This window comes from Haliotis rubra, unplaced genomic scaffold (genome assembly GCF_003918875.1).
Source record: "Haliotis rubra isolate DU_JTF1 unplaced genomic scaffold, ASM391887v1 Scf19, whole genome shotgun sequence".
Lineage (NCBI taxonomy): Eukaryota > Metazoa > Mollusca > Gastropoda > Lepetellida > Haliotidae > Haliotis > Haliotis rubra.
The window spans coordinates 2,330,927-2,619,284 of record NW_025765891.1 but is presented as its reverse complement, the minus strand read 5'-3'; the positions used below and the strand labels follow the sequence as shown (position 1 = coordinate 2,619,284).

The 288,358-nt window shown below is 41.5% G+C and overlaps 8 protein-coding genes across 8 annotated transcripts in view; 5 read left to right on the top strand and 3 right to left on the bottom strand.

The window, feature by feature from the left end:
* The window catches only part of LOC124274363 (cytosolic purine 5'-nucleotidase-like), a 185,112-nt gene extending 139,200 nt beyond the window's left edge, over positions 1 to 45,912 (top strand). The window contains 13 exon segments of the mRNA XM_046709737.1: positions 18,116 to 18,204; positions 34,746 to 34,803; positions 37,635 to 37,731; positions 38,865 to 38,944; positions 39,313 to 39,373; positions 40,071 to 40,109; positions 40,639 to 40,746; positions 41,347 to 41,413; positions 41,872 to 42,094; positions 43,027 to 43,087; positions 43,681 to 43,738; positions 44,320 to 44,438; positions 45,169 to 45,912. Coding sequence (XP_046565693.1) covers positions 18,116 to 18,204; positions 34,746 to 34,803; positions 37,635 to 37,731; positions 38,865 to 38,944; positions 39,313 to 39,373; positions 40,071 to 40,109; positions 40,639 to 40,746; positions 41,347 to 41,413; positions 41,872 to 42,094; positions 43,027 to 43,087; positions 43,681 to 43,738; positions 44,320 to 44,438; positions 45,169 to 45,447 — 1,339 coding nt within the window. The 3' untranslated portion in view covers positions 45,448 to 45,912.
* A 6,749-nt stretch (positions 45,913 to 52,661) lies between these two features.
* On the bottom strand, positions 52,662 to 57,819 carry LOC124274364. The gene is made up of 3 exons (XM_046709738.1): positions 57,569 to 57,819; positions 55,342 to 55,502; positions 52,662 to 54,501 (listed from the first exon to the last, which is right to left on the bottom strand). Exons 1-3 carry the CDS (start codon positions 57,717 to 57,719, stop codon positions 53,290 to 53,292), a joined length of 1,524 nt encoding a protein of 507 aa, XP_046565694.1. The 5' UTR covers positions 57,720 to 57,819; the 3' UTR covers positions 52,662 to 53,289.
* A 140-nt stretch (positions 57,820 to 57,959) lies between these two features.
* LOC124274366 (transcription factor IIIB 50 kDa subunit-like) lies at positions 57,960 to 60,564 on the top strand. Its single transcript, XM_046709740.1, has one exon. It carries the CDS (start codon positions 58,106 to 58,108, stop codon positions 59,297 to 59,299), a length of 1,194 nt encoding a protein of 397 aa, XP_046565696.1. The 5' UTR covers positions 57,960 to 58,105; the 3' UTR covers positions 59,300 to 60,564.
* A 965-nt stretch (positions 60,565 to 61,529) lies between these two features.
* On the top strand, positions 61,530 to 67,341 carry LOC124274367 (protein PBDC1-like). The gene is made up of 6 exons (XM_046709741.1): positions 61,530 to 61,634; positions 62,338 to 62,403; positions 63,401 to 63,460; positions 64,888 to 65,028; positions 65,810 to 65,921; positions 66,566 to 67,341. The coding sequence occupies exons 1-6, from the start codon at positions 61,611 to 61,613 to the stop codon at positions 66,676 to 66,678; spliced, it is 516 nt and encodes a 171-aa protein (XP_046565697.1). The 5' UTR covers positions 61,530 to 61,610; the 3' UTR covers positions 66,679 to 67,341.
* A 1,851-nt stretch (positions 67,342 to 69,192) lies between these two features.
* Positions 69,193 to 90,204, bottom strand: LOC124274365 (SWI/SNF-related matrix-associated actin-dependent regulator of chromatin subfamily E member 1-related-like). Its single transcript, XM_046709739.1, has 11 exons — positions 89,618 to 90,204; positions 87,004 to 87,101; positions 86,363 to 86,541; positions 85,960 to 86,039; positions 82,728 to 82,851; positions 82,152 to 82,269; positions 81,314 to 81,372; positions 78,264 to 78,372; positions 77,174 to 77,353; positions 76,585 to 76,676; positions 69,193 to 74,776 (listed from the first exon to the last, which is right to left on the bottom strand). Exons 1-11 carry the CDS (start codon positions 89,818 to 89,820, stop codon positions 74,657 to 74,659), a joined length of 1,362 nt encoding a protein of 453 aa, XP_046565695.1. The 5' UTR covers positions 89,821 to 90,204; the 3' UTR covers positions 69,193 to 74,656.
* Positions 90,205 to 115,263: 25,059 nt separating this feature from the next.
* LOC124274362 (programmed cell death protein 4-like) lies at positions 115,264 to 127,317 on the top strand. Its single transcript, XM_046709736.1, has 10 exons — positions 115,264 to 115,736; positions 118,338 to 118,442; positions 122,127 to 122,240; positions 123,329 to 123,550; positions 124,119 to 124,216; positions 124,600 to 124,711; positions 125,487 to 125,594; positions 125,799 to 125,909; positions 126,418 to 126,557; positions 126,754 to 127,317. The coding sequence occupies exons 1-10, from the start codon at positions 115,452 to 115,454 to the stop codon at positions 126,812 to 126,814; spliced, it is 1,356 nt and encodes a 451-aa protein (XP_046565692.1). The 5' UTR covers positions 115,264 to 115,451; the 3' UTR covers positions 126,815 to 127,317.
* A 792-nt stretch (positions 127,318 to 128,109) lies between these two features.
* LOC124274361 lies at positions 128,110 to 172,517 on the bottom strand. The gene is given in 23 exon segments (XM_046709734.1): positions 128,110 to 128,637; positions 130,147 to 130,251; positions 132,367 to 132,412; positions 132,414 to 132,557; positions 133,124 to 133,249; positions 140,431 to 140,583; positions 140,764 to 140,871; positions 141,369 to 141,461; positions 141,843 to 141,923; positions 142,918 to 143,071; positions 143,552 to 143,667; positions 146,108 to 146,286; positions 146,866 to 146,927; positions 147,820 to 147,950; positions 148,521 to 148,639; positions 150,466 to 150,544; positions 151,366 to 151,439; positions 157,945 to 158,020; positions 158,455 to 158,536; positions 160,868 to 161,002; positions 170,577 to 170,745; positions 171,322 to 171,465; positions 172,390 to 172,517. Coding segments are annotated over 23 exon segments (2,577 nt in total). The 5' UTR covers positions 172,430 to 172,517; the 3' UTR covers positions 128,110 to 128,476.
* A 21,632-nt stretch (positions 172,518 to 194,149) lies between these two features.
* On the top strand, positions 194,150 to 197,034 carry LOC124274296 (uncharacterized threonine-rich GPI-anchored glycoprotein PJ4664.02-like). The gene is made up of 4 exons (XM_046709638.1): positions 194,150 to 194,307; positions 194,674 to 195,514; positions 195,597 to 196,323; positions 196,430 to 197,034. Exons 1-4 carry the CDS (start codon positions 194,150 to 194,152, stop codon positions 197,032 to 197,034), a joined length of 2,331 nt encoding a protein of 776 aa, XP_046565594.1.
* Positions 197,035 to 288,358: the final 91,324 nt, after the last annotated feature.

Below are 288,358 nucleotides of genomic sequence, written 5' to 3'. Positions count from 1 at the left end.
GCCATCATTCCCGGGTTGGATGCAAGCCATCGTACCCTGGTTGAATACAAGCTATTGTACCTTGTTTGAATGCAAGCCACCATACCCTGGTTGAATGCAAGCCATCATACCCTGGTTGAATGCAAGCCATCGTACCCTTGTTGAATGCAAGCCATCATACCCTGGATGAATCCAAGCCATCATACCCTGGTTGAATGCAAGCCACTGGATGCATTCCCTGGTTGAATGCAAGCCATCGTGACCCGGGTTGAATGCAAGCCACCGCACCTGGGTTGAATGCAAGCCATCGCACCCTGGTTGAATACAAGCTATTGTACCTTGTTTGAATGCAAGCCACCATACCCTGGTTGAATGCAAGCCATCGCATACCCTGGTTGAATGCAAGCCATCGAATGCCCTGGTTGAATGCAAGCCATCATACCCGGGTTGAATGCAAAGCCACCGTACCCTGGGTTGAATGCAAGCCATCGCATACCCTGGTTGAATACAAGCCATTGTACCCTGTTTGAATGCAAGCCACCATACCCTGGTTGAATGCAAGCCACCGTACCCTGGTTGAATGCAAGCCATCGTGCCTGGGTTGAATGCAAGCCACCGTACCTGGGTTGAATGCAAGCCATCGTACCCTGGTTGAATACAAGCTATTGTACCTTGTTTGAATGCAAGCCACCATACCCTGGTTGAATGCAAGCCATCGTACCCTGGTTGAATGCAAGCCATCGTACCCTGGTTGAATGCAAGCCATCGTACCCTGGTTGAATGCAAGCCATCGTACCCTGGTTGAATGCAAGCCATCGTACCCTGGATGAATCCAAGCCACCATACCCTGGTTGAATGCAAGCCATCGTACCCTGGTTGAATGCAAGCCATCATACCCTGGATGAATGCAAGCCACCATACCCTGGTTGAATGCAAGCCACCGTACCCTGGTTGAATGCAAGCCATCATACCCTGGATGAATCCAAGCCACCGTACCCTGGTTGAATGCAAGCCATCGCATCTTTGTTTGCCTTGTTTGAATGCAAGCCATCATACCCTGGATGAATCCAAGCCACCGTACCCTGGTTGAATGCAAGCCATCGTACCTTGTTTGAATGCAAGCCATCATACCCTGGATGAATCCAAGCCACTGTACCCTGGTTGAATGCAAGCGACCGTACCCTGGCTGAATGCAAGCTGTCATACCCTGGTTGAATGCAAGCCGTCATACCCTGGTTGAATGCAAGCCATCGTACCCTGGTTGAATGCAAACCATCGTACCCTGATGGTGATAATTGTCAAGGAGCGTAATTTGTATGACTTCAGCTGGAAAGGATAAACATCTGTGATCCATTCTGTGTCAAAGACATTTCCACAGGGAAACAGTATCTCAGTGTAAGCTTAAGGATTACAAACGTTAACTTGTGGTTTAGGAATTGTTCTAGACTGGACATTTGAATGTTCTGTAATGTTAATGCTTGTTCAAAGTGAAATTCAAACAATACATTTATATTACAACATAGTCATTGATTCGTGAGCTGAACTGATCATCAGTATGGTTTTCTTCATGTTCATTGGTGCTCACATACAAAATAATTTGTCATCTTTGAGCAGTTGTCAGATGATCAGACTCCATTCTTGCTTATTAACAATGAAATCAATCGATTTTCCAAGTCTGTCTACCTATATACCTACCTACAGGTAAGGTCTGACTGTCTACCTATATACCTACCTACTGGTAAGGTTTAACTGTCTACCTATATACCTACTTACAGCTAGGTCTGACTGTCTACCTATATACCTACCTACAGCTAGGTCTGACTGTCTACCTATATACCTACCTACAGGTAAGGTATGACTGTCTACCTATATACCTACCTGCAGGTAAGGTCTAACTGTCTACCTATATTCCTACCTACAGGTAAGGTCTAACTGTCTACCTATATACCTACCTACAGCTAGGTCTGACTGTGTACCTATATACCCACCTACAGGTAAGGTCTAACTGTCTACCTATATACCCACCTACAGGTAAGGTCTAACTGTCTGCCTATATGCCCACCTACAGGTAAGGTCTAACTGTCTACCTATATGCCCACCTACAGTTAAGGTCTAACTGTCTACCTATATACCCACCTACAGGTAAGGTCTGACTGTCTACCTATATACCCACCTACAGGTAAGGTCTAACTGTCTACCTATATACCCACCTACAGGTAAGGTCTAACTGTCTACCTATATACCTACCTACAGGTAAGGTCCAACTGTCTACCTATATACCCACCTACAGGTAAGGTCTAACTGTCTACCTATATACCCACCTACAGGTAAGGTCTAACTGTCTACCTATATACCCACCTACAGGTAAGGTCTAACTGTCTACCTATATACCCACCTACAGGTAAGGTCTAACTGTCTGCCTATATGCCCACCTACAGGTAAGGTCTAACTGTCTACCTATATGCCCACCTACAGGTAAGGTCTAACTGTCTACCTATATGCCCACCTACAGTTAAGGTCTAACTGTCTACCTATATACCCACCTACAGGTAAGGTCTGACTGTCTACCTATATACCCACCTACAGGTAAGGTCTAACTGTCTACCTATATACCCACCTACAGGTAAGGTCCAACTGTCTACCTATACCCACCTACAGGTAAGGTCCAACTGTCTACCTATATACCCACCTACAGGTAAGGTCTAACTGTCTACCTATATACCCACCTACAGGTAAGGTCTAACTGTCTGCCTATATGCCCACCTACAGGTAAGGTCTAACTGTCTACCTATATACCCACCTACAGGTAAGGTCTAACTTTCTACCTATATACCCACCTACAGGTAAGGTCTAACTGTCTACCTATATACCCACCTACAGTTAAGGTCTAACTGTCTGCCTATATGCCCACCTACAGGTAAGGTCTAACTGTCTACCTATATACCCACCTACAGTTAAGGTCTAACTGTCTGCCTATATGCCCACCTACAGGTAAGGTCTAACTGTCTACCTATATACCCACCTACAGGTAAGGTCTAACTGTCTACCTATATACCCACCTACAGGTAAGGTCTAACTGTCTACCTATATACCCACCTACAGGTAAGGTCTAACTGTCTGCCTATATGCCCACCTACAGGTAAGGTCTAACTGTCTACCTATATACCCACCTACAGGTAAGGTCTAACTGTCTACCTATATACCCACCTACAGGTAAGGTCTAACTGTCTACCTATATACCCACCTACAGTTAAGGTCTAACTGTCTACCTATATGCCCACCTACAGGTAAGGTCTAACTGTCTACCTATATACCCACCTACAGGTAAGGTCTAACTGTCTACCTATATACCCACCTACAGGTAAGGTCTAACTGTCTACCTATATACCCACCTACAGGTAAGGTCTAACTGTCTACCTATATACCCACCTACAGGTAAGGTCTAACTGTCTGCCTATATGCCCACCTACAGGTAAGGTCTAACTGTTGTCTACCTATATGCCCACCTACAGGTAAGGTCTAACTGTCTACCTATATGCCCACCTACAGTTAAGGTCTAACTGTCTACCTATATACCCACCTACAGGTAAGGTCTGACTGTCTGCCTATATACCCACCTACAGGTAAGGTCCAACTGTCTACTGCTATATACCCACCTACAGGTAAGGTCCAACTGTCTACCTATATACCCACCTACAGGTAAGGTCTAACTGTCTACCTATATACCCACCTACAGGTAAGGTCTAACTGTCTGCCTATATGCCCACCTACAGGTAAGGTCTAACTGTCTACCTATATACCCACCTACAGGTAAGGTCTAACTTTCTACCTATATACCCACCTACAGGTAAGGTCTAACTGTCTACCTATATACCCACCTACAGTTAAGGTCTAACTGTCTGCCTATATGCCCACCTACAGGTAAGGTCTAACTGTCTACCTATATACCCACCTACAGTTAAGGTCTAACTGTCTGCCTATATGCCCACCTACAGGTAAGGTCTAACTGTCTACCTATATACCCACCTACAGGTAAGGTCTAACTGTCTACCTATATACCCACCTACAGGTAAGGTCTAACTGTCTACCTATATACCCACCTACAGGTAAGGTCTAACTGTCTGCCTATATGCCCACCTACAGGTAAGGTCTAACTGTCTACCTATATACCCACCTACAGGTAAGGTCTAACTGTCTACCTATATACCCACCTACAGGTAAGGTCTAACTGTCTACCTATATACCCACCTACAGTTAAGGTCTAACTGTCTGCCTATATGCCCACCTACAGGTAAGGTCTAACTGTCTACCTATATACCCACCTACAGGTAAGGTCTAACTGTCTACCTATATACCCACCTACAGGTAAGGTCTAACTGTCTACCTATATACCCACCTACAGGTAAGGTCTAACTGTCTGCCTATATGCCCACCTACAGGTAAGGTCTAACTGTCTACCTATATGCCCACCTACAGTTAAGGTCTAACTGTCTACCTATATACCCACCTACAGGTAAGGTCTGACTGTCTACCTATATGCCCACCTACAGGTAAGGTCTGACTGTCTACCTATATACCCACCTACAGGTAAGGTCTGACTGTCTACCTATATACCTACCTACAGGTAAGGTCTGACTGTCTACCTATATACCCACCTACAGGTAAGGTCTAACTGTCTACCTATATACCCACCTACAGGTAAGGTCTAACTGTCTACCTATATACCCACCTACAGTTAAGGTCTAACTGTCTACCTATATACCTACCTACAGGTAAGGTCTGACTGTCTACCTATATACCTACCTACAGGTAAGGTCTGACAGGTACATATAGACGTTCAGACCTTACCTGGAGTTGGATCCACATTCTGTCACTTTCGTCATCTGTATATAGACATCTGTCTTCGTGGAGTTCTGTTTCTCTTTGGTAAAGTCTGAGGATTGGCTTTGATTTCTCTTTTAACGAGGTTTTAATTGATCAAAGGGAAAACATCTTCTTATCTCCTTGACGATGTTTTTGAAGTTGCTTCTTGAAAATGTCCTGTACAGAAAACATATGTAGAATACACTTTTATGTACATGTGGGTTACAAGGATACATCCGATTGAGACCTTTTGATGAAAGCTGAATTTGGAGCTTCAACGATCACATGTGTGTGAGTGTACACAGACAGACAACAGTCACACAGCGTGTAGAGGAAGTGTGTGATGTGTGACATATGGATGGTGATGGTTTGTTTTCAGACTGTTGACTATGTTGTTGGAGTGGTTCTTGAAACGAGGCATGAGTTCAACAACTGAAAGCTGCATGATAAGGATGTGTGGTGTTAGGCGCCCTAAAAAGGTATTACGTTTCATCCTCCAGCATCAGGGGTGTCTATTTCACGATTTTGAACTAAGGCAGGTAACTCTTATACTTGCTTTACCAAAATACACGTGCACACTGCATACGATGGGCGAAGCCTCAAGGGTCTGTGCAAGTTGTTTGGTGAGGAGATAATGATATGAGTTGTTATATATTACGTATTATGACAGATATGGGAGATATTTTAAGTTATGATCTAAGTCATGAGGCATATATGTGGTTTTATTACATCCCATGTTAGGTTTTATACCATGAGTCTGAGACAATTGCTAAGATTCCAAGAGCTGGAAGCGTTATAACACATATACACCTCATAATACAACAGATTTATTTGGTTGGCAGTTTTCAATCCGCCATTGTGAAAGATTTAGAACAAATTGAAAATAGAAAACAACTGTTCATTGGAGCATGCTGTGTCAAGTGCCTTATAAGTCTGTCTCACAGTCACTGAACCACATTATTTTCCCTTCTGCCTGCCCATTTCTGGTGTCCCCCGCCGTGATCTTGCTGGAATATTGCGGTGTAAAATCATACTCACTCACTCACTCACTTCTGCCTAGCCCTCCCTGCAATGCTAAAGCCCTAAATGAAGCAAGTCTAGATTCCCTTAGGTTAAGGCTGAATTTCCCGTCTCCTTTTCAATTTACATGGGTTCATTTGTTACTGTCAAAATTATATATATTCAGAGACTAAGCTTTCGTCTACTGCCTTATGAACAACATGATCAAATGAAACAATCTGACCTGATCATTCAGGGATAGAGGTGAGACAAGGCCTCTTGACCCGTCATGTGCCATTGATACACCAAGCAAGTGAACTTTCATGAAATGCTGTGAAAAGGACATTTTTATACTGGAGACAACTACATTCCTGACCAGTAAATATCCAGGTTAGAATTAGTTTTCAGTAAGGCTGTAACGATGCATTGAACTATAATCGATGGATTGCAATTGTTGAGTCTCCGATAGCAATTATTCGATGGTAGAAATGAAAAACTATCGATGCATTGATAGAATGTGTGACTATCGATAGTTTAATAACTGACTTTATTTTTACTAAATATTTATGTTGTTTTGTATTTTTTTATTGTTTCGGTGCAGACTTGCAGCTTCATTGAGTTTATGTTTTAACTGTTTACCCATTTGAGTTCATGTTTCAGACTGAAACTACTTCAACTTGTTATCCCACGCCGCGCGTTTAGCGCGAAGCGGGGATATAGAATTAGGCTCCATCCGTCCGTACGTCTGTACCTACAAATTGGAATATCTTAAGAACCGTTGACTGGATTCTTTTCATATTTGGTACCTAGGTTCATCACAGTAAAAAAAAGGGTCCCGGTCAGGTTTGGTGACCTTGACCTTCATTTCAAGGTCCCAAGGGGACTTTAACGTTTTACCCTTGTCAGCGAGATATCTCAAGAACCGTTCACTAAATTTTCTTCATATTCGACACCAAGTTTCATCTTGGGAAGGTGCAAGGCCCAGTCGATTTTGGTGAACTTCCCTTAATTTTCAAGGTCACGGCGACACTTTGAAGACTTCAGCATGTTAACCTGCATGTAAAGATTGTCAGCGAGATATCTCAAGAACCATTCACTCGACTTTCTTCATATTTGACACCAAGTTTCATCTTGGGAAGGTGCAAGGCCCAGTCGATTTTGGTGACCTTCCCTTACTTTTCAAGGTCATGGCGACACTTTGAAGATTTCAGTATCTTAAACTGCATGTTAAGATTGTCAGCGAGATATCTCAAGAACAGTTCACTGGATTTTCTTCATAGACTTTCAAGACTTCCCTTGAATGTTTTTCAATAAGCAATTTCTTTATTACTATTTTTGCATATTTCATACACTAACACATTCATGTCAAGGTCAAAGTGAGTCTTGAAAATATTTGTGCGTTTGAACAACTACAGAGCAAGATATCAAGAGAGGTTGACTGGTCATGTTTTTTTGGCATTTAACTTCATCTTAAATTACGACCTTCACTTTCATTACTTTTTAAGTTTGATTTCATAATTTGCGGCGGGGGATTATGTCACCTTAGTGACAGTGCTTGTTTTCATTTCATATAAACTATGCATTCATTTGGGAAATGACATGAAATGAGAAAATTCAAGGAGAAAAAATTATTGCCATACTATTGCAATAGTTGGTCGCAGTAGACTATCGCTATCGCAATAGTTCTTTCTCCCACAATAGTCACCCCTAGTCTTCAGTGGCAAATGGGATTGGGTGTTCAGGCTCGCTGACTTGGTTGACACATGTCATCATATCCCAATTGTGTAAATCGATGCTCATGCTGTTGATCACTGGATTGTCTGGTCCTGATTGATTATTTATATACCACCGCTATATATCTGGAATATTGCTGAGTGCTGCGTTAAACAACAACCAAACCAAACCAAACCTCCTGAATATGGGGCTGTGGGTAGCATTTCCCCACCAGGGGTATATGTTTGACAGGTCAACTATCAGAATATGAAAGAATTCAATGGTCCTTCTCTGTTTTCAGTGATACAGGTGTGAACAATATTTTCCAGCTTGCTGATCCATAAAATTAAAGGCTCCCAGTCCACCATGACGCTATTAAGTCACAACTTACAGAGGATTTGTTGTACCTCGAAACAACAATGCCAGAGCATAGCCTTAACTGAATTTAGCTCTAGGTTTTTATTTATATTGTTATTTTAGTACAGAGGTGTCTTCATTTATTGTGGAGTAACAGAAAGGTGTGCTGTAGTGTCAGAGGTGATATGCATTGAAAACCTACACAGCGATATTGAAGGTAAAAGAAGGAGTTTCTTTAGCAAGTGGCTGGTGAAATATGGGAGAAAATCTCCTTCGAAACTTAACACTTCCATGATGATTCATGATTTGCGGCATATTTTATTCCAAGAAAGTGTTGATTTAGTTTTACTTTTTGTACTAGGTCCAGCAATGCGTCCCGCTCATTCTCATAAGATTAATTGCCTGCTGAAAGGTTTTGTTGCATGTGCTCGCTGCTGATTTGGCATTTTGTTTTTGAAATAACAAGTTGTTGAGACATCTCAGGGATATCATGTTCCATCTATCTCTGTTATGTCCTGCTCGTGGAATCATTTTGACATAACTATTACGTATGTGACAGGTATGTTTACCACTCAGTATATGTCCTGTATGTAAATGTTCACACGATAACTGAGGTATTTATTTTAGGGGAATGGAACTTGGTGAAGATCATTTTTGGTGAAATCTAGTGCCAGTGATGATATGACACCTATAAGGTCAAGGTCATTATGGAAGTTAATGTTCCCGTTTTCTGGACCTTCACCACTTGGATGTGTAACAGGGTGTGAAGTTATCCCACAGATGACATCATTACCTTGTCGGTGTGGTAGAGCATGGAATCATCCTACAGTGAGTGAGTGAGTTTAGTTTTAAGCCGCACTCAGCAATATTCCAGCCATATGTGAGTTTGCCATCAGGGTTAACCTCTTTGGTAGTGTGGGTAAGACCTGTCTTGGATCAGGATGTCTGTTGTTCAAATGCAGTTCTGGGAAATGCTATGTCCGCTACATTGGTGCCAGAAGTAGAGCTGGACATGGTCTGAGTATGGTATTGCATTGGCGGATAGGTGTGTGCGCGTGCTTGCGTGCTAGGCGTGCCCCAACCCACCCACCCTTTTGAAATGACTAAAGACCACCCATCCCCACCCCTAAACACGCGCATGCACGCATGCACACACACACACACACCTGTTTGAAATTCCTGGATCCACCTATGGTATATGTGACCTTCCATTGATGGGGGAATATGTAGATTCAATTCTTTTTTATTGTTACTTGACAATAACTTAATCAATTACTCATATAAATTTAGCAAGTATGGTTTCATTGAATAAGTCCTTGATTATCCATATATTTTTGTCTCCTTTCTCTAAAAAAACAAGAAGATGATGATGATGATGATGATGATGATGATGATGATGATGATGATGATTTTACACAATCACAATGAAGATGAAGACTTTAAGACATATATCCACCACCTTCTGCTACAAGGTCTATAGTTGCCATGTGATACGAGGTTGTAATGACCAGCTGACACATACAATTACCGGTATCAAATCTAGCATTGTTCTTGCAGGTTCCGACTCCGGATGGCCTACTTGTTTCTGTCATAATTTGCATCTGTCAGCATTTCATTTACAGTGTTTGAAGCACGTGCCTCCCGGCTGTGGCGCCATCCTGTGCGTTATCCCACATTATCATTGTGACTGGCCATGCGCTTCTATGATGAGGCACTGCAGGCCACCATTGTGCCATTGGAGGGTCAGAGAGTGCAGTCGTGCATCGGGTGCAATCACTGCATAAACACGTATAGCAGCTTCTTGCTGGAGATCCTTCACGGAGCATCGTGATAGTTGTCTGTGTGTGTTTACACGAACAGTCCTGATGTTCTCTAAGTTATATATTTACAGGTAATAATTTATTGGGTAATAAATGTTGATAAATGGGTCTATCATTGAACTAACTGACCAGGCCCCAATTTCTCGAAACAAACTTAAGTCTGAGTTTTGACTTAATTTAGAGTTTTTGCTCAAATTTTAGAAAACATGGGAAAATGCATTTCCCAGAATGAACTGAACTCTATATTAAACTCAAACATAGAACACAATTTGAGTTTGTTGGATAGATTACTAAAGTTGTTTGGGCTTTTTGATTTTAAAAATGCAGTTGATTTAAAAATTCAGTTGTTTCAAACTCAGTTTGCAATATATATGAGTAAAAACTTAACTTTGCTTCGAGAAATCAGGGCCAGCTGGTTGGATTGAAGATTATACAAAGACTTCAACTTAGACTTACTGTAAACCCTCCTAGTTATTCCAGACCGTGTTTACCCAGCAGTAAGTGGGTACCTGGTAGGAACATTTTGCAGTGTGAAGAACATCAGGTTGTAGGCTGCCCAAGAAGCTAGATTTATACCAATCTGCTGACTCATGTAAAATTTGCTTTATCTACGGTCATATACGGTAATAATGTTCCTTAAGTCTGCTTGTCTGAGGAGCATAGTCATGTATGTTTATATATCTAATCACAATAATCATGGTGGGGATGCTCATGACAATATCTACTTGATTTACTGAGATAAACATATATGACAAGATGCCAGTTTTACAAGCTAACTATGATTATATTGTTATGTACCGGGTATATGTAAAATTGTTTAAAGAAAATAGCAGCGTTTACTTGTTACCATGGGCATTCAGAACCCAGTGATATAAAGCAGATACATTTTTTAAAAGCAATCCATTAAGTCTTAAAACCTTTGATAGTAATTGAACTGTTGACAGATTAATTGAATTTGTTTACCAAAAAAACAAACATCTTTGTTTACATTTAATCTCATTAACCATTCGAATGCCTGGTATGGTTTAAAAGCAGACAGGGAGATCTCTTTCAGATGTTGAACAAGTCGCGTGTCAGTGTCTCTGTCCTCGTTTGCCTCCAGGTGGCGCTCATCAGATGGCCACCCGACCAGACACGAGGTCGTTAAGCTAATCATTAACACTCGCGCAATGACGGCCTGTCTACCTACTGTTTTGGTGTGTATTTTTTCACATCAAGATGTCTGGACCTAATTTTCACAAAACGTGGCAAACAACCTCCCTTTAATGATTTGTTGGACAGCAGGGAAAAATGGTAAATGTCATATGTATGCCTCAACATAATGAAGAGAGTGTTTGTTATCATGCCAGTCGGAGGAGATTAATGATTTTGTATTGATATCAGAGATAGCAGAGACTTACTCCTGATACAGGGGGGGGAGGTCAAATGTCAGAGGTCACCAAGGTCAAATGGATGAGGAAATGACAACAAAATGTAGATTAAGAATAAAAATCGTTAAGTGAATATCAGAAGTCTGTGATATGTGTGTCTTTTCCATAGGAACGATTATTGGTGCTGTTTCGCTATTGTCATTGTACAAAGGTGTTTGAAGGGGCGGTGGGGTAGCCTAGTGGTTAAGGCGTTCACCCGTCACGCCGAAGGCCCACTTCGATTCCCCAATGTGTTAAGCCCATTTCTGGTGTCCCCGCCATGATATTACTGGAATATTGCTAAAAGCGGCGTAAAACCAAACTCACTCACTCACAAAGGTGTTTGGGCAGCCATTGTGGCAACTATACCATGGCTTCAGTTTGGAAGTGATGCTACCCTTTCCAATGCTCTCATTTCTAACTTAGATCACTATTTCTCTTTCTCACAAGTTTAATTTGATTGCATGGCTATTTTTGTCATGCCTTCCGTTTGGCCCAAAATAGAGCTATGTTAGTGAATGAGGTTTTAGGTACAATTTGATTAGTGATCCAACCGCCAACCACTACCCAATAACTACTACCCAAACTGGACGGTGTTCGGAAAAAAAGTCCTCAGAAAAAAAGTACCGTTAAAAAAGTACTAAATTTGCCTAGGAAAAAAAGTCCTATTTTTTTTTATAAAACAAATGTTAAGGAAAAAAATAGATATTCGGGTTTTTAATACTTTATTCACATACAACAATGTAAATTGACAAATATACATTTGCAGAACTTTTTAATTTTTTTATATTTTATTCACATAAGCACTTTCACAAACAACAATGTAAATTGATAAAAAAAATGCATCTGCACTGATACATTTGCACTTTCACAAACAACAATGTAAATTGATAAATAATTGCATCTGCACTGATACATTTCTAATACTTTATTCACATAGGCACTTTCACTTTGCACTGTAAATTGACAATTGACAATTTGCAAGACTTTCCTGACATTTACTGAGTTTTATGCAGTTTAATATTGGTGGCCACACCATGGAGAAACTCTGGGATTGATGTTGTTGTTAACACTAATTATTCTCTGATACAAGCAGCTACAATCACATAAATCCTGGATTAGATCTGCCCAGTTAAACTATCATTGTTCTTGGTTAACTCAGCATTTAATCCATGTCTATGATACACAATCACTTTTCTCTACAATAACTTTGATGTCAACATCCATTTAATTTGTTTTCACAATAATAGGACTTTTTTTCCTATAATCAACTGGACATGGTGATATCAGTGTATGAAATAAGGCCCGTCCGACCGCCAGAGCTCATCTTCTAAGACATTACACATTTCACAGAGACGTTGTTTTAGTGGGGTTGCAGGTTTTGTATATCTTCCAGTTTCAATTTTGAGTTTATGATTACATAACCGTAGTGAGAAATGTGATCTATGAGCTTTGTTTTTACAGTAAAATAGATAATTCTCGAGTTTTATAGATGACTTGACCAATCTGTATGTTCTTAATTTGTTATTTGAAGTAGGGGAATCACTTAATGAATGCTTGAATGTCTTCACATTTGGGCTGGAGTTTATTCATGGTAAATAAATTACTTTTAGTCATGGTCACTATTTGAAATGTTTGCTTTATTTTATCAACTTTATGAACCCAGCCTATATTGTGATCACAGAGACTGATATTTGCTTCCAAGGCATCTTTATGAATGATATTTGTTGTGTTATCTATATGGAACTTGTAATCAGATATCTTCTTGATTATTGGTACTAGTAATGGGTACACACCTAGTTCTGCGTGACAGGCCCTGAGTTATGTGTTTTCTTGCCCATATTGCAACCTAATTCTTGAGGTATGCATCATATATCATCCTGATTATTGAGATATACATCATATTGCATCCTGACTGTTGAGATATACATCATATTACATCCTGACCGTTGAGATATACATTGTAGTGCATCCTGCCTACTGAGATATACATCATATTGCATCCTGACCGTTGAGATATACATTGTATTAGAACTTTACTGTTGAGATATACATTGTATTGCATCCTGCCTACTGAGATATACATCATATTGCATCCTGACTGTTGAGATATACATTGTATTAGAACTTTACTGTTGAGATATACAATGTATTGCATCCTTCCTACTGAGATATACATCATATTGCATTCTCACTGTTGAGATATACACTGTATTAGAATTTTACTGTTGAGATATACAATGTATTGCATCCTGCCTACTGAGATATGTATACATCATATTGCATCCTGTCTGTTGTATTAGAACTTTACTGTTGAGATATACAATGTATTGCATCCTGCCTACTGAGATATACATCATATTGCATCCTGACTGTTGAGATATACATTGTATTAGAACTTTACTGTTGAGATATACAATGTATTGCATCCTGCCTACTGAGATATACATCATATTGCATCCTGACTGTTGAGATATACATTGTATTAGAACTTTACTGTTGAGATATACAATGTATTGCATCCTGCCTACTGAGATATACATTGTATTAGAACTTTACTGTTGAGATATACAATGTATTGCATCCTGCCTACTGAGATATACATCATATTGCATCTAAACTGTTGAGATATACATTGTATTAGAACTTTACTGTTGAGATATACAATGTATTGCATCCTGCCTACTGAGATATACATCATATTGCATCTAAACTGTTGAGATATACATTGTATTAGAACTTTACTGTTGAGATATACAATGTATTGCATCCTGCCTACTGAGATATACATCATATTGCATCTAAACTGTTGAGATATACATTGTATTAGAACTTTACTGTTGAGATATACAATGTATTGCATCCTGCCTACTGAGATATACATTGTATTAGAACTTTACTGTTGGGATATACAATGTATTGCATCCTGCCTACTGAGATATACATCATATTGCATCTAAACTGTTGAGATATACATTGTATTAGAACTTTACTGTTGAGATATGCAATGTATTGCATCCTGCCTACTGAGATATACATTGTATTAGAACTTTACTGTTGAGATATACATTGTATTAGAACTTTACTGTTGAGATATGCAATGTATTGCATCCTGCCTATTGAGATATACATTGTATTAGAACTTTACTGTTGAGATATACATTGTATTAGAACTTTACTGTTGGGATATACAATGTATTGCATCCTGCCTACTGAGATATAGGCAATGTATTGCATCCTGCCTACTGAGATATACATTGTATTAGAACTTTACTGTTGGGATATACAATGTATTGCATCCTGCCTACTGAGATATACATTGTATTAGAACTTTATTGTTGAGATATACAATGTATTGCATCCTGCCTGTCTTCTTTATTTTGTTCATTTCAGTGATTTAATTGCCAATAAGATTACATGAAACAAGGATAGACCTTTGAATACTTCCATGCCAAAAGTTAACACTGAACACACATGTTAATTAATTGATGTTAATTTTGATAATGGATACTAAACCCAATCTATCTATAGCTTGTGTTGAGGAAAAACATCAATCTTTCTTGGCCAGATTTCAAATTGAAATGGAAATAGACAGACACTATCAGGATATTCTCAGGTTTGTGTAAAAGAACAAGCGTAATGTGAACAACAAGGCATGCTGGGAAGGGTGCCTGGACACTCAGCAGGAACACTGCCAGGAACAGAGGCTGCTACATCACTGTGAGGCCACTTTCCCTGGTCTGCCAACACAGGCCAATCCTGTTCCTGTCTGTCCTGTTCCAAGATGAATCAGTGTGTACTGAGATAATACACTACCAGTCTGCTATGGGTAGCCATGTGTAGATTTCTCATGGCTGAAATGTTTCTGTTTCAATCACCACATGATGTAATAGATTTAATCCTTGATATCCACACTAAAATTTAGGTTGATTTCTTATGAGTGATAATGATGAAGTTGATTATGTGATTATATTGGATTGCTGATGTGATGATGATGATCGTGAGTGAATGTAAGTTTGAATGTAATTTTGATGATGATGATGATGATGATGATGATGATGATCCCCTATAGTCATCATAATGGTGATGAAGTCATGGATGCTCTTGGCGTGGTTGACTAACATCTAGTCTCTGAAATGAACATATTTTAGTGGTTCCTGAATTAAAAACATAAAATACAGTGAAGAGACTTTCTTCTTTTTCTGCAATTGTGGAAACCTAGATTTGCCACATATTCTAGACTTGCATGGGCTTTCTTGGATATATTTGTTTCAGGGTCTGTACGACAGACTCATGGAGTGGAGGCAGTTCATTAGGGTTGGGTATTGCCAAAATTTTCGTATTGCGATATATCGTGATATGTGTTGGCATATTGGCATATGTATAGCAATATATTGTGAAAGTGTCACACATGGTTTTTAAAAGGTAATGAAATTACTGTTTCCTTTCTTTTGAAACAATGCCACTGGCCAATGTCAGGACTCAGCTGTGATTGTACAAGAGATCAATTGAAAATGTTTCCAAATTGTTTATCCCTACAACGAGTGCCGGTTCCAATCTATTTTTTATTTATTTATATGGTTTTAAAGTCATGCAAATGCTATTATATGACCTATAAACTGTTCTTAAATTCTTAAAACTATTAATGCATAATAATATAAAGGATATACAAACATTAATCTTATTTTTTCTACATCACGAAAACTACAGATCATGGATCATATCGGGTGAACTGGTTCGCGAAAAGTGTACTGCAATATCGTATTGTGAAGTTTGAATTGCAATATACCGGTTAACCGCTATTATCGCCCACATCGCCCACCCCTACAGTTCATGATGGTCCACGATCACCTGACATTGACAATGTCTCCCACTGTTCATCCTTATCCATTTGACACATATTTCATTTTGTTACTGTGATTATTTTATGTGGTGTATTACGACCACCCAGGAATTCTACCAACAGGGCAGACCTACCTGGGTTGAAGACACTAGATCGCATCAATAATGGATATGTGAAACAGGAAAATATAATTCGTATCGCCTGCTTCTGAACATGTCCATGGAAAGAACTAGACATGTGGACCTTCCTGGAAGTATTCTGAGCAGCCCCAATCAATCATCACTGAAACCCAGTATGGGAGCCAGAATATATCAGTTTTTGCATGAGGAAAAATAAACACACCATCATATTTTTCACATGTTGATTGCATTTATTTATGAGTAGACAGATGTAGAAATATCAGTAGGTAGGCGGCAGGTGTTCAAATGTCACTGGGGGGGCACCTGGTCATCAACGCTTGCTTAGCACAGTACTGTTATTATAGGGCAGCTGTCAGCTCTCTCTGGCTGTTTGTGCAGGTTCTATTCCTCTTTAACACATGGCTGGATAGTACCCATCTTTAGGTGGATATTCCTCAAATGTTGACGAGTTCTTTGTGTTGAGGTCAGGAACATTTATTTGCTCAAGAAAAGATTTGTGAAGAAGATTTTTTGAGAAATTGAGATCTTTTTGAGAAATTGTTTTGATGGTGTAGTTAAAGAAATTTATTAGATGCATTTGCTTTTGACACATACCATGTTTCATTCAGTCTTTGCGTTTTATTCTCATTTTGTCTTCTATTTTTGTCAACAGACAGTTGTTTTATTTTATCATTTTTATCACATTTACTTAGCCTCAATGCCAAGAAACTGAGGTAAAATTTACAATATGGTATAAAAAGCATGATATGGGCTTTACACATTCAAACACATTATTCTCGGCTTGCTTTTTAAGTTTGCAAAATGTCAACTAGTATGATCGCAAGGAAAGACATGTTAACTGACTTGAATTATTATTTGAATAAGCAATAAAGTGAACTTAGACTTTCAGATATATGTATGTCTTGTGGTCTGTCTTACTGAAATGCTTGGATGTGCGTCATGCTCTAAATATTTTGATTATTGTTCATAATATCTATCACAGGATTGTTTGGTCCATATTTGGACATTTGCATTTACTCATTAAAACAAATGTAAGAAGAATTAAATAAGCTTTCTCTCTTCTTACATTTAAACAAATATCAAATACTACATGTGAGATATTTGCTTGTCAGGTGACTACATGAGGTCAGCAACAAATACAGTAAAGTCATCTACAAATACATTTTTTGCAATGTTAATGTTTCCCTCCTGACCCAGTTGTGTAAGTGATGCAATTCTCTGTGCAGAGTCGCCTCCCTTGGGGCACACAAGAAAGCTATCATTGTGGGTTCAAATCCTGGTTCACCCTGATTATGCCTCTAGGTTTATCATGCAGCATACCCATGCTAGTGGGGTTTACCAACATATATACATCTGACACCTGCTTCACTTTCGTCTGTCCTGATGCAAGAGAAGAGCAGTGCTGTAACTGGAATGTAGCTCACAGGGACATCATACCAAACTCACTTGTATATTGGGGTGGAGGGGTAGCATAGTGGTTAAAGCATTAATTTGTCATGCTGAAGACACAGGTTCAATTCGTCACATAGGTACAATGTGTGAAGCCCATTTCTGGTGTCTCCTGCCGTGACATTGCTGGAATATTGCTAAAAGCGGTCACTCTGCACTGTTTGAATACTGGGGCTGTGGGGTAGCCTAGTGGTTAAAGCATTGGCTTGTCAAAACCCGGGTTCTCCCACATGGGCACAATGTGTTAAGCCCATTTATGGTGTCCCCCGCTGTGATGTTGCTGGAATATTGCTAAAAGCGCCGTAAAACTAAACTCAGTCAGTCAGTCAGTCAGTTTGAATACTCCTCATTGACCTCCGACATCACTAAGTGCATTATTGCCAGAACTGACATAATATTGAATGAAACAAATTTTGTATATAACAAAACACTAGACATATGTAAGACCTAGATACTAAATTTCATGTCAAGGTAAATTCATTCATCTTGAAGTCAAAGCATTTTTAAATTCCATTGTAATTCCTCTCAATGTTTCATTCACAGGCAGGAAATCCAAACCCTCTATCCAAGCAAGTTTGTTCAGATGGATGAACACCGCTTCCGGATCTTCAATACCCTGTATGAGTTGCCAGGTAGGTAGTACTTCCACCTGGAAAGCCACTTACTCTCTGACAGTGACGTAGAGCGCCATCTGGTAGTGACATCACACCAGCCCCAAGCCACAGTTATAATCACCACGTGGTGGTTGTACAATTAGCATGTGAGTGTGAGGGATACGAATAATTAACACCTGTAGAGAAAAAGGAGCATTATTGGCATGATTCCTGGAATTCTATGGCGCTGAAGGAATTGGTCTAAGTGTTTCAGGGCATTATTGTTTTCCTGAGTTTTTGTAGAAAAGGAAATGTTGTATTCACAGGTTGAACTCTCTGAGCATGGTACTTAAAGAAGGAATGTTCTTTGGTTTATTATTTTCCCTAAATGTCATGATTATGCAAAAATGTTGAAAAAACATTTTTAATGATTCAGTACAAATATAATGCAGTGTAAGGATTCTTAGCTCGACTAGGTTTAGACAACCATATTCTCATAATTCAAGGCTACTGAGGCATTAAGATTCTAAGTTGATTGTTGAGAGTAAACAGTTCTTGATGGATAACCACTAGATAAGACTTCCTCTGATTGTGCTCATACTATTGACCACTAGTTTGTGTGATTGTGGAGTGTAAACAGTTCTCAGTGAGTGACCACCAATGAAGACCTCTTCTCTCTATGCTCATACTATTGACCACTAGTTTGTGTGATTGTTGAGTGTAAACAGTTCTCAGTGAGTGACCACCAATGAAGACCTCTTCTCTCTATGTTCATACTATTGACCACTAGTTTGTGTGATTGTGGAGTGTAAACAGTTCTCAGTGAGTGACCACCAATGAAGACCTCTTCTCTCTATGCTCAGACTGTTGACCACTAGTTTTTGAGATCCTGAGTTTTACAGGGTGCTGTGATACAACTGTAATGCTGGTGGCTCTTCTGTTCGCCTCGAGTGTAGCTTGTATGATACGAGAATACAGACAGTTGATCAACCGTTTAAACAAATTCCATGTATAGTTATGAGTTAGTGCTCTGTATGCTTGTAACATAAGAGCTTTCATGTGAGAACTGTTTAATTACATCTGTTTGTAAACTCTGAAATTTTCTCTAGTGGTCCACTTAAATATTCTGGTACAAAAATGTTCATCATCTCCAAATGCACAATATTTCCTCTTTTCTTTTCTATTTACCATAATAATGTGAAGAGGCAGTGAGTTCCAGAAAAGGGGAGCTGTGAAAGTTATTTTCATTTGCAGCGTACAAAATTATTTGCTTTAAATGACAGGTTCATGAGGTGATAGTGAAGTGTTTAATTCTTACAGCCATAGAAAATCCACTTTGATGTAAATATTTTGTGATGTTAATGCGTTACTTTAAGTTACAACATTCCATGGAGCAATGCATGGTATTTTGAGTCAAGGTTTTAGACTCTGGTCCATCAGTAGATCCTACAGTGAAATTCCTACAGTGACCCTGCAGATGTTCCAACACTGGATCCTACATTAAATGGTAAAAGCAGCCCTGCAGCTGGTTCTACAGTCGATCCAAAACTTATCTTATAGATGATCTTTCTGTGGATCAATTACTCCTCTGGATTCTACAGATGGGTCCACAGTGGATCCTAAGGTGGCCTTCAATGAGCCCTACTAAGATCCAGTGAGTGACAGTGAGTTTTTACGCCTAACAATATTCCAGCAATCCAACACCAGAAATGGACTTCACACATTGTACAGTGCATCCTACAGTGAATCGAACCCGGTCTTCAATCAGTGGACGACCCTACACTAACGCTTTTTGTCCTGCAACCTCTAGGCTACCCATCCAACAGTTGGTCCCAGCCTTCTTCAATTGAACCCTACTAAGATCCAACAGATTGACCCAACACTACTCCAACAATTCGCCATATAGTTTGTCCTGCAGTCTATCCTACAGTTGGACCATCAATGAATGCTACACTACTCCAACAGTTGGTCCTCTAGACAGGAGGCAGATGATCCTTCAGTTGGCCATACAGGTTGTCCTACATTGTATCCTACATCAAGCAGTTAGCACTACAGTGGATCCTTCAGTTTGTCCAAGAATGAAGCCTACTCATCTCCAACAGTTCGTCCTCCAGAGAATTCTTCAGTTTGTCCAAGAATGAACCCTACTCATGTCCAACAGTTCGTCCTCCAGAGAATCCTTCAGTTTGTCCTGAAGCAGTTCCTCCTTTGATTCCATCTGTGACTCTGCAGTTACCTGGCCTACAGTTACCTGGCCTACATTGAACATCCAGTGGATCCTCACCAGCTGGTCCTCAAGCAGTTTCTACATTGAGCCTATAGTTCATTCATCTATGACTGGATGCTTCAGTCAAACTTACATCAATCCTTTGAATCCTGTTGGTAGTGGTCATGCATTGGTTGCATCGTTACCAAACTTGAATTTACTCAGACACACAATGATGTGCATCGCCAGTACACAAAAACATAAGTTTACATATGATAAAAGCTGATGTATATCACACTCATAATGTGCTGATTTCCCCATAATCCTTCCTCTCCCCTCCCCGTCTATTAACATGATACAATCCAGGTGATACCGACAGTCTGGTCTCTGATGTTCCCCCCTCTGTGGAACACTAGAAAGAGGGGGACATGTGGTTGCATGTAATTAACATCCTGTCCTTCTCGTAATTAGTGAAATTAACACATTAACATCCTTCCCCCTGATTGACGGCTTCCAAGAGATGCTGATGAAAGATTGGTCTGTGTTTTACGAGAAAATGAGTTTGGCATCTCCCATATAAACTTTGTGATGGCTGAGAAATGAGATCAAGATGGGGTGGAATTGGGCCATGAAAAAATCTCCCGCTGTCTGGATGTTTGTGCGGATGCACAGACTTAGCGGTATTGTGGTGAAGTGTTAAGAAATGGCATGTGACCCCAAAACATGGTGAAAAAAGCAACGTGAATGGTATTTTAGATGAAAGGGAGAAATGCAATAAAGCATACCAATGTTACAATGTAATAATTTCATACCGCTCCCAAGATAACATTATGATGAACTATCATGATGACAGGAAAATGAAATTTGAATTTATGGATTTGTAAATAAGGGGAAGAATTACAAAAACTAAATGTAAAAACATTTAAGTTATGAGAAAATATATATTAATTTATTACCTGATCTGATGTTTATGACAAAATTGTGACTTCATATTTCATTTGCAGAAACTGCAAATTTGGACTATAACTCATTAAGATTTCAAGTTGTACTGAAAGAAAATATAAATAAGAAAAGAGAATGTTGTTACATTTATATTTATGCTTCATTACAAAAAAAAATCAAAGCAATTCTCCAAATGCTTCTGTCATTTAACTAGTTGTCGGGAAATGGCATCTTTATGTAAACATTTTAAATGCTTTTTACTGAAAGAATGATAGGTTGGTAGGTTTTTGTACGTCTAGCCCCAGCAGCAGTATCTGACAGATGATTGCGAGGCTGACAGTCTATCACTTACAAGACTTATTGTGAAAAATCTCAAATCTTCCTTCCCCATCAGCGTTCAGCTGTGCTTGAAATGAGTTTAGGGGAACTATGTATTTAGAATGCTTAACAAATGTTAACAGGTACAAATTCGTATGTTTCTTTAAACTTGATTTTAAAAGATATTCTTGGGTAGTAATTATTTCTAGCCCTGAATGGATGAATGAGTTGTGAGCTGTCTGGCAGCCCAATGCCCAGTGGTAGACTAACATCTAGTCTCTGAAATCAACAGATAAAACAGTTAATAAATTAAAATCATAAAATAAAACAAAAAGAGCCAAGAGACTTCTTTCATTTTCAGAGACTAAACAAATTTACATTATTTCTTGGAATTTCACAACTGAAACTATGGTAATCTAGACTTGCCACACATTGTGAGCGAGTGTAGGGGTGAGGTGGGGTCTGAGCAGGTGTAGGGGTGAGGTGGGATCTGAGCGGGTTTAGGGGTGAGGTGGGGTCTGAGCAGGTGTAGGGGTGAGGTGGGATCTGAGCGGGTGTAAGGGTGAGGTGGGGTCTGAGCGGGTGTAGGGTCGAGGTGGGGAGTGAGCGGGTGTAAGGGTGAGGTGGGGTCTGAGCGGATGTGTAGGGGTGAGGTGGGGTCTGAGCGGGTGGAGGGGTGAGGTGGGGTCTGAGCGGGTGTAGGGGTGAGGTTGGGTCTGAGCGGGTATAGGGTCGAGGTGGGGAATGAGTGTGTGGGCATATTTGGCTGAGAGTGAGAAAGTGGGAAAGACTCAGATCCTCTGCTTGGGGGACCCGTGAAGATCCGGGTTAGAATTGATCTTCAGTAACCCATGCTTGTCGTAATGAGGTGACTAACGGGAATGGGTGGTCAGGCTTGCTGACTTGGTTGACACTTGTCATCAGTTCCCAATTGCGCAGATCGATGCTCGTGTTGTTGATCACTGGAATGTCTGGTCCATACTTGATTATTTACAGACCGCTGCCATATAGCTGGAATATTGCTGAGTGTGGCATAAAACTAAACTCACTCACTCAGCGGGTAAAGCATAAACTCATCATGCGTAACACCTTGTTGAGTTTCTACAAAGTGTGTACAAAGTGTGACAGTGTTGCTACAAGCTCTGTTCAGTCCTTATTGTTTAATCGCCATTCTAGCACTTCAGGAAGATTGGCAATAGATTTGAAATTAAATTAAACAATATCTAAGAGTAATCACCTCGCGAAAACAGTGCCAACACCTACAGCACCTCAGCAACAGAATATATACCTTCTGAAATACTGCTGAAGTGGAAGATGACGGACATGTTTTGTTGACATGCAGTCTCTACAAAGATCGGAGACACAAACTAATGTCATCACCCTCCTTAGCTATGCGGGCGGTGGGGTAGCCTAGTGGTTAAAGCGTTGGCTCGTCACGCCGAAGACCTGGGTTCGATTCCCCACATGGGCACAATGTGTTAAGCCCATTTCTGGTGTCCCCCACCATGATATTGCTGGAATATTGCTAAAAGCGGAGTAAAACTAAACTGAGTCAGTCAGTCAGTCCTTAGCTATGCACTCACTGTCACTTTAAATACTTCTTGACCCACAGCACTCTCTGCTAAAATTGTCTCTTATACAAAATATTCCTGAAAAAAAATGTACTTGTCTGTAGGCCTTAGAATAGAAGTGTTCCTGCTACTTTGTGTATATTGCACTTTTAAATGTTTTATAACTACCTCTGTCTACATTTATTCCCTGCCTTCTGTGGGTTTACATGTACAATGTATACAGATTGAGTGAACAGGCGAGTCTGGGCCTGCATTTCTTCATCTTATATCTCCAGTGTGGGTTGTAGCGAGGCAATTATGTCATGTGCAGTGAATAACCCAGATATTTTCCAATTTATGCAAATTTTCAAGAGGTCTAAATTTAAAGTATCTAAATGATTTATTTGTGCTGGGAATACCCAGGTATTACCTTCCCAGGTGTTGGACCATGGCAAGAACACTGTCTCATGCATATGAACAATGTATAAACATCAAAATGGGTCATTTATAGGCTTAAGATTTGCATTAATGTCACTGCGCACAACATCCAATAGAAAATCTATATATTGGGTAAATGTCACTTTAATGACTTTTACTACCTTCTGAAATTGTTAGCGTGTAGAACAATACACTTAAATTAGACGTGTTTTCCCAACATCTGATCAATGTATCTGTAAACATTTGGTGCATGTCACTCCTAGCGAAGGAACTATACGAACAGGAAAATAGGCGGTAAGTGTTTACAATCATACAAACAGGCAAGACAATCATCATTATCTTCAAGCATCATGTTTCATGTACTTACGTCAAACCTGTGAGGGTCCGGGTTAGAATGTACCTTCAGTAACCCATACTTGTTGTAAGAGGCGACTAACAGGATCAGGTGGTCAGGCTCGCTGGCTTGGTTGACACATGTCATCGGTTCCCAATTGCACAGATCGATGGGCATGCTGTTGATCACTGGGTTGTCTTGTCCAGACTCAATTATTTACAGACCGCCGTCATATAGCTGGAATATTGGTAAGTGTGGCATAAAACTAAACTCACTCACTCACTCACTCACTCACTCACTCACTCACTCACTCACTCACTCACTCACTCACTCACTCTTGGAGTTGTGGCACTGCCATTTCAGCGATGCCAACCTTGGGTCAGTGGTATTATATAACCTTCACTTTCAAGAGTGACAAAATTACTTACTAGTCACTTAGCAGACATAAGGGATTGATGTCACTGATAAATTTAACGCTCACAATTACACCGAAAATCAAGTTATTACTCAGTGATTATGTAAGTTTCAAACTGACATGGCTGGTGTACTAGATGCCCTCATCTCGTCTGTAAGTGCCAATCATGCACACAGACAAATATCACAATAATGAGTTAATAATCCACGATTAACATTTACAAATTACATGGTTCATATTCAAGCTGTCCATACGTCTTCCTGACATCAGGATTGACAGGTGACAGTTTAACGTCCCTGGTATCTTCAGCGGTGTCTTGTGGTGCGAGAAGCATCTGTTCTGAACGACCCCTGATGTGGGAGGCTCTTCAGCCTCAGAGGTCATTGAGGACAGCTCTGGAGGAGATTCCGTGAACTGCCGAATCCACGTGTAATGTCAGATGATTACACTGATGTACATAATCTTTGTGGTTCTGTATAAACTTTGCTTGATTTGAATCAGGAAACTGAAATGATTGTCAAAATGATAAAGGATTGTCAACGGCTTTTTCTTTCATGCATCTTATCAAATATTCATTATAAGCTGATTTGCACAACATTTTTTTTCAAACTAACTTTTTGTGAATAAAAAACATGGTTGTCAATGTATTTGATGTCTGTACATGGGAATCAGCTGTGCAGTGTGAGGATGTAATGAACAAAATTGGCATCATTAATTTGATTTAAATGATTTAATTAACAATTCAACAATTTCTTTAAACTGAATCCTGCCCATATATTTATACAGCAAATATCAAACACAAATTGCCATAAATTTCTCTTGATAATCCAAACTTGAAATGAGCCTTGAACAGGAAATTTATGTTTTGAACTTCAAAGAATATTTTCAGTATTTTGGTAGAAGAAGTCTTGTACCAAAGCACTAGAGGGAATTGAAATATTCCCACCATCCCTGTGACTGTGAGTAGGAGAAAGTATTTACGTGTTTCCAAGTTCAATGTTTGGAGAAGGGTGGGCGAAGTCAGTAAGTGCCATATCTGCCAGACATGTTGCCAATGTGAAGAATTTGATGAGATGAGTGAATAAAGATGATAAAACGTTATGGCTGCCAAGTGTTCTTTGAATCTTGTCCAAATGGATCTCACTTTGGAGAAATTATTTCTATCATTTTTGATTGAAATTGCTAAAATTATGGATTTTCATTAAATCCCTGCTCTTATGTGTCATTATTATCAAAAGGATTATATTTTTTCACAAGAAATGTGAAATTTATGTCTTTATATTTTAATGTTTAATAATGTTTAATAATGTTTAAGGTCAAATGTTTGTCAAACTGTGGATTTATCTTAATTGTAAAATGATTGCAAACATTTGAACAGGATTTATGTTCATGTATATATGATGAATGACTTGAAGTTCGAGCATGGGTGTCAAGTAGTTGAAATCTGAAACTTTTTCAATAATAACAGTGGTCGAATTTATTGTCAGTTCTCGGGCAGACTAACAAGTACTCTCTGAAGGTTTAAGTTTGATAGAAACAAATAATTCCTATTGAAATTGAAAAGGAGCCATAGAGCGGTTGGAGATTCAGCCTAAGCCTGAGGAAATCTAGACTTGCTTCATTTTGGGTTTTAGCAGAAGGGGCTTGGTGGAAGGGAAATAATGCAGTTTAGGGACTGTGTGTTCTCAGGTAGACTAATGCTTAGTCTCTGAATATATATACCTTTCAAATAAACCCATTTAAATTGGGGGCGGTGGGGTAGCCTAGTGGTAAAAGCGTTGGCTCGTCACGCCTAAGGCCCGGGTTCGATTCCCAACATGGGCACAATGTGTTAAGCCCATTTCTGGTGTCCCCCGCCATGATATTGCTGGAATATTGCTAAAAGCGGCGTAAAACTAAACTCAGTCAGTCAGTCAGCCATTTAAATTGAAAACGAGCCCCAGTGAGATGGGAAATTCAGCCTGAACCTGAGAGAATCTAGACTTGCTTTATTTAGGGCATTAGCATTGCAGGGAGGACAGTAGGGAGAATAATGTGGTTCAGGGACTGTAAGACAGACTAGTTCTCAAGCTACAGGTCCCTGGGTGTTCTGAGGGCCATGGATATCACTGTCCAGGGCCTGGATGTTTTAGTCGTAGGTGTAACCCAGGTTTACTGGTACACCATGATTGTCGTGGTAGGTATAACCCAGGTTTACTGGTACACCATGATTGTCGTGGTAGGTGTAACCCAGGTTTACTGGTAGGTAGGTTTACTGGTACACCATGATTGTCAGGTATAACCCAGGTTTACTGGTACACCATGATTGTCATGGTAGGTGTAACCCAGGTTTACTGGTACACCATGATTGTCGTGGTAGGTGTAACCCAGGTGTCGTGGTATACTGGTACACCATGATTGTCGTGGTAGGTGTAACCCAGGTTTACTGGTACACCATGATTGTCGTGGTAGGTAACCCAGGTACTGGTACACCAGGATTGTTAGGTGTAACCCAGGTACACCCATGATTGTCGTGGTAGGTATAACCCAGGTTTACTGGTACACCATGATTGTCGTGGTAGGTGTAACCCAGGTTTACTGGTACACCATGATTGTCGTGGTAGGTGTAACCCAGGTTTACTGGTACACCATGATTGTCGTGGTAGGTGTAACCCAGGTTTACTGGTACACCATGATTGTCGTGGTAGGTATAACCCAGGTTTACTGGTACACCATGATTGTCGTGGTAGGTGTAACCCAGGTTTACTGGTACACCATGATTGTCATGGTAGGTGTAACCCAGGTTTACTGGTACACCATGATTGTACTGGTATACACCCATGATTGGTGTAACCCAGGTTTAGGTGGTACACCATGATTGTCGTGGTAGGTGTAACCCAGGTTTACTGGTACACCATGATTGTCGGTGGTAGGTAACCCCAGGTTTACTGGTACACCATGATTGTCGTGGTAGGTGTAACCCAGGTTTATTGGTACACCATGATTGTCGCGGGTAGGTGTAACCCAGGTATATTGGTACACCATGATTGTCGTGGGTACCATGATGTAACCCAGGTTTACTGGTACACCATGATTGTCATGGTAGGTGTAACCCAGGTATATTGGTACACCATGATTGTCGTGGTAGGTATAACCCAGGTTTACTGGTACACCATGATTGTCGGTAGTGGTAGGTACACCATGATTGTGTAACCCAGGTTTACTGGTACACCATGATTGTCGTGGTATATGTAACCCAGGTTTACTGGTACACCATGATTGTCGGTAGGTGTAACCCAGGTATACTGGTACACCATGATTGTCGGGTAGGTATAACCCAGGTTTACTGGTACACCATGATTGTCATGGTATTAACCCAGGTATATGGTACACCATGATTGTCGTGGTAACCCAGGTTTACTGGTACACCATGATTGTCGTGGTAGGTGTAACCCAGGTTTACTGGTACACCCAGGTTTACTGGTACACCATGATTGTCGTGGTAGGTATAACCCAGGTTTACTGGTACACCATGATTGTCGTGGTAGGTATAACCCAGGTACACCATTTGTCTGGTACACCATGATTGTCGTGGTAGGTATAACCCAGGTTTACTGGTACACCATGATTGTCGTGGTAGGTGTAACCCAGGTTTACTGGTACACCATGATTGTCGTGTGTAACCCAGGTATATTGGTACACCATGATTGTCGTGGTAGGTGTAACCCAGGTTTACTGGTACACCATGATTGTCGTGGTAGGTGTAACCCAGGTATAACCCAGGTCGTGGTAGGTATTGGTACACCATGATTGTCACCATGAGGCTAGGTATGATAACTGGTATACTGGTACACCATGTTGTAGGGTAGGTATAACCCAGGTTTACTGGTACACCATGATTGTCGTGGTAGGTGTAACCCAGGTATATTGGTACACCATGATTGTCGTGGTAGGTATAACCCAGGTTTACTGGTACACCATGATTGTCGTGGTAGGTGTAACCCAGGTTTACTGGTACACCATGATTGTCGTGGTAGGTATAACCCAGGTTTACTGGTACACCATGATTGTCGTGGTAGGTGTAACCCAGGTTTACTGGTACACCATGATTGTCGTGGTAGGTATAACCCAGGATTACTGGTACACCATGATTGTCGTGGTAGGTGTAACCCAGGTATATTGGTACACCATGATTGTCGTGGTATATGTAACCCAGGTTTACTGGTACACCATGATTGTCGTGGTAGGTGTAACCCAGGTATATTGGTACACCATGATTGTCGTGGTAGGTATAACCCAGGTTTACTGGTACACCATGATTGTCGTGGTAGGTGTAACCCAGGTATATTGGTACACCATGATTGTCGTGGTAGGTATAACCCAGGTTTACTGGTACACCATGATTGTCGTGGTAGGTGTAACCCAGGTTTACTGGTACACCATGATTGTCGTGGTAGGTATAACCCAGGTTTACTGGTACACCATGATTGTCGTGGTAGGTGTAACCCAGGTTATTGGTACACCATGATTGTCGTGGTAGGTATAACCCAGGTTTACTGGTACACCATGATTGTCGTGGTAGGTGTAACCCAGGTATATTGGTACACCATGATTGTCGTGGTAGGTATAACCCAGGTTTACTGGTACACCATGATTGTCGTGGTAGGTGTAACCCAGGTATATTGGTACACCATGATTGTCGTGGTAGGTATAACCCAGGATTACTGGTACACCATGATTGTCGTGGTAGGTATAACCCAGTACTGGTACACCAGGTTTAGGTGTAACCTGGTACTACTGGCAATGATTGTCCATGATTGTCGTGGTAGGTATAACCCAGGTTTACTGGTACACCATGATTGTCGTGGTAGGTGTAACCCAGGTTTACTGGTACACCATGATTGTCGTGGTAGGTATAACCCATGGTCGTTACTGGTACACCATGATTGTCGTGGTAGGTGTAACCCAGGTATATTGGTACACCATGATTGTCGTGGTAGGTATAACCCAGGTTTATTGGTACACCATGATTGTCGTGGTAGGTATAACCCAGGTGTAACCCATGGTCGTGGTAGGTACTGGGTACACACCATGATTGTCGTGGTAGGTATAACCCAGGTTTACTGGTACACCATGATTGTCGTGGTGGTAGGTGTAACCCAGGTATATACTGGTACACCATGATTGTCGTGGTAGGTATAACCCAGGTACTAACCCAGGTTTACTGGTACACCATGATTGTCGGGGTAGGTGTAACCCAGGTTTACTGGTACACCATGATTGTCGGGTAGGTGTAACCCAGGTTACTGGTACACCATGATTGTCGTGGTATATATAACCCAGGTTTACTGGTACACCATGATTGTCGTAGGTATAACCCAGGTTTACTGGTACACCATGATTGTCGGGTAGGTGTAACCCAGGTATATTGGTACACCATGATTGTCGTGGTAGGTGTAACCCAGGTTTACTGGTACACCATGATTGTACTGGTACACCATGATTGTCGTAGGTATAACCCAGGTTTACTGGTACACCATGATTGTCGTGGGTAGGTGTAACCCAGGTTTACTGGTACACCATGATTGTCGGTGGTAGGTGTAACCCAGGTTTATTGGTACACCATGATTGTCGTGGTAGGTATAACCCAGGTTTACTGGTACACCATGATTGTCGTGGTAGGTGTAACCCAGGTTTATATGGGTACACCATGATTGTCGTGGTAGGTATAAACCCAGGTTTACTGGTACACCATGATTGTCGGGTAGGTAGGTGTAACCCAGGTATATTGGTACACCATGATTGTCGTGGTAGGTATAACCCAGGTTTACTGGTACACCATGATTGTCGTGGTAGGTGTAACCCAGGTTTATTGGTACACCATGATTGTCGTGGTAGGTATAACCCAGGTTTACTGGTACACCATGATTGTCGTGGTAGGTGGTAACCCAGGTTTACTGGTACACCATGATTGTCGTCGTGGTAGGTATAACCCAGGTTTACTGGTACACCATGATTGTCGTGGTACACCATGAGGTGTAACCATGATTGTCGGTGTAACCCAGGTTTACTGGTACACCATGATTGTCGTAGGTATAACCCAGGTTTACTGGTACACCATGATTGTCGGTAGGTGTAACCCAGGTATACTGGTACACCATGATTGTCGTTGTAACCCAGGTACCATGATTGTCGTAACCCAGGATTACTGGTACACCATGATTGTCGTGGTAGGTGTAACCCAGGTATATTGGTACACCATGATTGTCGGGTGGTATAACCCAGGTTTACTGGTACACCATGATTGTCGTGGTAGGTGGTATATGGTACACCATGATTGTATTGGTACACCATGATTGTCGTGGTAGGTATAACCCAGGTTTACTGGTACACCATGATTGTCGGTGGTAGGTATAACCCAGGTTTACTGGTACACCATGATTGTCGTGGTAGGTATAACCCAGGTTTACTGGTACACCATGATTGTCGTGGGTAGGTGTAACCCAGGTATAACCCAGGTACACCCATGATTGTCGCGGTGTATATGTAACCCAGGTTTACTGGTACACCATGATTGTCGTGGTAGGTGTAACCCAGGTATATTGGTACACCATGATTGTCGTGGTAGGTATAACCCAGGTTTACTGGTACACCATGATTGTCGTGGTAGGTGTAACCCAGGTATATTGGTACACCATGATTGTCGTGGTAGGTATAACCCAGGTTTACTGGTACACCATGATTGTCGTGGTAGGTGTAACCCAGGTATATTGGTACACCATGATTGTCGTGGTAGGTATAACCCAGGATTACTGGTACACCATGATTGTCGTGGTAGGTGTAACCCAGGTTTACTGGTACACCATGATTGTCGTGGTAGGTATAACCCAGGATTACTGGTACACCATGATTGTCGTGGTAGGTGTAACCCAGGTATATTGGTACACCATGATTGTTGTGGTAGGTATAACCCAGGTTTACTGGTACACCATGATTGTCGTGGTAGGTGTAACCCAGGTATATTGGTACACCATGATTGTCGTGGTAGGTATAACCCAGGTTTACTGGTACACCATGATTGTCGTGGTAGGTATAACCCAGGTTTACTGGTACACCATGATTGTCGTGGTAGGTATAACCCAGGTTTACTGGTACACCATGATTGTCGTGGTAGGTGTAACCCAGGTTTACTGGTACACCATGATTGTCGTGGTAGGTATAACCCAGGTTTACTGGTACACCATGATTGTCATGGTAGGTATGTAACCCAGGTTTACTGGTACACCATGATTGTCGTGGTAGGTGTAACCCAGGTTTACCCAGGCTACACCATGATTGTCGTGGTAGGTGTAACCCAGGTTTACTGGTACACCATGATTGTCGTGGTAGGTGTAACCCAGGTTTACTGGTACACCATGATTGTCGTGGTATATGTAACCCAGGTTTACTGGTACACCATGATTGTCGTGGTAGGTATAACCCAGGTTTACTGGTACACCATGATTGTCGTGGTATATGTAACCCAGGTTTACTGGTACACCATGATTGTCGTGGATATATGTAACCCATGTTTACTGGTACACCATGATTGTCGTAACAACCAACTGATGAGGAGCATATCCTTTCATATATCAGTACCTGAAGTGTGGAGTACATTTTTAAGCACTGGTAGGAACCTAAAGTGCTCTACATCGTTAATGGAAGTCTGACAATTTTGTGCGATGTTTGAAAGATTATCCAATCTGACTGTGAACTAGTACCACTATTTGTGTTTTAACATGGCTTGTCGGGGTAAGTACACAGTAATTACTCAGCCCAGATCTGACTTCAGCTGTTGGGGTCTTCAGTGTAAGTCGACAGCTTAGAGATGTTGTCTGTTGAATGGTATAAACAGTAATCAGGATGGCTGACAGATACACGAAACAGGAATGCAGTGTGTCTTCACTGCCATACTGGACATGCTGTACAAGGGTCACAACCACCAGAGCACTGGGATAGGTTCCAGGGGTGGTGGGTGGATCTTGACATTTGAGGAGGGAAATTGTGTCTGGTAACCTTCAGGTGATCCATTGATTGGGGATGGGTACAGTTCAGCAGCCAAGGGGTGGGTTCCAGGGCTGGTAGGTGGATCTTGACATTTGAGGAGGGAAATTGCATCTGGTAACCTTTAGGGGATCCATTGATTGGGGATGGGTACAGTTCGGCAGCCAAGGGGTGGGTTCCAGGGGTGGTAGGTGGATCTTGACTTTTGAGGAGGAAAATTGCGTCTGGTAACCTTTAGGTGATCCATTGATTGGGGATGGGTACAGTTCTGCAGCCAAGGGGTGGGTTCCAGGGGTGGTGGGTGGATCTTGACAGTTGAGGAGGAAAATTGCGTCTGGTAACCTTCAGGTGATCCATTGATTGGGGATGGCTACAGTTCTGCAGCCAAGGGGTGAGTTCCAGGGGTGGTGGGTGGATCTTGACAGTTGAGGAGGGAAATTGCGTCTGGTAACCTTTAGGGGATCCATTGATTGGGGATGGGTACAGTTAGGCAGCCAAGAGGTGGGTTCCAGGGGTGGTGGGTGGATCTTGACAGTTGAGGAGGAAAATTGCGTCTGGTAACCTTTAGGTGATCCATTGATTGGGGATGGGTACAGTTCTGCAGCCAAGGGGTGGGTTCCAGGGGTGGTAGGTGGATCTTGACAGTTGAGGAGGGAAATTGCATCTGGTAACCTTTAGGTGATCCATTGATTGGGGATGGGTACAGTTCTGCAGCCAAGGGGTGGGTTCCAGGGGTGGTAGGTGGATCTTGACAGTTGAGGAGGGAAATTGCGTCTGGTAACCTTTAGGGGATCCATTGATTGGGGATGGGTACAGTTAGGCAGCCAAGGAATGGATCCCAGTGGTGGTAGGTGGATCTTGACATTTGAGGAGGGAAAGTGAGTCCGGCTATCTTATAGTGATCCATTCATTGGCTTCAGATATGGGTACAGTTTTACCAGACGAGGGTGATTTTTATTGCACATAAACATCGACTTGGGATACAAAGCTTACATGACTTGTTATAGAGAAAACTGAAACTCTGAATTATTGCTCAGAACAATGTAACTCCCCCCACCCTGCCTTTATGTATGATTCAGACCTAAATGTGCCTAATTTACTGTGAATGAAACGGTTGGAAAACTTTTCAAAGTTTGTCTCATTGGACCAAAAACATGTAATAAATGAACCTAAACAGACAAGAATAAGATAACATTTGTCCTTGTTCTCTGATAAAGAAACAGCTGCATTTATACAAACAATAACATCAATTTAACATCATTGATATTTTAATCCTCAAAGCTAGTAATAATTTTGAAGGCACAATTGTTATGTAATAATGAAAGGTACCAAGTACTCACTGGAATAACTGAATTATCACTTGTCCTTCTATGATTTGCCTTGGGGGAAAGAATGGGGGAGAGGCTGAGTCTAACAGTGCAGTTGTCCCCCCAACCCCCCTGTTGAGGGGATCCAGTTCTCCTTTAATTGACGGAGACATTCGTGATGCCTTGCAGGACAGGCTGCTGCCATTCCATGGGTTATGGCGTTTAAACCACTTGAAGTTGGACAAAAATACATTATTACTTAAATTCCTTTGATTATCAAACATTCGTGGTATAATCTGTTTGTTGATTTCTCATACAATGCACTGGGTGCCATATTAAACCAATTTTCTAGAAATGAAGTATTTATGCATAACTTTCAAATTCAGCAGTCGGGACGTGATTATGTGTTTACCGAGACAAATTTTATGGGAGAATAACTGAGTTTTAAGAGAGAAATTATTAAAATATATGAAATAATTAAATTAGTCGATGGATGAAATGTGGTTAAATGTACAAGAACAAGCAATGTCTTGTTTATCTTTATAGTTTATTTGAGCTTGGTAAGCATCTAATCATAATGTGGCTTTGAATTGAAAGTTTATGTCTGTATGTTGAGATTAATGGGATTAATGAGATTATACTGAAATGTTGGAAGGCGGAAAGTGGACACTACAGCCCAATGGCTGATTACACAGAATAGTGTAATCGTTATGGCAAACAGGGGAAAAGTAAGACTTGTGTGAAAATACAGTCAGCACTGACAGCAGAGGTTGATCATTTCAGAGTGAGTGAGTGAGTGAATGTAGATTGTGCTGACATTGGGAGTCCGGGACCAGACAAACTGGTGATTGACAAAACTCACTCACTTACTCACTTACTGAAGTAGTATCATATGATAACGGGTGATGTATTTAACAAAAAACACTTGTTCTCAGTACTGGTAGCCCCGACAGCCAGGTTTGATCCTGACTAGTTCTGGTTTGTTTGTACCAAACCATCATCCTGTGTTGGCAACATGAATGCTGACTGCCCACCCTCTTTGTTTCAGTGCTGTACATCATGGCGTGCTTGGTGCACTTCTTCTGCAAGAATGAGGAGTATACTCGGTATGTCCATAGCAACAAGAACATGCTGATGAAGGTGGCAATAAGGACAATCACAGGAAGCAGACATGCTGACATTACAAGCTAAAATCCATAATTGTTAATCAGTTAATCGGCCTGTAATCCATGCCTGTATAGTTAGATGGGTGAGGACGTGGAATCAACTGTCTCCAGTTATTAAAAATAGGACACAATCCGTGTATATGAAATAGATTGCTTGTTGTATTGGCTTGAGTTGTCTCCCCCCAACGGAGAAGTAGGTGACATCCCTCCCACCATCTTATTTCGTTTCCGTAGCAGATCCTGAAACCATACAATATTTCTTTGCCAAAACTGGTACCGGGTAAATAGATAGGTCTAGTGGTAACTCGGTGCCTTCATATAGTCTGATTGATAGGAGTTTGTGATGGATATGGAAACAGGTTCTGTCTGTCCGTTGATCACGTTTTGTTTCCAGAAAAGAACTAAAAAAATGTTGAACAGATCTTAACCTAGCAGGGTTTACGCATTAAAAACATAGTGTAGATGTACCTTTTTCTATTTAGTTTTTCCACATATATTTTTCGTATGAATTTTATAAATTTGAAGGGGCAGTGGGGTAGTCCAGTGGTTAAAGAGTTTCCTTGTCATGCCAAATACTAGTACTCCCCACATGGGTACAATGTGTGAAGCCCATTTGTGGTGTCCCCTGCCGTGATATTGCCGGAATATTGCTAAAAGCGGCATAAAACTAAACTTACTCACTATAAATTGAATTGAGTCCTTGAACAAAATGGAGGCAGTTGGATTCATTTCTGGAGCAGAAGTCAGAAACTGTAAGGGGTACATCCTTCTACAAAAACTTTCCCAAAAATATTTAAGTTATTTTTCCTTTTTATGGAAATGAGTTAAAGTAGGACTTGTGTTCAATTTGTGGCACAAGAAGGTCTTCTATAGCTGGAATACTGTTCAAAGCAGCAGACCAATCATTTTACACTTACTGCTTAGCAGGGAGTGAGTTAGTTTGGCTTAATGCTGCTTCGAACAGTTTTCTAGTTTCATAGCAGCACGTTAGAGGAAACCAAAGTGAAGCATGTCTAATATGTTTATTCACTTTGGTTGGTGCTGACAAACCAAGAAACATTACAGGAATGACTGGAATAACTGACCGGAATACAAATCTACGATCTTAGATTCCTGGCGTGCCCAAGGGACACAATTATGCACAGCGAGATTACATTGTGTGGGTAACCCGTGTCCCTGGCTAGCAGTGAGATATAAACACGCAACACCATGCTCTTGAAATTAGGCCCTTGTTTTCAGTAGTTGAAAGTAATTTAGTGTAGATAAAATTTGACAAGCACATGACGTCACTGGGTAACATGTTTTCCTGTGAGTGCTTGTGGCAGTGAGCACAGGTGCTGGACATGAAGCTTCTGGTGAGAAAGTGTTAATTACTGCGAGACTTAGGTTTATTCCTCTCCAGTCCTTAACTCATTACCAGAAAAATCTCATTTAAAATTGTCCATGACACTTACACAGCTAAACCTAGGTCTTCCTGTCAGCTGCTCAAGGGGAGATAATCAGGAATCATTCCCAGTTGCGTCAGACATTGAAAAACAACCAATTAAAATTAATTGCAGTGTATCATTTGCAGAATTGAGGAAACCGGGTTACCGGGGCATGTTTTGTTTTGAAAATACATGAAACTAGTTTGGGTATTTTGGGCTTACTTGATTGAGAAATTTCTGAAATCATCCACACTGAAAGTATTCATGCTTTCTTGTCAGAGTCAACCATTTGAGAATTTTGTAGCATGTATATTTATTTTGAGCAAATTGCCTTTAAGATGAATGATCAGAGAAGAAATTGAGTTGTTGAAAAAATGTAATTAAAGTATTCAGAATTGGTGGTATGGCTTGCCAGTCATTAGACTTGCACAAGTCTGGAGGCAACGAAAATTTGTTTAATTTATAATTCCTAAGTTACATACATGATAAGAACAGATTGTTCCTTCCATCCTTGGCTGAAGTATAAGTTTCTCGCCACTTGACAATTATGTGGATACATTTACTGTTCTTCCTTGGACTTGTGTGTGGCATAAAACTAAACTTAAACTCCTTGGACTTGTTCAGTACAGCCTTGGAGCAAGGCTAGCCAGGATCTGTACTGCACAGATTTGACATACTAAAATCTATAATCTGGATTAAATTTCAGACTTACGATTCTTGATACCCAGTTATTGTATATTTTTATTCTGGTATAATAAATATGCAGGACGCTTAAAATAACCATCCAATCAAATTACACTTGTGAGCGAGAGGAATCGAGAGATGTGACATCAACATGTCCTCACACTGGGTTGAGGGTGTTTATCATAACAGCATGGTGATGTTGTTAACATTAACTGGGCTCCTGCTTTGTCTAAAACTAATTGGACGACACTAAACATAACTTTCATTGCTCCTTGGTGTCAAGCAAAAACAAACGCAGACTCTGTACAGTTGGTTTGTGATGTGAAAGTACCGTGGACAAACTTAACATTCACAGACTACTGTGTTGTAATTAGTTTAGCTTCTAGAGGTAAAAAGTTCTCAGCATCAGTAATAGGGGTGTAACACATATGCTTATATTTCTGAAAGGTTCTGATTTTGATCATTTTGGGATCTACCGCCTGTTGGATAAAAGCTCTAAGCTTATGTCCATCACTTACCAATAGTGGCACCAGTTCAATTTAGACAATTCCTTCTTAAAGTTTTGCTGCTGGTATTTTTGTTGGTGTTCATGATATATAGCTTATAGCAGTATTAATGCCTTATCAGTTGAAGCATGAATGAATTTTTCTTTTTATCTAGGATGAAGACAGGTGTTAAAATTGGCGACATCACTATGACTTTTAAATCCATTTACCAAGACGTCCTTGTCGCTACAGGACATGTCCATGGCCCATCCGTGAGTTCATCTTTGTACAAGTAACACATCGTAGCTCACAACATTGATCATTTTAATGGTGTAAGGGAGGTAACTCTATTTATGTGTTTGCCCTCATGAATAATAGTGACTTACTTCCCTTGAATGGTAATAAATTTGTTTTACCATTGTGACTAATTTTCACTAAAGAATGTGTGTTTTGAGTCATGCTTATTCTTCAGGTATAGACATGTGATTCTTTTTTTGACAACATCACAGTGGGTTTTTTGTTAGTTGTCAGATGTTTTCTGAACTGAAAACAGCGCATTTTAAATATGGATTATAATACTAGAATGCATATGCTGTGATGCTTTGTTAAAACCATTTGAAATTCAACAAGCAATCATCTGGGAACAATCAACAAAGAAGAAATAATGGGGATAGTTGTATGCATATACAACTTATTCATTACAATAGTACAACATTTCAGTGTAAATGCTAAGACTGTTATCAAGCAAGTGTTAGCAGCTCAGGGCTCCAGATAAATTTTCAACATCATGAGTACGTACTCCTGACTGTTTCAATGCAGGAGTACTGGAAAACCATAAGAGTACATTTAGAGTACTTAATGGAATTTAATGGAGTATCACTAATCTTGTGTTTCGTTTCATATATGCACCACAACATTGGTACTCTTGTGTAAACAGGTCAATAAACTATAAAACAATACTTTTTTCAGATAAATATGATTCTAAGGCCATACACCATTGCTGTAGTGCGTATCTGCTACGTTTTATAAATTATTTCCTACCGTATCGTGCACATTTTATATCCGTACATACGCCGATACAGCCCTTATCTGGAGCCCTGCAGCTACACCCGAAATGTCGCATCTTTTGCAATAAAGAAATTGTGTATCCATAGAACTCTCTCCCTTGTTCATCATAGCAACTTTAAAATGCCACTCAGTGACGTAAAGAAGAACTATATTTGCATATATTTGTAGGTGATTTTACATGAGCTTCGATAATTATAGATGCTTCATTTATTAATGCATTTTTTCAATTTATGATTCTTAAATCATGAATAGACATTGTGTCTGAAAGTTTAATTCAGATTTTGAATGTAAGGTTTATTTGCACAAACAAATGTTTGAATGAATGTTGCGATTTCAGGGTCCTCTGAAGGAAGAGACTGTGAAGAATCTGAGCAAGTATGTTCTGAAAGATGACCGTCTGCCTGTGCTGCTGGACAGGTGAGTGTTGTGGAGCCAAGTTACAGTCAGGACAGTACAACTTAAGCCACTGTATACATTCATATCGAGGTGTGTTAGCAAGACTTGGCCTGAAACATCAACATGATTGTGATGAGGAGCTTGTTGATCTTTACCGTTACTAGTGAAACTCACGAGCATAAATAGCCTTGCCTGTTGTTCCACGTTGTACTGTGGCACCCTGAAACAAGCCTCCTTGGCTTGATAAAAGTTCTTTCAAACTGGGGATGAATAACATCTAAATCAAACTGATTATGGACAAAAATCTTACTCTGCTACTTTCTTTGCCATTTTATTTGTTTCAACAGTTTGTTGCAATTTTCTTTAGCCAATTATTTATATATTTTCAGATTGCGAAGGAATGGTGCCAAAGTGTTTCTTGCCACCAATAGTGGCTACACCTATTCAGATGTAAGTATTTTGAAATGTATTTACACTTTTAAACATATGGTTGTTGTGTTGTGCTGCAGTCAGCAATATTCCGGCGCTATCACAATGTCCTGTAATACATACATGGCAGGGGTGAAATACAGAGTGTATAACCCTTGTGTGGTATATATCCCATATCAGGAATACACTATATCCCCACTGAACTGGCTGTAGTAATTGGGGTGATGGGTATCCCTGTAGTTAAAGCAGTTGCTAGTCACGCCCATGACCCGGGTTCAATTCCCCACATGGGTACTGTGTGTGAAGCCCATTTCTGGTGTCCCCCATGATATTGCTGGAATATTGCTAAAAGCGGTGTAAAACTTTACTCACTCACTAACTCACTGAACTGTGTCCCCATTTAACTATATCCTCACTGAATTGTATTCCCACTTAACTATGTTCATACTGAATAATGTCCTTCTTGAACCATGTTCTCACTGATCTGCTTGTTCTCAGCCAAATGTTACCTCGTAGAAGTCTGTCCCCCGTGAAATGTTACCTTACTGAGCTGGGTCCTCATTTAACTGTGTCCCACCTGAACAATGTCCTCCCTGATCTGTCCTCACTGATCTGTGTCCTCTCTGAATTATGTCCTCTTTGAACTATATCTCCACTTAGCTACATTTTCCCGAACTCACTCAAATATGTCCTCATTGAACTGTTTTCCTCCTTTCAGAAAGTCATGAGCTACATGCTGGACTACCCTCCAGAGAAGGTAAGAGTGAGTGAGTGAGTGTGTTTAGCTTTACGCCACACTCAGCAATATTCCAGCTATATGGCGGAGGTCTGTAAATAATCAAGTCTGAACCAGACAATCCAGGGATCAACAGCATGAACATCAATCTACGCAATTGGGATACGATGACATGTGTCAACCCAGTCAGCGAGCCTGTCCACCCGATCTCGTTAGTCGCCTCTTACGACAAGCATGGATTACTGAAGATCAATTCTAACCTGGACCTTCACGGGTTACCAAAGAAGGTAGGAACAGCATTGGTGCAGGTGTATTATACAGACGTTAAACTGACTGCTTCTTCAGCATATCTGTCTTGATCTGAAACATCAGTTCACAGGACATATCTTATTTCAGGCACCAATACAGTTGGGCATTGCAGTTTTATGCATTGTTCAACCTTCTATAAATCATGCTTGTATGGTAATGGACCTTGTAACAAATCATTCAGAATGTGGGTAAGGAACTTGCTCGGTGTAACCACAAGTGCTGATATTGAGAACCTGTTCAGTCGACAGACGCCAAGAGAGACTGGACGTCATACTTCGACTACATCGTGGTGGATGCCAGGAAACCTCTCTTCTTCACTGAAGGAACCATCCTCCGTCAGGTGGACAGGGTGAGTCGACATCTGGCAGACGTCAAGTATGTCAGGACAGTAGCAAACAGAAGTTTTGTTGCTGTAATAAGTAATGGAGAAATCAAACTGGCAAGATGATTCTATCATACTCAATCATTTCAACAGAAATTCACTAAAGTATGAAGAGCGTATTGACAATGATATGAGTTGGAAAACTTACATTATTACATCAAAGTATTTTGACATTAGATATTGTTTTTTGAAACAAAGACACCTACGATACTGGAAAAATTATTGCAAAGAAACACAATGATAACATAAAGTTCTACATAAAATTTCTACTGTGGTGAAGAGTTGTGAGGGAAAGGTAACTACCTGAACACTGGTTTAGGCAGTTCGTAGGAGTCAATGTTCAGTGCTTGAAGCAGTCATAAAATGTCAATTTCCAGTTCAACCTTATATTGATTAAATGTGCAACTGTTTGAGACTGGACACACTTGTGCTTCTTTTGGTTGGAATTAAAGATGTACTTAAACTGTTCTTGAACACATATGTGAATCTCTAATTGTATATGCTTCTATAGATTTGATGAGTTGATGCAGCGTCTGGAGAGCTGATCATGATTACCTGTCATTTTAGGCCACTGGGTCTCTGAAGATTGGAACACACACTGGGCCTATTCAGTCTGGGCAGATCTACTCAGGAGGTTGGTTCACACACTATTCCATTGCCATGGTAACACAAACTTCACACGCAAACTGGTCCAGTCTCAGGTTCATTCAGAAAGGGAATTCAATATTCAGTAACCTACAGTCCAGGACATTATAGGGTTGGGTGGGCCTGTAGGTTTGGCCTCAGAAGTGTATGAAATCTCAACCGTACATACCCTTACTACATACTACGTTACATTTATTCATAAACCTCCCCATGCCCCGGTCCCCATAAAGAATGAGCTGTCTCTAAATAATGCTAAGTGTTTTAACTGGAAAAGATAGAACTGTGGTCACTTTTGATGGCCTCCCAAACCCATTAATTCTGGTGACCACCATCTTGCATTGTGTCATGGTTTCTAGAACCCCCCTCCTTATAACAATGGAGTCCCACAATAAAAGAGGAAATATACCTTAACATTTGCATGGTGATATGAATGTGTGCTGTCGGCAGGTTCTGTGGACCAGTTCTCGGAGCTGATGGGCACGTATGGCAGTGAGGTTCTCTATGTCGGTGACCATATATTTGGAGACATTCTCAAGTCCAAGAAGAGCCGAGGATGGCGAACCTTCTTGATCGTCCCTGAGATCTCCCAGGAACTTCAGGTGTGGACTCACAAGCAGTCCCTGTTCTCCAAGCTGGAGGAGCTCGACTGTAAGATTGGAGACATTTACAAGTGAGTACACCTCAACACACTGCATCAGAAATCCTTAAATCTTTGTTAGTTCATATCAACATCTACCTGATTATATGTTTATAGGTTTGTTAGCACCATATGTGGGTTTAATATGTCAAAGATCTGCATCTCTGTGGGCTCCATCGTCATAAGCTGACGTCCGCAGGGATCTCAAATAGTTTTCAAAGTGATGTTAAAGCAGTGTGATTTCAGTAAGTAAACAATTCAGCATTCAAATTAATTCTGAAAGTTAAAGTTTTCATGACCAAAATATTGAATAAAACAAATTTAGGAGTGTCCACACAAGTACTACAACAGGAACTAAGAAACTGATAAAATTTCTAAGACTGCAAGCTGCCTATATGTAGCAGACCGCCTCCGAGGTGTAGTGGTTAGAGCGTCTGCCCGGAGAGTGGAAGGTCGTGGGTTCGATCCCTGACCGCGTCGTACCAAAAGACGTTAAAATATGGTACTTGTTGGTCCCTGACTGGCGCTCGGCATTAATGGATACAACAAGGACTGGTCGGCTCGGTGTCAGTATAATGTGTCTGAATGGGGTATTCATGCTTAACTGCGGCATGGTATCTCAGTGGGCTAGCACTATAAAACCAGCTTAAGTCTGGGCTAGTACAAGCAGCCACACATACACATACACACGCATGCACGTCGTCATATGAGCGAAATATTCTCAAGCAACGTTAAACCCAATTTCACCTCACCTCACCTATATGTAGCAGGGCGTGGATGACATAGAAGACATCCTTACCTTGACAGCATACTTATGGGGTTAGCCTCTTTGGTCATGTGGACAAGGTGTCCGACTTCGGATCAGAAGGTCCGTGGTTTGAATCCCAGCATGGCACTCGGAAATTTTATGGCATACAAATTATGCAATATATGCAACACAAGTGCAAGATGTAGGCTTTTTTCAGAAACCTGGACAGTAGCAGCCAGGTGAAGCCAGACATCACAAAGATACAGACGTCAATTAGGGTAAGATCTGTGTCCAAGATGGAACTCATCTTGAAGTAGGTACAGATGTCCATTTGGTAAAGATCTGTGCCCAAGACAGTCACTTATCATGAAGTTGGTACAGACATGAACTATGGTAAGATCGGTGACTCAGAAGGGAACTCATCTTGGAGCAGGTACAGACCTCAAATAGGTTAAGATCTGTGTCCCAGGCAGGAATTCATCTTGAACTGGGTACAGACGTCCATTAGGGTAACATCTGTGCCGAAGATTGGAACTCATCTTGAAGTAGGTATAGATGTCTAGAGTTAGTTAGTTATTCATTTGAATTGCGCTGATGAGACCTGCCAATAGATGGTCAAAAGAAACTGTCAAGTATTTGGGTTGGGTCTACTATTTCCATATTTGGGGTAGGTATTCCCTTGGCTGAAGGCTGGTTTGGTTGCCTGAAGGTTAAATCATTCGCTTGTCACACCGAAGACCAAGGTTCGATTCCCCACATGGGTAAAATACCCGAACGTATATTGCTGGAATAATGATAAAGGCGCCATAAAACAAAACTCACTCTCTCACTCGTTGGCTGAAAAAGTAATGGTTTTGTATACTTATTTCAGGAAGTCACTCATGAGATGGATATGGCCTATGGAATACTGGGAAGTCTCTTCAGAAGCGGTGAGGTCATGCTGGTCTTCATTTGTATAATCCAGTGATCATATGTATAAGAAATGGATGTCTGTTCTTGGTTTGATGAAGGGTATGGGATTTTATAAAAGTCCAGATGTGGGCTCAATTCTTAAGAAATTGAGGTGTGTGCACTATTTCATGAAAAGTGTAGTGTATTTAACAATAGTAAAGCATCGTGTGGGATTTTACAAAAGTATAGTGATGTGTGAGACACAAAGGTGAACAGTATTTATCGAAGGTCGAGGGATTTACAGGATTATACAAGAGATACATTTGAGGTTTCTTCAAATTGACACCATGGTCTTTGTGTGACTTTTACAGTGTGCGACATAAGTTGACTACTATAGTACACATCCACTCACACAATCACTCACTAACACATCCACTCACACATCCACTCACACAATCACTCACACAATCACTCACTAACACATCCGACCGTTGGTATCAAAATGGCATAAGTTCCTTAATTATGAGACAGCATAGTTCCATCACCACATCTAGTTCATATATTATCAGTTCGATTATGTTCTAATGGAGAACTACTGTTTCATGTTCCCTGTTTCCAGGATCACGCCAGACATTCTTCGCCAGCCAGGTGATGCGCTAAGCCGACCTGTATGCTGCGTCCTTCATGAACCTCATCCACTACCCGTTCACCTACATCTTCAGGGCTCCAGCCATGCTGGTAATACTGCAGCCTTGGGATACTGCTTTCCAAACAACTCATAACATGCAAAACCAGAAAGGAATATTTGCAAGTTTAATGACTATTAGCAATAGATATCTTAACTTAAATGATAACACAGCAAGTAAAAGTAACGGACCTGTACAGATTAATGTGTTTTTGTGACAAACCTGATCAGTATGTGAGAAAATTATATGAAATAAAGGAGAGAATTCAGATTTATTGTTTGGTCTTCAAAAAAGGTTTTGAGTGTGTTGCCATGAGTAGAATATTCACCAAGAATGTACGTGCAATTCTGTTGCGTTGAGGGGAAATGGATTAATCAGTTTTGTAATTCACAATAATTCGCTAAGCAGAGTTACGTCTCCTGGGCATGCCCAGAACCTATGATTGTGCTTTATAATCGTGGTTTGCCTCTATTGTTTCTCTATGGTCTGTCAGCAAAGTTCTAAATATCTGAGACCTGCCTCACTTCAGGCTGTCCTCCATAACTGGAACACTGTTCATAGCAGCAACTCACTCCGTTTTATCTCTGATATGTGAATATGAAAACTGCTGAATAATAACATCATCATACCTTTGAGACTAACTTTCAATTTGTTTAGAGCATCAGTGCAGTGATACCTTGGAAAATTTGATTATCCTGTCCAGGACAAAACAAGATGGCTGTTGGCATCTCACTGTAACTCCATGTGCTACTGAGTACAAGCATTTTAACTATTTTTTCCAGATGCCTCATGAATCCACTGTTGGCCATGATGCACCTCTGCCGGATGACACTCCTCAGTGCTTTGCTGACCGCTCCCGTTCCAACGAAGGGGTTGCCCACAACGAGACCCCGAAACGCTACCGTCTGACCCGTAGCGCTAGCCTCGTACCCCGCCTGCATGCCCCAACCCCCAGGCAGTTCACCCAAGTTCAGGATGATGATGACGAAGTTGACAGCTTTAACCCTCTTGCCCCATCTGTTGGTAGTCTAATAGAAGGGGAAGAGGAGGACAATGCTTAAAGGGGATAACTCTAGTTCACATGGTTGATGGCAAGTTGTTAGTATGTTCATCTCAGGTTGTGGTTGGACTTTTCTATTTAGTCTATATATGCGACATTCAGAATAGTGTCATCCTAACAACTTACATCACCATGTATATAATCGGTCTACAGAGGGACCATTGTGTGATTTACTCGACATTCTTAGCCAAGCTTCCTAGATAATTCCTGCAATGTTTCCGAACACAACTCAGGTTGTTAATTGAAGGGTTATGAGAGTCACAATTTGTTTACTAGATGTTTACAAAAATATACTACTCAAAAGATGTTAAAGAAATCTGACTTAGTTCATATGACTGTAGTCAAACTGTCGTGGTATGTTCAGCAACTCACAGCCTCCTAGTTGTGTGATCTGGGACTTGTTTTGAGTAGTATACAACCTCACTCTGTTGAAATGTTACAGATATGTTTTGGTGTTTAGTGGAATTCCACCTTTTATTATGGTAATGAATTTTATATATTTTGTACTGTTCAAATAAGCATCAACCTTCTTATATTACTGTATCTGTCAATACATGAAGGAAGAAGGAAACATTCTGAGTTGTCATAACTCGAGATATATGCCTTAGTGGCTTGGGGAATTGAATGAAAAGTTTTATCCTGTTTAAAGTTTCTTCGTAATTTACTCATGAACAAGACGTTTCCACTTAAATGTTCAACAAAGTAGAGAGGGGCGGACTATATTCCTCCAGATCTAACTCAGTGGTGAATACACAATGCCAGTTAGAAAGTGGTCAAATGTAACATATGTTATATTTGGGATTACACTTTCTCAGTAAAGTACAGATTTGAGACTGGTTAGGCATCTGACTTTGTGTGCTGGCAATAAGTGTCTGACTGTGAGGGTGTGGGTTCGAATCCCAGAAGGGACTCAACCCAACATAAGTACTAGAATCTGTACTTTACTGAGAAAGTGTAATCCAAACATGTAACTCAGTGATGCATGGTCTGGATAATTTTGTTTCAATTGTCATTTCTCATGTTTTTCCGAAGTATTTGAACAGTTGATGGAGAACGGTATCTCAATGGAGAACAGTTAATAATACCAGCAGTTCTGCTATATTCTGTTTGGATTAGCTATGTCTATATCAAGTCATATAGTCTTGGATGGAATCTCATGTTGTTTTAGTTTTATGGTCATTTATCAGTATTTTGCCTTCTTTCTATTTCTGGAGATAATGTTTCAATGAGATTCTGGAGATTATATTTCAAAGGAATTTCTTACAAAGTTCTTTTTGATCTTTTAGTCTAGTTTCTGTGTAGATGTGCTGTAGGAAGATATATGTGGCATAGTTTCAACATTCCAGTGAGTTCCAGTTGAACCTTGATGCAAGTATATGTGATTAAAAAAACAGTTCCTCAATACTATCCTCTTATGTAAATGGCATTACAGTACTGAACAGTATACCTTTGAGATTTATGTATGTGTTGCAATTTTTTACTACGCAAAATAAAATATGCATGCAAATGAGAAAGGCTATGGTGCTCCTCACAGTTAGTGTCAAGTTACTATATTTTGTTACTGATTGATTCTCTTTATGTGTTTTTTTAACTTTTTAGACTTATATTCACATGATACAAATAGGTTGAAATAGCATGATGCATGTATTACCATTTTATATTTTAGAATTTTCAATTTTAATACTAGTACCCTTTTTTCTTGACAACCCATGTAGAGTGATAACTGTTGAACTGGTATCTTAAAGGTCACATGCAACGTAAAGCACAACTTTGCAGATTCTGATACCTTTCGGTATGGACTTACCGAAACAAATCGTCAAAAAAGCAAATTCAACTTATAAAGTTGAGCGATGAAAAAAAACGCGTGAAATCGGAGTTCAAACGTTTCACTAATTTTCCCCCGACTTTTCTGGGGAAAACGGGTTTCAACAGCTGGGCTGCGCTCATAGCACGTGCGCAGTGAAATAGGTTCGCGCAGCTTGGAAGCGGGTTGTCCGGTGAATACTTGGTGAAGGCTTTGGTGTGAGCTATTTTTCTAATGTTTTGTTGATATCTCACAGACTCGAGATTTTTATATGTTATGACAGTAAATTAACTGTTTATATAATTTCATGTGTCTATTTCACCACACGTTCTTCTTACCGAGTAACTTTCTCAGTTCGATACTTAAAAGCAATGTCATTATTTAGCGTTGACAGAATTTCTAACTGTGATATAGATATGTCGTTGTCACAGACAAAACTCAATGTCTTGTTTTATTGACACCTGTGTGTCTGCCTGCCTGCCTGTCTGCTAATGACAATATTCAATACACAGCTGCTATCACTGACCGCATGCAATTTGAACTTAACACCAATCAGGCTATACACCATAAACAAAATGCATTGATTTATGGCCCGAGTTCGGTCTCTGTCACATTATGTAATTACACAGACAGGCAGGCGTGATACTTGAACACATGACATGTTATGATTTCTGTTGATTGCAAAATGTTATACACAAAAAATGAGTATGTATTTACAAAACCCAACATCTCTATATATACACACACAATAAGCCGTGAGGGCATCTGCAAATAAACCAGCCGTTACACTTGAGTGCACAACCACCCGCTCTGACTGGGTTCGGTATCCCAGCTGCTTCGTTTCTTGGGAAGTAAACCGAAGTACACAATATTGCACTTTTGATTTGCGATTGTACACTTATAATTTTGTTTATATGCTTTTTCATAATCAGCAATGTATATTATATGTCATGAATAAGTGATAACTGTGTTTTAATTATGTTTGATTTTTTGGTTGCATGTGACCTTTAACTCAGCCTGTACAACTCTATGTGTCAGCTGTCACATCACTGATACATTTCCTTAATCCAATATTGAATTTTAAGTTGATTAAAATCTGTTTTTATGTAATGATGGCATTATCCCTGTTCATTCAAACTGCACTGTCAGTTTTCTGTTTGTCAACCTACTGGGTACCCACTTATAACTCAGAGGCCAGCCATTTCCAAATGTGTGTGAACTATAGGCTGTGAACAACCCAAGTTCTGGTAGCTAAGTTACAAATTATTAGAACAAATGTTAAGAATCTCATGCTTAGGCATCACATCTATTTAAAGAAAGAAATGAGCATACTGGCAATTTAGGCTTTTCAGTTTTATATAGGATGACTGAATCAGTGATGAAACTTGACATTCAGGGACCAACATACAACACCGAATGTGTTCCCATTAATAGAGTGTGTTCGGTATCCTCATCAGTTGTTACTGCTCTTTATACCTTATGACCTTTACAGTTCTTATATATATTGCATTATATTATGAAATAAAAAGTTCTAACCATGTTATGTTTTCAGCTTATTTTTTCCCTTGTCCATGTATCATGTGTATGTTGTAGTTTATCTGTATTTTACACACAAGTAAACAAACGCATGGATGAAATACTTGACGTCTTCCTGTGGCTGTAAGTTTTGGAAGGGCCAGTTCAACACCAGGCGGCACTGCTGCACAGTTTAACCTGTATTGCATTACTCTGTAACCATGGTAACACATGACACAGTTTTTCTGGGACTTCATCATTGGTCACGGATGATGGACCATTAATGGTTATTGTGGTATGAGCCTGCATCAGGATGTGCAGAATTAAATCCTTAATTGTACATTGATCCACTGGTCTGGGTTTGAATCCCAAATCGTCCTGATCGTCATAGCTGGTCTTTCAACACTGAAAACTGAAGCCAACTAGTTTATGGATCCACTAAAAGAGAGCAGTATATTTTTATTCTTCAAAATGAAGACACTACAGGAAACAAAAGTATATATTTAAAAAAGTGAGTGAGTGAGGTTTGCATCACTTACCAGTATGCTAACAATATCACTCCAGGAAACACTAGAAACAGACATTGTTCCCATGTTGAAATGAACCAGGGACTAGAACCTGGGTCTTGAACCGAGGTCTTTGGCATGACGAACAAATGCTTTAACTACAGGACAACCCTGCTGCTCCTTATTAGTAATAAGAGAGACAAGGAGTTTAATGTAATAATTATTTTATTATGGCCTAGGGTAAATATATTTGTTTTATTAGCCATTGTCTGGATAAAACTGATTTATGCACAAAATACAAGGCTGTGACCGTATACTGGCGTAAAAAAAACAAGATAACTAGTGTGAAATTAATGTTAATAGCCATATTGTCTTAACGTGGTCAATGAGCAGTGTTTGTTTCCAATAGTGATACCTGCAACGTGTAGGCAATAATATAGGTGATGTAGCTCACTCGACAGTAGATTACCTTGTAAAGTATTAGATAAACATGACGCAAAGAAAAAACAACCTTCCAGTGGTTCCATACATTATTCACTGTTGCTGTATATGGACTATACACATTGATACCATTAGATATATCAACATACCTCACTGTAAACACCCAGCCTACTGGATATCATTATAATATGGCTACCCAAGCGGCCATGTTTACTATCCTGTCACATTCAGAAATATTTGACCAGATGGATTCTGAAGTGTTGCAAAATGAAAAGATTTGAAAGACAATATGCTGTGACATTATCTAACACAAACCATTATTAATGTCAGCTGAAAATTGGGATTTCATTGACTAGCAAGTTTTGTATAAATATACCGACCTCGAAAACAACCTGACATGCCAATACATATATTGATTGACAACATAAAGCTGCTATTATGTGGTCAGATAAAGAACCTGCAATAATCAACTTAATGCTAAATAGGAACAAGGCTGATCCCATTAAATGTTTAAAATTGAATTCCCTGACTACTAGTATTTATTGTTACTTTAGTATTGATAAAACAGTTTGATATAGCAGTATACAATGCCTGTCCTGGCTAAAGAATATAACACTGACCTGTTCACCGAAATATCAACAGTGTTCTAGATATAAAATATCCAATATTTCACATATATCATATGTTTGATCCTTCGTCTTTCATAAGCAGATATTATACATGATATTGGTGGTAAAAAATAAATATATATCTGAATATAGTTTAACATGATAAATAGGTTTCTAAATGCTGTACTCTTGTGTACCATAGTTTGTATGACTACATGTTCTGTGGATGATGCACTGGTACAAAATATCACAGTGAATTCATGTAACCAGTTATTAGTGTTGAACACCGGTATATACATCTACACTGATGCAAACTGCAGCCTCTAAGTGCTATATCTGGTAGCAGGACACCATGGCTGGGTAATTTTGTAGTCTCCTCAACACTTTCATATCATGCTACATAAAAATGAGACAAAACCTGCACCACCTTATGAAACAGTTAATGAAATGTAAAAGTGAGGCACAAAAATCTGACATTTTCATTCCCAGGTTCACAATGGTACTCATTACCTGATTCACAAGGTGTACACTAAAGCTTCAAAGTTTGATCCAACAGTTGATGCATTGTGAGTTTCCATGACGACATTGAGTAATGCCAAATTGTATTGCTATTGATAACAAAATCTACAGGAAGCATTCTTTGTGATTGTGTGCTCATATTATATAAAGTTGATCTTGGTGAATTCACATTTTCATGTTTTGGGACCTTTTTCAAAATTTGACTTTTTAATTTAAGACACTTTCAGGTTTGAAAGCACAATGAAACCAAACTTTATAAAAGGACCAATTAAGGGAAAGTATTTCAGCAAGATCTCATCAATATGATCAATGCACATAATGAACAAAATATCTTGCAATTAATCACTCAATTGCATAGTCAATGCTATAATAAGTTTACGAGAAAACAAATGAAAGCTCCAGATATCAACATGACCACTCAACATTCCCTCAAAATGACAAATAACAACGACATCATTTCTTGCAGTATGTAATTCATCTGAATACTTAACCTCTTTTACATCATTGGCCACAAATTCCTATTTGGGCGGTCACCACACAATGAAAACTTTCAAATCATGTTTCCACTCACGTACATATTAAATAGTCATCAGGCAAACACTATCCTACGCCAGATGCAACAGTAAAAGGTCATTCACTTCTTTCCTGTGTGCCTAGATGTAAACATTAAAATAATTTTATTTAACAATGTAACTTCTTTGGACCATCTTAAAGATGTACAGACCCATCTCTGGAGACTATACTCTCCTTCTCCTTAGAGCATAAGTGACAGTACCCCAGTAACATCTCCTCCACATTCTCTTGTGAAGTAGAAGGATTGTTAAAGTTTCATGAACACCGATAAAAACTCAAGTGAGTTGATCCGTGCATACTCATCTACCTGTGGTGGGCAGATCACTGGCTAATGCCTGGAATCACAGGTCAAGGTGACATAGCGTTTCTCCATGTTAGTATCGGATTAAGCAATGTACACTGGGAAATCATGCCATAGGAGACATTAGTACCAAGGGATACATCGCCTATACACCTACATCACTAACATGTAATGGAAGTGACTTCCCTTGAGGGAAATGACAACAATGTGTTAGCCCAGCACGTGGTAATGGATGCTACTATGTGAGCCTAAAGGTGCAACTAGTAATATCTAGCGGATGTGACGTCATAAGTGATATATACCACAACAAGATAGACTCTATAAATGGGAGACCGCCTCCATGGTGTAGTGGTTAGAGCGTCCGCCCGGAGAGCGGAAGGTCGCGGGTTTGATCCCCGACCGCGTCATACCAAAAGACGTTAAAATATGGTACTTGTTGGTCCCTGCCTGGCGCTCAGCATTAATGGGTACAACAAGGACTGGTCGGCTTGGAGTCAGTATAATGTGTCTGAGTGGGGTATTCATGCTTCACTGCGGCATGGTATCTCAGTGGGCTAGCACTATAAAACCAGCTTCAGTCTGGGCTAGTACAAGCAGCCGCACCTACACATACACACACATGCACGTTGTCATATGAGCAAAATATTCTCCAGCTCGACGTTAAACCCAATTTCACCTCACCTCACCTATAAATGGGAAGTTGTGTCTTAAAATGCCCAACCTATAGGATCTGGAATAAGTAAGGTCCTCAAAGGGATTCAGGTATTGGGAGAGAAAGTGTTTGACAGTGAGTGACACTGTACATACAGATCTTATTTTCAACATACTAAGACCCTAAATCCCTAATGTTCTGATAACAGCAGTCTTTTAATCATTTTTCTTTACTGTACAATTTTCAATGTATGTTGTTTTGTCAAATTTTGCCAAATAATTACAACGGAAACATCAGCAGTGCATGAAAGTTTATGTAGATTTTAACTTTAACCACAGAAATAATCACAAAGCTTCACATACTTTTTTACCTTACGAACCGGTTATCAAAACAAATATTGCAATACGTATCATTTCATACGTATATTGTGGAATACCGGTAGTAGTATGCAGTCCCATTTTGCAGTGAAGAGGACATCTGTAAATACACAAAGATTTATGGTGTGATGACAACCAAAATAGAAATTTATGGCTAATGATATAATACAGGTAGAATTCTAACAATTATACGCAATGATCAATATTTCAAAACATTACATATTCAGCACATATATATATTATTTAAGAATGAAGCTCTGATTGAAATACTATGTTAACTTTCTGGAAGTAACATTCATAAAATATAAATACACAACAAAATTCAGCATGAAATCAGTGTAAAAGAACTGTGTTAATAAATAATATTGTGGCGTAAACCTTCCACTTGATCTACATTGGCTACACATGCTTCTGTCATTCCATGGATTGTTGTTCATGCTGTCAATCACTGGTACACTGGTCGAGGCTTCATTATCTACAGGAAGCCATAACCCTTGATTGCAACCAACAGCAGCATCAAACCTTCATTAGCTCATATTCCTGATATTTACTCCCAGACTATGGACAGCTGGAGGTTGTGTTTTTTCACATATTTCCTGTAACCATCAACATCTTGTTGGGTGGTGTCCTGACAGTTCCTCAGACACAGAGCACACAAGGGGTTCTCACAACGGATCAGTCTTGATATTGCATCCCCACTGATCCTATTGCAGGACTCCAGAGTCAGGGAAGACAGAGACTGCATACCATGCATCGCTATGATACGAAGGAGCAGATCAGAGGACATGCACTGGACATTGATCAGATGCAGCTCAGAGAGACCAGTTGCATTTTCTAAAATTTGTTCAAACATAGATGCACTAAAGTCAGTACAATCATTTCCAATCACAACCATGAGATTGTCCAGATCTCTATAAATAGATCTCAGATCCTTTCCTGATAATGGAGTGTCAATAAATGCAACAGAGTTAAACACTGCCATTACACATTTTAGTCGTTTTAATTTGGGGCACAGAACACCAAGTTGTCCAATGTCAAGATCTTTTATGTCATACAGGCCGAGGGACCGAATGTTGGGGCCTATTGACAAGAAGAGAGGCTTTAGACCATCGAAGAATGTCACATCTCCCCATTGGTCACTTGTAATTTCCAAGGTATTCAAATGCTTTAATTCTTTGAGGTATTGCAAAGTTGAATCATTTGCATTTTGGTAAAAATTAATTTCCGTCACAAAGGGGCAGCGTAGGACCGCAAGCTGTACCGACTCTGGGCTGACCTCTCTGCATTTGAGTCCACTGGCATTGAGTGTCCTTAGCTTGAGATTGTGTTCGTGGTCTGATGAGTTGCTTATCTGAGCCACGGCATCAATAACATCTGCATACAGCAGAACGTGGAGATTGGGACACATATTTAGAATGATGACAGCTCCCTTACTGCTGATCTTTGTGGCACTAATGTTCAGGTATGTCAGACTCACACCACTGGTGCTGCAGGTATTCTTCTGCTTCATATTTGAAGAGCTGTTACCATTCTCAGGTTCCTTGAAAATGTTGGTGATTCCTCGATCAGTAACAGGACAGGCAAATAGATTCAGATGTTGTAGTTTCTTGCATGAAGATAGAATAGTGGTTAAAACCTGGTCATTGGTCTTTGTCTGACGTAGATTCAGCCAGCGAAGCAATGGAAGACTTTGAAAAATACTGCACAGAACAGTTTGGCTGGCTACACTGCAGTTGGAGAGGTCTAACTTTGTCAGCTTCTACAAAATATGAAATGCACATGTATGTGAAATGTGTTGATTTCTTTCAGAATCTCTTGGCAGTTTTGCTCTTAGTTATTCAATGATTATCAATCTCTATGATTTATATCAATTGACAGCACCTTAAGACAATGAAAAGAATCATGAAATGAAACAAAAACTTGGGCAAGCTGAATAAAATATGTGCTAAACATTTTTTAACAAAAGGAAGAACAGTGGTGTGTGTGCTAAGATTAAAAAATCAGAACTCAGCATGTGTATATAACACATATATTAAAGTCTACAGGTCATGATAACTATCTCTTTAAGTGTTAGAAGCTTTGGAACACTCGCAAAATGTTCACTGGAAATGTTTGCATATTTATTACTAAAATTATGCTACTATGAAATGTATGTTCCTGCATATTCAATGAAATTCAAATTATTCTTTCTCTGTTATTGTTTCCTTTTAGTACTGTTACTTGTTGATGTTTATGGACTGCTTTGATGTTCAATGTCAAGGTTTCTTTATACTACACCACACAGGTGCAAGGGGAGTAGTAGCATCAAATAAACAGGGGAGACTGGTGTCCAACAAGATACATGAGTACTAACCCATGAATGCATGATGATCATGGCTGATAGGTTGATATCATCCAGTATTCACATGATTCATAAACAGCACACTGTCAGAGGTTGATCACTGGATTGTCTGGTCCAGACTCAATTATTTACAGACTGCTGACATAAAGCTGAAAAATTGCTGAGTGTGGCGTTAAACACCAACCAACCATTTAGAGAGCTGTATAATATGTAAGAGACAGACACCTGGACAGAAGTTAGCAAAGTAGAATATTTCACCTGGCATCTGATGCCAACTAGATGTAGCATGCTAGTCATGTTTGAACACTTGCTGAAGTCCAGTTCCTTAAGGCGGCCAGTGAGAAGAAGATGCATGTGTGACCTTCTTACTCGGTGGTCAGCACACAGGGTGTCCAGAAGTTCTTGAATCATTTCAGAAGCTAGAAAACAGAAATGAGTGAAATGAATAAACCATCATTGTCATGTAATAATTTATCTGTTCATCCTTAGCTATTGAGTGACTTGGTTTTCGGTTAAAGCCTTTAGACTAGCCTCAAGCTATAGCCAGAGGCTCTTGACAGATTTGTCTGCTATTTGAGTCACTTCTGTCCAGACTTATTGTACTAAGCTTCTTACAAGTCTGTCTATTTGAATTTGAATCACTTCCAGTGAAGGAGTAAGTATATACTCTGAAACTCATTGTGTTCATTATGAGAAAACTGACATTAATAAATTCTCTCTTTTGTGTGTATCACTCCTAACTGCGGAGCACCTTTAGAATACAGCACCACAACTTCTCGTGAGGACGATCTCTGCCGTAGGTCACGTGTCATTAAGACAAGCAACCAGTTTGTGAGAAACCGTCGGACGCAAACCCGCGACCTTCGGGTTGTTAGCTAAACAGCTAACCGACTGAGCTACATCCACACTGTTCACATCGTGCAAATGTATCGAGTCATTCCTGTGACGTCACGGCAATGAACGGAAAAAGTCGAATAGGTCACGGACAATTACGAAGGTTACGGGTAGACTTGGTGTCTCGTGATTTTAATCTACGGACAATGGCCGAATGGACCCGATGCCATTTGGCACACTCGTCCCATTCCGTAATCTTCAAGAATGGGCCGATATGCCTCAAACTGAAAAAGGTTGTTGACGTCAGGCGTCAGTCGTAGATGTCATGGTGCATGCATTAATGCCACGCTTTGATATAAATCGGTGATTTTGTGACAGAAAAGTGATGTAGGGAACACTGTAAGGATAATGTGGATCGCACTAAGGAACGAGGGAGACATGAGCATGTGTAGTGACGGCACAAGGGTGAGTTAGCCTTCGAATCATTACTGAACAAATGTTGCGTGTGAAAGAGGCTTGAGTGCAAATTCCAGGCCAATTTGTACATTAAACCATTTCATAGTGTACTTTCGACGTTTTCGGTTTCCCGTTTTTGTGTGAAAGAAAGTATTAAAATGCAAATAATCGAATATATATAATACAGACCGGTGTAACGCATTCTCGCTAAATTTAAAAAATACAAAGTACAATAATACACAAAACATAACACCTCAGCACCCCATAATACAAATAAATATGAGCGTATTAGTGAGAAAAAAATAATTTTCAAACTGGTGCTTGCAAAAAATTGCGCATCCGCCGGTATACAACTACTGGAAACTCTCAACATCGTTGGGCTTATGCAATAACATAGCCAGTAGAGATAAAATACCAGTGAGTGGAGCACTCGCTGAGCTAGACAACCGTGTTGCCATGCAGGCGTCATAGGGCATTGTTTCGAGAACATGCTTTCGAACAAAATCACATTACATTACATAAAAGGGTATTATGACGTATTTTTAAAGTTTGTTGTGCTGTATTCTAAAGGTAGGCCCTAACTGCCATTCAAAGACAAAACCTAGCTTCTGTCTGACAAGCATTTGGCCCTCTGCTGCTACTGAACTTCTGGAAGACTAATTTGCACAATAGTACTCCTGCTAGGCCTATTCTTGATTGTCTCGGTCAAGCCTTGCTCCAATGCTGTACTGAATGAAAGTCCATGGATCTGTGGTAATTCTATGATCATAGCAGGAAAGAGATAGATATGCAGTCTATTTATGTCTAGGGTACGGTGTTCTCTTATTACTTATATATAGGAATATGATCTAGAAAAATTCAATCTGAAAATAAACTAATAATTATTGCCTTAGAGACCTGTTCAAGTTTAGCCAAGAATGTTGAGTAAAAAGCTAATATTTGCTGAAAAGGAAATGCACAGTAAACAGCGTCATTGACATAGAAACTAAATAAAGGACAACATTCTAATCTTGATTTCTCTTCACAACATTTTTCGGAAAGTTGGATCCTAGCTTAAATCGATAACAAGGGCCAAGTCATTCAGAACACTTCGTACCTTTACAGCCTCTGCGAATCGATGGGAGTAACAAAAACATAAACCACGAATTAACAAACCGACCTATGTAATAAATGTCAAAGAATGTTGAGTACTCACTCATGTAATCGAATGGGCCCAGAACATAGTAAAGGCGTGGGGTATCCGCGAAGAGACGGTCGAAGTCTGCACTCCATAGTCGATCCATGTTCTTTGATATGTTGCGAAGACATGCTTGCTTCAGAGTGCGTACAGTATGGGGTACGGGCATTGCGAAAGTTGAGAGTAAATTCCTGTCACCACGCCATTTCCGTGTCTAGCAGACGACAAGAATGCTCACATTCGAGGCTGAACCCGGAAACAGAAGTCCGACGTCGCTGCTGTGCCAAGCTCCACACAGCAATGTCTTGTCGCGCTCGAGAAGGTAACAACTACATGTCAAACACTGATGTGGAGCTTCTAAGGTATGCAACGCGCGCTCCCTGGTGGCAGATTGCCTAAGCTGGGGAAACATCATGTTGGGCTCGGTCTATTCTTATCTGAAGTAGACGACGCGCAGTGAGAGCCGGGAACCAGCTCACGCTTGCGTTACACCGGCCCTACAAAATTTGAGGGCGTCGTCAAAACGTTTTCAGGAGGGGAAACTAACGTCTGACAATGTTGTGCCCATACTGTGGAGAAGATGCTGTAATCAAAGATAAGATAGGAGCGCACGAACAATCAATTTGTTCCGAGTGTGGTTTGGTTGTGTCTGACCAAACTTTCGAGGATAGTACAGACTGTTACTTCAACGCTCCGTCACTCGGCGCCCTGCCCACAGGGGCAAGCTCAAGTTTACTCGCTGCTAAAAGAGACGCCGATAAGAAAAGTGACTTTGTCAGCCCCATCGGTGTAGAGGAAATAACGTGCATATGCAGTGCGATGGGGGGCATCAGCAGTTCTTGGAAGGAAGAAGGAATGATGATATATGAAGATGCATGTAAACATCCAGACATGGAGGTTAGAAACAGATCCAAACAGTTCAAAGAAGCTTTGGGTGCTTGCTGTATGTATATTGTTTTGCGCCGACATGAGTATCCAATCACTGCAAGGGAAATGACAAGTTCAAGGAGACTACCCATCAATGACTTCATTTTGATGTTGCGTCGTATGAAACAGATAATGAAAATTGAATTGCCAAGATGGAGCATGGGGCAACTCACGGCCCATACACTGCAGAAAGCAAATTTTGATAGGGGGGTTATTGAAAGAACCCAAAAGCTGATGCAAATATGTGATAAATGTTGGCTTGTTAGTGGCCGAAGTCCAGAAGCTATCATTGTCATAGCAGCCTACTTTGCTTGGTTGTCATATCAGAAGTCAGATGTTGGTTGTGTCAGTTTGTCGTCATTTTGCAAAGCAAACAATCTCCGTCTTCCAAAAAGTAATGGCATCCTGAAAAGAATGAAGGATATTTTGCTTGCAATGGCAGAACGTATTCCATGGATTAAAAGCATAAAGCCAACACAACTGCTCTACTATATTGAAGATATCGTTAAGTACAAAGCTAGTCTCATGAGAAAAGCCTTTGCTGTTGAAGAAAATGGGGAGTCAGCTGATTTGGGACATGATAGAACAGAACTATGTTTAAAACCACCCTTAAGTAGAAAGAGGAAGGTTGAGGACAGCGACCCGGGTGTAAAAAGTAATGATGAAATTGATGCAGAGATATCCGCCAAATATGGACATGTGATCAACTCTACTGAAATTGATCCTAATGAATTTGCAGATGAAATGGACATGTACATCAAGACAGTGAAGGAAAAAGAAGATGTTAAACTGATTCGTCAAATTGGTGGCACTGGTTCATGAGTGCATGCTTAAACTGATCAGTTGGACAGTTCATGTGAGATTCAAGCAGTGTGGTAGGATGATAAGCTCCATAAAAATCAATAAGCTAGGACAGAACATGTTGTTATTTTTATGTTATAAGAGTATTGAAAGACACATTAACTATTTCGCTCATACCCTTGTTGGGTTAAAATTCTGTAATTTGCACAGTGGATTATGTCATGTAATGTTAGAAGGAAAGGATGGACACATCTGATTGTAAGAGGGGCAGGAAATGGTAGTTCGTGCCAATATTTCAATCTGCTGTCCTCTAAGAGAATTTCTGCAAATATTTTTTGTGCACCATATTAAATGATCTTAATCAATCGTAAAAGTGTCCTTGATTAGAACTCAGTTTCCAACTGCATTTTACTAATTCATTAAGAAATTCCGCTTACTCTTTACATGGCTTAGAGGATAGCACATATGTTATACTTAAAGGGTTCACATCTTTCATTTCTAAGGACATAAACTTATTGACATCCAAACTTTTCCGAGCATTATGCCATTGTATCAAAATTTGTTACTGATAAACAACATGATAGACGAATGTCTTATCAAAACTTAAGAAGGAATCATGGAAATCTTCCTAAGTCATTTTGGCGCTAACAAAGCAAGTGAATGAGAATGTCAAGTCTGTCTGATATGGAGTATGTAAAAGGAGAATGTCCGATCAAAAGTTGATAATATTTAATTTTAAAATCATGAAAATGTTCCTAAGTCATTTGCCACAAGCAAAATTACTAGATGAGAATGGCTGGTCTGTGAGGCATGGAGTACCAGTATGTTGTAATGCATCTACATGGTGGCAATAGATGCATGACTTTCACACTGGACGCTCCGGCCAGTTTAAGCTGATTTGGTGATATAGGTGAAATGCTGTTTATGTTAAAGGTTGTGAAACAAAAATCTCTGACTAGTTAACCATAAATGATGTGTTGAAACAAGATCAAATGTAATCATGTCAAAAAGTTGAAATAAAGAAATGATGCATGAATAACTGTGTTATAGGTTACCTGGATCTCATGCTGTATCTGTGATTATGATGTAATTCCAACAAAGTGCCAATCCGTATCAGTGATGTGCAAGACCTGTTGAATGAAATAAGTTGTGTGTACGACCATGATGACAGCAGTGATTTATTGAGTGCAAAACAGGTCTTTTTACATTTTATATTATAGATTTCAAGATTTTGTAAGTTACATTGCTTTTGTTGAACATGTTGAAGAATAAATGGTTCTGTAAAACAAGTTCTTCTTTTGTGCTTGAGAAATGATCAAAATCATATGTGCAAGATATTCCATTGGACGATGGTAATTCTACAGGTAGAAATCGACTCTGGAACGAAATAATGCCTCACTCCTCAATTTTTATAAACATGTCATCCCATGAAAATCCGGTTTAGAATTTATCTTCAGTAACCCATGTGTGTCTTAAGGGGCAACTAATGGGATCTGGTGGTCAGGCTCGCTGACTTGGTTGACATCAAATCTCAACTGTGTAGATAGATGCTCATGCTGTTGATCACTGGATTGTGTGGTCCAGACTTGATTATTTACAGACCATCGCCATATAGTTCATATGAATAAACTCGTATTCCAGCCAAGGTCTACATCGAGCACACCTTCGTATAGTGCAAAGTCGTCTAGTTATATGCTGGACTAATCGCCATACAGCTGGAATATTGCTGAGTGTGGCATTAGACCGTCCACAGCTCACTTTCCTCCCTCTGTTCACAGACATATTACACCCAGCTCTCAGCCACTTCAAAATCAGGTTCAAGGGTTTAGCATAGCAAAGTCAGTATTCACATGAGGACATTACCAAACATTTGTGATAGTTTGGGGATAATTGGCAGCCACATCAAAATTACACCAAACAGAAATGCTATGCATTGATTTTATCTGTTTAGTCAATTCCAGTAACAAAACACATGTGAACAAACAAAAAGAACTGGATCTTTGTATCTCTACTTCGAAGCATTATACAGTAGTTCCCAAGGAACATTTTATATGCTTCATTTGAAACAATAAAAAGCCTGAAGTATTGAGTGAAACTGGATACACCTTTGAGGGTTTATAATTTATTTTCTGTATACATGCTTCAATGATTTCGATTTTGATTAAAAGGACATGATAGAAATATTGTGGTAGTACCCGATTTGTTGTGTGTGTTTTTCCGTGTTTTAAATGACCAGGGGCGATAACTGTGATATCACTTCCGGGTTTGAAAACGTGCTTCGTGATTACCATACACCACAGAATAATTAGGACCAGGACAGGCAGTAGGCAATATGTCTTACAATTTATCAGACCTGGTGAGTATTTGATTTTCCTAAGAAAACCGTTCAAAAGAAAAATGACACCAGTCACCTGACAATACTGGTGGTGAATGTGACTAGTGAAGCGACGACTAGATTCAGAAAGTGGTCGTATTAGCTGTCACGATAGTTTCACTTAACGACTGAAAAAGATCTGATAGCAGACTGAATGGGTCTCATCAAGTTGTTTGTCATTCCGAGGAGTGTCTGACACTTTATGACACAGGTTCCAGTTCCTGCATATAATTCTGAATATATTCAGAGGATGTTAAAGGAGTTGCGTCCCTTGTGCACACCAGAAACGTGTGATCGTGGGTTCGAATCCTGGTTTGTTCTAAATATGTTTATAGCTTCGTGGGTCACAGCAAAGTCCATAAACACCTGCATCACTTGTGACTTTATCGCCCCTATATAGCGGGAATATTGCTGAGTGCAGCGTTAAACAACAAACCATGTTTGCAACTTGTGACTTTACTCCCACATATCGTCGCCATATAGCTGACATGCTGATGTATGACATGAATACTGTTCAGAGTGGGGTTAAACACAACTACTCATGCATAGACTACAATGATGTTGACATGCCTTTTCCTGACCGACACGGCTGAACTTATCATTGTAAATGCAATTGCTTATTTGTGTAAATGAAAATGAAAGGGTGACAGCTGTACAGTTACACACTTTATTCTTGTTTATCCAGGGCATTGGAGGAATGCAGTCGGCTGCCTCAGCTCTGAAATCAAAGGCTGAGGATTATGTCAACCAGGTAACATGACTGAATGAATCTTTTCCCAGTTTTAAGACTTCTTTGGAGGGAACAAAATTTATACATGATAAATGTAGACACTTGCAGTTCGACCAATAAATCATTGATTTATGCTGAAAAATATTCATATCATTTTGAGACAAGAGTAAGGAATTGGTTTCAAGAGATTGACCTGGCTCTCTGTATTGAATTAGTGGTAGTTAGATTTCAAACTACCGTAATATCAACAATACTTGACCATGTTGTGAACAGAATCTGCCTTTGGAAAAGGAATGCTTGACATTAAGTAATTAAACCAGTTCTCATATAGTGTACCATATTCACAGGACTAAATTGCCTTCATTCTCACCCAAAATATATCATGATTGTTTCAATCATGAAAGAACAGAATATTTTGATGAGCATCTATTTTCATCATCATGTCATTTGTCATCTGGATAATACAATAGAGTAACACTGAATAGTCAAGGATGTAAGAAATCATGTTCAATCTTTCACACTGAAATATAGAAATTATGTGAAAATAGTTGTGAGTCCGGAGAGTCGTACACTTGGTAGTACGATGTATGTTTTTGTGTAAGAATTTTGAGTGTTCAAGGAATCAGGACAAACATGACAAATATATGTCAGATTGTGCACTGAGTACTTAAGACATAAATCATTATGATTGATATGATGAGTAGGGGTGTAACCAAGGTAATGATTCAATATTTGGCACATCGCAATAGATGTGGCACAACAGGTGACAATACGACTACCTTTGTCATTGTTAAAAATGCTATTTTATTATAATTGTGTGAGAGATCCCAAGTTATTTTTGTAAGAGGTTCACTGAATGTATTTGATTTCTCATGCCTCCAATCATGCATCATCCATCAGCCATATTACAGATTAAACAAAAGGTGTTACAGTTCTATAATAGACATGAGTCAGGTGACACCAAGAACTAAGTGTGTGGAAGTTCCATAACCATGGTAACTGTAATGATGTGTTTCAGCCAGATGTGGAGTTGCAGTGGGCAGTGAAGGCCTATGCTCATGCCGAAACCTACTTCAATGTAAGTGTCACATCTTCAAGTGAGTGAGTGAGTTAGGTTTAATGTCACTTACAGTGACTTAGGACAGTGACCCTGTCACGACTGTGTCTGGATGTGGAAGGAAAGTCACATTGACTGAAACCCATGAGTACAGATATGGTGCAGACAAACCTAGAGACACTGTCGATCAGGGCAAACCAGTTTTGGAACCAACATTCATAGGTTTCTAGATTGACTGGGGGAAACCACTCTGCTTCTTGCAGCATCTGTTTTCTAGTCACAACTAAATATGTGGGACAGTGGGGTAGCCCAGTGGTTAACCTGTTCGCTCGTCACGCCGAAGGCCCAGGTTCGATTCCCTACATGGGTACAATGTGTTAAGCCCATTTCTGGTGACCCGTGTTGTGATAGTGCTGGAATATTGCTGCAAGCAGTGTAAAACACAACTCACTCACTCTAAATTTGTTGGTACTGCCACTTGGTCCTTCTGGAACCGGAATCTGTGTGACCAAGGTTACATTCTTGCTGGTGATTCTTGGTTAGAATTGGTCCCTCAGGCCATGTTAATTGTTGTTGTTTTTGTGGGTTTTTTTATGTTTTTATTTTCAAGAGATACATGTTACATACAACAGGCAATCCATATCGAAAACATGCACACATACAAGCATACCAGCTCTTTAGTCACAGTGGTCATGTAAGTGAACAGTACTCCTTATCTAATCATTAGTAATTCATCATTATTTCCAAGAGATACATATTATATGTAACAGACAATCTGTATTGAATACATACACAGCTACAAGCTGTTAATTGGTTGATGGTATCCTGATGGTGTGTGTCATTGCGCCCAATATCAAACATGTTTCGTGTGGACCAGGCTCACTTATTTACACATCATGCATGGAATACTGCTGAGTGAAGTGTTTTACATTAAACACACCAAGGTCATACACTTCAAAGAATGACAATTGAGTCAAGTGAAACACTGTTCAGAGAAGAAGGGAAAACAGTTTTTACTAGGTGCATACTAAAGAATGTTTGGTGATAAGATGTTTAGTTTGTGCTTGAATTATGTACATGATGTACAAGTTATGTACATTTATGTTGTTTTATTTTCTAATCTGTAGGAATAGGGCAGTTGAGAAAGTTAAAGATTATTCACAGGATGTTTATTATATTTTCTGATCGTGACTTCTACTACCTGCGTCACTGCAGTCTAATCCCAAATATATAAAAGTGCCCTAGGAGCAGTTTTAACCATCTACAATGAAACTAAGGAATAATCAAGAATAGTGGGAATAAAATTAACATCATGGTTTTCAACTCCAGCACATGCATGAAGAAATAATAGTTTCATGGATAAAAATGGTTTAGGTTTTCTGTAAGTTTTTAACTGTTTCCCCTGTCTAACATCATGCTTTGTTGTTTAACAATGTGTATGTTTGCAGCTGATTACCTCTGTGGATCCGTCGATCCTGAAGCTCACACGAGAAGATGATGAAATATACTCAAAATTCAGACAAGAATTTCCCGATTTTAAGGTGGATGTTTTGACTGAAGATGAACTGAAGTCAGAAAAGGCAAAAGAGGTAAACTGGTTATTTGACATCATCAGTTGATCATGTTTGTAACGCAGGAAAATACTACAAAACAAGTCTAGTCTTACCCAAATGCTACAATGGTTAAGGAAGCTATAGATGTATGCTGTGTGGATCTGACATGGTCATGTTTCCAGGTGTGTCAACACCATAAGCAAGCTCATGAGTTTAGAAGTAAGATGATCGTAACACATCCTTGACGTATGCAAAGATTGCTTTATGGAACGGGACCCTGGGTTCTGTTGCTTGTTGGATGAGGTGACCAAACTTGGATACGGTGGTCACTTGGTTCATTGGGGGATGCTCTAGGAGCGGTACCTATAACAACCACAAGCTTGTCTGGTGCAGCCTTGAATATTTACAGGCAGATGTATTCCTGTTGTAGTATTGATAACTGAAGCATCAAACAGCAAACAAGCAAAACATAGTTGTCAATACACACTGAATATATCAGTGTCCAATACACTAACTCTGATGTAAACTCAACAGCAAACTGTACGCTCACTGAGATCCATGCAAACTAGGCTTGTCCTAAGAGGTGACTACATGGATCAGGTCATCAGGCTAAACTTATTACACTTATTTATAAACTGCCATCATATTGCTGATTGCAAAATTAAACAACCAACCGGAAATCATGCATGCCAGATCCAGGTTGTATTCCCATCATTGGTTTGATGTATAAAATCTATTCTGTCTCCCGAATGGTTCTGTAAACAGTATTAGACCTCACTCACACTAAAACACTGATGAGATATGTATCAATATCCAGAAATGGCGTCCATTCTGTGAGTCCTTCAAAGGCCAGACCGAAGACTACAACTACGGCACCCTTGTGCGCCTCGACAGTGCAAAGGATTACTCAGAGGAAAACTCAATCTTGGGTATGTAACCATGGTAAATAGTTGTCTGCATCCAAGGAACAATCAGTGAAATGATACACAGATGACATTAAGATTTATGTACACATAGCAAATATTTGCATCTGTCACACAAAAGACTTCTGATGGGGCATTATTTGGAGCACACTTTGCTTTGTTGTGTTAATGTGCTATAGGGGCGGTGGGGTAGCCTAGTGGCTACATTGTGTGAAGCCCATTTCTCGTGTCCCCAACCATGATATTGATGGAATATTGTTAAGGGCGGGGTAAAACTCAACTCCACTCCACCCCACCTCACTCACTCTGGCGAGGACATTAGACAGGATTGCCTTGTTTGTACCCTTGTTTAGATTACGTGCTATTTAGGACAGGAATCTTTCATTAGCTGGTCATCAAATAATGATCATATTATTGTATTTTAGTATGATGTTGATAGGCTGGCAGTGAACATTTTTAAATGACAGTTATGGAAGATCTTGCTGGTGTTCTTAAACCGTATAAAGGGTGAAATTTGATGTGTGCTTGAACCAAATTCTGTTTAATGCATGGTTGCGAAAGTGCGGCAGAAAGTTGGCATCAATTTGTTGCATAGTAAGACAACAGCTTTTTGTTTAATCTCAAAATTATTGCCTGTATTTTGGTTCCAGGTTTACGGATACAGTTCCTTGCTATTGAAATCGCTCGTGATCGAGAGGGACACAACTCACAGTTGCGTTTCACATACAACAAGAAGAAAGCAGAGAAGAAGGAAGAGTCATAGCAGCGGCCATGTTGGATTCAGACACAATTTGTATCATCTACTTGTGGCCATTGAACTGTGAATAACACTGGCTAGTGGTCAGCCTGTTAGCCATGCACAAAAGAATATTTTTTTCTATCAAACTCCTTCCGACATTGAGAAGGTGTATGTATATACATTATGCTAGCCATTCACACAACACAGGCTGTGATTCAGTGTTTTGAAGGAGCTGCTTGTGTAGCATCCTATGGCCAGAAGTATCAGTTTCCCGCTGTCTAAGCTATTCATTGTTTCAAAGCACATAAACATGCAGCTGTACAATTATCATTTTGTAACTGTTGTAGAACAGAAGTTCCAAAGTGATGTTTGAGACATCCTCTTTCTCCGCACCCCCGCACCTCAACCCATACCTCAACCCATACCCAATGTTCAGCCCATCCAAATATAAGGTTGTTGTTTCAGGGGGTTTTTTTGTGTTCGGGTTTTTATTTTCTTCTTTTTCTCATTAGAAACAATAATTTGCAGTTTCTCATTAGAAATCGGCTTTCAAATGATGATAGTGAATAATTGAACTGTATTAAAGTGCATCATGTTTGGCACAAAATGCAGACAGATATTGGTAATGAAAGCTATAGTATGGTGGAACTTGTGGACTTTGTGAAAGGTTTATGGTTGGGAGGCGGGGGGAGGGGTTTTGCTGGTATGAAGGAGAGGGGAGGAACACGTTACTGGGTGGTCGTCCTCTGTTACTGATTGTGGATGATCGTAATGGTGGGTATCTGTCCTGAAGAGCAGGTAGTTCATCTCATTCAGCCTAGAAATTCGATTATGTTTTTATGCTGGTGTCAACCTTATGTCACTAGTTCTCAGAGTTTGTAACTTGCCCAGCTTGTATAAGACAAAATGTTTACCATTTTTTGTCAGGTTTGCACAGATCCAATTTGTAGCAAAATTGAAGTCTTCACATACGACAAGTCATTTAGGGTTACCTTCACTTATTAATTATAATTCAGTTGTGTCATGGGGGTGGACTGGGAAGGATGTCTCTGTATGCAGATTGTGACACCAGGAAGTGAGACACGATCCCTCAACCTTTGTTTACCAGATTAATGCTACAACCGACAGGCTATGAAGATATTAAACTGTGATGGTGCAGGGCACATCGGCTTTGACCACTTCCCATAATAAATATTGAATATGAACTATTGGTGATTTGTTTATGTTTTTGTCAGAGATTTTGAACTGAAAATGCTGAGAGGTTTATAGCCTCAATATTTTGATATAATTTCTTTGATGCTTAATGCTGCCCTCAGTAATATTGGTCTTCTATAATGGTGGCCTGTAGTTCACTGAAAGGCACCCAGTCAAACTGATGATTGAGGTACTGTTAGGAGATAAACATCATTTGTTGGCCAATTTCCGGGTGTTATTGAGTATTTGAAGCACGGAAATTCATTTGGAACCGACGGCGTCGGACGTCTGTGATGTGGACAAGGCGCCAGAGCTTGGATCAGAAGATCCGTGGCATGAATCCCACGACCTGACAGGGAAATGCTATGGCAGCTATATCTTCACACAACATAGTTGTGCTGATCTTGTTTGTATTAAATGTGAGAAAAATAAGCGTCATTACCTACCTACCTACCTACCTACCTACCTTCCCCATTATGCGACTAGGGACATGACTTCTGTTGATGGGGTTGGATATAACAGATGACATCTTTACCATGGCAGCTAGCTAACGGGATCTAACAGTGAATCAAGTCTATCCAAATCCCTTCAAAGGACTCTTTTAAAGCGGCAACATTAATGAATGAGTTAATTTGGTTTTACGCCGCCCTTAGCAATATCATTTAGGTTCATTATGCCTCAGTCAGCAATATTTCAACCATATCACAGACATTAATGGTAGAGGTATCTAGCTACTTGTCACATTGTGAGTTCAGTTTTACACCTCTTTTTTTGCAATATTCCAGCAATATCACAGCAGGGGACATAAGAAATGGGCTTCACACACTGTGCCCATTTTGGGAATTGAACCCTGGTCTTCAGCGTGACGAGTGAATGCCTTCACCACAAGGCTACCCCACATTAACATTAATGGAAGTTTGGACCTGCAGAGGATACACAATCAGGAGAGACTCAGAGTCTGCGCACCGTATCCTCTTTCTCGTCGGTTCTTGCAGATGTACTGGGGGACCTATTCTGACCTGGGATTTTTGTTCGATCTGTCTGTGTACATATAAAAACTGACCCGTCAATATCCGGGTTAGACTTCGTCTTCAGCACCCCATACTTGTAAGACTACCAGGATTGGGTGGTCACGCTCGCCCACTTGGTTCACACAGGTCATCGGATCCCAATTGCGTAGATTGATGCTCATGATGTTGATCACTGGATTGTCCGGTCCAGACTTGACTATTTACAGACTGCCGCCATATAGCTGGAATACTGCTGATCGCTGTGTTTAACAACAACCAACATGCAAAATCAGCAATCCAACTCCTAAACGAAAAGGCAAAGACAATAACAGAATTATACAAAACAAGTTTATTTTGTAATTGACAATAAATAACAGTACACATATCTCACTGTGTACATCAGAACTAAGTGTTGGTTTGTCCATAATATAACACCATACACACTACATCTTAAATCATCTCCTTCCCGGTCAGTCCGCCAGAAATACCCAGCTACTGGACTTGTGGTTGCTGTTTCTAAAGTCAGCCATTACAACTATGATATTGGCCTCGAGAGAAAATAGAAAATGCCACATTTCGGTATGTGAGAAAGTGCAATCAGCCTGAAACATACATTAAAGTCACAGAAAGAAATGGTATAGTGAGATATTGGTATCAGAGTATTCTAATTTTGATGACATAAAGAAGAAACAAGCTAGCTTGTTCTAAAAATCTCCTGATGTATTGAATAACGCAGTATCTGAATAACAGATAACATCCTCATGTGTTAAACATGAAATGTTCCCAATAATGGACAACATCCTGATGTGCCAAACTCGCAATGTTGAACAGTATCAGTTTGCAGACCCTTTGTTGTACAGGTGATATACACAATATGTTGAACAGTACATATTGATATAGAACAATACATATTGATATAGAACTATAGATACTGATATAGAACTATACATACTGATATAGAACTATACATACCACATATTGTATGACTGGTGAATACAACAGTATATGTTGCGGTACTTTCTTGCTAGGGCTATATCAGCTCGTATGACATGGACAGTATCACCTTTCAGTAAAACACAGGTCAAGGTGGACATACCACACACAATATGGAAGAAGTCCCTGTACACATGGTATATACTGACTGGAGTGTACTGTTCAAGTTTTGATAGAGATACTTTTATCTTTCAATGCTATAACTGATTTTCATAATATACCACTCCAAAAAGGTTGAGGAGCACCAAATTCTTTCAGATTACTGTAGTTAATCCTTCACGGAATGACATTCACAACAACACGAACAATAATAAACAACTGGCTGCTCTTTAACTTCTTTTGATTCATATGCATGAAGTATTTAAAAAAAGATGAATGAATTGCCTGATTATCTCCATCAAACTTTGAGCAGTATACATCAGTAACTGTAAATCCCACAGAACAGGTCATCGTAATGGATACAATGCCAGGGTATAAACACATAATTGTCTCCCTTGGATTCTCCTCAATACTTCAGCGTGGGGGATATCATTTATAACCCCATTGTATAACACCTGTACATAAAAGTGACACAGATAAGTGTTTGTTTTACAGTGTTAGAAAAATAGAAATGTGAGGCTTTAGGAATTCCATTTTCACAATCGGGGCTCACTGATGGTACTGACTGAAACATGTTTTTATAGGAATATTAGAAGTTGAAAGACCACAAAGATGTAAAACTTTTAAAGAAACCCATAATCCTTAAAAAAAAAGTTATCCAGAGATTTATCTGGGATTCTGAAGTAAATGCCCTTGGCAAGAAAACTGAAAAAATACTGTTATCTTGTTAAAAAAAGTCCATTGCTATAGAATAGTACAATAAATCAAACATAAATACATTCACATAAATCACAAAAAACACCCTGTGTTGCTATATTCAAATATTAAGTCTTCACATATCTGCGTGAAACCAGTGCCAACATAACTCCCCCTTCATTACCTCCCTTGTCTTGGGAGGGATTTGTAACAGTTGAAATAATTGGTCTTTATGCTTGTTCAAAGACCTGCTGACTGAAATGGCGGTGGACATGTACAGATAACAAGTAATATGATATTTTCCGAATCATCATATCCATTAATAACATTCATACAATGAAACACACAAAACAAACTCTCCAATAGCGACCTGTAAACCATAGACAACACTAGATACTTTGTGTTGTCTATTTAGCTGTTGAATTGTTTGAAAATTTAAAGCATCATCGGCAATATCACTGCTGTTGTAATGTGTAAAGCATGTTACACTTTGTATGAGGATGTAAAGATTCCATTTTAATGATTGTGTAATCATTCACTTTGTATGAAAATGTGGGGAATATATTTTTACTTTGAGTGAGGCTGCAACAATTCAATGTGTATGAGAATGAGAGGCGTAATTGTTTTCTTTGGAACATCGCCACATGCATCTTAAGTGATTGACTGAGTTTGGTTTTACGCCACTTTTAGCAATATTCCAGCAACATCACGGCCGGGGACACCAGAAATGGGCTTCACACAATGTACCCATGTGGGGATTTGAACCCGGGTCTTCGGCATGACGAGCCAACGCTTTAATCACTGGGCTACCCCACAGCCCCGCATCTTAAGTGAGTTGATAAGAATGGTTTTATGCTGCTTTTTGAAACATGATCGCTGGGAAACCGGAAATACAATACAAAAGATGAATTCTGCCAAAATATGCAGGGATTTACAGAATTCCTGTGTCCTATACTCATAACAATTGATAAAGGACGCAACGAAATGTATTAGCACACCCACAGGGACGCAGAAAAGTCCAAATACTTTTGTAAATTATTCCAATCAAGTAACAATAAGTTATCACTGAGTTTGCTACTAGCTGGGTTATGGTATCATTTGCAATATATTTACAATACCAATCAATGTGTTGATCATGATACACAATACAATAACAGTATTAATAATAATATTTAAGTGTCTGGGACCCCCATCTTGTTGTCCTAGACCCCTGAAATTATAAGCATGAGTCCCAGGGACCCCTCAAATACAGGACTCACGGTAAATCCCTGAATATGCCAAAGGGAAGACATGATAAACAATAACTTGTGTACAGATTATCTGAAATGGTATTTTACAATTAAAGGAAACCATTTTGCATGTCTGTTTTAATAGAATTACTTGCATCATTTTGTGTTTACACAGGATCTCATTAGACTATCATGTCGTGGGACAAACAGACATGTTATATTATCACACCATAGTTACATCCTCATACAAGGTGATTCATTAAAACCCTTTTTCTCAGGCAATGTTTACAAGGATATAAAAAATATCCAGAATACCCCCAGAACAACATGTAAATAACACAGAAGAAACCAGAACAACTTCCTGCTGCACTGGGATTGTACATCCACTTTACGAAACTGTAACCATGGTAACAAATCTCCTTCAGAAACAATAACCTGTATTTATCCAAATAAACATTAGGCTGTAGTTTTAAAAAGAAGTGTGAGTGAATTAAGTTAAAAACCTCTTTAATATCAGGAGGTGTGGCTGGGAATACCCATCACATGACCACTGAGTAGAAATAAGGGACACCACTCTGCATGTCATAGATCACCATGAGAGCCCTTTCACATCACAAATGTTGTTATAACACCTGTTTCAAAACACCATCCAGGAAACAACTAAGGTTTGATAAATCAATAGTGTGGTTTCCAATTAAAAACATCAACGTTAGGGCAGTTTTTCAACAGTTTCATAACTTTATAATCATTTTGTGCATTCAGTGTATTTTTTCACATGTGCTTGACTAGACATGGAAACAAAGTACCATTAAAAGGATTTATAATACACTGGTGCCTAAAACTCAGGGTCTAGCTGTCAGGTCAATGACCTATTATGTCCTCATTGTCCCACAATGGGTGCGAAGGCAATAATTGTGACCATATTCTGCATACTAAATTTCAAAAAATTGCTTCTGGAACAAAATTAAATGTAAGGGTGCTTTTAATGCAAAAATGAAAGTATACATGACTTAAGGAACTGCAGTAATGGCTGTCGTAACATTGACGATCCAATTACTGTGTTTCAACTCTTGCATCAGTAAAGAATCTCTAGCAACTAGGTTCAGACTAGCAGGTGAAAAACTGCTCCAAGGTGTAGACAAAATGAATGGGACTTAAGCATTTATCTTGTGTATCAAATTCATTCCATATCTACAGAACATCTGTTTTTTAATGTTGAAAAATGCAGAAGGTATATAGACTATTAAGAAATACACAATGTACGTATACTAGCCTCAAAGACCCAGCCATATCAGCAAAACTTGACAAGGGGAAATCATTCTAGTTCTGTTTTAGATTATTTTTCATTGTCTAAGGAACAGTTTCTGCCTGTCTCGTCAGTATGTTTGCACCACAAAGCAGCTGTTGGCCAAGAACAGCTGTGCTGGCTAGAAGCCATATACACATACTGGCTTCTTTAGACACAGCCCATTGACTTGAATAAGCGTTCATGCATCTCTCCGAGTGACAAAACAAATCACAGAAAACATTCATATTTTCAATGATTCCTTAAACCTTCATATTCACTGAGTGAACAACTCCCAGCAGAACAAAGAAATCTTTTGCACTACTTTCACTCATTTTAAACACGAAGAAGATTGCCCTACAATAGCAAGCATTTATTCCTCAAACATAAAAACACAGCACCATTCATAAAAGACAACTAATGCATGTTATTTCCATATCTGCAGTAAAACCTGACCTTTTGAACATCAGTCAGAGGTAAGATACAAGGTGCAACAACAGGTGCTTGGTGGATGTGTTCAAGGGAGCTAACTCTAACCCAGCTATCAGCTACTTCAGTGTCCATGAAATGGTTCAGAACCTGGAATTCTACAATTCTATCAGCCCAGTTGGCTACCTACATGTGGAAACACTAGGGAAGAATTCAGGATCACTTGTGCTGTCAGAGGAAAAAAGTACATCTTACTGGAAGCTCTTGTTCAATCAACCCATATATTCGTATTTGGAAAAAAAACATAAAAGTGTTCTAAAGATGGGCATTACTTTTATTGATATTCAAATTCTCTCCATTGACCTTCATAGACCCCAATTAATTCCGATTTTATTTATGATACCCTAGGTGTACTGTTGGTATGGTAATATGTAAATCAGTGCGCTCAGCAACTCAGATGCAGATCCTTGCTTTTCCTAGTCGATTACCACCGACCACATCACAATGTGATCAAACATGTGCCTTATACCACCTTCATTTGCAAGACATATTAATGAATGTAATTATCTTGTTATTTCAGTAAAACTATTTCCAGATGAGAAGGCTCTTTTATTACCATGGAGTCTGAAAATAGTGTATAGTAATAAACCACCTCACATATTGTTTCAATGCAAGATATTAAATTACACTCAACAGCATCTTCAAATAATGGCTCAGAATCTTGGTCACCTTGACAATGAAATATAATATATTGATCTTTTAATACCTGCAGACCATGTTGACACAACACATGATAAAAGATTTGAACATGCTTTTTTTGTCCTCTCTATTTTTTCAGATAATAAGCACAAACACCTCCATACTAAACTAACTACTTCACACTCTCAACATTTACCTGAACTCATTTCCCTTTGGTTTCAGTAGGATGAAAATGTACAATTGCACAAACTGATGATGATGTAAGCACAGATGAATCCCGCTGCTGCTAGACATGTCACTGGCATGAAGACACAGACTGTTACAGTGAGCAGGTAATACATGTTCCAGGGCCTAGAAACAGTTGCACGTCAGAAGTTGATGACCCCAAACAAAGTTGGTACCATTTTGAGCCCATCAATCTGTGCGGCAATGGACAGGCTGTAGGCTTTCATTGTCTTTGTATTCTGCTCCAGCTTGTTTTCATAGTCCTGAAAAACAGAAGAATTCACTTAGTGTCCTTCGAGTGAGTGAGTGAGTGAGTGAGTGAGCGAGTGAGCAGCATCTCCTTCGAGTATCCAACAACTTATCATATGGCCTCAGATCCTCGAATCATCCTCCTCACTATCTTTCGTCAGCGCCTACTATTTCTGCTTTCAAACATACCTGAAATATATCTTTCGAATCTAATTTGCAATCACATTGTATGTGCCATAAGCATATTACTGTATTGGAATTCGGAACCATGCAATCAGACATGAATTATTGTTGTTGTTCTCATTATTATTGTAGTGAGTTGGTCAGTTGTTTGATCAGCGTCCTAGAAGCTGGTGTGTCAAAAATGAAGTCAATATGGTAACACCTTCTTGTTTATAGCATAAGATTTAGCTTAGTGCATACGTCTGAGCTTGATAATGGTGTACAAATCTACACCAAAAGGTTGCTCTAAGCAATACATGTTGTTATCTATCCTTCTCAAGCTTTGTAATAGTAAGCTGCTTTTTATACTGCTTTAATCTAGCAAGACCAAGCATAGGACACAAGAAATACATGTTGTCATCTATCCTTCTCAAGCTTTGTAATAGTAAGCTGCTTTTTATACTGCTTTAATCTAGCAAGACCAAGCATAGGACACAAGAAATACATGTTGTCATCTATCCTTCTCAAGCTTTGTAATAGTAAGCTGCTTTTTATACTGCTTTAATCTAGCAAGACCAAGCATAGGACACAAGAAATACATGTTGTCATCTATCCGTCTCAAGCTTTGTAATAGTAAGCTGCTTTTTATACTGCTTTAATCTAGCAAGACCAAGCATAGGACACAAGAAATACATGTTGTCATCTATCCTTCTCAAGCTTTGTAATAGTAAGCTGCTTTTTATACTGCTTTAATCTAGCAAGACCAAGCATAGGACACAAGAAATACATGTTGTCATCTATCCTTCTCAAGCTTTGTAATAGTAAGCTGCTTTTTATACTGCTTTAATCTAGCAAGACCAAGCATAGGACACAAGAAATACATGTTGTCATCTATCCTTCTCAAGCTTTGTAATAGTAAGCTGCTTTTTATACTGCTTTAATCTAGCAAGACCAAGCATAGGACACAAGAAATGAGTTTCACACATTGTACCCATGTGCGCGAATCACAGCAGGAAATTAGCGGTTACAAGCAAACACTTTAACCACTTGCCTGCCCCACTGCACCCATAGCTCTCAGCAATACATGTTGTTGTCTATCTGTCTCAAGCTGTGTAATACTAAGCTGCTTTTTATACTGCAACCCATGCTTGTTGTAAGAGGCGACTAACGGGATCAGGTGGTCAGACTCGCTGACTAGGTTGAAACATGTCATCATTTCCCAATTGTGTAGATCGATGCTCATGCTGTTGATCACTGGATTGTTTGATCCAGACTCGATTATTTACAGATCGTCGTCATATAGCTGGAATATTGCTGAGTACAACATAAAACTGAACTGAACTCACTCACTCACTAATGTAAAACTCACAAGTATGGGTACAATCTGGGCGAACAAAAATCAAATCCCATGATCATACGCTCCTGGCAAAGGAATGTAATGAGTAGTGAGTATGGTTTATGCCACTTTTAGCAATATTCCAGCAACATCACGGCAGGGGACACCAGAAATGGGCTTCACACATTGTGCCCATGTGGGGATTCGAACCGGGTCTTGGTGACGAGCCAGCGCTTTAACCATTAGGCTACCCCCACCGCTCCTGGCAAAGGAATGTAATTACTCAAGTAAACTGTTAGTGATGCGAGTTGCTGTGTCACCCACCTTGAGTGTCTGGATCTCCTTGCACATGTTCACATGGCCTTCTTGAGATGTCTTCAGGGCCCGGCGCAGTGTCTTGATCTCTTGTTCCCGTTCTAAACAAACACACACATTATGGATAGATGGATACACATATAAATACAAGACAATTCACATGTCTTTCAGTTGTTACCACTGCTAGTCCAAGATGAGTTGTCATGTGACTTCTGACCTACTTCATACTGACCAATCAAGTAGGTTTATTCTGCCTCAGTCAGCAACATTCCAACCATATCACAGATATTAATGGTAGAGGCATCTATCTCCTTGTCACATATGGAGAGTGAGTGAGTTCAGTTTTACGCTGCTTTCAGCAATATTCCAGCAACATCACACCAGGGGACACAAGAAATGGGCTTCACACATTGTACCCATGTGGGGAACCAACCCGGGTCTTCAGCGTGATGACCGAACGCTTTAACCACAAGGCTACCCCAACTCCCCTATACATATGAAGAGATATGTGTTTCTCTGACCACTAGTCACTGATGAAGAGGCATTTGTCACCGTTGAAGAGACACAACCTGTAACCCACATGTGACATGTTACTCACCAACATTTCTCTGTTCAAATTCCTGAATAAAACTTCCGATGTCAACTGGCATCGACAGCCTTGGTCCCTCAACCAGGTCCATGTCAGAGGTCAGGCTCTCTGTGTTGAGGTCAGAGGTCAGCAGTGAGGTCGAGGTCAAATTCTGCTGTTGCTGGCGTTCCATCTCCTTCTCAAGCTCACCTGTGACGGGGGCATGTCAACAAGTGTCATTGTGGTGACATTTACATAACATTTTTTCCACTGTATTCAGAAAATGTTCCCATTTTATACAAATACAAAACACATTTCCCCCTACAAAGAGAAACATTTTAAGAAAGCAAGAGACATATTTGAAACCTATGACTATGTAACTTTGTATTTCTAAGACCTTGATTAGTTCCTCTGCCTAAATGACTACTACCATACCAAATACTGAGTTACAAGGAAATTATTCGTTGTTAATTGTCTCAGAAGAATATCAGCAGTAGAATTTCTTTGTTTAAAAATATTCAACCGAACATGAGTATCTATCGGAAGACATCATGATTTCTTTACTGTGCTATGTATATTTGCATACTAAAAAATAATATGTTTATCTGATGAAACATGGTTGCAGTCGAGTTTGAGCTGAGGTCTAAGATATGTTATAAATGGGTTTCCAAACATTGCTGCCATGCTCACCATGTTTAACATTTGATCAAAATCCTGGGATCAAATTTTAGAGACACCACAGCAAAGAAAATTTATACAAATCATTTGCTTCATAGGCCTTGTAGATTCAGAGATGTTGTAAATGCAGAAACCCTAATAAAAATGGGCAGGTGAATTTCAAAGGTCGTAGCTGGACAAAAAACCAAAATGTGTCCAAAATCCTATTATATCACAAGTTACTCTGGAAACATATACTTGCTGAATGTCTAAGAAATTTACAGTAGGATGGAATACAGAGAGGAATGTTTCAGCTCAATAGGCCTTGTAGTTGCAGAAGATATGTCCTAAAATATAAAAGTCCACAAGAGATGGACCGACAGTTTGACTATAGGCAAGGAGCTATGACATATCAGGTCACTTTATGTTCAGTCAGACGACCTAAAGGAAACCCTGGCCTGACCTGTGATTGCCTGTAAGTGTTGTCTGCCAAACATGTGCTCCTTCTTGTTGTGTACGGAGCTGAAATACTGGTTACACACTCGGCAGTACAGCTCGCTGATGGAGTCCTCCTGAAGACATACACAATATTCATATGTTTGTTTTTGTTTGTTGCTTAACGCCGCACTCAGCAATATTCAAGCTATATGGTGGCAGATCATTTTTATGGATTAAACTTCTTTTTAATTTCTCTCCACGACGTTTGAGACCATTCGGGTCCCTTCATCAGGTGAACATGTACAACTTCTAAATGCCACTGAAAGACATTATATGGTGGCAGTCTGTAATAGTGTTCCCCTAGGATTCAGAAAGGGCAGGGTAACTTAAGAAAAAAGGGCACTTCATAATCTAAAAGGGCATTTTGGTGAGGATTATTGAAAAAATAACAATAACAAAATGTATATGAAGTCAAATGCTCTTATAATTTTATTTCTAAAGTTCATTTATTACTCTTCTCATTTTGCATTTTAAGATCAAAATTTGGAAGAAAAAAAGCATTTCAAGGCATTAATCTGTTATCACATTTGTTTACAATTTCACTTTTGAGAACACTCTCTCAACTTCAGAAGTTGACAATCACAGTTGCATGAATGGACAGTAATTGAACAATGTTTGGATTCAAGTTTCCAAGTTGAGGCTTGAGTCTTCAAAATGGTGGAGGGTGAACTGGTGTCAAGCTCCTTTACTTGACTCCACTCAATCTGTGTTTGGTCGACATTAAGTCCATTTCTGCCCTTGGTGTTCCACTTAGAACATAATGAACAAAACATCATTCCCTTCTTTTTGTCATCTTCTGAGTACCTCACGGGGGCCGGTTTGTTGCCACTTTGTGTCAAATGCAGTCTTGTGACCACCATCTTTCTTCTTTGTTGGATTAACTGACTCTGTCTCGTGTGCCCTTGAGTTTTCATAGGAAACTACCTCTGCCTCGTCTAAGTCCGGTCTGAAAAAAATATATATACAAAGTTAATATACCATATTCAAAATATTCTTAGATATTAAATTTGCAATCATAATTATTAAAACAAAAATATCACACAATAATACACCTGAACGTAAGTGTCTACTGTGGAGAGCTTCGACAAGGGTGTGGCTTCCCATTGTTTGAAATCGTAAAATAGTTTTACTCCTTCAAGACTTACTTTTTTATGAAATCGACACTAAAAACAAGGCTACCATGTTAAGCTGTTATGCAAGCTGTATTAACTATTTCATTTCCCAGGACAAGCAACAAAATAATTCAAGATCAATTTCAAATTGCCGATGGATTAAAAATGGCGGACATTTTCGAGTTTCAGATTTTCACCTAAACAGCACAGTTACATGAATATCGGTCCCCAAACGTACCAAAATACATCCCATGTAGTTCACACATCGTTGTCTTTAATAACGGAGGTTTTATTTGAAAGGCATGTGAAATGGAAATGGAAATCAAGGGCTTAAAAATCACGAACTTAGAGGCACATACCTGCTAGGAGCGAAGAAATCTATTAGTCGTCGACACTTCCTTGCTTCAACCTTCACCACTTCTTCTCTTTTCCTTTTGATTCTTTCCTTGGTAGGCATTGAGATTTGTAAAGCGAATTAAACACCTTTGACTTTGCCATGGTTTAAATGCCAATTTCCTAATCATTATCAAAACAATTTTGCGTCCCCCCCCTAGAAAGGGAGAGAACTCCGTCCTTAATGAAATCCGGAAAATACACAGGGGTTGTTGTAAAATCAAGCACAGCTGAAAAAAAACTGGGATTGAGGCAAAAGGGCAGGGCGAAAACAAAAGGGCAGAGCAAAAATCAAAGGGCAGGGCGCGGCGCCCTCCTAAATGTGCCTAGGGGAGCAGTCTGTAAATAGACCAGACAATCCAGTGATCAACAACATGAGCATTGATCTACTCACCTGGGACACAATGGCGTGACAACCAAGTCAGCGACCATCAGATCCCATTAGTCACCTCTGTGTAGGCATATAATAATCTAAAACAACAATGTCATTTTGTCACACAGTCATCAGACCCATGAAGATCCGGGGTAGAATAGGTCTTCAGCAACCCATGCTTGCCGTACAAGGCGACTATGCTTGTCGTAAGAGGCGACTAACGGGATCGGGTGGTCAGGCTCGCTGACTTGGTTGACACATGTCATCGGTTCCCAATTGCGCAGATCAATGCTCATGCTGTTGATCACTGGATTGTCTGGTCCAGACTTGATTATTTACAGACCGCCGCCATATAGCTGGAATATAGCTGAGTGCGGCGTAAAACTAAACTCACTCACTCACACAGTCATCCATCTTTGTAATGCCAGTAAACATTTACTGCTTTTCTTGTCCTTTGAGTTGAATATAATTACGCACGTTACATTATTATTATATGGATATTTATATAGCGCTATAGTCCATCCCATCTACATGCATGCTCTAAGCGCTTTGTTTTTTCCCTCGATAATCTCAACGGCACATCATATTTTCAATCTAAACTCCCTGGGGATCATACAACTTCGTGCAGCAACTAGGTCCACCAAGTTAATGTGGCTTTCCCATCCTTGCAATGTACCCATTCACAGCTTGGTGGGCTTGGACACATAGTAACAGTACTTTGTCCAAGTTTTACTGCATGGTGCTGTACCCACAACTAGGTGCTTGCACTTATTCATGTGGACACCATATGGTCATATACCAACAGATTCGTGGGCTCTTACAAGTAAGTGCACAGGGTTGTGTACTGTACACTAGGGGTTGTGACAACACTGACAGAGTCTGCACACAAAGTCGACTACAAGGTTTTTACACCCAGTCACAAGTGGGCACCTCCCAAGCTTGCTGGATCACTAGCCTGGCGCCTTAGACAGCTCACCCACCACCCCATGAACATCAAGTACATCGTATATGAACATCTTACAGGTGTCTTCATTCTCAAGCATCAATACCAACACGAGGGCAGCCATGATAGGCTATAACATTATGAACATATCATCTTGATGAAAGTCAAGACAGGGAGCACACCATGATACCTACCTCCACATCAATCAGCGAGGAGTAAGGGTCCCCGGTATCAAGTTGGGAGGAATCTTCCCCTAAAGACACAAGTACTTCAACTGCATTAACATGACTTCTTTGAGTGGCATTTTTAGAAGTTGGAGAGTCAGATAAGGACAAACTTTATGGATGATCAACTTCTTTATTCAGGATTCTGTATTAACATGGTTAGGGGAAAAACTGCAGCCTTAGAAATTATCCCTACTCTGCTTGTTCAGCACTACCAATAATTGGTGGGGACAAACATGTCAGTCCTCAATGACTAGCAACATTTCTATTTCTTTTTGTAACCTGAGCTTCTTTCTTTGATTAATTATAAAAGGCTTATATTAGGTAAGACTAGCCTGAGAGTTGAAAGTGGCAGTACTTAGCTGAGCCAACAGCTTCACTGCTGATTCCCAATCTGGGTGGACAATCAACACATTCTAAAGACTAGTCAATCAATTTTACACTAGTTTTCATCATAAAATTGTATTTGTAAGGCTTACATCATGTACACTGGGCCTCATTTCACAATGAACAATACCAAGTGGCTGACATAATAAAAAATAATGGCACAGAATTAAGTGATCAGGACTGGCTACCCGTTAGTCACCAGGCACAGGTAACTCGGGGCTTACTCTAATCCAGAATCTCAAATGGGTTAGCACTTATGATCATGTGCAGAATCAAACCCAGGCCACCAGCATGACAGACACATTCACCACTGGGCTACCCCACACCACCAATCAAAGAACAATCCCACTAACATGAATAACATCCTCTCTCTAGTCTAATCTAGACAGTTAAAACCATTAACTCCCACAAGAAAACCTACCACAGAGAACCTTGAGCTTCTTCTTCTTGAGGAAGTTCTGGTAGGTCTCTGACTGCTGGAAGACTTTCAGTTGTGTTATGTATCGTTGTTTGTCAGCCTCGGCTTCTGTGAGGTATTTCTAAAGAAACAGATAACTCTTACACAAGGCAACCAAACCTTCTGCTATTAATTTTCCACAGCAATGACGGTAAGGTGTTATCCATGATCATTGTAAAGTTACGTAATTATCATTATGGTTTAATGCTATAACAAGACCAAAATTAAAAAAACTCATTCGATGACATGCTTATTAGTTGACTAACAAAACCATGTTTTCAAGTATTATTGACTGCCTGAAGTGTATGTTTCCAAGGAAACAGAATCGACATTTTTCTAATTAAGTGTGATGACCACTGTCTAACTACCTTGTTGTGAATGCAAGGTAAGGAATGCTATCAAGCGCAAAAGCAGAATTAGCCTAGCAAAACTGTACTGATGTATTCCAATCCCATCTTGGCCATGCACTTATGCTTAAATTGTTCCTCCGGTGCTTTTATCATGTTTATGTGAGTCATTATTTCCAGAGCTGACCCCTACCTGTTTCTTCTCTGGAGACATGGAGGACCACTCCTGTCCCAGTATCTTGGTGACGTCTGAGAACATAATCTCAGGATGGCTCTCCTTGATCTCCTGTCGTCGCTCGATGGCATACAACACATACCTGGAAACACGCGGTCAGGCTCAAACATTTCATTACCACAATTTATTCAAAATTATCATTGTTCTTTGGGCTCCTTCCGTTATTACATCAACATCAATAAGAATTTACAATTACTTTAAACTCTGTCCTTTCAAGTCCAGGCTGACTTGACAATCTGAAAGTTCTGAAACAGGTTACCATGGATACTGAGCATTCAGAGTTTCAGCTATCGCAAACTAATGGCATAATTTGATAATGAAACTATGCATTTATATGCCAAATTTACATTGAAGGCCTGTACCGGTATACTACAAAGATTTTTCTCTCACACTGTTATCTCCCCTGTATCCATGACTACAAAATGGGGGCAACTGACCATGTTACATATTTACTTAAAGGTCACATAAACCCTAGGGGTTAAAAATACATAAATCACTAACTGGCATCGTTATAAATGAAACCCCGTCATTAAAACTACTCATTTCGACCTTTAATTGACTTAAATCGACCTTTTTGACAACAGTGCACAATTCTCACCCGCGAACGAAATTTCAACCAATCAGAGCGGCGCGACTCTGTGACGTCATATGAGGAATAGCTTTGAGGGCCGATGCAGAATTCATCTACATTTTAGGGGGTAAATTATCTTGTTTACAGGCTTGTATAAACCTGAAATCGTGATAATTGTTGTGGAAAATGAAAGTTATATGTTCTCACAATACAACTTGTTTTCATAGACGCTTCTGTCACAATTGATTGGTGTCGTTAGGCCCTATTTGTATAATGACTGATCCAAATTGATCCCATTTCTGTGTTTTTTTACCTCGATATTTAATCATGTCATGTAAAAATCTGTTTGTATTCTCAAAACAGTGTCGGCCCATAAGTTTTCACATGCAATACAGCAATTAATACTCCCTTGTTGTAACCTGTGTTAGGTGGTATAAACCTACACATGTTATTTGTCATCATTCACTTGATGGTCAGTTAATGACTTTATAACAGGTATAATTAGTGGTAAGACACTTAGATTACCCGACAAAGGTTCCCATTTGGCATTTCTTGTGTCTGGAGTAAATATTCAACATTATAAACATCGATCAAAGAAATAACCGATAACACGCTGATTGATTAATTACTTTTATCTTACACAGCGGAATTGTCAAAAGGTAGTGTTTATGTATGTAGATTTACTAATTTATACTGAATACACTCTGCCGTGTCGGTGTCTGCGTAAAAACAACGTCCTTCTTTCAAAGGATTAACCGGCAATACATTGATTGATTGCCCATTATCGGCTAACTAAATTACTGTTTTAATGAAAGGCGGACATTATGCAATTAGTTGCCAGGTGTGCTATCTTGGGTGACCAATGAGACTATACACCAATACCTGAAAAGATTTATCAAGTTTTTATATATTAAACTGTTAAAAGACACATCATTTGGAACAGTTTTGTGGATATTGATGGATACATTCCTCAAACAAGGTAATGGCCTGATATTGTTCCTATAACTTTAATCTGTTTTAATTTTAATATTTGCATTTTGTTTTTATTCATTTGTCGTAGTATTCAACAGAATCATTGTTTTCGCCGTGAAGTGTAATGAGACAGACAACATACACTAGGGTGTGTGTGCGAATTATGATTCACATTGGCAAACTATAAAATGTCTAGATATTACAGTTCTGTTATAAATTCACTATAAGTATCAGCAGATCGTCTGCTTTTATTTAGTTTCAAAATGCATAAAAGTATGATAATAAACTAATTAGGATTATAAGACCAAATATAAAGGCGCACATTGACTAGTATCTACATACTGGTGAGTGGACATTAACCATGTGAATGTAGCAAGAAATTTATCGGCGCAGTATTGTGACTTCGACCCCCACCTGGCTTCCGTGGAAGAAATCGTTATGTTATAAGTTGTGTCATGCAAAATCCTTTTGGTTATGATTCCAATACATATTTAACTTCTGAGTAGAAAGTAGTTTTGATTTTCTAACTTGATGAAAACAAACCATAATCTCATTAATTCTAACAGACTTTCACGATTTTCAAAAATGGCGTACCCTGTCGGAACATCCAGCCAGTCTGTGGATAAATGCTATTTAGGTTTGTTTTCACCCGAGTTAAAAATCAAAACTACTTTCTACTGGTAGTAAAATATGTATTGTATTGATGGCCAATAGGATTTTGCATGACATAGCGTATAACATAACAATTTCTCTCCTGGCAGCGAGGTGGGTGTCAATATAATACTACTTACAATATTATTGTTACTTCGACCACAACCTCACTTCGAGGAAGAAATCGTTATGTTACAAGTTGTGTTATGGACAAATCTATATGGTCATCAATCATATACATATTTTACTATAACTAGTAGGTAGTTTTGATTCTTTAACTTCCGTGAAGCGATCTGAAAACAAGTAAGATATCGTTTCAGGCTTCCTACAACGCTAAACCGCTCACAAACATAACCCATTTAGCTTACGAACTGCGGGGATCCTGTTGAAATCTGTGCATGGTGACACCATCGCCCGACCCTAGGAGCAATTGGCGACAAAGCAGCGATTCGGCATGTAAATTAGTTGATGTTGAGAAATCATCAAAATGATGGCGTGCTACACACTTTCTATACAACTAACTGAAAATGGTTCCTCATATGGCGTCACTGCAGTGCTCTGGCGACAGAGTTCACGTAACCTGTCTGTGGTTTCGTTGGCAGGCGAGAGGGAAGCAGGCGACTTTTTGCGCACTTTTAATCGCGCGGTATTAATTAACCACAAGTTTTTAAAGAATAAATTTGGTGTTCCGCATAAGACTAACCACAAATCTTTCATATGTAATGGTTAAAAGAGTAACAAAAAACAAAGTTTAGTGGTTCTTTAAGTATGTAGAAAAAAGGATCTGCATGTACAGTGTCAACATGGTCAACCACTGTCAAACACCGGCTCCAAATATATCACGCTATGTACCTTTTTACAACACCACTTTTAGCCCACACAGAGACCCTTCAGTTTCCATCTCTTTAGCATGGTCATGATGTTAGTTCACTGTTACAACAAATGTGTGCATGTTTCCAAACTACACCTTGTATACTGTCATATTACAATACCAACCCAGTCATTGGAGCTCTTGGTGCATTTATCTCTGGAACATTCTTACGTTTCTTTCCTTTCGGCCATCCCCCTTTTCTTTTCTGGAAGAAATTAGATTGAAACACATCAGGATTACACTTGTTAATATTATGGTGGAAGACTTACAGAAAAGAGAGAAAAATATAATATACTGCATCAAAGCCATCATTTGTGTCCTTAATGTTGTTGTACATCATGATACATAAAAATCAGATGTTTAAGTTTGTCAGCATGGCCAGAAAGAAACTCTTCGTTGTTCCGGAAATACAGAAATAGAATTTAATAACCGGTAATCTTTCAAACTGAAAGTTATATCCATGGTCTACAATATCAAAACGTATTACAAACTCTTGCATTTATCAAATAATGTTGAATACAATCAAACCTTGGTTTCTTCTTGCGTAGTGGTGACAGTGGTTGTTACCGTGGTGATGGGATGTTCCGTCTTGATGGCGACGTCCAGAGAGCCACCGACATCACCGGTGCAGTCAGGTGGGGAGTCAAACATGGGGGCGGTCGACGCCCCCACCAACCCATCCTGTTGCACTGGGGTGAACTGGGTAACTGGACAACACCGTACACAATAATTAAGACAGGTGCAGGTATTATGCATACATATAACTCTACTACAGTTATCAATCTACAAGTGTTACATGCATATATACTGTTTTGTAACCTCGACAAGTATCGACGTGACATGTGATACCCTGGTGCAGCTAAAACACACATGTAAAACAAGTAACCTTAAAAGCATTTTAATAAAGAATTATTTATAGAAAAGTCAAAATCATTGGCATATATATACCCAGACAAAAAGAACCATGAGAGTAAAAACAATATACTGACAAAAAAAAAAAAACCTGTGGTACCCAATATGTCAGATGTGAAGTTTAACATGTTTAAAAAAATCAATGGATCCAAAATTTATCTGGAGTTCCATTGATGCTAAATGATTCAAGCATATTTGATGTGTGTACAGTGTGTATCACTAAGTCTAGCCTAGTGATGTTGACTGAGAGCACTTACTGGTCCCTGGCAGGGGTAGCAGATGTCGGCCATGCTGATCTGTCGTTGTGGAGATGTTACCCAGGGACACATTGCCATCACCCACTGACAACATCAACCTGTCCAAACAAACATTTCAGGAGAACATAAACTTGTCGTCACTTGATCCGGAACAATCAGTACCCTAGAACGGTGTTTAGTTTCTTTGTTTGCTCAATACTGCAATGAGCAATATTCCAGCCATATGACTGTGGCAGATATAAAACTAGTCAAGCCAGTGGTGGATATTGTGAACATCAATCATCAGGATCCAACAAGTGATCAAACATCATCTACAATCCATTTGGTCACTCTGAAAACCAACACATGTTGCTGGGCTTCAAATGATTATTCATCTCTTTAGCCAGCCCTAGCCCTGTCATTACACCTTGCCACAAGTTAATTTGCATATCATGAGACCAGATTTTTCTCTCTCCTGTTTATAAACAAACATGCTTATTTCAAAGTCAGAGCAGTCTAGCCTAGTGGAAGCCTTTTGTTGCTATTTGCATATATTCTTCACTATTATTGAGTATTAAGATATCCTACAACACTTGTGACAGAGAAGAGAAAGACAATATATATACAGTACAACCAGAAATTATTGAGAATTTAAGATTGTAATTTTATATATTTTTTTCACTCATTACTCATGTATTAAATGTGAATATTAGCAGAACATAACTCCAGATTCAAAGACAGGTGAACAGTTAGTATTTTGTCAAGTCACCATGGGCAGCAATGCAGGCTTCAATGCGGCGGGGCATGCTACTGATCAAAGAAGTTAGAAAGTCGTGGTCCATGCTGTCCCAATATCGGACCACCTCTTCTTTCATTTCAGCAATATTTGTCAGATTTTTCTTATTGACACTTTCCTTCATAAGTCCCCAAACATTTTCTATTGGATTTAGGTCAGGGCTATAGCTTGGCCAATCTAATAATGTCATATTTTGGGTCCCAAACCAGGCCTGTAAATGCTTTGAATGATGTTTTGGGTCGTTGTCCTGCTGGAAAATCAAAAATTTCCATAGAACCGTGAGCAGATGGAAGTAAATGTCCCTCGAGAATATCTGTGTACGCTCACTGTTAAGTATTCCCTTCAAATACACAGTGGGGGCGTTGCCCCTAACACATATATGCCACCCACACGTTAAATTTCGGACTGTACTTTGGGCTGATACAAAGGTTTTCAGTTTGTTTGGTCCAGAATTTCAGTGTATTAGGAAACAGCCACACAGAACTTTCATCTGAGAAAATCACATTGTCCCAGTTAAAATTTCTATGCTGTAAGCACCAGTTCAACCTTAAGCTCCTTTTGTTCAGGTTTCATGATCGGGTGATGGAATTCCTCGACTTTTCTGCCAACCCATTGCATGCAGCTCAGTTCTAATTGTCTCCTTACAGACAGCCACAGTTCCTCTATGAATCATATCCAGCCTTAAGTTTTCTTAACTCCTTCATTTGTTTTTAGAAACAAGAATACCAAGCTGCCTCCTGTCACCGACAGTCAATTTTCTGGGCCTACCTGCGCCTCCCTGATGCTCAATGCCATATCCATTTGCAATATTTTTCAAAACGTGGTAAACAGTGGACAAAGGGATACCTGTTCTACTTGAAATCACTTTAGCTGATCTGATGTCCTTGTTATAATACTCTAAAATCAACTTCCTCTTCTCTAAATCATCCATACTGAGGATCACTGAAAATGTCGTCTGCTAGCAAGTAAGTAAAGGGGGATAACTCTTCACAAATTAATGAAAAAGGATTAACAGAGTTGTCTCTCTTGAATGAAACCAAGCACTTGATAGCTGGTCAAGGTTGTTTATACTAGAAATCCAATTAAACATATTCCTAAAATTCGCAATAATTTCTGGTCATACTATATATACATATATCAAAATGACCATATATTGCAAGCTAGTCTGAGGCTTTGATGTCAGCATGTGGAACCATAAAACCACCGTAAACAAAGGATAAACATGCACCGAGATGAATATATTACTAATAGGGGACAAAATTTCTCTGAGGAAATAAATTTTGACACTGCATGCTATATTTTAATATTTTGTGGCTGCACATCAAAATGTTAGACTTTTATAAAACATAATAAATAAATAACCTGTGATGTTTTGAATGCACTGTTAAAGGACAAATTGTCACATCTGCTGGCCTCTGGCAGATGTACTAGGTTAATATGGTTAAGTGCACAGAACTGAATAGGAGAGCGGTTTCGAGACTGGCCAAACAGCTCAAAAACTGGAAATATTGTCAATTATAAAATTGTGTCAATGAAAATATCCTACATACTGTTGTGATGAAATACAGTTTAATTTACTTACACAAAGTTACCTCTGTATTCATGGGCTGATTCTAAGTCATGTTCAGGATGTTGTCGTTGATTTTTGCATAAAGTTACTTCTCCGATATTTAATTAACAATGATGAATTTCTGAGATCTATATGGGTAGCAAGCCCTAGTGGTTTTGATATGCGTGACTACCTGTCTACATTGCAGACAATTAGATCTGCGAGTTAGGTGAGTGAAGCAATAACTGGGTGAAGTAGAAACATAACTGTGAGAGGAGTGAGCAGCTTACCCCCTCGGAGTTTCCACAAGCACAGCGGTATCAGACATGAGCGAGGAGGACAGGGACACAGAGATGTCATTCTTGTCCGAATCAGCAGCATCAGTTCCAAATGCGATGCCTAGACCAACATCTGTTCCATTCAACACAGGGAAAGAGCTGGTTGAGATGACAGCTGATACTGAGGAAGGCATGATGTCTCCATGGTCCATCATACAGACGGTTATGCTTCTGTCGAAACTTCTTGTTAGCCTTTACTTTTTCGAGCCCCTCACTGCTATTTGCGCATGGTATGCATGGTGCAATGGCTTGTTGTTATTCACAGCTGGATCTTCCAAGAGATTCCATTAAAGACTTCATCTTCAAAGGTGTGATGAATGATGCATTCACAAAGATTCTAGTTCGTGTGACAACAGGTGCGAGCGCTCTCACAGACAGAACTTCATTCTTTTTTAAATTCACAAGTCAGACTCTTTCCAATGAGCCTGCCTTTTATCTAATGCTCAAAAATTTGGACTAAATGCTTTCAGTTATTGAAAATATAAACACTTTCGTCACGGCCCCTTTCATGAACTTTCTCAAGTAAAACGGAAGTTGAACTGAAAGTAGTGGAGGTAGGAATGTTATTTCCGGTTACTAGAAAAGGGACGCAACTGTAATGAGCAGAATGAATTACTCTGTTTTCAGCACAGTTCTGTGAATGTCAGCACATTAAAGTCATGTCTTCTGGGCCGTCTTTTCTGCAAAAATTAGATATAATGTGAGATGATATTTGTATCATTACCAGAACCATTATCATGTTAACACATCAAACTTATTTGAGACCATATGCCGATGTGGTATATGTTCTCAGAAATGATAAAACACTATTAACCAAATTCATAACTGTATTTTTATATGAAATTATATTTATAACTGCATTATAGATCAATAACTGTTACATAGTGTCGTTTATTATTGGAAAATGAAAACGAATTAGAATGTATTTCTAAAATAAAAACACATAACTGTTCTGTGCAGAAACAAAGAAGCGCGGGTAAAATATAACAGATGAGCTCTGTTTACAAAGTGCTGTTTACAAACTATCCACGTGGCTGTGGCCTTCACCTTGACCCGCGCACCTGTCAGGTGCCCAGCGCTCGTTTGCCGACTTTTAATCGTCCTGTAGCAGGAGGCGACGACCGATATACAGCATGAAAGCTGTGCAGCCGAGGCTAATAGTGTGAAACAACGGTATAAATAATCGTAGCAGTTGGGTAACGTATGCAAGGTGCTCGCCGCTGCGTACCTTTCACTTCATCTTTTTTCAAATGAGTAGAAGCCGTGAAAAGTTTTATTCACCTTGTAAAATTGTACCCGCCTGTACTGATAGAGTACAGAGGTGCATGTAGTTTCTTTCGTTTATTGTTGTCATCAATACATTTAAACACACATTTCACATTTATCAACAAAATTAGAATCACGCGTCTTGGACATTCTAAACATCAAGTGTTACAACAGGGATATCGATATTGCTGATGATTACAAGCCAACAAAGCCATATTTAATTGAACCATTTTAAGTATGTATTTTTGAAAGTAATACATGCAGAAAATACATCCATAACAATAGGTCGGAAAGTAGATACGGAGGTAGGCATTGGTAAGTAGTTACACATGAAACATACCATTATTATCCCTTCATTCCTATCACCTGACTTTAATCTCCCCTGCTGCAAAGCTAGCACAGAAACACATGCGGACTTCCCCTGCATTAACTGGTGACATGCACAAGGATTACTTCTTAATATCTTAAAACGTAAGTATCAGGCGAGTCAACAGAACACAGGTTGGCGTCCATCACTCTCTGATGCATGGACGTCGCAGTACATAAACAGGACTAGCTGCTGGAGACAATAACATTGCATGATCAACACCCGCTGTATTAATAATGTATGGGTAAACGATACAGTAGAATCGAATGAGGTTGTATCTGATTAGTTGTCGATTGGTATTTTCTTTCTAGCAGGACGTGAGCATACAATTTGATTAATACATAGCCAGCTCATATTTACATTTTGACTGATATCCAGTAGCCGTTAATGGTAGATAGTTGAATGAATGTAACACCGTGTGTTCCAGATCGGTAGTTTTATAGTATTGATGTTTCGGCTATCTGTTACTTAGTCCCAGCGTTAATTGAACAGTGTACATTTCCAGAAAAATTTATGTCTTCTCATTTTAGAGGACAAATTCTGTAATTAATTTATCGTGACTGAGTTGGTGGGTAAACATATACCTGTTAACGGCCCTGTTGATGAACGGTCTTATGAATATTTTGTAATGCAAGAACAAAAATATGATACAAATGTATGAAACGAAAAGAAAAAAATAAATGAAAAAAATATCAAATGACATTAAAGCTGACAATTCAGCAATTACGACAGCAAACAGTACTGATTCGCCAGAAATGAAAATGTTCACGTGACCGAACGTCAGGACGATGGAAGTTTCCCGGATTGGTCGGTGTACTTTACAGGTAACAACAGCGGCGTCAGATTACCCAACACACATAAGTGTGACACAACTTTATGAACCATGCGCACTGACTCCTCCTGGCACATGTACACAATATCTCGACGGAAATCTGTGGTGAGAGCAAAATGTCACATCCACCCTTCTTAGTTAAACATCCGAATTGCACTACAGATCAAAAACACTTACTCTGCATAATTTAACCTGCGAGTTAAAGCATGGCTGTTGATGCCCGTGACCAAACACCTTCATCAAAGAGTTAACTATTAAATACCAATGTGGATATCAGCTGTTTAACAGCTAATGATACAGAACAATTCCTTGCATTTTACAGATCTTTTATTAAACCAGGGAGAATAAAAGACGTAGATTATCCCTGATCAAATTACCATGGGGATGGAGTTTGTGTCACGCTAGGAGACACCATCAATGAACTTAATTTGTTCTCATGTGTAGAATCGAAGCCTAATTCACCACCCAACACTTTAACTAGTAGTCTATCACACGAACTGGAAACAGCTTCCTGCCTTTCGTACAAAACTACCTACCTACATAGGTGGTATATATTAATGCATGACACTTTTTTATGGAGGTATATATTGTCTCTGGGCAAACATCCACACTTGTCTCCGTGCAGCTGAGAGACAGAATGTGAACGATACTTCAGCAATGATTGAGAGAGGCAGTGTGGGAGAGATCAGGGTCGTGCCCTCAGCTGAACACGCCCGGCTAACACTCCCCATATGTGTGTAGGGGTCTACCTTGACCGACAAAACGACGGTCCAGGGATCACCTTATAATTTATTTTTAAAATGAGTATCCTGTTAGGTGAAGTAAAATATTTGTAAATTACAGTACTCTTTTTTTTATTTCTGTCGTGGATTGGGCACAATACACATCACTGTACGTGACTCGGAATGCAGTATATGTTAATTATGTTTATCTAAGTTCATGTTATTCACTTGTATGTACTTGACGCACCTTTCTGCGGGTTGTAAACCTGAATCCAGCGTGAATCCTTCAATTAATCATCAGTTGATATATATTCCTTAACACTCAACATTCACATAGTTATTCACATTAATATTAATATGTTCAAAAATAAAATATCCATGTATAGCTACATCATGAATATGTAAATGTTTTCTGATTTAATTTCTCTGCTCATACTGTTTGCTTCATCCTATGCATAACTGGCGGTTTTCCCTGACATGTTATTTAATGGAACCTGACGTCATTTCGTTTTTCCCGACACGTATACACGTACCCCTCAGATTTAGACACTGATAGATCACAGGCGGTTCACCTGACAGTATTGGCTGCTATCCAGGTTAATGTTTACCCTTTTGTGATCTCTATCTGTGGATACTGGTAGCGTATTATACGCTGTATGTCGTAATGTCGCTGTATGTTCACACATGACTGGGCTGACGATGGCTTGTAGGTTTGGGCACTTAGCCAATCTCACAATGATTAGATAGCACCTGCTTGGAAATCCAGAGTCACTAAATAGAATGATGTTTGTTAATAATAGCTTATGGTGACCGTTTTGTTCTATGAATTATGTAACCTCAGAGGCATAATTATATGAAATAACATGTCTTGTATTTCATAAACAGATATGAAAGGTTAAGGGGTTTGTCTGTTGTCCCTAGCTATTGGCAGAGTTGATCTGCACCCCCTTTACTATCAGAGTGTCAAGGTCTTGGGTTCAAATCCAGAATTCGGTCGGGTTATTATCGGTGATTTACCAGCATACTATACCACTTGCTTGATAACGGTGTTAGTACCTACACCGAAACGTCGCACTCATAGTAATAAAAAAGTTGACTATCCATAGAACCTGGTTTTCCCTATACCATTGTTGTCAGAGAGACTACACCATAAGCGTGCTCGATGTTTTCCAAAACCAGCAACTGACTGAGTTGGGTTGTAGGCCCTACATTAGTCCAGGTATATCACGGCATGTCTGCTGAATGGGGGAGGAAAGCCCGAAGTTGCGCAGGTAGCAGACCCTTTACCAGTTTGGTGAAACCCACAAACAAGGGTGTATTGTTGATCAACCTAAAATAATAACTGGGGCCAAGAAAGGTTTCTGGAGTCCCCAAGGGACGCAACCCTGCCTTTGACGACGTAGCCACCCGTGTCCCTCGAAATATTAAACGCCTAATACATGCACCAGTTTGGGTGGGATTCGTCTCAACAATACCACGAGACGCCGTTCATTTTAGGTGTGTGTGGGGGTGTCATTCACATTGTACATGCTTCTCCTAAAAATCATCATCACCTCACCCCCATCCCCTAGCCATAAATTATGATCCGTCCCTAACCCAAGTTTGTCGTAAGAGGCGACTATCGGGATCGGGTGGTCAGGCTCGCTGTCTTGGTTGACACATGTCATCGTATCCCTGTTGCGTAGATCAATGCTCATGCCGTTGATCACTGGATTGTCTGGTCCAGACTAGATTATTTACATATCGCCGCCATATAGCTGGAATATTGCTGAGTGCGGCGTTAAACAACAAACAAACAAAACATATTGCTACATAATGCAACCTTCCTGTGTATATACATATGTATTAGTGGGATATAATATTGTGTTTAATGTATGGCGGAAATGGAGAACAGACAATTAGTAATGTGTAACACAATAAGGTATTGTAATCTGTCCTAGAATTCAGTGCTCCGTTAGTTTAGACTTGACAAGATGCAAGTATTCATGTCTGTTATGTATTATAATGCTGTAGACGTGGAGACGAATTTTCTTCTTGCATTTCCAGTACGTTCTTTTTTAGAATTGAGTATATGTCAGGTTATTACTTGCCAATCCCAGTGTCTTTGAATTTCAATCTGATAAATTCTTTAACAGTGCTACAATTATCAATGTATTCTTGCCATCGTTTTGTTTGTTTGTTGTTGAACGCCTAGAGTCTCATAGACTCCACTACTGTGTGATATGAACTATTGCTTATAAGCATTTGACCTCTTCAGTGCAGAAATGAAGACTGCCTGATTGATATGACTGATATATCGTTAAAACGTCGTTCACTCACTGAACCCTTCCTGGCGTCTCCCGTCGTTATAACTCGAATATTGTTAAACGTGGCGTACACCCAAAGTCGCTCACGCAACACCATATATGTGTTTCATTAGTGGTGATTCATATTGTCAAATACCATGCAACAGAGGATGTAATATGTTCATCATGGATATCAGGCAGTGTTTAAGACACCCTTTTATTTCTCCGTCAGAACGTACAGCTTTTCGTTTATGTCAGGGGAGGGAATATTATCCATATCAAAGCTAGGGGCGGCGGGGTAGCCAAGTGGTTAAAGTGTTGGCTCTTCATACCGAAGACCCTGGTTCGATTCCCCACATGGGTACAATGTGTGAAGCCCATTTCTGGTGTCCTCCGCCTTGATATTACTGGAATATTGATAAACGCGGCGTAAAACTAAACTCACTAACACACCATATCAGTACTACGTTCCTCGTCTTAGTCATATCATTTCAATATGTGAGTTGGACTCAACTTTCAAAAACTGCGTGTATTCCCTAGGAAGCCTTGTGCGCATGGATCCACGGAGATAATATATTATGCATACCACTCATTGATGATTGTCGTTATTAATACAACATCAGGGCGGTGGGGTAGCCTAGTGGTTAAAGTGTTCGCTCTTCCTACCGAATACCCTGGTTCGATTCCCCACATGGGTACAATGTGTGAAGCCCATTTCTGGCGGAAATAATATATTGCATAATTGAGCATACCACTCATTAATGATTGTCGTTATTAATACAACAGCAGGGGCGGTGGGGTAGCCTAGTGGCTAAAGCGTTGGCTCGTCACGCCGAAGACCCGGGTTCGAATGGGTACAATGTGTAAAGCCCATTTCTGGTGTCCCCCGCCGTGATGTTGCTGGAATATTGCTAAAAGCGGCGTTAAACCAAACTCAGTCAGTCAGTCAGTAATACAACATCAACAGTAATAATAGACACGTTGCGCATTGCTATCATCAAGTTACATGGTGTATTATCATTATTATTATTGTTGTTGTTTTATTGTTGTTATTGTTAATTTGTAGCTGAGTCACGTTGCGTGATATGCTCACGGCGAACCTTTGCCAGCATGGTGTTAGTCCTACCGCAGATTTACCGCTGACAATTTAAGGACGTATTGCTATCACATGGCCACCTGGCCGATTGACCTTCACCTTTAGACACTTGATCTGTTTACTTGCGTCAGGTGTGGATTAACCGAACTTGCCACATTAGCACTTATAGTCCAGTCATTGTGTGTGTGAACCGATTTGTAAGCGTGTTTACAGCAGGCCGCTCGCATCATTTATCATAATATCACAGGGAGCTTTGTATGAATTCATGGGGCGTTGCGGTGTGATGTACTTTTGTCATATACTGCCTTTCCACAAGGATGTGTTTACCTGCAAGATTTGTAGGGCGAAGTGTTTTCCTAACGTTCGACATTCAGGTATTCGGTGTTAGGCTCAATACTAGATGTAAATATATGTCTTCAGTTTAAGAGTGTTACTCTGATTTGTTATTAGTATATCGGTCAGCTGACCTAGAAGGGAACTCGCAAATTTACAATTCAACAAAGGGAACTTGCAAATTCAGAACATGCTCACCCAGATATGAAATACACAATTTAGAAAGTGGTCAAATGTAACATATGATATATTTGGGATTACCCTTTTTTTGTAAAGTACAGATTCTAGTACTTTTGTAGGGTTGAGTCCCATCCGGGATTCGAACCCACACCCTCAGAGTCAGGCACCTAATCGCCAGCACACAAATAGCAAAGGTTGGTTGGGCCAATGTTGGTATATGGTTGGTGTCTTGTTGGGACCCAACAATGAGCCAACACGATGGGCAAACGTGGACCCGATGCGAATATCCAAGTGGGCCCATCGTCAGTTTAACAACCATGGGCCAACCAAACCGGTGATTATGGGCCAACATATCAATGCTACCTGGGCACGTGCAAATGGATTGTTTAAAAATATAGCGTAAATAACATTCCTCACGATATATATACGCACACGCACGCACACACACTACATTTGGCATGTCATCACATGGATGGTATAGTCTCCAATATTACATCGTGAGTCAGTGAAGCAAACAGCCACTATTCATTATATAAATTCGAATCGATAAATCGATCAATACCCAGTATTACAGCAGCACTTCGAACAGGTACAGTGATTAGTGCAAAACAAGCTACCAAGGACACCAATAAGAGGAAAGTAAATTATGTGTAATAAGGAAATGATACTGTGATTGTTTTAAAGATATATAAGATAGGTAGGCCTACATGTTGCTTGACAACGGTACAAGAATCTGTATCGAAACGTCGCACTCACGAAATAAAGAAGTTGTTATCCATAAAAAATTGTTCTATATTGTACGTCTCAACTTCTAAAATGCCACTCAAACAACCTACATATTGAGTTATTATAATTTATTAGTTTTCATAAGAAGAATTATGAATAATTTTAAATTGATTTGTGTGTATTGATCCATGTGTTGGATAACATCAGTGAGAGTGAAACCAGTGGCCCGTATAAAGTGAGTGACATTCACCTTATGAACTGGGTCACTTTGTGATGGAAGTTGTTTAAACAGCATGGTCGCCACGGTCTGGCTGTCTGCATCCTCAGACGTGTCTCCACAATGCAGGAGAAAAACTTGAACCTGTCACGCAACACACATTTCTTTGTTTTCCTCCACGAACGCTGTGCACTCAGCGTGTTTGACATATTGAGCGATCATTCGCTACACAGTAATCATTGAACTGAAATGACATGGTATCCTAATCTCTGGCCTAGTTGTGGAGACGGTGATGGTGGTAGGGGACGCTCTTTCCACTAGACCATGAAATGGGTCGAGGTGCGGAGACGACAGATATGGGAACTGTCTAACCATAGTCGTATGCTAACCAGTAGTCTGTCTCACAGTCCCTGAACCACATTAATTTCCCTACTGCCAAGCCCTCTTTGCAGTGCTAAAGCCCTAAATAAAGCAAGTCTAGATTTCCTCAGGTTCAGGTTCTGAATCTCTGGTCTCCCTAGGGCTCCTTTTAAATATAAATGGGCTTGTTTGTTACTATCAAAATTATATATATTCAGAGACTAAGCCTTAGTCTAGCTAACCAGTCGTAACCTGTGGTACTTTGTGCGAGTGAATGAGTTTTATGGCGATTTGTACAATACACCAGATATTTCGCGGCTTAACAGTTTGATGTTGGAGATAAGCCCAGAGTGACGCAAGTCTTGGTAGTTTTCGTAAAATTCACAAAAACGGGAATGGTACAGAGAAACCTAGAAACAGAATAAGGGCGAACTGGGAATCGAACCCACAATCACAGATTTCTAGCATGCCCGTGTCACATTGACATCTCCCCCGAAGTTTACCCGCCTTAATATGGACTGTATAACTCTTTGTAGAAGATAATATACTCATGCCAATAATGGTTGTCACCCTCCTTCAATTCTTTTAATTGGAGAGGGGGTGTGGGATGTGAGGTGTGTGGGGTCTTGAGATGCGGAGGGGGGTGACAACCATTATTGGCATGAGTATATATGGCAGTAAACCAAACTTAACAAGAGACTGACGACAAAATATCCCAGTTTGATACACACGTGGTATTGAACCTTTAATTACAGATCACAGCAGTCTTTTAAAAGGATAATCACTCACAAAATTTCCAACATGGCGTTTCTGCCATAGCATCTCCCCAGGTGGCGTTATATTACTCTCAGACCGAATAGCAAACAATTTCAACAACTCTGTTAAACACTGTTCTTAGTTCCACGCATTCTTTAAATATAAAAACAAACAAACAACCCAAGACCGTGTAAAGGCTGACCTTCAGATTTGTGACTTTGAAGGTCACGTCACGAGGAGCGTGAGTAATGAAGGCCCTGTCATGCATCACAATGCCTCACACAAGTATACCTGTGCATGTGGAATACAACATTGCGTTGACAAGGTACACGCTGAAACTATTGTTGGTTACAGTAGTCTGTGATTACGCATTACTGGTGAGTGAGTCAGTATTTCAGCCATATCGTGACAAACATATACTCGTGATGGTTGGATGGTGCATGCTGATGTCTATTCGATGACGGAGACCCGATCGAGTCTGGACTAAACAATCCAGTGATTACGATTAGGATGTTTATCATTTATGGCAATATTTCAGCAATATACCGGCTGTGCGTAGATAATCGGTGCAGACAATCCAGTGATTGACATCATGAGTATCGACAAAAGCAATTGGGATACGGTTAGATCCCGTTAGATCATCCCTTTTACGACAAGCATGGGTTGGTGGCGAATGATTATAAGCCGAGCATCATAACCACTACTAACTGACTGACTGAGTATGGTTTTACGCCGTTTTTAGCAATATTCCAGCAATATCACGGCGGGGGACACCAGAAATGGGCTTCACAAATTGTACCCATGTGGGGAATCGAACCCGGGCCTTCGGCGTGACGAGCGAACGCTTTAACCACTAGGCTACCCTACCGCCCCAACCACTACTGTATTATGAATAACAATTCCCGCCACTGGATAACGGTGATGCGCAGCCTACCCTGTTAATGAGCCTGACCACCCGACCCAAACGTCCCAATGCTGAATACATTAGGGCGGTGGGGTAGCGTAGTTCGCTCGTCACGCCAAAGACCCGGGTTCGATTCCCTACATGGGTACAATGTGTGAAGCCCATTTCTGTGTCCCCGCTGTGATATTGCTGGAATATTGCTAAAGAGGCGTAAAACTAGACTCACTCACTAAATACATTTTCTGACAAGCATGGCACTGAGCTCTTAATGATGGTAGTGCTGCTGCTGCTGATGTGGTCATATTGTCTATTTGTTTTTGTGATGTTTTGTTTTATAATATAAATTGTACTAAGGTGGAAGTGTCTTGTTTAAACCGTGAGTTCGGATGTTATATTCTCAACGTGTTTTACAGTTTAAGAAAAATGTTACAACGAAACAAACCACCTGCTCATTCGTCATGAGAAAAAATCGACGATAATTTATTACTTTGATGCAAAGAAATATATCTCACCGCATGTCCGTGGAGGTAAGTGGGACATGGCAATATTTGTGGGAATGGCCTCATGTTGTGAGAGGGAAGACTGTCGTGTCTTCGTAGCCCGGATGTGCGCTGATGTACGTGTACCTGCTAGGGACATTACACATATTTCACATCCACTTCATTTTGAACATTTCAATGGGACATCTTCACTTCAATTATTTTCTACAGGATTTCAACCACACAACTAACATTTTCGTGGTGGCCACGATGGAAGGATGTACATGGTGGATTGGTTGCATTTTAGTTCATAATTTTAACCAATCCCGTGTTAACGAGCTTCTAGTAACCAATGATATCAGCTGATATCCACTTACGGTTAGTGTTATGTATCACCACCTTAGCATCCCCCCACCCTTTCCCCTCTCCTCCCCAGTAACAGGTATACGTCTGCGCATGTGGTAGCCTGGTGCAAGAACGGGTTCGAATCCTCTTATGGGAACTATGCGAAGCCCATTTCGGTGTCCCCCGTTGTAATTATTGGAAGTATGTCGCCAAAAGCAGCGTAAAGCCATATTCACTCACTCACTCATTCACTTTCTCACACACCATGTGGAGCTATCTTTCGTTCGGGTGCACCAACTAAACGTTAAATCAAACAAAGGAATATAACAATACATATATTCTATTTGTAGTCGGTCCACCGCCATCGTCGGATTTAACCATGGTGTGTCATTCTTTACATTGTCATATATTATGTTGGTACATGTATATATATTTTCAAGGGATTTGCATTGCTGTCAAGGCCATCGGAAGCCTTTCCCGGAAAACATGTGACAAACACATTCCTAAACATGTGTTGTGTTACAAGGCATTCGTATATGTATGTTTGGTTTCTGGTTTGTTTGCCCGTGCTATGCAGCAGCTGGCGCTATTTTTATGCATATCCTCTCCACCAGATGGTTGTTTGTATTCCTGCGCTGTTTTCTGAGGACGACTATATAACCACATATAGACACGTATCACTGACAGTACACACTGATCAGCAGTATCAGCCTTGTCACAACGCAGGCTGGGAATCAGACCATCACTGCCTAGGTACTGTACCTGCTCGTCAATCTCAGAACGCCAATCTGCTAATTAGAAAGGGGAAGTAATGCGTGAGATCGGTAATCGATATTGTAACGCAAGACTGGGTTGACGATCCACGAAGACACTGTAGTGTTATATAGCTACTGTCGTTCTCCAACAGATGGTATACAGGACTGTGCCAGGGAACCAACATCTTTCTTGTGCTCCTGCTGGAGAGGGAGACGTGGGGGTTAACGTCACGTTCTGTGTTACTTTACGAATGTCAACGTGCATGCACGTGTGTGTGTGCGGTTGTTTGTGTTAATGTCGGTTTTATAGTGGCATCTGAGACAACAAGACTGATCTTCACTTTGTTTGCCAACTCAGCAGATTATGCTGACTCCTTGTGCCTTGTACCAGTAGCTTTACGGTATGAAGAAACCGTACCGTAACAAATACGTTGAAATACTGGTAGCCGGTAGAATTCCCGTGCATATACGTTTTAACCTATACGGTATACCGTAATTGTTCATTCAGACTGACAAGTCTGTCCTTCACTGGGTTCTGATGTGTATCGTTTGCTTCAAGAATTGAGCCTGATAACTCTGTTACTGTACGATGCTTTTGCTTTCTGCTGATGATATGGAAGTTTAGGTATTTTAATGATATAAATGGACAAAAAATGGGATCCGATGTCCAGAGGCTGTCGCCAGAGCTCATCAACAGAAGAGAATTTGCTTTCCAGAACGCTTTGCCAGCACACAAGACGCATATTCACATGTGACTCACTACTTGTTGATCCTGACTGACGTTTGTAATCATGTAACATGTGTTCTCAAAACGCACTGTGTGTGGGACACTTCGTTATACAAGTTTCTTGACAACATGGAGTGAACTAGTTTATATGTTTCTGTGTAACTGATAATGCCTGACATATTGCCGTGAAGCGGATTACGTCGTTAATGTAGTAAAACGCCGTACAGTGTTGACGGTAACGGCATTGCACCTCACAAGTGTCATATCAGAATTCTGCAGTAAAACGCCGTACAGTGTTGACGGTAACCTCATTGCACCTCACAAGTGTCATATCAGAATTCTGCAGTAAAACGCCGTACAGTGTTGACGGTAACCTCATTGCACCTCACAAGTGTCATATCAGAATTCTGCAGTAAAACGCCGTACAGTGTTGACGGTAACCTCATTGCACCTCACAAGTGTCATATCAGAATTCTGCAGTAAAACGCCGTACAGTGTTGACGGTAACCTCATTGCACCTCACAAGTGTCATATCAGAATTCTGCAGTAAAACGCCGTACAGTGTTGACGGTAACCTCATTGCACCTCACAAGTGTCATATCAGAATTGTGCGGTAAAACGCCGTACAGTGTTGACGGTAACCTCATCCTCACAAGTGTCATATCAGAATTCTGCAGTAAAACGCCGTACAGTGTTGACGGTAACCTCATTGCACCTCACAAGTGTCATATCAGAATTCTGCAGTAAAACGCCGTACAGTGTTGACGGTAACCTCATTGCACCTCACAAGTGTCATATCAGAATTCTGCAGTAAAACGCCGTACAGTGTTGACGGTAACGGCATTGCACCTCCCAAGTGTCATATCAGAATTCTGCAGTTGCAGTTTCACGTGATGTTACGATGTTATCTGACTGGTTGAAATTCCAGAATATTGTAATATATGTGTATACCAAAAGAAATCAGTGTTTAGCGCCACTAAAGCTACATTTAGCTGACAACTGATTGACAAATTCACTTAAACACAGTTAGCAACAAATGAAAACATCCATGTACAACACACCAGTACAATAAGTTAAACACCTCGTAGCAGATAATCTAATTTACTCTTTACGATTATGACACTGCACATTTGATTTGACCAATGGGCGAATGTCGTCGCCGACAGTCTGCACACTGCAACAATTCCATACGCTCATTACAACCGCAGTAACACATGTCTCCGGGATACTTTGAGTAACGTCCGTATGAAAGGGATCACGTCTATTGTGCTTTAAAATGTACACAGTGATAAATTACTTTTCAAACATATGTTAATTTCAATATATCCAAGTAAATTTCAAAACTGAAACAGGAAAAACTTCGATAACAAGTTCCTGCGGTTTATTTCCCACTCGGTGTATTAACGATAACCGATGATTAATATCCATGTATATTAAAGTCCCCATCCTGCTTGTTGAGTCTATAAAACCAGCTACTTGACCAGCTCTCACATATGCCCTCTGTTGACAATAGCTGGAGTCTCTCTATGCCTAACCGACAAACACGATTTCCTATCCACGAACCCTCCCCCACTGGCATGCACAGTGTTTCAGTGTTCTGTATTGACATTCAGGGTAATTCTGAGAAGGCATACAAGGCCTGAATGACTTGACACTACATATGGTAGTCATGTATGTGGTAAATGACTGAACATTTCAACTCTCCAGACCCCGGGCGTTACTCATGATTTCAGTCAGTGGTGTCGTTTAAGATTCCAGTATTTACAAACCGCCGACATATATTTGTAATATTGCCGAGAGCAGCATTAACAACAAACAAACTTAAGTCTACAGGAATTACAGGAATCAATGTCAATGGGACCTAGGCACGTTTACGATTTTTGTTTGAACAAACTGTAAGGGAACCTGACTCAGGCCGCCCGACGACGCTATTTAGCCACGATTATATTAAAACATTTCTTTGTTATTTGTAGTAAGGATACGTTTACTCGGTCTCACAATTTCGTATCCATATTATGCTTTCTTCTGCATAGCCCTGAGAGAAGTACGTCTGTAAGAATCAAGTCTACATTTACATTGGTTCGTGTTCTTTTTCAATTTCACAGGTGTTTTTTTGGTTGTTGTTAAAATTATACATTAGCGTTATTCTAGTATCAGTCTATATCGCCTTTCTGTTGATTCTATGTGTTCAAGGACAGGTCAGGCTGTACCAACGTGCTACTGGTGATTTACAGCTCGGGTGACAGGTCACACCCGATGTGTATAAACAGGGGAGGTAATTACAAACTTTCGATAACAGCAGAGTCAGCTGGCAGGTCCCCAAGTCCGCTGTTCACAGTAGACCGTCCTGAGTGACACGCTGTTTCTGCACAATATGTCCTTGAAACAGGTTTAGTCTATACGATCCACACTATTACACATCACCATGCACACGACACGTCAGGACATGTGGATTTGACACAACTTCCGCCATTTTTATATCCTTTGCCTTGGTGTCCTTAAACGCGATTTGTTGCAGATGCAGCTCTTATTCAGCATCCAGAGTTTGAAAACTGGTGTCCCATGCAACAGTCTAGATAGTGGATGGGACAGTAATATCACGGCGGGGGACACTAAAAATGGGCGGCACCCATTGTACACATGTGGGGAATCGAACCCGCACCCTAGGCGCGACGAAGAAATGCTTTAAGCTTTAACCACTAGGCTACCCGACCGCCCCTGCAATAGTCTAGAAGTTTCAATGTTAATATTCGTATATTGTTTCACGCCGCACTCGCGATCTGTTCTCAGCTTGGGGCCAGGCACATCACAACAGAATGAACAACGCTCCCCACTCCCCACACACACCCCAGAGACATGCGGCCTACCTGTCCTAATCAGTTGGTTTGGGGGGGGGGGTGTGTTGTGTGTTATGTACATGCGTGTGTATGTGTATGTGCGGCTGCTTGTACTAGCCCAGCTAGACTAAGGCTTAGTCTCTGAATATATATAATTTTGATAGTAACAAACAAGCCCATTTATATTGAAAAGGAGCCCTAGGGAGACCAGAGATTCAGAACCTGAGGAAATCTAGACTTGCTGTATTTAGGGCTTTAGCACTGCAGAGGGGATTGGCAGTAATGTTTGTGAAGCTGGTATCTTCGGGTTAGGTAGTCCCTTAGTCTGCCATACAGTTCCTGAAACAAATATATCCTAGAAAGCCCATGCAAGTCTAGAATATGTGGCAAATCGTATATTGTTTCACGTCGCAGGGGCCATGCAAGTCTAGAATATGTGGCAAGTCGTATATTGTTTCACGCCGCAGGGGCGATGCAAGTCTAGAATATGTGGCAAGTCTAGATTTCCACAGTTTCAAGTCTCAGGGCTCCTTTTCATTATATTATATACATGTGTGTGTGTGTGTGTGTGTGTGTGTGTGTGTGTGTGTGTGTGTGTGTGTGTGTGTGTGTGTGTGTGTGTGTGTGTGTGTGTGTGTGTGTGTGTGTGTGTGTGTATTATGAACTGTTTCTGTAAAATATGTTCATTTCAGCGACTAGGCCTTGTAGTCCCTCTCTGACGTCATGTTTGTGAAGCTGGTATCCTGGGATGAGGGGGCGGTGGGGTGGCCTACTGGTTAAAGCGTTTGCTCGTCACGCCGAAAACCCATGTTCGATTCCCCACATGGGTACAATGTGTAAAGCCCAATTATTGTGTCCCCCGCCGTGATATTGCTGGAATATTGCTAAAAGCGGCGTAAAACCATACTCACTCACTCACTCTTGGGATGAGGCAGTCCCCCTTTAAGTGTTGCGTCTTGATATGGCTGGTTAGCCTTTATAAATTGTTATCAGTACAATCGTCTAATATAGTTGTATACATGTATCACTATTTTAAGGGCCAGTTGCGTTGATTACCTCTGGTGAATGTGGATGAAAGCTGTCACTTCAAACATCTCGGTGTACACTTCTATGTGTAAGCACAAGCGACAAACCCTGTCCAAGGTCACAGGAAATCATTTTATAAAGGCCGAGTCCACTGTACGGTCGCGACAATGTGTTTCTTTATCACTATCAAAAGTGATGATGTATGCAAAATCGCGAGCTTATCATATACACCGGTTGCACCCGTCACTGCATCGTACATCATTTTTGCCACCCATTCGTCAAATTTGGGAGTTTCCTCAACATGTCTACCAATGTTTTTGAAACTTTGAAAGTTTTAAAAAGGCTCTGACTGTTTTAGGCCTGATCAAACAGTTTCTGAACAAGCTCCGAAAGACGCACTTTGAAATCTTCGCACAAAAAAACTCGATTGTACCTCAAAACCCCCGTTATATCATGGACTGTCATTTAATGTCATTCGTCAGTATTTAAGCTACCAATTACCTTTGACATTAAAGATGTTGACTGACTAGCAAACGTAATTATATATCTCTAGAAGGCTGAGTACAGTCCTGACCACAAGCCATCTTCGGTTGACTGCAGTCACATGAAACATCGGGTGATCTTTCACTTGTTTTGAGTAGTATACAAGTATAAGGATTTATTTCTGTCTTTGTCAAATGTGACAGAAACCTGATCTGCCAGTCGCTAAGGAGACGTTGTAATGGAGATCCTGTATTGATAGACCTTGCTTGAATTACCGCAGCTTTATAGTAAACTGACAGTCGCAAATGAGATTGTGATTGTGTTTGTCCAAATTCTGTAAAAGGTATATTGATATCGCTCATTTTTTGTTACAACTCCTGAGGGGCGCTGGGGTAGCTCTGTGGTTAAAACGTTCGCCGATTCCCTATATGGGCACATGTGTAAGGCCATTTCTGGTGTCCTCGCCCCGTTGGAGTATTGCTAAAAACGTAAAACCATACTCACTCACTTAAACACCTGGTTTGATCAATGTGTGATACTGACTCATAAACACATGCTATGATATACATGTAATCGCACAATGGACATTTTGCTTTTCGCTATTTCCTGTGATTATGGGAAGGATGTCGTCTCTTCTATTTTGATAAACAATTTTCAGGCATCATACATTTGGTAAGGTATCGACGTGTATTGTTTTAACCCAGCCGTGGGGACGATGGGTAGTGCTCGGTCGGTACTCTGAAGATCGAGTTTATTCCACATGGCTGTTTACAAAGTTTAATGCCCATTGCTGGTGTATATTGCTGAAGTGTCGCGAAGCACACTACATCACTCACTCACGTGTTTAGTTGGTTTGTTGTTTAACGCCGCACTCAGCAATATTCCAGCTATATGGCTGCGGTCTGTAAATAATTCGAGTCTGGACCAGACAATCAACAGCATGAGCATCGATCTACGCAATTGGAATACGATGACATGTGTCAACCAAGGCAATGAGCCTGACCACCCGATCCCGTTAGTCGCCTCTTATGACAAGCAAGGGTTGGTGAAGAACAATTTTAACACCTGGATGTTCACGGGTACCACGTGTGCCTCACTACAATGTCTTATAATGTTCTTTTCTACAAAGCACAGTGAAGACCACAGGGATTCGAATCACTGTTTTGATAATCATTTTTAAAGATAAAAATCTATATTTTTGCAACCGTATATTGTTTTTATATGTTATGAGTAACTTATATTTCAAATTTGAACGAAATCGATGAAGAAATGGATTTTTTAGAAAATTCTCCCGCTACACTCATTAACATAATAAATATAAGTTACTCATAACATATAAAAACAATATACGGTTGCAAAAATCTAGATATTTATTTTTAAAAATTATTATCCAAACAGTGATTCGAACCCCCGGACAGCCGGGGATTATATGAAAATATATACAAGTATTATTGATATTTGTGTTGTATGGGATATATTCATTTAAAACCCTTGAAATAGGTCAAATTAGTGGTTTCTAATATACAGTAACAAAGTTAATGCCCTAAGGATCGCGAAAAAGTACTTCGCACTTCGGGAAACGTATAGTACACACGACAAGACAGGGAACACAAGCATATACATCTGCAGACAATTTTACTGCTGTGGGACCTTGGCGGTGTCACTGACTACAACATATACATGTGGTGTTCCGCATTAGATGTAATAACAGTTTAATGCACGGATACAAATGTCACATGCGTGTCAGAAGTGAGTTATATAGAACTATAATACCTAAGTCTAACCTGTTCCTGCAGATGAACCAATCAAAGCGCAGCAGCTGGGAGATGGTTGGTCCCGGAGAAATCAGGTGACTCTCCTAGCGGTAGGTACACGCACTTTATCAGCTGTCTTGGGCAGGAGCAATAAACCGTCGATAGAGATATGTAATAAGATTTAATGTGTCTGGGTGTGCTTTATCATCAGAACAGGTCTGGCTTGGAAATTAAACTCATGTATATTGAGCCACTTTTCCAATACACAATATTTTTCCTGTGAATATATACATTTAGCTGAAAATATAAAATGTGCGAGTTATGAAAGAAATATTGCTACATGATCCTATATGGTCCCATGAGACACAATTGTCTGTGATGTACAGTTTATACTACTGACGAGTATATGTGTAGGGTACTTAGTACTCTGAAGGTCATCAGACGCAGACCGAACTAGTCAGCGGTTCAAGTGTTTTTAGAAAACTGAATGTCAAAAGAATTAAAGTATACACCATTGTTGGAATGTATCTAAAATGATAACAATATTTTAGTTATTCAGTGGTGATATTTTGAAAAAGGGTATCATAGTTCTTGGACGTCTGCAATGTTTTGGGGACCGTGTATCTTTTTACTCAAATCCAATTACCAGTGGGTACGGTTGTCCGGTAGTTTGTGCGCTGTGTATATACAACAAATTTATCTTTGTTACTGAACACTAAGTGAAGCAACAGAATTACACTATTGAGTGAGTGAGTTCAGTTTTACGCAGCTTTTAGCAATATTCCAGCAATATCACGGCGGAGGACACCAGATATCAGCTTCACACATTGTACCCATGTGAGGAATCAAACCCAGGTCTTCGGCGTGACCAGCGAACACTTTACCAACCAGGCTACCACATCGCCCCAGTAAACTATTGATCAAAGGAAATCCTGTCAAGCCATACTATAATTATTTGAATTAGAATACGAAATAATGATCAGAAATTGATTAAAAACACTCATGAATGTGATGCAGACAACAAAGGGGAAACTGACAGTGTTATTTTGTTAACTGAATTCCGAGAAAAATTGTTTTATTCTCTAAAATTGGAAATGTATGTGCAGCATGATCACAAAATGCACTTTGATATGAGAGCATCTGACCAAGACTGAACGTTCAAACATGACAGGAACAAATTCAATGGCGAAAAAGGCAGCTCTCGGTAGGACGTAAATGCTCCACGCAATGCGATCACAACATTGCACCGTCTTCCCAAACTCCCAATAAGTAGTGGGGTAGCCTAGTGGTTACAACGTTATGCCGGATATCCGGGTTCGATTCCCCACATGGGTACAATGTGCTAAGCCCATATCTGGTGTCCCCGCCGTGATGTTGCTGGAATATTGCTAAATGCGGAATAAAACTAAACTCACTCTCTCACCCAATAAGTATCTGGATGGTCGCCAAAAGAAGATTTTTTCACTCTCCAGTAGTGACATTGCCGTGTTCAAGTGGAGTTGTTCGACATGTGTTCGATAAGGATGAGATCTGGTGACCGGGCCCTGCCACGATGACGACGTGCGTTGTCGCCCTGGAGGATGAAGTCCAGTCCGATTGCACCAGCATAAGGTCTCACGAACATGTCCAGAATGTCATGCCTGTAGCGCACGTGTCATGGTGCCCCATTGTTTTCCACCTTTACTAATCCAAACCCTCACAGAGCCGCATCAATAGCGGTCATGCTCGGCGTCATTGGATGGCGTCTTGCTGCAATCAGGAGAAAACTGTCTTCTCGCTGTATGCTGGAACCCTGTCTTATACCTGTCCTGGCACCAGTGCACTGAGCCAGCGATGTACTGCAAAACGCTGTGGAACATACTGAAAGTTACAACAGCACACCATAGCGGTAAATTACCACAAAACGTCAAACTGTCACCACCCTTTTACCTAAAGTTTACGATGGTTTATAAAATACATTTAGCACCGATCAGTATTTTAAGCGACATCCTAAATTCTGAGATGCTTGCACAAGTAATTGAGAGTGTTTCCTGCTTGCTTTTATACCTGACTATCGGAATGGGGAATATAGCCGTGCAAAGTACACCCATCTACCACCCACACGTGGGCGAACATTCCTGTAATGAATGACAATACATTCCCACTTACTAAAACAATAAAATGAAACGCAAGTTCAAATAATTTTAAAGCATGAATATATAACCATTAAAAAGTTAGGACATTAAAAACGAAAATGCTACACAAAAGTATCTAAATGTAAATGATAATACAAAATATATACATCAGGTCAGATTCCCACAGATTTCTACGCCATATCCCCACTTTGTCCAAAGATGCTTGAAATAATCGCGGGTATCAACTACGACAATACGATAATGCATCAGTTTCCGGTGAAAACCTAATCTTGCAGACCACTAAGGAATTCTATTGACACTGTTGACATGTACTCTACCGTACAGAATATTCCGCGAAGCACTGTAACTGTTTTACAATACATACTGTGTAAATATTTGTAGCTTATAGAATATTGCCACTGTTTCTTCATGGAATGCTATGCAATAAATATCTTATCTTATCTATCAATAAACAACAGACTGAGTATCATAAACAGCAATCACTTACAGACAGTTTACGGATTAATTGTCCATTATTCTATGACACGAAGGTATCTGTTCCGTAACTTAAATGATCATGTCACGTTAGCTTGTTTAAATCGGATATCTAATCACCATGTTGAACACATGCCCATTGGATCGTATTTCCACTTTAATCGGAAATGTAGGAGCTGGAACGCTGTTATATTTAACTTTCATCGTCACATTTCTATTTTCCCGGGGCCCCGGGGTAACACGATACGGCGTTATCGGGAAGATTCCTGGCAATGTGAGGCTGTGGCCGTTGGTTCCATTCACTGCAGAACAACATACGTAAGCCCCATCATCATGATCCTTGTCCTTGACGAAGTGTGAAAGAGTATTCACACAGCACGCAATGTTACCTACAGTATAGAAAAACATTGCCAACAGTGTAGGTGGCGCTAAGTCGGTCGTGGTGCCTGGGGCGTCGATGTGTTTGTGTACCGTTATGTTCAGTCCATTGACTTTTACTGCGTGTAACGTAAAGGGTGTGTTAATGACGATGTACACATTCATCCATTGACTTTTACTGCGTGTAACGTAAAGGGTGTGTTAATGACGATGTACACATTCATCCATCTGGACACGGGCACAACAAAAGAATATACATAGAACACAAAACATCTTTAATTAAAGTTATTTCGGACATGTTTATGCACGAAAGTCTAAACGTGCTATTGTAGATGAATTTTTTTGGTAAAGGGTGTAAAATGCAATATAAGACTATAATCTGAATTACATTTGGAACAATATATAGTTGCTGATACAACTGCAGGCATGTTATACGTCAGATCTGTCAATGCCGACATGGAAGCCGCCCCTAGGGGCATAATTTGAGCAATGCTGAGGAATATCGCACGAGTTCGTATAAATGCTGAAACATTTTCTTTATTTAAGAAACATTTGATCTTGGATTATTTTATGGACGTGTAATACAATTAATAAATTTGCAAAGCTACCAAGAAGGATTACACACACAGCCAGACTGAGATGTACAAGTGCCTAGTTTGTCTCACAGTCTCTGAACTACATTATTTTCTCTTCTGCGCAGTACTTTCTCCAACGCTAAGGCCCTATAAACGTATCAAGTCTATATTTCCTTCAGGTTCTGAATCTCCCATGACACTGGATCTCTATTTCAATTTCAATGGAATTATTTGTTTCTATCAAAATTCTATATATTCAGAGACTGGGCGTCAGTCTATAGTAGTGCTAAGTGATGCTGGAGACACGAGTAACTGATCACACATGTGATGTATATGCAGCGAGACAAACAACCAGTCTAAGGTCAAGGGTGAAGTCCAATAACCTATGTTTGCCAGATGTCATCTTCTCACAGTCGACCTCACATCGGTTTCCACTTTACTCACCATATACGGCAGATACTACCCGGATTCCCGGCCTTTGTTGTGGGAGGATATGGTGAGCAAATATCTCGACGACGGCGACCTTTTGTTTTCGAAGTGAAGATTTGGCGAGGGGTGTTACAATTGGAGAATGGTCTCTTCAGAGGGGTCAAATGGTCAGGCACCAAGGCCTGCGCCACGGTCAATACGGCCTGCGTGGGTGTTTACTCCGATATTCAAGGTCGTTCAGATAACAGACGCTGAAACTGATATAGGTTCATGTGTCGGTGTTCCAGGGGCTGGAGCAAGATGTATCCTATAGACTTGGATGATGGACATACATCCATGTTATAAACACACACTGCTATACAGAACTATCGGAATGATTCAATAATTCACATGATTCAGTAAAATATATTCAGGATAAGTGTCTGCTTTGTGAAATTCCAGAATCGGTTCTCGTCGAAGGTGTCCGTCCGACATTTCGTCTTTTCAAACGCCGGACGCCGTTTTTTAAAGGCACGTTTTATTTGTCGTCATGGCTCTGTGATAACTTCTTCAAGTGGAATTTAGAAGCTGGTATGATGAAGAGGATCACCTTTTATATATAGCAAACGTCTTTATTGTACTAGATGCGACGTTTCTGTGTAGATGCTAACACCGTTATCAAGCAAGTGATATGAAAAGATTGAACTGAATTGGTAACGGTGATAGCGTCTACGCCGAAACTTCGCATCTATTGCAATGTAGAAGTTGTCTACATGTATATATAAAACGTGTTCCTCTTCCTGGCCCTGCCATGTCTCGCTACATATTAGTGATGGGACAGCTGTAAAGCAATGATTATTAGTTTCAACCACAAAATAATAAAAGTATGTAAAAGACCGGGGTCCATAATGCCAATGGACTTATCTAGACCTGCCTCATATCCGGATAGAATTGCTGCAGGGACTGACACAGGATTGATTCTCTGAAAGGTTCATGCATAGTAAAGCAAGGACTTATTATTCAGTAGAGACTTGGAGCAAGACTAAGGTGACCGGGACTTAATATGATATGACCTATGCAAGATAAGATTGAAATTATCACAAGTGAAGATCAATATGTCATGTCTATAGATATAGCCGGAGGAATTGGAAAAAAATTAGTTTAGAATTAGGTTACAGACCAGATCAGATATCTTTATCGCTAAAACTAATAGTTAAGGTGATACACTACACTTATATGTTGTACTCATAGTTTAAATATACATACACGTAACGCCTTTCATTGGCATTTAGCGGTTGGTGAGATGAATAACGGGGATGGTTCAATCATTACCGTTATCAAGCAAGTGATGTACAGCACAGTGGGTAAAGCGTTAATATGAGTGAGTGAGTTAAGTTTTACGCCGCACTCGGCAATATTCCAGCTATATGGCGGTGGTATGTAAATCATCGAGTCTGGACCAGACAATCTAGTGATCATGACGGCATGAGCATCGATCTACCCAACTGGGATACGATGACATGTGTCAACCTAGTCAGCATGCCTGACCACCCGATCCCGTTAATAGCCTCTTACGACATGCATGGGTTACTGAATATTGAACAAACTTTATGGATAACAACTTCTTTTATTTCGTGAGTGCAACAGTTTGATACAGATTCTTGTACCGTTGTCACTGAAGAACAATTCTAACCCGGATCTTCACGGGGCATTATGCATGAGTTACGTTATGCTGGTACAGTAAAGTACAGGCTGATAATGCTTATTGAATTTGCACTATAGATAAAGTTGGTGTACAAAGTGTGATGGATGTTTACACAATAAGGAGTAAAACACAATACAGATTTACCAAGAGAGAGATTAACGAAACGCCAGCCATGGGATGGACAATGGGAGTAATCAGAAGTGGGATTAAGCTTAGTGATGATGTTTCTGGTGTCCCCCGCCGTGATATTGAATTGAATTGATATTGCTAACAGCGGCGTAAACCCATACTCACTTACTAGTGAGGATAATTGTTGGCTGTATAGGCATGAAATAAACTGGTCTCTGCTGATGGCAGTCTCGATTTATGAAAAGGTATTACATATATTATCTGTCAACTAAGATATATGTAGTTTTCATAGCTTAACGGTGTTAGCACTTACACTGAAACATCGCCTCTATTGCAGTAAAGACGTTGTCAATCCTTAAAACATGTTCTTGTTCGTCATACTAGTGTCTAAGTGCCACTCAAATAATATTTACATTGATTGACAGATAATTAGATATTGTTATGACAAGTAATGGCATGGAATTATTCCAGCCAGACACTGTCATTAATGTTTTGAGCTTGAAAGAAAGATATCCATGTATAAATACAACGATCAATGTCTGATAGTGTAAAAGACTTTGGGCAGGCAGACAGTTACTGCGTCAAGTTAAATTAGCTCGTTTTATATCTTATTGAGTAAATCCATAGGGATAAGTGAAATAAGTTCGTTTGAATATAATTCCTGAATGCAAAGAGTGCCAAATGGTGATTTTGTTTGTTTTCAGTGAGCTTAAGTTCCTTTCAATATACTTCGTGCATGTGAAGAGTGCAAATGGTGATTTTATGAGGCCAAATAATATACCATATGTCATTCATATTCATATTCACAAGCAATCGAGCGATTGGCTTTGTTTGACAACTTAAGAAACGATGAGGTAATGTTGACCTCATTTGCATATTCATTAGATGTAAAACTTCCCCGTGTCAACCAAAGAGTTGACGTCAGTCTGTGACCACCTAAAACTGTTTCAGCCGGGAATTTGTCTTATCATATGACATGACACAGACCACTAATGCATTGTGCAACTGTTATATTTGGTTGATTTTCTTCTGTCATCACAGTGAGATCTATTTTGATGCAAGTAGGTTATACTGACCTCCCAACAACTAACAACAACTGCCAACGTCATGGAGAAAGAAAGTTTAACTATATTTTGCCTAACAGGGTGAAATTATTTGTCTCATTAAGACAATATCAACGTTTGATGTAACACATAAATAAAATGGCATTTTACTTTAATTCATTCGTAATCTCTTACTGTTGAGGATATGAATTATCTAAATCATAAGCATGAATGAATAGTTGTAATACAAGTACATTTTCACTCAGTCACTGGGAAAGGTGTGCGATCTTTCGACCAATCAAAACGTTTATGCTGCTCAATAACACTAGTTCGTAAACAGCTAACAGCGGTGGTGTGGAGTTTGTTGAAAGTGATTAGAGCGAAAGAAAGGGATTGTCAGCTCTTGATTTCTGTATTTCGCAGAAGTTCAGTCTCAAGAGGAACTGCTTAAAGATCAAAGGGTTTCTTTAAGTGTTGCTTAGAAGAAGAATGGCTGCCGTTAGTGTTCCTATGCATAATGGAAATATTCAACATGGCGAGTCTGGGGCTGATGTCATCGAAAACGGCAACGAGCTTCTGAATGGAAGCGAAGTGAGTGAAGTTCCAGCGCGAATAATAAGGAAAGCCAAGAGGCTAATAAGGAGAAGCCCAGCGAAGGAAATAGGTGCAAAAGAAATAGTGACTGTTATTTCAGGAATGCTAATAAGCGTCTGCCTTTATCAAAGAACAGTCGGAAATCGAGAAATGGCCGAGGTCGAGGCGAACCAAAGAAAGGTCAGAAATGTTTGCAAATCACTGTTTTGTTTCTTAACTTCGTAACGGATTGTGCTAGGGGTGATATAATTCACTTTGTTTGTCGAAAGGTATATATGGTACGTACAACTATTGTGCGTTTCTCCAAATTGTCATTTGACAGAAGTTGTTTGTTTGTTTCGCACCCACGTGTTTTGAAAGTCAGCCATCTTGTGTGTTTGTAAACAGTGATAGTTTTCCGGTCCATTGTTTCAAATTCTAGGGTTGGACCAGTTTGTTCGATGCACGGATAGTGAACGAATGCATTTGTGCTTTTTGCATGCTCTCTTTCCCTTTGCAGTTGTGATGTCCATCCGCTTACCACATGATCTATTTTGGGAGCGTCCGATTCGTGGTTCTATTTATAGATCAAATGATGTCACGTGATCTTTCGATGGTTGACACCATGCGTTACACATGCATCCCCAAATAAAACAGCGGTTATACTTGTGGCAAAGTTGTGCACTGTCGACATTTCCACCTTTCAGGTTAATCATGGCGGGAATCACAGTACATGCACAATCAAACTGATCTTATTTGCAGAGCTCTCCAAAGGAGTGACTTAGTGGGATCTGGTATGTTCTTACAACAGGACTTAAACAGGTCTTGCTTGCCACTTGCGGATGTTCTAAACATTTTAATGTGACAGTCACTTAAGGTTGATGGGATTGGAATTGGGAAAGTAACAATAACAAATGTCTAGGCTAGTGTGGTTCTTTTGTGCAGTCACAGATCCTCAAATGCATGCATTCTAAAATCTACTCTTTCCATTTCCTCCCAATGTTTGGTATGCAGTAGATGGCATTTTGGATGTCCTTCAGTATATCTGTATATTGACAGTGACAGAGTGCTTGCACTAAAGTACTGTCAGAAATAGAAAAAAACTGTGCATTTTCTCATTTACCTCTACAAATTATGTAGTTGATATGTGCAAGAGTGAAATATCGGTTAAACTAAGTTCGGCCTAACTACAGTCTCAGTGGTAGGGACATAGGAAACGTAGAAAAAGGACTTTACTGAGGAGAGATTAGTGCAGAAATGAGAAATGCGACTTATTTGGAACAGACCATGGCTTTATGCAAATTAGTGTGCGACGATATTGTATTACAAAGGACACTTTTAAATGCCCAATTTGAAATTAGACGTAGCTTCATTATAAACTATAGCTGGCGTAAAAAAATAAAACTTTCATGCTCAAACTATTAAGGATGTAGCTACCATGGAGTCTCACTGTCACTATAAAAAGAAACCGATAGGAGGGTTCGTCTCAAAAGCAAAACCTAGACAGGTGTTGCAGACGATCGTTGGGGTAGGGCTGGATGATAAAGATATCAGCTAAGATAAGATAATCCTTTAAGGCAATTATACTGGGGAAGTACACAGCATGTCATAACAATTTAGTAATAATATCCAGTCGTGTCGATCTTCATGATTAGGTGGTCATGCCACCTACATATTTTGAGAAATTTAATATGATGCGTTTCTATGGTTATCAGGTATCATACTCTGTTACATATCTCAACATAAACTTTATGAAAGAAAGACACGTAAGATGTTAATCAATAGATAAGGCATAGTCAACACACATGAAAAAGCACAAAATATCTTTGAGATGCCCCCTTGTGCCTGTAGGCAGCATGTGCATTTCATGCCAGGTGAGTGAACTGTCCGTCGTCATACCTGGCTGAGCGACCTAATTTGCCATCTTTTGTCTGATCTATTGTTTTCAGCATCTATTCATATTTTTTCTAAGTTTTGCCCGATTTTATGAGTAAACTGAAACATGTTTTTCTGGATATCCTATTACGTATCCCACTGAATGCCAAGTTAGGCCGAAGTGGGTTATTTCGACATATGCTATTTGCAGTTGTGTAAATTTTATGGATACAGAGTAACAGCCTAAAAACATTTTTTTCTATTTCCAACATTACTTTAGAAATTATGTCCAGTCAAACTGAGATTGATTCAGTCATTGAAAACAGTGTGAGAAATAAAGAATAACATTTTACCAAGTCCAATTTACATTAGTAATACATTGGTTAAACCACTTATATTTTGTTTGCATAATAGGACCAGTGTCAATTCTTGCTGGGATCTGCCATTCCATTTTATTTGAATTTGGGGACTTCCTAACCAATTGGACATTGATAGGAGTTAAGACCAGGACCTCTGCTTGTTCCAATTCTCATGTAAATCACCATGATCAAGGGAGGTCCTTTTTGGATCTCTGACATGATATTCATTCTGCAACCAACTTGATTCTCTCAAACATTAGGTGGCGGTGGGGTAGCCTAGTGGTTAAAGCGTTGGCTCGTCACGCCGAAGACGCGGGATTCGATTCCCCACATTGGTACAATGTGTGAAACCCATTTCTGGTGTTCCCCGCCGTGATATTACTGGAATATTGCTAAAAACGGCGTTAAACCATACTCACTCACTCACTCAAACATTAGGAATATGATACACATTATGTCAAATGCTTAGTTTGATTTTTTTAAATGCTGGTTACCGGATGTCATCATTCTTCTTCTGACATAAGCTGTTTACAAATAAATGAAGTTGTTCTGCCATGTTGTGTTTCAGGAGGTGCTGGAGGAAAGGGTGTGTGGGGAACCCCAGGCTCAGAATTGTTTGAGGACGGTAGGATTCACGACTCCCATGATCCCAATTACGATTCGGGATAGCCAGGTGAGAGAAGTCTCCCCCTATCCCAGATATTTGTACTTCTCTTTTTTGACAGCACATGGATTTGCCTAAGTCCAAACAAGGGGTGTCCAGCTAGTAGATTGGGAAAGAGTCATTTTCTTTAAAGAATATTGATCTTCAGTAGCCCATGCTTGTTGTAAGAGGTGACTTACGGCATCAGGTTGTCAGGCTCACTGACTTGGTTGACACGTGTCATCGGTTACCAATTGCGCAGATTGATGCTCATGCTATGATCACGGGATTGTCTGGTCCAGACTCGAATTATTTACAGACTGCCGCTATATGGCTGGAATATTGCGGAGTGCGGCGTAAAGCTAAACTCGCTCACTCACTCACTTTAAAGAATATTTTAGCTTACATTTTTTATATAAATTAGGAAATGTGTAACATGTCAGTCAACATTTTCAGTGAAGTTGTTAAAAACAAACAATTTAATCCTTTGTCCTCTTTTTTTTTTCCCTTGCTGATTACAAATCACCTTGTCCAAGCCATCATAAAACATTATAACTGTTGCCACATAAATTATGAATAGGGAAAGTTTCAGTTCATATATGGGTATTTTTTCAGACACTGGCTGCAGATTGGGAAATGCATGTCAATAAATAGGTCTAGAGAAATGATTTATCACCATGATTATTGTGGTAATAATACTAATAGTCCTGTAGTATGATTCTGTGCTACAAAAATTGTTGCCAGTAGTTTATAGTAGTGGCATGTGTGGAATCTGTGCCAACTATGCTTATGGTTAAGCTATTACTAGACTCAGTCACTCAGGCCATTTACGTATGTATGTGCAGGGAATTGTCTAGATGCTAAAAGGCTGATCTTCGACCCAAGTCTGCAGCAAATGTTGGTCAGCATCACAAAATCTGAATATGAATTTCCTAATTCATTATGATAAGGTTGTAACTGTTGTTATGGCTTTAATGAGGTGAATGTTGTTTCACCGTTAGCAGATATAGATAAGGCTAAATCAAGTTAATTGTGTTAATGCTTACTTTTAAGTTATATAGATTGCACTGTCACAAATCCTATGAATAAAATCTGAACATAAAAAATCCCAGTTATGAAGAAAATATTATTAATTTTCCTACTTTACCAGATAAGAGCATTTAGTTTGGAACCTTGGAAAAATCTCTGTGTTTGTTTAACGTGATAAGAGTGAGTTGTCTTGATAAGCTTATCAGCAGATCAGAAGTTGAGTTGTACACTAGTCATGCTGAAACAACAAGCTTTGAAGGAGCTGTGTCTCATGGTGACACAACACCTTAATCACTCATTGCACATAAAACTGTCAAGTTTGTAGAAATTGTTTTGGAATGTGCATTTGAACATCAGTCTATGTAAACTTAAGCTCAGTATTATTCGTTACACCGCTATACTGAGTCTAAGAAAACCTAGTAGAAGGTTGCGGTAGCTAACCTATTGAATTGACCAATCAGAACACAGCTGACCAAATCATGAAAGTTAACATTCACACACCTTGTTTGAACTTTTACCTCGAAAATGTTTGTATTTGAACGATTCCGAATGCTATTTTTCTGCGAAAAATGATAAAAAGTGGTACACATGGAGGACGCCATTATTCACAACAGTGAGTAACCTATCGCTGAAAATAAGTGTTTTTGTCAAGATGTCATCTTGTGGAAATATATGCTAATAGTAATCATGTCATCAGAAACCCCTAAGCGTATATACTGCAGGTCAAATATCTGTATTTTATGTCAATTTCATCTTGCGTCGCCATTTTGTAAGTTTATAAGTCCCACTGAACCCAAAAGTAGCTGTTGTCTGATTGGTTAAATCAGTTTGGCCATCTCATGTTAGGTTGGACCCTTTAGTTCGACAGTCATAGGTCACTCAAACATGTCAAAGGTTAGCTGACGCGACCTTCTACTAGGGTTTTTTAGACTCAGTATAGCTAACGAATAGTACTGAGCCTAAGTTTACTTAGACTGATTTGTACCTCACATGCAGAGTATATCAGCCTTAGCGAAAATGAAAGTTCTGATCTTTGGCTGGGTTAGGTGAGAAAATTATTTGAGTTCCTGGAAATATTTTTACAACAAGACTTCCAAAATAGAACACCAAGATTAACCCTGAAATCTGTACATACACGTCTGAATGGTGACATCAGTAGATAACAAGATAGAGGATTATAAGTAAATTACATTGAAAAACCTTTGTTTACAATGAAAAAAGAGGCAATACATTAGATCAAGTAAGTGGCAGCAGCGATAAAATAAGAGGCCTTGAGAAGTGATGTGAGTGCATTTATGAATATTCATGATCTGGGTTCTGGAGTCGAGATTAGTGTTGGAAGCTGGCAGATTTTGGTTTGACAGATGACAGAACTATTTACAAGGTTCATGACATTGCTATTACATTGATGCAATCATCCAACATTATCCTGATATGGAAAATAATTAGAATAACATTAAAAGATGAGATCTATTAATTTAAAGTTTGTACATACAATGGTCTACCTTAGTAGCACCATAAACTGTACAGGTATGTAACAACACCCAATGGATGTGATGCTATAATTGGTAAAAGTTTGTCACAAGATACACTGGCAAACAAAGACCCTGTGACGTCAAGCTTGGTTCATTGAGTGTGCATAAGCTATTTTCAGCAATCAATCATCTCTTCACAAAACTCTCGAAATAATCCTAGCAATGAATGTTTTCAACATTTTTTGGCGAAATCACTTCCAGTAGTATATAAGCATTCACTTTGGTATAAAACTGGTATACTGCTGTATGTTTGTTGAATTTGTGATCTCTTCACATGTTATTAATAGACAAACGTCTGCTTTTCGGACTTGAAAAATAGATGAGTTATGTCAGGAGCAAAAAGGTCTCAAAGCACCTTTTGTCTCATAAATATATGTACAACATTTTAGAAGCAGTTGGGTAGCCTAGTGGTTAAAGCGTTTGTCATGCCCTGGGTTTGATTTCCCATATATGGGTACAGTGTGTGAAGCCCATTTCTGGTGTCACCTGCCATGATAATTCTAAAATTGGTGCAAGACTACTCATTCTAGAAACAGTCCCATTCCCAAACTGGCCCTGACTCAGTTTTGTACATTTTGAACATCCATGAGGTTGCCAGAATATTGTCTGCTGCATAATACTATTACCATGACAGTACATTTGTAAGTATGTGTCCTTTGGACCAGTCAGCATGTATAAGCTGGGCCTTTTGATTAATTTACAAAGAATTGTGGTACTGGCAAACAAGGATAAGTTGAGCACTGACCTGACAATTGACCCGTATTAGCATGTATGAGTGCCGCCCACTGGTGCTTGCCATTGTTAGCGAAGGGGCCCCAGGTTGTCCGCGATCAAGTGTAGTGCGACTTGCTACACCGACGTGAGAGTCTTATGAGCAAGGTGTGTGCAGCTATGTGGGGAATCAATTTCATTGTCATGCAATGCATGTGCACTAGCCTACATCTGCTCTACCTTTCACAAACCAAATGGGTTTGCTCATTGCCGTGCACCGCCTACTTCTCGTAAACGCGTTCTCTGCGCCGGTCCAACTTATCCTTGTTTGCCAGTAAGTAACTAGTGATGAAGTTTGTTACGAACCTTTCTTCAATTGGTCTGTTTGAAAAAGTTGATTTGATGTATGTATTCATCCCATGAATATGGTCTGTTTCAGGGAGATTTTATTGTGGAAAAGATAGACCCTGAGTTGACCCAGAGGGAGTTTGAGGCTGTGCTAGAACCTGTGTTACTTGAATACTTCGAACATGGAGACACGAGGGAGGTTGAGGTGAGGAGGCCATCACATTGACTACTTCCAGTTTGCATATTGTTTTGCCCCAAACATGTTTTGGTTGTAATGTAAGGATATTTTGGATTTTGTTTTCATTTCATGCTCTTTGAAAAAGTGTTATTTGGATGAAATTGTTGAACTATTAATAGTAAATGATTTCGTACATTTGGTTTGTTGACAGTTAAAGGGTTACTTTCCTTTCTCTATTGACCATTGCATATGTGAGACATTCATTACAAGCATGCTATAGACTAGTATAGGGAATATAGAGTTGGTGTTGTGAACTCCAGTATCCTACATGTAAGAGAACATAATGGATTAGTTTGTCATTTATCATGTTTATAAATAATCTTTCACCAACCTTTCTATCCATTTTCGGGAAGTAAACAACACAGTGGTAGTGTTAAGTGTCTAAAGACACTGTTGTGTATTTTCTGAAACAGTGTATGCTGAAGGCATAGAATCTGCCGATGGGATAGTGAAAGGTGAAAATCTCCCATTCACGAGATTGATAGGCAGCAAACCAAATAGCAAGTGAAAGGGTGAGCCAGTTGCAGCCGTGCTGTCTTACGACTCTCCATTCATCTAAAAAATGATCGCTTTTCCCTGAGAAGTAGCCGGTATAGTTTGAGGTTTCTTTTTGCCTGAAATAGGAAATTTATGACTAATGGAGGTGCTTTCACTAGTTTTAGAGTATCAAATACAATGAAATATTTCTGAACAAGCACCCTGACTTGCCATGCTAAGTGTAGGATCACTAAGTATTCTTGGGCCTGCTTTCAAAATGACTCACTTTTTCTAATTCCAATCATACTCAAAAGGGTCATTCACTTTTGTTGTCTTCAATGAACCCTTAAAACTTGTACCTTAGAACCTGGTGATTGGCAGATCTGTTTCTCCAAGAAAACAAGCTGTAATTCATGTTGAATAGTGTTCAACTGAGGCAACGTGATGAACAGCTTCAGCATGGATGATTCTTAATGCTAGATTACAATAATTTGCCATCTCTGCAGCTCTTTTCAGACAGAAGAAACCAAGTGTATAATTACAATTCGCATTGTTATTTCATTATTCTTGTATTTCAGGAGGATCTGTCTGATTTGAATGTTAGGAAGTATAAACCAAAGATCATAGAGACTGCTGTTAGCATGGCTCTGGATCGTAAAGCTCAACATAGGGAAATGACGTCACAACTCATATCGGATTTGTACAGTAAACTCTTGACGTCAACAGATATTTCAGGTGGTTTTGACAGTGTTCTCTCCAGGCTCTCTGACCTGACAATAGATTCTCCAGAAGCTCCAGTGGTGAGTGTAGCTTGTTCAGTAATTGTACTTGTTGCTTTGTTGGGAGTAAATAAATGCAACTCAAATTCCATATACCAGTAGAATAAATGATGGGTACCTCATGCTTGGCATATGCAACTTTTGTTGTCTGGCGTGTGTCTTTATTGAAGTCATCATAGTGCTCATGCCTTCTGCCAGTGGTTTGTCGTATTTCATTTTCTGACATTTGTGGTCCAGTGGGGTAGCATCTACCTGAAGCCCAAGGTTTGATTCCCCGTAGGAGTATAATGTGTGCAGTCCATCTCTGGTGTCCTGTGTTGGTAATGGACATTTGCAAAAAGCAGTGTAAAAACTCACTACTGACAGTTGTGATGCAGTCTATTGTAGTATTCAGCACTATTCACTCTATCCCTTCACACAATGTGTTAGTTATCCAGTATATTTCTCCCTGAATAATGATTTTTATCATGTTTAAGAGAATAATTTGATTCTTGAATATTTGACTTAAGAGAAAGTATATCAGATAAAAATCACAATTAATACTTGTGCAATTGTTGTCATAATCCAAAATTTTGGATTCCTTTTGCAGGTTGTTGGCCAGTTCATTGCAAGAGCTGTAGCCGATGACTGTCTCCCGCCAAAATACATTACTGGATACAAGGGCAAGGTTGAATGTCCTCACACACGGTATGTTTGTGTTAGTGGTTTTGTTCTGCAGGTGATTTGTTGTTAAACAGGTCCCAAGGACCTGATGCTTGCTCTAAAAGCTGACAGAAAATGGCGAATGAGTTGAAGCCTTTTGGTTTGGCTGACAATGTATCATCAAAACCGATGGCATGGTTCATTGCTTATGCTCACAGTCACAAATTTACCGGTCCCAGATGTGATTTTCCCTTGAAAATTGCAGACTTGAGTTGAAGCAGCATTCGCTCATGACGAGTCAGGTTAAGTCATGATGATTTAGTAGTGGTATCATTTGAAAGATTCCGAATCCTATCTTTGCCTGTTTTGTTTGCTGAATTGATTTTATATATTTCTCTGATATAACTGAATTTAAATTAAATTTTCAGGAGTGCTCTTAACAAAGCTGACTTGTTATTGAGCAAGAAACATGGCATTGTCCGTCTTGACAACATCTGGGGAACAGGTGGTGGTCGTCCCGTTAAATACCTCGTTAAGCAGGTAAATATTGCTGCCTATTGAGACTGGATGTACCAGCATTAGATTACCACAGAATTGTATTGAGCGAAGTGGGAAGGAAATGTTTGCCAACCATAGATTAAGCTATTTCTTTTATCTAGTTAAAACTGGTAAGGAGAAATTTCATATTTAGCTTCAGATAACTACCTAACCAAAACAAGGTGTTACTGCTAGTGGTAATAATCACAAATAACTGCATTTAATAACTGAAAGTATTGTCACATGGTCAAACATTGTTTCTTAGACTGAACTACGTTTTGGGAAAGGCTCTCTGCATATGTCTGTAAATAACAATATTTAAGAGGAATACTATACTGTCACCTTGTTTAGCTTATGTTAAATCCAGAAGGTTGAATGCAGAAAAATGTCTCCAGAGGTATTTGTTAGCCATGACTAGCTGTCCCATACAAAGTCAGATCAGGATCATGGGGATATCAGTGATCTTTGCTGGAAAAGAGAACTTAATATATTAGGTGGTCAGACTCAATACCATGACAGCATGGAGCCTTGTTCACAACATCAGTCTCTCGTTTGTCTGGTCCAGACTTGACTGTTTGTCTGGTCCCGACTTGACTGTTTGTCTGGTCCAGACTTGACTGTTTGTCTGGTCCAGACTTGACTGTTTGTCTGGTCCCAACTTGACTATATGTCTGGTCCAGACTTGACTGAATGTCTGGTCCAGACTTGACTGTATGTCTGGAAGTGGTGCTACACCTCAATGTCTGACCTGTTCTCAGACGCCATGATTTGACTTCAGATGGTGATGCTGCTGAAGGAGTACCTAGCTTCAGGAGACATGGACGAAGCAACAAGATGTCTGCGTGAGCTCGACGTTCCACACTTCCATCACGAGCTTGTCTATGAGGTAAGCAAAACTGGAACTGTGTAATAAGAACCTGTAATCAATGCACAGAAGACAAGTGTATCCTAATGTTTGTCATAAGTTGAAACTATGATTTCCTGTAATTAAAAGATGAAAACCAGATATTTTTTTTTCTGAAACATTGGTTTGAAATCAAACTAATTACAGAAGACAGGAGCTTTACTTGAAGATATATTTGTGTTTCAGGCCACATTGATAGTTCTGGAGGACTCAACTGACAGAACAAGAGACATGATGTGTGAACTGCTTAAATCTTTCTCAGAGGCCATGATTGTCACCCCCAACCAGTTTATTCAGGTATATATTTTTTAAAGCCAGCTTCTTCTGCTTCTTGAGCTGCCAGTTCAAAGAACTGTGTCTGGTTCCACTTATCACATCTTTCAATCCCTGATTATCAAGATACCATTGACCCATGAAGATCCGGGTTAGAAGTGGTCTACAGCAACATTTGCTTCTTGTAAGAGGCGACTAATGGGATCGGGTGGATGGCTCTGCTGACACATGTCATTGTATCCCAGTTTTTTAATCGAGGCTCATGCAGTTGATCACTTGATTGACTGGTCCAGACTTGATTATATACAGACCACCGTATGACTGGAATATTGCAGAGTGCAGCATTGAACAACAAACAGAACATCATCCTTTGTTTATTAAGCCGACACCCTGTTTGGCTGGTTTCATGCCTCAGACTTGCTTTAAAAGCTATGCATCTTTGGCAACTTCCGCTGCTGTTGTTGCAAAATTCTTTCTGTGATGTTGCTTGTAATTCTGTTTGTGTGATATCCATGAGTACTTCTGCTTCCAGGGCTTCCGCCGAGTATATGATGCAATGCCAGATATCTGCCTTGACGTTCCCAATGCATATGTCCTCTTGGAGAAGCTGGCCAACAAGTGCCACCAGGAGGGTATGCTGTCTACGCTGCTGCTGAAGGAGCTGCCACAGAGGTACGTCCAAGGGGAGCTTGCAGATGGAAGGAATGCTTATATGTTGCTCAAGTCTATCGAATGGTGGTATTGTAACACATATAAAATTTTGGTTCTTCTTTGACTTGTTTTGAGTGATATGATTTGTGTTATCATTGAAATCACCCGTTACTTGAGTGAAAGGATCACTGGCTTCATGATGCCTATTTCTTTTCAGAGGCCGCAAACGATTTGTGTCCGAGGGAGATGGTGGACGAGTGAAAGAAATCACTCCTTGAACATGTCACCTGACAGACATTGATCAACATTGGTGAAGGTCATTCCGGATGTTTTGCATCTCTCTTGACTAACATTGCCCAGGGCATTAATGTGCTCATCCATTTCCATGGAAACCATGTCATATCCAGTTCAGCCACGTCTGCATAATTGACATTTCCAAAAGTTTTGAAATTGACATTGAAAATGTTTTCACCATGCTGACCCAGATTGATCATTTTTGTTATCCATCGACTTTGTTGATGTTATTATTTCTTTTTTTTTACTAATTTACACAAACATTTGGATATGATATATGTTGTACGAGTGATGTTGGCTTACTGAGTTTCTCCTTGTTACACTCGTTCGTCTGATTGTATAAACATGTTTTCACCCATAAGTACATTAGAATTGGTGCATTGTTTCCACATTTAGTATGTCAATACTTGTATGGTTGCTCGATAATCGTGAGGGCTGATCTAACTTAGAGGTCTCAACAAATTGGATTAAATAATTTGTTACTGCAGGAGTTGTTTTGTTTTCAATACAAGAAACACTGGTCAGACCATTATTTCAGTTCCATCATCTATTTGGAATGCCTGGATTTGCGACAGGACATGTTCCAGGTTTACTTCTTAAATGATTCCGCTGATACTAGGTGTACATATCGATTACTACACAGGTGCCTATTAGATACGGTTTTATAGTAAGATATTGAAATACATAAGCTACTTTACCTGACAAACTGACTGATATAAGGAACTGTGTTTTGTATCTGGCCACTTGAGTTTGTTATAACCGTAGTTGACCATATGCGGGTTGAGATTAACACAGTATGGGACAGGAACGAATGTAGTCAATCATTTATAACTCTCAAACTCACAACATTATCAGAAGTCAGCTTGAGTATTAACATTGGTATACCGACAGTGTATGAATACCACATTTGTTGGGGGTCATGATTTGGCCGTAGACTTCCTGAAGGTGCAAACTGTCAATAAGATGCATTGTTTTGGCAAAGATTGTATATGTGAATAGACGATTTTAAAATCCTGTTCATGAGAGCATGTACACACTACTTTAGTGAATCTGCGCTCAACAGTAATGTAACCAGTTACTTCAGGTGGTAAAGGGAGCACACATAATTCATGAATGTTATTTCGATGTGGCTGTGACATAGCTGGAATATTGCTGAGTCCGGCGTCAGTCTAAGCTCACTCACTCTGTCGATGTGTTTAGTCGAGATGCTTTGAATAGTAATAATCCCATAATTCGCCTGGCTGTCAATTTGTACAACATTACTAAGAGACATCACAAATGGAGATGTAGTAATATTTATTTACAAATGTAGTAAAGTATCAATATATTTGGCATTGGTGATAAAGGGAGACAATCCACACACGCGATAGATGTATCGCCGAGCACATGCAAACATACAGCAATTTTTCCTACTCTGAACAGTTTTGTTCATTGATTCTATTATATTATAGTTTGATCCCACTGAATTTTGGTGACTTCAGTGCAATATTCAGCATACACAACAGTGAGAAACAATCACGCTGACCTGTCAATTGCACACATGCCATCAATGTACATGCAACTGGATAGGATATTGTCAGTAGAGTAGCTGACAGCAGCTCAAACAGGCGCAAATTCAGGTTGAGGTTCTAGGAATGTATTCCAGATCACCAGTCTTCCCCAAAGTCCTCTGAATGGTCTTCTGTCATGAGACGCTGATGCCTATGTTTTGTGCGTCGGGAAACATTGGACGCAAGATTCTTTACGTTGGCCATGCACAGAGCCTGGTGATCAGACACAGAGGAGGGAGTGTCGGAGGCCTGCTTGACTGGAAAGTTAAAACAGCAAATGATTCATCCTGCTACTAGAAACAATGGTGATCAGATGTGGAGGGACTGCTGTAAGGTTCTAACTTAATGAAATGTCTAGAGAATCTTCATACAATACAGTGAGTTTAGTTTTACACCACACTCAGCAATATTCCAGCTATATGGTGGTGGTCTGTAAACAAAGCCTGGACCAGTGATCAACAGCATGGGCACTGATCTACACAATTGGGATACGATGACGTCCCACAATACAGAGCATGTTGGTTTGATATAGAGGAGACCATCAGAGGACTGCTTGACTGGAAAGTTTAAACATGACAGGATTTAAGTAATGTCTTGACTAGATAAAACAGTTGTATGTTTTCTCTGAAGTCAACTTATTGTTCAGATTGCTTAATATGCACTTATTATTTTCTCGTGATCCATAAGAAACTCTTTTCTGATATTAGTCAAACAAACTATCCACACACTGAGCTTTATCTGTAAATTGATTTTGTCAGTTATTCAAGCAGTATTTCAAGCAGGAACGATTTTAATGAGGCTGTTATGACCGACAGACAAAATAGGTTATTTTTGTGTCGCGTGAATGTACATATCAATTATAATGACCGTGGTAAAAGAGCATAAAATATACAACCACCAGGCCAGATGGCCAATGAGACACACTAGACAATATGTGAATAAAATATAAGATTAAACCATAACAGGAGTACCACACATGCGAAAGCACTAAGAAAAAAAATGTTTGATCAATATGTTATAGGGATGATAGCTTATGCCGATACATACAGCTGCCAGTGGATTAACAATATTTTCTGTTTGAAATGCAGCTTGTTCAGTGTTTGATAACTGAGCAAAGTTTAGGTATAGAATACTACCTTTTTGAAACAAATCATACCGAAGATCAGAATTATATGGACAGTTAACTAAGAAATTGACTTTGTCTTCGACGGCCTGACCACAACAGTGACGACAAAGCCTGTCTGCCAGTGGTGTGTTAGGGACTTTTCATAATTTATGGCAGGGGGGGGGGATGATTTGTATTTAGAAGCATGTACAATGTGAATGATCCCACTAAAATTTACGTACAAAGTAAGTGAAAACCCCCCCGCATATCATGTTCAAAATCAATGACCCCCCTCCCATATTCTTTAAGCATAATGTAGTATTTTTATGTACAAATTTGCCCCCACTAGTATATGTGTACAAAATTGCTGACCCCTTCCTTCCCAGAACAAATTGTGTGACCCCCCCTTAAAATCATCATCAACCCCCCAGCCATAAATTATGAACGGTCCCTTAGGACGAGAAAATCTACCATGTTCTATTTCTAATGGAAGTGTACCACTGCGTATGTTTACCTACAACGCTATGGTGCTATCCAGGCAGTATGGAAGTTATGTATGGTTCAGAAGTAACAACTAAAGAAATTATTTTGAATTGTTCTCCAACAGACTAATCAGCTTTCTCAGTACATGCATAAAAATAAAATCGGTGGTGTCACTCACCTGATCCAGCACTTGATGGCCTCTCCCGCCAATGTGCTACACACTTCACAATGTTTTCCCGGATGATTGGAGTAATTTGGCACAAAACAAGGTAGCCGGAGATTTCTTACATCTGTCAAGGAACCTTCAGTATTGTGTAGACTGAACACACATACACATGAGCAGTAATTAAGCACTACCTGAATCCAAAGGCAATTCTTTCACTGGATGCTTGGCATTTATGACTGCCTGCATGGAACCAGTGTTTAACGGCAGTTGTCGACATTCCTGTAAAAGTATAGAAGTCTGTTGACAATGAGCAAATTTCAATCTGTTGCTTACTGCAGTTAATGTCGAACAATAATTTGGCCCACTGTAAAGAAACATTTGGACAACTTGAAATATCAATGTTCCCTGCTCTGTTTTACCCACATGCCTCTGTTTAGTCAAATTGTAAGTATGTGCTTATCTCTACCTCAGTAGTATACTCCTCACAAAAAATTAAGCAACAAGTATTTTCAGTGTTATATCTTTATCAATATTGATAGCAAATTTTGCCGACATGTTACTGAAGGGTAAATAGCTTTCAGTATTCAAAGAATACATAACCTTTAGTGACTGTCAAATTTATTTATCTGATAACATTGATTACATCACCCGAACACAACCACCCTCAGAAACAACATGCAAAGTGTCTGGCATGAATCTGCTCCACTCTTCACACATGCACCCTGATCGGTGGAAACCTACCTGTAATCATTCCTCTTGTACAACAAACAGGTCCTTACTTCATTTTTTATGGATGATTATGCCCGTCCATGGATGATAATGCCTGAGGAAGAGTTGTTAACGACGTTGCTTAGGTCAACAACATCACACATATGGACTGGCCTGCAAGGTCACTTGATCTGAATCCCATTGAACATACATGGGACATTATTGGAAATCGTGTTTACAGTCTCCATGTTCACCCCCAGACTCTGGATGACCTTGAGCAGGCATTACAAAGAGAATGGCAGAACATTCCACAACAGCAACTTTAAAGGCTCATTTGATCAACGCCAAGACGTGTAGAAGCTTGCATTTGTGCTCATGGTGGTCATACGCGTTACTGAACACTGCTTCACTGTCCAAAACTGACTTGAACCGTAATGTTAACATTTTGCTCCATCAATGCAGCACATTTTGCACGACTGTTTCACGGGTACATGCTTTTGATGATTTGTAAGTCTATTATTGCTCAATATCATTTCATGTTGTTATTCTGTGTACATATGTTTCACCTTTCTATTGCATCATTCCATGATTTACAATTGCAATAAATGAAAATGTAATGAGACTAAAAATTTGTGTTGCTTAACTTTCTGTGAGGAGTATAATATTGTGTTTCCCTATAGTCCCTCACACTTTGGCTTCTTCCTGCACGAGCATCACCTGTGTTCATGCATGACGTGAAATGTCATTGTGTTCAGATGTAGCATTTAGATGGAACACCACAGTACTGTAAATGACAGATACTTTGCATAGTTAGTTCCTTATTTTTAGTCGGTGGTATACAAGAACAGTACAGCAAACTTTGACAACTAAATGTTCTGTGTTGGAACTGGTACCAAGAGGGAGTTCTAAGGGATGCAACTCTGCATAAACACTGAGTTACTGAGGTTCAGGGAGATGCCAATGCAACTCTATTGAGTTACTGCAACTGAGACAAGAGGTTATACTGCACCAAATCCGAATCAGTTTAACAAGCAGTAGGGAGTCTTCAGTGCAGATTAAATCATCTGGCAGCTGTGATTGGCTGATTTTGTGTTTAAGATATTTGTGTTTCTTATATGTACATCCATCAGTAGTTAAAACTGACCATATTTTCTAATATTCAAAGCCGTGTTTTTAACATGATGAATTATGTATGGTGAATGTAACCAAAGGAACTGGTTGAGGTTGTTTTGTTAATATTGCTGCTTTATGGCTAGACAATGCACAAATGTACATGGAATAGCTGCTGCAGGCAGATTAATAAAACTCTAATGTTGCTATAGATGTCAATGGGAAAATATGTTGGTGTTTGTGTAGCCTGGAGCACCACCTCAGTCACCAATACTGAGATCCCCAGCACATTTAACTACCATGCAGTAGCCAACCAGTTGTAGGGTAAAATTGTGCCTATGGAACATTAATGTCTTTCAAATTACAACCAAGGTAGCCTTTGCATCCATAATAAGACAATATTGTGAAGGATACGAGCCAGCCTCATGATGGAGACTGCCACAGTGTCCTTCCTCCTCAAGGACGGTGTGCTCTGCCTCCTGGAAGAGACGTTTACGCAGACGGTCATTCACCAGAGGTAGGATGTTCTCCAGGGCATCCTTGAACTCTTTCCCTGTCAGGTGACCCCCCTCAAGGGATTGGAAGGGCAGGAGCTGATTCTCCAGCTGCAACAGCCAGGGGGCAATATTTGAACATACAGCATCATCAGACTAGTTCATCTTATATTACCCTGTGAAGATCCAGGTTAGAATTGATCTTCAGCTCATGCTGTTGATCACTGGATTGTCTGGTCCAGACTCGATTATTTACAGACTGCTGCCATATAGCTGGAATATTGCTGAGTGAAGTGTAAAACTAAACTCACTCACTCATCTTATATTATTAGGAAGCCACATGCATTTTCTAAATTAAAATGTTACAGTTGAATTCATGAAACATAAATTTGAAAAAACATTCGTAGCAAACATATTTTTTCAAAATATGCCTGATTTCAATCACCTTCAAGATTCTTTTCAAGAGATGAAATTTTACAGACCATATTTCATAATGTTATAAGTTACATAGAGAATTTCATTTTCTGAATGAAGGCATTTTCACATTTGTTTCAAGTTAATGTGGTAACATTTTCTCAGTTATTGTTTTAAGATAATATGAAATAATCAAAATATGGTTGATAAGAGTTGAGTGGTATATAACTATGAGGGTGTACAGTCCTGCAACTGAGCTGTACCTCGAGGAAGCGGGGCTCACGGTACTTCAGGATGATGTGGATGATGAAGGTGGAGACATTGTGAGCAGAGATCCTGTTCTCACTGAACGACTGGTAGCTCATCTGTAGCGTCTCGAGGTCGTCCTCCTGGAAAATATGTTGAGGTTAACCTTGAAGGGATTCAGATCACTTTAAAATAATGTAATTTTCTGAGTAAAATTGATATTTTATACTTATCCTGACTCATGTATTTTTGCTTGTCTTCTTCTCCTTGCGATCGTTAGTGGAACACTTGAATCCCCTTTTTGAAGCTCCCTTCAAAAAAGCAGACGTAAAATCACTACTCACCAAGAGTTTTCTCCCTTCCCAGTTTTGGCAAGGAAGCGGCACAACCGTCTCTCCAGCTCCTCACTCTCTCCATTATTTCAAGCCCGACACTTAGATTTGCTGGGAAATCCAAAAGTGCCTTGAGGGAGGTTGGGAGGAGCTTACCTCATGAGTCAGGATAAGTATAAAATATCAATTTTACTCAGAAAATTACATATTTTTCCTTATCCTGCTCATCTTATTCCCCCCTTGTAGAATCCCGCAGTTTGGCGATGGGTCATGCCACTTCTGGATTCAAGCTTGGTGATTTCGTCCTGCATACCCCCCCTATGGGAACTTCATGGTAGCACTGTTAATTACTGCTAGGTTCTGCTGCTGCTGCCCTTGCTTCCAGCTTTCTCTGATGGGGGGACCACAATTTGTCAACTTTTGGTCCTTTCTTCTGTTAACATTATATGTGGATTTGAGCAACTCCATCTCTTGATGCATGCATCAAGTGGAGAAGCGACCCTTCTTATGTACGAGTACGTCCTTACAAGTACAGGGTCTATCACTCATGCTAGTCTGTCTTAGACGTGCACATGGACTCTAAAGCTCTAACTCCCCAGAGTGTTGGCTTTTGCAAGTCACGTGATAAAGGGCGAGACTCTGTCTCAGCGCCTTTGTGGAACTGTCAGTTGTTGTGCTACAACAAGCGGTCCGAACTGGTGAATACGGAGCGTCCTCGGTGGCGATGTCTCTCAGGTAGTGGTTGGCAAACGCCATGTCCGATTTCCAGAAGCAGCCCTCCATTATCGTAGTGATGGAGCAGTTTCCATGTAGAAGCTGAGTGTTGATGCCAGAGCTCTAACTTCATGTGGATTGGAGGCTCGTGAAGGATCAAGTCCTGCTGCTTTATAGGCCCTTAGGATGACAGCTCTCATCCATATTGATATCGTTGTCGCGAGAGATCTCTGTTGGTGTCTCTGTCGATATAGGGATGAAAAGGCGCTTGAATTTTCGTCTCCTGGTCCTAGACCTTTGTAGGTAGACTTTTAATGCTCTTACTGGGCACAAGGATAGGTCCTGTGTATCCTGAGGCCCAAGGACTGATGATAATGCTGGGATGTGGAACTGTCTGTCAGGTTGACCTGGTAGTTGATTCTTTGCTATAAAGTCCCATCTTAGTCCCATATGTACGATGTTGCGGTGAGCATCAAATCGTGTCCGTTCAAAGTCCAGAGCATGTATTTCCGACATCCGTGCTGCTGTTGCCAAGGCAATCAGAAATAGAGTTTTCTGTGTCAAGAACTCATAAGATGTCCTATCTAATGGTTCATAAAGCGTCACTGGTGAGATGCTGTAGAACTATATTGAGGTCCCAAGCGAGACTTTAAATCTCTGTTGTTGGTCCTCCAACTTGAAGGATCATAGTAAGGCCAGTATCTCTGGTACCTTAGTCAGTTTACACTTTCGTCCTCATGGTGATAACTGAGCTCAATGCGCTAGGTATGTTGAGAGTGTTGACCTTTTAACAACCGTTTGTCTTAGATGACACTTGAGGGTGTGTAAACTTTCATGGCTGTGAAGCCCTTCCTCAAAGCATAGGTCTCAAAGCTTAGCCACTTGTGCGTCATACAAGTTGCGGGTTGATTCTAACGTAAAGCTAGCGTGACGCTTTGTTGCCTGGCGAATTATCCTCTCTTATTCAAGCAGCCTTGATACAGTCCATGCGTGTAAGTGGAACACTGTGGGGTTCCCGTGTGCTTGCTTGGTGTGCGGATGTACTAGCAAGTTAGATCCACTCTGGTAGTTGCAGTTGAGGAGGTCCCAGTTCTTGTATGAATGGGAACCACACATTCTAAGCTGGCCAATAAAGTGACCAAAATCAGTTACAGGTTCCTGCGTCTGCATGATTTTCTGCAACACTTACTACTAGAGCTGGAAGGGGAGGCAACGTGGCGTTTAGTCCTTCCCAAAGAGATGCTCAGAGCATCTGTTGCCCATGCTCGTGGATCTGGTATTGGAGAGGCGAATGTTGCCAGTTGATTGTTGAATCTTGTGGCGAACAAGTCTATGGCCGAGCTCCCATCTGTTGTATGATCTGTTTGAAGATCTGTGGATGTAGCATCCATTCTGTTGGGGATGGTTGTGTTGGGCCGAGATAGTCGTCTACTTTCACATTCTTGGCTCCTGGAATGTGGCATGCTTTTATGTTGATGTTCAGATGCGTCCGTTATGCTGAACAGATGAAAGCAAAGGTCCAGAAGGTTCCTTGTTCGACCTTATGCGATCCTTGTTTGTTTATGTGGAGCGCCACTGTGGATTGATGATGCATCAGATGAGCATTTTTAGAATGGTGGTCCAGTGGAGTATGGCTTTTATGACTGCTTTCATTTCTGGCATGTTGATATGCAGACCCTTCTCCTGTAACGTCCATTTCTAGCTGACAGACCCTTGTCGTAGTCGCTCCCCATCCCTGAAGAGATCGTCCGCGTAGAGATGAGTTTTGCACTCGGCTCTGCTAAGTAGGTACCTCCGCCAAACATTCGATCTCAGAGTCAACCATAGTAGATATGGTTTTAGTCTGTCCTGGAGTCTGAATCATCCAGATGGGCATTCACGAAGACCTGTAGTGGGCGTCATGTCCTGTGCTGAAGTGAGGGAGACCCAACAGGCTTTGCCACTCTGCGTGAGTAGCCCGCGGAGTAGAGCTTGAGATACCATCTGTTGTATCTTTAGCCAACGGTCCTCTGGAACCGCTATGCGGTTTTCTGTTGTGATGAGCCGAATTCCTAGGAACTGCAGGTCCTGTGTAGGTTCTAGTTCCGACTTGAGGATATTCACTAGCCATCCTAGTTGAGTGAGAAGCCTGATGGTGAAGTCTAGTTGTAGTCTGAGATGACTGGGATCTTGATGAGCCTGAATCCCATCGTCCAGGTAGAACGCACTGCGTAGACCTCGATGATGTAGGTATGTGACAATGGGCTTTGTCACTCGTGTAAACAACCAAGGGGACGATGATATTCCAAATGGAAGGACTTTCCATTGGTAGTGTCGTCTGTCTAGTAGGAATCTTAGGTATTTCCTTGATTCCGGATGTATAGGGATGTGCAGGTATGCGTCCTGTAGACCTATGCTGACCATATGGTCCGACGGACGAACGAGATATAGTAGTTGAGGCAGATGAATCATTCTGAATTTTGCCGGTCTGCGTAGATAATCTCTGTTGAATGTCCTCATGTTGTGTATCAGTCGGAACTTTTCTTTGGAGTTTTTCTTTGGTACAAGGAAAACTGGGGAGTAGAATCCTGGTGAGATCTGGTCCTGATCTATCACCTCTATAGCGTCCTTCTCTAGTAGAGATGTGACAGCTTCAGCGCAACCTCTCTATCCGATGGGCAGCGGTTGAAGCCCTGAGGTGTGTCCGTTAATGGAGGGGCTGCTTGTAGTTGTATTTGATATCCTGCTTGGCGCCAGGATGTTGGATAAAATTGGTCCTGAAGAATTCCCAATTCTCCCAGTAGCGTTGTAAAGCGTTCCCACTTGGGAAGGTTGTACAGGAACGGCTGGGGTGGGAAGACTCCAGTCGTTCTGAACCCGTCATTCATCGTCTAGATCCTCTGGCACCTCTGGGTGCCCTGCCTCGTCGGATGTCCTCTATAGGTCCCGGATGAAGCGTGAAAAGTCCTTTCCTCTTCTGGAGGTCCATATTTCTTTTCTCTTGCTCTTTGGATGCCTGCAAATTTAGATTTGCCGAGTAGCGTTAGGGCGTCTGCTTGATGACACTGGCTAGTGTATCAATGGACTTTATCATCATCACCTCCCTGGATTCCTTTGTGACTTCCTTGGCAACTTATCAATCTCTCCGAAGACCGATGTTGTAGACCATGGCTCTGTAGAAGAGTCTTAGTGAAGCGTTAAAGCTCCAGTTGCATGAAGACAAAAGCCCTGTCTTCTAGCAAGCGTCAATGCTGCTGATATGGATGCCAAATGCTCTGACATAAACTGGTGGTCCTTTTTCTGCGTTAGTAAGGCAGAGTAAATCATCCAGTCCTCCTCGAGTTTGAGTTCCTGAACTTGGAGATGAGCATCTCATTAATTGCCCTTGATCTGGTAAGTCGAAGAAGGTCAGCCTGGTCATAGTGTCTATCTGTGCCAGCTTTTGTCATCAATCTTATAAGATTTGGTCGGGGAGTAGTTGATGATTTTATAGTTCTCATCTATCTCTGGTGCCTTCATGAAGAGTCAATATTGTGTAGTTTAGAACTAGCTGCGTTGAACTGATCATTCGGAATACTTTGGCCTGGAACTTTGTTGCCTTCCTCAAGTCTGCATCAAAGGTCCTCAGAGATGCGTCCGAGACAGGGTCAATTGGAGGTAGGGTTGATGGTCTCCACATCATCATCCGTCATTAGTGCGTGAGTGCTTCATTCTCCTCCTTAGAGGGGTGAAGCCAGGTCAGTCCGTTAACTACATCCAATATTTTATCTCTGAATCGGAAAATATGATTCCATCCATCCGTCCTCTGTATCATGTCCAGTTGAATATTGTGGCTGAATCGGTGTCCTCCGTGTATGGAGATCTGCGTGGAGACCTGCGTGGAGATAAGTATGTAGAACTATGTGTAGTTCTATAAGGAGATCTGCGTGGAGACCTGCGTGGAGATGAGTATGTAGAACTATGTGTAGTTCTATAAGGAGATCTGCATGGAGACCTGCGTGGAGGTGTGTGCCTTCGTTTCCGTGATTGCCTTCCTTAAGGCAATATGGTCCTTTGTGGTGACTTTCGTGGAGATCTGTGTGGAGATGTTGACATTCTTGATGACGTTCCTGAAGACCTGCGTGCAGGTGAGTGATTCTGTTGAGGGTCCAAGTCCTGAGACGCCTCTCTGCACCTTCTCGGAGGTGTAAGTTTCTTTCTCTGCGTTGCAGGTTGCCTGCGTGAAGGTCCTTCATTATTCACATCATCAGATGACAATCTATTTAGGTCCGGTGAACGTCCATTCCTTAATCGTGCAGGTTCGTTGAGTAGTGCAGAGCAGGTCTACCCTTAGTCCGAGTGCTAGTACCTCTAGCAGACATCGCAGGCGCACAACCTGTGCGGAGTCCTTCATGCAGCAATAGTCCCTCGCGCAGGTTGATGACTTGAGCATGAGAGCCACCTGGCTGTCCATCATGCAAGGTCCTTTCCTGCGCGAACCGTTTCTCCATCAGGTCCATCATCTGTTGGGAGAATTGCTGCATGAAGGTCCCGGGGTTGAACGTCTGCGACGACACATCTGAGAGGATAGCGATAGGGTCCAAGGATCGCTGTGCCTCATGGGTCCGTGATGCCTGCGTTAGGGGTAACTCGGACTGTGTAGATAAGGTTGCTGAGGTTACCGTAGCTGAGGCTTTCGTCTTCTTCTTAGGCGGTACCTCTGGGATGAGGATAGGAGGTTCGTCATATAAGCCTATTTCCTCAATCGGGACGATCTCAGTAGAAAAAGTCCTCTTATTCTGTGATGTGCCCCCGGAAGACTTCGATGAAGGATTAACTGTAGAATGCTTCTTCTGAGAAGATGATGGTTTCTTCTTCTTAGTATGGGTTGAGGAATTGTCCGAAGTAGACAATCTTTTCTTCAAGGTAATGGCGGACAGAATCCCACGCCCATCTTCCGAAGACGCCTCCGGGAGATCACTGGAAGGAAGCATGTCGTCTGACAATGACAAACGGTTCCTTAAAGACTCAGCCGGTTTAGCTATGACTTGCAACAGCCGTCTGGATTTATCCTTAGCACGTCTAAGCAGAGAAAACTGATAATTATTAAAATCAAAATCTGTTAAATGCTGACAAATATTACAGTGAGAGCTGGAAGTACATGTTGTTGTGCAACTGGGGCACAATAGCGGGTCTGCAGCAGAGAACCTAAATTTGCAACGAAAACAGGTTTTCATGAAATGTAAACAAACTGAACAATCACGTAAAAACGTGAATAAACAGTCAAAATTGATAATAAGTTTCAAACCATATTGTAGAAGGATACTCCCTGAAACCTTATAAAGGTAATTTAGAGGGTAATATCTAAGTAAGAAAAGGATATAGTGTCGTGTAGGAGACCCAGGTGCTCTCCCAACCGTCCATTGGGGCGAAGAAGGAGAGAGTGAGAGTGTTCCACTAACGTTCGCAAGGAGAAGAAGACAAGCAAAAATACATGAGTCAGGATAAGGAAAAATACAGAATTCTCTCTTTATTGATATGTTCATGTTAACATATGAGGTGAGGTGAAGTGAAATTGGGTTTTACGTCGTGCTTGAGAATTTTTCGCTCATATGACGACATGCATGCGTGTGTATGTGTATGTGTGGCTGCTTGTACTAGCCCAGACTTAAGCTGGTTTTATAGTGCTAGCCCACTTCGATACCATGCCGCAGTAAAGCATGAATACCCCACTCAACATATCAAGGGTGATGGAGCCATTAATGCCAAGCACCTGGCAGGGACCAACAAGTACCATAAAGTGTTGGCGCAGTGCTCGTCCATGCTCTCGGTAGGACGCTCTAAGGCCCAGATTGAAGGGTGATTCCCCAAAGTGTTTGCTAGGTACAATGTGTGAAGCCTATTTCTGGTGTCCCCTGCCATGATAGTGCTGGAATATTGCTAAAAGCGGTGTAAAACCATACTCACTCACTCACTCATGTGTATGAAAACTAATGGCAGCATTTGGGAGTCAATACACAAACCTTCATATATACTATTCAGTAGATAATGATTGTTCTCAAATATGCTGCTCAAAGTGTGAAACTGAACCAAATCTTCAGCTTGACCATCCCTTGCACAAGAGAGAGATTTGATTGGACAAATATTATTAGTATTGTATCAGACTCACAACAAAGCTATGGTAATGAATTGATCCAGGGTATTTAACATACTGCAATGGAGATATAGTTCATTGGCTAATTAGGGAGTTGATACAATGTGTCTGCCACAATCTCACACTCCACAGTATGGGATATTTCTACCACTCTGCAGGAACGTACCCCGAGGAAGGGGTAGACGGCTGATGCGAATGCCCGAAAGTCTTCAACCTCCTTCCAGTCCACGATGTTGATGTAGTCGCACATGAGCAGGACATACCGTAGACATGAAGCATCCAAGTTGCCACTGAGGACAGTGCCAAGAAGCTGAAGAAACTGGAAATCACCAAAAATATTAATCTGATGCAGGAATATATTTGTTGTAAAATCAACATAAAAATATATCAAATAGTGTGTACACTACTGCCCTGGTAATATTTCTGAAAGAATTCTATCCTCCATCTATGCCAGCCCTAGACAAAGATGTCAGGTTCATGATGATAGCATGAGACTCACCTTGTTGGTGGGCGAGTACTCCGTGATGGCAGACAGGAAGTCATGGGCGGCCAGGTACACAACCTCCTCCACCAGGTAGCGCTCTGTCAGGAACCGGTACAGGTTGTCCTGGCAACACACGTTACTCTCAACAATAGAACAAGAAAGGGATAGGTCTTCAGAAAGATTTGTAAGACATGATCATGATTGTTCTTGTATGATAACGTGTCACATTCAGTTGCAGTCAAATATGGATCATCTGTTAACCATCTACAGAGCAACTGCAGAGCATCTACTAAGGGTCTACCACATGTAAAAAAAAATATCTTCCAAGTTTCTCCTGAAAGACTACTGAATGATTACCAAGCTTATATTAAGTGACTACCATGTGTCTACTAATCATTTACCAAGTTAGTGTCTCCAGAGTCTCCCAAATTGTATACAGAGTGTCTAGCTAGATCAGATCACCCAATCGCTAAGTTTCCACTGAGAGTTGCCCTGGAGCCTATTGTATACAGACTGTCTACCAAGAGTTGAGGGAGAGTCAAGTGTCCACAGAGAGTCTACTGAGAGTCCACAGAGAGTCTACTGAGAGTCTACTGAGAGTCCACAGAAAGTCTACTGACCAGTACTGAGTGGTACCCATCCTCCTCCTCCCCGTAGTCATCCTGCCACATGATGAACGCCAGGAACTGCTCCATCACCGACACCGTGCGGGGCTGCAAGGGGAGACAATAAGGTCTCTGTTCATGTAACCTCTTGAAACTTCTGTAACTCACTTCCCCAGTATGCTGTGCCTTTCTATGTATAACAAGCGTGTAGTGAAATTACAATTTCACATGTGCAACTCACACACCTGGTTGTTCTACCAGCAAGTGGTCCCCCTCATAAAAAATAGCGAAAAGTGACAACAAAATAATGATCGTTTGTTAAACAACTTTTTCATTCGGGTGTCCAAAATTATGAGACAAATCATCAGAGTTGGTCTGTTGATTTCACGTGACTATGCAAAATTTGGTTTTGTTGCAATTATTAGATTCCCTTTTAGTGAGCAATTCATTGATCTCAAATGAAATCAAATGGACTGTAGGCTCCCTTACAAGATCCAGTGGTCTGGTGACTGTCCTGTCCACGTTGGTCCTCTGACGGAAGTCGTCCCACACAGCCTGCATTGTGTTCACCTGGGGACAGAAACCGCATCATTAGAGTGGGTCAGTTTATTGGTTCATTGTTGTTTAATGCTGCACTCAGCAATATTCCAGCTATATGGCGCAGTCTGTAAATAATTGAGTCTGGACCAGACAATCCAGTGATCAACAGCATGAGCATTGATCTACACAATTGGGATATGATGACATGTTTCAACCAAATCAGCAAGCCTGATGACAGGAAATGGGTTGCTGAGGACCAATTCTAACCTGGATCTACAAGTGTTAGTGAGTAAGTGAGTGATTGGGGTTGACTCCCTTCTAAACAGTACTTCAACTGTACGTCAATGTTCCAGTTTACCATAAACAATAGACCCTGAACCAAAACCCTTTTCCTCCAGATGCATCATGGTTTTATCGCCTTTTGGTATTGTCCATGCTACATTCCACTGACAAAATTTGTCATTTTAATTTTAAAAAATTAAATAAACAAACATGCTATACCCAATTCGATATTTGATGGGCTGAAAATATACTACCCATCAAAAGTTTAGACTCACTTAAAGCACTCACTATATGTTATGTATATGTATGTGGTTACATCGAAGATGAATTTCTCCACCAACTTGGGGGAACCAACTGAAAACCTTATGCAGATGAATTGCACAAGGATGATGCTTCAAATTGCGAAAGGCATGAGCAAATGTCGTGCATGTGAACAGATGCGTTTTGGTGTAAAGTTTTGTTAAGAATTCGCCAATTTTCACAGATTTTAATCATTTACTGAACTCATGACAATAATCTTTTCAATGTTACGAATATGTTTTACAATACACCAGTTCATAACTAAACAGTACCTTTAAACAGTATGGAATATTTTGCAAAAAGCTAGTTTAGAACAGTGGACAAGTAAGTGGCTACATTTACACTAGTGAGTCTAAACTTTTGATGGGTAGTATATAACCAAAACAGATTTTGTCAAATATGTACACGTGTGACATGTGTCACTATAGATGTTATTGCTCACAATATTTCCCTCCCCTCCAGCCATGCTTGTCCCCCCTCGAGACAGCCCTGGGGTGAGGGGGCCAGTGGGCGTGGTCAAGGAGTCCTGGTGCTGGGATACAGAGCTGGGGATCATGTCGAAGGCAGTGTCGGGAGTCGGTGGCTTCATGATACTCCTGTGGAAGGAGTGGTAGAGTTCAGGATAATGAAATCACTACTCAGTGAGTGTGTGAAGTTTAACTGTTGGCAACATTGTTGCCATTGATCTAGGAGTAAAGCCTGAAGTGATACAGGTCTTTAACTGCAACCATTTCGGTGAAATGCATCACCAGAAGTATAGGGCTTACTTAGAATCATGATCAGGGAAAACAGAGATTTTAACCTTTTTCTGAGGTATCAACAGCATTAAGAAACGAATAATTACCAAACTATTTGGTTTCAAGTTTATCTTTACTATGCAAACCTTAAGAATGCCTTATTTGAAGCATAGTTTAACCTTATGAATTTGGATGGCTTACTTGTGTCCCTCAAGTGGAAATAGAAGGAAACAGCATTTTCTTACAACTAGAATTACAAAAAAACGAAAATACAAAAGTTTTATTCTCATACATATTTCATTCCTTCAAACTTTGCTATTGCGACATGGCGACACTTACTCCACCAGATCTCTGTTGATGCGGACTTTGGGCCGAGTAATCTTAATATGTGTGCAGTTGTGAGGTAGGATGAAGATTTTCTCTGATCCCCCGAGTCGGTGCGGACACACAACAGTCTGAAATATACACCAAATAATGACAGGAGTTGAAGGCTCTTTCACACTGTCCAAATTCCTGTTTGTCCCGAGGTCAGGGACAGCCATTGTTTATCACGGACTGGTATGTTATCAAGTTAACCTGCCCTTTCTCTGGCATTATCATTTGTTATGACAATGAAATAGGAATACTGATTGTGTGCCAAAATAGTGAATCATGTTGTTATTTTGAGTCTTTTTAATATCAGTTAGGCTTGACGTTAAGTGAAGGTCATGGACATAAAATGTTTGGAAATGGCATGTAAGTTTCAGGAGTTGCTCTGTGGTCTGGTTAAAGATTTAGAGGAATTTGACACTGTGCTTGTAGTAACTACCGGTGACTGAAAGCATGAGCAGTGGTCCGAACCATCAAGACATGACTTCCTTGCCTTCAGTCAATTCCATCCTCGATAATCTCCAGGGTATACATTACGATCACTCTCCACTATACCCTGGATGCATCCCCGGCATGGCACGATAATTATATTACCTCCCTTTGCTGGCTCCACATTCTCACAGTAGCCAATCAGCTAAGCCGCCGTTACATCCGAGCTTGCCAGTGTCAACAAAGATAGCGGTCGCAGTCAGCGAAGGTTTGTTCGCAGTGCCACTCAGATTTTTGAGGAAATAATACAGACAAATTGACAGATCTGAAACTTTCAAAAAATATATAAAAGAACTCCTTCTACCTCTTTCAGAGTACCTCTGCATCAATTGTGTTGCCAAGTTTAAACGGTTAGATAATTTAAGAAGCGAAAGTGTAAGAGTTGTGATTGGTTCGCTCAACTTCCCAGCGTAGACGCCTGATTGGATAAAAAGCCAGCCAAGGGAGGTAATAAAATCATCGGTCCAAGCCGTGGATGCATCCAGGGTATAGTGGAGAGTGATCGTAACGATATACCCTGGAGATTATCGAGGATGAGTCAAGTCAAGAGCCAACAAATCAATACCCATAGTAGTAAGCTCATAAGACATGCATGAGAAGATATAGTGGGACAGGAATATTTCCTGAACCGATTCTCAAACAGGTGAGTCAATAGAGTCCTACTTTATCCATATCTTGTTATGAGACTATCATTATGTAGTATAACCAGAAATTATTGAGAATTTTAGGAATATGTTTAATTGGATTTCTAGTATAAACAACCTTGACCAGCTATCAAGTGCTTGGTTTCATTCAAGAGAAACAACTCTGTTAATCCTTTTTCATTAGTTTGTGAAGAGTTATCCCCCTTTGTTTACTTGCTAGCAGACGATATTTTCAGTGATCCTCAGTATGGATGATTTAGAGAAGAGGAAGTTGATTTTAGAGTATTATAACAAGGACATCAGATCAGCTAAAGTGATTTCAAGTAGAACAGGCATCCCTTTGTCCACTGTTTATCGTGTTTTGAAAAATATTGCAAATGGATATGGCATTGAGCACCAGGGAGGCGCAGGTAGGCCCAGAAAATTGACTGTCGGTGACAGGAGGCGGCTTGGTATTCTTGTTTCTAAAACAAAGGAAGAGTTTAGAAACTTAAGGCTGGATATGATTGATAGAGGAACTGTGGCTGTCTGTAAGGAGACAATTAGAACTGAGCTGCATGCAATGGGTTGGCAGAAAAGTCGAGGAATTCCATCACCGATCAGGAAACCTGAACAAAAGGAGTGAAGGTTGAACTGGTGCTTACAGCATAGAAATTTTAACTGGGACAATGTGATTTTCTCAGATGAAAGTTCTGTGTGGCTGTTTCCTAATACACTGAAATTCTGGACCAAACAAACTGAAAAACCTTTGTATCAGTGCCCAAAGTACAGTCCGAAATTTAACGTGTGGGGTGGCATATCTGTGTTAGGGGCAATGCCCCTCTGTGTATTTGAAGGGAATATGAACATATGAACAGTGAGCGGTACACAGATATTCTCGAGGGACATTAACTTCCATCTGCTCACGTGTTCTATGGAAATGTTTGGAATTTCCAGCAGGACAACGACCCAAAACATCGTTCAAAGCATTCACAGGCCTGGTTTCGGAAATATGACATTATTAGATTGGCCAAGTTATAGCCTTGACCTAAATCCAATAGAAAATGTTTGGGGACTTATGAAGGAAAGTGTCAATAAGACAAAATCTGACAAATATTGCTGAAATGAAAGAAAAGGTGGTCCGATATTGGGACAGCATGGACCACGACTTTCTAACTTCTTTGATCAGTAGCATGCCCCGCCGCATTGAAGCCTGCATTGCTGCCCAAAATACTAACTGTTCACCAGTCTTTGAATCTGGAGTTATGTTTTGCTAATATTCACATTTAATACGTGAGTAATGAGTGAACGAAAAAAAAATTTACAATCTTAAATTCTCAATAATTTCTGGTTGTACTGTAAATCATTTAATCTTTTTGTGAGAATGTTCTGAAATAAATCTTTATTGAATTACCTTTTCTCCACAGCTAGGGCAATATTTAGCATCTTTGAACTCTTCAAAAGTCTTCCCTGTGTTGTTAGACGTGTAGATCATGGCAGCATACTTGCTGAACACGCGCTCCTGGGGGATGAACGGGTCTGTCATGGTCTCGTCCATCTCACCCTGCCCCAGACCCGCAGACAGGATGGAGTCTGAGAATAAAACCACTTTAGTCAGGGATAGTGGACACAAGATGGCTGCCACCACCAGATTCAACACACACACACACACCCAAAGACCGACAGGATGGAGCCTGAGAACATAACCACTTTAGTCATTGATAGTAGAGGCTGCCACCATCAGACTCCCCCCACACACACACACACACACACACACACACACCCAAAGACCGACAGACAGGATGGAGCCTGAGAACATAACCACTTTAGTCATTGATAGTAGACCATCAGACTGCCACACACACACACACTCCCAAAGACCATCAGACAGATTTTACATTATTTACACACACACACACCCAAGATGGAGCCTGAGAACATAACCACTTTAGTCAGGGATAGTAGATACAAGTTGACTGTCACAGGCAGGTGCTGGCGATTAGGTGTCTGACTCTGAGGGTGTGGGTTCAAATCCCGGATGGGACTCAACCCAACAAAAGTACTAGAATCTGTACTTACTGAGAATGTGTAATCCCAAATATAACATATGTTACATTTGACCACTTTCTAAATGGCATTTTGCATTCATTATTAAAGGAGCAAAAAACGTACCTGTTCTACTCTTTGTGCCTGTCTCAATTCCCAGTCTGTTTGACTTGTGCTCTTTCTTGGTTCTGTAGAAATAAGCAGCAAGTCAGTGAGTCATCAGTACGGTAAATCACGAAATTTTTGCGAGCATGATATTTTGGGGAAAATTGCAAATGACTTGAGTTCGCAAAAATATCATGATGCAATTTGCTGGTCAAACGCAATAAACAATCAACAAATAACATCTCATTATCTCTTTGTTATTCACCAGTTCATATAATCAACAACAGAGCTAGACAATATATCAATTAAGCAATGGCAGGACTTTGGGGGAGACTAATTACTAGCATTACTAGTACACACAAGTCACATGTCAAACAAGGGATACTCGAACAAAAGTTACTCAATCAGTATGTGTGATAGTCCAGACCGTTTGGTAGGCCGACACCATCCAACAGGCGTGGATAGGTTTCATCACACTTCTCCGGAGATTTACAGCTTTGGGGATGTCATTATCCTTATACTTTGCTCCTGAGTCCAACAATATATTAGAGGCATTCCAATTAGTATAATCCCTTTGAACTGTTTTAAGCTTATCTGGCCTATGCAGCATGTGTTGTTTTTAGGAAAGTACTCTACTGAGCTCAGTTCAAGATTAGCGGCAACTTTTAATATGTGATTGGATTTACTTTAGGTAGAACTTTCAGTTGCAATTTATTCTTGAGAATTGGGCAAGTCGCAAAAATATCATGGCACAAAAACATTAGTGGTTGCCACTCACAAATATATTGTGACGCAAACATTTCGTGATTTACAGTATGTGTAACAGAGTGAGTGAGTGAGTTGGAGTTGATATTAACTATCAGTTATATTGCAGCATGGGTCTCAGATATTTACCATCCTTATGAAACCCTTGAGAACATGTATTCTGGTAGCAAACCTAGAAACACAATCAGGGCAAACTAGGTTGGTACTTACGGCAATGGCGGCATGTTCTCCTCCAGTGTCTGCAACTGCTCCATCAACATTGTGTTGTGTTGCCGTAGCAACCCAAGCTCTGTCATCATCTCACCTATTGTCACCTGGAAACGTTCCTGAACTGCCTGGAGCTAGAGAGGGTCACAAGAACTAGGTTATGTCATTTTGAAGTCTTCTCACCAGAGTTCATGTGACCCTACAAAGTATTTTGATCGTCACAGTTTGGATGTGATCCGTCTCTGCCAAATGATTTATCTCACCCTATTTAATCTATCTCACCCTACTGATCCATCTCAAATGGTCTGCTTGCTCTTACCATAACTATCTTACCCAGTCTGATCTTTTCACACTTGTGTTCCTCAGTCCTTACCCTCTCAAACATATTCCAACTTCACCTTTTGTCAAACATCCTCCCCCTACTAGTCACTTCTCCTTTAGTCAAACATCAGCCCTCTCATCAGTTCTCCCCTTGTCAAACATCTTTCCCCTCCTAAGTCCTTCCCATTGTCAAACATCTTCCCTGTCCTCAGTCCTTACCCTCTCAACCATATTCCAACTCCTCACTTCTCCTTTAGTCAAACATCCTACCCCTACTAGCCACTTCTCCTTTAGTCAAACATCATCCTTCTCAGTTCTCCACCCTTGTCAAACATCCTCCTCCCTACTCAAACCTCCCTCTTGTCAAACATCGTTCCCCCCACCTGCTGGTCGGCATCCTCTATCTCCATCTCCTGTATCTCAAACTCGGCCTCCGTCATGTCCTCTGTGGTCACCTTGGTCTCCAGCTCCTCCTTGTGTTCCTCCAGGAAGTGGTCATACTCTGTGGGTAACACAAGCACTGACCATGTGTATAGCACCTCAATGACATATATACTGAGAGAAACAAATAAAGGAACACAGGAAAATTCAAGTGTTCCTTTAATATTTTCCAGTTTTCATCACCAGCTTTGAATAGCGCTGTGGGAGGAAATCTGAGAATGAATTAAGGAACACTGCCACGAAGTGGTGTTCCCTTATTTGTTTCCTTCAGTATATAATTTCTTACTGACCACCTCATAAAATCTCATTGACACAAAAATTCACTTACAGGCAACCTCATCAGACAACAACACCTTATGGATAAACAATGCCTTATAGAAAGTTGTCAAATGCAGCATAAGGAATATACCATATATAACATGCCTACTGACCACCTCTATAGCATGCTAAAGGGATATACCATATATAACATGCCTACTGACCACCTCTATAGCACACTAAAGGGATATACCATATATAACATGCCTACTGACCACCTCTATAGCATGCTAAAGGGATATACCATATATAACATGCCTACTGACCACCTCTATAGCCTCTATAGCACAGTGGGATATACCATATATATACCATATAACATGCCTACTGACCACCTCTATAGCATGCTAAAGGGATATACCATATATAACATGCCTACTGACCACCTCTATAGCACAGCTAAAGGGATATACCATATATAACATGCCTCTATAGCATGCTGATATACCACCCTCTATATAGCACTAAAAGGGATATACCATATATAACATGCCTACTGACCACCTCTATAGCACACTAAAAGGATATACCATATATAACATGCCTACTGACCACCTCTATAGCATGCTAAAGGGATATACCATATATAACATGCCTACTGACCACCTCTATAGCACAGTAAAGGGATATACCATATATAACATGCCTACCCTTATACATGCCTACTGACACCTCTATAGCATGCTAAGGGATATACCATATATAGCATGCCTACTGACCACCTCTATAGCATGCAAAGGATATACCATATATAACATGCCTACTGACCACCTCTATAGCACAGTGGGATATACCATATATAACATGCCTACTGACTACCTCTATAGCACAGTGGGATATACCATATATAACATGCCTACTGACCACCTCTATAGCACAGTGGGATATACCATATATAACATGCCTACTGACCACCTCTATAGCACGCTGGGATATACCATATATAACATGCCTACTGACCACCTCTATAGCATGCTAAAGGGATATACCATATATAACATGCCTACTGACTACCTCTCTATAGCACAGTAAAGGAATATACCATATATAACATGCCTACTGACCACCTCTATAGCACGCTAAAGGGATATACCATATATAACATGCCTACTGACCACCTCTATAGCATGCTAAAGGAATATACCATATATAACATGCCTACTGACCACCTCTATAGCACGCAGTGGGATATACCATATATAACATGCCTACTGACCACCTCTATAGCATGCTAAAGGGATATACCATATATAACATGCCTACTGACCACCTCTATAGCACAGCTAAAGGGATATACCATATATAACAGGCATGCCTACTGACCACCTCTATAGCATGCTAAAGGAATATACCATATATAACATGCCTACTGACCACCTCTATAGCATGCTAAAGGGATATACCATATATAACATGCCTACTGACCACCTCTATAGCATGCTAAAGGGATATACCATATATAACATGCCTACTGACCACCTCTATAGCATGCTAAAGGGATATACCATATATAACATGCCTACTGACCACCTCTATAGCTCAGAGCTATGACATCAGGGAGTGACTCACCCTCCATGGATGTGTTGAGGACAGTGAGAAGCTGTTGTTCAAGTTTACTGCAGCACTCGATCTGGCTGATCAGGTTGGCCTGTAGTACAAGCGTCGTGGATGTTAGGATATACACTCATAATATCATAGTTACAGGGGGTGGTGGGGTCCTCATCCCCATCTTCAGCCTAGTGGTTAAAGTGTTCATTCATCACGTCGGAGACCCGGGTTCGATTCCCCACATGGGTGCAATGTGTGAAGCCAATTTCTGATGTCCCTGCCATGATTTTGCAGGAATATTGCTAAAAGTGGCGTAGAACTAAAATTCACTCACTCACTCACAGTTACAACATACTGACTCCTTGTCTGGTGGATTTGAAGCCTTGTCAAAACATGAACAAATAGACATCGTTAAATTTGTTTTAACATATGTTATATTTGGGATTACACTTTCTTAGTAAAGTACAGATTCTAGTACTTTGTTGGGCTGAGTCCCATCCGGGATTCGAACCCACACCCTCAGAATCAGGCACCTAATCGCCAGCACACAAAGTCAGCTGCCTAACCCGCTCAGCCATCCGCAACTTCCACAAATGGAAGTCGGACAACTGGTAGACTAGACTTGGTGGAATCTTGAAAACTCACTTATTTATCCAGTTCCAAATGTAAATAATAAAGATCCCTCCATTATATTGTTGGGGATATTTAATACTCATTTCTGAGCACCAAGGCATCTACACTCAAATGGTGGTTGTGTTAGATATCTCGGAAAGAGTGAGTGAGTGAGTGAGCGAGCTAGCTTTAATACCTCTTTAACCCCTTACTGATCCTATTTTTCATTGAAATAGAACTCACTTTTACAAAAATAAAACATTATTTATGAAATTTCCAGTTGTGTGGAGATGATCTGTAGATACATACTCTCTTGGTGGAGATGACTGCTCGCTTCTTTGTCTTGGAATCATCTTCTTCCTCATCAGTCTTCTCAAGGAATGCTGGGTAATGTAGGAAATGATTATTTACATTTTTTCCAATGAGGTGTTAAATTTGGAATAGGAGAGAAAAAATTCAGACATCAGATAAATGACCACTGACGGCAAATTTAACATGACATGACATGACATGACACACCTGACATCACCTGACCATCACATGACATGACATGACATGACATCACTGCAATCCTATTTGTGATAACAGTGACAAATATGAAATGCAGTGTTAAATAGTTACAGATATCAGAATAATATCCATTAGCTTCTCATTTAACAAAACTCACTCACTCACTCATTTAACTGGATTACTTCATATCTCTATAATCCAATTTAAAACAAGGTGAAAATATGAAAATGCACAGTTGCATGAACGTGTCCATGAAACAAACCAGAAGTATGTCAGGGTCTGGGGTCTTGTTTCAGCAGCCTAAGAAATACATGTTGTTATGACTATATGCTAATAATACAGGTGGTGTAAACATATAAATTAACGTTTTTCTTAAACAAATGAATGTTGAATGTTTGTGTTACTTTACTGAATTATCGCTTTATTAAAGAAATATTACTATAAATGTTAAGTCTTGATAAATAAGTTTCCGTCATGCATGCACATCTTTATCACAGCCGCCTACTATGGCCAACTATTTGCAGACGATTGTTGCAAAGGTTTATAAGTTTTTGTGCTTGAAAAAGACAGAGGTAAACCTTTCATTAGTATAGAAATGGTTTAATACAGAACTTGTAGAGCTGTTGGTATGTCTTACCAACAAGTTTACAATATTGTAAACAAATCAGACAAGACAGGGGCCGCCTCAAAAGCAAAACCGATCGAAAACCATCCTTGACAACTTTGACAAGGGAGTACTTAGACGGGCTAGGTCTACAAACTTTAGGAGAAGAAGAATATATGTATATTCTAAAGAAGCTACACCAGTGACTTCGTTAAATCTTTGGCCAATGTTCACAACTAGATTAAACTGACCTAATTACATCCATATTTTTCAATGAAATATACTGTTGACATGCAAACATTTATTAAAACGCTGCACACATCTACAATCAATCGATAAGATAACACAAGTGATAGATTCTTTCCAATGTACAGTAATTTTATGTCTATTTCACAACAAACACACATACACAAATGATCCCTTTACATAACCAATAATGTGATACTATAATGCATACATATTCAACATTTTGATGAAAACATCTATTGAGATGACCCCTAGCCCGAAGCTGCAGTGCTCAGGTGTCAATTTCACCTGTCGATACTGTGCATGCTGATGACGTAACTCAGGCAGTTAATGTTTGTATCAAATAACGTCCAACTTTTTTGATATTTTCATCAGTAAAAACGCATTTTAGGGCATGTCTCAAAATTTATACCCACGGTCTACATTAGGTAGATGTTTCTTAAAGTGATATTTGTTATTTAAGTAACTGTAATACCTCTGAATTTTAAATATAAGTCAAAAAGCATTTTTCTAGCATTTCCGACAGTACTTTAGTCCAGAGGACTAGAGTAAACCGTATACTAGTTCTCACAGTTCATGGCTTGTCTTGCTTGAACAACAAATGTATATTGAAACGTTCCATGAGTTATATTCAGTTCCAGTTTGAAGCAAACTGGAGTATTGAGAACTGGTTAAGAACTACAAACCTCAAATGTTGTTTGCCACGGAAGATCACCATCATCAGATTAATCTTCTCTTCAGCATGGTTAAGTAGTGTTGTGCTGGCAGCTAGTGTGAGTTCTGTAGGCCTTTACTACACCGTGTATGGAGTCCATGTGTGCACTAACCATCATCAAATTAATCTTCTCTTCAGCATGGTTAAGTAGTGTTGTGCTGGCAGCTAGTGTGAGTTCTGTAGGCCTATACTACACCGTATATGGAGTCCATGTGTGCACTTACCATCATCAGATTAATCTTCTCTTCAGCATGGTTAAGTAGTGTTGTGCTGGCAGCTAGTGTGAGTTCTGTAGGCCTTTACTACACCGTGTATGGAGTCCATGTGTGCACTTACCATCATCAGATTAATCTTCTTCAGCATGGTTAAGTAGTGTTGTGCTGGCAGCTAGTGTGAGTTCTGTAGGCCTATACTACAATCGCAGTATGGAGTCCATGTGCACTTACCATCATCAGATTAATCTTCTTCAGCATGGTTAAGTAGTGTTGTGCTGGCAGCTAGTGTGAGTTCTGTAGGCCTATACCACACCGTGGTATGGAGTCCATGTGTGCACTTACCATCATCAGATTAATCTTCTCTTCAGCATGGTTAAGTGCAGTGTTGTGCTGGCAGCTAGGGTGTGAGTTCTGCAGGCCCATACTACACCGTGGTGGAGTCCATGTGCACTTACCATCATCAGATTAATCTTCTTCAGCATGGTTAAGTAGTGCTGTGCTGGCAGCTAGTGTGAGTTCTGTAGGCCTATACTACACCGTATGGAGTCCATGTGTGCACTCTACCATCATCAGATTAATCTTCTCTTCAGCATGGCTAAGTAGTGTTGTGCTGGCAGCTAGTGTGAGTTCTGTAGGCCTATACTACACCGTATGGAGTCCATGTGTGCACTTACCATCATCAGATTGATCTTCTCTTCAGCATGGTTAAGCAGTGTTGTGCTGGCAGCTAGTGTGAGTTCTGTAGGCCTATACCACACACCATGTATGGAGTCCATGTGTGCACTCTACCATCATCAGATTAATCTTCTCTTCAGCATGGTTAAGTAGTGTTGTGCTGGCAGCTAGTGTGAGTTCTGTAGGCCCATACTACACACTGTGTATGGAGTCCATGTGCACTTGGGCCATCATCAGATTAATCTTTTCTTCAGCATGGTTAGAAGTAGTGTTGTGCTGGCAGCTAGTGTGAGTTCTGTAGGCCTATACTACACTGTGTATGGAGTCCATGTGTGCACTTACCATCATCAGATTAATCTTCTCTTCAGCATGGTTAAGTAGTGTTGTGCTGGCAGCTAGTGTGAGTTCTGTAGGCCTATACTACAATCGTATATGGAGTCCATGTGTGCACTTACCATCATCAGATTAATCTTCTCATCAGCATGGTTAAGTAGTGTTGTGCTGGCAGCTAGTGTGAGTTCTGTAGGCCTATACTACACTGTGTATGGAGTCCATGTGTGCACTTACCATCATCAGATTAATCTTCTCTTCAGCATGGTTAAGTAGTGTTGTGCTGGCAGCTAGTGTGGATTCTGTAGGCCCATACTACACCGCATGGAGTCCATGTGCACTTACCATCTTCAGATTAATCTTCTCTTCAGCATGGCTAAGTAGTGTTGTGCTGGCAGCCAGTGTGAGTTCTGTAGGCCCATACTAACACGCGTATGGAGTCCATGTGTGCACTTACCATCATCAGATTAATCTTCTCTTCAGCATGGTTAAGTAGTGTTGTGCTGGCAGCTAGTGTGAGTTCTGTAGGCCTTTACTACACCGTGTATGGAGTCCATGTGTGCACTTCTACCATCATCAGATTAATCTTCTCTTCAGCATGGTTAAGTAGTGTTGTGCTGGCAGCTAGTGTGAGTTCTGTAGGCCTATACTACACTGTGTATGGAGTCCATGTGTGCACTTACCATCATCAGATTAATCTTCTCTTCAGCATGGTTATGTAGTGTTGTGCTGGCAGCTAGTGTGAGTTCTGTAGGCCCATACTACACCGTGTATGGAGTCCATGTGTGCACTTACCATCATCAGATTAATCTTCTTCAGCATGGTTAAGTAGTGTTGTGCTGGCAGCTAGTGTGGATTCTGTAGGCCTATACTACACCGTGTATGGAGTCCATGTGTGCACTTACCATCTTCAGATTAATCTTCTCTTCAGCATGGCTAAGTAGTGTTGTGCTGGCAGCTAGTGTGAGTTCTGTAGGCCTATACTACACCGTGTATGGAGTCCATGTGTGCACTTACCATCATCAGATTAATCTTCTCTTCAGCATGGTTAAGTAGTGTTGTGCTGGCAGCTAGTGTGAGTTCTGTAGGCCTATACTACACCGTGTGCTGAGTCCATGTGTGCACTTACCATCATCAGATTAATCTTCTCTTCAGCATGGCTAAGTAGTGTTGTGCTGGCAGCTAGTGTGAGTTCTGTAGGCCTATACTACACCGTGTATGGAGTCCATGTGTTGCACTTTCTACCATCATCAGATTAATCTTCTCTCAGCATGGCTAAGTAGTGTTGTGCTGGCAGCTAGTGTGAGTTCTGTAGGCCTATACTACACCGTGTATGGAGTCCATGTGTGCACTTACCATCATCAGATTAATCTTCTCTTCAGCATGGTTAAGTAGTGTTGTGCTGGCAGCTAGTGTGAGTTCTGTAGGCCTATACTACACAGTGTATGGAGTCCATGTGTGCACTTACCATCATCAGATTAATCTTCTCTTCAGCATGGTTAAGTAGTGTTGTGCTGGCAGCTAGTGTGAGTTCTGTAGGCCTATACTACACTGTGTATGGAGTCCATGTGTGCACTTACCATCATCAGATTAATCTTCTCTTCAGCATGGTTAAGTAGTGTTGTGCTGGCAGCTAGTGTGGATTCTGTAGGCCATACTACACACCGTGTATGGGGTCCATGTGTGCACCCATCATCAGATTAATCTTCTTTCAGCATGGTTAAGTAGTGTTGTGCTGGCAGCTAGTGTGAGTTCTGTAGGCCTATACTACACCGTGGTATGGAGTCCATGTGCACTTACCATCTTCAGATTAATCTTCTCTTCAGCATGGTTAAGTAGTGTTGTGCTGGCAGCTAGTGTGAGTTCTGTAGGCCTATACTACACCGTGTATGGAGTCCATGTGTGCACTTACCATCATCAGATTAATCTTCTCTCAGCATGGTTAAGTAGTGTTGTGCTGGCAGCTAGTGTGAGTTCTGTAGGCCTATACTACACCGTGTATGGAGTCCATGTGTGCACTTACCATCATCAGATTAATCTTCTCTTCAGCATGGTTAAGTAGTGTTGTGCTGGCAGCTAGTGTGAGTTCTGTAGGCCTATACTACACCGTGTATGGAGTCCATGTGTGCACTTACCATCATCAGATTAATCTTCTCTTCAGCATGGCTAAGTAGTGTTGTGCTGGCAGCTAGTGTGAGTTCTGTAGGCCTATACTACTACACCGTGTATGGAGTCCATGTGTGCACTTTACCATCATCAGATTAATCTTCTCTTCAGCATGGCTAAGTAGTGTTGTGCTGGCAGCTAGTGTGAGTTCTGTAGGCCTATACTACACCGTGTATGGAGTCCATGTGCACTTACCATCATCAGATTAATCTTCTCTTCAGCATGGCTAAGTAGTGTTGTGCTGGCAGCTAGTGTGAGTTCTGTAGGCCTATACTACACAGTGTATGGAGTCCATGTGTGCACTTACCATCATCAGATTAATCTTCTCTTCAGCATGGTTAAGTAGTGTTGTGCTGGCAGCTAGTGTGAGTTCTGTAGGCCTATACTACACTGTGTATGGAGTCCATGTGTGCACTTACCATCATCAGATTAATCTTCTCTTCAGCATGGTTAAGTAGTGTTGTGCTGGCAGCTAGTGTGGATTCTGTAGGCCTATACTACACCGTGTATGGAGTCCATGTGTGCACTTACCATCATCAGATTAATCTTCTCTTCAGCATGGTTAAGTAGTGTTGTGCTGGCAGCTAGTGTGAGTTCTGTAGGCCTATACTACACCGTGTATGGAGTCCATGTGTGCACTTACCATCATCAGATTAATCTTCTCTTCAGCATGGTTAAGTAGTGTTGTGCTGGCAGCTAGTGTGAGTTCTGTAGGCCTATACTACACCGTGTATGGAGTCCATGTGTGCACTTACCATCATCAGATTAATCTTCTCTTCAGCATGGTTAAGTAGTGTTGTGCTGGCAGCTAGTGTGGATTCTGTAGGCCTATACTACACCGTGTATGGAGTCCATGTGTGCACTTACCATCATCAGATTAATCTTCTCTTCAGCATGGTTAAGTAGTGTTGTGCTGGCAGCTAGTGTGAGTTCTGTAGGCCTATACTACACCGTGTATGGAGTCCATGTGTGCACTTACCATCTTCAGATTGATCTTCTCATCAGCATGGTTAAGTAGTGTTGTGCTGGCAGCTAGTGTGAGTTCTGTAGGCCTATACTACACCGTGTATGGAGTCCATGTGTGCACTTACCATCATCAGATTAATCTTCTCTTCAGCATGGTTAAGTAGTGTTGTGCTGGCAGCTAGTGTGAGTTCTGTAGGCCTATACTACACTGTGTATGGAGTCCATGTGTGCACTTACCATCATCAGATTAATCTTCTCTTCAGCATGGTTAAGTAGTGTTGTGCTGGCAGCTAGTGTGAGTTCTGTAGGCCTATACTACACCGTGTATGGAGTCCATGTGTGCACTTACCATCATCAGATTGATCTTCTCTTCAGCATGGCTAAGTAGTGTTGTGCTGGCAGCTAGTGTGAGTTCTGTAGGCCTATACTACACCGTGTATGGAGTCCATGTGTGCACCTACCATCATACAGGTCATCATAGCCCTTCTTGAACTTAAACAGATACTCCGTCTCTTTCTTGGCCTCATTAAGCACCTCCTGAAAGATTGAATTAGGAGATAAACATCATGTGTTGGCCAATTTCGGGTGTTATTGAAGCACGGGGAATTCATTTGAACTGACGATAACAAATACAATGGTATGAGCGATGTTTGTCCGTATTAATATGCAGCCAATTTCCGGGAATCGAATACCATTTGATCACATTTTTCAACCAATCAGATTTAAGAACACAGTGACTTTTGGTTTACAATGTTTGTTATACTTAGTATCTACACACAGGCAGACATTTTCCATCCTGTATCCTCTATCAATGAAATATCAGAACTACTTGGGCGTATGTATTGTCTTGGTCCGTATCAGCTGCACGTTTGTGGTATAATATGTCATTCTGCTTCAGTAATAATGCCACTGAGATGTAAGGGAGCAGTTAATCAGAGATTGGTGGTTATGATGTGTATCCAATGACTGACCTCCAGATGGTGTATGTCTGCCTCCAGTCTCTCCTGCATGAGGTCTGCTGCCAATCGAGTGGTGTCCAACGTCTGCTCCAGACTGGGGACACATAAATACATCACAATGCATCAGGAGCTACATACAATACATCAGGAGCTACATACAATACATCAGGAGATACATACAATATGTCATAGTACATCAGGGGATACATACATCACAGTACATCAGGGGATACACACAATACATCAGTACATCAGGAGATTACACACAATACATCAGTACATCAGGGGATAACACACAATACATCACAGTACATCAGGGGATAACACACAATACATCACAGTACATCAGGGGATAACACACAATACATCAGTACATCAGGGGATAACACACAATACATCACAGCACATCAGGGGATAACACACAATACATCAGTACATCAGGGGATAACACACAATACATCACAGTACATCAGGGGATACACACAATACATCAGGGGATAACACACAATACATCACAATACATCAGGGGATAACACAATACAGCACAGTACATCAGGGGATACACACAATACATCACAGTACATCAGGGGATAACGCACAATACATCACAGTACATCAGGGGATAACACACAATACATCACAGTACATCAGGGGATAACACACAATACATCACAGTACATCAGGGAATAACACACAATACATCAGTACATCAGGGGATACACACAATACATCAGTACATCAGGGGATAACACACAATACATCACAGTACATCGGGGATAACACACAATACATCAGTACATAAGGGGATAACACACAATACATCACAGTACATCAGGGGATAACACACAATACATCAGTACATCAGGGGATAACACACAATACATCACAGTACATCAGGGGATAACACACAATACATCAGTACATCAGGGGATAACACACAATACATCACAGTACATCAGGGGATACACACAATACATCAGGGGATAACACACAATACATCACAATACATCAGGGGATAACACAATACAGCACAGTACATCAGGGGATAACACACAATACAGCACAGTACATCAGGGGATACATACAATACATCACAGTACATCAGGAGATACACACAATACATCACAATACATCAGGGGATAACACAGAATACATCACAGTACATCAGGGGATACACACAATACACACAATACATCACAGTACATCAGGGGATACACACAATACATCACAGTACATCAGGGGATACACACAGTACATCAGGGGATACACACAATACATCACAGTACATCAGGGGATACACACAATACATCACAGTACATCAGGGGATACACACAATACATCATAGTACATCAGGGGATACACACAATACATCAAAGTACATCAAGGGATACACACAATACATCACAGTACATCAAGGGATACACACAGTACATCAAGGGATACACATAATACATCAGAGTACATCAAGGGATACACACAATACATCAGAGTACATCAAGGGATACATCACAGTACATCAGGAGATACACACAATACATTACAATACATCAGGGGATAACACAGAATACATCACAGTACATCAGGGTATGATGTATGATGCCACACATGATGCCATACACCAATTTGGTATCCAAGTCTGATCATGCAACTCCTTGTTTTGATGTTATAGTGTAAGGAAGCAAAATACTCAAAATCTGAATTTTATTTCATATTAGGATATTTGAGTGCAGCAATCTGTTATTAAGAAAAAATCATACACATTAATTTTAAATATACAGAATACAAAATATTTCTATACCTCATCTGGCAATTGCAAGGACATGTATTTTTTCTGAAAACATTTTTATTTATTATTTATATAGTGCACATATCTACGCACTAGTGCATGCTCAAGGTGCTGGTATTTGTTCCCTCGATCATTGGATCAATCTCAAAGGCACATCTTATTATCAATCTCAACTCCCTGGAGAGCATACAACTCTTGCTGCCACAAGGCACACCGAGTTATTGCGGCTTCATCCTTACGAGGTACCCATTCACAGCTGGGTGGACTGGGACACATAGTCACAGTACTTTGTCCAAGTTTACTGCACGTTGCTGTACACGCAACTAGGTGTTTGCACGTATTCATGTGGCCACCATCTGGTCATATACCAACGGGGTTCGTGGGTTCTTTTAAGTGAACAGGTTTGTGTACTGTACACTTGGGGTTGTGACAACACTGAAAGAATCTGCATACAAAGTTGACTCCTAGGTTTTTACACCCGGTCACAGGTGGGCTTGATCCCAGCACCTCATGCTCGCTGGATCACTAGCCAAGAGCCTTAGCCAGCTCGCCCACCACACCCCCAACATGTATTTAAAGATAACAAGGGCTGAGCAATGTTTAAGTTCCTGTAAAAATGATTCTATAAAGTAGCCTTACCTGACAATTTCAATATTTTTCTCTGCAACAGTGTTCTCAAGGTCTGATATCTTGGCTGTGAGGTCGTCCACCCCGGTCTGCAGCTCTGTGACCATCGACAGGCTCTCCTCCAGCTGCTGGTGTTTGCTGAACAGTCTGAAGAACACAACTAGAGGTAGCACCTTATCCTGGGAACCCACTGGTCAAGTGATGATCATGCTACTACTCCTATAGACTGAAGAACACAACTAGAGGTAGCACCTTATCCTGGGAACCCACTGGTCAAGTGATGGTCATGCTACAACTCCTATAGACTGAAGAACACAACTAGAGGTAGCACCTTGTCCTGGGAACCCACTGGTCAAGTGATGGTCATGCTACAACTCCTATAGACTGAAGAACACAACTAGAGGTAGCACCTTATCCTGGGAACCCACTGGTCAAGTGATGGTCATGCTACAACTCCTATAGACTGAAGAACACAACTAGAGGTAGCACCTTGTCCTGGGAACCCACTGGTCAAGTGATGGTCATGCTACAACTCCTATAGACTGAAGAACACAACTAGAGGTAGCACCTTGTCCTGGGAACCCACTGGTCAAGTGATGGTCATGCTACTACTCCTATAGACTGAAGAACACAACTAGAGGTAGCACCTTATCCTGGGAACCCACTGGTCAAGTGATGGTCATGCTACTACTCCTATAGACTGAAGAACACAACTAGAGGTAGCACCTTATCCTGGGAACCCACTGGTCAAGTGATGGTCATGCTACAACTCCTATAGACTGAAGAACACAACTAGAGGTAGCACCTTGTCCTGGGAACCAACTGGTCAAGTGATGGTCATGCTACAACTCCTATAGACTGAAGAACACAACTAGAGGTAGCACCTTATCCTGGGAACCCACTGGTCAAGTGATGGTCATGCTACAACTCCTATAGACTGAAGAACACAACTAGAGGTAGCACCTTATCCTGGGAACCCACTGGTCAAGTGATGATCATGCTACTACTCCTATAGACTGAAGAACACAACTAGAGGTAGCACCTTATCCTGGGAACCCACTGGTCAAGTGATGGTCATGCTACAACTCCTATAGACTGAAGAACACAACTAGAGGTAGCACCTTGTCCTGGGAACCCACTGGTCAAGGATGGTCATGCTACAACTCCTATAGACTGAAGAACACAACTAGAGGTAGCACCTTATCCTGGGAACCCACTGGTCAAGTGATGGTCATGCTACAACTCCTATAGACTGAAGAACACAACTAGAGGTAGCACCTTGTCCTGGGAACCCACTGGTCAAGTGATGGTCATGCTACAACTCCTATAGACTGAAGAACACAACTAGAGGTAGCACCTTATCCTGGGAACCCACTGGTCAAGTGATGGTCATGCTACAACTCCTATAGACTGAAGAACACAACTAGAGGTAGCACCTTGTCCTGGGAACCCACTGGTCAAGTGATGGTCATGCTACAACTCCTATAGACTGAAGAACACAACTAGAGGTAGCACCTTGTCCTGGGAACCCACTGGTCAAGTGATGGTCATGCTACAACTCCTATAGACTGAAGAACACAACTAGAGGTAGCACCTTATCCTGGGAACCAACTGGTCAAGTGATGGTCATGCTACAACTCCTATAGACTGAAGAACACAACTAGAGGTAGCACCTTGTCCTGGGAACCCACTGGTCAAGTGATGGTCATGCTACAACTCCTATAGACTGAAGAACACAACTAGAGGTAGCACCTTGTCCTGGGAACCCACTGGTCAAGTGATGGTCATGCTACAACTCCTATAGACTGAAGAACACAACTAGAGGTAGCACCTTGTCCTGGGAACCCACTGGTCAAGTGATGGTCATGCTACAACTCCTATAGACTGAAGAACACAACTAGAGGTAGCACCTTGTCCTGGGAACCCACTGGTCAAGTGATGGTCATGCTACAACTCCTATAGACTGAAGAACACAACTAGAGGTAGCACCTTGTCCTGGGAACCCACTGGTCAAGTGATGGTCATGCTACAACTCCTATAGACTGAAGAACACAACTAGAGGTAGCACCTTGTCCTGGGAACCCACTGGTCAAGTGATGGTCATGCTACAACTCCTATAGACTGAAGAACACAACTAGAGGTAGCACCTTGTCCTGGGTCAAGTGATGGTCATGCTACAACTCCTATAGACTGAAGAACACAACTGAGGGTAGCACCTTGTCCTGGGACCTGGTCAAGAGAGGTGATGGGAACCCACTGGTCAAGTGACATGCTACAACCTATAGACTGAAGAACACAACTAGAGGTAGCACCTTATCCTGGGAACCCACTGGTCAAGTGATGGTCATGCTACAACTCCTATAGACTGAAGAACACAACTAGAGGTAGCACCTTGTCCTGGGAACCCACTGGTCAAGTGATGGTCATGCTACAACTCCTATAGACTGAAGAACACAACTAGAGGTAGCACCTTATCCTGGGAACCCACTGGTCAAGTGATGGTCATGCTACAACTCCTATAGACTGAAGAACACAACTAGAGGTAGCACCTTGTCCTGGGAACCCACTGGTCAAGTGATGGTCATGCTGCTAGCAACTCCTATAGACTGAAGAACACAACTAGAGGTAGCACCTTATCCTGGGAACCCACTGGTCAAGTGATGGTCATGCTACAACTCCTATAGACTGAAGAACACAACTAGAGGTAGCACCTTGTCCTGGGAACCCACTGGTCAAGTGATGGTCATGCTACAACTCCTATAGACTGAAGAACACAACTAGAGGTAGCACCTTATCCTGGGAACCCACTGGTCAAGTGATGGTCATGCTACAACTCCTATAGACTGAAGAACACAACTAGAGGTAGCACCTTATCCTGGGAACCCACTGGTCAAGTGATGGTCATGCTACAACTCCTATAGACTGAAGAACACAACTAGAGGTAGCACCTTGTCCTGGGAACCCACTGGTCAAGTGATGGTCATGCTACAACTCCTATAGACTGAAGAACACAACTAGAGGTAGCACCTTATCCTGGGAACCAACTGGTCAAGTGATGGTCATGCTACAACTCCTATAGACTGAAGAACACAACTAGAGGTAGCACCTTATCCTGGGAACCCACTGGTCAAGTGATGGTCATGCTACAACTCCTATAGACTGAAGAACACAACTAGAGGTAGCACCTTGTCCTGGGAACCCACTGGTCAAGTGATGGTCATGCTACAACTCCTATAGACTGAAGAACACAACTAGAGGTAGCACCTTATCCTGGGAACCCACTGGTCAAGTGATGGTCATGCTACAACTCCTATAGACTGAAGAACACAACTAGAGGTAGCACCTTATCCTGGGAACCCACTGGTCAAGTGATGGTCATGCTACAACTCCTATAGACTGAAGAACACAACTAGAGGTAGCACCTTATCCTGGGAACCCACTGGTCAAGTGATGGTCATGCTATACAACTCCTATAGACTGAAGAACACAACTAGAGGTAGCACCTTGTCCTGGGAACCCACTGGTCAAGTGATGGTCATGCTACAACTCCTATAGACTGAAGAACACAACTAGAGGTAGCACCTTATCCTGGGAACCCACTGGTCAAGTGATGGTCATGCTACAACTCCTATAGACTGAAGAACACAACTAGAGGTAGCACCTTGTCCTGGGAACCCACTGGTCAAGTGATGGTCATGCTACAACTCCTATAGACTGAAGAACACAACTAGAGGTAGCACCTTATCCTGGGAACCCACTGGTCAAGTGATGGTCATGCTACAACTCCTATAGACTGAAGAACACAACTAGAGGTAGCACCTTGTCCTGGGAACCCACTGGTCAAGTGATGGTCATGCTACAACTCCTATAGACTGAAGAACACAACTAGAGGTAGCACCTTATCCTGGGAACCCACTGGTCAAGTGATGGTCATGCTACAACTCCTATAGACTGAAGAACACAACTAGAGGTAGCACCTTGTCCTGGGAACCCACTGGTCAAGTGATGGTCATGCTACAACTCCTATAGACTGAAGAACACAACTAGAGGTAGCACCTTGTCCTGGGAACCCACTGGTCAAGTGATGGTCATGCTACAACTCCTATAGACTGAAGAACACAACTAGAGGTAGCACCTTGTCCTGGGAACCCACTGGTCAAGTGATGGTCATGCTACAACTCCTATAGACTGAAGAACACAACTAGAGGTAGCACCTTATCCTGGGAACCCACTGGTCAAGTGATGGTCATGCTACAACTCCTATAGACTGAAGAACACAACTAGAGGTAGCACCTTGTCCTGGGAACCCACTGGTCAAGTGATGGTCATGCTACAACTCCTATAGACTGAAGAACACAACTAGAGGTAGCACCTTATCCTGGGAACCCACTGGTCAAGTGATGGTCATGCTACAACTCCTATAGACTGAAGAACACAACTAGAGGTAGCACCTTGTCCTGGGAACCCACTGGTCAAGTGATGGTCATGCTACAACTCCTATAGACTGAAGAACACAACTAGAGGTAGCACCTTGTCCTGGGAACCCACTGGTCAAGTGATGGTCATGCTACAACTCCTATAGACTGAAGAACACAACTAGAGGTAGCACCTTATCCTGGGAACCCACTGGTCAAGTGATGGTCATGCTACAACTCCTATAGACTGAAGAACACAACTAGAGGTAGCACCTTGTCCTGGGAACCCACTGGTCAAGTGATGGTCATGCTACAACTCCTATAGACTGAAGAACACAACTAGAGGTAGCACCTTATCCTGGGAACCCACTGGTCAAGTGATGGTCATGCTACAACTCCTATAGACTAAAGAACACAACTAGAGGTAGCACCTTGTCCTGGGAACCCACTGGTCAAGTGATGGTCATGCTATACAACTCCTATAGACTGAAGAACACAACCAGAGGTAGCACCTTATCCTGGGAACCCACTGGTCAAGTGATGGTCATGCTACAACTCCTATAAACTGAAGAACACAACTAGAGGTAGCTACTTGTCCTAGGAACCCACTGGTCAAGTGATGGTCATGCTACAACTCCTATAAACTGAAGAACACAACTAGAGGGAGCACCTTATCCTGGGAACCCACTGGTCAAGTGATGGTCATGCTACAACTCCTATAGACTGAAGAACACAACTAGAGGTAGCACCTTGTCCTGGGAACCCACTGGTCAAGTGATGATCATGCTACTACTCCTATAGTCTGAAGAACACAACTAGAGGTAGCACCTTGTCCTGGGAACCCACTGGTCAAGTGATGGTCATGCTACAACTCCTATAAACTGAAGAACACAACTAGAGGTAGCACCTTAACCTGGGAACCCACTGGTCAAGTGATGGTCATGCTACAACTCCTATAGACTGAAGAACACAACTAGAGGTAGCACCTTATCCTGGGACCCACTGGTCAAGTGATGGTCATGCTACAACTCCTATAGACTGAAGAACACAACTAGAGGTAGCACCTTGTCCTAGGAACCCACTGGTCAAGTGATGGTCATGCTACAACTCCTATAGACTGAAGAACACAACTAGAGGTAGCACCTTATCCTGGGAACCCACTGGTCAAGTGATGGTCATGCTACAACTCCTATAAACTGAAGAACACAACTAGAGGTAGCACCTTGTCCTGGGAACCTACTGGTCAAGTGATGGTCATGCTACAACTCCTATAGACTGAAGAACACAACTAGAGGTAGCACCTTGTCCTGGGAACCTACTGGTCAAGTGATGGTCATGCTACAACTCCTATAGACTGAAGAACACAACTAGAGGTAGCACCTTATCCTGGGAACCCACTGGTCAAGTGATGGTCATGCTACTACTCCTATAGACTGAAGAACACAACTAGAGGTAGCACCTTATCCTAGGAACCCACTGGTCAAGTGATGGTCATGTTACAATTCCTATAGACTGAAGAACACAACTAGAGGTAGCACCTTAACCTGGGAACCCACTGGTCAAGTGATGATCATGCTACTACTCCTATAGTCTGAAGAACACAACTAGAGGTAGCACCTTATCCTGGGAACCCACTGGTCAAGTGATGGTCATGCTATACAACTCCTATAGACTGAAGAACACAACCAGAGGTAGCACCTTGTCCTGGGAACCCACTGGTCAAGTGATGGTCATGCTACAATTCCTATAGACTGAAGAACACAACTAGAGGTAGCACCTTATCCTAGGAACCCACTGGTCAAGTGATGGTCATGCTACAATTCCTATAGACTGAAGAACACAACTAGAGGTAGCACCTTGTCCTGGGAACCCACTGGTCAAGTGATGGTCATGCTACAACTCCTATAGACTGAAGAACACAACTAGAGGTAGCACCTTATCCTGGGAACCCACTGGTCAAGTGATGGTCATGCTACAACTCCTATAGACTGAAGAACACAACTAGAGGTAGCACCTTATCCTGGGAACCCACTGGTCAAGTGATGGTCATGCTACAACTCCTATAGACTAAAGAACACAACTAGAGGTAGCACCTTATCCTGGGAACCTACTGGTCAAGTGATGATCATGCTACTACTCCTATAGACTGAAGAACACAACTAGAGGTAGCACCTTATCCTGGGAACCCACTGGTCAAGTGATGGTCATGTTACAACTCCTATAGACTGAAGAACACAACTAGAGGTAGCACCTTATCCTGGGAACCCACTGGTCAAGTGATGGTCATGTTACAACTCCTATAGACTGAAGAACACAACTAGAGGTAGCACCTTGTCCTGGGAACCCACTGGTCAAGTGATGGTCATGCTACAACTCCTATAGACTGAAGAACACAACTAGAGGTAGCACCTTATCCTGGGAACCCACTGGTCAAGTGATGGTCATGCTACAACTCCTATAGACTGAAGAACACAACTAGAGGTAGCACCTTGTCCTGGGAACCCACTGGTCAAGTGATGGTCATGCTACAACTCCTATAGACTGAAGAACACAACTAGAGGTAGCACCTTATCCTGGGACCCACTGGTCAAGTGATGGTCATGTTACAACTCCTATAGACTGAAGAACACAACTAGAGGTAGCACCTTATCCTGGGAACCCACTGGTCAAGTGATGGTCATGCTACAACTCCTATAGACTGAAGAACACAACTAGAGGTAGCACCTTAACCTGGGAACCCACTGGTCAAGTGATGGTCATGCTACAACTCCTATAGACTGAAGAACACAACTAGAGGTAGCACCTTAACCTGGGAACCCACTGGTCAAGTGATGGTCATGCTACAACTCCTATAGACTAAAGAACACAACTAGAGGTAGCACCTTATCCTGGGAACCCACTGGTCAAGTGATGGTCATGCTACAACTCCTATAGACTGAAGAACACAACTAGAGGTAGCACCTTGTCCTGGGCACCCACTGGTCAAGTGATGGTCATGCTTTACAACTCCTATAAACTGAAGAACACAACTAGAGGTAGCTACTTGTCCTAGGAACCCACTGGTCAAGTGATGGTCATGCTACAACTCCTATAGACTGAAGAACACAACTAGAGGTAGCACCTTATCCTGGGAACCCACTGGTCAAGTGATGGTCATGCTATAACTCCTATAGACTGAAGAACACAACTAGAGGTAGCACCTTATCCTGGGAACCCACTGGTCAAGTGATGGTCATGCTATACAACTCCTATAGACTGAAGAACACAACTAGAGGTAGCACCTTATCCTGGGAACCCACTGGTCAAGTGATGGTCATGCTACAACTCCTATAGACTGAAGAACACAACTAGAGGTAGCACCTTATCCTGGGAACCCACTGGTCAAGTGATGGTCATGCTACAACTCCTATAGACTGAAGAACACAACTAGAGGTAGCACCTTATCCTGGGAACCCACTGGTCAAGTGATGGTCATGCTACAACTCCTATAGACTGAAGAACACAACTAGAGGTAGCACCTTATCCTGGGAACCCACTGGTCAAGTGATGGTCATGCTATACAACTCCTATAGACTGAAGAACACAACTAGAGGTAGCACCTTATCCTGGGAACCCACTGGTCAAGTGATGGTCATGCTACAACTCCTATAGACTGAAGAACACAACTAGAGGTAGCACCTTGTCCTGGGAACCCACTGGTCAAGTGATGGTCATGCTACAACTCCTATAGACTGAAGAACACAACTAGAGGTAGCACCTTATCCTGGGAACCCACTGGTCAAGTGATGGTCATGCTACAACTCCTATAGACTGAAGAACACAACTAGAGGTAGCACCTTGTCCTGGGAACCCACTGGTCAAGTGATGGTCATGCTACAACTCCTATAGACTGAAGAACACAACTAGAGGTAGCACCTTATCCTGGGAACCCACTGGTCAAGTGATGGTCATGCTATACAACTCCTATAGACTGAAGAACACAACTAGAGGTAGCTACTTGTCCTAGGAACCTACTGGTCAAGTGATGGTCATGCTACAACTCCTATAGACTGAAGAACACAACTAGAGGTAGCACCTTATCCTGGGAACCCACTGGTCAAGTGATGGTCATGCTACAACTCCTATAGACTGAAGAACACAACTAGAGGTAGCTACTTGTCCTAGGAACCAACTGGTCAAGTGATGGTCATGCTACAACTCCTATAGACTGAAGAACACAACTAGAGGTAGCACCTTGTCCTGGGAACCCACTGGTCAAGTGATGGTCATGCTACAACTCCTATAGACTGAAGAACACAACTAGAGGTAGCACCTTATCCTGGGAACCCACTGGTCAAGTGATGGTCATGCTACTACTCCTATAGACTGAAGAACACAACTATAGGTAGCACCGTATCCTGGGAACCCACTGGTCAAGTGATGGTCATGCTACAACTCCTATAGACTGAAGAACACAACTAGAGGTAGCACCTTATCCTAGGAACCCACTGGTCAAGTGATGGTCATGCTACAACTCCTATAGACTGAAGAACACAACTAGAGGTAGCACCTTATCCTGGGACCCACTGGTCAAGTGATGGTCATGCTACAACTCCTATAGACTGAAGAACACAACTAGAGGTAGCACCTTATCCTGGGACCCACTGGTCAAGTGATGGTCATGCTACAACTCCTATAGACTTATAGGACAGTTTTGGCTTTATTGTCATCAGTTTCTTCCTGTGCTTAAGTATGGGAGTTATGACAGTTGCAAAACTAAAATCACTGTACAAATCTGGCTAGATACAGGTGAATACTGAACTCAAATGAACATTATGCTAAGTGAGCTTTGTTTCATGTTGTCTTGAAAGTCCAGTCAAACACCATTGTATCAAACTTATAGTAGTCTCTAAGCAAAAGTTTGGTCCATGCTTATGCCCTATTTATTGTGTCAAGTCAGATAACTTGAAGTATTTTTGAAGGTCCTTTTAACTTTGACATAACTGTGTTTAACTGTACTTCATTTGTGTCTGTTTGGAATGATAACATTACATTTTCAATCATTTCCAACATATTACAGAAACCAGAACATTGTCCTTCTCTGCCTTACAATAATCAAACAAATCTTGCAGCACATGGGCACAACAAATTACAATATATGTTGCCATGGTTGACATTGAGGTTACTTTCCTAAAAATGCTGTAAAAACTTAAAACAAACAGAGAAACATTTTTTAGTTTGAAAATGTTATATTACATTTAACAGCAGACTCATCTGTAAATAAGGACATTTGCCTGAACTGAACAATACAGATACTGCGTTTGTACCTTTCCTTTACAACATCTAGCTGTTCCTTGAGCTCCTCGCCCTGTGCATGTCTCTCCTTATACACCCTATGTACCAGGAGGAAGTAGGGGATACGCTGGATGTACCGTGCATCTTCATCGTTATCATCCTTCTCAGAACTACCTGTCAACTCCTCACTGTACACTGCCTCTGTAAAATACATCACACACCCTCACTCACTCAACACACAGTAGGGTAGCCAAGTGGTAACAGTGTTTGCTCATTATGCCGAAGAACTGGTTTGATTCCCACGTGTACAATGTGTTACAACCATTTCTGGTGTCCTCTGCAGCGATATTTCTGGAATATTTCCAAAAGCTATCAGGACCCACAATTCCTCACTCACTTCCTAATTCAGCATGCCTGCATGTTTACAAAATAAGAGGAGCAGTGTCCAATAAAATTAAAGATCTGTATTTAAATAATGACATTACTGTATTTTTACTATCAAACGTGCAAGAATTTGTACTGTTTGACAGTTGAAAGTACCTGAAGGTGCTTAAGGACTTTTGATTCCAGTGATACAGTTGCTCAAGCTCAGAGAAAGTCTTCTAAATACTACCATTAATTCATTTTCTGTTTAAATTTCTCAAGGAGGAACAAAAACAATAAGAGAATAAAATTTTGATAAAATTAGTGCATTAGGAATGAAATAGATTTTGGGTTAGCATTTTTGCAGAGCTGTTCACAAACATTCAGTCTACTGTCGCAAGTGTTTGTTTTTACCAAAGAAATCATCTCGTAGTTTGCGGAAGATCCTTGTGAAGACACCAAGTTGTGGCACGAGTTCATCAAGAGCTTGGAAGGCCAGGATCATCCGCTCCTCCGTCAGTGACGGATGCTCCAAACCCAGGAGGTCATACTTGTTCACTGAAATAACTCAAAGGTATTTTTCAGTTTTCCAACTGTTAAGGGGTGTTTTGATTATTCTTTTTAGAAAAAGACCTGGACCGTACCCAGAGATGGCTGCTTCTTTGGCAAATAAAAATTTTCAAACTGGTTGTGATAATAAGTCAGCAATATCTTGAGATGTAGCTGCATGTATCTATGAACACTCTCTCCATATGTATGTGTCTGGGCATGGAGTCATCCCATAGATGACATCCTCATCTTGTCAGCTTGCTTGTGGGATTAACCTCTTTGGTTATGTGGCCTGCAACTGTGGATCTGAAGGTCCTTACATCAAATCCCATATAATGGGACTTAGATATTTTATGGGTTCTACATTGGTGACAGATACGAGGCTATGTCTCGGTACCTATAGTAACTATACACCCTCGGATGTGACTTCTGTGGACAAGGGAGTATGTACATTGTACATGACATGCAGGGGATCACTTACTTTGTACATAAATTTTTTTGGGGGCATTCACATTGGGGACTTCCGCCCGTATCATTCACATTGTACATGCTTCTCCATAAAAATCATCATCACCTCCTAGCCATAAATTTTAGATACACAGTGCATAGAAACAAATCATCCTTCCTGAATGGGTTACATATTTGCAAAACTTTCTACATGTTCATAGATTACATTGAGTTACCCCCCTTGATGCGACAAGCGATAAATTGTAGACAATCAGTAACTGTGTGTATGCATAAAAAATACATCCCCATAAATGAAAGAATGGAACTTCCACTCACAACTTCACGTAATAATCTAATTTGTTTGAAGAATAACCGTCCTAATTTACTAATACTGACACTTGACAACCGGTAAACACCCGGGATCCCACAAGCCCGCCCGTCACTCTCTGCTACGTGTGTTTATCTCGACTGTTATAGCAGACATACCTGGAGAATGGCCATCGATCTTTTTTGTTTCTCCCGACATGATGCTTCTATGCTGAAACAGAGAGATTCCTATACATGTGTATGCAAAACTAGGTTCAAATGCTGTCGTTAGGGCTAGCAGGTGCCCGTCGCCATGTTTGTTTACAAATGAGTAAATTAGAGTAACTTCCCTTCAATCATTCGACCGGTATAAATATTTTATTCCTCTTCACTGAATAAGTGTCTGCACTTTTCCAGTTCTGTACTTAAGATTAGACAGAACGAATGACGAATACATTTTCTCAAAAGCAAAACTGCGAAGATTCTGTCAAGAAATCTGTATGTCCTATTTAACTTACTATATTTTAAGGACAGAACGGTTTCAGACTGTTTACAGACAAATTTGAACTGAACCAACATTTCCTTCAATTTTTTAAAGTGAGTTAGTGAGTGAGTTTACTTTAACGCCGCACTCAGCAATATTCCACTTAAATGGCTTCGGTCTGTAAATAATCGAGTCTGGACCAGACAATCCAGTGATCAACAACATGAGCATCGATCTACGCAATTTGGATACGATGACATGTGTCAACCAAGTCAGCGAGGCTGACCACCCGAACCCGTTAGTCGCCTCTTACGACAAGCATGGGCTACTGAAAGATCAAATCAGACCCGGACCTTCACGGGTCTGAATCATTTACAGACACATACGACAATCTAACTAGATACGCAGACATGTTCAACATCCTACTTTGCAAAACGAAGTAAGCATCTGAGTAAAAGGTTTGATTTAACACAAGGTCTCTTTGACATTCAAAGTATGCGCCAGTTTTGTGTCTCTTGTGAACACACGTTTTAAAACACTAGATTGCAGTTTGTAACATAAAAAGTCTTGCATAAATATGCTATGTATTTCTGAAGCTGGAATGCAGTGACATGAAAGATAATGTTTCTGCTTTGTGTGAATAAATATGCCATTTACTTTCTGCATTGGATTTGAACATCTAAAGAAAATCACCAAACAGATAAATAATGTGATAAGAGGCGTGTATGTATGGTAATGCATGTCGTGTAAGTCTGAACCCGGTGACACTAGCCACCGGAGAATTTAGAAAAAAAGTTCGGAAATATAATGTCTTTTCAAGTTTCTATTCTCCTGGTAGGCGTAAGCGAGTCAGATTGTGAATATTGTTTAATGTCGCAGCAATGTGCGGGAGATGGTATGGAATAATTAAAGAAATAACCGTGTATTTTGATCCGACTTACTGTGACCACCCGGTGTCCAAATGTGTACGAGCAGTCGTCACGTGTAATATCGTAAGTACGGAACGGCGCAATCAAGACATTCAGAAAGCGAACTTCAAAGTGTATGGTATAGTTGATCGAATCAATCTAAATGCTTATCAGTATTTTTAGTGCATTGATATTATTTATCGGAAAAGGAAACTTAGTTTTTAGCTTTCTTAGATGACATTGTTTGATTGGGTGTTTACTATTGAGCTCCGATGAATTAATTCTAAGACGTCATGTCGAAGACCCGGTTCTATTCCCCACATGGGTACAATGTGTGAAGCCCACTTCTGGTGTCCCCTGCCGTAATATTGCTGGAATATTTATAAAAGCGGCGTAAAACTAAACGCACTCACTCATCTTAAAGTCGTCTTCAGTTTGTGCCTGTTATGACCTGTTCGTAGATTTTTCATATGTTATGTTATGTCTGAAGATATCAAGGAAGAATCAGTGTACAAACTGTACCCATGTGGGGAATCAGCAAGACCAGCCAGTATTTGAACAACAGGGCTAACCTATAACCACTTCTTATTGGGAACAACGGAGATAAAAGTGTAGCCATTACTAAGGCCGGCATGAAACGCAAGAGGTGTTTCGATACGTGTACCAGTTCTGTCGTCTGCGTTATTGTGTCATCTGCTCTGTCACGGATACAGCTACCATGATTCGATACATCAGCAAGACATCTTCTGACTTATCCTGTAATGCGCCAATGTCCTGCGGGATGCCCATGATAGCGAGACAGTTCATCAAACTCAGGGCGGCTGCTGAACTGAGAACTCATCCCCTCTGTGGCTGTTGGAGCTTTTAAGAAAATCAGAGGTCTGAAAATACGTGATATCGTTTCTCTGTCCCTGTAACTGATTTGGGTCTATCCATCTCCATTATTGCGAACACTTTGCATTAAACATCACATGGGACACCGAATCCAGTGACACAACTGATTAATCTCCTACAGTTAGGTTCATATTTGAAAAACGGCGTGGTGGCACATTTTCGCCACTTGGAAGTGAGAGGACGGTCGATGCTATCTCCATATTTTATTCATGTGTCAGCCTTTGCAGTCGCAAGACAGTGTCTGTTATCTGCTCAGTCTGATGTTGAAACTTAGACCTTTCACAACCGGTTGTCGCAATAGCGTCATTGATTTACAGAAGGGTAATTAACGCACGTTTACCTTGCATGAATATTCATTGGAGGTGACAAGATGTTCGATTATTTTTCTTTACAATGTCATGAGAGTGCCCACAACATTCGGAGCTTTGTTTGACAAAGATGTTGTCTAATGTCTCAAGGTTGTCTTCTTACCGTCGCACACAGACATAAGATACATAATTCATGTAGAGACGTGTACTGTATTTCCAGAAACAGGTTCGAGAAAACAAATATGAAATGAATGTTGATAAAATTACTCAAACTTGTACCGTCCGACATAACAAGACAGCGTTGCTGTAAATATAGAAATTAATTATACAGTAATCAGCAGATATTATATTATGATAGATGAAAATGACCTTTGACGTCCCTCTCCCCCATTAACATCAAACAAACAAAAACAACAAACAACAAAAATAAATACACCAAACAAACAAAAGGAAAAATGAAAACAAATTAATTGAACAACAAACAAAACACAAATAAAACAAATATACAAATAACATATAAAAAACAAAAGACGGTGGCTTAACTTCGACAAAGGATAATTACATGTGCATAATTGTAATTTTGGAGGGTTATTGTTGCCATGAATAAACTCATATTGTACATTATCTGTATGTTCTCTATGTCGCAACATGTGATTTATGAGAATAGATTTCTTCTTCTTCTTCTTCTTCTTCTTCTTCTTCTTCTTCAAAGGACCTGGTATGATATGTGTTTCAGGGTAAAGGTACACAACCCTAGCTACCAGTCTTTGTAGGAGGCGATATGATGGGTGGTCAGGGTGATGCCCATGATGTCAGCCACCGGTTTGATAGGTCTCCATTATCTACAGACAGCTGTCATGTACTGTGAATATTGATGAGCGTTAAACAGCAAACAAGAATACAATGATAATGCGCATGTACATGCAAGAATGTTTTAATAATCTGCTTCATTGCCACCTTATTTCCAGACAAATCCTTTGTCACTTTTAGGTAAACAATATTTTGAAACAAACAACAAAAAACAAAAAACAAAAAACAACAACAACACAAGAATATCCTATCGCCTACGTGTAATCAGCAGTTTTTTAAACCAACTTCAAGACAAAACGCCCGATCGCCCACGTGTAGCACTGAGGCCAACACATGTGCCCACCATGGAAGACACTCGATACGCAGTCGCTGATATTCAATGTCGGTCAAATTAACACGCCCACAGTCTGTCCGCGAAACACATCATTTATATGTAAATTGACGAAACGCGATATGCAACAGCACTCTGTTTAATCTGTGACATGTTAACGGTATATGTGAAATAGGATCATGACATGTTCATCTGTTTGAGACAGTTTAGACAGGTTACAATTCCTATGTATCTGGATGTACTAGTGTATTGTCCAGAACTGGTCAGATGGCACAAGGTCTACATGCCGTCCTCCTTGGCTGAGCTGGATGTCAGTCCCTTTGATGACCGGTGATAATCCCAACTGTTCAAAGTTGTACATCCCCACAGGGCTGTATAACCTCTGGTCGTTAAATGTACCACCTCATCTCTTGTTAAGTAGCATATCTCAGCCTTAGCCAGTCTTTGTTACATGTTATATTTCTACGTTGATTCTACAAGGTTTCTTAAGTGTTATATCTCAGGATTTGTTGACTGACATATTTTCATTTTGATAAGTGATATATCTTAAATTTGGCGTCAGTATCTCAGCCGCTTATATTCTGAAAAAAAGTTATACCTCAGGCTTTGTTAAGCTTTATAACTCCACATTTGTTGGGTGTTATGCATGTTAATAGTACCTTTGCTTTGTCATTTTTTATAATTCACTAATATCACATTTAGCACACAACACCCCCTCCCTTCTGTCAATCCCCTGTTGTTGCTAAGTTATTAGATGCTGAATTGTCCTTTTTATCTCCCCAAGTCAATACATCAAATGCCAGAGTTAAAATCTTTCAACTATATAAAGTTCAGGAGAAGTCTAACCTCCTCATAAAATACTTCTTTTTGGTCAGATATTGTTGCATCACGGACTTGCGATAAGGACGTGATATGTTTGTTTGTGTAAGTAGACCGATCTGGTCTTCGCGTGGGGTTGAAGCAGGAAGATATTTTTATAAAAGTTCCATTATTGTAAATGTTAAAAGTATCAGTGACCGACATGAGGACGTTGAGAACATTCGTTACAGCCGTGTTGGGAGGTGTCTGAATCACGACTTCATGACTGTTGGGCAATTGGAATCCCTGGTTTCCTTGACATGTCATGAGTGGACCTCTGTTTGTATGGATGGCGGTATTAGTCACAGTGAGTGAGTGAGTTACAGATACTTCATAAACAGACCGTACTTGACATGGTACTTTCTGATAATTTAATTCTTGTACATACTACCAAACTACTTCATAAAAGGACAATACACAACATGATTCGTTTTAATACATTCCTTCTTCCACATTTACATATATCGGACTCAAACATCAAACTCACTCACTCACTCACTCACTCACTCACTCACTCACTCACTCAGGTTCCAGGTCACCATCTACCTTTCAAAAAAGTCAAACCATAAAGTAATACAATATTTAACATTCGTGTGTGTGAATTCTGGTCTTTACATGACATATTAAGTACCGGGCGAAAGCAAACACATGTTTGTTCAAATCTTTGAAGGGCATTTAGAAGTGGAATACATAAGAAAAGCAAGAGTTATGGATGTCAATTTCTTTATTGTGAATAACACGACGTTTCGGAGTGTATGCTTGTTCCTTCATCAGGTCACCATCAGGTCACCATCAGGTCACCTGATAAAGGGAGCAAGCATACACTCCGAAAAGACATCCATAAATCTTGCTTTTCTTACACATGTTTGTCGTTGATCATTCAAGACATAGTGATTCAAGGAATCACAACTGTCTTATGCCTTAAGTTTGTAAATGTTTGTAATTTTTCTGTAAATGTTTGTCCAAATTCAAGTATATACTTACTATTTTACTCCTTGAGCAAGATTTAACCAAAAGGAATGTGTGAACCCGAGGAGGGATCATCCTCGATAATCTCCAGGGTATACGTTACGATCAATCTCCACTATACCCTGGAGATTATCGAGGACGATGAGGGATCAAAGAGCCGTATACTGACCATGGATACATATTGCATGTAGAGACGTGTAATAAACTACCAGAAACAGGTTCGAGAAAACAAACATGAAATGAATGTTGATAAAATTACTTAAACTTGTACAGCCCGCAGGCACAAAGGCAAATACAAATACAAACATATAATGAGATGATCATTGAAACTTTCAAAGGATACAAAAGTGTAAGCTAAGGTTCCTATGTTTCATATATAGATGTATGCAGACAGATGCACAATGACCAAATACTGTCCATAAGACTATGACAAAAGGTATATCTTAACTTTCCTTTGTGTCGGGGGTGTACCTGTAGCAGGGCGTGGGTCATCTCACAGATGACACCCTTACCTTGTCAGCTTGCTGACGGAGTTAACCTTCCTGGTCATGTGGTCAAGGCCTCCGACTTCGCACCAGAAGGTTCGTGGTTCGAAAGTTTATGGCCGCTACATAGCGACTGTCCTTGGTGACTACGTGTCACAGTATGGCCTGTGCCGTGTGTCTCCTCGTTTGCTCACATAGTCACCTGACGCGAGTGTCACCTTTTCGCGGATACCTGGTGTCGTTAGTATTTGATAGCGATTCATGAATAACATGTGGTGTGGTCAGGATTATAAAATGCATCTAACTTCTTTGAGTGCCGCTAATTTTGGAAGAGATTTGTCCTGATTATGGAAATGTTTTTGTGGCTTGTTACTTCTTGCCCCAGACGGTCGTATCTCCAGTTCTTCCACAACGGTCACCAGACAAAGGTTGTTTTTGTGCGCATCAAAATTCACCAACTCATCAAAACACACACCTTGACGTAGATGTAGACGATCTGCACCCTACCATTTACATGCCCCTACTATCAGGCGGAGACTTATAACATGTTCTTTAACCCTTTCCAACACTCTAAAGAAATTGCAACTGGCGTTGCCTAGCTACCGTGTTTGGAGATTTAATTTGAGTTATATTGGATTTTGAGAGAACGTTGATATTTCTGTTTTTATTGCGTTGCCAACATGTCAATGGGTTTTCTTCCCGTCCTCTGTAGAATGTATCTTGACGGAACCTTAAACGAAGTTATTTAAATCTAAACTGCCAGCGAAGTCATCACCTCAGAAGATCGGTTGAATAAATTGTCAGATTGTCATTCCCTAGAAACCAACTTCATTCTTTTGTGTACATTTCAAGTGAACACCGACATGGCTCCCTATTTCAAACATCGACCTGGCTGTTCATTGACTCACGGGAAACAGAAAACATTCACAAAACACACAGCCAACGTCCAACCATTGACAGATTCGGGCAGTGCAGGATCTGAGATAATCTGTCTCACAGTCCCTGAACCACATTATTTTCTCTACTGCCAAGCCCTCTCTGCAGTGCTAAAGCCCTAAATAAAGCAAGTCTAGATTTCCTCAGGTTCTGAATCTCTGGCCACCCTAGGACTCCTTTTCAGTTTAAATGGGCTTGTTTGTTACTATGAAAATTGTTTATATTCAGAGACTAAGCATTAGTCTAAATCTGAGATTGTGAAACATGCAGGGATACAGGCAGGAGTTAACGTGGGGTTAATCTCGTGTGTGTCTTTACCAGCAGTCGTTCTCAATCAATGAGGGATCAGAAGAAGTGAAGTGGTAGGGTAAGGAGGGGGGGGGGGAATCAAGGAGATTCACCAATAGATGACAGTCACTTGTGGAGGCTCATGACAAATTCACATAATTTGGGACTGTTTATAGAAAACTGTATATAATAGATATACAATACTACGACATTTTGTCTTTTAGGGTTGGGTCATCTGAAACATAACATTACGGGTTATATGACAGGAATTAGGGGAAAGTGATTATTGTTAGTATCTTAGTGCATCAACAACCTCTAACCTGTATCCTCTGTAATAAATGACCTGTCCTAACGGCGGTGCATTTGGAGATGACTTCTACAGACAAATGGGATGAACGTTTTAGTGAGTGCTAGACAGCTCTATTGGTCCCAGACCTCACACTACTGACTCTACAGCAGCTAGAACCCAGAACAACTACAAAGTACATGCCCGTCTTGTTGGTCTATTAATCAAATCGTCAATATATAACCAAAAAAGCATCCAGCGTTCGTACCAAGGTAAATGTATTATCCTTGTTCAAGTTGCTTGGATGTTGAATGTTACTTAAACCTTTGATGTAAGTATTGAAATAATTACATTGACATGGCCATACAAAGGAGGTATACACCAGTTGTTGAAATTATGGCTGAAAACACAAAGGTTAAACCAGAAACGGTTATCCGTTAGTGATGCTGTTGCATGTCCACGTAGTGATGTCGTTGCGTGTGGTCTTGTGCTCGATGTTGTTACATGCCCACGTAGTGATGTCGTTGCGTGTTGTCTTGTGCTCGATGTTGTATGTTTCGACTTAGTGAGGATATTACGTGTCGACTCACTGGTGTTGTTGCATGTCGACATTGTGATCGATGTTGTTGCGTGTCCATTTAGTTATCTTATTACGTGTCCACTTAGTTATCTTGTTACGAGTCCACTTAGTTATCTTGTTAAGTGTCCAATTAGTTATTTTGTTAAGTGTCCACTTAGTTATCTTGTTACGTGTCCACTTAGTTATCTTTTTCCGTGTCCACTTAGTTATCTTGTTACGAGTCTACTTACTTATCTTTTTCCGTGTCCACTTAGTTATTTTGTTAAGTGTCCACTTAGTTATCTTGTTACGTGTCCACTTAGTTATCTTTTTCCGTGTTCACTTAGTTATCTTGTTACGAGTCTACTTACTTATCTTTTTCCGTGTCCACTTAGTTATTTTGTTAAGTGTCCACTTAGTTATCTTGTTACGAGTGCACTTAGTTATCTTATTACATGTCCACTTAGTTATCTTGTTACGTGTCCACTTAGTTATGTTATTACATGTCCAGTTACTTATCTTGTTAGGTGTAATGATTTCCACACAACCACTTGGGTAAATGTAATGTGAGATGAGATAGATTCTAAATAGTCTAAATACCGTCCTCAAAGTTGTATATCATGCAGGAGTAGTCTATATAGCTGTTCTTGAAGATTCCAGGTTACACAGGTTACAAACCCGTGTAACTTCCACACTACTGCTTGCACTGGATAGTTATACATTCCTGAAAACTGCTTATTGTTAAAAAACAATGTTAACAAGTACAAAAAAACCCAATGCATCACACATAAAACACGTATTGCAATTACTTACACTGACGCCTCAAGAAGAATGGGGTGACAACTTCACAAAACACAGTAATGAGTAGAGTCAAGTGTGAATGTTCAAGTATATACTTTCTTTCTCCGGTCAGGTTAGTCGGCGATCTAGCAGTATGTGTACAGGTCGACAGATAATGAAGTGTTAACGTCTAGACCGACATCCTGAACGACAATATTCTAAACCTTTACTGCAAGAAGTGAACCCGGCGCTGTTGTCCCTTGTAGAAGAACACGCACCTGCTTGGCATAATCAAATGCCATAGCTGTACTTACAGTCGTATCGAAGTCGTAGGTTAAAAGCACCTAATCCATAGACACCACAGGCCTAAGAGTTGGTTCATCTCCCTCCCAGACAGGATTGGTTGAAGGTTATAGAGGCGATTCTGTGACGGAACAAGAACCTCCTTAGTGTCATGAATATCGTTCTAACGTTAGCTTTATCTCATTCAGTCTGACGGGATGACAGTCCAAAATAACCATCTTAAAACCAAATTCAGACAATGTTATTAGTTTCCCAATAGAACAATCCTGGACAATATTTGCTATACGTCAACTGGTAAACCCCTAAATTCCAAACAATATAATCGAATTGTTCTAGAGAGATTTGCGATGTCATTTTATTGTCACGTCAATGGTAACTTAGGATGTAACACTGGTCTGCAAATCATTATCATATCTCCAAGGATATGACCTAGATGTAGTTTAAATCACGGAATTATGGCTGAAAGAACTTCCAGTAAATGATGGATTCAGACTACAGCAGTGGTCAACAGAACCGTAATCACCACAGAGGTTGTCCAGCAAGATCGAAAATCTGTTTGTCATTCAAATGCAATCAACTTCAACTGTTCAGCAATATCAATTCCTAATGAACAATACCCGTCTTTACAACCAGTAGCAGACAGATTGGTGTGTACTGAATACTCCATCCTTTGGCCATAGTTTGTTTTCCATGTGTCAGCTTGTAAATCTTCATTGCGCCCAAAGGAAAACATGCGGACGATCAGAATCCATCTCAGTGAACTCCAAGATGCTCTAGTCATTAGACTGCTGAAGTATCTTACGTCTATGTTTAAATATTAATTTCATTCATGTGCACTATAACATTCATACTGTGATTCACATCTCTATGGAACTCCTCTAACACCATGGAATCTTTAACGAGCCAGTTATCTGTTAGCTTCAGCGTAAGCGACGTTTCTTGACAGTGGATATATACGATTTCATTTTGATATCCAGACATGTTAACAGCCCTTTGGCTGAAGGCGATTGTAGTCAACGCCACTGAATTGAGCAATAAGGACGTCAATTATGAAGTTATTTAGATTCATAAATCATTATAAAGTCTCGATGCATAAGCGGGCTCATCGATTTGGAAAATTAAAGCAAATGAGCTGAATTCTTACAAAATAAAAATAGTTCTCGCATCAATTTTGTAAAAATCAAATTAAAGCCTAGTTTTGTAAAACATATTGATAAATAAAAGAGTAAATGGTAGTTTTGACAGATTATCAATGTGAGAAAATGATCAGATCATTAAGTTGAATTGACAAGGTTTTATCATCGACGATTCTTTTTAACATATGTAATACGCCAGTTTCCAAGTTATACAACTTCGCTATATGTACAGGTATACATGGAAACTACAGATAATAGAACAGTCATAACTGTGTGCAGGTTAGTTCAGTCTAGTCTGGTCTAAATGAATGAAGGTGAGCTACAGATACTTATATAACTAAACGTCGTTAGGAAGAATAGTAGCAGTGCCCATGTCGTTAATATATAGCTTCAAACTATCTGTTTGCAGTGCCGATGTCGTTAATACATAGCTGGACAATCTGTTTGGGAATACTTTGTACAAAGGGAATGTCTCTGTGTAGACCTATTTGGGATAGAGCGCGAAGGCAGCATTAACTCGAGGAAACATTCAAAACATGGAACAAGCGGTGGTGCCTATCTTGAGTTGCGGATGTTTGTCTCCCAGCCATACCTGGATTCAAAGATTCCCGGATTGGTCGTGATTTGGGACATCGATTTATCATTGATATCACGTCTTGGTTTTAGCAAAGTGGTAAACGACATTCTATGATGTCTCATTGAAATATTGTTCAAAAATGGGTGAAAGCAAACTAGTGTGTGTGATGTCCATTTCTTGTGGTCCTCCCCAACCCTCATCTTGTGATAATGTTTGGTGTTGCTAAAAGCGGCGTAAAACCATACTCACTCCCTCGCTCATCAAAGATGACAAGAACACTTTCCGATATCTGGAAGCGCCACCCACAGACATTAACATATAACGTGTTTCTTCTTTAATTGGTATTTAACGTTAAACATTTCCAGAGACAAATTCCAATGCCAAGTGTTAGTTTGACATCCTGTCATCAGTATATTTCAGTTTCATCTAAGAGAGCTAATTCGATTCTTATTTTGGTAATTGTTATCATCGCAAGCTCCTTAAGTTATATTTCAGGAAGTACATCTTACACAGAGTTGGATAAATATAGGTGTATATTCACATGAAAACAAATTAGTCAGTGATTTTCCTTTGATAGAAGTATGTAACTCTATCATCTTCATGTTGATGAAATGTTTGACATTTATAGAAACCATTTATTCGGCGTACTACCAGGAATAGGTATAAGCACTGACGTGGGTTGTTGATGGAATAAGTGTCTTCCTTTTGGATCGTAAAGTTGTGACTTTAATAATACAGTGACTGTTTAACCCTGTGACTGTCTAAAGCTGTGACTTTTCATTAATGATTCTGACGCTGGGCCTGACTTTAATATATAGATACGCATGTATGGAGGGAGGCACATATATATGAACAGGGAGCACGTATATGTCAAGGCCTGAACAGATTGTTTCTACCTCGCCGACAGCATGAAATGACCATAGAAACTTGAAATAAGGAGTCGATTGGAGCAATTCGTGACAGAGCTATTGAGACTGTCAAAGTCAGCATGCCAACTCGGAATGAGAATGGCTTTAGGCAGAGTTTTAATGGACAAACAACAGTGGAAACAAACCGATTGAACTGTGTCAGGTGCTCATTGACCTGTTCTTCCTGAGGTCACTGCACAGAGGCAGCTCTGGTTCGTTTGTGATTGGCTTCCGGCGGATCGTCGTTTACGGGCGGAGCACTTTAATGTCACAAATGTTTGCATTAGCATAACTACTACAAGAAGCAGGATGCCTTGTACTGGTATCCGATCTCGGTGTCAAGCAGTTCGTCCACTGACTGTACCTCACAGACAAACTCGTCTGTTACGGTGCCGACATCATGAGCTTTGGGATCAATGTCAATGATAGTTCTGGTCTTCAAGAACTGGTCACGGGTGTATGTCAGTTCATGTATTGCCTGAAATGATCGGTTTAAGAGTAAGTGTGCATGCGCAAACCTAGGGAGCAATTTACTAATAAACATTGTCAATGACTTAGGAACGACTTCGTATCTCTTGCCGATATCCGAGCACACAGATCGAGAGTGTGAGTGTGTCTCACGGAGAGATATTTTCCAAAAGCACTCGTTTCGCAAAATCAGTCTGATACACAACTAATTAACCACAGTTCAGTATTATCCACACTTTATAATTTGGTGCCATATAAGACAAATCTTCAACTGTGAAACCCATATTGAGCATATATCAGCTGGCTAAAGTAGGTGGTGGATCGTCGTTTGTAATGCTGTCGGCGCTTAAAACTGACTATGATCTGATGGGCGTAAGTACCTCACATGCGCATCTGTACAATCCCAAGCTCCAAATACACACGCACACGCACACGCACGCACGCACGCACACACACACACACACACACAGATACACAAACACAGGCACAAACACAAATACCAGTTATTTTATCCTGTCAGATCAAAGGTCGCAATGTGAAGTTTTTGGGAAGTCGCGGTGGCTGAGCGGGTGAGGAGGCTGGCTTTGTGTGCTGGCAATTAGGTTGCAGACTCTAAGGGTGTGGGTTCGAATCCCGCATGGGACTAAACCCAACAAGAGAATGAGAATCTGTACTTTACTAAGAAAGCCTAATCCCAACTATAACATGTGTTACAGATGAAAGGTCAACTTACGGAATCCATGATATGTATTCATGTCCTTGGACTGCCACTCTTATAAATGGGCTTTACACTGGAAGATGTGGGCAGGTTCCACTCTGTAAAGGCCACTCGTTGGCCGTGCTGTGATTGATACGCTCTTTGCAACTTTGTCTAAATGATCTGAAGAGTCTAGTGATGTGTAGAGAAACACAAACAAAACACAGTTGACATTTCATGAAGCTGGAGAAGATAACACTTTCGCTGGCGTTTCAGAAGTTGTAAATAATCAACTGCTATTACATTTTCTCTAGGGAAAGTACACTGCCATGACGTACAGCAAACATTGTGCTTCTTGGTCGTGTTGCCGAAACCTTTAAAAACGGTTTCTTTACATATATCGACGGCGTTCAGCGACACACATTCTGTCGGGTCACGCACACGTTGTCGGACTAGGCACACTCAGACAGGTCATACACTCACTTATTTCACACCAACTCAGCTGGGTCACACACTTAGCTAGGGCACACACAGCAAGCCTGGTTACATACAATAATCTAGATCACACAGCCAGGGCACACACTTAGACAGGTCACACACATTTAGCCAGATCATACATAATCGGCCGGTTTACAAACATTCAGCCAGGACACACACATACCGGGTGACACACAATCGGCTGTGTCACACAAAGATCATACCTTCCGATCCTCACTTAAGTTGGCTCTCAACCTTGCGGGGACATCCTCGAGGTATATAAACCAATGTCTGACGTCACGTAAAACAAATGATTATCTTCAAGGGTGTTGTTATCATTATAGAACAAACTTTATGGATAACAACTTCTTTTTATTCGTGAGTGCGACGTTTCGATACAGATTCTTGTACCGTTGTCAAGCATAATATAACGGTACAAGAATCTGTATCGAAACGTCGCACTCACGAATAAAAAGAAGTTGTTATCCATAAAGTTTGTTCTATATTGTACTTCCCAACTTCTAAAATGCCACTCAAAGAAGTTGTTGTTATCATGTTATTTACAACGCCAAGGTTAAATGAGAAGTCGTTACATACACAGCTGTATTGTGAAGTCAAAGACTACAAAAGATCAATGAATAATCAGTCCATTGTTATCTAACGCACATTTTAAACTTTACAATCACCGTGGGAAATGCAATCAAAGAAACATCATATCAACAGCACGTGCCCTTAAACGCACAATGGTCTCATATGCATAGTGGCACATTGTATATGCAGCAGCTAGAAGTGCACTTAAGTACGAACACTCACATATGTACTCAAGTTAGTCACGGGCGAATGCCATGAAAGAAATCTGTATCCGGTCTTGAATCCGGACTAGTGTTGGAAGCTGGCAACAATTACACATAAGCATCTATCGGAAAAGTCCGGTCGAAAAGAATTCAAATCGCCCTATATTTGCTTGTGTTACATGTATTCGCTGGTGAAATATGGACATCCAGGTTTCATGACACTGTCCCCTCCCGCTACGTCTCCAACGTTCACGCCTGTCGTGGTTGTAAACCATCATGGGAGGTAATGTTCCACTCTTTCACTGCCGCCGACATCACTCGACATTTACTAACGCTTCAATCATTTGCTGCCACTGACAATCACTTCACATGAACAAGAAGCGATCTCTATAGCCAAATAATGTTTACTGTATCACTACACGCTATTATGCTTGTTTATATTCAAGGGACGGATGGAGTGTATTGCTGAGCTTGTTTACTTGATGCTTTGTTTGTCTCAGATAGAGCGTGTTGCTAAAGGCCGTTCACGAGATACGATGTTTATCTTTCATCGAGTGTGTTCTAATGTGTGTTTGCAAGATGTTTAGTATGTCTGTACAAAGAGAGTGGGTTGGACGTTACCTGTCTGATCGAGCGTTATTGTCATGGTGTACCTGGTCTTGATTCGATTTTCACTAGCGACCGTCATAAAACGGAACCACTGCGGCGTTACACAACATTCGTTCACACACTGTGCAGAGTCAATCTATTTTATGCAGCATTTGCTCGCCTGTAGATATACTAGTATGAAGGTGCATGTGATTGTGCCCTATATGAAATCATGGATGATCTCCCTAATATCCACGCATTATTGTCGTGAATGACCTCACGCACTTCCATGCTTAATGTTTTCGATTGTTACGGCATAAAATTGGCTCGATATTTAATCATCCTTATGAATAGCCAGCCTGGTTTTCAATATGCGTTTCCACAAGAAGATACACGAATGTGCGAGGCATATTGTATGGGAAGGGATTTAATCTGTACATCAATCAAATTCATTTCTTCGAGCTCTGTTTAAGCCTTAAGGTTCTCGAGAGATTGGAAACTACAATTTGCAATATGGATTAGAAAATGAAAGTGCCTTACTGACAGCTGCAACACTTCTTATACCTGAAGCAGGAACACACTTCTTGTTGTCTGCCTGAAGAGGTTTAGAGGAAAATATTCCTCCAATGTCCAGAGGGGCACGGATGACCCGATGGATACGACCTGCTTACATGCTGGGAGGATTCGCGTCCGTTCATAACATTCAACACAGTAGTGGACAATAATGTGATTCCTATCGATTTGTGGTATGACGAAATCCATATCTGACCATCCTGGGAAATGTGATTAGTTTCAAATATTGCCTGTTGTAGCTAACTAACTGAATGACAATCTCCTAACAACAAGTGGAGAGTTATATAAACGTGTATTGTATACATGTTACGTAATGTTATATGGTTCATGTAGAGGATTTATCAAAATATAAAACTGTTCCCAAGCCAGTTCATTACCATCAAAACAAGACAATAAAGTTATGAAGGTGAGCTACACCCAATCCATATAGGGCTTAATGAAACCAATATAACAAGTCACCATAGACATCTCCTCACGGCACTTCCTCTGACAATAGTGCAAACACTGCAGACTACTCGTTGTGAAGCATAAGGATAACAAATTGTCCAAGCCGTTGGCCAGTCATGATTACCGAGTCACGCTGCCAACATAGCTTTTACAGTAGAGAGAACGGGAGTAGGTGTTTATCTGGAATTTATACTTTCCTCATGTTTCAATTATCTCAGAAAGAAACTAAAATAGAAACGCAATCATCTTAAAAGTTGTACATGTACATGAAGCACATGATACAATCTGTGCCTTCCTCTTCATGTTCCCCGTGATGCCGTAGCCTGATTGAAAACTTTCAGCCATAAACGGTCTGTCTCCGACCTTGGCAAACTGCGAATTCCCATTTATGCAACATGTCAAGACGACATTGTTAATTTCACCTAGAGGCAATGGATATCCGGCGATTTAAATTTTACACGAACTCGATTGATTAGCTGTGATTTCCCGACATAACTGAGTCCGATTATGCCCAAAAGAGTTTGAGCAATTCCGAAACTTCATTCTAAACCCTGGACTCAAATGATTTCATTGCTAATCTTATCAATGCTTAGTCCACGACGAGAACACCCATCATCACAAGAAAGGTTAACGTGTCTGCGAACGTCCAATTGGACTGAAATTAAATCTTTAAAGCATTGTAGGAAGAAAATGTCAGCCGAAGGGGAATTTGAAGACACTAGTCTACGGCTCATGGATGGATTCTGATTCAAAGGTATTTTTATGCAGTGTTCACAGAGTCAAATCGCCTTTTCTTACACAATTGTTTTTGAACGACCACTAGCGAAACATTAAATGTTTATATCGCTTTCTATATATACATGTACTTATTGTTAGTGTCCTTATGCGTTGTTTTATGCCACACTCAGCAATATTCCACCGATATGATGCATTCTGTGAAAAATGAAATCTGGACCAGACAATCCAGTGATTGATCTTATGAACATGACCTGTCTACCAAATGACCGAGTCTGACCATCAGATCCATTTGGATGAGGAAAGTTTCCTTGGTACCAGTGACTGCATCCTTTCCAGGCTACGTTTCATGTTATTGTGTCCAATGTTGTTATTATAAGGAAAGGTCCCTGAGGACCAATTCACTGCATCATTTCAAGAACTTTTCTGATCACTGAAAATCAGTAGTGGCACCAGATGTTTTCGAAAGCTGAAGTATGATTTGCCCTAGTGATAGTACTGGTTGTCAACTAACTATACAAAAAGCCATAGCAGTGCGATGAATAACTCTGTATATGATGAAAACAAAATATGTAATATATACTCATAATAACGAAAACTGTAAGACACTGGATTTGCGTAGTATTATTTATACACTCTCACAAGAAGGGCGTTTCACGATATACATATTCTTAGTAAGTGTGTAACGACATTGGCAGAGGAAAATGTCATTTTCATCTGAAAGCGTGGCGTCCGCAGGTCCTAGTTCAAACTGAGGCGAGTCTGGGTGCTTAAAAGCAGTTAAAGCGTTTACACATAGCGTTAAAGGCGTTCGAAGCCCATTCTATGATGTCCCCACCATGATATCGCTAAACTATTGATAAAGGCTACGTTAAAACATACTGACTTTCTTAAAATATTTCACCGATATGATGCGTTCTGGACCAGACAATCCAGTGATTGATCTTATGAACATGACCAGTCTAGCAAATGACCGGCCTGACCATTAGATCCATTTGGATGAGGAAAGTTTCCCGGGGACTCTGTATGTGATGAATAACTCTGAATGTGATGAAAACAAAATATGTAATATACTCATAATAACGAAAACTGTAAGACAATGGGTTTACCTTGCATTACCCATGTATACACTCTTACAAGAAAGGCGTTTTCATGATATACATCGTCTCAACGTATTTCTAACGACATTGGCAGAGGAAACTTTCATTTTCATCTGAAAGCTTTGTGTCCAAAGGTCATAGTTCAAATTGAAGCGAGTCTAGGTGGTTAAAAACGGTTTAAAGCATTTGTTCATAGCGCCAAAGGCGTTCGAAACCCATTTGTCGTGTTCCCCGCCATGATTTAGCTGGGATATTGGTAAAGGCTACGTACTTACCGACTCTTAAAATGATGCCGTTCGAGCATACAACTAATTGCTTCATTCTCAAACACATTCTGGTATTTTGTAGTGGTATATATCATAAGTTCATGTCCGATGAAGTGGAAGCATGTTGATTGAGGCGCTCATAAAATGTTCTGATGGCCTGTGGTTATATCGTTACAGAAGCTCACTCATAGGATAGGGTTACTTCTCTCTTGGTTATTCAGTCATTACAGTCATTTAATTCCGGGTCTGACTGCATTGTTCGAGGTTTTGCTGGTTGTACCTATAAAAGCGTGAGGGAATTTCGAGTCCTCTTTGCACTACTTTACTTGCGATCTCCATACTAGTATCACTGGGAGTGTTCGAATCTAGGGTGAGACTCAACCTTGAAAAGCACTAGCATTCTAGAAGTGTAATCCAACTTTCTACTGCTTCACAATGTTTTTCTGTACTTAACGAATTAAGGTTTAACCTTTGCATTACAAATACGAAATCAACTCATGACACTGGTTTCTAATTCAGTTTCTGTTATAATGAGCTCTTTACTTCAAAGTGATCTAGTGGTCAGTTGTTTAAATATCAACTTTTACTTTTTAACAAAGTGCCAACCCCAACCCCCACCCCAACCCCCAAAAAGGTCTTATTTCACGAGCCTGCACTATTTGTATGACAACAGTCTGTGATGTGATACAATCCAATGGCGCCATCTCTAGAGGTATTCATATGTACATACAGATGCTCGATGAACGACTCAACCCACCATTATTTCTATACATCCAAAGGAAGAGTGTTCATGTACAACCAGAATTGTTTTTCCTCTTGAGTAATCCAAGTATTCATTCTTGTCGATTTCCCATTGATTATTGACTGGACACAAGTATGGGAGAAGTAATTTTCCCTGTGCTCACGTCAGACAAATGTTGACTTAAGCTGACAAGCATAAAATCTGTAAACTACACATAGACCGTCTTGTCAAACACGGGTCGATACCGTGATCACATATATGAACTGACATGCGATACAGTATATTGGACACTTTGTAGACATCTCACAGACGAAATAGTCAATACTTGGAGTGGGTCAGACATATATAAACAGCCCCTCACAGGGTGGCTGAGGACGTGGGTGTGCATACTAGTGGCTTTGTGTAATAGAATTAGAAGTAGCTAGAGGAATTGCCATGAGCTTTGATCTTTATAAGTTCTAGACAAGATAAAAGAATGCAATAATACAATGGCTTAATGTATATTAATCCTTCATCCACACTGTGTCAGTGGTAGATGCTAAATACGGGGCGAACCCTTTTGGCAAAAACCTGGTGTCAACCTTGAGATTCAGTGATCGATTTATACAATTTTCACAGCTATTTTCTTGTACAACGGAATCAGCCGACAGAGCCGATTCTCATAATTATAGCAATGGTTTCGTAGCTTATGTTCACACACGTAGAGAATCGAACACGGACTTTGACGTGATGTGGTCAGACCTTTATTAACAGGCTTCCATTAACCGTTCCGCTGTTTATCCGGGAACAGGTCCCCAGCAGCTTGGGATGGTAATAGGGGTGATTAAATGGATTAATCGTGAGGCTCGGCGACATGGTTCATTCATCGTAACTCTTGTCTCTCCTAATATCATTCACCAACGTGTCTGTCCCAGACCTCCATCGTAGAGCTGCAGTGTTGCATAATGCGGTGTTAAAACATAAAACAGATAAACAGATCATTATGATACCCAAATGGGTTCGTAAACACATAAGACGACATATGGGCATGATTATAGTTTCATTTTGTTTTCGGGGCGGTGGGGTAGCCTAGTGGTTAAAGCGTTGGCTCGTCACGCCGAAGACCCGGGTTCGAATCCCCACATGGGTACAATGTGTGAAGCCCATTTCTGGTGTTCCCCGCCGTGATATTGCTGCAATATTGCTAAAAGCGGCGTTAAACCAAACTCAGTCAGTCATTTTGTTTTCAAGAATTCTTTGATATGTTGGTCATTAAAAGAAAGACAGCAGAGAAAAGGTGGTTGCAATCTTCAAGTTCCTAAGTTTTCATGAACATAAGAAATGAATCTAGGCTGCCTGAAACCGAACTCCACAGTATTAAACAGTGTCACCGTGTGCAGTGAGGTCGAGCGTTGAGATGTCAGACTGAACCACGGCTACCAGACAGCGATAGCTGTGGCTTAACGCTCACTTAATGACTTGACTACAATTGTCTAATATACAAGCAGATACTGATCACCTCCTGACCTAGTGATTAACACTGTCTACATATGCCAAAGGCCAGTGTTTGTACGCCAAAGATGTTGAACAAAGAAAACATCGGCAACACTAGTGGCATGACAGGGGCGTAAGACGAAACCATATCTACCTTACCATAACTACGATTTCATTTTGATTTTCAATACTTTTCATAAATTGTACTGTAAGTGAGTGAGGAGTTTTACGCCGCTTTTAGCAATATTCCAGCAATATCACGGCGGGTGATACAAAAAACTGGCTTCACACGTTGTACCCATGTGGGGAATCAAACCCGGGTATTCGGCGTGACGAGCAAACGCTTTAACCACTAGGCTACCCCACCGCCCCAGTAATGTCTATGAACACAGATTCATGACACAGTTAGAAACGTACAACGGACTCTGTTGCTTTAAGCAGAGACAACGTGAGTATAGAAAATATTGTCTCATAATTTGATAAAAGTAGACAGCAGATCATCCACAATATTTTACTTTTCGTGCTATTCTATTTATTTTTTGCTGTATGTTGCCATGGTTACTGTATATCAATTTCGAAATGATACTTTGATAAACGACTGATGACAAACTGACATTTTGACATGTGCTATATGTAAAATGTCAGATTAGAATTCCGTGGGCGCATAGACACAAGCACTTGGTTTATATGCTCAAACGTTTACTTCTTAAACCAAATGGTTTCAGTGATTACATTGAGTGAATTAGGGGTTGGTTTGATCTGGATTCCAGTTATGTCACCAACCGTGTCTGCTTGATGTGGGAGAAAAGCCCGAAGTAACACCTTGATGAAACACACGCTCGCGGGTATAATGCTGACCTTTAACCTGGAGGCGTAATTGTGAAGAACTGGAATTGGGGCCCACGATCACAGACTTGTATTTGGAGTGAATGAGTGCGTTTAGTTGTACGGCTTGTATTTGGATCATACATCTGGATCGTTAATGTCATATCCCCAAAGCGTTCATATCATACCACTGTTTAAAAAGTATACCAAATTTGTCATTTGTGGTTAGTCATGAATGAACCGCATCACATCTCGCCATTTACCTTTAAACACACAAACTCAGTTTGTTATAGAAAATAGGCAAAACCACATGGCAGGGAGAGACGATACATTTGTAGGTAGTGTATCAGAAGGACAGAAATAGTTTTTTGAGAAACCATGGCCCTCCCCTTGAACTTCAGTTTCGATAAGGGATAACACGTTGACACGACCAGTATATCTACTAGCAGAGACCATATAATAGAGGCTCTAATAAGGTTTCTACACCTAGACACACCAGTCTAGCATATCTATCAAAGTCTAGCACACTTAGCATATCTATCAAAGTCTAGCACACTTAGCATATCTATCACAGTCTAGCACACTTAGCATATCTATCAAAGTCTAGCACACTTAGCATATCTATCAAAGTCTAGCACACTTAGCATATCTATCAAAGTCTAGCACACTTAGCATATCTATCAAAGTCTAGCACACTTAGCATATCTATCAAAGTCTAGCACACTTAGCATATCTATCAAAGTCTAGCACACTTAGCACATCTATCAAAGTCTAGCACACTTAGCATATCTATCAAAGTCTAGCACACTTAGCATATCTATCAAAGTCTAACACACTTAGCATATCTATCAAAACTTAATAATATGGTTTATGATATGATCGATGGAACTGTGAGACCAATCCGTTATTCTTAAAATATATAGATACGTGGGAGCATGGCGGACAAACACACTAACATCGTTATCTCACACGGCAAGACTGTCAGCGACATTTTTGAGGAACCACAACATCCATGTACTGCCATGGCCCCCATGTCTCCAGATGTAAACCCCGTCGAACATTTATGGGATGCACTGCATCTCAACATACAGCCGTACGTCGCACTGAGTAGTGCCCACACTGATAAGTTACCATTGCACTGACGAGTTATGTAAAATATACATATTTACACTGTAATGTGATCTATATCCTTACACTGAATCTCATCCCTAACGCCGAGAAAAAAAAGAATATTATTAAACCTAAAAAACAACCCCAACCAAACCAAAACAACAAACAAAAAGAAAGAAAAAACAACAACAAAACAACAAAACAAAACAAACACACAAATAAAAGAAACAGAAACAAACAAAGAAACAAACAAAACGCAAAAACAAACCAGAAAAACAAACAAACCCAACCCACCACCACCACCAAAAACAAAACACCAAGATACAAAAGTCCTCTTCGCTCTCACCAGTCCTCATGAGTCAAATACCAGTCTTCACCAGTCTCCATCAGTCCAACAACAGCCCTCATCCGTCCAACACCAGTCTTCACCAGTCCTCATCAGTCCTCTTCAGTCCTCATCAGTCCTCATCAGTCCTCTTCGGTCTTCACTAGTCCTCATCAGTCCTCTTCAGTCTTCATCAGTCCAACACCAGTCTTCATCAGTCCAACACCAGTTTTCACCAGTTCTCTTCAGTCCTCATCAGTCCTTACCAGTCCTCATCTGTCCTCATAAGTCCAACACCGGTCTTCACCAGTCCAACACCAGTACTCATCTGTCCTCATCAGTCCAACACCAGTCTTCATCAATCAAACACCAGTCCTCATCAGTCCAACACCAGTCCTCATCAGTCTTCATCAGTCCTCTTCAGTCCTCATCAGTCCTCATCAGTCCAACATCAGTCCTCATCAATCCAACACCAGTCCTCATCAGTCTTCATCAGTCCTCTTCAGTCCTCATCAGTCCTCATCAGTCCAACACCAGTCCTCATCAGTCTTCATCAGTCCTCTTCAGTCCTCATCAGTCCTCATCAGTCCAACATCAGTCCTCATCAATCCAACACCAGTCCTCATCTGTCCTCATCAGTCCAACACCAGTCCTCATAAGTCCAACACCAGTCCTCATCAGTCTTCATCAGTCCTCTTCAGTCCTCATCAGTCCTCATCAGTCCAACATCAGTCCTCATCAGTCCAACACCAGTCCTCATAAGTCCAACACCAGTCTTCATCAATCCAACACCAGTCCTTATCAGTCCAACACCAGTCCTCATCAGTCTTCATCAGTCCTCTTCAGTCCTCATCAGTCCTCATCAGTCCAACATCTGTCCTCATCAATCCAACACCAGTCGTCATCAGTTTTCATCAGCCCACCACGTACTCATCTGTCCTCATCAGTCCAACACCAGTCCTCATAAGCCCAACACCAGTCTTCATCAATCAAACACCAGTACTCATCAGTCCAACACCAGTCCTTATCAGTCCAACACCAGTCCTCATCAGTCCTCTTCAGTCCTCATCAGTCCTCATCAGTCCAACATCAGTCCTCATCAATCCAACACCAGTCCTCATCAGTCTTCATCAGTCCTCTTCAGTCCTCATCAGTCCTCATCAGTCCAACATCAGTCCTCATCAGTCCAACACCAGTCCTCATCTGTCCTCATCAGTCCAACACCAGTCCTCATAAGTCCAACACCAGTCTTCATCAATCAAACACCAGTACTCATCAGTCCAACACCAGCCCTTATCAGTCCAACACCAGTCCTCATCAGTCCTCTTCAGTCCTCATCAGTCCTCATCAGTCCAACATCAGTCCTCATCAATCCAACACCAGTCCTCATCAGTCTTCATCAGTCCAACACCAGTCCTCATCAGTCCAACACCAGTCCTCATAAGTCCAACACCGGTCTTCACCAGTCCTCATCAGTCCTCATCAGTCCAACATCAGTCCTCATCAATCCAACACCAGTCCTCATCAGTCCTCATCAGTCCAACACCAGTCCTCATAAGTCCAACACCGGTCTTCACCAGTCCAACACCAGTAGTCATAAGTCCAACACCAGTCCTCAACAGTCAAACACCGGTCCTCATCAGTCCAACACCAGTCTTCACCAGTCCTTCACCAGTACTCATCAGTGCATGCCCAAGTACCAACTCCAGCACATGGAAACTGCGAATGGCTCATTTGATCATTGGATACACTACTACTTGAATAACTGTGATAATTCTAGAGCTTATACATGCATCGACACCAGTTATCACCGGTCCTCGTCAGTCCAACACCAGTCGTCCCCAGTTATCACCGGTCCTCATCAGTCCAACACCAGTAGTCACCAGTTATCGACGGTCCTCATCAGTCCAATACCGATCATCACCAGTTATCACCGGTCCTCATCAGTCCAACACCGATCGTCACCAGTTATTACCGGTCCTCATCAGTCCAACACCGATCGTCACCAGTTATCACCGGTCCTCATCAGTCCAACACCGATCGTCACCAGTTATCACCGGTCCTCATCAGTCCAACACCAGTAGTCACCAGTTATCACCGGTCCCCATCAGTCCAACACCGATCGTCACCAGTTATCACCGGTCCTCATCAGTCCAACACCGATCATCACCAGTTATCATTGGTCCTCATCAGTCCAATACCGATCGTCACCAGTTATCACCGGTCCTCATCAGTCCAACACCGATCATCACTAGTTATTACCGGTCCTCATCAGTCCAACACCGATCGTCACCAGTTATCATTGGTCCTCATCAGTCCAACACCGATCATCACCAGTTATCACCGGTCCTCATCAGTCCAACACCAGTCTTCCCCAGTCCATAACCGTCATCCCTTGAGACAATAGCAGCTTATCCCTCTAGTCTGCCCACAGACTAATGAGTGAAGATGTCAGTGTGCTTAACCCAATGCCCCTGTTTATTTATTTAAACATATACTCTCCCCAAAAAAGAAACGCATCATGAAAATAGCAATTTCATGTAGCAATGAATTAAAACGTGAATCATTTTACAAAAGGTTTTGCTCTGTTTATGAGTCCTATGGTGTTTATGTTTTGAAACATCACAACAGAACGCACCATCCGTAAAATACCCGTATTTAACAGCATGACTTTCAATTTCGGCGTGTAGTGTCACAGAATACACAATTCACATGCAATGCACGTGTAAGTTTGGGATCAGATAGTCTCAATGATGGGTATAAAAGGTTGATCGCTGTCTGTCGATTATTCACTGTATTTGGAATATTGTTGACGAACGCAAAGTGAAGCCAACCGTCATATCGCCATTGGTTTGCTCGAAACTGGCCAGTCTCAACGTGCAGTTGCCCGACGCATGAATGTTCACCAAAGCACCATTTCACGGCTCTGGGAGAGATATCGCCAGCAGAATGCGGTAGCAGATGCCCCTAGTAGTGGGCGACTTCGAGCGACCACTGCGGCGCAGGATCGCTACATCCGGGTGCATCACCTGCGTCATCGAACAGCTACGGCGACCAGTACCGCTCGACAAATACCCGGATTGAGGAGGCTTTCTGCACAGACCATTGAGAGAGGCTGGTTTACGTACCAGAAGACCTTATTTTGGCCCTGTGCTTCGACAACAACATCGTCGACATCGAGTTCAATGGTGCACCAACGTTCAGGCCTGGAACCTACCGAATTGGCGTAGAATCTGGTTCAGTGATGAATCACGATTTCTATTGGAACGACGCGATGGAAGAATGCGGGTGTACAGACGTCGACGTGAACGTTTCGCCGACGCTTGCGTTCCCCAGGTGGACAGATTCGGCCGGGTCAGTGTTATGATGTGGGGAGCGATCACCTGCTGTAGGAGAAGTGATTTGGTGATGATCCAGGGCAACCTGACAGCTCAACGGGACTGTGACGAAATCCTACGCCCACACCTCCTTCCAATCATTGATCGCCAGAGGGAGTTGTTTCAACGGGACAATGCCAGGCCCCACACAGCACGTCACACTAGAGACTTCATCCAGAACCACAACATCAATGTGCTCCCCTGGCCCTCAAGATCACTGGACTTAAACCCGATCGAACATCTGTGGGATGCCCTGGACAGACGGGTGCGACGCCGTAACCCTCAGCCCCAGACACTTCAGCAACTCGCACAGGCACTACAGGCAGAGTGGGCTGCGATTGAGCAACACGAGATTCTGAGACTTATTCGTTCGATGCCGAGGCGATGCCGTGCAGTTCTGGATGCCCACGGTGGTCACACGAGGTATTGACTTCAGCGCCACCACACGTCTCCTTGTCAGACTCAAACTGACTTTCCTCGAGTTGGTGTCAAAGACGGATAAGTCTGCATTCCCAGTGTGCAATTTCGCTATATTTCATTGACTCATAAAGCCTACAAGATGTTTCAAAATAAACATAAAAATACAGTTGAAATTCCTATGCGTTTCTTTTTTGGGAGAGTATATTTTATTCATTGAAGAAAAGGATTGGGCAAAAGTTTAATGAAGCCCTCGCCCAACATTTACAACAATTATATTTACATGATATAAATTAAATAAAACAGAGAACAGAGAAGATATATGTGAGAGATGTTGAGTTCGAGAATATAACAGTTTAAGATGATGTAATGTTGGACATGTTTGAAGATACGCCCCCGTCATGTCGGGACTGTAGTATTGGTTGCCTCGCTCTATAAGAAACCAATAATTGCTATAAACATTTCTCGAATTCGTTGGCTCTTTGCAAGGAACTGTCAGTGTGACTGTCTGGCTGACAACTAAATCTTCAAGACAAGCCAGCCAATCCCTGACTTTCCCTGCGAATGTAGATCAGATCGCAAATATCACGAATTAACAATATAAATGGTATACGGAGTTCTAATGGCGATCATGATACATATATTTTGTTCCTAGTAGGTTATATTTTACCATATGGAAATAACGAAGGTAATAATCTTTTACCATTTTATGTCTTTCTTAAAATAATCGAACCTTTATCCGTATTCTCTTGCCAGACGTAGGTGTAAGATTAAAAACCTGCCATGTCTATATTTGTTCTGTGCGCAAGATGACATTTTAGATCCTACTCAGTTACAAATATGAAATGGAAGATCAGCTGTTAATCTGGAGAAAGAATGTTTATTTTGCCCCTCTTTGTCAAGAAGCCCATTTGAACATGAGTATGCATGGTTAGACTTCTACCTAAGGGCAGTGTATGGCATTTGAAGTCCCCTGGAAGTACTGATTGGGTACTGAAGTGATTTCTCGTTGTCAGGTATGGCATGTCAAGTAAATCGTCAATGAATTATGTGTTTGTGGACTGTAAGTTGTAGTGGACAGATAAGAGGTATGAAGGAGGCTTTGATGTTAACGTGGGTGCAGGTGTAGCTTTGTTATTCAACAGAACATTAATCTGGTCTCGGCTTCCTGCTGTTGACTACCTTAGTTATGTTACACAAACTGTGGCATTTCCGCCATCTTGACTTGTGTGACCAGACCAATCCATCATCAATATTAATAAAGGTCCAGATTGCAAACCTGGTATTATGCTCGTATATAGAAAGTTTCAAAACTTCAGAACACAATTTCCCACTTTATTCGTCGTTTTGCAACTGTTTTGCAACTTTAAACTTTATATCTTTACTGTGATTTGTTTTATTAATATATATTTAAAATCCCTTTTATCCCACACGTTATAATATGTCTCTGTTTAATACACCCCGTTGGCAACCAGTAGGCGTACATGCACCTTTTGTATGTGGAAATGTTGTGGATCAAACTAAATGCGTTAATCTTGTCAAACAATCTCAATTAAAGTCGACCATGATTGTGTCGAACTTGCATTTAGTCTCGAACTCACCTTCCGTTCATAGTTATCAACATTAGCAGTCAGCTCTGTCGAACTGTATGTGTCAGTATGTCGATATGTTAGTGATATTGAGATCTATCAACAACGGTTGTCGGCCTACAGGAAGAGGAGATTGCAGTCGCGATATTGCACTTGTACAGAGACAAGGAGATAACATGCCGCAGTTTAAACACATATAGTCACTGAGCCTCCCAGTCTATGTTTTATGCTTTGGTGCCAGGCGCAAGGAAGGTAAAACAAAGTACCATTTACAACATGGTTTGACGAAAGATCAAACCACCATTCTCCCGCTCTGGATTGTAGTCATGCCTGATATGTTCACCTATTCTCAGCTTTCCACGTCTCAGTCTTAGCCCGTCATTGCGTAAAATGTAACGTAAAACGCTGAGTTAATTGTCTGGCCGTTTGGAAGACTGTCAGATGTGTCGATATGAGGAACGGCATTGGCTCATTGCTGACTATGGCATTCGATGAATGGAGGTGAGCTTTGACATCCTGAATGAAACAATGTCGACCCACACATCTTGCAAGCGGGACAACAAAGGATGTCAGCATGTCGACCTAAGAGTACTGTCCAGTGACCATCCCTAGTCTATGACGCTCCCTAGGGTATGACCTTCTCTAGTCTACGACCCTTCTAGTCTATGACCTTCCCCAGTCTATGACCCTCCCTAGTCTATGACCCCCCTAGTCTATGACCCTCCTAGTCTATGACCCTCCCTAGTCTCTGACCCTCCTAGTCTATGACTTTCCCTCCTATCTATGACTCTCCTCCCTAGTCTATGACGCCTCCCTAGTCTATGACCCTCCTAGTCTATGACCCTCCTAGTCTATGACCCTCCTAGTCTATGACCCCTCTCTAGTCTAGTCTTTTTGACCCTCCTAGTCTATGACCCTCTCTAGTCTATGATGACCCTCCTAGTCTATGACCCTCCCTAGTCTAGTCTATGACCCTCCCTAGTCTATTACCCTCCTAGTCTATGACCTTCCCTAGTCTATGACCCTCCTAGTCTATGACCCTCCTATTAGTCTATGACCTTCCTACCCTCCCTAGTCTATGACCCTATGACCCCCCTAGTCTATGACCCTCCCCAGTCTATGACCTTCCCTAGTCTATGACCTTCCCTAGTCTATGACCCTTCTAGTCTATGACCCTCCTAGTCTATGACCCTCCCTAGTTTATGACCCTCCTAGTCTATGACCTTCCCTAGTCTATGACCTTCCTAGTCTATTACCCCCCTTGTCTATGACCCTCCTAGTCTATGACCCTTCTAGTCTATGACCTTCCCTAGTCCATGACCCTCTTAGTGTATGACCCTCCTAGTCTATTACCCTCCTAGTCTATGACCTTCCCTAGTCTATGACCACCCTAGTCTATGACCCTCCTAGTCTATGACCCTCCCTAGTCTATGACCCTCCTCAGTCTATGACCTTCCCTAGTCTATGACCCTCCCTACTCTATTACCCTCCCTTCCACATGATGTAGTGGGGGTCGGAGTCACAGTGACGCCACACCATAACCGGTGCTCTGCCAAATCTGTCAGGTTGACATTGGTTTGAAGTTCATTTCGGTGGCGTCTGACAAACTATGCTCATCAAGGCCATGCTAGGTGAATAGGGACTGACAACATGGCAAGTTACAAGCGGCGATTACCAGTTTCGTAGCTGTGGATGCCATTCACGTCTGTTGGCAGGCAATATGGCGGTTCGTTCATGGCGGTTTGTTCATGATCTTCGAGCATGGAGATGATTCCTACCGCTCGACCAAGGAACTCTACACAAGTGCTGATATAAGGTTTTTGTAATTTGATTTGCCGGATATAATGTTACTTTTGCACGACCTGTCAGTTTTGTAGTTATTGGAACATGACATACGTTTGTGTATATTTCAGACCTTCATGTTGTAAAACAGCTGTAAATAGATTATGCCAATTTTGTTTTACTTCATTTATTAGTGAGTTTATAATGACTAGTGTATGTACAAATGCATAATTAGAGCGTGTCGAGGTCATCATATTCAATCATATACTATTCCCCCCAAAAAGGCATTACCGAGAAATCTGTTGCGAAAATGTTGTATTTTCAAACATGTATAACTCGTACACAAATAGACTTTATTGCACGAATTTTTGCATCAGTTTAGAAGAAGTAAATGTCTATACAATCAAGTGGATACTTTTACATAACGGAGACGTTGAGCGCCATGGTGACGACGTAGCACGGGCCTGACGTCGGATCTCCTGGCTCTCAGTCCAATCTCTCTCAACCTGTTCCGTACAGTTTGACCGGATATCCTCCAAAGTCCAGACACCCTGGCTGCTGTGCTCTCACCCGTGGCAGTACGATCACGCAAATGTAGTACCCGGATGTACCGATCTTGGGATACAGTAGTGACTCGAGGTCTGCCTGTACGGGGACGGTCATTTGTTATGCCTGTTTGGTTGAAACGAGCTGTAAGCTGTGATATCGTGCTCAGACTAACATTCAGACGCCTGGCAACAGAAGATTGGTAATCTCCAGCGTGCATTCTTTCAATGGCGATGTTCGGTGTCGCAATGTCAAGACGTTGCGTAGGAATGTGACCTTGAAACACCTTCAGAACGAATGCCGATTTCCGAAAGTAATCTGGACTTTTATAGCCAGACACTGCACAATTTCAAAACTCCTATGCGTTTCTTTTTTTGGATAGTATATGTAGATTGTCCTGTTATTGAATTAGATGACTTATAGTGTTTATTACTAATATTACTGCTTTTATTTGGTAGCATAAATAATTTCGAGTTAGAGTAATTTTTCCCCGTAAATATAGTTTTCTCTCGCTACTTCGATTACTTTGTAATTTCCATTATTTGCTCGTTATTTCTTTTAAAAACACTCGAAATTTGGAGTATTTTCTCGTTATTTCGATTACTTTCTTAAATTTCCATTTTTGCACACATTTGGATTATTTTCTCGTAATTCTAATGATTTTCTCATTAAATTAGGCTTTTTAAGAGTTGTCAATTCTACTCTATCATGTTCATCTGATTTTCGGCCTACAAGTGATTGTAAAAAGTATTATTTATCAACTGAGTCGATTTTCTGCAGGTGGACTGATGGTAGCGTATTTGCAGGTAGCGTATTTAAGTATGCTGAGTCAAATTGCAAAAGAAATGACCCGAGACATTGAAACTAATAACTCATTATGTTGTAAAACAAAATATTTAATCTATTCCCCAAACGGTTTTCTGTACTTCTACACGGCAGTCATAATTATAATTAGTGTGACTGGATTTTCCGGTTTGTCGATCACTTGATTGTCTGGTCTGTCGATCACTTGATTGCCCGGTTTGTTAACAGACCGTCGTCGTATGGCAGGAGTACTACTGCGCAGCTCAGGTAAAAATATACTTCCATATTTAGGCATTTTTTTAAGAGGCGGGTGCTACCGGTAGGGTAAGACATGTTTACTCTTTTCGCGAACACCTGGTGTTCTCACGGATTTTTTGTGATCTGTTTATATGATTCTCACAGCTATATTTCCCTTTCCACCAAACGGAATTTGTGTCTGAGGATAGTCAAGAATGTGTATTCTTTATACTGATGTTCTATATTTAATTTGTTGTGTGTGTGGTTGGGGGTTGGGATTGTGGAAGTCATTTAAAGACAATCTATTTTCCCAGCTGTATCCAACAAACTATCTATTTACTGTGCAACACCAAACAATACATTCATTTTGACTGTTAACACAACACATTTGACATTTGGGTATTTTCTAGGAACGAATAGGTCGTTTTGTTCCCAGGTCAAACTGGTGCAGGCCTGTGCAGGTGGTGTCTAGGGTCTTGTGGTGCCCGAGTACTCAAACCCTCCTTAACATAGCTTATAGGTGACACAAACAGTCGTGTGGCGATCACATATGAAGTCCTCGTCCTCTTCTCCTGTGAATGGGCTGGTATTACCATCAGAGAACCATCGGAGAGCTGGCTAGAATGGGTCTTCAGCAAACCATATCTGTTGTAATTGGCGATTAACGTGATCCGGCTTTTAGGCTCGGTAACTGGGTTGATGCATGGCATTGTATCCCATGTACGTCAATCGATGCTCAGGTTGTCAATCTCTGGATTTTCCTGTCAAGACTCGGTAATGTACAGACTCTGTCTTATAGCATATCAGTGTATTATCTGTTGCCCCAAATGTTAATTTTTCAGATGTCTGTAAGATTGTAATTGGCCATCAATGAAGAATCATAAAAACGTTTCACAAGACGATGTAGAAGACTCCTTTCTTAATCTGCTGGTCGTTATCACGATACATCCTGGACATCCAGTGTATAAAATCTCGTGTTATGATAAATACTGACCTCCCTTCACCACCATACCTATGTTAAGTCTGACGTCCAATCAGCTCACGCTGATCTGTCATGACTGAAACAGGCGCCGAGACCACCAGTACTCGACTGCTTGTTGGTGTTGTCTCAGATACGAACAGATCGTCTTGTAGCATGAAAGCTTCGTCGTCTGCCAGTACACTCGGCAAAAATCTGTTCCTGCTAAATGGTCTTCTGATTCCATTAACTGATTCTCGGAATCCTCGAATATTGAACTTAGAAATATGCAGGACTCGTTTTTTCAGTAAAAGCAAATACGTGCGTTCGTTGTGACGTCTGTGCTTGTGAAAAGGTCAATTTCCCCAACCCTATACACACTAAGTTTTGTCGGGTCAATTTGGACCAGGTCGTGAGAGGCCTGATCGCGTAGTTCCCGTTTGGAAGAAACCTAGTAAGTTGTGTCCCCAGCAACCTGGAGACCTATAAATGTGTTGACATATCAGGGCTGGTGACTTGGCAGATCGTAACTCAAGGGCGTGTGGATCGTTGTCATAATATCAATCACTTTACTGTTTAGTCATGAATAATCTTTACATTTTTACAGACCGCCGTCCTTGAGCTAGAACCTTTTAGGGTGATACTTTACACAATAAACAAGCAGACAGAAGTTGACCCTTCTACCACCGTCAGCGATACAGTAAGACGAACCGATCGCCCTCTCTGACACCCATAAGGTTATACTACTCAGGAGGCCTTGAAGGGTCAAACAATATATGATACATGTACATTTCTTCTGAGTTCTGGCACCGTTGCTACTCAAATGTCAAGTAAATGTGTAGACTGCAGTATGAGAACATCCGGGAAATGTCAAAGAGACGGCTCCGAGTGCAAAATGGACTCGCTCTGAATAAACTTCGCGCTTAGAGAGGAACATGTGTCATGTTTTCAAAGTTTGTAACTTGGTAAAGGACGATCACGTGGCGTGTTTTCTGAAGAGAATCTACCAGATTTTCACCTGTTTTCGGCTGAACTAAATGGCTAGACTGTTTGTTGTGGTTCGTGTCTGACGGCGTATCCCTAGCTTGTGTGGTAGAAGTTCCGATTATGTAAAGGCTGTTACTATGACTGAAATATAGCCGATGAATCACAAATCTCTCACGCCCTCATTCCCAGATGTGAATGTCGAGGTGACCCGGGAACAAAGATATACATGGGAGATGTTTTATGGCCGCACACAAACTATTTCAGCTGTATAACAGCAGTGTGTACGTAATCGATCCTGGGCCGGACAATGAAGTGATTGATAGTATGAGTGACATCCAACATGTAAATACACGCAGTTATGTATACAAACCGAACTTTACCATCCGTTGATTTCAGTCCCCTTGTCAAGCATTTTGACTTCTGTTCCCTTATATGTCAGTGAACTGACTTGCTTTGCCTTCGCATGTGTTTATAAAGGGTTCCACCCGTGAGGAAGGACTGAGCAATTGGTCTTCAGCAACCCATGCTTGTCGTAAGAGGCGACTAACGGGATCGGGTGGTCAGGCTCGCCGACTTGGTTGACACATGTCATCGTATCCCAATTGTGTCGATCTATGTTCATGATGTGTGATCACTGGATTGTGTGGTCCAGACTTGATTATTTACAGACCGCCGCCATATAGCTGGAATGTTGCTGAGTGCGGCGTTAAACAACCAACCAGCCAACCAACTACTTCCAGCGGACATTTCCTAAGAGTATAATGGTTTTGTCGCTGTTATTTACTTGGGACCTGTTCTAACTCGGATTCCTCACGGGCAAACCCGCTTTGGGAGACAGATTGTCAAGACCGTAGCGCTTTAGGTGACCGAGAATAATATATAATTCTTCCAGTTAGATATTAAATCTCGCTAAACCTGACCGGCGTGTACTATTTTATTCCTAAAGGATTGTATATAACAGATGTTGTGCAAGTATTTATGTTAGCTTCCAAGGTAAGCCCCGTCTAATGACTGGGTAATTGACTCTGTCTGGTGTTGGTTGGATACTTTCATGCAGCGTCGCGGCTGTTGCTGAATATAGCAACTTTGACGACGACGCGGGTCCTGCACGTAAAACAACGATTGCCCCTGGCACGAGTGGGCGGTGTTATTGTGAGACGCCACCACGGGTAGGCTGGTCTTCAGGGTTCCATGTGTCATGTTAATCTCTGGCTGCATCAAATCAACTGCTGTCACGGCCTGGTCTGGGAAGCTTTGCTCGATGCCAGAAACACATGTCAGAACTCTCTACCTATCCCTCATTAATTGATAATGGTGCTCTGGAGTCACTGAATGCAATCTGGCTTCAAAATGGACAAACAATTTGATGAAATGCCCATGAACCATACAACAGACTCGTATTGATTGAATTGTTAGATTAGTTTGCCGCTTATGTTGCTACATTATATCTGCTTCATCTTAATGTTGAACTGAGATTATTTTACCAAAAGATGTATAATATCCTACATACATACATACGTACGTACATACGTGTACACACACACACACACACACACACACACACACACACACACACACACACACACACACACACACACACACACACACACACACACACACACACACACACACACACACACACATACATACATACACACGCACGCACGCACGCACACACACACACACACATACATACATACATACATACATACATACATACTAATATTTGTATAGCGCCAATATCCAGCTCAGCTCATATTGATGGCCTCTGTAAAGCTCCTCGCTACATGTAGTATCTGTGGTGTTCTTCAAGCCGCGCGCCCGACAACATGACAACCAACTGTGTTCCCATTTTACGATTACCTCCGTGGTGGTCAAGTGGTTGGAACATATACTCCGAGTGGAAGGTGGGGGATTCGATCGCGTCATACTAGGCGACGTTAAAAGATGGTACTTGTTGGTTCCCAGCCTGGTGGTCGGTATTAAGGACATAAAACAAGGACTCTACTCTTTGGGTGGGTATCAACGTTAAACTACGGCGATAGCATTATCACAAGGGACTGGCGCTATAAAATTGGCATAAGTAAAGACAGCCACAGACACGTGCATGCACGTCTGTATAGATGCAAATATCTTCAACGCGACGTCAAACCCTATCTCTCGTCACCTACATTATGTTAGGGCTAGTTAGGAGAATGCTACTGAATGCCGCTAAGCATTTAAAGGGAAACGTGAAATCCAGAAAATTCATAGAATGTTTTAAGTTTTGAATGATACGGCTTTAGTGTTTGTGATTGAAAAAGAAAGAAACAAGAATGTTTTAAACTGAAATAGTGAGAAATAGAATTACAAAGATAAAAAGAAAGAGAGCAGAATGGGCTAATATAGAATTTAAAAAAGAGAGAAAGATCATTAAGATTAAGGGAATTGAAATTGCAAAGCAGAAATAATTCCTCTCAAACCTTTCTAATTTTCTTTGATGAGACACAGATTGTCATATGAGTCTCTCTTTTTCAGGAAAATAGGAGTTGGCAATTTGTGTTCCATTTTGAAAAGGAGGCAACAACTTGGAAATGCGCAAAAAGAGCAATGACAACGTTACTGCAAATTGTGTGGGAAAGGAACACCTCAAGCAGCCTCACCACCAACTATCAGTTGATGATAGAATATCACGGGGTCAAAAGGCTATTTTGAAAGCTTATGAGTTGGTCTCTGGGGCAAACGTTAAGGCAATCAAAATGGTCTGACGATGTTTAGCTTCTCGGCTTAATTAGTGATGACATCATGCAGGTGGTGTATTGCCTGTTCACATCCAGATCAACAAACCCACTCAAGCTGGAACATCTCCCAAAAGAAGAACAAAAATCATTATTGACGGAATTTGGGCTGAGTTTACCATGTATGCTGGTACATGACGGCACCAACTGATACTGTGCATGAACCTGTAGAACTTGTTCACAAGTTATAATACTTCTGGGTGTGGCTTGTTGTAACTACAAAAAGAATGCCTCTGATTGGGTGACCCTTCTCACTTACTTGTTGGCCAGAAAGATGGGGAAATCACGGTTAAACAGCATTTGAAGAGTAAAAGCCATTTCCATGAATCCTCCAGTCTTGAAAGCACCAAAGATGTTATAAAACATTTAAGCTGGCAATGGAAGAAAGAGACATTGTTGCATTTTTTTACAGGCAGATTGCAAACGGCGTTGATTACCCAGCTTGTTACTTTTCAAAGCCAGAAAAAATACTTCACGACTGAGAAAAAACCTGTTGGTTCGATTTTGTCAATGCAGCATTGCGAGGTGTATTTGAACAATACACACGTTCCGACTGAAGTGTTCCCTGATCACAGTCTGAATATTTTTCTACACAAGATTTAGATCAAATATAGTTGCCTTTTTTAAGATCAAACGTATCAAAGGAAGGACAACGTGATTTGCGGTTGCTCTCTCTATCGACACTTAAGTGGTGAGTGAGTGAGTAACATCACTTTGAACAGCATTCAAGATGTGTAGCGGCATGTCAGCTTAACGTGGGAGGAAACCAAAACGTGATGCGGGTCTCATATATTTAAGACATTGGTGAAATTCACAAGCACAGGTATAATACTAACACTCACGATGAAATGTATAGTACTAACACCCACGAACACAGGTATGGTGCTAACACTCACGAACACAGGTATGGTGCTAACACTCACGAACACAGGTATGGTACTAACACCCACGAACACAGGTATGGTACTAACACTCACGAACACAGGTATGGTACTAACACCCACGAACACAGGTATGGTGCTAACACCCACGAACACAGGTATGGTACTAACACCCACGAACACAGGTATGGTGCTAACACCCACGAACACAGGTATGGTGCTAACACTCACGAACACAGGTATGGTGCTATCACCCACGAACACAGGTATGGTGCTAACACTCACGAACACAGGTATGGTACTAACACTCACGAACACAGGTATGGTGCTAACACCCACGAACACAGGTATGGTACTAACACCCACGAACACAGGTATGGTGCTAACACTCACGAACACAGGTATAGTACTAACACCCACGAACACAGGTATGGTACTAACACTCACGAGCACAGGTATGGTACTAACACTCACGAACACAGGTATGGTGCTAACACCCACGAACACAGGTATGGTACTAACACCCACGAACACAGGTATGGTACTAACACTCACGAACACAGGTATGGTGCTAACACTCACGAACACAGGTATGGTACTAACACTCACGAACACAGGTATGGTGCTAACACTCACGAACACAGGTATGGTGCTAACACTCACGAACACAGGTATGGTACTAACACTCACGAACACAGGTATGGTACTAACACCCACGAACACAGGTACGGTACTAACACTAACACATGAACTAATATGGTACTAACACCACGAACACCACAGGTATGGTACTAACACTCACGAGCACAGGTATGGTGCTAACACTCACGAACACAGGTATGGTACTAACACCCACGAACACAGGTATGGTACTAACACCCACGAACACAGGTATGGTACTAACACTCACGAACACAGGTATGGTGCTAACACTCACGAACACAGGTATGGTACTAACACCCACGAACACAGGTATGGTACTAACACTCACGAGCACAGGTATGGTACTAACACTCACGAACACAGGTATGGTACTAACACTCACGAACACAGGTATGGTACTAACACCCACGAACACAGGTAGGTACTAACACTCACGAACACAGGCGTGGTGCTATCACCCACGAACACAGGTATGGTGCTAACACCCACGAACACAGGTATGGTACTAACACTCACGAACACAGGTATGGTACTAACACCCACGAACACAGGTATGGTGCTAACACCCACGAACACAGGTATGGTGCTAACACTCACGAACACAGGTATGGTGCTAACACCCACGAACACAGGTATGGTGCTAACACCACGAACACAGGGTATGGTGTTATCACCCACGAACACATATGGTGCTAACATTCAGGAACACAGGTATGGTACTAACACTCACGAACACAGGTATGGTGCTAACACCCACGAACACAGGTATGGTACTAACACTCACGAACACAGGTATGGTACTAACACCCACGAACACAGGTATGGTACTAACACTCACGAGCACAGGTATGGTACTAACACTCACGAACACAGGTATGGTGCTAACACTCACGAACACAGGTATGGTGCTAACACTCACGAGCACAGGTATGGTACTAACACTCACGAACACAGGTATGGTACTAACACCCACGAACACAGGTATGGTGCTAACACTCACGAACACAGGTATGGTACTAACACTCACGAACACAGGTATGGTACTAACACTCACGAACACAGGTATGGTACTAACACCCACGAACACAGGTATGGTACTAACACTCACGAACACAGGTATGGTGCTAACACTCACGAACACAGGTATGGTGCTAACACTCACGAGCACAGGTATGGTACTAACACTCACGAACACAGGTATGGTGCTAACACTCACGAACACAGTTATGGTACTAACACTCACGAGCACAGTTATGGTGCTAACACTCACGAGCACACAGGCATGGTGCTAACACTCACGAACACAGGTATGGTACTAACACTCACGAGCACAGGTATGGTACTAACACTCACGAACACAGGTATGGTACTAACACCCACGAACACAGGTATGGTGCTAACACTCACGAACACAGGTATGGTACTAACACTCACGAACACAGGTATGGTACTAACACCCACGAACACAGGTATGGTACTAACACCCACGAACACAGGTATGGTACTAACACTCACGAACACAGGTATGGTACTAACACCCACGAACACAGGTATGGTGCTAACACCCACGAACACAGGTATGGTACTAACACCCACGAACACAGGTATGGTACTAACACTCCACGAACACAGGTATGGTACTAACACTCACGAACACAGGTATGGTGCTAACACCCACGAACACAGGTATGGTACTAACACCCACGAACACAGGTATGGTGCTAACACCCACGAACACAGGTATAGTACTAACACCCACGAACACAGGTCTGGTACTAACACTCACGAACACAGGTATGGTACTAACACTCACGAACACAGGTCTGGTACTAACACTCACGAACACAGGTATGGTACTAACACCCACGAACACAGGTATGGTACTAACACCCACGAACACAGGTATGGTACTAACACCCACGAACACAGGTATGGTACTAACACTCACGAACACAGGTATGGTACTAACACCCACGAACACAGGTATGGTGCTAACACCCACGAACACAGGTATGGTACTAACACTCACGAACACAGGTCTGGTACTAACACTCACGAACACAGGTATGGTGCTATCACCCACGAACACAGGTATGGTACTAACACTCACGAACACAGGTATGGTGCTAACACTCACGAACACAGGTATGGTGCTAACACTCACGAACACAGGTATGGTGCTAACACTCACGAACACAGGTATGGTACTAACACCCACGAACACAGGTATGGTACTAACACTCACGAACACAGGTATGGTGCTATCACCCACGAACACAGGTATGGTGCTAACACTCACGAACACAGGTATGGTACTAACACTCACGAACACAGGTATGGTGCTAACACCCACGAACACAGGTATGGTACTAACACTCACGAACACAGGTATGGTGCTATCACCCACGAACACATGTATGGTGCTAACATTCACGAACACAGGTATGGTGCTAACACTCACGAACACAGGTATGGTGCTAACACCCACGAGCACAGGTATGGTACTAACACTCACGAACACAGGTATAGTAATTAACACTCACGAACACAGGCATGGTGCTAACACCCACGAACACAGGTATGGTACTAACACTCACGAACACAGGTCTGGTGCTATCACCCACGAACACAGGTATGGTCCTAACACCCACGAACACAGGTATGGTACTAACACTCACGAACACAGGCATGGTACTAACACCCACGAACACAGGTATGGTACTAACACTCACGAACACAGGTCTGGTGCTATCACCCACGAACACAGGTATGGTACTAACACTCACGAACACAGGCATGGTGCTAACACCCACGAGCACAGGTATGGTACTAACACTCACGAACACAGGCATGGTGCTAGCACCCACGAACACAGGTATGGTACTAACACCACGAACACAGGTCTGGTGCTATCACCCACGAACACAGGTATGGTACTAACACTCACGAACACAGGTATGGTGCTAACACTCACGAACACAGGTATGGTACTAACACTCACGAACACAGGTATGGTGCTAACACCCACGAACACAGGTATGGTACTAACACTCACGAACACAGGTATGGTGCTATCACCCACGAACACATGTATGGTGCTAACATCTCACGAACACAGGTATGGTACTAACACTCACGAACACAGGTATGGTGCTAACACCCACGAACACAGGTATGGTACTAACACTCACGAACACAGGTATGGTGCTAACACTCACGAACACAGGTATGGTGCTAACACCCACGAACACAGGTATGGTACTAACACTCACGATGACATGTATGGTACTAACACCCACAAACACAGGTATGGTACTAACACTCACGAACACAGGCATGGTGCTAACACTCACGAACACAGGTATGGTGCTAACACCCACGAACACAGGTATGGTGCTATCACTCACGAACACACAGGTATAGTAATTAACACCCGCGAACACAGGGTATGGTGCTATCACCCACGAGCACACAGGTATAGTACTAACACCCACGAACACAGGCATGGTGCTAACACTCACGAACACATATATAGTACTAACACCCACGAACACAGGTATGGTGCTATCACCCACGAACAGAGGCATGGTACTAACACCCACGAACACAGGTATGGTACTAACACCCACGAGCAGCGGTATGGTACTAACACTCACGAACACAGGCATGGTGCTAACACCCACGAACACAGGTAATGTTGCTAACACTCACGAACACAGGTATGGTACTAACACTCACGAACACAGGTATGGTACTAACACTCACACGAACACAGGTATGGTGCTAACATTCACGAACACAGGCATTGTACTAACACTTACGAACACACAGGTGGTAGGGTACTAACACCCACGAACACAGGCATGGTACTAACACTCACGAACACAGGTATGGTGCTAACACTCACGAACACAGGTAGGGTACTAACACCCACGAACACAGTTATGGTACTAACACCCACGAACACAGGTATGGTGCTAACACTCACGAACACAGGTATGGTGCTAACACCCACGAACACAGTTATGGTACTAACACCCACGAACACAGGTATGGTACTAACACCCACGAACACAGGTATGGTGCTAACACTCACGAACACAGGTGGTATGGTGCTAACACCCAAGAACACAGGTATGGTGCTAACACCCACGAACACAGGTATGGTACTAACACCCACGAACACAGGTATGGTGCTAACACTCACGAACACAGGTATGGTGCTATCACCAACGAACACAGGTATGGTGCTAACACCCACGAACACAGGTATGGTGCTAACACTCACGAACACAGGTATGGTGCTAACACCCACGAACACAGGTATGGTACTAACACCCACGAACACAGGTATGGTACTAACACTCACGAACACAGGTATGGTGCTAACACTCACGAACACAGGTATGGTGCTAACACCCACGAACACAGGTATGGTGCTAACACTCACGAGCACAGGTATGGTACTAACACTCACGAACACAGGTATGGTGCTAACATTCACGAACACAGGTATGGTACTACTACACTCACGAACACAGGTATGGTACTAACACTCACGAACACAGGTATGGTACTAACACCCACGAACACACGTATAGTACTAACACCCATGAACACAGTTATGGTACTAACACTCACGAGCACAGGTATGGTACTTAACACCACGAGCACAGGTATAGTACTAACACTCACGAACACAGGTATGGTGCTAACACTCACGAACACAGTTATGGTACTAACACTCACGAGCACAGTTATGGTACTAACACTCACGAGCACAGGTATGGTGCTAACACTCACGAACACAGGTATGGTACTAACACTCACGAGCACAGGTATAGTAATTAACACTCACGAACACAGGTATGGTACTAACACCCACGAACACAGGTATGGTGCTAACATTCACGAACACAGGTATGGTACTAACACTCACGAACACAGGTATGGTACTAACACCCACGAACACAGGTATGGTACTAACACCCACGAACACAGGTATGGTACTAACACTCACGAACACAGGTATGGTACTTAACACCCACGAACACAGGTATGGTGCTAACACCCACGAACACAGGTATGGTAATTAACACCCACGAGCACAGGTATGGTACTAACACTCACGAGCACAGGTATAGTAATTAACACTCACGAACACAGGTATGGTACTAACACCCACGAACACAGGTATGGTACTAACACCCACGAACACAGGTATGGTAATTAACACCCACGAGCACAGGTATAGTACTAACACCCACGAACACAGGTCTGGTACTAACACTCACGAACACAGGTATGGTACTTAACACTCACGAACACAGGTCTGGTACTAACACTCACGAACACAGGTATGGTACTTAACACCCACGAACACAGGTATGGTACTAACACCCACGAACACAGGTATGGTACTAACACCCACGAGCACAGGTATGGTACTAACACTCACGAACACAGGTATGGTACTAACACCCACGAACACAGGTATGGTGCTAACACCCACGAGCACAGGTATATAGTAATTAACACTCACGAACACAGGTCTGGTACTAACACTCACGAACACAGGTCTGGTGCTAACACCCACGAACACAGGTATGGTACTAACACTCGAACACAGGTATGGTGCTAACACTCACGAACACAGGTATGGTGCTAACACTCACGAACACAGGTATGGTGCTAACACCCACGAACACAGGTATGGTACTAACACCCACGAGCACAGGTATGGTACTAACACTCACGAACACAGGTCTGGTGCTATCACCCACGAGCACAGGTATGGTCCTAACACCCACGAACACAGGTATGGTACTAACACTCACGAACACAGGTATGGTCCTAACACCCACGAACACAGGTATGGTACTAACACTCACGAACACAGGTCTGGTGCTATCACCCACGAACACAGGTATGGTACTAACACTCACGAACACAGGCATGGTGCTAACACCCACGAGCACAGGTATGGTACTAACACTCACGAACACAGGCATGGTGCTAACACCCACGAACACAGGTATGGTACTAACACCACGAACACAGGTCTGGTGCTATCACCCACGAACACAGGTATGGTACTAACACTCACGAACACAGGTATGGTGCTAACACTCACGAACACAGGTATGGTACTAACACCACGAACACAGGTATGGTGCTAACACCCACGAACACAGGTATGGTACTAACACTCACGAACACAGGTATGGTGTTATCACCCACGAACACATGTATGGTGCTAACATTCACGAACACAGGTATGGTACTAACACTCACGAACACAGGTATGGTGCTAACACCCACGAACACAGGTATGGTGGTACTAACACTCACGAACACAGGTATGGTGCTAACACTCACGAGCACAGGTATGGTGCTAACACCCACGAACACAGGTATGGTAATAACACTCACGATGACATGTATAGTACTAACACCCACAAACACAGGCATGGTGCTAACACTCACGAACACAGGTATGGTGCTAACACTCACGAACACAGGTATGGTACTAACACCCACGAACACAGGTATGGTGCTATCACCACGAACACAGGTATAGTACTAACACCCCACGAACACAGGTATGGTGCTATCACCCACGAGCACAGGTATAGTACTTAACACCCACGAACTCAGGCATGGTGCTAACATCTCACGAACACGTGTATAGTACTAACACCCACGAACACAGGTATGGTGCTATCACCCACGAACAGAGGCATGGTACTAACACCCACGAACACAGGTATGGTACTAACACCCACGAGCACCGGTATGGTACTAACACTCACGAACACAGGTATGGTGCTAACACCCACGAACACAGGTATGTTGCTAACACTCACGAACACAGGTATGGTACTAACACTCACGAACACAGGTATGGTACTAACACTCACGAACACAGGTATGGTGCTAACATTCACGAACACAGGCATTGTACTAACACTCACGAACACAGGTATGGTACTAACACTCACGAACACAGGCATGGTACTAACACTCACGAACACAGGTATGGTGCTAACACTCACGAACACAGGTAGGGTACTAACACCCACGAACACAGTTATGGTACTAACACCCACGAACACAGGTATGGTGCTAACACTCACGAACACAGGAATGGTGCTAACACCCACGAACACGGTTATGGTACTAACACCCACGAACACAGGTATGGTACTAACACCCACGAACACAGGTATGGTGCTAACACTCACGAACACAGGTATGGTACACAGGTATGGTGCTAACACCCACGAACACAGGTATGGTACTAACACCCACGAACACAGGTATGGTACTAACACTCACGAACACAGGTATGGTGCTATCACCAACGAACACAGGTATGGTGCTAACACCCACGAACACAGGTATGGTGCTAACACTCACGAACACAGGTATGGTGCTATCACCCACGAACACAGTTATGGTACTAACACCCACGAACACAGGTATGGTACTAACACTCACGAACACAGGTATGGTGCTAACACTCACGAACACAGGTATGGTGCTAACACCCACGAACACAGGTATGGTGCTAACACTCACGAACACAGGTATGCTGCTAAACACCCACGAACACAGGTATGGTCCTAACACCCACGAACACAGGTATGGTACTAATACTCACGAACACAGGTATGGTGCTATCACCCACGAACACAGGTATGGTGCTAACACTCACGAACACAGGTATGGTGCTAACACCCACGAACACAGGTATGGTGCTAACACTCACGAACACAGGTATGCTGCTAACACCCACGAACACAGGTATGGTACTAACACTCACGAACACAGGTATGGTGCTAACACCCACGAACACAGGTATGGTACTAACACTCACGAACACAGGTATGGTGCTAACACCCACGAACACAGGTATGGTACTAACACCCACGAACACAGGTATGGTGCTAACACCCACGAACACAGGCATGGTACTTAACATCCACGAACACAGGTATGGTGTTAACACCCACGAACACAGGTATGGTACTAACACCCACGAACAGCGGTATGGTACTAACACTCACGAACACAGGTGTGTTGCTAACACCCACGAACACAGGTGTGGTGCTAACACCCACGAACACAGGTATGGTGCTAACACTAACGAACACACGTATGGTGCTATCACCCACTAACACATTTATGGTAATAACGCCCACGAACACAGGTATGGTACTAACACTCACGAACACAGGTATGGTGCTAACACTCACGAACACAGGTATGGTGCTAACACCCACGAACACAGGTATGGTGCTAACACTCACGAACACAGGTATGCTGCTAACACCCACGAACACAGGTATGGTCCTAACACCCACGAACACAGGTATGGTACTAACACTCACGAACACAGGTATGGTGCTATCACCCACGAACACAGGTATGGTGCTAACACTCACGAACACAGGTATGGTGCTAACACCCACGAACACAGGTATGGTGCTAACACTCACGAACACAGGTATGGTGCTAACACCCACGAACACAGGTATGGTACTAACACTCACGAACACAGGTATGGTGCTAACACCCACGAACACAGGTATGGTACTAACACTCGAACACAGGTGTGTTGCTAACACCCACGAACACAGGTGTGGTGCTAACACCCACGAACACAGGTATGGTGCTAACACTCACGAACACAGGTATGGTGCTATCACCCACGAACACATTTATGGTACTAACACCCACGAACACAGGTATGGTACTAACACTCACGAACACAGGTATGGTGCTAACACTCACGAACACAGGTATGGTGCTAACACCCACGAACACAGGTATGGTGCTAACACTCACGAACACAGGTATGGTGCTAACACCCACGAACACAGGTATGGTCCTAACACCCACGAACACAGGTATGGTACTAACACTCACGAACACAGGTATGGTGCTATCACCCACGAACACAGGTATGGTGCTAACACTCACGAACACAGGCATGGTACTAACATCCACGAACACAGGTATGGTGTTAACACCCACGAACACAGGTATGGTGCTAACACCCACGAACACGGGTATGGTACTAACACTCACGAACACAGGTGTGTTGCTAACACCCACGAACACAGGTGTGGTGCTAACACCCACGAACACAGGTATGGTGCTAACACTCACGAACACAGTATGTATGGTGCTAACACCCACGAACACAGGTATGGTACTAACACCCACGAACACAGGTATGGTACTAACACTCACGAACACAGGTATGGTGCTAACACTCACGAACACAGGTATGGTGCTAACACCCACGAACACAGGTATGGTGCTAACACTCACGAACACAGGTATGGTGCTAACACCCACGAACACAGGTATGGTGCTAACACCCACGAACACAGGTATGGTACTAACACTCACGAACACAGGTATGGTGCTATCACCCACGAACACAGGTATGGTGCTAACACTCACGAACACAGGTATGGTGCTAACACCCACGAACACAGGTATGGTGCTAACACTCACGAACACAGGTATGGTGCTAACACCCACGAACACAGGTATGGTACTAACACTCACGAACACAGGTATGGTGCTAACACCCACGAACACAGGTATGGTACTAACACTCACGAACACAGGTATGGTGCTAACACCCACGAACACAGGTATGGTACTAACACCCACGAACACAGGTATGGTGCTAACACCCACGAACACAGGCATGGTACTAACACCCACGAACACAGGTATGGTGCTAACACCCACGAACACAGGTATGGTGCTAACACCCACGAACAGCGGTATGGTACTAACACTCACGAACACAGGTGTGGTGCTAACACCCACGAACACAGGTATGGTGCTAACACCCACGAACACAGGTATGGTGCTAACACTCACGAACACTGGTATGGTACTAACACCCACGAACACAGGTATGGTGCTAACACCCACGAACACAGGTATGGTGCTAACACTCACGAACACTGGTATGGTACTAACACCCACGAACACAGGTATGGTGCTAACACCCACGAACACAGGTATGGTGCTAACACTCACGAACACATGTTTAGTACTAACACCCACGAACACAGGTATGGTGCTAACACCACGAACACAGGTATGGTGCTAACACTCACGAACACAGGTATGGTGCTAACACTCACGAACACAGGTATGGTGCTATCACCCACGAACACAGGTATGGTGCTAACACTCACGAACACACGTATGGTACTAACACTCACGAACACATGTATAGTACTAACACCCACGAACACAGGTATGGTGCTATCACCCACGAACACAGGTATGGTGCTAACACTCACGAACACAGGTATGGTGCTAACACCCACGAACACAGGTATGGTGCTAACACCCACGAACACAGGTATGGTACTAACATCCACGAACACAGGTATGGTACTAACACCCACGAACACAGGTATGGTGCTAACACCAACGAACACAGGTATGGTGCTAACACTCACGAACACAGGTATGCTGCTAACACCCACGAACACATGTATGGTACTAACACCCACGAACACAGGTATGGTACTAACACTCCACGAACACAGGTATGGTGCTAACACCCACGAACACAGGTATGGTACTAACACCCACGAACACAGGTATGGTGCTAACACCCACGAACACAGGTATGGTACTAACATCCACGAACACAGGTATGGTGCTAACACCCACGAACACAGGTATGGTACTAACACCCACGAACACAGGTATGGTGCTAACACTCACGAACACAGGTATGGTGCTAACACCCACGAACACAGGTATGGTGCTAACACCCACGAACACAGGTATGGTGCTAACACTCACGAACACTGGTATGGTACTAACACCCACGAACACAGGTATGGTGCTAACACCCACGAACACAGGTATGGTGCTAACACTCACGAACACTGGTATGGTACTAACACCCACGAACACAGGTATGGTGCTAACACCCACGAACACAGGTATGGTGCTAACACTCACGAACACATGGTAGTACTAACACCTACGAACACAGGTATGGTGCTAACACACCCACGAACACAGGTATGGTGCTAACACTCACGAACACAGGTATGGTGCTAACACTCACGAACACAGGTATGGTGCTAACACTCACGAACACAGGTATGGTGCTAACACTCACGAACACATGTATGGTACTAACACTCACGAACACATGTATAGTACTAACACCCACGAACACAGGTATGGTGCTATCACCCACGAACACAGGTATGGTGCTAACACTCACGAACACAGGTATGGTGCTAACACCCACGAACACAGGTATGGTGCTAACACCCACGAACACAGGTATGGTACTAACATCCACGAACACAGGTATGGTACTAACACCCACGAACACAGGTATGGTGCTATCACCAACGAACACAGGTATGGTGCTAACACTCACGAACACAGGTATGCTGCTAACACCCACGAACACAGGTATGGTACTAACACCCACGAACACAGGTATGGTACTAACACCCGCGAACACAGGTATGGTACTAACACTCACGAACACAGGTATGGTGCTTACGGATCTAAAAACAAGATCAAATGTTTCTGCGTTCGAATCTAGGGTTTACCAACATCATCCAACAACTAATTGGTTAAAAGCTTTAGCTGCGGGAAGAGTTGTTTTTACAAATAAACATTTATTCTTGCATTTGAAGGGAAACATAACAATCCATTGAATGCGATCAGTATTATTGCCAAACAAAATATTTATAAATGCAGTAAAACGAAAATCAAACCATGTTTTAAAGACGTTAAGAGAGAGATACTTAACTACTTTGAGGCAACAAAGGTAAACTACACTCTCTCAAAAAGAAAAACGCAACCCCTGTTTTTTTTGGTAATGTTTATATAAATTTTAACTGGTTATTACATTTGTATTTTTAAAGATAATGCTATGAAATTTGACATGGTGAACCTTTAGGTCAGCACGGTATAAGGTAACAGTTAATGCAGGTCAGTATCGAACTCCTCAATTTGGTCAATTTACGCTAGGGGCGTTGTCTTCAGTATCTCGTTGTAGAGCCACGAGCTCTAATCACAGCAGTGCACCTCCTCGGAACAGAACGAATCAGACGGCGGATGTTTTCCTGGGAGATTGCTCTCCACTCTTCCTGAGTGCTGCGGCCAGTTCAACCAACGTGCGGCTTGTGGTGGTACGTGCACGAACACGACGATCCAGCTGGTCCCACAGATGTTCGATAGGATTGATGTCTGGCGATCTGAGGGCCACGGCATCACGTTGACGTTTGAATTCTGTAGGAATGCCACTGTTGCACGAGCTGTATGAGGGTGGGCATTGTCATGTTGAAACAACTCCCCTGTTGGTCGATTATCGGCAGAAGATGTGGCTGTAAGACGTCATCAATGTACCGTTGTGCCGTCAAATTGCCACGAATGATGACCAAGTCTGACCGTTGGTTGTAAGACATGGCTCCCCATACCATGATGCTTTCTCCTCCAAATCTGTCGACCTGTCGAACGCACTTCGGTGCAAAAACGTTCATTTGCTCGTCTATAGACACGTTGTCTACCGTCACGTCGTTGAAGAAGAAAACGAGACTCGTCACTAAACCAGACTCTTCTCCAGTTTCTTAGGGTCCATCTCCTTACGTTAGTACACCACCTGAGACGTTGGCGTCGATGTTGGCGTTTCAAGACGGGCCCAACAACTGGTCTCTTTGCACGCAAATTTGCCCCATGTAAACGGTCCTGATGGTTTGGGCCGATACTCTCCCTATTTCCAGAGATTGTCAATTCCCAAATTTCTTCAAATTTTGGTCGTCATTTCATACTTTGTTTTTTAGAGACTTTAAAACAAATCTTCCCCAGGAGTATAATAGCCCAAAAATCTAGCAAATACTCTACACAACTATTGGTATTTCCTGTGCATAATTGCACGTCAACAATAATATTTAAAACATATTATGGTTTGTATAACACTTTTGTGGGCCATCTGTTGTACATTATTATATATTGATACACATTTCTGTGCTGCATGCTGTATGGTCCTAATACTATTTGTACATCATAATAACAGCAAAATTACAGCCTCACTGGTAATATTCCATGCTACCGTGCTCTTTTGTATTTTTATACATGTCACTGTACATCTTGTTTTTGTAATACATCAAAATAGGAAATAAAAGACTTAAATTAAAAAACCCCAAAAATAACAATAAATAAAACACAAAACATCATCCACAATAGAGCAAGAGTCAAATCAACGATCCTATTGGTGAACTAGCTCCCGAAAGGTCAGAATTGTTTTCGCATATATTATGACAATATTTGGGCAGCTCAGCAAGAATTACCTGAGCAAAACACACTAAAAGGATCATTGCTCGGGAGGACAATGCATCTGTGCACACGCTCGTTGTCATGGCTGTGGCTTCGTACATCCTCCTTATACACCACAACTGGTACTGTTAGAGTTCCACCTTTTCCAAAGTTAGGAGAAAGGACTGTCTGTCTGAGTATCAAATATTTTGCAACTGGCGATGATGAGTCTGCTATGGTGGACTTTTACACCACCAGAAGGAAGTGTCTTCGTCAAGGCTGTCCACGATCGTTGTTAGAAGTGTGTGGATCTGGGAGGGGATTATCCTGAAAAGTAATCAACACCATTAAAGCAGTCCATCATTGTTAGTTTAGTACTGTACAGCTACCCCTCGTATTTTCTGTTCTTGATAGACAGTGTATAAACTTTCTGTTTGACTTCATTTTAAAGAATGTTTTCACCTTCATTCAATCTCTCGTCTCTTGGAAGAGCTTTGAAATCCATTGCTATTGTGTTGTCATTTACTGACCTCACGTTTTAGTTCTGTGTCAGCCGATTTTAGGGCTAACCTCTGCGTCTCAGCTGGCAAAGCACCAATATGACTTTGATGCCTTCATGTTCGTTAAGGTAGTTACGAGTTTTCCTTCGACAGATTCACCCAACACCGTTTCTCTTAAAATGCTCATCACTAACCATGTCCATGATGAAGTAAGACCATCCGTTGCTTGATTCGGCAGCTTCTTTTATTGCAGCAGGAAAAAGCTTAAACAGTCCCCCACCGGGGGAATCAAACTCGGTTGGACGAACTGACTCCTTAACTCTGTCATATATCATGTAGCCTAACGTCCCGCCTTGGTGAAGGCGATGTCGACGGCCATGGCGTGCGGTAAGTTAACCACGCATTTGTCCAGGATATCGTTGCAAGGGATTCTTTAGTTGGTAAATGTCATACCATTGATTTTGACAATACAAATGTTATTGATTATACGTTTAACTAGTTTCACTAACACGTGTTTTCGCATTGATGCACATTCACGGGTACGCCATGCTTGGTGATGTGATTTACACCACAACAAATAAATCGATAATCATGTCAAACAGGGCTGGACTGGGTAATCCATAAAACAAAACATAGTGCCACAGGTACTTGATAAATAGTGTTGTCAGCAATGATATTCATATATGTTCTGCCTTAATACTGAGGACGAAAATCAAGGAAAGGCCCAACTGTTCAACAGATATATACCAATGTTCATTTCATTTTGAAAACAGTGGCACACTTATGTTATTTTATATTCTATGGCCGCCATGAAAGACCGGGTTTGCCTTTAATTACTGTGCATGGATCAATGTTTTATGCTCACGATACACATATCAGTTTATATATATATATATATTTTTTTTTTTTTTTTTTTTTTTATTCCATTTTAAGTCTCACATAAAATACGTATGGCAAAGAGGACAACAACCAAATATATATGTACATAGCTTCAGTGATGTTTTGCAAGGTTCTATATGACATAAAAGACAGTATTGCAAACATATACACACACGCGCACACATACATATATACATATACATACATATGCACATACATACACGCATGTATACTTATATATAAATATAACATCATTAGATTACAACAATTATATAGATACATAAGATGTCATTAAAGTTTCTGTGGAGGGAATATGAAATTGGAGGGGTAAGGTTGAATAGTATGGTAGTACCTGGAGGTCTTAGCTGATATTATAAGTAGAATTTAATGTTTAGCACATAGTAAGGTATCTAAATGTTTCCATTTCCTTATAAAGGGATCTAAGCTATTGTTTTTCCTAGCTATATATTTTTCAGTTGTATATATATCTTTTAATAACTTAAGAAATCCCTCAAGGAAAGTGTTTGTTGTTTTATACTTGAAACATAAATGAATCTTTTGGCAAGAAGTATAATATGGTTTATATATTTATGTTACATGTCGTTAAGGTGTAACGATGAGTGCTACACTTAGGGTGGGATAAGGGCATCCACTTAGTGAACACCTGGTGTCATAACGACGAGTGCTACACTTAGTGTAGCATATGGACATCCGCTTAGTGAACACCTGGTGTCATGGTGATGAGCGCTACTAAGGGTAGGATATGGACACCCGCCTACTAAACACCTGGTGTCATCATGATGAGCGCAACACTTAGTGTAGGATATGGACATCCGCTTAGTGAACACATGGTGTCATGCGATGAGTGCTACACTTAGGGTAGGATATGGACATCCTCTAGTGAACACCTGGTGTCATCACGATTAGTGCTACAGTTAGGGTAGGATACGAGCGTCCACATAGTGAACACCTGGTGTCATGGTGATGAGTGCTACACTTACGATGGGATATGGACACCCGCTCTGTGGTAGGGTGTGGTATGGTAGGATACGAGCATCTACTTAGTGAATACCTGGTGTTGGCACGACGAGTGCTACACTTATTTTGGATACAGGATCCACTTTGGAACACCTGGTGTCATAACAACGAGTGCTACACTTTGGGTATGATACGGGCATCCACTTAGTGAACAGCTGGTGTCATGGAGATGAGAGCTAGACTTAGTGTGGGATACGAGCATCCACTTAGTGAACACCTAGTACGATCACGATGGTTACTACACTTGGTAGCATAAAACTGACCTGCTTTATATTTTTATGTTAATCTTATGTTTACGTAATGTTCAAAAGACAAAATAAATGAAACGAAAATCTGACGTTGTTGACTGTGTACAATGTTCGAGAATGTGAGTGTGACCTTTGAAATCAGATATAATTCATATATGTGATATGTAAGCTGTCAGTTTCAACGACGTTCTTTCTTAATAAATTTCAGTTCAAGAACCAGCTTATATAAGGAGGCGGTGTCCACGTGGATCGCACATGTGACGTGAATGTAGTGGTGGATCTATCTTAGCTTTAGTATGTCCACAACACTGTACAGCATTGTCTTCGAACAACGCCACTGCTTACGCATACATTCTGGTATTAACTTAACATTACTCGGTACAAATTTTAATTCACAAGTTAAACTGATTGCAAAATGTTCATATTTGCCTTGTGAATAGTTTGTTTCTCGTTGACGTTAACCCACCTTGAGCTCCCAACCTAGTTGATGTCGTGTGACTTTAACCAGTGTCAAGTGTTCGCAGTAACAGATAGGGATGAGATTTATATGACTGGATCACTGAAATCACAGAGTGTCTGTAGTGACCTTTGTTCCTGTTTGATTTCTAAGAGGGCATCACGTTTACTTACCTTCCAGGAACACCGGTGCTGTGTTTGCACTGTGCGATATCTCAGCGCCACAACAAAGAAAGTTATGACAGAAAACTGCTGGTAGGCCAGGTTTAGATGTGCATCATATAAACCGAACTTCCGTTGAATCAGATATCTGTGTAAAACATGCTACATTATTACTAATTTAAACTTACAATAGTTATGTAACATTCACCCATGCAATCAAAACATGTTCTTTCTTTTATTGAAATGTAATGTTTGAAAGAACAGCGGGCGATATATACCCACTGTCTGGTACGGAGAAATCTACCTGATGCTAAACCTGGCACCTGTCCAGACAGGACCTTCTGGCGGACCCACCTCTCTGTACAGAAACCAACGTGCTGCTACAACTTCAGTCGCTAGTCATGCCTGCACTTTATGTATTTGATTATCTGACAATTCAAACTCAATGGTTGAGAATATAACGCGATGTCAAACTATGACATCCGCCAGAATGGAGTCAGCACATCAACATCATGTACGTCTTTGAACGGTGCTTTAAAATGTGATTACTTCACAATTCGGCCTCCGCATGAGAGTGTCGAACTTCAGAAAGTTGGGATTCTGGAGGCGTGTAGTGTAGAACAGTATTTCATTTGGACGTCGTGTAGGCGCCGGCTTCAGTTATTGAGTCCGCCTTGTGGAGCGTGATGGTGCTCAAGGCCGTAGTCTCAATATCATTGGTAACGTGCATTTAGCTGATGCAGATCTATATATAATTGGAATTGATTTTTTGTCATAAATGTCAACGGCACCTTATTGTAAACTGACACTGAAACAAGTAAATCGTTCGGAAATGCTTTGAAAAGATATCTCAAGTCACAAGGTACAATGTCCGTATTTTATTGTATTGAATACAGCATCATATTATCACCATTACATTTTGATTGTTTCTCTAGCTGGTACTATCCACCAACTGGTATCGATGTTACAGGTTGTCTTCCTGTGGGGTGTTTATACAGCAATTAACGTACATTTGTCAATATCACATTTCCACCTAGCCTCGGGTTAAGCTGCTGGAATATTATCAATTTAATGTCTGGCACACTGTTGGAATACCGATCATATGTGGTATACGCAGCATACAGTTAGGCAGATGGACTTTTTAATTGAAATCTGATATACTACAGCTGTTATGCACACGGGGCAGCATTGAATAAATCCGATCAACTTCAGTCTACAGTTAGGCAAATGGGATATGATAAAAGAGGTTCAGAAAAAATGCTCTTGAATGTTCGATATTTGGGTGGTCTTTTAATTTAGATTCGAGAGAACTTGTAACGTTGTGATTTCATAATCAAGTGTGGGACACACTGATGGTACTGGCCTAGGATGGAAATTGTGTTGTGTTGTAAAGTTCTACATTCTCATGGAGCCTTATTATGCCATTTTTGCAGCGCAAACTATTTTAACTGAATTTTTTCGTTTTTTGGCACATTTTAAACTTTTTTCTCATTACTTCGATAGTTATTTTCTCGTTATTTCCAGTCTGTTTAAAAACTCCATTTTCGTGTTTTTCTCCTTGCTTCGATAATTTTCTCGTTATTCCAAATTTTCCCCGACATTTCGACCATTTTCTCACAACTAGACTTCAGTACATTCTCCAAAATTCAAGCTATATCTCCGCGGTGTTTACCTATTAGAGTTTGGGAACGACACATAGTGGATAGATTAATTAATGATGTAAGCAGCGATCCATGCTTTAGGCAAACGGTGACACAGTGTGACCTCCCAGTCCTTGCTTCAGTCGGCCAGTGCTGCTCTGAATGTGTCTTGCAAGAAAGCGAGCCCGTGTTGTCCCAGTCCGGGGCTACATAAGGGTTATGCAGTGTCAGAGTAATTATGACACTAAAGAAGATTTATTTCAGATCGAACAGTTTCTATGGCCATTGGCTTCCCGACATTGATCAAAGGTCATCGTGAAATGGTCATCTGGGTACAATGTTTAATGATTGGTCATAAATCTCTTTGAACATTAAAACAAATAGTAACATTGATTTCTGTCCCAACATCAGACTCCCACACCATCGTTAGCGGACTCTACAAGAAAACATGGCTGTGATGAGCGTCGGTACCAATGACGTATAGCATCTCACTGGAGTCAGCTTAAATGTCAAGGAACGCTGATAAACAATAAACAAAAAACAATAGACAACACTTATCTTGGAGCAAATCAACTATTATCAGCCCCAAGTCCTGCCCGATGATTATAGTTCTGGGGCTCCTTTCACGAAGCAACCTTTACTAAGGTTAACCTTAACTCCCATTCTTCAACATTGCACTAAGGTTACCTTAGTGATTTACGATCACCTTAGTGCTTTGTGAAAGGAGGCCCTGGTCACTGAGCGGGGCACGGGTAGTCCAGTGTGTGAGATGAACACTTAGCTGTCCGGGGTTGGTAATCAGCACGATCCAGCAATCATGGGATCAAACGCTGGTTCGTAATGGTATATAAAATGCTTGCTTCTTCATCAGTATATCTCACGTAGGCTTCCATCCATTAAGATATTACTAAGTGATATTATTACTGAAATCATATTCAAACAATAGACGCCTGGACGCTATTAATGTTAAAAGGCACTTGAAACATATCGGTCAGTGTTGAAAATCGTGCCAGAGCCCTGGGGTGCTATAAACTGGTGAACATCAACGTCAGGCGTCTTCAAGCATCACTGGTAAACTGCTTACAGTATCAAACAACTGGAACATCATTCACCATCTTGTGGTAGACAGTTTGTACCCCATGTCCTGTTTTGAAGAGGAAAGTTTCAACTCTACTAATAATACATCAATAGTTGAGTATTTGTGAAGAACACATTAGACAATTTCAACTTCCTGGCTAGTAAACTTCCAAATATATTCTTCACGAAAACACACCAAAGTGGTCATTTCCACGTTTTCTCTGTAACAAATGGCACACTTATACATGGTATAACATTGATTCTGCATGATTCTTTCCGACCTGACAGGTATCTTTAGAAAGTGGAAAATACGGTTGTAAGGTGAAATCATTCGTATGCACATGTGTGTTTTGGAGTTCGAACTCCTTTCTGCCCTAGGTGTATTTTTAGGTGACCACATGCTAGGGAGACGGGCGGGATCAATGTTGCAGTGTTTGAGAGAGAGATTTGCCGACCCACTGCAGCATTAATACCACCCACTTGCCTTGTACTTCCCGCAGAGCCATAAATCGTTTTACTGCGGTAGATATAAAACTAAGATAAAACTGTTGCACGGACACGCTTGTGCCATTTTGGTCTCTTTGTGAGATTGTAAAATATCCAACCGAACGCCAAAAACGCCGCGGAATTATTTATCAAACTTCCATGCGTAAACCCCTTTGTATGACCTTAATTATTTCCTACTTTGTCTACGGACGCCATTTTGGTTTCAGTGTTGTCTCGGATGATCGTTTCAGTCTGACTTTCACCAAATCTGCCCAGTAGTCCGATAAAACAACATATCCTGGCATTCGGCGGCGGGATAGTTCTAATCAACTGTACAGTATGCTGTAATGGATGAAGATATGCCATGTCTTCCTGAAGGCATTAAAGTTTCATCTGCAAGAACTTGGTAGACTGTCAGAGGGCGTGTTGCTCACCTTCACTTAGTTATTTGTCATACTTGCTGTTCTGGCCTAAGTAGATCCTCTTGTTTTTTCATTCCCTGATTTAGCAATATTGATTTCGTATCGTAAATTCTCCATTAAACATTTGACAGTTGAAGCACAAATAGATATCGAGGACATCATCCTGAGTGTTGCAGGGAGCCTACTAGACCCTACAGCAAGTAGGACAACGACTATTTTGCTTGTATGGGAAAACTCTAGGTCATGTTCACTCTGATTCAGCGACATAACCGAGATGTTCTGACCTTGAGCAACAACCGAACGTTTTGACCAGGACAAGGTAAAACACAAGCTACTTGTACACCGACACGGCAATGGTACAGCCACTTTTCACACTGCAATACTGCAGCCACTTCTACCCACGCACGGCAATACTACAGCCACATCTACCCTCACACGGCAATACTACAGTCACCTGTACCCTCACACGGCAATACTACAGTCACTTGTACCCTCACAAGGAAATACTGCAGTCACTTGTACCATCTCATGGCAATACTACAACACAGTACTACAGCCACTTGTACCCTCGCACGGCAATACTACAGCACAATACTACAGCCACTTGTACCCTCGCACGGCAATACTACAGTCACTTGTACCCTCTCACACGGCACAATACTCACAGCAATACTACAGCCTTGTACCCCTCGCACGGCAATACTACAGTCACTTGTACCCTCACACGGCAATACTACACAATACTACAGTCCACTTGTACCCCTCACACGGCAATACTACAGTCACTTGTACCCTCACACGGCAATACTACAGCACAATACTACAGTCACTACTACAGTCACTTGTACCCTCACACGGCAATACTACAGCCACTTGTACACACGGCAATGCTACAGTCACTTGTACCCTCGCACGGCAATACTACAGTCACTTGTACCCTCACACGGCAATACTACAGTCACTTGTACCCTCGCACGGCAATACTACAGCCACTTGTACCCTCGCACGGCAATACTACAGCACAATACTACAGCCACTTGTACCCTCACACGGCAATACTACAGTCACTTGTACCCTAACACGGCAATACTACAGTCACTTGTACCCTCACACGGCAATACTACAGTCACTTGTACCCTCACAAGGAAATACTGCAGCCACTTGTACCCTCACACGGCAACACTACAACACAATACTCCAGCCACTTGTACCCTCACGACAATACTACAGTCACTTGTATCCTCACACGGCAATACTACAACACAATACTACAGCCACTTGTACCCTCACACGGCAATACTACAGCCACTTGTACCCTCACACGGCAATACTACAGTCACTTGTACCCTCACACGGAAATACTACAGCCACTTGTACCCTCACACGGCAACACTACAACATCACTTTCAACAAAGCCTCTGCAAAGCCTTATTTCCCAAATAAGGCTTTGGTCGGCCCCTTAGCTCTTGCTACCATTACCCCTACTATGAAAAAGTTTGGGACGATAGCGGGATACGAACGCACCTCCTAGCCGCGCTACTGGGGGTATGACTGGAGTGTGTTGGTATCCTGGGGCACCGCTATGCCGTGTTGACTGGAGGTAACACTGTGCCGTACGGTACGATCAATAATTCCGCTCTTACAAACCCCTACCTGGCCCATCCCTCAAAGTAGTACAAGTTAGGCTCGTCTGCTTTGATGTCCACTTTATCTATGTTGTAAGTTTTGACTGACCATATAGGATCGGTGGCTAAGCAAAACTACGGCTATCACCCTCGTGTTCCCCGCTGGTATAGATACCTCACTAGGGCCCTATCTGGTATCTGTTTCTTTTCCCACGCAATGGAGCAGCCGACTCTGCAACTATTGATTTTAGTTTGATAAGCGTCTGCCGGTTTCTTGCCGGTAGAGATGGGTGGCTTCATGGTTGATTGCCGACACCACCTTAGGCAACCTCATAGCGATTCATTCAGTCGATCGTTTTCCGGTTTGCCATCTCCTAGCATACTGATGCCCGAATAAGCTCAGCCAAAGTCCTATTAAATCTCTCAACTATGGCTTGGCTGCTGCGATGGGCTCCGGCGTGTGCCACGCCTGACCTTTGTATCGTGTTTGGCTAGCAGTTGTGACACGGCACCCATGAACTCCCGCCCGGGGTCAACTTGCAGCTCTGTTGGCCCCGTCAGCGGACTGCGTTTGTATATGCGTTCGAATCCTCTGGCTACCTGGACCGAGTCTTTCGCGGTCAAGGGTTCGGCTTTCTTGTAACGACTAGCCACATCCACGACAGTTAAGGCATACTTGTACCTATTGTCGTGGGGGGCACCCATGAAAGGCCACCTCCTCGTGGTGGGTGCTGGGTAACGCTAAACGCCTTTCAACCCCCCGTTGTGGACCCGGGGGGATATTTGGTCCACCAACCCGTTTGCCGTGGGTTGCGCCCCTGTGTCGGTGGAGGACGGGAGGCTGGTGGTTGAGGGCACTGGTTCCAGGAACAGCGTTCCTTTGCCCAATACACCACTTCGACCCTTACTTCACCTAGACGGGTGGTTGAACTGGCCCGGTTCAACCAATCGGCTGGTCACGTCATGCCCTGTGCATGGAAACATTTATTTTGAAATTGTGCAATTTCAACTGTATTGTGATTCATTAAAATGTATGTCATCATTAAAATGTTCTATATTGAAATTTGCCTAAAGTCCTATGCCAGAAGGCGGTGGCTCATGGGCCAATCTGGTGATAATGACCGCCAAATGATGCATGTCTCTAATTTCTTGTCTTGGGCGAACCAGTCGGGCATGTAATTGGTAGACAAATGCAGCTATTTGTGTTGTTTTTCTCTGAGTATAACACCTCTGTATCCCTGATGTCTGCATCTTGGATATCCGGTGCTATTGACACTGTCCTTGTTGACACTCCGTGGTGGGTGGGGGCAGGGTGCTGAATAATTTTCCTTTCATCATGGCACTTCCACTATCTGGTTCTACTAGAAATGAAAAAGAGACGCTTAGAGGAATTAGATCTCTCTACTGGACATGTGTCTTCTACCAGTGACTCATGGGCTAGATTTCTTGTTATTGAGGCTTCGGACTTTCTTCCACTTAAACTTAATCCCTTTGCAATTTCAAAGGCCATCTCCGGAATTTGTGGAGAAGTTACAAATGTTACCCGTCTCCGTAGTGGCTCAGCTTCTTGTCGAAGTGTGCGCGAAGCAGCAATCTGTCAATCTGTTGTCGATCAAGACATTTGCAAACATAGAGGTTGCTGTATTCTCTGCCACAGGACGCTAAACTCTTGTCGTGGCATTATCCGAGAGACAGAGCACGTTGTCTCGCTGATATGTCAGAGGAGGACATTGCTGCAGAGTTGGCAGATCAAGGTGTATCTGCAGTGAAACGTTTCACGATTAAGAAAGAAGGCATTATTGTGAAAACTAACACCTATCTACTGACTTTTGACCGATCATCTCTACCAAAGTCTATCAAAGCTGGTTATTTTCAACATCGGAGTGGATGTGTATGTCCCAAATCCACTCCGTTGTTTTAAATGTCAACATTTCGGGCATGGCTCGCAAATCCTGTCGCAACTCCTCAGTCTGCCATCGTTGTGGTGATCGACATGATGGTTCTGACTGTGAGCAAGAATATAAATGCGCCAACTGTAATGGTCCTCATTCTGCCTCATCAAGGTCCTGTCCCGTGTATCAACGGGGAATCACAGATATTGAAAATCAAATGCCAAAACAATATTTCATACCTTGAGGCAAAGAAACTGTTGACTCCATCAACTCAGACTCCATCAAATCTGACCTACTCTGCTGCAGTCACCCGCTCTGTAGCAACGTCCTCTGCGTTTCTGTCAGACTGACTTGACATGGGTTACATCACCTAAACCTACTCCTTCTGCTTCAGCCCTTCAGAGTATTCCGAAAGTCACACACTCTACGTCTGCTTCTCAAACAGAAAATCATAAATGAGCATCAAGCTGAAACGTCTGTTTCTAAAACCAGTCAGTGAAACTTCGAAACAGAAGAAAGGAAAGAGATTAAATAGAGACAAACAACCTATTGTCCCTTCATCTCATGAGGTTTTAACACAGAATACATTTGCACCTCTAGATATGGAGGTTACTCTGTCCCTCACAGGACAGGCGGGGAATAGTTCCTCCTCACATCCACGTGGACTCACTCCAATTAAGCCACCATGAATCACTTGACCAATCTACTTCAGTGGAATTGCAGAGGACTGAAGAATAACTTCAATGAAATACAATTACTTATACAAGATCTTCAACTGTCAGCATTGTGTCTCCAGGAGACATATCTTAAAAAATACTGATAACTTTAACTTGAGACGGTATAATGATTATCATTCTTTTCCCCTCCAGGCGATAAAGCTACTGGAGGCGCTTCTTGTTTTGGTACATCAGAGTATCATTCATAGCCCTGTCTCTCTAAATACAGATCTTCAAGTTGTTGCTGTTCGTCTGACCCTGCACATTGCACTGACATTGTGCAGCTTGTACATACCTCCTTCTTCCAATATTCAAAGTCCGATCTTCAAAATCTATTTGATCAACTTCCGCAGCCATGTCTCATCATGGGCGATCTTAATGGACACAACCCGCTTTGGGAAATGCTCATATTAATACCAAAGGTAAAATCCTTGAAGAATTCATTTCCGATAACAATTTATGTATTTTCAACGACGACTCAGCCACTTATCTGCATCCAGCTACGGGAACATATTCTTCCCTGGATTTATCACTCACCGATTCAACCTTTGTATAATGAATTCGAATGGATGGTCCATGATGATCTGTGTGGGAGTGATCACTTCCCCAATTATTCAAAACAGTCAACCCTGGTGATGATCCACCTTTATCCAGAAGGAACTTTGCCAGGGCTGACTGGTCATTATATGAGACTCTGTGTGCTGAACAATTAACTCATGATCGGGTTTAGGAACAGTGAAGATCCTATTCAGTCGTTTTCTGATATCCTTAATGGCATTGCTGACAGAACAATTCCTCAGTCCTCTGCGGTTCCACATATTCGTAAACCTTGGTTCAATAACGAATGTAAACAGGCCAGAAAGTGTAGGGAAGAAAGCAGAAAATTATTTTCACGACATCCTACTGTCCATAATTTAGATAAATTTAAAATGTTAAATGCCAAGGCGCGACGAAGTTTTAAACAGAATAAGCGTCAGTCTTGGCGACACTATGTTTCCAAAATAAATTCTCGAACACCGATGTCAAAAGTGTGGAACATGATACAAAGAATAAAGGGCAAAGGTTCCAAATCTACCGTTCATCATTTAAAGGACGATGATAATTTGTTAACTGATAAGGCTGACATTGCCAATAAGATTGGTGAAACTCTCGCCAAACATTCGTCTTCATCCAATTATGTCCCTGAGTTTCAGAAACATCAGAAACAACAGGAGAAGAAAAGAATAAATTTTAACTCAGACAATGGAGAAGACTACAATGAATTATTTTCAATGCATGAGTTACGTACTGCCCTTGAGCAAGCTCATGATACAGCAACAGGAGCTGATAATATACACTATCAGCTCTTGAAACATTTACCTGATTCATGTTTGGAAACACTTTTAAATATTTTTGACACAATATGGACTTCAGGGAATTTCCCACCTTCGTGGCGTAATGCCATTGTAGTCCCTATACCAAAGCCTGGCCGGGATCATACTGGATCCATCGAATTACAGACCAATCTCTTTAACGAGTTGTGTCTGTAAAACCATGGAACAGAATAGTAAATAATCGATTAACATGGTATCTTGAAACCAATAATCTTATAACAAATATTCAATGTGGTTTTAGGAAAAATCGTAGTACCATTGATCATTTGGTACGATTAGAATCCTTTGTTAAAAATGCAATAGTCAATAAACAACATATGCAGTATCGCTATTCTTTGATCTCGAGAAAGCGTACGATACCACCTGGAAGCATGGCATTTTAAAGGATTTACATGATTTTTGGTTTAAGGGGGCGTTTACCTCTTTTATATCACAGTTTTAAAAAAGACAGGCTATTTCAAGTCCGAGTGGGTTCAACCCTGTCTGACCATTACAATCAGGATCAGGGTGTCCCACAAGGCAGTGTATTTTGTCTGTCACATTGTTTTAGCATTAAGATCAACAGTTTATCCAAGGTTTTAAATGATTCTATCGATGGATCACTTTTTGTGGATGATTTTAATATTTCTTGTCGCGGTAAAAATATGCATACCATTGAACGGCAACTACAGTTGTGTTTAAACAAAATAAATAAATGGTGTCTTGAAAACGGCTTTAAATTTTCTAAATCAAAACTAATTGCATACATTTCTGCCGTAAATATAAACCACATAAAGACCCGGAACTGTTTTTAAATGGCACTCCATCAAGGTTGTAAAGAGGCCAAGTTCTTAGGTCTCCATTTTCGACTCCCATTTAACTTTTCTTCCGCATATCAAATCCTAAAAACTAAATGCCTGAAGGCACTCTCGATTTATTGAAGGTCGTGTCTAATTCAAGGTGGGAGGGGATCTGCTACGCTCCTACACCTTTACAGATCACTTGTTCGCTCGAAGCTTGATTATGGCTCCATCGTATATGGTGGAGCCTGTAAAACAACTTAAAACTCTTAGATTCAGTCCACCATCAAGGTCTGAGACTTTGTCTTGGGTCTTTTAGAACTTCTCCTATTGATAGTCTCTATATGTTGAGGCTGATGAGCCATCCCTTACCCAACGTCGTATCAAACTTTCTTTACAGTATATAACAAAACTCTATTCTAACGAGTCTAATCCTGCTTTTAACTGTGTTTTCAATCCTTCTTATGAGGTGTTGTACAACAAAAGCCTTCTCTTTGTTCCGCCTCTTGGTTTAAGAATTCAACCATTTCTTTCTGCTGCTGGCATTGAGCTGGAAAATATAGCTCCTTCCCCGTCTTCTTTCTTCTCCCGCCTTGGCAATTGGTTAGAGCCACAAGTCGACCTAACATTAACTACATTTAAAAAAAATCAGAAACAAATGAATTACAGTATAAACAAGAATTTAGTCAATTAAGAAATAAATATAATACATACAAATCCTTATTTACAGATGGGTCCAAGGATGGTGGCGCAGTGGCATGTGCCACTGTCATTGGATCCAGAACAATATCTTCTAGAATACCCGATAACAGCTCTATATTTACAGCAGAAGCAAACGCCATATTAACAGCTCTTAAATATATTCAACGACATCCTAAACATAAACAGTACATAATCTTTTCCGATTCCCTTTCATCTCTTCAGGCTATTAAAAATCTTTCTTGTAAACATCCACTTTTATTAGACATTATTGAATTGTATAATGAGCTCGCTACTGGCCAGTGCGACATCGTCTTTGTTGGTTTACCCAGCCACGTTGGCATTTCTGGGAATACCATGGCTGATCTTGCTGCTAAGGGCAGCACTCAACAAATCTGTGACACCACTTCATTCCATACTCTGATTATAAAGCTGCCATTAGAACTTACATCCGTGATCTGATGCAGAAGAAGTGGGACGCCCAAGTAGGTATTAATAAGGTTACATGCAATAAAACCCAATATTGGTTACACCTACTTGGGTTGTCAGTCCAGATTTGAAGAGGTCATTATGCGATGATGTCGCATTGGCCATACCAGATATACGCATGAGTACCTATTAAAAGGTGAGGATCCTCCGTTTTGTATCCCTTGTGATGAAAGAATCACGGTCAAGCATGTCCTGCTTGACTGCATTGAATATTCCATCACAAGGGATATCTATTTCACATCCAAAACACTGAAGGATCTTTTTAATAATGTCAGTTCTCATTTAATTCTTGCATTTTTAAAAAAATTAGATTTGTTGACTGATTTGTAAATAGTTAAATATTTTATTATTGGTAGTTTAGATTAGTAACTGAGATTGTTAGTGGCTGTACCCTCAAAGGGGTTGACGTAGCGTAAAATTATTGTTGTCCTCCTGAGGTACGTAAGTCCCAAAACTTTCAATGTCAATTTAAGTGTACCAGTTTTTAATCGTAGAATAAGTGTGTTTTTAATTTATGGCTAGATTTCTTCTGTCGCCAATGGCTGAAGGGATGGTGTAACCAACTAGGGTCCATGCAGGTAGCAAAAAGTAATGTAAGTCCCCATGGTTCCTAGTATGGTGATCTACCTTCAGTTGTTGGCGATCTATAGCCGTTTTAGATTGTATTGTCTTCATAAATAAAATAGTTTTACATGTTCATGCTAGTTTTAGACTCCATCTGTGATACTCTAGTTATTTTACAGTCCTTCGCTGACTGATTCTTTAGCAATTTTAATTTATTATTTATATAAAACATCTCTCGTCACTATATGGCTGAAATATTGCCGATGTGACGTTAAATATTAACTCACTCACTCACTATTGTCGTGGGGTAGGAACAGTAGGTCTGCCTGGTGAACGCTATTGGGTATGTTAATACCGAACCTCCTTCTAGGCACGTAGCGTGGTGGCGGCAAATAGATCTGCCACAGGGCTTGTTTTTCAAGCCACGCTTTGGCTTCCTCAGGGGGTACTCGCGCCTTTTTGGCCAGCTTATCTACAGTGCTAGCTCCTTTCCAGTACCCACGTGGGCTGTAGTAAATAGCCTCAAACTTTCTTTGGTTCCGTGACATGTCGTCCCGATATTTATATCTATGTTCTTGGTTCAATTTTCTCATGCCCGTACGCGTACGTGTTTATCCCATCAATAGCTATCCAACGTTTAGTGTCCATAGGCGACAGGGACGTCTTGTTTATAGTCAGTCCGTATATCTTATGCCCATCACTTCTAAGTGTGTTCGACCCGTGAAGATCCGGGGTAGAATAGGTCTTCAGCAACCCCTGTGCTTGCCATAAAAAGGCGACTATCTTGTCGTAAGAGGCGACTACCGGGTTCGGGTGGTCAGTTTCGCTGACTTGGTTGACACCTGTCATCGGTTCCCAATTGCGCAGATCGATGGTCATGCTGTTGATCACTGGATTGTCTGGTCCAGACTCGATTATTTACAGCCCGCCGCCATATAGCTGGAATATTGCTAAGTGCGGCATAAAACTAAACTCACTCACTCACTCTAAGTATGTTCATTTTATGCCTAAAGGTACGGGTCTTGAACAGGGCTTCCTTGAATCTGGCGTGTTTGATGTGTTGTTTAACCACGTACTTCTTAACACCCTTAGCCTTCCGGATCTCACCATTGTCGGCCTTCAGTATGGAATACATCTTAGGCCTCAAACCTATGTACTCGGATATGGGCGTGCCAGCACACTCGTCCTTCATCTTACCTAGGACCTTTTTATTTACCGTACTGTGTATGGCATGGGCCTTGGGGTAGTCGCTGGTGTCATACAAATCGAGGTGTTTTTTCATGTCAACGTACACGTCCTCGGTTCGAATCTCCATCAGCAGGGAATCCGTGTCAGTGTACAGAACTTCACACCTGTCGTCGTACTGTTTCTTAAGCTCGTTGTAGTAAAAGTCGTACATCAGGTGTTTGGATAAATCGAGGATGCTCATCCCCACGTAAACAAGCCGGTTGAATTTTATGGCTTTTCTTCATGTGTAGGGGCAACCAGGTCATCGGTGAATATCTTGCTACGGTTGAATGCCGGACTGGCTATGAGTCTCCTGAGCTTGTCTTCCTCATTCGACCGAACCAGCTTCACGGTCACACGTTTCCTCAGGTTCTCCATAGTCTTACCAAACACCGAGTTCTTCATGAGCTTGTAGAGGTTTTTCTCAAAGTCACTGGTGGCAAGCTTTCGGAGGTCTGTGTTCATTCTGATGTAGGGCTCCATCCATGGGCTCTGGTTGAACACGAGCACCCTGTGTATTTTGGTAAGCGTCATGCCCAACGACAAGGTACAGCTGTAGGTTAGCGAAGTAGTGAACGATGTACTTGGTCTTATTCATTAAAGTTAGGCACGAGTTTTCAACGTCTGCCACCCGCCCACCTAACAAGTTATGTTGGTACTCAGACATCCAGTCTGGGTTAACCCTCATAGGTTCAGGGGCCAGGTAACTGTTGTGTGATGTGTGTGTAATGCCTTGGGGTATTCCAAGTCAACCCTCGAGGATATAAACCTTTGTTCGAATCTGGCGCGATGCTCATAACATCAAAATCGGACGATACCCATTCGAATCCCCTGTGGGTAGATACTGGCTCATGGCCCAGCCGTACAGGTTGTTTGCGTCGAGGTAGAGAATGTGATTGGTTGGCTTTGCCCGGGTCGTTAGCCCTTCAATGTATTGATTATTTGTTACAGACGCTTGGCTTGCCATGGAATCCCACCTCGCAAGCCTTTCTCAATGAATAGGTGCATGTCATAATCTGTAAGCAATTCCAACTTAACTCCAGTCTTTTAAGCAAAGCATCCCACAGACAGACCTGGGCTGGTAATACCATCGCGGGTCGAGTTTATACTGCTTGAAACGTCCGCCTAAACGTCTCAAACACGTCGGCTTACAGCAGTACATCTGTCCTCAAATTACAGGTCGTGATAGTCACCAAGATTCTCACAACCTAGTTTATTCCATACATTAATAGCGTGGGAGTAATCATCTTGGGATATTTCCGAGTCTGTCAGATTGCTGTAAAATTCTCTCTGATGGGGGTAGTCTGGTCTCGTGAACTTGGGCCAACTATCCATGTACTCATAGGGGTACACACCCTTCCCTCATAAGCAGGGGTCTAGTCTCCGCCTGTGTATCGGTCGGTAATAGGAAGGTATCATTGGCCTTGACCAGACTGTCGAGTGACGACAATAAGAATTGTACTGAATCTATGAACCTAAGGCCGTTTAAGCTGAAGGAGATGTATCTCTCCATGTTGTTGGGGATGCACGTTATATTACCATCGATTTTCGCGATGGCCTGCATGATCAAGTGTGAGTCATACCCTCTCAAGTTGTGAAAGACAACGGGAATGTTTATTGTCTTAGGGTTGATTCTAAGCTTAAGGTTACACACGATGTGAGCCGTGCCCCTATACTTACCGGTTATGTGGCAGTGATCCCTCACGGAATCACCATTCAGTGGTAAGTCACACACGTGACAATTAGTGCTACAGGCGTGAGCTAGCCGGCTCTGCTTTGGTCATGCGCATGGGGAGCGAATTTCATACAGTGCGTTCCTAATAATTTTTCTTCCTCGCAAACACTTAAGAAACCTTTCAGCCGCTGTCGGGACCCCTATACACTACCGGAGCTTTTGCTTCGCCACAACAGATCTATTAATGTATCCAAACCCACAGGCTTCATGCTCTGTGTGTTTTGAGGTGGTTGGGGTACCCCAACAACCCCGCCTGTGGGTAGAGCATTGGGAGTACCCCAACAACCCCACGCCTGGGTATCCCCAACAGCGCAGCCTCAACAGGTTTGACCAAGGCTTCAAAGTCAGCGTGATATGATATAAGGCACAGACATTTGGTTCTTGTGGTTACCGAATTTTAGGATATTGTCACCTTCTTTAGGCATGTCGACTGTGATAGCCGCTCGCCCCACACCTTGGCAATCCTCCCGGTGGGATTCTAATAAATCAGCTCGTGTGAAGCCATGTAGGCAACCGTCATAGAAGTGGGTCTTTTCTCTGTGTGCCGCATTGGTCATACAACAGCCTACTAAAGTGTTTTATCCATGTGTAGTGGTAATTTGTTACCTCGCGGATCATGAATATATTGATAACGCGAGGGGGGTTTTGGGGTTTCCCCAACGATGGGCTGACTCTGTGTACTATTGTTGTGTTACCTTCATGCCCAAAGACATTTATAGCTAGATTATTCTGTTTTTCTATTTTAGTTATCTGGGATATGGGGGTGGGTTCATCTATACCATCCCAGTTGAGCCCATCGTCTTGGGGATAACTAGAAGGCCTGTTTGAATTAGTGTCAGCTGGAAACAAGGCTGACCTGATAGCTAACCTCAGGCAATCGTCTCCTCTATTCCTGACGTTGACCATGGCATGTTTTTTCCTATAGTAGGGAGGCAAGTCTAGGTATGACCCGCCTCTGAACGGCACGAAGTTAGCTATGTCTAGATAGACATTATCGATTTTATCTACAGCCCACCCGACCCCAAGTGTGTAGCGCTCTCTAGGTATTCTCGTATTCGCTGAAAACTGGTATCGATTGATGCGTCAATGGTCTCTGTATGCGTGACAACCTCTTGTTTACCCGGAAGTAAGGCTGAACGTACTCAGTGACCCCAGTGGGGGTTCCCGCCTGCTTATCGAGTGACATTTTCACTGTGATCTGAAATTTGATACTCCCTAGACTGTTTAGTTCCTGGTTGACCTTTATCAGCTATCAGAGGCTTGATATCTGCGATATCTATGTTCCTATCAACATGCATGCGCCAGCCTTCAAATAGTTGCCTACAGCTACCAGTGCTTGATCTAACTGTAGATCAATAGCTCTATTCTGCCGTAATAGTTCTACAAGCTGTGGTTTCCTCATTGGTGAATACCCACCTAAACCCAAATTATACCTCGCTTTCAGTTGTTTTACAGTGGGGAGCTGACGCGCTGCGGGGGCATGTGATAACAATGTGATTAACCCGCTCTCCCAGGTTTGAATAACCCCTTGAGCCCAAGCTGTTTTGCTTGAGCTTTTAATTGTTTTACCGTAGGAGGGGCTTCTAAACCTAGTAATCTCAACAAGGCTGGCTTCCGCGATTCGAGAATACCCGATAACACCACCGGCCCCGCATTTGTTTGAGCTCACTAACAGTAGTCTTAGTTGTGTACACACCTAAGAAGATCAATCTCTAATTGGCCCACAGTAAAGCGGGAGGTAACTCCCTCCAACCTTTGATAAAAAATATAGTGAGGTCACTAGATGGGCCGCTTTCGACCCAGTACTCACATTGTTGGACATAGTATTCCTTTGAAGTTGTGCATGTATTCCTGTATACTTGTAAAACAATTTATCTGGTATTGAGTCGCGGATGTCCCCTCACATGTGAAGGGGTGAGTATACTTAACACCCTCCTTAATCCATGCCACTTCCAATATGACCTGAAATCTGAAGCGTCCCCATAAGTTCAGTTCCTCTTTGAGTATGTTTTTAACCAGAGATTCGAGCTCAATTTCCACAAACATAGCTATACGTGGGTGTGTAGTAATCTCTAATTGGGCCACTACACTGCTATCTTTTGAGAAGTCGCCCACGCTTCTTTTATGTAGGCCTTTTTATTCTCGTGAGATGAGGTGATGTCTGACTACGTCGCTTCCGCGGAGCTTTACATAGACAGTAGTGCCTCTTTAACCCCTATACCACACACAACACGCCGAAGTTAGGGCTTCCTATGTGGAACCAACAGTACCCCCTAGTCCTGCATTTCCTACCACAGGTCTCTCGGTCTTCCCCATAAGTATGTATTCGCGATCGGTATGGAGCAGGTCTCATGTTTAGCATACTTATATGAGTACTTAGTCTAATTGTTTCTTTCATCCAACGCAGTCGCTGCTATACCCAGCGCTATGAAGACCAGTTCACGGTCCATTTGTCCCTTGGATGGTGTGTAGTACTGAGCGAGTGTGGGTTTATTGAGTGGTTGCAACCGTTTACCAGTTAATAGGTAGTATTCTCTCGCTGCGTCATCAACATCGTGGAATGTTTGAACGGCATGGTTTTCACGCCTGAGTTGTTCGTTAATGTAATCGATCCTCTGGAGGCCTTTTTTAGCGTACTCGGATTGGGCGGCCTGTAATTTTTCAATAGCGAGATCGTGCCGCTTCCTCTCTTCCTGGATTTCAGCCGCGTGTGACTCTCGTAGTTTTGAGAAGAGGAAATTACTCCCGGAAAATGCTAGGGCATTTACTAACGCCCCACCGACCATCATGGCAATCGTTAGCCATCCTATATTTACTTCATAATATTTTCAGGTAGTATCCCTTGTTTTACTAGGATGTCTTTGTAGCCATCGCCATACCAAGGTTCATTATAAGCATACCCATATCCTGCAGGTTGAAATCTAGCTTGATAGTGGGTTGTTTAAGCACCATTTTGGTCAACCCGAAATCCCTCACGGCTAGACTGGCTACACCACTGTGGCGTGGTATGCGTCGTTGGCGAACGTTTTCCCCTCAGACATTATGTATATGATATAAAATATAAATTATAACATGATATGCGGGTCGACCTCTAATTGCGCGGGAGGGTTTCCCTCCCCGGGATCCCTGGGGTCCCTGTGAGGGTTTCCTTCCCCGGAATCCTTGGGATTCCTGTGTCGAGTATATAACCACGGCAGCAGTTACGCCTACAGCCAACAAGAGTCGAGTTGGGTGAGTCACCGTGATAATTTTATGTTGGTTACACCACCGTTTTTTACCGGCAGCTACTCTCTTAGGATTCTTCTGCCTGGTTACTGTAGGGGGTTGGGGTTCCTCCAACCTTGGGTTCTCCTCCTTGGGGGTTTCCCCCAGTTGTTGGGGTTCCCCCAACTTTGGGGTTTCCGCCAGTTGTTGGGGTTTCCCCAACGTGGGGGTCTCCTCTGAAGGGGTCTGTGCAGCATCCATCTATACTATTATTATTATTTTTCCTCTCAAATTGACAATGCTTTGCCGTGATAATCGCCGCCATCACCGGGGCTAACAACATACCGTATTTGTGGTACAGCTCGCAGCTAATAGAGCTCAAGGCGTGTTCGATAAAAGGGTCTTTCTCGAGGTCTTCCCACAGGTAAAGTCAGCGTTCCTGGGGAATGGGAAGGAAGTATGACGCAATACCAGTGTATATCTGGGTCATAGCTGATCCTATTGTCTTCGTCATCTCTGCTCCGAGCCGGGACTCGTATCTAGCGTACAGCTTATCGATTTCTTCGGCTGACATTTTGTGAATTTTATCGGGGGTGTACTCCCCAAAGTAATGTTTGGCTTTGCCACCAACAGCCAACGCCACCAGTTTCTCTCGCTTATCATCGTCCACCTGTGGTGATTGGGGTATCAACAGTTGCTCTAGCAATTCCTCACACTCCATCTTATAATGTGATAAGTAAGTTTTAGTTTTAACTATATAATATACGATATAGGTGAAACAGAGAGAAATGAAGGTTAAGTTGCACACGACAAACACTTCAAATACCATAGCTATAACTAAATGCTAAGTATTTATACTAAGCATTGCTAAGCTTTACTTAGCTTTGCTAAGCATTTGCTAAGCTTTGCTAAGCATTTACTAAGCATTGCTAAGCATTGCTTAGCTAAAACACCCTATAGGCTACTGGTTGGTCGGTCTTGAGCACGAGCTTAGCGTGTTTAGTTTCAGCGAGCTGTTTCTTCACCCGCTCCTGTTCTAATTTACTCATCACATCGTTCTCTCTCAAACACTCCTCGAACGAATCCCTGTCCTTGCACTGAAATAAGGCGTCTGCTCCCTTAGGTCTTTCAACACCGAGTTGAACTTCTGCGTCAGTACCCAGACGCTGTGATTTGCGTGTCGACCGGAGAAGGCCAGATACGATAGCATGTCTCTCTTTTTTGTTATCTCGCGATTAGCGCTGCAGTCATCCAGTATGAACAGTGTCGACTCCCCTTTAAATTTCTCGTGAAGAGCTTTCAACCAGTCCTGCAGGCGTGTTCCCGGGTCGACTCTGTGTACGTCCGGGTCCGTCATCACCCAAGGTCTTTCCGTGTACGTTTTATTCATGCTCAGAGTAGGGCACATGATAACGATATGGTCGAACACATCCCTGTAGTACCCCTCCAACATATCCAACACGAAAACGGTCTTCCCACAACCAGTCTGCCCACACACTATGGCGCAGTGTGGGTCGCGGGGTAAATCAGTAGGTAATGGCTTGCACCCATTAGATGGCTTGCCGGCAGGCAGTGGCCTAGTAGATGGCATGCACGAATCTCCCATTGTCTATATTAAGTTGCGCGTCCATAATAACGTACAGATATAATTTCAACTTACCAGCGGGTTGAGCCTTCTCGGTAATCTGGATAGTAATCCCCTCACTGCCATTGTCTATGCGGCGACCGCTACCGTGTAGTTTATCGTCATCTGTGGATCGCATGTCCAACCACAGCTCGTACTTGGTGGTCAGGTATTCACCGATCTTCACGGAGGATAGGTCCAGGTCCTTGGTTATGTAATGTTGTTTGCTCGGTAGCTTTTTATCTCATCCCACTGTTGGTATGGTCTCATACCATGACTGAACAGCTGGTTGGGCACGCCCTCTATGGTCACTTCCACCTTTTCAATCTCGGGTTGAAAACTTCGCTGTCCCTCCGAACGGCTCGTAATCCTCCACTGGTACGACCAGGATGCCTTTCATCGATCGTGCCGCACGCTCAGGTTGATATTCCACACAGTGTCGCTCTTATCTCGCACGACCGATCTATGCCTCAGTATGATATCGCATTGCAGATGGCCATCTTCCCCGAAAGTACTGACTTCAAACCTGCCTGGCCAGCTCCGGGCTAGTGACCATGTCGAACTCCAGAGAGATGTTGTCTATGGCATAACTGGCCTCATCGCCGTTCGGCGTACGCACTACTTTGCTGTAGTCGTTAAACGTTAGCTCGTATTCAAGCCTATCACCCAGCGTGGCCTGGTAAAACGGCGCGTGTCCCGTGAGCAACTCGAAGTCGAGTGGAATGCAGAACCGGTTCCCGTACGCTAGAGCGATGGCCTTTTCACCGTCCGTGATCTTATCTAGCTGGTCTTGCGTGAAACCATACCCTATGCGCGACCTGGTCGATTTGCTTATACCCTGGTACACGTCATTGACACGTTCTCCCTCACTTTTCCAGAGATCCCCGTAGCAGTGAAACACGTGGCTGTCGTCGATGCTCAGCACCTCGTTACCGCTGATCTTGATGGTGGTTTTCTTGATAATGGCTCGACCTACGTTCCGCACTAGCTCACGTTTGTCGTTGGTGGAGGTCAACGTGAGATTGAACGCCAGTCGAACCGTGCCTGGTACAATGAGGTCATTCTCACCAAGATTTGGGAATCTAACCAGCAGAGTTTGATTCTTGTCTATCTTGCTGGGATTGTTGGTGATGGTCACCGACTGGCGCACGGCTCTGGCACCTAGTGGCTCTCTCGATCTTCTGAAAGGATCTAGTTTTCTACCGTACATTGTTATATAAATGAAATATATAAGTTTTAATACTAAATAATGGCTGAGTACATACCTATGGATGATATGTGGGATGATAGTGCCCAGGCATTCGAGGATGACACCACATTCACTACCCCCTTAAGTACTGAACTTGTACAGCCTGCTGTCGACGATTATTACAACGCAGTTGAAAATAGAGACAACATCAAGCCGTTGGGAAGGGACTATGCCAAGTTTACCATCGATAAGAAGGGCACGCTGCGATTGAAGGCTCACCCGGGTGTCGATATCATAAAAAAAGACGGGAAGCCGTATGCTTTGTCAACACTCACCAGTCGCCCTGGTGGGGGTCAGCTGATCCGTGATGAACTAGGCTTCATAGATTACGGCGGCGCACGGTCAAAGCTTCCCCTGAAGGTCGTCCAAGATCTGCAAGCAGCCAGACCCAAAGGCGATGAAGGTGATATACCCCAACGTGCTAAAGAAACGTCGGACAGTATCGAGAAAATATTGACCACGTACCATGACAAACCCTTGCCGGGTCTCGAATCGGTTGGAATCCGCTTCCTCTAACCGGGAAGCGCTCCGATCACAGATCAGTAGAGTACGGGAAACCATCGATCGAGTCCTAAATGAAGACACCACGCTAGCTGACAGGATTCGGATCCTGTTCCGAGAGCAAGGCATCACCATCGCCAGCATTCTGACTGCATTGGGCTTCATCATATCAGCCCTGGTGGTGTCATTGACAGGGGGTACCCCCACGCCTGCCGGCGGCGGTGGTGGGGGCCCAACACCCACAGGTGGTGCCAAAGAGTGGATAAAAAAACCCCTGAAATCCCTAGGGGAAGCCCTGGCTAAACTGGCTGTTAAGGCCGCCGAAGCCCTACCCAGCATCCTAGGTAGCATCGTCTCGTGGTTGCTGGGTGCTTTGGCTAAAACTGCCACGTGGCTTAGTCAAAACCTGTGGGCAGCCATCGTCGCAGTGGCGGGTTTGGTGTACGTAGCAGCTAAGGAATTTTTAACCAAATAAGCCCCAAAGCTACCCCACCAACCACCAGGGCTGTTTTACGATCGATGTGTGGGGGTGAACCCACAGGGGGTGTTGGTTGAGCCCTAGGCTCCGGGGGTGGCGCCACTATACCCGTTTCACCGGTCGTGGGTGGTGGGACGTGGGGGATGTTGACATCAGGGTTGACCCCCAACTTTTGGTCCGCCGTGGCTACAACTATTTTGTTGTTGTAGCCCACTACTTTTTTTACTCTCAGTTGCATATCGCTCGGAGCCATGTACAGCCCCACGTCGAACACGTAGTCGACTTTCGACCTGGCATATTCCAACACGTCTTGGTAGTGTTTGATGGCACTCGGGAGATCAACTAGAGCATTGATAGCATCCTCAACGTTGGCAACGAACTGTTTCTGAGCATCGTAAGCAGTCCCCTTACCGATAATACTGGAACGCGTTTGCGTCTGCGCACCATACAGCGCCCACACGTACGTTCGAATCGAGTCGTTCAACCTGATTACCCCGGCACGAGTAAACCCTTTCGACGTGTCCAGCATGAACTTTTTCCAACCGTCTGCGGTTGACTGCTCCACTTTCTGGACGGTGAAAGCAACAACACCTTTAAAGTTCATACGGTCATCCCTCCATTCATTACTCGACAAAGCAAAGTCCTGGCGTAGTACATCTCGTTTCAGTAAATCATCACTGACTTCTTTCACGGGTCGCCCCCCATCATATGGAATACCCAACCCGTGGTTCGGCCCCGGCAAACGCCAATCCGTCTTCGGGTTTAGTTCGAATTCGTTGCAAATACGTCCGTAGGCCCGTCTATTGTACTGGTTGTTTACTGCGTTCCACGCCTTGTCCTATGGGAGCGGGGCGCTGATCTCTTTAAGGATACGCCTGACCTGGTAGTACACGTGGAACGTGAACACAGACTGACTCATCGGCCCATGCCGAGTGTCGGCCAATGTCACACCACACCCCGTTGTAGCGCACCACACGGCGAAGTTGAGTTGATTCTGCCAGAACTGCATCGGGTTGTTGAACCAAGCGTGGACTGCCTTGACGTTAGTCACCGAAAGCTTATACAAGCTGAACACATCTAAAAGCTGGGAGTCGAAATGCACCTCATCAGCGACCGCGATCTTCATGGGCGAGAAATCAGTTTAGGGTAAAACACTCCAGGGGAGTACATTTTAAAACTATTATATAATGAGCATATATACTCTAACATGTACATAACACTTCCAGGAATAACGAGCGGCGAGGCCGCTCAGCTGACGACGCGGATCGATAATACGTCCGGGTCAACTCGAAGTCGCGACTCTGCGATATCACCTACCTACCGCGAATGGACTAACATCAACGCCAGCAACAATAAGCTGTTCGTCAGTGGAGCTTGCAGCCAGATAACTGACGGCTACTACAGCGTGTGCTCGCTTTAGCGAGAGTCTTCAAACCCCTGGGAGCCGAACTCAAGATGAACGACTCAAACGGTATTACAGTGGTGTTAATCAACAACGGAAGAAACTCCTTGAGGCTCGGCCGGTCATTAGCGAGGACACTCGGTATGTCGCCTGACGAGATAAAACCAACAACTACCGTCACAGGCATGAAGTTACCCGACCTAGTACCGTACCGAGAGCTGTACATTCATCTCGGTCAGGTGAGCACAACGTACAACATTCAAGGGGGTCACCCTTCCACTATACTGAGAGCCGTACCGGTTAAAACGGAGAAATACAACGACGGTAGAACCGAGTCGTTTTCACCGCGGCAGTATAAGAGGTTAACCCAGGGCAACATACCTGAGCTGAGATAACAGATATAAATCATAATCCCGTGAATATAGGATACCTCAGCTTAACGCTTCACATAAAATGACCAGCGCACAAGGGCCCGGGGTCAATGTGGGGATCTCCGACCTTGGGGACACACGCGGATTCGACGCTCCCGGAGTAGATGGTAAATTGTACGCCTTGCAACTGAAAAACAACATTTACAAACGCGTTGAAGTCCCCTCCGGTGGAGCCCTAGGTGATATAGTAGATACCACAAGAGAGACAGTCAACACTCGGTACACCCTAGTCACCACCGGGGATGATAAATGGATAATATACCCATCGTTCGGGGGTAAGCTGTTCGACTTAGCCGATGTTGAGAGCACTACCGTCGCCCGAAACAAGCCATATACACTCGTCTTCACCGAAGATGACAAGTGGGTGTTCTTACCCGATAAAGACGACTGGTTTCTCAATATTAGGCTCGGCTCCCCCTACGTGTTCACGGATAACAAAGACAACCACCTAAACAAAGTCGTGAACAACGGGACCCTGCTCGTGGCTTACATCCCGACTCAGAGACGTAGCGTAGTTATCAGCCCACTCGACAGTATGGCATCCCACATGCTATCGAGTAAAGCGGGCATGCAAAACGTGGTATTGCAGTTGGTGTCTGAATTTGAAGGCGTGGTCAGGATACTGGAGAGTCTACCGGCGAACTCAACACTGATCATCAAAGTCTACCTAGGGGAACCATCGGGAATGAGGTCGAGATCGCGGAAGGGGTCAAACTTCGGTGGGTGAAACGACACCAGTATCACGCTTGCACAGTTTACGTCCGGGTGGGTGTCGGCTCCAACACCAGTCTGCAGGGTGTCACGGTGATCGTGGAAAACACGATATCACTAACCAAGATCTTCCTACCCGGCAACATACACTTCATGGGGGTTAAGTTCACCCCTGAACTATTATCAGAAAACCAGTTGGAAATTATATCGTAGTAGTATTATAGTAATGACCAGTCATCGCCCCAACGCTACACTTAACGACCTAGGGGACACGGAGGGATTCGATCAGCCTGGTGAGGAAGACACCTTGTACATCCTACACTTCAAAGACAATGTGTATAGGCGGGTGTCGTTATCAGATTTTAAAGAGCCTGAATGGTTAGTCAACTTAACCCTCACCTCACCTTATATCACATTAAAGGAACAAAGTTACATCTCTGAAATTAAGAACAGCGGTATCTTGCCCGCGTGTTTCGTTCCGGGGCCTAATACAAGGATGATACTAAGCCCGGTTTTACCCAATAGGTTACAGGCATTCCACGGGGGTGAGTTAAGGTATGACTGCTACGGGCACATAGGGATTCCATCTATGGTACCAGGCTCCACACTTATCATAGACGTCTATATCGAAAGAGTTAATAGTAATAAGGAATTACAACAACTTTTACCTGGGGTCAGAGTACTCTGGCATCCCCAACCCTCCAGTAACCGTTACCGTATCATCATACAACCGGACCCCTCAATGGGTTCTATAACCCCCTCAATAAACCCTGGCGAGGGGGTTATTGTGGATGCAGAGTTACCTATTAAATTCTCACCTATTTTCCTACATGAGGATTTATACCTTATAAGCCTCAAGTACGTTGATCGACTGTTAAATGAAACCCAATTAAAATATCTTTTGTAATATATATTATAGGATGGGGCTGTACCCAGTCGTAGAGGAAGTAGCGAAGACCCTGGAAACCGTAGACAGGTTCCGCTTGAGGCAGTTATGTGATGTAAAACGCCAACTAGAACAAGACCGCGACACGCGTAAAGCACTGTGTAAGAAGTACCATAGAGCTTTCAATATCGTGGACGGGGCTGATACTGCCCTTATGGCAACCAGCATGGGGCTGGGGGCGGCAGGTGTTGGGTTGTTAGCTACCATCGTGGCCGCACCTATAGTGCTAGGCATCGAAATAACAGCTGGGGTGGCAGGGGTGTTAGGGTTGGCTCTTAAGTTTGCATCCCGCAGACTGCATCGTAAGGCATTGAAACACGACGAGATCAGGGTTCTGGCCGAAGCAAAGCTGAACACAGTAAGTGAGCGTATTTCCACGGCACTCACTGACAGTAAGATCTCAGAGGAGGAATTTAGTTCAATCCTCTCTGAACTCACAAAATATAACAAAATGAAACAAGATATTCGATCCAAGTCTCGTAAGTCTGCTGCTATCAGCGAGGACGAGAAAAAAAAGTACATAGAACAAGGGGTGAAAAAAGCCCGGCAAGCCTTTATTACAAACACCAAAGAGATCATAGGCGATTCACATTAAACTGTTTCATCGAGGTAAACGTGGCATAGCGGCACAGTATTGGATGATGCAACCTCAGGATACCAGCATATTTCAACCATGTCCCCGGTAGCTCAGTAGAGCGGCTAGGAGGTGCGTTCGTATCCCGCTATCGTCCCAAACTTTTTCATAGTAGGGGTAATGGTAGCAAGAGCTAAGGGGCCGACCAAAGCCTTATTTGGGAAATAAGGCTTTGCAGAGGCTTTTGTTGAAAGTGATCCAGAACCCCCATTGTATATACTACTCAACACAATACTACAGCCACTTGTACCCTCACACGACAATACTACAGTCACTTGTATCCTCACACGGCAATACTACAACCACTTGTACCCTCACACGGCAATACAACAGCCACTTGTATCCTCACACGACAATTATACAGTCACTTATATCCTCACACGGCAATACAACAGCCACTTGTATCCTCACACGACAATTATACAGTCACTTGTATCCTCACACGGCAATACTACAACAACTTCCAACCCCACACGGCAATACTACAGCCACTTGTACCCCCACACGGCAATACTACAGCCACTTGTACCCTCACACGGCAATACTACAGCCACTTGTACCCTCACACGGCAATACTACAGCCACTTGTACACTCACACGGCAATACTACAGTCACTTGTACCCTCACACGGCAATACAACAACACAATACTACAGCCATTTCTACCCTCACACGGCAATACTACAGTCACTTGTACCCTCACACGGCAATACTACAGCCACTTGTACCCTCACACGGCAATACAACAGCTCACGTGTACCCTCACACGGCAATACTACAGCCACTTGTACCCTCACACGGCAATACTACAGCCACTTGTACCCTCACACGGCAATACTACAGCCACCTGTACCCTCACACGGCAATAGTACAGCCACTTGAACCCTCAAACTGCAATACTACAGCCACTTGCAACCCCACACAGCAATACTACAGCCACTTGCAACCCCACACAGCAATACTACATTCACTTGCAACCCCACACAGCAGTATTGCACCCACTACACTTATATCCTTTCCACTGCTATTTGGCCTTTTGCGCCCGTTTTAGAATATATTTCGTTGTTTTCGTTCTTATTCTCTGACATTAAACTTTCACAAGTGTACACCATGTGAATAGCCGGTACAATTAATCAAACAAAAATAACATCATGTATGCTTCGTTAGCTGCTGACTCAGCGACATAAAAAACGGCCGGGACGGTAAGCTGGCTTACTTAGCATACGAAGAATTCATCTAACCAATATTAGACTGAGCTTTTTACATCTGTCAGGGAAAACTGCCCCTCGCAGACGACGTCAGTAACAATGTCAACTGCAGGAAGCTGTATATCTTGAGATATCCGACAGGATGACGGATGAGGACGGCAACCTTGACACAAGGAAGCTTTATCCGTCGGGAAGTCAGCACAAATGTCTTGCACAGTATATTCATGTGGGGAGAAGAGGCATACTGTGTTCATGATGCCTTGATTTTATGAAACCTTTCACAATTTTATAAACGTCATGACGCAAGGTTTTTGTATGGAATCCTAGAAAGGACGTTGTCGCGTTGTCACCTGATCGCCTAAAAACAAGCAACAAACAGCCAAAATTTAAAAAGCGAAATTGGGCATTTTGGTCATGTGTTGCAATGTAGCGCTTTGAATAATATGTTTTTTATTCTACAAAGAGACGACAAAGCGAGAACGAGACGTATTTCGACCTTGAAAATCGTCGCGTTGTGTCATTGTTAATTCTGACACTTTCGGGTTACTTTTGAAAGGGCTACAAGGCGACAATGTCCCTTAAAGGATTCCATAGTTTTCACCTTCCTGCATATGCCGCTATAAACAGGACAAACAGAATGCAAGACTTTTCGATTTCAGTAATTGTGTAGGTTGCACAGATATACAAATTAGAATCTCATAAGAAAATAATCGATAACACTCTTTTCATAATCACAAGCAAAATAGAAAAGATACCAGGTGTTCGCCAAGGATGAAAATCCTGTCCTATCGGATGCTAATAGTTACACATGACTAGACCTATTGAAGCATACATTAATACGACATTTGTCCTGTCAATATGCATACTGTGAGCTCACCGAACACGTCATGGCAAGGATGAACATAATACATATGTTTTTTACGCCTTTTAGATAGTGTTTTATATGAGTTTCATGTTTAAAGTTACCAGTGATCACCCTTACTAGACGTTATCCTAAACCATCCGTCTACAGAAACGTGAAAGGTTGCGCTTAAAAGCTGAAGATAAAATACTTTTTAAAGCAAAATGTCAAAATATATGTCTGATTGAATGACAGAAAACGCTTCTCAGTTGCACACATTTCGATGACAAAGTCAATCTGATTATGGTGGAAACATTCACCACCACCTCCTCCTCCTCCTCCTCCTCCTCCTCCTCATCATCATCATCATCATCATCATCATTGTCGTCGTTTTTTTCGTATAAAATCTAAACCTCCGGACAAAAGAAAGCAGTAGCATATATTTGAAAACTGAATTTGACCGAAATGTTACAAACGTTATGGAAAGGCCAGTTGTCAAGTATAGTCACCGAATCACTTCTCATATAATTACCTGTAATCAAATACATCTCGAATAATGATTTCGTGTTTGTTTCATGTTTTCACTATCAAATATGGGGGCATAATCCCTGTTGCCCTTCAACTCCATGATCCATCTATCTGGAAACAGAAGTCTGTTGCTTGCACAATTTCATTATTTTATGTGACTGGAGTCACGTTGTAGCTCATGGTGAACTTACTGATCATTAACATATGCCCACTGTACTCTCCAAAAACCCCAGCCAGATGATACTGAAATTTAAGTGGTATTGAATGATGGTAATGAAATAAAATGACTTTGACAATCAATAAAATATGTTGACAGTATATATTATGGATGCAAACAACCAAGAAAGACAGTGTAGTAATTAAAAGAACGTTTGAAATCAATAACTGTTAATGTCCCTATACTACGTTGTAGGGTCATCTCCCAGTGATGTACAGCAACAAGCTAGCTTTCCTTCCTTATCTATAGATAGGGTTTAGATCTGTACCATGATACAGAGAGATCTCCAATATATCTGTGTCACTGGATAGGTGTCACAACTGAGCTGAAATGTGTCTGATGGTATCAGACTCTCTACATTGTCTTTCAAGAACAAGGCCTAACACAGTTAGAAGAATTGGAAAATGGACCTTAAGCTCATCGTAAGCTCAGTAGTATTTTATGTTTGGTGAGCTTCAAAGGAAATGTTCGGGCCATGCGCCATTTAAACCAAGCGCGCCCATTCTCCCACTGATTTTAGTGATACATTCGCATAATTGTAACTATATAATAAAAGATGGATTTAACCAGAAACTGACAAAAGTAATCCAAATATTACTTGCCTGACCTGTTGGGATATACTCATAAAGTTAAATGGCCGAACATAACCGTTTCATATTAATCATCTTCGAATAATCATTTCTTGCTTGTTTCATAGGCAGCCACCATCAAACGCTGGTGTACATTGTATACTTCCTTTCCGCCGACTACCCGTGAAGGTCCGGGTTAGACCTGATCTTCAGTAACCCATGCTTGTCGTAAGAGGCGTGGTCAGGCGCTCTCACTTGGTTGACACACGTCATCGTATCCTAGTTGCTTAGATCGATGTGCGTGCTGCTGATCTGGGTGCGGCGTAAAACTAAACTCACTAACTTTACCCCGACAAGTTTTTTAACCTTTTTTAAACACAAATGCAAATTTCATTTCCTACATCGAGTATATACAAGATTTACAAACAAGAGCTGGCAGTAATCAATGTGACCATACGAAGACATTAGTTTCTAGTAACAGGTCTGTGATAAAACACATTCCAGTTGGTAGTGAACTATGTCAGTAGACGTTATGACCAAGAGAGATCTTGAAAAGAAATTTCAAATTTGACGTTTCTGGAACAGAAGTCCTTAATATCCAGACGATTTGTCAAACTATATTTGATTCTCCAAATGGTAATTTGAAGAAGTCTGTTGCACTCCACTCGCATCGCGTTGCCATATTTAGCCAACGCAGTCGGAGGCCAAGACGGTGACATACACGCCTTCCTATCATGCCCAGATGTGTCGATTTGTGAAACGGTTTGGCTCATTGCTGAACATGGGATTCTATGAATGTTGTGCCGGAGGTAAGCTTTGACGTTTCGTATACAATGGGCACGGGCATTGTCGTCCTGAAAGACAAATCGTCGACCCACGCCCTTCAAACTTCGGTTTCTTTTCCCGATGGGACTACCCAGTGACCTTTCCATACACCATGTGGAGTGGGGTTCGCTCGATCGCAATGATGCCATCCCTGACCATCCACAGCCAAATCTGGACAGTTCGTATCGATTTGATTCATCGGGAGTTCGATTTCATGGACTCTGGTTTCGGATCAGTCGACCCTGTAATTTAATTTTTGACCTTGGGCATCCTGAACGGAATTGGGTTTGTTGGTACCTGTTACATAGTCCGCTAATCACAGAACATATTGTGAGTGAATGAGTTAGTTTTTCGCAGCTGTCAGCTATATTCCAGCAATATCACGGCGGGGAACACCAGAACCCGGGGATTGCTTTAAACACTATAGGCTACCCCACAGACCCTAAAGAACATATTGGACACGCCACTTTTCTAATATGCCCCTAGTCCGTAGACACTCCTCATAGTGTTGCAGACGACCCATCGTAAGTTCATATACAAACGATGATGAAATCAAGCAATTCAGAGCTGTCTGATAAGCAGAATCAATGAGATTGACAGAAATATCGATTCCCAGAGATCAACCGACCTTCCTAGAACGTGTCAAAATCAGGTCTGACAACCTCCGCACCTTTGTGGCGCTTGTGCGTGCAGCATGTGCAGAATATCAGATGTGTTAGGGTGTAAAGTCTCTCTGGCTTAAACGTTCTTGCATGGTAAGTTTGTCGTCAACGCCTACTTTTTGTTCTAACACTTGACATTAACTTCCCCTACTATCTTTAAGAGTATATATTGTCACTTCCAAAGTTCAAAGTGAACCATTTAACTTAAACACATAAAACTATTTTTGTTCCAAAGAAAATGGATCTGTTAACGTAAAGGTTATAAAATGCTAACATAACGATCCACAAGTCACATTTTTTAGTGCAGAACATAAAGGCAACAAGAAAGTAACTATGTCAAGAGGTTATTTATATACCAATGATTTCCATCTAAATCTAACAATTAGGTGTTGTTGATGACATTTAGCAGGTGGAGATGTCCCTCGTAGTCCTATTACTCTGAAGCCAACCTCAAACCTACCTGACCCCACTTCCTGTTTGGCACCAGAGTAGCCTGTAAATACTCAAGGAATCAGAACAAGGGATGAGAGTAAACTAGGGGCAACCTACTTCTCCTGTCATTACTTACTATGAACGAACACGTCCATATAACACAAAACCTACTTTGTCACTGGTTTTACCAGTGTTATTGATCTGGACCAGTCCAGAAAAGCATCTGCCACTACGACCGTCGTAAGTCAGCGAGGGTTACGATTGCTGCTAGGATCGCTTTGCGGTGGCCATGGAGAATGGGGCACAACAAGTAAAAACATATTTAACCCTTTTGAGGTCTTAAAAGTTTAAGAATTTCTAAAAGTCAATACTTCCATTGCCGTGCTACCTAGTCCTTTTCGCTGTTGATGTTGTTGACTCAAACTAAATTAGTTGATCCAATATGGCACGACAGACCATGAGTATATCCAACCGAATGCCATTAAATAGAGATTCTCACCATAACGATTTTTGACATTAAATATATCAATGTCGACTTAAGACGTAAAGTCCGAAACGTGATCTCCTGTGGGAACGAGCGTTATTTGACAACTCCGAAACCTAATCTCCATTGGGAATCAGTGGTTTTTTGTTCCCTTGATAACTGTAGTATTTATGTCTGTCTGAGCTACGGGGATAATATGTCTGATAGCTGTGTCGGATTTAGTGCCCTAGAGAGTTGTCTCAGCTCCAAGGCTGAAGACATTTGACTGATTTTAGATTTAATCTTGGACTGATTTTCTTAAAACGTTAGTTGGCGTTAGGGGAAGCGTTGAACATCTCGCACAGCCATATTGTTGTTAGAACTACGACGCCACATAGAACAATAAAATAATGTAATTACTATACCGACGCACATTTTTTTAACTGTCATGAAAAAATGAAAAGGTGATTTGGTAATAATTGTACCTGACCAAGTACTTTTACTTCTGCAGACTTACAGATGTGTTTGACTGTCCTGTTGGTGTTAGGCAAAGTTGTGTCCTATGTCCTTTTCTATTTCCGTTTTTCATCAACGAGCTAGTGCTTGAGATTAACCGTTCATGCACCACTAGGGGCCAGTTATATAAAGATCTTACTGAAATATTTATGTCGATGTTTGCCGATGATGTGTTTTTCTCAGAGTCAGTAATTGGTCTACAGAGGCAAATTAATGCTTTAGAAACCTACTGCAGTACATGGGCCTTAAATGTTAACCCTGATAAAACTAACATTATGTTTCCTAAAAATGGATCAAAACTGTCAAAATCAGAAGAGTGGACATATAAATCAAATATGCTTAAGGTTGTTACTTCCTACCGGTATCTTGGCGTGTTATAACTCGAAATTGGTACCTTTCTGCCGAAAACGTTTCAATTAAGGCCAAGAAGCTTTAGTATCTATTACAAATTGCGTTTGCAGCTTTAATGATTTGACTGTAAGATATTACCTATATTACTGACTTCTGGAGACTGAGTAATACGTTTTCCTTGATAGAATGTCCCTGTATATTCTGATAAACTGTGATATTGTTTTATATCACAACCACTACCACAACCACAACCACAACCGCAACCACTACCACTACCACAACCACTACCACTACCACTACCACAACCACAACCACTCCCACTACCACTACCACTACCACCATAATTAATACGATCACTAACACCACCGGTAACACAACCACTACCACGAATTACTGGCACTACTGCAACCACTACCGCTACTATAGACTAACAACTAGTCTCTGAAATGAACATATTTTACTGAAAAAAAGTTCATTGTAAAACAAAAATAAAATATAATGAAAAGGAGCCCTGAGACTTTCTTCATTTTCAGAAGCTGAGGAAATCTAGACTTGCCACATTTTCTAGACTTGCGTTGGCTTTCTTGGATATATTTGCTTCAGGGTCTGTATGACAGACTACCGCTACTACAAATGCTGCTTCCACATCTTCAGGTTTCGGGTCTCGCGTTCTTCTCGCGAGATTGTTCAAGGATATTCGTTTAGTGAATCCCACATTCCTGCCGTAAGATGACACAATAGATGGATACGGTGTGATTGAGGTTCTTGCCAACCTGCTTTTGGATGTACCGTGACGGAATCGTTTCACGTCATTATCACTGAACTCAATAACATTCGCTGCTGAGGATAGCAGGAACTGAATGAACTTATGACCCTCAGCTTTGAAAACGTTGTTTGACGCATGGAGAATTGGTAAGGTGCGTGGGCATTGCTTCTGTTGCTTTAGGTTATGTTTCTGCATATTTATTACCATTAAGGTTTCCACTATATTACATACTCCCGCATACCACGTGTGAGAGAGAGAGAGAGAGAGAGAGAGAGAGAGAGAGAGGGAGGGAGGGAGAGAGAGAGAGAGAGACAGAGAGAGAGAGACAGGAGAGAGAGAGGGAGAGAGAGGAGGGGAAGAGAGGAGAGAGAGAGAGAGAGAGACAGGAGGGAGGAGAGAGAGGAGAGGAGGGAGAGAGAGAGAGACAGAGAGAGAGGAGGGAGACAGAGAGAGACAGAGAGAGACAGAGAGAGAGGGAGGGAGAGAGAGAGAGAGGGAGAGAGAGAGAGAGAGAGAGAGAGAGAGAGAGGGAGGGAGAGAGAGGGAGGGAGAGAGAGAGAGAGGAGAGAGAGAGAGAGAGAGAGAGGAGAGAGAGAGAGAGAGAGAGAGAGAGAGGAGAGACAGAGAGAGAGAGAGGAAGGAGAGAGAAAGAGAGAGGATAGAGATTTAACAGTGCAAATGTGAGAGAGAGGGAGGGAGGGAGGGAGGAGAGAGAGAGAGAGAGAGAGAGAGAGGAGAGAGAGAGAGACAGACAGAGAGAGACAGAGAGAGAGGAGGGGGAGGGAGAGAGACAGACAGAGAGAGACAGAGAGAGAGGGAGGGAGGGAGGGAGGAGGGAGAGAGAGACACACAGAGAGAGAAAGGAAGAGAGAGAAAGAGAGGGGGGAGGATTACAAGGGCAGATGTGTACATGAACCATATGTTTCAAAAATCCTATATTTTTTCTAAAGCCTGTGTTAATGGCATGTGTTTTGAAATTTGTTTTTTTCAATGTCTTATCTATTGTATTTTCTACTCACTTTCAAGCATTCTAAACTTACACCTTGTTTCTGTTACCCCATATCAGTTTACGATAAACTAGCCTTATAAAATTACAATTTTTTTACTTCGCTATCTTTAAATTCCGTCTTCAGGCCATAAGTGCAATGTCTCTGTAACTATCGTATATTTTATTACTTACATTATTTCTTGCATAAAAGAAACTCCGTGTTGACTTAATCCAGACAAATAAGGCCAACCGCACCAACCACACACCAAATAAGGCCAACAATACTCTTCGTTATTTGACCCACGCATTAACGTCAAAACCATGACGTAAAACGTTAAATCTAGTTGAACAAATTTTAACATGATTCCCTTTTAATCAACTTCCACAATGCCAGATACCATCCATCAACCAACTCCCATCAATCACTAAACACCAACTGAATGTCAATGTGGCCATGTATTGCAGTCTGTTTCAATCTACCCACCACTACCCACACACCTACCACCATCGATTCACCACCTCCATCAACCTCTGTCTGATACACAGCTTGTTTGTTCCAGTTTAACCTGCCCTACTACCGACCATGACTACAAAAGGATTAACATCTTATAACCCTGTCACACTAAACCATAACAATAACCCAAAGCAGGGTCCACAATACACATTAACCTCCATACCTTTAACTTCCGGCCACCGCATACTCCAAAACTACAAAATGGTACTTATTGTTTCCCTTCCTCTTGCTCGGTATTTAAGAAATAGACCAAGGACTGGTGGGCTCGGAGTGTGCCGTGTCCATCTGGGGATCCATGGTATGTTGGTGAGCCAGTAGACGCACACATGCACACCCTCGCACTCGCATACGCACACCCTCGCACACGCAAACGCACACACGGTGGCGTCAACCCCCGCACCATACACATCAAACACGTATAGGGATCCAGTGAGGCAAATCATGATACTCCCATACAGAGGATTTATGCAAGAAGCGAAGACCTAACCCAGATTCTTCGATTGATTTCCTTGAAATGTCAGAATTAATGAAAGAATATCAATACTTAGCAGGGTCCGTATAACTGGTCGTGTATTGATGACCGGCGACTTCACACCTTCTCACTGTCAGGGACGTCCAGCTGCACAAGTTCCTGGGAGAGTGAGGTGCTGACATCTTGGCATTCTCCATCCTGGTTGCTTCTTGCACAAGACCGTTCCAATGTTCCATATTAGTATGAGTTATTCACTCACACTGGAGGGTTAGTAGAGGGTCTAATGTGTTAATACATTTAAACTGAATATATGGAGATTTATTCGATGTGTTGGGGTATTGGAGTATAACCTACAGACATTGGTTATTTTCAAACAAGGCACCGCTCACGAGTTACTAGTGGTCTTGTCATCGTCGCCGCAATCTTGTATCTGCAAATGGATTCTATTACAACCTCCACTACATTCAAATATGGCATCCTCCTAAGATAACTTACTAGAAAACTGCAAAATATGTGGAAAATATGCAAAACAGTTTTTAAACAGTAAATCATGTTACAGATGATAATTGCTCGACATAACCATCCCCGGTATCTACACCCCCACGAGTCTACAAGGAGACTAATATTATACATTGATTTTCCGTGTGATGTGTCGTTTCTATAGTAAAACTGACTGGACCGATATATTCTAAAGCTGAACGAGTGTAAAGATCCCTACACTTGTATTATTGATATTTTTAAATTCAGGAATTTTATAGTCTCGATGGGTTCTTTTTATTTTAGAACATATCAAGTCAAACGTGACCTTGGTCTTTGATCATCGGACTTTCACAAACAACAAACGACTTCAAACAGGGGAAGCATGATAACGGACGGTGGTATGCTGTGTGTCGCTATGGTTCGTCTCTCTTGATAAACCAGACTAGAAATGTAAGGAGATTATGTCAGGATGTTTAATGTTATTACATGAAGTGATGACGCTACATGTCCTCATTGCTTTCAGTGAGAACAAAGGGACGCAACATTAAACTAACATAACGACTGCGTTTTGGATTGAATGACTTTAGAAAGAGCTATACTTTAACAATGTAACTGAGCAAAGATTCCGTCAAATTGTCCAGACGGTCACACTGATTGTAGATCCTCGTCATTAATAGTGTTGTCTGGAATGAAAAGAATAAATCTGAGAATTAAAAGCTGATGTTCGCAATCGCGTGTTCCTTATTCCCCCTTTAAGTACTCCAGTCTACTTGATGATCTATGAGATGGGTTTAGGTCTGTTTGGGCTTAGAATCTAAACGCTGAAAGCATCGGTAACTTTGTGTGATATGACAGGTGTTCATTTTTTAAGGCTGATGTCAATTCAACCTCACAGTAAGAGATTCAGTTATGAAACTGTACCTTTCAGTTATATATGTATATGTGTGTATTATATATATATATACACACACACACACACACAATGTATGTATATATTGGAATTTACTTATTTATATATTATGAAGTGAATTCCGGAAACGAATGTGAAATTATCATATACGACAACTGTATTACGTCACAGAGTGGTAATCGAATTACACAACTGGTACAATAAGGATGGTTTTATGCAGAAACATCTCGCAATGGTGAACTATGAACAGCAGGAATGAGAAATCTATGTAAATGCATATTTGGGAGAACGACGTAACATTCATGTACGTGTCATCGTACAAACTATATAATTATATAAACACGTTTTAAACTTCATATAATCAAACTACCGAATTGTTTCACCGACATTCTATCTCCGTTCTCTGTCTAATGCACTGAGCAAACATTCGGTGTATCCGGCCAGGATACTTGATTCTATGCTATCCATAATTAAATGTCAATTATCACCTCCTCACGTCGGCGGATCTTACGTATGTGTATGTGGACAGGTCAGGAGACGGTAACAGAACAGAAGCGGACGGATTGTGCAGCTAGTCGGCGTCGGCCAAGGCCATCACCTCCCCAAAGACTACGTCGACGATGAAGGATAGATGCCCGACTCTACATGTGTGTACGTGACAGAGAAGGCTCCGCACCGGGAACATTGGTCACTCGGTCCCGGTGTCATGTGATTACCATCAACTTGTACCATTTAGACCACTATCCATCTACATTGAAAAAATCCCCAATGATATGAGAGATTCACAGCCTCGGAAGAATCTAGATTGTCTTTATAAAGCTTAGGCACTACAAAAAGGGATGGTCGGAAGAGAAAATAGCTTGATTTAAACTTGGGCAAACTATACAATTGTGAACACTGGATGTGTATCTGCCCAAAATTCGTTTTAATATCCTGCAATCCACTGATAATATAACCGATTTGCCTGGCCCGGCCCGATTGATCCTACCCCGGATTTAAGGCAGAACCCAAAATAATATGGTTCAGAGATTTTGAGACAAAGACAAAACCGTTGGGAGTTTCATGTTCCCTCGATGTTGGATCTGACGAGATTCTCCAAAGCCTGTAAGCCTTTGTAAGTGCAAAATAGGCAGTATACAAGTAGTTTTTACTGTGGTGTTCCACAAACATGGTCGCTGCTATAACCACAGCCATCGTCGAAGAAACTAAGCGGAGACAAATATTTTCGAAATGTTCTCGAACAATTTAAATGAACTCACTCAAGTCCTCATATCTTTGAGTGCAAAATCTGAACTACTGAATCCTTCTCCGATTGAGATGCAGTGCTGCTTTTAGACAACCCCTGCCGAGCCTTTCATGTTATCGCGATGAGTAGAGTTACATGATACTGTGTAGTGTATATCCCTCCATCATTCTATGTGCTAAATGAGCCAGTAATAAGTATTTTCCTATCTGTCTGTTTAATTAATGTGTTTGCTAGGGACGAAATCGCGAAGCTTTTCGTTATCTGATCAACCAGGTCGTCTGTTATTGTAATCATTTTTCTCCATTCAAAATAGGGACACCGATTTGATTTGATATCGCAGAAGGGACACAACTCGTGTCCTACATGGAGTGGCGCTGCTACCAGCCAGAAATGCAGGCATCGCATAGTAGGGGTGGAAACAGACTTTGATACAAGCTGGTGGGTACTCTTGCCTCGGGAGGACGAATGAAGAAATACAGCTAGGAACACGAGATCCTTATTTCATGATGACATTTCATCCGATCTTTCCGTTTTTGAACTGATACCTTTAGTTTCATGTTTAGAAGAACAAAGGGAAATACAGGGGCGTGTTACCAACTATGAAACGACCGTGCGATCTATATCGCAAAAGAAGATCACTGTATGTTCTAGAGACCATAGCTAAAGTCTTCATAAAGTGAATTGTATTGCTGACGTGGCGAGGACGATGCAGATCCAGTTGTTACGGTTGCTACAGTCGTACAACAGAATGTCCGTTTCTCCGTGTCACATGTTTTCTCTTCACCCACACTTGTGATGTCCTGTTTATTGACATTGTCATGGATCTCCCTTAACTAAATCAAACATGGTTTCCCTCTTCAAGAAGTAACGACCCAGAACGACATCATGCACGTGACACTGCTGTGTAACGACACACCGACGTTGATGGTTTTCCTATTTGACAGATTGTACTTGAAATTAAAAGGAAATAGATTTTTAAGCTGCTTTCGTTTTCATAGGCCTCGATGTGCAAGAGGTATCTGACAATGTGCTTTGCAATTTCCTTTCAATCAGACACAAGGTCGAAATTCTCATGCCACAATACCAAATCACGTTTCTACATTGTGGGGTTTAAATTTCAGTGATCAGCATATGCGAAATAGAATTAAAATCATGAATTTTGATGTACACGACCCTGCAAGAGATTATAATTAGGTTCCTAGAACCAAGAGTTGAAGAACATCAGTTCAGTAATACAATCTGGCACATCACACTACGGCCAGTTGAATTTACCATTTGGACAATAACACAGATAAATATGAGGTTAAAAACTGCTCCTGGTAATTAGGGTCTCCGGTTCCTGGAACTTCCCGAGAGATGCCGATGTTGATGTTTCAAATCAATAGTGAAATCCCGTGGTGATGTATCTCTTAGAATGATTGCACTGTGTAGCATTGGTGTTGACACATGGAACGTCAATGCGTTCATTAGAGGCCTGCTACAGAAACCATGTTGTGAGTCTTCTTTTGAAGTAATTACCGTAAATGTCATCCGTAATGATGACGTTAACAATATTTATATTATTTGTGTCACATATCGGGGGATCATATTATCATTATTGTTCTGACTTATTACTAATGTCACAATAAAGGGAAATATAGATATAGCTGATAAATATACAACGTACAGTGTTATATTGCAATTCTTGATAGTAATAAAAGTCATATTTTACACAGGGATATTTAACATCTGTATAAAAAGAAATAATAAAATAGAAAAATACAAACCTTATACAAAACAAAGTTGAACGATAGTTGGGTTGATTTCAGGGCTCAGACGATTTCTAGGTACGAAGTGAACTGCTGGTCTTCTTGTAATGTCAGATGTAATATGAGGCGACTGAAGCTCGAACACATGCAAAGGCGAGTCAACTACTCACCTAAAATCACAGAAAATACAGCTTCGGACAATATTTATGTCATTGAAGCGTCATCCACATGTCTACACCTACATATTTAGTATGGTGAGTGAGTGAGAATGGTTTTACGCCGCTTTTAGCAATATTCCAGCAATATCACGGCGGCGGACACCAGAAATGGGCTTCACACATGTGGGGAATCGAACCCGGATCTTTGGCGTAAAAAGCGAATACTTTAACCATTAGGCTACCCCACCGCCCCCTACTAATAGTGATACCATGAATGTTGTAATATGTATCAAACAACTACTGATACAGTTAAAACAGGTATACAAAGAGGGGAACTCAGATGGCGCCCATGGGGATGTCTACTTCATCAACATTTGACCTGAGGTGAAATCTTCAGACATCTGTCTTAATTTTGGATAGTCATGCACTAGTGAAAACGTGACGTTTCTTCTTTACTGAGATTACAAATATTCAAGCAAATCCTTTGATTTGGGAGACAATCCATGTGGTATTAATAATATCTGTCTCAGATACTTGTGTGAAGATAAGGAGATCCCTTCATTGGCAGTACTAGGTGCTATACATTTACTGGTCTTTAGGTGTTGAGTGAGTTATGTGATCGATACAGCGACCTTCCTCTCTCCACGACACAGCGGATGCCGCCCCTATCCTATATGTGCTGAGGTTATGTAAATAAAAACAGAAACATCTTTATATATCATATAGGTTCACTACTTTAATATTGGACATGCATGGCGCTACTGTAACATGACATGGGGCAACTTCACTGACATTTTAATTGTAATCTGATAGATCTCTAGTGTCCATACGTCAATATTCGGCTTGTCACGCAATGGTCACGAATGTGAAACATGCTGTTTTAGTGGTATTGGCGTGGGGACCAGATCCGAAAGCTCATTCTTATATGCTTGATTGGCATTTTGGAAGATGATATTTGATGAACATAGAGATTTTTTCTGGGTTACATCTTCTTCTCTTTTTTTTAATTCTAAATTATTCTTTTAATTATTCCTAAAAAGAAGATGTAAACCAGAAAAAATCTCTATGTTCATCATTCTTATAACTGACTTTATGTGTTGGTTGTTTAACCTACTCTTTGCCGGTTAGAAATTATGTATTGTCAATTTCAGTTTTTCGGGAAAATCTACTATTCACAACTGAAAACAATATTCAAGGCATCTATTCTTGACATTTGCTTATATGAATCAAACATACACTCGAGAGGCGCCTTTGTACACTTTGCTTTATTTTACTGATTAATGCATATTCTGCGAAAAATGTAAATTGTATATTAAGGTAAAAAGGTCTTATGCATCAGTAATATTCTTTTTGTGCAATTTAACATGACAAAATATTGATTTAGGTTTTAAGGTAACCGAAGACGAAGTTTTATTGTCCAAGGATGTTATACATTGACATTATCGATGTTTGCAGACATGGATACGTTAACCCCTCTTTGTTACAGTCTGTCTACTTTGGTGTTTAACGATGTTTGCAGACAGGATACGTTAACCCCTCTTTGTTACAGTCTGTCTGTTTGGTGTTTAACGATGTTTGTAGACAGGATACGTTAACCCCTCTTTGTTACAGTCCGTCTGCTTGGTGTTTAACGATGTTTGCAGACAGGATACGTTAACCCCTCTTTGTTACAGTCTGTCTGCTTGGTGTTTAACGATGTTTGCAGACAGGATACGTTAACCCCTCTTTGTTACTGTATGTCTGCTTGTTACAGTATGTCTGCTTGGTGTTTAACGATGTTTGCAGACAGGATACGTTAACCCCTCTTTGTTACAGTCCGTCTGCTTGGTGTTTAACGCCACACTGAGCACTATTTCTGCTATATAGCGGCGGTCTGTAAAACAAGACCAAACAATCCAGTGATCAACAGTGTGAGCATTGCTATCCGCAATTGGAATACGATGACACGTGTCAACCAAATCAGCGAGCCTGACCTTCAGATCCCGTTAGTCACCTTTTACGACAAGCATAGGTTGCTGACGGCAATTCTAACGGGTATGGTTTAGAATGTACACTGTGGCGTTATACCAATATTCTTGTTTTATTGAAACTCTGATATAGTCTCCAGGACTGGTTATTGCACACCGGTGTACCATGTTGGTTTGGCGAGCGGTTAACCGTATTAGCCAGCCAGAACCACTGACATTTCTTATTGTGAAACTCATCTCGTAATGTGATACCACAGAGCTGAATAATCAAATCCAAAGTCCCTCATAATCACATTTTCTTCGATCTAAGCAACTTAAATGGTGCAATGTCTCTTTGACTTTCATAGAATATAGCAGTTGTTGGACCTAACAGATATCGGTGATCATGGATCAGTGTTCATATTTCGCTCTTACTATGATTCTTGATTTTCTCTTTCTATTCAGTCGGTCACTGACTCACTCACTAACTGACTGACTAACTGACTCATAAACCACCTCACTCACTCACTAAACTTGTTCTGATTGTTGTTTAACGCCGGAGTCAGAGATGGTCCAGCTATAGGGCGGATGAAGAAGACCAGACAATTCAAAGACATCGAGAGCATCGATCTACGCAACTGGGCTACAATGACATGTATCAACCAAGCCAACCTGACCACCCGGTCCCGTTAGTCGCCTCTTACGAAAAGCATGGGTTGCTGAAGACCAGTTCTAACCCGGATCTGGGCTGTGGGGTAGCTTAGTGGTTAAAGTGTTCGCTCGTCACGCCGAAGACCCGGGTTCGATTCCTCACATGGGTACAATGTGTGAAGCCCATTTCTGGTGTCCCCCGCGATGATATTGCTGGAATATTGTTAAAAGCGGCGTAAAACCATACTCAATCACTCACTCACTCTAATCCGGATCTTTACGGGCCACACAATATCTACACAGTTCACGTCACGCTGTAGTACTGCTAAGGACGTGATGGGAACATCTACGTTAGAACTGCGAATGAATATAAACTTCTCTCGCAATAAACGTACATTTTGTCTCTTACAGTTGCTATGAACTAATGGGAAAATTATAGAAATCGTTGATGCGTGGGTTCATGGGGGTTGATTGAGACTTCGTTATCGTGAACATAATAACTGGTCATTGACGAATGTACCTAGTCACATGGTGCAGGGGTAACTATCTCGGTCCTAAACAGGTTAGATATTACAATTACTAACAGAAAACAGATTAATACGCTCAAATGATTACAAAATAATATTTTAACCTATATTTAATTTAATAAAACCCAGCTAATTTTGCAACGCCTAATGTATTCATAACGAAACAAGCTCTATTTTGTAATCAGATTCATTGTGAAATTAGAAACCCTCGTTGACGATGTTGCTATGTCAATATCCCGACGTGATCGATGTATGGGGATAATGCTAGTGATGTAGTTAATTTTCTGGAACACCGACGAAATTAATGGGCTCTATAACTGAGGGTTTCGGTCCACTTCCTTTCCACCAATCAACGACAGAGTGAGTAATCCTGAAGGCTGCATGTCCTGACTGTGTTTACCTGCAGGTGCGGTCGTTCAGGAGGATGGAGAGAGTTGGTCGGTCCCATAACCTTGCATTTGTTGTTCAGAATATTACTAAAGACACACTTGTATCACATATTCTGTATACCATTCAGTAACTGGGTACCCGGTAAAATGACTGTGGACGTTTTCCTCATTGGCGTCCTGACTTCAACTTGGCCTGTACTCCCAAGGGAGTTGAGAATTAGTATGGAATACACTTATCCACTGACAGAGTTAAGGATTTAACAGGTTTGAGTATTCTTTCGGGCGTGGATATGGCGTACATTTTTTATATGCAAATCTAATAAATTTCATAAATAATACATTTCGTTGCTTGCTATGTTTTTGAATTCGTTATTTGTCGACAATCGTTTTGTAAATGTCAGTAACTTTTTATTACACCTGTTTGTGTAATTATGAAAAGAAGCAGTATTGAATGCAAACAGTTATAACAAAAATGATTGTCAGGTATTTTTAAAAAGTGTACGATTGTATCCATCATCAGGGCTGAGTAGACACGTGTCTCCCTACTGTCATCACGTGTGGCAGGGAACTGTCAGCTTTGAAATGTCTTCTTCGTCATGTTCTTTCGAAAGATATTTACAGCCTTATATCATAGTCTTCACGTCAAAGAATAAACCAGATTCTGATACATTTATACTTTTTTCGTGATTCAGTGTAATATCATGGCCTGACGATAGAATGCTATCCATTCTTCTAATCTAAGATCAAAACACCACTGTTGGTTGTTTGACGTATCACATGATCTGGGACAACGTATACACATGAAAATTGTATTTGACCAAAATAGAGATCGTCATGAAAATGTGGCTGGTTAAAAAACGAAACGCTGCAAAGTAAAGGTCCCAAACATCACTGTGATATTCAAATGTAACGCATCACCATCGTATGAACACAGCTTGTTGACTTCCTTGTTAAACCATCATTAAACATAATAGATGTTTCAATGACTGTACGACTCAAGACGGCTGTTAATTAAAATTAAAAAAATTCCTTTCAGTTTGTTATGAAAGGAATTATCATGCTTTGCTAAACGACTGTTTCAAGCTTAATATGAACTAAACTGTGCATTTGTTGAATCGATCATTAAGAAGGGGACAATCAATGAGTGAATGCAAGCACAGGATGCTCGGAAACACCCGGCAGGTGGGATAACAAAAACCAAAGAAACTAACTTTCTCTCCAGAACAGAGACATTATGCCCATATTCTTGACATCAGCTAACTTTACACCACACCATCAGAGATTGTGAGAAAGCTCTCGTGGTTAACATATCAGGAGAGATAACTCATCTTCTTCACTTGCCAGTGACGTCAGGGATAATCTGTACCAGAGAATGTAAGGGCCTGGGCGTTATTTTTGCGGCTGTAACTTAATTTTGATCATCATCGGGATCGTACAGGCGAATGTAGGTCACTTGGCTGTAGAGCCCACTCATTTCCACCATTGTAAGACGAGTACAGAGACCGGAAGTACACATATGACCAGAGTCACGTGTAAACACTCTGGCACCAGCACTTCCGGTGTAAAACTAGTTCGTGAAGCACATGATCATTAGGGTCGCAAGTTCCTGACAGGGGGTAGAGAGAGGGGAGTCGCGGTCGATACTCAGGACAGAGACAAATATCCCAGCACTTGTAGACCTGTGAAGAAGATGAAGGTCGATCTAATCAGAACCACCTATCATCCATTTCTACAGTATTCCATTAAACCGCCGTGATACCGGACATTGTGGAAAGTGTTTTACACAGAGTGTCTTCTTTTATACAGCTTCAGCTATAGCTTTTTTCGTGATTAGTTTTTTGTTCGGTTATTGTGCCCATGGGTTAGCATCAGAGATCTTGATTTATGGAAAACCCGAGATTCTTGGGCACAAATTGTCAGTGTACAGGGTCGTTAGTGCACGCTAGAGTATAGTGCAGACACTGCCTACTTAGATACACATCACAAACTTGGACGTCACAAGTCTGGTTAATTAAACCCAAAGTGGCATCCATATCTGGTACTTCTTGATCTAATTTACATGTTTTTCTCATATTCCACTACTTTGTGAAATGTTGGAGTCTCTGCGATTACCAGTTAACTGCTTGGATTTCGATGTGGAAAGTTTTGATATATGATTCACTTCCAGCGTCTAAACTCTAATCAAGTATATTACTGCGCACAGAGCAGTACCTGGATTGAGAAGAGTATATGGCCAGGAACCCATATAATAATAAACACCTTTACCCTTTTCTTGTAATTATGCATGACATGTCATCAATGTGTTTCCACGACGACCAGACTATCTCACGTACATCGTGAAGGTCAACAAATAACTGACCAACATTTTTTGACTATTCACATGTTGGTGCCGTGCGGGGATGGAGGGGAGTCCAGATTTTGTGAGCTGAAGCAACTAACTGCAAATACTAGTATGCATACGATCTCAGTAAGTTATCTAAGCTCCACGGCCTCGCATTGGCATGCCACACACGTACTACACTCTTTAGCAGTGTTACAGACTGACGCTAGCTAGCATATACTATGAGTGGATTCCGTGCATTTGTAAAACCGTCGTTCAGCTATAACCGCACATAATAATGGCACCTAATATGAATTTTAAACAATTTTTTAAAAACTCGTCTCGGACAATTGGACAGGCAGGGTTTCCAAGGCTGCTACTCGAGCTCTACTACTGCTACAACGACGTCGTCCGAAGTAGATCGGAGGTTACTGGTATTATAGGCCTCCCGCTTAGTTGCCATCCACTTCTCCCATGACAACAACTAACACCACCACCCCAATCTCCACACCGTGATTATGATTCCAGGCTGGTCAGCAACATACTCATGTTCGGGGCTTTCACCGAAGTGGTAAACGTTTCAGACCTCACCGGGCTTTTCCTCACATCAAACTGACGCACCGTTATATAACTGGACTTAAAAGCTGCGTTAAGCCTAACCCATTCGCTCACTCACCCATACTTCTATTAATATTATACACACGATAATATATGCACAGAATACACATAGCAATATCCTAGTCTGATACCAGACAGCACGTCGTCTACGCTACAAAGTGTTCCTCCGTCTCGAGCCTCCATCGACCACGACATAAACATCACCCTTCAGGACATGCCTAAGTGACATCTCATGTCCAACATTTGCCCGCTGCCCTGGCGTCCTGCTAGTCTGTCCGGCCGTTCCATCGCCCAAATCACTACGACATTAGCATATCTTCCATTGCTCTGTGTTAACGCTCGAGACATCATTTAAACTCTAACCCCAATTTGCAGTTGATCTTATGTTGTAGAGTGTCCGTGAAACATTGATACTGACACGAGTAGTCTTGTAACTGTAGATTGTGGGAAGTGTAAACCATTAATTCAGAAAAAGCCAGTAAACTTGGGATTCAAATAAACACGACAAAACCCTTTCCATAATCATAAGAAACATCTGCAATACGCAGAGTCCAGTCTACGGATATGTGCAATACGCAGAGTCCAGTCTACGGATATCTGCAATACGTAGAGTCCAATCTACGGATCCGGCTGTGGCTTATCATGAGCAAGAGTTTGTAAATCACCGTCAACCAATGCTGACTCAACGTGTGCCTTGCGTAATCGTCACAAATACACGGAAAAGCGGCGTGTGGCGTGAGAGTTTCTAGGACTTCAGTCCTGTCCCACAACGAAGCACATGTGATGCATGTGGTTTCACCTTAGGCAAGTGAGTTTGTTCACAATTGCCTCTGTTCACCCAGCAGAAAATGGGTACCCGGTGAAATAAGACCATTAACCTTCAAGCGTCTAACAGGCGGCTTGGGTTATCAGGGGTAATAATGGTTCACATTATTAGAGCAGGATATCAACCCTGGAAAAGACGCGTTATAAACGCATTGTATTCTCATTATTATCATAGAGGCAAGTCTATAGCTCACAAAATATCGTAGAATCATGTAGTTCGAGTCCAAATAGAAACTTATATCGGTTAATGAATGATGCGTCCAGTTACGAAATGTTATTCAGAGAAACACAATGACTTGTAACCTAAACTGGATAATTCATTCTACAGTTTGTTCCCAGTTTACATTTGTGTATTTAAGCATGCAAGGTATCAACGGTATAAACTTTTCTAAGGGAGGCATTATCGGTCATATATATGTCATCTCACTTTGATCGTGACTCCTAAACAAATACTCATAATTATAGTCCCCATCGTACAATGGACTCCAGTTTTATGACAGACTACCTCTGGTAATGGAAATGGTTTGTCGCTATGATATACAGCCTTACAATGCCAGTTATTATTCTTGACTATGAGCTTTAGTGAGTGAGTGAGTGAGTGGGTGAGTGGGTTTGGTTTTACGCCGCTTTTAGCAATATTCCAGCAATATCACGGCGGGGGAGACCAGAAATGGGCTTCACACATTGTACCCATGTGGGGAATCGAACTCGGGTCTTCAGCGTAACGAGCGAACACTTTAACCACTAGGCTACCCCACCGCCCCCTTTACTGAATGAGTGAGTTTAGTTTTACGCTGAAATCAGCAATATTCCAGCTATATGGTGGCGGTCTGTAAATATTCGAGTCTGGACCAGACAATCCTCGATCGATCTACGTATCGGTCTACGCAATTGGGATACGATGACGTGTAAACCAAGTCAGCGAGTCTGATCAACCAAGCCTTTTTGTAGCCTTTTACGACAAACATGGGTAACTGAAGATCAATTCAAACCCGGATCTTCACGGGTCCTTTGAGCTTTAGATGATACACGCCTATGGGGGTCTCATCACCTTTGGCACTCACACTTTGTAGGAATACTTAAGTAGATACAACAGCTAATACCAAGTCCACCTCAGTCAAACCAGAGCCTCACGACTGAGAATAAACTCTTATGCTCCTCAGAGGGAGTGGTGTAAAGACATATAGCCGCAGGTCGAGCTATCAAAAGGGAGTGACATCGCTATGCATTGATGAAGATGGGTACGTACAGATGAAGGTGGATGTGGACAGATAAAGAAGCATATCTACAGATAAGATAGGTACTTACAGATAAAGGTGAGTGTGACGGTTAAAGAAGCATATGTACAGATGAAGATAGGTATTTACAGATGAAGGTGGATTTGTACAGATAAAGAAACATATATACAGATGAAGATAGGTATGTGCAGATGAAGGTGGATATGTACAGATAAAGGAGCATATCTACAGATGAAGAAGTGTGTGTACAGATGAAGGTTGATGTGAACAGATAGAGAAACAAATGCACAGATGAAGAAGGGTGTGTACAGATGAAGGTTGATGTGAACAGATAGAGACACATATGTAGAGATGAAGAAGTGTGTGTACAGATGAAGTTTGATGTGAACAGATAGAGACACATATGTAGAGATGAAGGCTGATGTGAACAGATAGAGACACATATGTACAGATGAAGGTTGATGTGAACAGATAGAGACACATATGTACAGATGAAGAATTGTGTGTACAGATAAAGGTTGATGTGAACAGATGGAGACACATATGTAGAGATGAAGAAGGCTGTGAACAGATGAAGGTTGATGTGAACAGATAGAGAAACATATGTAGAGATGAAGGTTGATGTGAACAGATAGAGACACATATGAAGAGATGAAGAAGGGTGTGTACAGATGAAGGTTGATGTGAACAGATAGAGACACATATGTACAGATGAAGAAGTGTGTGTACAGATGAAGGTTGATGTGAACAGATAGAGACACATATGTAGAGATGAAGAAGGGTGTGTACAGATGAAGGTTGATGTGAACAGATAAAGACACATATGAAGAGATGAAGGTTGATGTGAACAGATAGAGACACATATGTACAGATGAAGAAGGGTGTGTGAAGATGAAGGTTGATGTGAACAGATAGAGACACATATGTAGAGATGAAGGTTGATGTGAACAAATAGAGACACATATGTAGAGATAAAGGTTGATGTGAACAGATAGAGACACATATGTAGAGATGAAGAAGGCTGTGTACAGATAAAGGTTGATGTGAACGGATAGAGACACATATGTACATATGAAGAAGGGTGTGTACAGATGAAGGTTGATGTGAACAGATAGAGACACATATGTAGAGATGAAGAAGGTTGTGTACAGATAAAGGTTGATGTGAACAGATAGAGACACATATGTTGATATGAAGGTTGATGTGAACAGATAGAGACACATATGTAGAGATGAAGAAGGTTGTGTACAGATAAAGACACATATGTACAGATGAAGAAGGTTGTGTGGAGATGAAGGTAAATGTGAACAGATAGAGACACATATGTAGGGATGAAGGTTGATGTGAACAGATAGAGACACATATGTAGAGATGAAGGTTGATGTGAACAGATAGAGACACATATGTACAGATGAAAAAGGTTGTGTACAGATAAAGGTTGATGTGAACAGATAGAGACACATATGTACAGATGAAAAAGGTTGTGTACAGATGAAGGTTGATGTGAACAGATAGAGACACATATGTACAGATGAAGGTTGATGTGAACAGATAGAGACTCATATGTATGAGATGAAGGTTGATGTGAACAGATAGAGACACATATGTAGAGATGAAGGTTGATGTGAACAGATAGAGACACATATGTATGAGATGAAGGTTGATGTGAACAGATAGAGACACATATGTAGAGATGAAGGTTGATGTGAACAGATAGAGACACATATATACAGATGAAAAAGGTTGTGTACAGATGAAGGTTGATGTGAACAGATAGAGACACATATGTACAGATGAAGGTTGATGTGAACAGATAGAGACTCATATGTATGAGATGAAGGTTGATGTGAACAGATAGAGACACATATGTAGAGATGAAGGTTGATGTGAACAGATAGAGACACATATGTATGAGATGAAGGTTGATGTGAACAGATAGAGACACATATGTAGAGATGAAGGTTGATGTGAACAGATAGAGACACATATGTACAGATGAAGAAGGGTGTGTGCAGATGAAGGTTGACGTGAACAGATGGAGAAACATATGTGGAGATGAAGGTTGATGTGAACAGATAGAGACACATATGTAGAGATGAAGAAGGGTGTGTACAGATGAAGGTTGATGTGAACAGATAGAGAAACATATGTAGAGATGAAGAAGTGTGTGTACAGATGAAGGTTGATGTGAACAGATAGAGACACATATGTAGAGATGAAGAAGTGTGTGTACAGATAAAGGTTGATGTGAACAGATAGAGACACATATGAAGAGATGAAGATTGATGTGAACAGATAGAGACACATATGTAGAGATGAAGAAGGGTGAGTACAGATGAAGGTTGATGTGAACAGATAGAGAAACATATGTAGAGATGAAGGTTGATGTGAACAGATAGAGACACATATGTACAGATGAAGAAAGGTGTGTACAGATGAAGGTTGATGTGAACAGATAGAGAAACATATGTAGAGATGAAGAAGTGTGTGTACAGATGAAGGTGGATGTGAACAGATAGAGACACATATGTACAGATGAAGAAGGGTATGTACAGATGAAGGTTGATGTGAACAGATAGAGAAACATATGTACAGATGTAGAAGGGTGTGTACATACGAAGGTTGATGTGAACAGATAGAGACACATATGTAGAAATGAAGAAGGGTGCGCACATACGAAGGTTGATGTGAACAGATAGAGAAACATGTTGAGGCACTAGGCTACCCCACCGCCCCTGAGGTGAAAAGGTGAAATTCGGGTTTAACGTCGTGCTTGGAGAATATTTCTGGTCATATGACGACGTGCATGCGTGTGTGTATGTGTGAAGGTGCGGCTGCTTGTACTAGCCCAGACTGAAGCTGGTTTTATAGTGCTAGCCCACTGAGATACCATGCCGCAGTGAAGCATGAATACCCCACTCAGACATTATACTGACTCCGAGCCGACCAGTCCTTGTTGTACCAATTAATGCCGAACGCCAGGCAGGGACCAACCATATTACCATATTTAGAACGAAGAAGTGGTGTACAGATGTCGGTGGATGTGAACAGATAGAGACACATATGTACAGATGAAGAAGGGTATGTACAGATGAAGGTTGATGTGAACAGATAGAGAAACATATGTACAGATGTAGAAGGGTGTGTACATACGAAGGTTGATGTGAACAGATAGAGACACATATGTAGAAATGAAGAAGGGTGCGCACATACGAAGGTTGATGTGAACAGATAGAGAAACATATGTACAGATGTAGAAGGGTGTGCACAGATGAAGGTTGATGTGAACAGATAGAGAAACACATGTACAGATGAAGAAGGGTGTGCACAGATGAAGGTGGTGCGTTGAGGTGAAATGAGGTTTAACGTCGTACTTAAGAATATTTCGGTCATGTGACAACGTGCAGACGTGTGTATGTGTGGCTGCTTGTACTAGCCCAGACTTAAAGCTGTTTTATAGTGCTAGCTCACTGAGATACCATGCCTCAGTTACGCATGGATACCCCAATCAAACACATTATACTGACCCCGAACCGACCAGTACAGAAGAATATGTACAGATGAAGAAGGGTGTGTACAGAGGAAGGTGGGTGTGTACAGATAAAAGAGCATATGTACAGATGAAGAAGGGTGTGTCCAGATGAAGGGTATATGAAGCTGAAGAAGTGTATGTACAGACGAACATGCGTATATAGAGGTGGACATCAGTTGCGTGAGTGACGTCTATAATCTTTGGTGAACGAATTTCTTTGCCCTGAACCACATATCGTTCACCAACTATCAGTAATTGCCTGACTGTCCTCTGTTGCATACAGCCTGTGTTTCATTCTTGAAACATAATTATACTCGTCTCGTATTGGGACGACAAAGACAGCAGAACCAAAATAATAACTTTGATGCAGACGAAGTGTGAGCTTCGTTGGAAGTAAGGCATGCAATCTGACGTTGATTAAAAGTGCTACTTCACATGGAACTATTTTTACCATCTTGCAGTATTCTTCCAAGGGTATCCGTAACATGATTAGCACGGACCGCGGAAGCATCTTTCCCTAATGAAGAAATACATAGACCAATCGGCTATTCTAGTTCCACATCACCCGTCCAAATCTACGGTACTCTGTCTCGAGCTATGTTTACTGCGCAAGCACTTCCTCCCAAGCCGTGAAGTGTCATCAGATCAGGGGATTATTACACTTGCTCAGTGACACTAATGAAGCTGGTGTTATCGGGAATGTGGTTTGATCAGTCTATGTCCGATGATTGCGATGAGATCAATGGAAGGGGAGCCGCTGGTGAAAGAAGGGGCACTACTAGCTCTACTTCCCGTCAGGTTACAAATCGCCGCATCCAGAGAGCGTTCATTATTTCGAGGTCTTGCTGCCAGCGAGATATTGCTGTCATCTCAGACCTGCAGCTAATTTCACACTCGTTACTCATATAGATGGTCATCAGCTGTCCGGGCTTTATTTGTTTCGTTTCAAGGCCATCGCCTTTGGATTCGTGCCAACAGTGATCAGGTCCGAACCATGCTATCAGACGCCGCATAGTTTGAATGTTACTGAATCGAATATTCACTTATTAGTACCAAGGGTACAAATTTGTCGATATTAGAAGTAGTTTTCATTGGATATTGATTCTACAGGTTTTGATTCATGCTAATAGAGAGTATATCCTCACCAGTGTCAACTGATTTAGTGTATTTAAATATATTTCCGATTCTCTGAGTGTTGTCGGTATAGCTGCATAGGTATAGGATTGACAGACCACACGCTGATTTACAGGCCAGATATAGCCGTGTGTTGGCACTGTAGGGTATACCTCCTTGCGATGTCTCTGAGAATATATAGTGAGAAAACGATAGGACCTAACACCGATCCTTGCGGTACTCCAAACATCATGTCATCGTATCCCAATTGCGTAGATCGATGCTCATGCTGTTGATCACTGCATTGTCTGTTCCAGACTCGATTCTTTACAGACCGGCACCATATAGCTGGAATATTGCTGAATGCGCTCACTCACTCATGACCCAAACATCATGTGCCGTTTTTCAGATGTGTTCGAGCAAAGGTTGACCACGTGGTACCGGCTAGCCTTGCTCCAAGGCTGTACTGAATGCTAAGCCCATGGATGTAAAGTAATTCTATCCTTTAAAGATGCAAGTCCGGATAAACGGACTGTATTATATATGTGTTATTTCTACTAATAATTTTTAGAAACCGACTTAACCTGACGAAAAAATAGAAACACAGACGTACGTGAGACTTATGATAATCATTTAATAAACAAAAATCATGTTCCCCCAATTTGACTGAAAATTCATTCAATTTGTAATGCCGGTCTTGCATTTGCCCCAATTCAAAAGTCAAGGGGTCAAAATAAAAAATGAAATCAGATTTCATTTAAAAAGTGCATAAGAGTTACTTTGTGAGACAGGAGTTGGGGGACACGTCATCAATAGTGAGCATGACCACGCTGGGCGTCTCGTCACGTCAGCAGGAATCCTGTTCCATAAGTCCAAGAGAGTCTCTTCAAGTTCCTGTCGGTTCGCTGGAGGTGGTGCACGCTGTCTCAGCTGACGATCAAGATGATCCCATAGATGTTCTATGGGGTTCATGTCTGGAGAACGCGCTGGCCACGGCAACACGATGACGCTAACGTTGTGCAGGTATTCTCGAACAGTTCTAGCGGCGTGAGGCCTTGCGTTGTGGTGCAGAAAAATGACTCCTCTTAGCTGTTGTCGAATAAATGGCATCACAAAAGATCTCAAACCTTCATCCCTGTATCGGTTGACATTCAGATTTCCTCGGATGATAACCAGTCTTGTTGATCTCTGGCCAACCAATTCCCGGCCATACCATGGCGCCTACAGTGGCCTACTCCATCGAACGGTTGAACTTCTTGAACGCAGTTTTGTGCCAGTCACTCTCCTCTACGTCGAAAAACTCGTACTTTGCCATCCGAACAGACTGAACCGACTTTCATCTGTAAAGAATGCTCTCTCTCAGTCGCTGCCATCGACGTACAGTTTGCGCCCACTGCAGTCTGCGTTGAGGGTGTGGACGGGTCAAGGGTGGTATGCTCCTATACCAGCCGTACCAAGTCGTCGGAAGACTGTACGTCCGCAGATGGCGTGTCCTAGTGCTGTCGCCGACGTTAACGTCGCCGTCACGAATCTGTTCCCGAAGTGGATCTGTCGGATGTAGCAGTCTTCGGTCTTCCCGATCTTGGGCGGTCTTGGATCCTTTTTGCTGGTAGAGGTTCGTAAATATGTTGATGATGTCCTGGCTGCATTGAAGGTTCTTGCCAGCTGACGTTGTGAAATATGGCGTCGGTCTGAAATAATCAAATCTGACAAGACAACCCCTTCGACATCACGAACTTCGATAACGCAATTGGGACACGATGACAATTGATGAGTCAACCAAGTCTGCGAGACCCGAAGTCGCCTCTTAGGACCATAGGAAAAGAGTCAATTCCATTCGACAAACAGATATTTGATCATATGACACTTATAATTAATCAGGCCAATCCTAATTATTTCGCTGTAGCTCCGCGTTCTGAGAACTGTTTCTCTTTTTGTTTTTCTCTTGCAGCATTAAAACTATGCGACAAAGTAAACCGAAAATATTGATATGGATGTTGTTGCCACTTTGTTTTTCACACAACAGCAGGCAGCAGGAAGACTTCACTGACGTGTACAGAGAGAAATATAAACAATGCCATGTATGGACATATGATATATCATTTCTACATGAGGTGATGTATTGATTTTTGTACTGAAATTGTCTTTAGGATATCAAATTGTAAGTTCGGGGATATTAATAAAATCAGATACAACAAAATAGTTGGAGCGATTAGTAGTATCAATAATGAATATGCAGAAGAGTCGAATTTGCCACGTGATTAACTCAACTGCCAGTAGCTGGTGATGCTGAATGAATGGTAAAGAGAAATCGTATACTCTGTAGCTGACAATCTGCTCCTGCTTGCAGCTGTACAGTCATCCGCATACATGATGACACACATTCATGATACAAAGCTGAAATGTGACATTTATTAACCACAAAGGCAGAGTGTAATATGACCGAACCGCTGCTCTTCATACACACACACAGCAAACAACAATCAGTCACATTACTGTCCCTCATCCAGATCTCTAACAAGAGTCAAATGACAGTGACGTTCAAATGACGATGTTAGAGAAGAAACACAATCCTTCTGATGTGTTATAGCTCACCACTTAACGGAATAGCAGATCAAATATTCATCCCATCAATGTTTAATTTGTTTCACATAATGACATTATTGTGTGAATACACAATGCCTTTTCGAAAGTGGTCAAATGTAACATATGTTATATTTGGGATTACACTTTCTCCGTGATCTAGACTAGCAGTAAATACCTAGACTACCACTTGTCAGACTTATTCCTTTTGCGGAAATTGCGATGGCTGAGTGGGTTAGATCGCTGGCGATTTGGTGCCTGACCCTAAGAGTGTGGGTTCGAATCCGATGGATTCAGCATAAAGAGGTGCAAAATTGTATCTGAGAAAATGTAATCCCAAATATAACATACTCGTAAGCATAGCTTTTGGCTGTGAGAGCCGTGCCAGTTTACACTTGTCAGATGGGTACACGAACTCTGTCTTCTAGCCTACCAGCTGTCAGATCGGTAGTTTAGGCTTACCCTTTTGGCGAACACCTGGTATCATCACTGTTTTTCGGCGCTGAAAATGTTCACTGCTACTTTCACTTTTACGACACATGTATCTGTTTCGTAGGTTATTTAAGACCGTTAATTTTCTTGCGCTGACTTATTCTGCTGAAATAGTGGACACAAATGTGACCAAATACGGCTTCCTAATGGAGAACACCTGTTTAGACTGTCCCTCTGTGTGCTAACAATGTCGTCAATGGCTATACCAACACGCGAGCCAAGGGACCATTAAATGCCGCACTCCGCCATTTCTGTGGTCATTTGGAGAAGAGATCAATACAGCTGGATATACATAGTGCTGCAGGCCACTTCCATCGACCAAATCAACGTTGTATCAGAGACAAGGGTTTATTGTTTGATCACTGTGTTTTATGGCTCCTGTCGTCTATCCTTAGTAAAACAGCGAACTACTTCCTCCCGCCATCTAACGTACTATATATGGGATGAGAAGCGTTTCATCCCCAGTTCAAATAGCAACTTGAAACAGACACTGCTAATGTTTCGTAACATGGGCTGTTGTACAAGGACTATCTCCCTATAGTTAGTTATCAGGGAACTGAGCGATAACATGTATTTGTATGTAGGTTTCCAGAGCTTCAGAAAGACGGCCTTCTGAGTCATTTGTAACTGGCAGTCTGTGAAATAGGTGAATAATGATAGAGGAAACGCGCGTCGTCACAGTAGAACAACAGGCCGGAACCCTCACTAATACACCTGTATCTTTTCAGAATGTTAGAATGGACGTTCCCCTCACTAACACACCTGTATCTGGCCAGTACGCTAGGATAGGTGTTTTCCTCACTAACACACCCGTATCTGCCCAGTACGCTAGGATAACCGTTCCCCTCACTAACACACCTGTATCTGCCCAGTACGCTAGGATAGGTGTTTTCCTCACTAATACACCTGTATCTAACACAGGATAGGTGTATCTGCCCAGTACGCTAGGATAACCGTTCCCCACTAACACACCTGGATCTGCCCAGTACGCTAGGATAGGTGTTTTCCTCACTAATACACGTGTATCTGCCCAGTACGCTAGGATAACCGTTCCCCTCACTAACACACCTGTATCTGCCCAGTACGCTAGGATAACCGTTCCCCTCACTAATACACGTGTATCTGCCCAGTACGCTAGGATATCCGTTCTCCCCCATAAGACAAATGTATCTGGCCAGTACGCTAGGATAGGCGTTCCCTCACTAACACACCTGTATCTGGCCAGTACGCTAGGATAACCGTTCCCCTAACTAGCTATAAGCACACCTGTATTTGCACAGTATGTAAGAAAGGGCGTTTTACGTCACTTAAACAGCTCTATATACACAGTTAGGATAAGCGTTCACACCACTAATATACCATATTTGGGCAGGATTCATATTATAGTATCTATCCATTAACCATATATTATTAAAGTTGCTTTAATGTCAGAAAACAGTATAGGGTTCGTTCGAAGTTCATGCACAGAAATTGTTGTTATGTTATTGCTTGACCTAAACTAGACATGAGTCGGCCGTAGCATTCACGGGTGATGGACTGAAGTATTGAGGATGAAACCACCCAAACCACCTTAATCCGGATTACTTACTTCGCATAAGTACCTATCTTATGTTGCACCTATCTAGTACACCTTACATTCCCTACCAGTTGCACCTATTACAATATACTTTGCCACATCGGTTGCGCCTATTACAATATACTTTGCCATATCGTTTGCACCTATTGCAATATACTTTGCCATATCGGTTGCACCTATTACAATATACTTTGCCATATCGGTTGCACTCATTACAATATACTTTGCCATATCGGTTGCACCTATTACAATATACTATGCCATATCGGTTGCACCTATTACAATATACTTTGCCACATCGGTTGCACCTATTACATATACGTTGCCATATTCTTGCACCTATTACAATATACTTTGCCCTATCGGTTGCACCATTCTTTCCGCCATACTTTGAGCAACCGTCAAACAAACAGATACAGAACGAAGCCAACTGGTTAACCGTACGCCTGTTATGCCGAAAGCAAAGCTTCCATTATCAATACCGTTACACTTACAGTAGCCCATTCTGGGTGTCCCGCGCTTTGGTATTGTTTCAATAATGCTAAAACAGTGTAAAATCATACTCACTCACTACTATCTAGTTCTTCTGTCACTGCTACTGATATACAACTACCAGAATTACCGCTACTTATAGGTATGTTCTACTACAGTTGTTTCTACCAGCTAATATCAGGTAACAGTTACAGGAAGATATCGATAACGCTAACCGATTGAGTGTGGATGGTCGTCATTGGGATGGAGAATACACTTGGTGATCTAACGTGTTGTGTGACCATATTCACCTCTCTATGAACAGTAAGAAACAGGTATGACCTGCACACGAAACACTACGGTACGATGTAAAAGTACATTTGGACAGGGCCAGGATAATGAAAATACTACTGCTTATTGTTTACTTATAATCGCTCATGCTAAATGTAGACATGTACATGCACGTTCTCGTAATTACTAATGAATTTAAGTTACGAAATTTAAAATTTAAAATTACTCTTCTGACAAAGAGAGACGTCATCACCCAGAATGGTTAACTGGCAAACAAGAACATGCCGATCATTACTTCCTTATAGTTTGACCTAGTTCGGAATTAGTCGCATGATGGCGTGTCAAGTCCTGGTGACCTGTCATCTGACGGATTCCGGTGGGAAGCTCCGATCTGCTTCCACAACCAAAGACGTTTTTCAACTCAACACACACTTAAAAGACATCCAATTAGATTTTTTGATTAAAGATCCCACAATCACACTTTACAGTGAATTGAAATCGGAGGACGTTTTTCTTTTGTTTAGCACTTTGCATTTCGTAAATGGTGATAATTTGTAAGTTGAGTAAAGCCACTTAATGGTTAGCAATCACTAATTTAGATGTGCCTAATGATCTGCGAGATAAATCCCTCAGAAGGCGTTTACTTTTTCCTGCGCACTTCACATGGAGTAAACACCATCAAGATGCATCCTTCCTCGCGGGCACACAACCTGACAGTCAGATATCAAAATCACATCAAATGAAGACGTCTGAATGATGAGCGAATCCTGACAAGGATGGATCCCAAAAAAATCTACCGATCCGGGGCATAGACGTCTAATTAAATCTCTTCACAGCTCCTGATTGCGATCTGACGCTGCAAAGAGTAAGGTGATGAGGTGAACGCTTGGGAGGTGAGACGGGGGGAAAGGGTGGGGCAAATTTGCCGCTGTGGGGTATGTGCTTTTCTTGACGGTCTGACTAATTGATGTGTAAATAATAGAACAGTTCAGTCATTCACAGAACTGCGAGGCGGTGGAATGATGCTCAGAAAAAGGTCATGGTAAGGCAGACACTATTATCGCTAGGCTTTTGTGATTCATCTAAATCTTTTGCTTTTGTTTAAAATAGTTTTCAATCCCATTTACTTCCATCAAAAGATATCTTTACTCACTACGCTCCAACATTCATATTTTGTGACAAACATCATCAAATATCTCATAACTTCAAAAAGTCTCCAACACTTCCTTCTAATGGTAAATGTCACATTTAGAGAAGTCAGTCACTTAAGCAACGTATTATATGATCAATTATTAGCAATGATGATGATATTTATCATGCACATACGGTCATAGAAGAAACAGACGCTTTCAGAGGCAGCAGCAGCCCAAAGGACACACACACACACACACACACGCACGCACGCACGCACACGCACACACACACACACACACACACACACACACACACACACACACACACACACACACACACACACCAGACAAACAACGGGAGCATATGTCCACACCACCTGAGAGATATGACATGCCATCAACTGACAAGCATGTGACCCGTGAAGATGCGGGTAAGATTGGTCTAAAGTAACCCATGTTAGTCGTCAGAGGGAACTAGCGGTATCGGGTGGTCAGGCTCGCGGACTGGTATCATGTCATCGTATCCCAATACTGGGAATATATGAGACAAATATCCCCTCCCCAAAACCCCGGAATAACGGTTACAAATATTTGGTGAAAAGAGAGGATGCAGGTTTCGTGGTGATGACCATAAAGAAGGCCAAACTCTCCTCTCAGTAAAAGATTTTCTAGATAGAGAGAAGCAAAGACAATACAAAACGTCCTGCAATGTTTAATGAAAGACCAACAAACCTATCCCGGCAACCACAATGGCGGCGAGATTCATTACCGCAGACGTTTATACAAATATCGACGCAATTTGCTGGATTCAGCGTACGCCTTTTAACATGTTTAGAGCCGAATATGAGCACGTTGGATACAGCGAAATGGCATAACGAATACCATCTGAAATTCTAATCCCTCCGCAGCTTTAATATAACGTTTTCAGCATATCGGATTACTGATTGCGCTTCTACTGTTCATCGATGCTTTGGTGTGACTGATCAAGAGCCATGACAACACGAACAGAACCGTGCTTGAATATCATTACCGTAATAGCTGACGAGCGGAGGGAAAGATTCAACTCCAGCCTTTGAAGTCTATTGGTTCCTTTATCTTCCCCTGTTTGTGCTGACAGTGACATATAGTGTGCTATATCACGCGGTGGACAAATAACCATTTCCGTCCGATCTCAGAAACAAAGAAGCAATTATATCAGGGATGTGAGTCTGTGCTAGATAATGCAATGTCACAGCAAGCTGCTTTGTTGCTGATGAAGGGTGTCGTCATCTCCGTGACACCCAGCTGCTCTCAAATATGTCTGGATGGCGATGATCCCTTGATTCAGTGTCTGCTTCTTTCACCACGTAGACAACACAGTCAGTTCTAACATGTATGTCAGAAGTAGTAATGGAATAATATACTTTGATTTAAAACTTCCACACAGACCCAAGTTGCCTAGAGGAAATGAAACTATCGCTTTTTCGACTTTGACTTCTTTCATCTTAGTTCAAATGCTCCCTGTGTACACGCAGACGACATCGAAACAACAGTTAGATTCCTACCTCCAATTATAATTTAATTTCAAATGAACTTTTCAATTTAAAGCTGTGGTATCAGCTACATCATGCACGTGTTTGTAATCTTATGTGTATGCTAGTGATTCATCTTACTGGAGAAGTCTCCGTTGGGATTCGGGGCAGACTAGTCCTCCTGGTTTCGAATCCTTGTCAGAACTAATTGGCATGGTGTGCCTGGGTCCCCATGACACGAGCGTTGGTGCCCTCAAACACAGATTTGCTTAAAACAAAAGTTTCTTACGGTCTTTCAAAGTTAACACATTCAGATCTCGTTATTATTCATTATTTCAAGATGTTTTTCATAGTGAAGTACTCTAGCTGTCCCCGGGAACGGTTCCTGCCAGAGGAGTAATGTCCTTGAGATGGGGATTGTTCCTTGTTATGTTTTCAAATTAAAGGGCGACTTCGTCCTTATGAAAGGTTTATTGCCATCTAAAACATCATCTTGTTATAAAGAAGAAAAATGGAATTCATTAAGATGTGATAGTTAACCAATCTGCCTCATGAATCAATTTATACCTAAAGTTAAAAATATATGACAGAAATAGAACCAATAAAATGCCTTTAAAAGTCATCGGGAAGCTTCGCGATTCTATTTGCCCGATTTACCCAAGCCTTTAAGTGGCCGTTAATGTGAACCATAAACGACATTAGGGTCCAAAATGTACCCAGATAGATTGTGTTCCCTTTCCCAGAAGTTGCACTTCTTAAAATTAGCTTGAACTGAATCTCAATCTATCACACCACACTTTGTGCCTATCTTTTAAACCATGCTTTGAACAACCGTCAAGCAAATAGAGGCAGAACGAAGCCAAGTGGTTAAATATTCACTCGTCATACTGAAAGCAAGGTTTCCATTACCAATACTGTTACAATTTGAGTAGCCCATTCTCGGTGTCCCGCGCCCTGGTTATGTTTCAATATTGCTAAAACAGTGTAAAATCATACTCACTCACTAGTGTCCAGTGCTGTTATTGTTGCTCCAGATATACAACCACCAGAATTAACGCTACT

Coding starts and splice junctions, on each gene's coding strand:
- LOC124274296 (XM_046709638.1), top strand. CDS start 194,150: ATGGCGGACAAACACACTAACATCGTTATCTCACACGGCAAGACTGTC. Junction 194,308..194,673: donor CTGCATCTCAACATACAGCC/GTACGTCGCACT, acceptor CGCTCTCACCAG/TCCTCATGAGTCAAATACCA. Junction 196,324..196,429: donor TCTTCACCAGTCCTTCACCA/GTACTCATCAGT, acceptor TGATAATTCTAG/AGCTTATACATGCATCGACA.
- LOC124274365 (XM_046709739.1), bottom strand. CDS start 89,820: ATGATGGACCATGGAGACATCATGCCTTCCTCAGTATCAGCTGTCATC. Junction 86,040..86,362: donor CTACGCAAGAAGAAACCAAG/GTTTGATTGTAT, acceptor AATTTCTTCCAG/AAAAGAAAAGGGGGATGGCC. Junction 77,354..78,263: donor ACACTTACAGGCAATCACAG/GTCAGGCCAGGG, acceptor CCCCCGTCACAG/GTGAGCTTGAGAAGGAGATG.
- LOC124274367 (XM_046709741.1), top strand. CDS start 61,611: ATGTCTTACAATTTATCAGACCTG. Junction 62,404..63,400: donor CTGAGGATTATGTCAACCAG/GTAACATGACTG, acceptor GATGTGTTTCAG/CCAGATGTGGAGTTGCAGTG. Junction 65,922..66,565: donor AGAGGAAAACTCAATCTTGG/GTATGTAACCAT, acceptor TTTTGGTTCCAG/GTTTACGGATACAGTTCCTT.
- LOC124274366 (XM_046709740.1), top strand. CDS start 58,106: ATGTTGTGCCCATACTGTGGAGAAGATGCTGTAATCAAAGATAAGATA.
- LOC124274362 (XM_046709736.1), top strand. CDS start 115,452: ATGGCTGCCGTTAGTGTTCCTATGCATAATGGAAATATTCAACATGGC. Junction 115,737..118,337: donor TCGAGGCGAACCAAAGAAAG/GTCAGAAATGTT, acceptor GTTGTGTTTCAG/GAGGTGCTGGAGGAAAGGGT. Junction 125,595..125,798: donor ATCACGAGCTTGTCTATGAG/GTAAGCAAAACT, acceptor TTTGTGTTTCAG/GCCACATTGATAGTTCTGGA.
- LOC124274364 (XM_046709738.1), bottom strand. CDS start 57,719: ATGCCCGTACCCCATACTGTACGCACTCTGAAGCAAGCATGTCTTCGC. Junction 55,503..57,568: donor GGGCCCATTCGATTACATGA/GTGAGTACTCAA, acceptor TCTGTTTTCTAG/CTTCTGAAATGATTCAAGAA. Junction 54,502..55,341: donor TAGTTGGCATCAGATGCCAG/GTGAAATATTCT, acceptor CATATTTTGTAG/AAGCTGACAAAGTTAGACCT.